Source organism: Mirounga leonina, unplaced genomic scaffold (genome assembly GCF_011800145.1).
Source record: "Mirounga leonina isolate KUSES-001 unplaced genomic scaffold, KU_Mleo_1.0 Mir_176, whole genome shotgun sequence".
Taxonomy (NCBI): Eukaryota; Metazoa; Chordata; class Mammalia; order Carnivora; family Phocidae; genus Mirounga; species Mirounga leonina.
This window is the reverse complement of record NW_023270454.1, coordinates 9,974,515-10,255,019: the sequence shown is the minus strand read 5'-3', so window position 1 is coordinate 10,255,019 and position 280,505 is coordinate 9,974,515. Positions and strand designations below refer to the sequence as shown.

Here is a 280,505-nt window from a genome sequence, read left to right as displayed (position 1 = left end):
CTCCTCTATGGTCAGGCCATCCCACCAGAACTGGGGTTCCTCAGAGAGGCTGTGCACCTCTCCTCAGCCTTGCCAGCCTGCCAGCACCCCCCCAATGCACACACACAGTTTCCCTGCTCTCCCTCATTATGTGGTCTGCCCAAGGGAGAGTGTAGGTCAGCCACAGCAACCTTTCTCTGCTTCCCTCTCTGGAGAAGCAACTAGGGTGGGTAAAGAGAAATCTCCCTCCGCTGGTCCTCCCACCCACCCCCGGACCCCAGATCCAGAGGCACAGCTGGCAGCCCGGGCCCCCTGTTTGTCTAGGGGTCTCACCTGGGGCAGACGCAGACCTGGGCAGCAAAGGTCCCTGAGCTCATGCCCTCTCCCTAACCAAGCTACCCCGGGCAATGGGACCCACACTTGTTTCATGACTTCCACTGGAGCCCCCCCCCCCCCCCGCCACAGGCCTGACCTCCTGGAGTACTCTCAGCCCAGGGTCTTCAACCCTCAGACTGGTGGCCATTCCAAGCATCTGAGCTGAGCCACAGTATCCAGGGGGAGAGGGCAACTGCTTCATGCTGTTCCACCTCTAGGCAGGTCTCCACTTTCCCACTGCTTCCACACCCTCATCCCAGAGGCACTTGGAGACCCTCATTTGTGCTTTCATTCCTACTGGGGTTTATAGAGCCCTACCCATAGCCTCCTGGGTTTTAAGTTTTTAGACTTGGCTCGCAGGTGATCAAACCCAAGGTGCCCAGTTTGATGATGAGAAGACCGATCGAAGGCCCCACAGGTCAGGAGCATGACCCAGCTGCTGCCATGCCTCCCCCACTTTCATCCACAACCCCCTCCCATCTCAAATCACTGTCCTGCACCACACTCTTGGCCCTAAAATCATGGCTAGTGGCGTATTTTCCAAACAACATGGTGTTTTTTAGTCATCATCCTGATTGGTAGGGCCCACACTCCTAATGATGCCCCTCTGGCTCATAACAATGTCTCATCCTCATGGGCCTCCAAGCATCCAGCTCTGGCGCTTCCTCCACGACCTGCATGTGAACCTGAAATGCTGAGGTCTCCCCATGCCAGCCCACTGCTCTTCTTTTCTCTTCATCTCCCCGAATGCCCTCACTCGTTCTTGCTGTTGCTGCTCCTAGTTTTGGGCTGATGACTCCTAAATCCAGGACTTCAACCCAGGCATCTCCCTGAGCTCTAGCTCCTGCATTTTTGTCAGGAGCAACACATGCACAGTAGAACTCATCTCCTTTTCTCAGCCCGTTCCTTTCCATGTTCAGACCTGGCACATGCTCAGACCTGGCATCATCTCCATCCATCCTACACTCATCTCTCCCTCACCAAGCCCATAGCACCACCATCATCCTAGACTCATCTCTCTCCCACTGTACCCATGGCACCACCACCATGCTTCCTAAACATCTCTCCCCCACCACACCGTGACACTACCACCGTCCATCCTAGACCCATCTCTTCCCCACCACACTGACACCATGGCACCACCACCATCCATCCTAGATTCATCTCTTCTTCCACCAAGTCCATTAAGCCCTCTCTCTCTATTCTACTAAAACTTCCCAGGCCTGGTGATTCACTCCTCACCATTACTACCATCTGCCTAATAGGGTCTTCCCATTTCTCACCTTGCTCCATTCAAGTTTATCCTCACCATGGCCACCATCACCTATCTAAAGGATAAACCTCACCAAGTTACTTCTAGTTATAATTAAGCAAGAGCCTGTCATCAACCAGAATGATGCTCCTGACTGCTTACAAATTACCCTGCAGATTATAGACTTATCTACCACAGGCCTTTTTGTTAATGACATGGAAAAATCTTAAGCTTTTACTAAAGTATTTTGCTAAGCTTTGGGAAGAGGCCATTTTCTTCCTATTTGCTTTTCCCAGGACTGTGACCACAGTGTGTTCTTGCCTGGACTCTCCTTGAGGCAGCAGTGGAGAAATGGCAGCACAGTGGTTAGCAGTGTGGACTTTAGAGGTGGACTGAGGAACCCTAACCTCACCTCCACCATCAGTCGCCATTCACTTACGCTCCTTCATGTAAAAATCAAGGTAAATAATAGTACTCACCTCCTGGAGTTGTCAAGATGGTTCAGAGAGAACACACAAAACAATTAGCATGGTGCCTGCTCACCTGGAAAGTTGTCAATAAATACTATCAGTTGTCACTGTTACTTTGTTCTTTTTATTCAGCAGAGTCAGCTATGTCAGTCAAGAAAAGCAACTTGGGGCATTTTTATTTGGGGAGTGAGGCAGCTTCCCCTAAAACATAGGCTGGCATAGTGCTGTTGGAGGAGAGAACCATGTGGGTAAAATATGGACATTTGATCTGAGCAAGAGGCCCTTCCAGCTGGGCTGTCCCAGAAAGTACCAAGAGATACTGACACTTGACCTGGGTCTTGAGGGATGAGCTCTGGTGTAGAGAGGTGAAGGGAAGGGCATTCCAGGTGGAGGTGATGACAGGAGCAAAGGAACAGATAAGTCATACATGGGTTTGGATGGTGAAGAGTGAGTAGCCAGTTTCTCTGGAGCCAAGTGTGAGCAAAGTCTCCAGAGGGAGTGTGGTCATGTATACAGCCCCATAGTGGAGGACACTTGAATCCCTTGGCTCCTGGACAGCCCTGACCTTTGGCCAGAGGTATTCAAACAGCCCTTAGATCAATTGGGCCTGCTCTTGGTCTGCATTCTGGTAACTGGACACTGTCTTTCTGCTGGGCTTGAGTCCTTGCCTTGGAAATTCAGCTCTGCCTGGGGCACCTTGCTCTTGAAGGTGCAACTTCCTCCTCTCCCCAAGATAATCTGTGATCTCTTATTGCACTCCTAAGGTATAGCAGGAAAATATAGGCTTTTATGTACATTCTCCACCTTTAATCCTTACCACAACCCAACAAGTCTGTCATATTGCCATTTTGTGGATGAAGAAATGGCTTCAGAGGTGAGTTGCCAAGGACATGTGGCTGGTAGATGCTGAAGTTGTGATTTGAACACAAACCTGAATCTCCCAGGCCTGGGTTCCCTCTTCCACACAGCCCAATCCTGAACTCCATGTTCTGAGCATCTTCTTGCCTCTTAGCTCCTGTGCTGGGCTTCAAGCTCCACCATCTTCCCTTGGAGCTCCACTGGGGAGGAAGGCCAGGGTGGCTGCACTCTGCTGGGCTGCACCTCTGGCCATGTTGCAGTCCTGCCCTTAATATGCTGGGATGAACCTTCCAGGTTTCTCACATCTTGTCCCAGCCAGTGTCTCCCCACCCTAGGGTCCACCCTCCTCGGTTGCATCCCCAGACACCCTCACTGACCTGTTCCTGATAAGGAATAGGGAACCTATGGTTTTCCAACTGTGGGCAGCCTTGGAAAAGCATTGAATGTTTTTGTTTGTGACAATGGCTGGGGCCATTAGTGAAGTTTGGGTTACAGGGCCCAGGATGCTGAACACCTTGCAACCTGTGGGCCAGTCCCTCACAAAGATGGGTGGTCCCACCTCGACTGCCATGGGTATTGTTATTGCTGCATTTTGCAGTTGAGGGGACTGAAGTTTGAGAGCACCATGGCTTCTCCAGAGGCACAGGGCTAGGAGTGGATGAGCGTCCCTCTCCTGATTTCTGACTCTTCCCACTCTCTCCCATAAAGAATGAGATCACTCCTAACATGCCAGACTGGCTTGGGAGCACCCTACCTCAAGGCAAAGGGATGAACTGAGTGACCTTTCAAAGCTCCATCAATCACAGTCATTCCAGGAAAGGACGAATCCAGAGACAGATGCTCATTGGGTGCAATGGACGGAATGGTGGGAAGGGTAAGAGTTGAAAAGTGATTCATTTTCTTGGAAAAGGCTGAGCCCCACATCCTCTTTTGCTCTGCCCCAGCATGGTGAGCTTTTTCTTGCTCCATGAGAAACAGGTCCTGACAGGACAGGCAGCTCCAGAAAATGTTGGGGACCCAGAGGTAATGAGAATGCTTTATAACTCTTTCATTCTACAATCAAGGAGCGATTATCTTTCTTCTGCTCTTTGACCTCAGCCTTCCAAGTGCACCTGACCTTCCCAAATGCATATCAGAATCAAACCCACAAAAAGTTCAGAATTTAAGGGATAAGGGGAAGGAGATAAACTATCTACAGGATTAACTGAGTCTCTCCCCTCCTGGGCCCAGGGCTCTTGGCTCCTACTGTGAAACTAGATGATGTTTAGTTCATCCTGGTCTTGCAGATGGAGAATATGATTTCTGCCAGTGGGTTCGTTGCAATCGGATGTCACAAAAGCACCACAAAGACTCATTATGATAGAGTTTTCCTGCATTACTTAGATGAGAATTTTAGGGCACACTACTCACTGGGATGATTGACATTTGTTAGTTCTTTCAGCCAACATATGTTGAGCAGCTGTTTCATACCAGGCCACGTGCCAGCTACTGAGGATGCAGAGGTGAAACTGTGCTCTGATGTTCCCCTATCCCTGTACCTGTGTGACCCCTCCCTGGGGTTTACTGATTAGCCGTGCTACCCTCTTGACGGATAAGTGGAATAACAGTGTTTCTATTCCATGTGCCTACTGGGGCACCAACAGCAGAAAACCCCGATGGTGATTGAGAAAACTGGGAGGTACAACAAGAATGGCCTCAAGAGCAACTATGGCAGCTAGAAGGTCAGGTTGCATGAGTTAGTTTGACTAGTGGCAGTGGTGGTGTGGGTGCTTCCAGGCAGGAAGGACTGGAGCCAGGAAATGGTAAGTTTGCCATGATCAGGGGACCAGAGGATGGGGGTGACAGCAATTAGGAAGAACCCAGGGGAGTCACGTGTTCTGTGGGGGGGTGGTCTGTGGGTAGTGGGTATAGGGCAGAGAGGGAGCTGAGAGCCACAGAAATGCTGCCTCTTTGAGGAGGGGGCTCTGATGGCCCCCAGGTCAGTATCACCTAAGAGCCACCTGTTCTGGAAGGCAAAAGAGATTCATTACAATAGAGGAGGATGGGCATGGAAAATTTGAAACTCTTTAGGCACTTTTGAAGAAGTAGGATGGAGCTTTGGCCAATGTGAGGGCAGGCCTTTCCCCATGCCTCAGGGAGAACCAGGCTTCAGCCAGCCCATCTGGCAGCTCAAGGCTGGCCCTGGCTCAGAGACCCACCCAGCCACCAGGTCCCCAAAACACAGACCCAGGAAGGAGTGATTTGGGATCTAAGAGAGGTATGAGATGCTGTCGGGCTGGGGAGCAGATGATGCGACAGAGAGAAACCAGGACTGGCAGGAACCCCCACCGCCGGCTTCCTGGGGGACAGGGGCCAGGCCACCTCAGCCCAGGTGTTTCTGCCTGAGGCCATGCACTCTGACCATCAAGATGGCCTTCCTGATGCACCTGCCTTCTAGGCCTGGCTCCCTCCTTAACCAGAAGAATGACTCGGGCACCCATGTACTTGGAGGGCGCAGCCATCCCTTCCTACCTATGGAAGCCAGGATTTGTGAGGACCTCCCTGTGGTTAACAGACACGACAGGGAAGCCAGAACAAGAAAGAATGATTTCCCATCTTACCCAGGAACGCTTGGCTTCTGGGGCTGGTGATGGCAGACCATCGGAAGAGCATGACTGGTTTCCAGTTCTCTGTGTCCTAGAAGCACGAGTGTTTCAGACCAGGAGAGCCATGACCCTGCTACATCTTGGCTCTGCCATTTATACTTCTGCATGACTAGAGCTTGTGCAGCCCAGTGGGCTGGTGTGAAAGATAAGAGCACAGAGGTCCAGGGAGGTCATGCCTTGGCCACACAGCAAGTCAAAGCAGAATCAGGCCTAGAAACAGGATTCCCTAATTTGCAGGCCCGAGTTTGCTCCACAGCCTGAGCCCAAGCCTGAGAGTCAGGGCTGCCTCCTCTGCTCGTGTGGGCTGAGTGCGGTGGGTGAGGGGACAGCAGCATCCCAGCCTAATTAGAAGCTGTAGAGGAGCAGGGATGTGGGGGGCCGTGCTCGCAGATTAGTGCCCCCTCCATAGATCATAGGCATGCCAAGGACATAATAAATAATCTGCCCAAAGGTTTTAAAGGTAAAAATCAGCAAACCATTAATAACATCCCCAGCACCATACATCATGCTGAAATCTTCCCATTATGCTGCTCCCTGAGCCGATTCGCATTTTTGAGGCTGTTTTTTTTTTTTTCCCTTTCCAGTACATTCTCTGGCAGCTCTGAAGCCCCTCCCCTGCAGCCTGCTGAACCTGGGAGGATGGGAGTGTGAAAACTTTGTGGATTTCCCATTGACCCTGGTTCCTAGTTCTATTCAGGCATGTGGAGGGATGAACAAAGGGGAGGTGTCCCCGTTCCCGTCTTGGGACCCTATGTTTCTGCTTCCACTTTTCCTTTTAAAGGATAGGATGGAACTTGCCTACCGCCCCTCACCCCAGCTTTAAGTAGAAATAACTCTGTGGCATCTCTCTCTCAGAGGCCAGGGAGGTTTAATTAATGAATGCAACAGGGCCACTTTAAATAAGAAAAGTGCTTCCCAGCGGGGCCTCCAAAAATAAATAAATAAATAAATAAACAAATAAATAAATAAATAAGAAAAGTGCTAATGCTGCACTTCCTAATCCCTGATGTCCTCGTGCTCTGCAGGAGGCAGCAGGGAGCCCCACCCCAGGGTGGGGGGGTGGCCAGAGTGCATTGCACATGTTTTATAATTTGAGGGTAACGTATGGAATCAAGCAAATCAAGACCTGTGCCTGTGACCTGGGGCAGCACAGGGATAAGGTGACAATGGGGCAGAAAGCGACACTTGAGTCCCCTCCCAGGCAGGAGTGCAAGGCATAGGCTCAAGCACCAGCGTCCTCAACTGTGAAGCAGAAGTTAGAAAAGGCAGTCTTTGGTAGTGGCCACGTGCCACCCTCCACGGCTTCGTTGAAAGACACGGGGCTTGAGTAGCTCCTACAACTGCCACAATTAAGTGGTTTCTTGGATGCAAGATCTACACTGAAGAAGTCGGTGCCCGCTAAGAAGGAGGGGGACTGTCCTGGCAGTGTGGGAACGTCTCAGCTCCTCTGTCTTGAGCTGGGTGACTTTATCTACAGCATTCTGGGCCTATTTCCTCATCTACAACATTCCTAGAGTCCCTTCCCACCCTGAAGTACCCGGCTGAGTCACCTCCCTGAATTTCTCATCTGACCCACATGTGCTGGTAGTTCTGCAAAATCTCGTGAGTAGTCCCCATGACCAACAAACATGGGCTGCCTTCTGTCCCCACTGGCAGTCACTCCCTCGAGCCCAGCGCCCTCCTGAGGCTGGTGGGACTTGCCAGGACCAGACCTTCTCGGCCTCCAGCTGCTTCAGGGTTGCCAAGGGCAGGCAGCTCTCAAAGGCTCCTCTGTCTCACTGTCCTTTGTACCTACAAGACTGTTCAGCTGCCACACTCTGCTTACCAACCGTGTGATCTGGGGCAAGTTACCAGTGCCTCTGAACCTCAGTTTACCCATCTATCGAAACGGGGTCAATACCCCGCTGACTAAGCATCTCTGAGAGTGAAGTGTTGTCATAAGCACGGACAAGCCATAGTAAATATTTAATAAATTACTTGTTGCTGTGACAGGTTAGAAAGTTTTTGTCTTGAGAGGATAGAAAGCTACCTACCGCCGGTCAGCCTGGAGAGAGAAAGCACATTGAAACTGGAGGAGAGTAAATTTGGGAAGGTTTCACAAAAGAGATATCATTTGATCAGCGCTTTGAAGAAAGAGCAGGGTTTTAACAAGAGGACTTGGGAGCTGGGGCAGGGGAGATTCCAGGGAAGGGGACAGAATAGTCAAAAGCCCAGAGGCTTAGGAGGCAGGGAGGGTCCGGCTTGACCAAACACTGGTGGGTGGGGGAGGGATGGGCACTTGGGCCAGGATGCCTGGCTCCGAAAGGCCCAGTCCCTCTTCCTGGGCTCTGCTGCCCTGCCGAGGTGTCAATTCTGATGATAGAATGCACTTTGCCAACCAGCTGTCCTGAGAGACTCCAGCTTCCCTCAACTCCCTGTCACCTTGACAGACCCTCAGCCCCCTCTCAGGCCTTGATGGATGGCCCTTGCACTGGATTTCATACATCTCCGTCTTCCCCCGAAGCTGTGACACAAGTAATTGGTGTCACTTCTGTTGATTGCATGCCAAGTGCTGACAAAACAGTCCCTAACAGGGAGCTCCAGTGGCTGCCCTTGATTGTGTGGGTGAGGGAATTGTGGGGAACTGACCTGGTGTGGACCCTGAACTCTCTGGGGGTAACCAGAGAGAGGCAGCTGGCCCAGCTGGACTAGTTAGGAGCACCTGGCCCCAACCTGGAGAATGTACTAGAAACTTTCTAAACTAGTGCATCGTGGTGTTTGGGATCCATGACTCACCTCCAAGACTGCACCTGGGGTCTGACCACACACTTCTCTGGTCAGTGTAGCCCATGGCTGCTCAGTATCCTGGCAATGTGGAGGTGGAGACCCTTGGAGAGCCCCTCCCTGCCCCCCGGTTCCTGCCAGCAAAGCTGCTATCCTTCCCCTGTACAGAGGACACACACCTGAGGTTAAATGAATTTCATCTATAAATACAGATTGAAGTGCTGACTGGGACAGGAGTTGGGAGAGGAGTGGGCTTAGATGGATAGAAGCTGGGTCACCTGCTCATGACCCTGGAGACCTTGCAGTAGGCCAGGCCCAATCTGGTTGTGCTGGGGCCTTGGCCCTTCGGATCTCCAGGGTGGAGAGGGTGGAGTGGCCTCTCAAATAGCTTCTTTCACAAGAGGGTGGCGGCCTCACCCATGGCACACAACTTAGCAGAGAGGGCTGCACTGAACCAGAAACACACACAAGGGCCCTCCCGGCTGTTGTCAGAGAAACAGCTCCTACTGCATGCAATCTGATCCCTAACCAGAGTTCAACCAAGAGAAACAGGGTTAGTTGACAACTGGCTGGGGGCTGGAGAAACATCCACCTCTCTTGATACACTAAAATTTGCCCCTTAACATTTTGCCCTAAAATGAAGCAGAAACAGGGGCACCTGGGTGGCTCAGTCGATTAAGCATCTGCCTTCGGCTCAGGTCAGGAGCCCAAGGTCCTGGGATCAAGTCCGGCCTCGGGCTTCTTGCTCAGTGGGGAACCTGCTTCTCCCTCTCCCTCTGCCTGCCGCTCCCCTGCTTGTGCGCACGCTCTCTCTCTTTCTGACAGATAAATCAATAAAATCTTTTAAAAAAATGAAGTAGAAACAGCAGACAGGTGGACACAGGGGTCACCCCGCAGTGGTCTCCTTCTAGGGCCTTTCCTGACTGATCCCTACCCAGCACCGAGAGAAGCTTTGAGCAGCAAGCTCCCCATGAAGGGGAAGGTGTCCATTGCCTGGCTCTGAGCTCTCTCCCTGAGGACTTCGGGCAAGAACTGGTCTTTGGTTTTAGTATCAGAAATAATACTCCGATGTTTTGTTTTGTTTTGTTTTTGCTCCTCCCCAGAGGCCACCTGTGACAGGTCATGTTCCTCTCTCACGGCGACAGCTGCATTCCTGGCTCCACCAGCCGCGTGCAGGACTTGGCCGAGAGCACTGCTGGGACTTGCCCTCGCTCTGGGCTCCATGTTACCTCCCCTCCCTCCCTCCCTTGTGTTCATTTTATCCTGTTACATTGTTGCATCTTACAGGTCCCTATAAGGTAGGACCAAGCAATGAACACAGCCTCAGTACTGTGGTCTGGATTTTGTATAGGGAAGAGGCAGATATTTCTCCAAGCTCATCATTTATCCCCCCGCCCCCGGGGCACCTCCTGTGGTCTCCAGTGTGGCCTGGGGGGATTTGAGTATTTATTTTATACGCATTTGCTCCATACCTACCACGCGCCATGAACCATAGGTGAAGTGGTGGTGGCATCTGAGACGTCTCAGCAGTTACTCCTGGCTGAGAGCTGAGGCAGGCACTCAGCCACTGTGGCGACTTGGTCCACTTGGCCCACCCCCAGCAGATGTCTATCTGGTCTACCTGAGTGGTTGGCTGGCCTGCCTGGGGGACCTGTGTGTATCCCCAGCCGCTCTGCAAGAGCTGCGGGATGTTGAAGAGCCCTGCTGTTGGGCACGAGACAGGAAGGAGAGCAGGAGAGGAAGTTAGACGTCAGAGCTGTGGTCATCCTGGGAGCCTCTCTGTCCTTGTTCCAGTTGGATGACGCTTGCCCTCCTGCCTGGGGACGTCTGGAAGGCCCCTTCTTGGGTTAATGATTCCTTATCTGCACCTGCTCCACCCACAAAGAGAGAGAGGGAGTGGTCTCCTCGGGGTTGGAGCAATGCCAAGGCTGGCCCCCAGCCCTCCTTCCCAGGGCTCTGGGCACCCCCCTAATGGCCCCGCCACAGAGCAGTCTCCAGCCTGGCCCCTGGGACCTGCAGATCCTTCCTCGATCCCGCCTGGCCTGGGAGAGTCCCCCTGGCTGGCTCATTGTCCCACTCCTGCCACTTTTCCTCTGCCGCATTGTTCCTGTTATCAGCATCCTCCACGCTCAGCGGCTGCACAGGAAAGCGTGGCTGCCGCTGGGGCTGCTGCGGAGGCCAGCCGACGGGGCCCAGGTGTCCTGCTGGTGGGGGCTGCCGGCACAGGCGGGTCCCCGCGGGCTGGTCCCAGAGCTCTGGCCGGCGGCGGCATGCTGGGGTACATGGCACGTGGCCTTGCTCTCTTTGGGCATCTCGGTCCTTGGGCTTGAGGTGGGGGGCAAGAGACCCTGGGTCCAGCTGTGAGATCAGGAGGTGCGTGCAGTCTCTCCACATCTTCCCATCAAGATCAATGCCCTGCATCGGTCAGAGTCTCTGTGTCTCTGTTTCCTTCTCTGTTAGGCGCCGGCCTGACTGTGTTGTTGACAGGATCAACTAAGGCCCAGGAAATGAGAGCGTGAAGGCACTTTCTTGCCCCAAATTCCTGGGCCCTTTCTGCAGTGAGGGGTTTAGATTAGAGCCAGCCTAATAGAGCAGCTCCTATCCAGAGTTTTGGGGAGACAGGGCTGGGGGAAAGGAGAAGAAAGCAGACCTTGCATCTGCACTGGGATAGAATATTCTAGGCATCTCAGGAGAGCTGGCTGGTACCGATTCAACACGTAAAAAGACTGGACTCCCAATTCAATTTGAATTTCAGATAAACAAAAATTATTTGTAAAATATAAATATGTCCCATGAAAGATTTGGGACATAATTATACTAAACAAATTCTTCTTTTTTTAATCTGAAATTCAAATTGAATTTTATCTGGTGCTACTTTAGACCCCCTTGTGGGGTCTAGAATGCTGTAGGGCAGTCTTTGGGATGTTTAGACAGGATTGGGAAGATGGCGGGTGGGGAGTCTTTCTAGATCTATCTCATTCCCTAAAGTTTTTCTAGAGCATGATTTCCAAAGGAGACCTGCAGGCTGCGGATGGCTCTCCAGGACACAAGATCCTCCAAGTCTAAGGGCCCCAGAACAGCCCAGGCCAGATGTTTGGGCCCAGGGCTCTCTGTAACCTCCTCAAGTGGGACCACCTCATCAGGGGGTGTAGATGCCCAAGGGGAAGTCTGCAGAACTGACCTGGTAATGGAGGTGGGCCAAGGGAAGAACCCTAGCTATGGAGCCAATTTTGTTCCTACCACAGGGGATGTCCCGCCCTCTGCTGGCAAATGCAGATATGACAAGGTTTCTCCTTCAGGATCTTTGGGAGAATTACCAGAGAAGCCACATTTACAGTTTATCTTCAGTTCTTTATCTGCTCTGGGAGAATCTGAATTGTGGCTTTTCTGTGAAGAAAAATTCACCCTCATGAATCTTGGTTGTCGAAAAAAACCTTTTTTTTTTTTTCACTCTAGCCAAGCAATAACTTGGAGAAAACAAACTATGAAGTTTACTAATTTTGTCTCCCAGAAGGGTGAACTTGGAAAATTCTAGAAACAAAAAAAGTATGCAACAGTCTGTGAAGTAATGTCTCTCAGTGTCATTAACAGCGGAGGGAAGAGGAGGACGGATGACCACGCCGAAGAGCCTCGTAGCTCCTCTTGACCCAGCTCACCAGGCCAGGATGCTATTATCCCGTTCACTGTACCACAAACTCAGTTCTGAAGTCATTGGCTTGTGTAGTTCACTATTTGCTGGTCCCATCTATTGACATAGATAATTAGATGCTTCCTGTGATACCCCTTCTGTTTTAGCTCAAGACACTTCCAAATGACCAGAAATCTCAGGACAAAATTTTCTACGCTCTACTCAACAGGCCAGTAACACAATTCCTACAGATAACAGCCAGTGGGGTATAGTAAGAGGGGTCTATTAACTCCAGACAACAAATAGTTTTACTTCGTCTATGGAATACAGGAAATAGACCTTTTTCACCATCAAGATTTATAATCTGAATGGAAAATGGCATAGTTATTAAGGGTGAGCTAATATAGCTGCAAGGATTTGCCACCTATAAACAGGGCAGCCCCAAGTTTTGTGGGGACCTCCACAATTTGGAGGCCTCTTCAAGAAATGGAATAGAAGCTTGTGAATGCGGGGCGCCTGGGTGGCTCAGTCGTTAAGCGTCTGCCTTCGGCTCAGGTCATGATGCCAGGGTCCTGGGATCGAGCCCCGCATCGGGCTCCCCGCTCAGCGGGAAACCTGCCTCTCCCCCCCTCCACTCCCCCTGCCTGTGCTCCCCTCTCAATGTGTCTCTCTCTGTCAAATAAATAAATAAAATCTTAAAAAAAAAAAAAGATTAAAAACAAAAAAAACAAAAAAAAACAACAACAACAAAAAAAGAAGCTTGTGAATGCATAATGAAGCTCAAAAGTGAATATTTATTCGGAATGAGCAAATGAATCACAGAAATTACGTGTTTTTTAAAAAATAGACTTTATTTTTTAGAGCAATTTTAGATTCACAGTAAAATAGAGCAAAAGGTACAGAAGTTTCCAATGTCCTCCCTGCCCCCACACACGCACAGCCTCCCTCCCCCATTATCAACATCTCCTTTAGAGTGGTGCATTGTAACAATCAACGAACCTGCACAGACACATCATAATCACCCCAAGTCCATAGTCTTACACCCGGGGTTCACTCTTGGCGTTGTACATTCTGTGGATTTGGAGAAATGTATAGTGACATGCATCTACTGTTACAGTTACCGTAGTTTCACTGCCCTAAAAATCCTCTGTGCTTCACCTACTCAACCCTCCCTACCCCGGAACCCCTGGAAACCACTGATCTTTTTGCTCTCTCTATAGTTTTGTCCAAATAGCGTATTTATAGAAGAAAAAAAACTTGACAAGTATCACAAAACCAGAAAAATAATCCATACAAGCTTCTGGCTCTGTATGTTTCAAATCTTGGGTGTCCCCTGTTTGGTACACACTTCCAGAGCCAGGAGCCCCAAGACATGTGCTCACTGAGGCAAGACCTCTGGCCTTGCACCTTCATCTCATGATGATATTGGGACCCTGGGGTGTGCCTGGAAGCCATTTCCACACCTGGATGGCTGCAATGATTAACTACCCAGAAGTGACCAAAGTACGTATATACATGGCAAGTATGATGGAGGGGAAGTCAGAGTGGAAAAAATAACAGCCTTAACCAATTTGTGACCAAAATATCTCACTTTTGCAAATTTCACAAAACGCATGGCTGTGTTAAGTTTCTTTGGCTAGAACAGGGGATCCCGAGGCTTAACCTTATACAGACCAAGGCCAAATCTCAACACAGGTAAAGTTAACATTTTCCACAGAAACATGGCTAATAAATAACTTAGGGAATAACACTATGGATATCTGGTTATTTCCAGTGTTCCAAGTGTCTTGGGGCATCTTTTCCAAAAAGCATAGCCCTGTAAGAATGATTCTGATTTTTGCATGTTTTACAGAAACTAGGCTTCTGACGTATAAGCTGAATAAATAATCAAATGCTCTTCATTTATGGTTTATGAGATCTAGCTTTATCTCAAACTGTCAGACAATGTTAGATTTAATCTACCAATGTTCAAATTAGGCCCAATTTGCGCTGCCCCAACCCTACCTTGTGTCCCATCCTAAGGATGTTAACATGGTAGGGAATGCTGGCTAAAGGAGAATAATAGAGGGAAGGCATCTTGGGGAAGTAATTCGATCTGCTGCAATATGAACACAAGGTTCAAAGTCAGTGGAACAGAACGAGAGGAAATGTAACACAATGGGTGCAGGCTGGTTTAAGGGTTTCTCAACAAGGAGGACTGCTGCAACAGGACCGAGCTCCTGAGTAAGACAAGGGAGCCCTTTGTGAACTTATGACCTTCTCATCTATTGGGCTGGTGTGGGCCTGGTTTGGAGGAGACAAGAGAACTTGTTAGATGACCACTCTCAGGGCATCAGAATTCTGCTTGTCTTGTTAGGACACGTTCATGCTTGGATTTTAGGTAAATGATGCCCTCTACCGCTGAACAGCTTTCATGACAGCTCTCTGGGTGACAGCTTTCCCAAGGAGGCTCTGTCTACCGGAACCCCCAAAGAGGAGTGGAACAAGGTGGAAATGGTGTTTGATCCATAGGACACCAGGAGCCTTCAAACAAAACAGAGGTTTCTGGGTTTCTGTCTCAGATTTAGATTCAAGCATACAGTTGAGGTTGGACTACAGGGCCCCTAGAATTCTATCAGCACCAAGATACAGGAATATTCACATTTGTTTGAATAATTAAAAAAAAAAAAAAAGCAAACACTTCTTCTACCTCTTTGGGTCAGATGGATTGGCTAGTGTTTGTATCTCACTAGATCAGTTCTTTGCAAGAAGAACAGAAGGTTTTGTGGACATTCAGATCTTATTCTAGGAATCAAGAGTTAAGCACTTCTCTCCTCCCCATTCTCTTGCCCTATCCCCACCACTGGGACCCAATTTTATTTAATTTAAGAGCGTTTAAAACCACTGACTCTCATGAGCTATGCAATATCTCCCCAGGAAACCCAAGTTTTCTTATTCTCTTTCTTCTTCCTCCTCCACCTCCTCCTTCCTCTCTTTCTCCTTCTCCTTCTCTTGCATTTTCCTCTAAAGACATTTGGAAGGTACAATGCCTGTAGTGATTTAAAATAACTCAGGCTCAATCATTTGAGACAAAGCCTTGTGTCCACCTTCTCTTGGTGCCTTGGCTTTCTGAGTTGAGTGGCTGCCATCCCTTCTTACCTGGGCTTTTGAGGAGAATGCTCACTCCCTCTGCTGCCCCTCAACTGTGGGCTGGGGGAGCAAAGCATCATCCCCTGACACTCTGCCATTAACCAGCCACTTGACCTCAAGCACTTGACTTTTTTGACCTCACTTTTCTCTGCTATAAAGTGAAGAATGAATTGAACTAGGTCATGTCTACAGTATCTGCCAGCTCCCTCTGAGACCCAGTAATGCCACTTCATTGTCCCTCAAGCTTCTGCCAGGCTCCTTCTGGGTAGACCAGTTGCACTCTACTGGTGAAGCAGGGAAAGGGTCCCAGCACATAGACTATGTAACCTGAGGTACTTACTACTCTCTTTGCAGTTTGCATGCACACTTAACCATTATGGATCATTTGACAAGCTGTTTCACTAGCTTCATTGGTTACATCAGACAAAATGCCTAAAATCATCTGTTTATGAGATTTACAAGGTTTAAAGATACCGTAAGGGATTCAGGCTCAATCTCCATCTAGAATTGCATCCCAAGGAACTGCAACCTCAAAAAGGTCCTTGAAAGGTCAAGTTAGCAGGCTTACCCCCTCCAGGTACTAGGCTGAGGAGGCCTTTGTCCTCTGGGAGTGTCCAACCAAACTCTAAACACCTGATTCTCTAATGTGCCAAGTCTCTGTTTGAAGGAAGCATCTCTCCATGGAGTGCTAGACTCTTCCAAATGTGGTCCATCTGATTTCTTCTCTCAGCTCCTTGGCAGGTGAGATGGGAGAGGAGAGCCTGATAAAATCGAAAATGAATCCATGATATTTAACCAGATGTCCGGGGCGGAGCAGGGGAAGGGGGTTCCTTGAAAACTCCCATAGGCATGGGAACCACTCAGAAGATAATAAATAATAGTGACAGACAGAAACAAGGACCAAATGCCTGCCTTTTGATCTTCTATTTCCTCCATAGGGGTCTTGGCGCCTGGGTTCAATGCTGACTTGAGTGTTTTGTTCTACTGTTTGTGCCTTGGTATGAAAACACAAATGCCAACTTCCTTCTGAGTGCAAGGCAACTTGAAGAGAACCAGGACAAACGCCACAGTAACAGGGTCCTGCTTGTGTCCACCATACCCCGACTTTAGTAAGTCTATGTCTGGGGAATCTTCATATCCTAATCTATGCTGAGGTTCAGGTGGAAAGTGAAAAGCCAGGCTTAATATCCTGTGCATGGGTACACACACACACACACACACACACCCCCCACTCCGACTGTAAATACAGGATTCAGCCTATAAAAGAAACAATAAGAGCTAGATTCAATGAGGTTTCCCTGGCAAATGGAGTGTTTAGGCTTCTGCTGGGATTCTATTGTGTGGACTGGGAGTTTCTTAACACAGTAAGACAGCAAGCAGCTTCCTGTTATGGAAACAGCCAAACCCTAACATTCAGAAAGTCAATCTATACAGCAACTGGATAAACAACCAAGATAATGATCAGCCATAATGGGCACAATAGCCAAAATGGGATTGCTTGGAGAAAAGGGGCTGGCGGAGGCCCAAGCAATGCAGATGAATTCAAGCCATCTCCTGCTTAACAATCCCCATCCATTGTGCCCGGGCCTTGTGCACGCTGCCCCATACACGGCGGCCGGGAGTGTGCAGGTACAGATCCCAGTGCTATTTATAGGTGGCTTGCTGGGAGCTGTGTGTCTGGCTCCCTGGCTGACCTTCCGGAGACCTGGGGCACTGTGCTAGGACAGGTGGCCTGTCTTTGTCAGCACTGGGATTGGTGTCACATTCCAGGTCTTGCCACTCGTAAAGGTGACCTCATCCAAGCCAGTCCTGGAATCTGGATCTTAGTTTCTCCATCTGTAAAAGGCCATCCTAATAATGGATTCTGACTCTCTTTCCTCTGAAGGCTGCATATATGACTGTGCCTTTGGTTGCAGAAGAATGGGCGACAGAAATGGCATTGCTTTATAAAGTATCTGAATGCTGGGCCTGGCCCTTTGGCTGTTGCAGGACTGTGCCCAGTGAGACCCATCTTCTGCTCTCCAAACTGTTCTATCACTGAGGGAATCCAGGCCTTTCATCAACCCTTACTCAACACATGTCCCTGTTACCCTGCCCTGGGCATCATACAATTAGCACAGACAATGATTCAGTCCCTCGAACTAGGGGACTGGGTGATCATCACCCTGTGTGTCCTGACCTGAAGGGTCCTGGAAGGTCTTGCTGACTCCCAAATCTTTCACTTATCACCCAGCTTCTATCTGAAAGGAAATGCCCACCATTTAACTTACTTCTTTGGGTTAAACTAAAAGTTGAGGCGCATTGTAAGTGGAGACACTGTCAGGAGCTTCCCTGGAGATCTAGGGCCACTGGAGTACCCCATGGCTTTCTGTGTGCCTGAATCTCTTTGTCTGGGAAGAGAGAGCAGGTCAGACAGGCCTGGGAGATCGGAGAGTGGCATGAAGCACTGTCAGGGCCTAGGTGGGACATTCTAGTGTCAGGAGCAACAGAGAAGCCTAGCCTAGGATGACGGGGACTATTGGAATTTTTCAGCAGGACAAAGGGGAGGACAAAAACTGATCAGTAAATTCTGAGATCTAAGGGCAAAGGCATTGCGGTGCACTTACAATTACGAGGTGCAGGAATTTACTTTTCAGAGGTGGCAAGGATCTTAGAGATCATTCCGGAGGAGGCCACGACTCACCCAGATTGCAGAACAGGTGAAATCAGGAGTGAGAAGCCCGGCCTCCCAAGTCCATCCTTCCCACCTCACCTCACCACCTCATCCCATAGAGCCTGCCATGGCGGCGGATGCCCTATAAGCCCCATGGGGGAGGCCTGACCAAGGGCCCTGCTCAGGAGTCTCCCATTTCCCTGGCACTATCTACTTCTAAGCAGGGAATAGGGGATCCAGGCTCCCTAGGCACTCTCTCCCATCCTGCCTAAGAGCAAGGAGAGCAAAGCCTGACGGGGGGCCAGAAGCCCCTGACCTGCTACGGCACATCATTCCTGGCAGCTCCACCTTCCCTACAGCCAGGGAAAATGAGGAGACAAGAGCCAAGGCCAAGAGATGACCACTTTGAGCAAGAGAGTCTTTAAGCGAAGTAAATCAATTCTAGAACCGAACAAGCAAAACATTTCCCATTTCTACAGCACTTCCTGGCATATAAAGCACGCATGTCAATATCCCATTCAACTGTGACAGCTTCACTATGTATATAGTATGCCATCATCCCATTTTACAAATGAGAAAAATGAATGCCCCCAAGGCTAAATAACTTCCTTACAATCATGGACCCAGTGGTGAGTCCTGTGCTCAGGACCCCTTCAGGCCCTTTGACTCCAAACCCAGTGCTTGTTTCATTAAATCTCCCTGGCCCTGAATCTGCAAAGCTTCTGCTTAAACACTACCTGGCATCCCCCATGATGCAGAGATGAGTGTTTATTTGTTTGCCTATATTTATTACAACTGGTAACTTTCAAACTGATATTAGGTACCATTGCTCAACTGCTGTGGATTCAGACTGAAATCTGTGGTCCTAATCTAAAGTCCTTCAGAGTAAAATAAAAGTCTGTGCTGTCTCCATTACCAAACGAGATGAATTTGGCATGGCCCACTATGTTCCATATTTTTCCACGGTGGAGAAACCAGCTGCCCTCAATTTTATAGAATAATAAAAATGTGGCCTGAGCAAGGGGCTGGGGGAAAAGGAAGCCCCTCTGTCCACACCTCCCTCCCACCAAAGCAGGTTATTTGCTGGGCCCTGGTTTCAGACCTCTTATTGACCAGGATCAACTCTGTGATTCGGAAGACAGAACAAGTAGCTTTTGCCGTAGAACTGGGTGTCATGGTCCTATTCTTTCCTTATAGGGTTTCTAGCTGGAACACAGCCTGGACCCCACACCTGTGTGCTTCTCCTTGCTCTCGCTGATCACAGACCTCAGATTCCAGTTTTCCAACTGGCCTGTGTTTTCTTCTGTGGTGTTCAAATCAGATGTTTAAATCCAGGGTCTCCGGGGGTGCCTGGGTGGCTCAGTCGGTTAAGTGTCTGCCTTCTGCTCAAGTCATGATCCTGGGGTCCTGAGATTGAGCCCCGCATCGGGCTCCCTGCTCTGCTAGGGTCCTGCTTCTTTCTCTCCCTCTGCCTGCCATTCCCCCTGCTTGTGCTCTCTCCTTCTCTCTGTCAAATGAATAAATAACATCTTTAAAAAAATAAATACAGTACTTCCTATGACAGCCACCTAAATGTGTTCATGTGTTTCATTACAGCCCTGAGAGGGCAATATTATTATTATTATGTAGAACAGCAAGTTAAAGCTTGTAAAGACTTCATTTTGCATGTTGATTCCATAGCTAAGCAGTGGCCAGAATGGAAGATGAACTCTGGGTTGTTGGACTCCAGGTTTGGTGCTCTTTCTAGCACACTATCTTCCCTCATCCCATGGTCTTCGGCCCATCCTGGTCTTGACCCAAGAGAGCCCCCAGCCCTTCCAGCTCAGTCAGACCTCTGGCCTGTCCTTCTCCTGCTCTGATGGACTTTGGCACCTACCTCTCAGAATGACTGGATTGCATATTTCCAACTGGACTAAAGAGACTCCACATGTTCACACCTTGTAACCACTCTTTGCACATTCTCAGGGGTACAACTCTCAGTGACTTCATCTGCCTTTCTCTGCTTTTCTTGGCATCAATCATGTGGTAGGAGTAATAAGAACAAAATCCCAGTCAGCCAAGCTCATGTTCAAGCTACACATACCTGTAGAGAGACATGAAAGAACGTAAGACAACCCCGGGATCCTTACTCATTCTGCCAAGAATGGATCCCCCATTGCAGGTGCTACAAGAGGGATCTCCATCTTCCCAGAAACCAGTATCATGAGCTCACTTCTAACATAGGCCAAGAGCTGCAGTGCAGGTGGCCTCATTGATCTGCAGAGTTTTCACAGTCCCTTTTTGCCTTCAGAGAAGAGTCCCACCTTCAGAAAAGGCCTTCATTATTTGGCTCCCCTATGCCCTGTGACCAGCAGAGCTGTTGTCCCCTCACTCACCTGCATCTGTTCCCTCATGGGCTCTCCCATCCCCCTCCATTTCTCCAAATCTTACCTGTCCTTCCAGGCCCAATTCAAATGATGGCTTCTTTGCAAAGCCTTTCCTAATGACCCTATTTTGCAAATGAGGAAATAGGGGGTCAGTGGAATTAAATAACTTGCCCAAGTTTACACAGCCAGCAAATGGTGAAATACAGATTTCAAGCCAGGCCTGTCAGACTCCAAAATCAAGGATCTTTCCACTAAATCCTACCTCCCTGGGAGGAACACATGGGGTGACATACTCAGTACACTGCAAGGATGAGGTATCAACACTTTATAGGTTTTGCTGGAAAGCAGGAAGCACAGGATGAGTATAGGGCCATGCCCATGTTGGGTGTTCAGGCAGTCACCTTGATAGAGACCATGATATCGAAGACACTAGCTGTCATTTATTTAGATGCAACTTTGTATGGTGCTCTCTGCTAACTTTAAATATGGCACCCGTTTAATTCTTATCCCCCCACAAGTTAGGTATTATTATACCATTTTCACAAGAAGACTCTGTGTTTAGAAACCCCACCTAAGCTGGGCATTTTCCCCACTAGTTTTTGTAACAACTGTATGAGATATGGATGGTTACTTCCATGTTAGAGTTGGCATAATTGGGGCTCAAAGAATTCCCAGCCATTGGCCATTTCACATGTCAGAGATGGGTGAGAGCCCAGGCCTGAAAACTGTTCTACTGGAGAACTGGGGTCACTCTGCCCCCACCGATGGAGGATGAGATGAAGACCCTCCAGGCAGGAGCCCTGCAGTGACTGGATACACATCAGTAACTATGGCCTTTGTATGACTTGAATGGGGTTCCCACTACTTAATGGAGTAGAGGAAGGAGGTGAAGGTGAGGATGGGTACAGTGCCCATTCAGAGTACAGAGAGTTCTGGAGGAAGATCCCATGAGGAGTGGCAGGTAAAGACAAGTGTGTGGGCCCAGGGACCCAGGTTCTGGTGCTTGGGGATACAGAGTAGGCTGGAGGAGGCTAGTGGAGAAGGGGACATTCCCTCAGCTGGGAACTTTCACCAAGTTTTGCTCTCAGGCTTGGCATGTAAAAGTTGGGGCCTTGATTGGACACCAGCAACCAATCTCCAGCCTCTACTTCCTAGAAAGCAAAGACAAAGACGCCTGGAGAAAGAAAGGGAGTCTTCTCTCTGCACCTTCCCTAAAGCAAGCTTAACTATGTCTTAGGCAGGCAAGAAAGTGGGAACTTTGCTGTCAAGGGAAATAGGTTCAGTCTGGGGCCAGCGGAGGACTCCCTGCATAGGGAATGTATTAGGTAGGGGGGGCACCAATAAAGGGAGCAGATAATTTGGTTCAATTCCACACACACACAATTCCACACTGAGCCTGCTTTAGAACCCATAGTGGTTGGGGAATGAGAGAGACACAGGACCTGCTCTGGGGTGCTAACATTCAAGGAGAGTCAGTGAGCCAACCACAGCTGGGCTCAGTTGAATAAAATCTATGGGGTACTCCACATATATGTGGTAACCTCAAAAAATATTTACTGAACTAGACTCCTAAGTAGAGATGAAAACAAGATGGTGTTCCCATAACTAAAATGCAAGGGCATCAATGGTATATATTAAGCCCTAAGGGTAATGCAACCTCCTTAACTCTTTTGGGCTCAAAAGAGCTGAGAAAACCTCCAGGCATCTGACTTGGGCTTCTCACTGCTTTCAGGGATAATGAAATAAGTCACATGATGCATGAGATGGTTAACCAATTAGAAATCTCAAGATCTAGGATGGGTTCTTGCTTCTGTTATTAGCTGTGTGTCATAGGCAAGTAATTTAACCTCTCTGGGCCCCCATTTCCCTTAGGGATAATGCTAATGATAACATGGGTTTATTTCTTTGTTTGCCAACTCATATATTGAGGGCCAACTGGTACCCTTCTGGGCTCTGGAAACAGCAGCAGACATGATAAACAAGGGCCTGCAGTCATGGAATTTTCTGTCTGATGAGAAGAAGCAGAAAATGAAATAGTGAAGAAATAATAACCAAGATCCTTTCAGGTGGTGATAACTTGATAACTGTTACGGAGAATATGAACAAGATAGAGAGAAAGAGAGAGAGGGATGGAGGAATCTCTCTCTACTGACTTTGTCCTCTACCTCTGCAGGAGCCAGGAGAACACTGTTTCACAGCTGTACTATTGGAATGAGTTATTGCCTTATTGGACATAAGGGTGTCCAATCCCTTATATTACCCCTTGCCCCAGCCAATTCATGTGTTGACATCCTAACCCCCAATGGGATGGTATTAGAAGTGGGGACCTTTGGAAGGTGATGAGGTCATGAAGGTGGAGCTCTCATGATGGGATTAGTGCCCTCATAAGAAGAGACACAAGAGAGCTAGCTTCCTCTTTTCTGCTCTCCACTGTGTGAGGACATAGCAAGAAGGTTGTCTGCAAACCAGGAAGCCGTTTCTCACCAGATACAGGATCTGCTGGCACCTTGATCTTGAACTTCACAGCCTCCAGAACTGTGAGAAATACACTTTACTATTTAAGTTACCTGATCTACGGTAGTTTGTTATAGCAGCCCAAACCGACCAAGACATTGCATTTCTTCTGTCTACTGCCCACAAAGGCATAAAAATGGTGGTCTTGCTGGTGGTCATATTCTTGTCCTCCTTTCAAGGATTCCATGACTGAACTTTCAGCCCTGGGGATTGTTGCCGTGTTGCTGGTTCAGCCACCTCCTAGCCGTAGCAGCAACTGTGAGCCAAGTCAGAGACCAGGTGCAAAACTTCAACATCTGCATGAATCCATGGTGACCCTAACCCTTCAGTTCTGCCCCATCCTGCACCCTTCCAAGAAGCATCAGTATCAGAAAGCATGAGGGTCAGAAAGAAATCGGTGACCAACATAGCTGAACCAAAAGTAGGGTGCTAAGTTCTAGGCCAAGGTGAGCTTAGAGGGGTGGAGGGTGGGGCTGTCCTGGTTTCTACATGTGGAGCTTTCTGGAAAGCTCAGTTGGGAAATTGCAAAACTGCAAGTGATGTGGTTTGGCAGTAAAAAGGTTGAAAGAGGGGGTGCCCTGAGAGTAGGAGGGAGAGCTGGGGCCAGCGGGGATATGAGGGTAAGGAAAGCAAGCCAGTGGCTGCCCTATTTGCTGTTTCACACCTGAGTCTTGACCTGAAGGGTGGCTGGAATTTGGATGGCTAGAGCAGATGGGAAAAACCTTCTCCACTCAGAGAAGCACCTGCTTCCCGCTCTCAATTTTCTCTTCTTCCAGGTAAAGGGATGATATCCTAGCAGCCTCCACTGAGTGGGCTTCTGGAAGATGCTAGTGGGCCCCAAAAGGCATAGGAGCCATTGTAGAATCACTTAATAAAATGGGGAAATACAGAAGAACATCTAATTTAATTCCCTCATTTGATGGATGAGGGCACTGAGGGCCAGAGGGGAAGGTGCTCACCTATGATCGCATAGCTAGTAGGTGAATGCCTTGTAATTTGATGCAGATTTTTGGCTTCTAGCTTGGTGCTCTTTTTACTACCCATACCTCTCATGTGCTTTGCACCTGGTGGTCCTGTGCCCAGCACATGTGTATAGACTGAAGGATGGAGAAAGTGATTATCACCAAAATGGTTATCACCAGTTTTAAAGGTCCAGCAGAAGCTCTGGGCCCACCCAGCTTCCCGAGGAGTTGGGGGAAGACCAGGGTTCTCATGCTTATTATAGGAAAAAATAAAGTCATCCTGTTCCAGAGCTGTTGCAGAGCCCAGTAAATTTCTCCAGTGTGGACAAAAGTGTTCAGCCCACTCAGCGTTTCCTGGGTGATGCCGTTGTGGCAGGCAGTGCTTTGCAGACTTGGCTTTCTTGGCTGAGAAAACAAAAGATTGTCTGCCGCTTGCTAGTTACGAGATCCCTGACAACCCGCATACATCTATGAGCCTCAATGCTCTTGCTTGTATGTTAATATACACCTTTTTCTTGCATCATTTAGTTACTAGACTTAAAAATGCAATATAGGATCCAAAAGGTACGTAGCTGGGTCCTTGCTCTGAAGCTGTTTCTCTGTGTATCATCAACATCACCACTATCACCATCATCATCACTGCCCGAGGAACTGGAGATGTACATTATCTTGGGTGTTGTGATGCATATTTTAATTACTAATTATCAAAGGCCTTAGGCGACCGATAAAGATACCAATCAAACACCTGGACTGTCCGTAGTCAGAACTTGCTCTCCAAACAACAGCAGCCAGAGGGCTTCTCTCCCCCTAGTAGATTCTTAGTATATGTTTATTGTTTGACTCACTTAGCTGCCCTGTAGATGGAACCAAGAGAGTTTAGAAATGGTAGGACTTGGGGTTCCCGGTTAGGGGTTCTTCCATCTGCCATAGTGATGTTGCCAGAGAGAAACAATCCCAGGGAATGTGTTCCAGTGGCCATGCAGTCAGCTATCCATGGATTTCAGACTGTGTCCCCCAGGATTGAGAAGCCATGACAGGCTTTCTGGAGGAGGTGGGCCTTCCTACTTGTGATGGGGTCAGGGCTATGGCTGATCTAAGAGCTCTTGTCCATCCAGCTGGTGTGCGTTTTAAACCATCTACTATGTAAAAAGCTAAGTCATTTATGATACATTCTCTACCCCAAGAGAATAAATCCCCCTCTCCACTTCAGAACGACAAAGCCCCCACCCCGCCATGGCAGCATATCTATGAATCTGTCCAATTAAAATGGTTCAAGGGCAGCATTACCCATCCTAGTAGCTTCCTTGGCATTTGGGGACAGGAAGGCTGCCTTCGCAGGGTCCCTCACCTAGCAGGAGGTGGGTATGTGTTCTGTGGCCTTCATCGTATTGGAACACATGACGGGGAAGGGGACTCCTGCCCATCCCCCACGGTCCCTCTTCTTGCTCCAGGCTAGTCTCACTCATCTGCCCTCCTGTCTGGTCCATGTGGACATTTGAGACTGGAACCTTCTTTTCCCTTTCGGTTAGAAGCATTCTGTCTCACAGTCTGATGTCAGATCACAGAAGGTAGCACTAGATGAGCAGCATGTTCCAACCTTCTTGTTAGGGGGCTAAGGAACAGGCTCAGGGAGGGACTGACATGCTCAAGGTCACAGGGCAAGTTAGCAATAGAGTCCAGGGCAGGCTTCCAGGTGCCTGTCTCCAGCTGTTGCTTTGTGCAACTGTGTTGATGTGTCTTAGCCCTTCCTTACAGATGAGAGTCCTTCTCAGCATCTAATCCCAAACCTCCCCATTGCTGGGGCCCTCCTGGCTCCTAGCTCAAGTTCCTCACTGTGTGTCTGTCATCCATTGCTCATGACCACCTGTCTCCATGTGCACCTGGGTTCCCTCTCATGAGCTTCTCTTACCAAAACTGGGCTGGGGGCTGTAATCTAGTGCCTTCTTCCTCTCCCACCCTTTGCCCTCGTCTTTAGAGTAAATCCCATAGTGAGAACATGCCCATGATTGAGTCCCAGGAGTCCAGGCCTGGGTGGCCTCTAGTGGATGCAGTGAGGTCAGGGTCATGGAGCAAGGGGCTGGGGTTGGGGCGGGGGAAGATTTGGCACCCGTGGCCATCCCCAAACCTGAATGAATAGAAGCCCCGGCGGAAACACCTGGTGGTAACGGAAATCCAGGACAACTTTTATTATCCCTGTTCACAGGTCCATTCAGACTACATTGGGGGCTTCCTATTTCCTCTGCTGGCACTTCACACTCATTCATAACAAGAAAAGCCATTGTGCTCCTGAGTTATGGGCTGAGGATCCCCACGGGGCTGGCATTAAACATACTGGCCCAGAGGCTTATTTTTAAAATTGTATTCCCTTCTGAATTGCAGGTTCTTATTTTTTCCTCCTCCCACAAAGAAAACTTGAGAGGGGAGTTTTCTCCCAACTTCAAGGGTGAAAAATAACAGTGAAATCTGTTTCTGACTCCCTTAGGCATTGATCATGTGGGATCCTGCTCCCTGGAAAGGAAGATCTCCTGAGCTCCAGTTCTAGATTCTAACCCCAGCTGTGCCCACACTGATTTGTGGTGAATGAGGGATTTTACCCAATGGTTTGGGTCCCAACTGTCCAGTGAGAAAGTGGGCCAGGTATCCAGGATTCTTTTAGAACCAGGTTCTGTGAATACAAATAGTGTGCACTGAAGACTCGATTCTTCCTCTTGGATGTGGCCTGTGGAAAGGAGTCTCTGTTTAGAGCGGGCAAGACCAGCCCTTAAGTAGCTGTTCCTCCCCATGTAGGACACAACCAGAACTCCAGACATCAAACGTTCCAAAAGGCCCTTGACCAGCACCACATGAGGATAGGAGACTGTCAGAGGGTGAGGGTGATCATGAGCTCAGGCTCCAACTTCAGTAAGTCATCAACAGAGTGGTGGCCCCACTCTGTCAGGGGATCGGCTCCAGGGCTGGTGTCTGGAGCTGCTGAGACTTCTGTCCAGGTCTCTAGATTCTTCTCTCTGAAAGATAAATCTGACAGCCTGGGATCTTCCACCTGGCCATGACTCTGTGTATTGCCAATAATCCTCGTGATCATTTCCCATAAGTTGGTCAGCTAGGCACCTTGGTAAAGCTCATATATCTAAAACCCTAAAAGAACAGATATCTATTTGTTTGCTTGCTTTTAAATTACCTGTTAAAGGAAAAATGATTCTGACACTTAAGATGGTAAGGAAGACTTTATTCAGGACTACTGTGATAGGTGTCAAGACTACTGATGGAGCAGAGAGATGGAGTTCAAGTCCAAATACAACCAGAACAAGTGGGTATTTATAGCCAAGGAGTGTCTGTGGGGTCAGTGGATGGAAATTACTAAAAAGAGACATCAGAGTAGGGGATTATTGCTAAAATGACCTAAGAGGACTCTTGCTGACCTAATTTCACTCAGGGCAGAGTGAGGGAAATGAAGGAATTGATCAGATATTGAGGGTCATTAGATACCAAAGGTGTAGGATTATTTCTAAACTAACTTAGCAGGACTCTCAGCAAGGCTGGACTCTGAAAGAATGAACATAGAAACCCAAGGACAAGGTCTACTTGAAAAAAGTGGCTCAGAGGAGCCTGTCTAAAGTTTGGTCAGGGAGAGACTCTTTATCATACCCTGCCTCAAATGTGGGACATGGGGAAAATCATGGCTTCCTCTTCTGGGTCTCACTGATCCCACCTCCCGGGTCTGCTATCCACAACTTCTCTCCTGTATTCTCCTGGTAGGAGAGGGGCCCTGCCTTGGGTGGGAGTTGAGTCTAGACTCTGACTCAGTTGCCTTTCAATCCTGAGTCCAGGATTGGAGAAGTACTATGGGAATGACATATGCAGGGCTGCTGGGCTCCTCCCCTCTGCTCAGGGCAGCATGGGGGAACTTGGCCTTTGCTGCTGTTCTTCATCATTTTCCTCTCACCTACTCAGTTGCTTATTGGTGGGTGGGGAGACCAGGAGGCTGTGGGGCTTGTTCTCTGCTATGTGCCAGGGCCTGGCTGCTTATCCACATAGGGGCTCCTTAAGCAGTGAGTGAATGCATCTGTGAATGTGTGAGGGGTCCGCATACAGAGATAGAGATGAGGGAGAGGCAGGGTGGTGGGCCTCTGAGCTGCTGGTTGGCCCACTGCTGGGGAGGTGAAGTTCTGTGAGGCTGAGAGACCCTCGGCTCACCATAGGTTCTGAGAAGAGTCCAGGCTACTCTGTCTGGTCCTCTTAGTTCTGATCTGGGATTTTGCTAGTTTGGAGGTCACTAGAAGTGAAAAGTGGGAAAGAATATCCTGGTCACCCAACTTCTCAGCCTTTGGAGGGTCAGATAAGAAGCAGACTTGAGGTGGGACAGCTGAGCAAAGAGATTTCTAGAGACAAGCAGAGGGACAGTGGAGACTACATGCTCCTGAGTCAAGTCCAGCTGTGCTCTTTGTGGCCCTGAACCAGCCCTGTGCCATCTTTGGCTGGGAAAGGAGGAGATGAGGGACTGCCATACCCATTATGAGCTGTGCTTCATGTTTTGCATGCTTTAACTCATCAACCACCACAAAAGTTCTCCAGTGAGTATTAATATCCCTATTTTGTATTTCAGGAAATTGGGGTTCAGAGAGGTCAACTTTGCCCTAAGTCACACATTGCTAAGTTGCTGAGTAGGAGCCCTGGTTCCCCTGGCTTCCAAGCCCCAGGCCAGCATTTCCCCAGCCCGGCTGCAAAACAGGGATGATTTTGCAGTCTACTTTCAGTACAGTTGTGAGAATCCCATGAAGGAACTCCTGGAGTGTGTCTGAGCTCTAGAGCAGCATGCTGTGTGTAAGGGCTTCTCAGGACCCCTCACATTGTTCCTGGGTTGAAGGCACCCCTTCTTTCAAATCCTGATGGGCTCTGTCACTATAAAATAGTAGCTTCCTGGAGAAAAATCAGACCAGTAGGGATCCAGAGGAAGCCTTTGAAGGAGTGGGATGTGGGGAGAAGTGGGTACCCCCACCTGTTCCTGGGTAAAACTGGGTGTTTGGTGGCTGTGGCCACTCACTGGCAAAGAATCCTAAGGCCTGGATTACAGCCTCCCTGCTCCAGCTGGGCCCAAGTCCCTTCTTCACCTCCTCTGGGACACTCGGCCACTCAGTGCATGAAGGCACATACAGGCACTCACACACACACACACACACACACACACACACACACACACATGCCTGTGTATAAACATGCACACGCGTACATGCAAACATGTGTACACATGCACACACAGCAAGGGATTTGGGGGTAGATGCTGGCTCCCCATCAGGCATCCTGGCATTCATGGGAAGTCTTGCTTACCCTGCCCTTTGTGTGGCCTCTGTGGGTCAGAATTTGCAGCCTTTTGGGTATCATTAATCCCTAAATGCCCCAACCCTGTGTGTCCCTCCCCACCAGCAGCTAGGCCACTTCTCTCAATGTACTATCTATCTCCAAAAAGTGGCCCTGACCTCCACTCACCCTGTTTCTGTCACTGGTACAAATATCATTTTCCTTGCATGCAGGCCTTACCGACTTAGATTGAGTGTTAAGAGACCTTAACCTAGAGTCTGTGGGTGGCCATGTTGGGCTCCAGACCTCCCAAGAGGCCAATGGGTTATGTGCTAAAGAGGCAGCTGAGGTGGTGGGACATGCTTCTCTAAGGGTCCAGGGCTGTTGTTAGCCTTCACCCCATTCCTCAATTTCAGATCCCTCTATCCTTCCTTTCTATTTATTGCTTTATTTCTCTTGCCATTGACTATTTGTGGAATCAGTGAGCTCCCGGAGATGATCTTAGAGAAAGAGTACTCCAAATCCCACCATTGTGGGCTGGATTGTGTTTCCCCCAAATTCATATATTGAAGTCCTAAGCCCCAGTATCTCAGAATGTGATGGTCTTTGGAGATAGGGCATTTCAAGGGGGTGATTAAGTTAAAATAAGGCCATATGGAGGGGGGAGACAGTAATCCAATATGACTGGTGCCCTTAAAAGAAGAGGAGATTAGGACATAGACATCGACTTACACAGAGGAAAGGCCATGTGAGGACCCAGGGTGAACAAGGCCATCTGTAAGCTAAGGAGAGAGGCCTCAGAAGAACCCAACCCTGCTGACACTTTGACCTCAGACTTCTAACCTCTAGAACTATGAGAAATAAATGTCTGTTGTTTAAGCCCCCCAGTGTACTTTGGTATGGCGGCCCAAGCAGACCGGTATGCCCCCCTGAATACACGGACAACCCAGGATATCCAGCCCATTGGGTGAGGAAACAAGTCCATTGAGGTGTGTGCTCAGCACTGTGCAGGCTGCTGTGGGGAGCACGGGGGATGCTCTTGACCTGTGGGCTCCATGAAGGTAGGACCATCGTCTTCCTTGTATGCTGTCACAGCTCCCAAATGCATGAGTGGAAGTGAGGCTCCATCTTCTGAAAACTTTCTCTCCAACTGCAGAGCAAAGACCTAAATGTTGGTAACTACTCAGAAACACCTGGGACACGTACCTCAGTGGGGGGAAATAATACATTGCAAAAGGGGGGCTGTACTGTTGCCGAGTGCAGAAGCAAGAACTTCTCAGAGCCTTTCAGGCAGGGGGCCTCATGGAGGTAGGGGTCTGGGGGTTGGCAGGTGGGAGGTGGAGCAAGAGGGCTGGGAGCCCCAGGCAACCTGTGCATTTTCTGAGCTGGAGCCAGGATGCCAGGAGAGAAGGCAGGAGAGATGAAGGATCACGTCAGGGAAGAATGGATCAAAATATGCAGGGTGTTAGAAAGACAGAGCAAGCAGAGCAAGAGGGTGAAGCCAAAGAATCAATGAAGCTGTAGATCTCAGTCTGGAAGGAGCCTTAAAGTCCCTTAGGCCTCCCTATCATCTGCAGGCTTGCACCTTGCAGGGGCATATAGCCTCAATCTGAACATGTATGAGGGGAGAGAGCACTGCTCAGGGAGTCAAGAGCCCACAGTTCTGGCCCTGGCTCTGCCCTGGGCTACCTGTGTGGCCTCAAACTGGTCACAGGGTGAGCCTCGGCTTCTTGGTCCCATGACGCCTGGACTCAATGCTGCCTGGCACCCTCTAGCTCCCGCCGGCCCGGGCTCTGCTTTTAGTGATGAGGTTCACTGCTTTCCCAGGGCTCACCTCCAACATTGGAGAGCATCCTTTATTAATAGGAAGTAGACTTCCAGTAGCTTGCACCCAAGTCCAAATTCTGCCCTTTCAGTTACTCAGATAAACCCTCCCCTCCCCTCCGTGACAGCCTCCAATATGCCAGGTAACCCCATTATGGCCCCCTGGTCTTCTCCAGGCCAGATGTCCCATATCTACTTAACTGCCCTGCCCTTGGCACACCTTCCAGGGCTTTCTTAGCTTGCAGTCCCCTCCTGCATTACCCTGGTTGGTCAGTGCTCCTTTGAAAGTGTGTGTGCTCTCCTCATGAGTCCTGTGGTGGGTGACATGTCAGCCCCTTTTCAGGACAGCCCCAGTCCCTAACAGCCCATCCCCACCTCCCAGTACTCCTGCACTTCAGTGTCTAAATCCATGATCCCAAACTGTTTCTCTCTTCAGCCCTTCCTGGGGCTGTGTGTTTCTGTCTCCAACAATACTGGGGAGATGGGGCAGGGGGCGGGGGTCTTGAGCCTGCTTGGGAGGCCTATTGTTGAGAAGAGCCCCCCACCCCCTCCTGCTCTTCTAAGGGTTAACCGAGTCCTGAGCCAACAAGGCCAGGATAGGAAGCGGGCTCCAGGAAAGGGGAAGGATATCTTGCCTTTTTATGCGGGTTACAATGCTGAAAGTGAGCCAGTTGGGGGAGGGGCTGGAGGCTGAAAACAACCGCCCCCAAATAAAATTATGAATGGCTGCCTCCACAACAATACTGAAGGTGTGGGGAGGGGGGAGCAGGGGGTCTGTTGACAAGCAGCAAGGTCAGGGCCCCCGCCAGCCCCGTAAACAAGGGCTCACAATGCCCTCCTTTCCTCCAAGAGCCAGCTCCTCTCCTGGCCCTGGTCCCCTGGGCCCCTGGCCTGCCCTGTCCCTCATCCTTGCAGGAGTCTGTCACTGAAAAGCCACCACTACTTCCTCAGGGAAAGGCCCAGGCTTTTGTGAGCTCTTACTTCCTCCTCCTGTGGGAACCACTCTTGGGGCTGTGACATCTGCTTCAAGGCGTCTTTCTCAGGGGGCCCAAGGTGGGAAAAGAGGAGGGGTACTGGCTGCAGGGCAGGGGGGCTGCAACCTGTAGGGGCTGGGATTGTCATCACAAGGCCTGGGGAGGGAGAACAATGAGGGGAGCCCCAGGCCCCCCCTCGGGGTAGATGCTGGTGCAAGCTTCCTCTTCCCACAAGCCTGCTCTTTTGTGTGAGTGTTTATTGGGGGGTCAGGGGAATTCTTTTGTTTGCTTTTGTTTCCCTTTTTTTTTTTTGGTTTGGCCTTTGGCTAGCCCCAGGCTGGGGCTCAGGAGTGTGGAGGGGCAGTGGTGCCAGCAGGGTGAGGCTGGAGAACTCTCTACAGGAGTGGACAAGGAGCTGGCATGGGAATGGGCGTAGCAATGGCTTTTGTGGGGAGAGCGTGTGAGGGGGAAGTTTTAGGGCTTCATGAGGCCAGGAAAGCAAGATGCTGGGACATGGTCACCAGATGTCTTTATGACCCGTAGACCCAGCCTTTGAGCTCTATGTGTGCGAGCATCTGGACAGTGCACCTGAGACCCTTGGAAAAGGCCACACACGAGATGAGTGTTCGATGATGAGCTGAAGGGCATGTGGAAGGTGCAGGGCCAAGAGCTCTATCTGCAGGGGCATCTGGAAGCATCTCGGAGTCTGCGACTGAGTCACTCCTTGGTTCCATGCTTGGGTCCAAGGAAGCCCTGCCAACATCCTACTGCAAATGCCGCCCTACGTGCTCCCTGCGGCTGGAACAGACATGGTAGATTGATCCCAGAACACCCAACAGAGCCCAGAGAAGTCACACCACACACCCATCAAGAAACTGCTTTGATCTTTGTTCTCTACAAGAGCTCCAAGGTGGGGCTCAGGGTGCCGAGAGGCTCGGCTATGACGAGAGAGCTCCATTTTCTAGAAAAACTTCTAGTCCGCATGAGAGAGGTGGCAGGAGGAAGAGGAGCAATTGCCCCTGGCTGAAAGTTCAACCTGACTTTCCAACCAGCTGAATTTAGGCGGGTTTTCTACCACACACTGAAGCTTGTATAGATGCAGTGTGGACATTCCTCTTCTCTTGAGCTCGTATCTGAGAGGACACGCATAAGTAATGAAGGTGAAAGAAATAGCCTGCTTTGGTCCTTAGGGAACAATTTAGAAAGATTTCCCAGGAATCATCTTTGAAAAACTGGAGTGGGAGACCTCTACTCCCTTAGCTGAAGTGTCTATGGCCTCTGGGAATGCCTCAGTTTCCTTCCAGAGCTGAGTCTTAGCTCTGGTTGCACAGTAAAGTCATATGAGAGGAAAAGCCAAATATCAGACAGCCACTCTGGAAAAGAGTTTGGTAGTTGTTTCTTATAGGACTGAGCATGCAACTACCAGGTGACCCAGCATCCCTGGGCATTTATCCCAGAGAAATGAAAAGTTATATTCACACGAACACCTGTCCATGAATGTTCCAAGCAGCTCTGTCCATCATAGCCGCAAACAGGAAACAACTCAGATGTCCTTTGATGGGGGAATGGTTAAGTGAGCCATGGGACGTACACACCATGGGATACTGGTCAGCGACAAAGACAGTGAGTTATCAACATAGGCAACGACTTGGAGGGAACTTAAGGGAATTGTGCTGAATAAAAGAAGCCAATCTCAAAAGCCAATCTCAATAGACTGTCTGATTCCATTTGTAACATTCTTGAAATATCCAAATGATAGAGACGAGAATAGATTCATGGTGGCCAGGGCGAGGAACAGGGCAGGTGGGTGAGGCTGTAGCAGGATGGCATGTGAGAGCCTCATGGTGACGGAACGGCTCTGTATCTTGATCGTGGTGGTGGTCACACAAATCTACACGTGGCTAAGACTGCACAGAACACCCCCCCAACACACACACACACACAAGTGCAATAAAACTGGTGAGATCTGAAGAAGTTCTGTGGATTATACCAATGTCAATGTCTTAGATTTGATATTGTCCTGCGGTTACAATGATGTTATCACTGGGGGAAACTAGGTGAAGGGTACACAGGGCCTCCTGTACACTATTTTGTAACTTTCTGTGAATCTATAATCATTTCAAACTAAGAAATAAAAAGCACAATCAGAAGTGAAGCATTCTGGGCTTCAGCTCCACCACTGAGTCAGATGCTTGTCAAGCAGACACATAAGACTAGGTCAAGACCTGTCTAATACAACGAGCCACTGGTAGACAGTTTATTTCTTATAGCAACAGGGAAAAGAAGAACAAACAAAGGGTGCCATCTCCTAGAGAGCCATGTCCCACATGCCAGAAGGACAACATGGAGACAAAAGGGGCCGGATGACTGCACCAGGGGATGAGGGACAGTCTCGTACCATCTCCGTCCAGGCTCCCATCCCTGGATTGCCATCCCATCGTAAGCTGTCCTGTCTAGACTCAGATGAGCTGAGCCTCACACCTTGCCTTCATGGCCTGTGTGGACCCAAGCAAGGTTGCCAGGGTACCGTGGCAAAGCCCTTTTTCCACTACTCTTTCAGGTGGGACTGGGCATCCAATAGTTTAAAAAACCTCCCCTTATTCTGCCGGGAAGCTGAGGTTGGCAGCCCAGATGGAGCTCTGTAAGCAGAGGGCCAGGGCTTTGCATTCTGGCTCCACTGGGGCCATGCCCTCAGGCAATTCAGTCTCTGGTTGGACCTCCTCACCTGTAAAAGTAAGGATGGTTAGCCCTTGCCAGGAAAGCCACTGGTCATGAGGGACATGCTCTTTAGGACACTCCAGTACTTGCTGTTATGAGCACAGCCTCCTCAGTGCTGGAGAAATGCTTAGGACAAGCAAAAGGCATCTCTCTCCCAGACAAAAGCAGGATAATGACAAAGCATGAAGAGAGGGGGTGCTTTGGACACAACAGGGCACCTGCCAACATATGCCACAGCTGCATATCCATGAATAGACATTTCCAGAGCAATTCTTCTCTTAGACCAGGAAGAGTCTTTGCATACATACACACAAATCTGAAGGAAGAACATCATGGTCTTCACCTACACGTGGAAATAAATTAGAATGACATCCCAGATCCCAGCTTATAAGCTTTCTCCTTCATTCATTCAATGAATTCATTTGTTCATTCAATCATTAATTCATTCAATCCACAAACCTTTTAACTGTGTCTCATAATTATTTGGTACTCTTAAATCAACTTCCAACTTCTCATTTGGAACTGCATGCTCAGGCTTGAACTCTGGGCCCTCCAGAAAGCCCCAGATACTTACTTGATATCAGTTATCAGGGCCTGAAATATATGGAAGTAACCAAGGGCACTAACGAGGCTGGGGGCTTGGTGAAGGAGAGCAGGGAACTGGACCTGGGATATCTAGGGAAGCCTGGGTGCTCCTAGTTGAACAGTAGCCTTTGTATAGGACTCTCCAGAGCCTTTCCTATGCTAACATGCACTGTGTATCCCCAGGATGGAGATAGAGGTAGCCAGAGGAGTTTCCCAAACCCACCTGAACACAGAGCATTTCATGAGACCCTTGCAACACTCTTTGGGAAATGCTGTCCAATGCCAACGTCAAGATCTGTTGGAAAAGGGAGGGTTGACTCTGGGCCTCAGGAGAGGCCAGGCTCATGTCAAGAACAGATGGGGTCAGGCAGCCGGGTGAAAGGCAAGGGACAGGTAAAGGAGGACAGAGGGTCAGTTGGGTTCTTTTTATAGGATTTGTGACAAGTGACCTAAAAGCGACAGGGAGACATCCTGTCTAGTGAGAGGAGGAGACTGCCTCTTCCCCCTGAGGCCTGGAGGATTTGGGGACGAGGCTTAGCCAGAAAGGCTGGCTTAGAAGGGAGGCCAAGTCAGGAAGAACCAGAAAAGGAGTGTAAATGTCACAGCTGTTGGAGACAGAGATCCTGTGAAAGAAGGGACAACTCCAGAGTAGCTGCAGAGGCTTCCTCAGCTGAGGAGCTTCTAGACTCAGCTCAGGCGGCATGAGGCCTAACTTCCCTCTGAACCAGAATCCTCCCTTCCTGGCAAACCCCACTTTCCCCGGCTGCCCCGCAAACACGAACATCTGCCACCTAGTGGCGGAGAAAAATGCTGCATGACAGTGGATTTGCATACTGCAGATGAACGTTTTCACAGATTTCATGTGAGTGATGGAATCTTATTTAGTGCAAGGCATCTGCTGCATAATTATGAGTTGCTGATCTGTTCCAGATGATAACATCAGTACACTTGGGAATAGGACTGCTTATTCCCAGAGCTGAACTCCCCTGTTCATCCTTCTGTGTTTAGGCCCTTGGTTTCCCAGGAATCTGAAAACCCTCAGGAGAGGGCAGGCCAGGAGTCCATGTCCTCCAAAGCCCTCCTGGGTGGTGAGTATCTGCTCCTAATAAAGATGTCTGAGTTAGGGAAAGGCCTTCTTGGCTCTGGACTCTCTTTTCTCGGCTCTGGACTCTCTTTTCTCCATGAAAATTGCCCAATTATAGAACTATCAAGTTATATTTCCACTGTGGAATGCTCGGAGACTTGAAGGCACTTCAAGTTTCTAGTTCCTGGGTTTTTGTTTCAGTTCTTTGCCAGCGTATTGGGAGCTGTTCTTTGTGGTTAACCCCCAGGAGATATGGCTCCTCTCCTTGGTCTTCCCATTGGTGAAAACACAGCGTGAAATTCTAGCCAGTGAGGAGACTTGCTGCCTCCCTTTCTTCTCTGTATTTTCCTCTTCTGTCTCTTTTAAGGACATGGGTCGTTTGATTGGCCTAAAAAAATCTTAAGGAACAATCCATGGAACAACCTGGAACAATCCATGATTATGAATCAATGCCTTATCATTGTGTTCTTTCCTCTGCAAGTCTTTCCCTTCCTCCCCCTCCCAGAGCAGCAGAAGGCCTGGCCCAGGATATTGTTGTCACTCGCCAGCCTCCAGCATGGTGTCTCTGACATCCACCCCTCTGTCAAGAACTTTCTGTAGTGAGCAGGGTGAAGACACCCTGCTGGGGACTGCAGGTTCAGGAGCTGCAGCCGAGAAACTGATGTCTCTCTGGTACGCACACATTGCACTCCAAGAGGCTGGAAGTCTTACCCTTCCCCCACTGGATGAGCAGAGAGCAACCTAGCACTCTGCACTGATGGGGGTGTGTAACGCCTGTGGGAGCAGGAACCACACCCGTGGGAAGTAGGATCAGTAGGAGCGGTTATGCACCACAGAGCTGCCCCACGTGAAGCCCAATGGTCATTTCATGCTGACCTCCATGCTGGCCCCAGCACTCTGGCTCTGTATATGGCCAGCATGTGGCATAATGGGGGCAGTCAGGAAGCTTATGGTCAAGGGCCAAGTCAGTCTGGGAAGCGAGTTCCTGTACGCAGATCTTCCCAAGGGTAAGCCAGGGGGGCATGAAGTGGAATAGTTCCAGATAGTCAGAAAAAGGACAGTAAACAGGTGAACCCTCATCTAGAATCCCAGGCAGGCAGGTGGCATTAGGGGAGTGTGATAGAAGGATACGGAGGCCCCACTGGGGAGTATTTGAACAGAAGAACCAAGACGTCTCTAGGAGGCAGTGTCTGGGGATCATTTGGACCCTAGTCTCTTCATCTGTAAATGAGGATAATGATTGGATAATAATGGGGATCAATAACTGTAAATGGGGATAGTGATTAAAAAAGGTCAGGCATATGAAATATCTGTTAAATGGGTGTATGAGTTTGCTATGACTGCTGTAACAGATTACCGTAACTGGGTGGCTTAATACAATGGAAATTTGTTCTCTCACCATTCTGTAGACCATAGTCTGAAATCTGTATCCCTGCAACAGATGAGTACACAAACAAGTAAGCAAAAAGGAGAAATGGACCCATAAATACAGAGAATAAACTGATGGTTGCCAGAGGGGTGGGGGTGGGATGGGCAAAATGGGTGAAGAGATGTGGGAGAGGCTTCTGGTTATGGAATGAATAAGTCATGGGGACAAAAAATACAGCAGAGGGAATATAGTCAGTGGTATTGTAATGGCTTAGTATGGTGACTGATGGCAGCTACATTTGTGGTAAGCATAGCATAACATATAGAGTTGTTGAATCGCCATGTTGTACACCTGAAACTAATGTAACATTGTGTGTCAACTATACTTCGATAAAAAAAAGTATGTAAAATCATCAAATCAGCATCACTGCACTGAAATCAAGGTGTCAGCAGAGCTGTGCTCTCCCTGGAAGCTCTAGGACAGATTCTATTCCTTGCCTCCTCCAGGTTCTGGGGCTATTGGCGTTCCTGAGCTTGTGGTTGCATGGCTCTAATCTTCAAGGCTGGCATCATCTCATCCCTCTCTGTTCTGTCTTCATATCATCTAGTCCTCTGTGTGTATCAAATACTCCCCTGCCTCCTCTTGTAAAGACACTAATGGGTCCACTCTGATAATCCAGGGTGATCTTCCAACCTCAAGATCCTTACCTTACTCACATGTGTGAAGACCCATTTTCCAACTAAGGTTACATTCATAGGATCTGGGGTTAAGGAACTGATGCCTTTGGGAGCCACTGTTCTCCTGACCACATGGGGATGATGATTCTTCATGCTGGCAGAGTTGTTGTGAGGGTTAGAAAAGGCCAAGTTCTTGAAAGTGCCTGGCACTATGCAGGGCACATAGAAGGCACCCAGGAATTGCTCATTGGCTTTAAGATGCAGGCTGGGAGGTGCAGGGACTGGGCCATCCCTTACAGCAGAACAAGGAGCACAAGAAGGAGCCCAGTGCTAGGATTAGGCCTGCACATGGGGTGGGACAGATGCTGGGGAAACAGCACGGAGTTGGTGCTACCTAGGAAGCCAGTGCAATGGTCCAGTTCAGTTGGGGACAAATGGGGCCCACAAAAAGACAGGGGCATTATAAGTTCCTGAATAATGGCCCTGCCTGGCCATAAGTCTTCATTTTCCAACTTGGGATTTAAGCTAAACAAACAGTCCCTTCTTTACAACCATTTCAGAGCTGTCAGGATTTCAGGTGGAATTCAGGTATAGATATTACTTTGAATCAGGCCCTAGAAGGCTTACAAAGTTGGGAAGTCTGGGCCTCCACTGGCAGCCAAGATGCTGGGCTGGGAAGGCCAGCCCAACCTGATTCTAGTAGTTACCATGTGGCCAAGTTCTTCTTCAAGAAGTGGTGACTCCTGGTTCTGGAATTCTCTCTCATTCTGAGCAATTGGGCAGTGCTAGCAGATGTTGGGCTGCTTTACTGGATCCCAAGGTGTGGTATAAGGCCTAAAATTCAGGCTCAACATTGTGTGCTCCTAGTATGGACTGAATTTGTCCCCTCCCCCAACCAAATTCATATGTTGAAGCCCCAACTCTCACTGTGACTGTATTTGGAGATGGGATGGTTTAAGGAGGTAATTAAGGTTAAATGCAGTCATTAGGGTGGGGTCCTAACCCAACAGGACTGGTGTCCTTATATAAAGAGGAAGAGACACCAGGGGTCTATGTGCACAGAAGAAAGGCCATGTGAGGACACAGCAGGAAGGTGGCCATCCACAAGTTAGGAAGAAAAGTCTCACCAGAACCCAACCCTGCTAGCACTTTGATCTTGGACTTCCAGCCTCCAGAACTGTGAGAAAATAAATTTCTATTATTTAAACCACCCAGTTGATGGCATTCTGTTTGAACAACCCAATCCCAGCCTCCTTCAGGAACTAGGGGTCACTCAGTCCTCTTGTTACTACAAAGCCTGCTTCCCATAGCCTGGCTGTTGACACTGTTTCTGGTGCCACCCCAATGTGGCCTGCATGAGATGGTCTCCTTCTCCCCCAGGGTTGTGAGTCTATGGGATCTCATCCGTTCATTGTCAGTTGTTATGTAAGGTCTGCCCCAAAACTCTGGGTGGGAAACCCTCCTTCCCCAACAGAGTGAAGAGGAGGTAATTAAAACAGGAGGTGGCTCACAGGCCAAGAGATAGAGGTCTGTGTAGGGGTAAGGTGCACCAGCCCCAGGGAAATTCCAGTATTAGTTTCCTCCTAGAGCTGGGGTGAGCAGCACTCACTTGCTCTTGGGGACCCTTTCCCAGGTTTCTCCAAGTTCAGGGAGGCCGTGGGGTTGGCCGTGCCGGCTGCAGCTGTGGCTTGACCACAGCTGGGATGGGCCCCCTTTGGGCCTGGGCACCTGGCAATGACCAAGCCTCTGGCTGTGGGGACCTTGACTTTGGATTCGGAGGCTCCAGTGACTAAGCAGGGTGCTTAGAGTGGTTGTTGATGCGCAGAGGTTGTCCCAGCTTGGGTCCTTCCTGGGACTTCTCTGGGTCAGGACAAGTTTTTTTTTACCAGATTCTGTGCCTTCTATTAGGCCATAGGCCTGAATTCCTCTAGCCTGTGGGAGAAAGCTGTTGGAAATGGGTGGAAGAGGGGAGGAGGTAGACCCAGTAAGATTTATCTCTGGTGAGTCAGAGAATTAAACTGACTCTGTGGCAGGGCTCCATGACACAGGAGGTTCTAGAACTCGAAGTTAGCTGAGACCTAATTCCTTAATTCTGGTGGGGGCCCTAGAATCTGGCTGGCAACTCTGAAGGTGTTGGGAAACATCAGGACCCCTAGACACAGTTGAGCCCAGGTATGGGTTCCGGGGACAAATGGCCTCAATTCTGAAATTTTCCATCTTAACCAGGAGCTCCCACAGCAACCTACAGGAAGCGCAAATCACCCAGCTTGGGTTCTGCATATTCTAGGTCTTTTCAACCATGAGAGAAACTAGAGGCATGGGATTTTAGATAGATTTCAACAAAATTTGATAAATCCAGAAACTGTCCAAAAACACAAGTTTTTCTGCTCATAAGAGGAGGGCAGAGCTTGACTATGCCTTCTTGGTCCTGCCTACTCTGCCTCTGCCCAGGTCTCCAGCCTGGCCACCACCATGTGTGCCCCCGAGTTCTCTCTCCACAGCCACCTGACCTCTTTCAGACTCCTGGATTCACCATGTTCCCTCTTCCTGAGCCCTTTGTGGACCTTGTTCCCTTTGCCTGGAAAGTTCTTTCCTTCATTGTTCTCTGACTCATCCCTTTCTATCTCAATTTCAATGTCACTTGCATGGGAAGCCTTCCAGGCTATCCCACAGGACAGATCCTCCTCTCATCTCCTCCCTGTCACCGGTTCTCTCTCCAGCACCACATTTATCACAGCTGCAACCATTTTAAGATGCCTGTCTCCCCCACTCCCTTAGGAGCTGCACAGAGTAATGGCTACTGCTTTTTCCTCGCCGCCTAATTCCCCACACCTAACCAGCCTGTGGAAGGTTGCTCAGCAGGCATCTGTTGAATGGGTGAAAGACAAAACAGAGGTTCTTAAGGACACAGAAAATGGGTAGTGTAGGCAGGGGTGAGCATTTAGAGTGAAAGGGATTATAATTAGAACTTGTCTCTCTCTTAGATCCTTTTTAAAAATAATTGTTGGTTTCTTTTCCGGATGATGCAGTGATACATATTAATGTTTTTCAATGTGTGCATCTCAGTTGGAGGAATTGGAGGCTCAGAGGATGCCACAGGGACAAAGACCATGAAACAAGAGCAGAAGGAGACTTCAGAGCCCTGTTCCCAAGGTCGGGAGACCCCATGCAATTCTGAGCTAAGAGTTGGCTGGCTACATAGGGCTTGCCTTTGCCTGGGTAGTTCTCAGCAACCTCATGGGGATGGCCCAGGAGTGTCAAGTCCAACTTGCTCCTCTGTGCCCCTGGACACATTATGAGACCCCTGCATTTCTCCTTTTCCTCATTTATCAAATGGAGATCAATAGTAGGGCCTACTTTATTGGGTCATATGGAGTTTTAAATGAGATTTTATAGCACACATGGTGTTTAACAGCACATGTAATCTGTCTTCAGTAAGTACCTTTATTACGTTAATCACTATCCAAAGGTTCATCGAAGCAGGCTCCTGGCCCCCCTCTCTTGTTGTGGACCATAACCAACAGAGTCACAATCGTGAAGAGACCTAATTCTCCTTATCAGTGCAACGTGTTCCTTTTCCTGGTAATTGTGTGAAATTTCATGATTTAGGCAGGAGAAATTGACCCCATTAAAACACTTTGAGGTTACTTCTACCACAAAGCATAAACATTACTGAATGGAGAGGCTTTACTTGATTTTACCATTCATTTAGACAGAAGGATTCTTGAAGATTTTCAATTTCAAACTATGCCTAAGTAATGTGTTTTCTGCCTGAAAAATGACTTATGTTGAAGAAGAAAGGCATAGAGTTTGCAGATGAAAGGCATGGGATCCACATGGCCCTCGTTTGCTAGCTTCCTGGACTCAGTTCTTGTAAAATGGGAAAACAGCTTTGTGCTTCCAAGCCAATGTTCAGTAGATTATAGCAGGAGGATGTTCCCTGGAGCCCCTCCAGCCATCATCGGCTTTGCCGTTATTAACACTCTCATGATTTCACTCTCTAAAAGAAAGGGATTTCTCAAAAGTTCCAACTTTAGGGCATCAGTAAGTTAGAAATGGGATCTCTGGTTTAAATCAAACAGTCCCTAGCCTATGTACTAAGAGGAAGACGAGGAGCTTCTTCAGGAGCTTCTAATACCTTTTCTTCTAACACACGAAGATATTCCCTTTTGCACTACTCACATTAAGGCTTACTGAGGCAAGGCAAGAGAACAAGCCCTTTTTCCCCCAGTAATCTCCAGCCATTTTCCCCAGTGCTCCACCACTTGGTCGCTCCATACTGCCATTATCCAAATGTACAATGGTTCTGTCGTTTAACTGTCCCTCTGGGCAAGACCATTTGAAGGTGCAGATTTTGCAAAGTTCTGCTTTTGGAAGTTACTTGTTGGCACTTACCAAACAAACACATGGAAAGAAAAGGGAATCTGGAATGCTCTTTAGTGAGGATAGTTGGGGACTTGACCCAGAACAAAGCAATATGAAATTATTTGTTTGTTTTCTGAGAGGATGGGGTGGGGACTTCGTTCTAGTCACTGAGAGCCTCTGGGCCAGTGCAGGATGAAGACACACTGTGTTCCTTTCAACCATGGTCAGCATTGCTAGGATTAGGAAATGAAGCCCCTCTGTGCCATTCCCGAATCTTGAAGAAGATGACCTAAGCAAACACAGTCACAGGAGAGCATAGCTTCAGTCCTCTGAGACACATGGCCCTCAGTTCATGCCTCAGATTTGGTGTTTCTATTATTGTGTCTACTGACTTGTGATGCTGTCAGGGACTCTGCCTCTCCCACCAGACGTTGAGCTCCCCCAAGACGGTTATTATGCACATCCTGTCATTTTGTTTCCCAGCACAGAGAAAGACACTTAACACTCTGATGCAATAACAAAATGAATGAATGAATGAATGAGTGCATTTTAGTGACAAAGGTATTTCTGTCTCACCAAGTCATTGTCTTATGAGGAAAGAAAGCAAATGAGAAGGGGACCAGTAAGAAGTCCTGTGTGCAGGATTGCTTCCTGTGCCTTCTGACCTTCAGTTATGAAGCATGACCTTTACTGCTTGTTGAGCATGGACTGCTTTTAAAGGATATCCTTCCACCACCCTCCCAGAAGGAAGGGAGATTGGATGGTTCTCAAAGCCAACCACTTTCAGGGCCTTCTCAGAGCACTCTGAAATAAGAAGACAGTAAGGGAAGGTAGCAGCAGTGGGGAATTTCAAAGTAGTTCTGGATAGAGCCTGGGTCCATTTTCGCTGATGGGGTAGAAAAAAGTCTTAGCAGAAGTAGCTGATTTATTGAAAGTCAACTGAATGTGGAGGAAGACAGGATAACCAAGCAAATACTCTTCCCTCAAGCTCTACCTACACCCCCATACAAATGTGTGCACCTGTGTGTACCTATGTGTACTGTGCATGCACACGAGCACACACGCACACACACAAATATAAACTTATCATGTCCTTTGGGAAGTAGATCATGTAGACACAGGTATCGAATGGAAAGTCACTTCTTCAGAAGAGGCTAATACATTAAAAACCCAAGATAACATAGCCAAGGGTGACAGGAATTTGGATACAATAAAGTCGACATCAAATATTTTCATGGAGGGGCAGGCTGGGAGGAGAAGGAAAAGCTGGCCGGACAAACTGAAGGTAATCCTGATTTAGAAAGTGAGGAGGCAGAGGACAGGTCCCCGTGCCTCAATTCTCCAAAAGGGCCAACAAAATGGCATGAATTAGGAGAATCCTGGAATCTGTCTGTCTTGAAGTTCCCACCAAAAGTCCCAGGACCCCAAATCATCATTGATATTGAAACCAGAGCAGTGGTGTCAAATCAGAGCCTGGGCTGGGACAGACTGCACAGTGCCATGGACCCGAGGCTCACCTATTCATTCACTGACCTTGCAACATCTCAGTCTTGCACTTTAGGAACTTGGATTTCTCAGCCTCCATTTATGGTTTCACGTCAGGGTTTTATTAGAGTGATTCTCTATGGGATAATGATGATCCTTTGCATATCTAAAATGCCTTGTAGTTTATCAAGTGCTTGCCTTTGCTCTACCTCCTTGCAAGAAGACTCACAGCTAGACATAAAGGGCTCATTACTTCCATCTTATAGGCAAGAAAATTGTGGTTTAGAGAAATCACAGAGAGAAGGGAGTGGCCGGCTGTGCTTCAGCTGCTTCATGGTCCTGAGCATTCTATCCTTCTCCTCTTTATTGATCTGAGGTGTATTTGCAATATGAAAAGGCTCTGTGTCAGGGGTTTCAAGGCCCCCTGGCTCTGCTGCTGTCTTCTTCCACTTTCCAAGCAATAGTTCCAGGATGTGATCATGTCACTCCTGCTGAAGACCTTCAGTGGTTGCCCATGGCTGCTGTCATGGAACTTTGAGCCTGATCACTTCTCTGTCTTTCCTCCATCTTTGCTGCTGTATTAGCACAAAGAGTTGGGTCTGCTCTCATCTGGGACCTTGTCCCTCTGCAGGCTGCAGCCACATTTTCATTGTCACACCCCAGATCCAGGCTTTTCAAAATGAGGTTCCCTTACCTGGTTAAGCCAGGGATACCAGGAGCTACAGAATAAACCTGAACATTCTCCTGAGACATCTTAAAGAATCACTGTTACTCAATAAGTAATTTAAAAATTCCTTCTGTATCAAAATGCAAAAGATATATTATGGAACAGAATGCAAAAATCACCTGAATTTTAAAGAAAACCTGAGGCTTCAGAGGCCCCCACAATTGTGGAGCCCTTTGCTTACAGATCCCAGGGCCCATCTCTTAGTTAGCTCCCCTGAGCCACTGTGGGCACTCTGGGGGAAACAGGCAACAGCTTCTCTTCCTTTCCCTCCCTTTCAGCACCTGGCCTTGGGCTGGAATGTGCTGGGTTTTCAAGGCTCCCTGAGTTCACACAAAGACTGGTCCCACGCATAGAGCATCCCAACAGGCTTATGCTGCTCTCAGTGGTTAGGAGACTCCTGGGTCAGGTAGAGAGAAGCAGCCAGAAAGGGAGCACAGAGCTCTGAAACTGACTTCAGGATGCTCCTGCAGGGCATTTCTAACATAGCCACTGAACAGCTGGAGAGCTGACTATAGACCTCATTTCCCCATCTTTGAATGAGGGGCTTCTCTTGATGATCCACCTGGTCACATCCACTGTTGCATTTGGCAGGGCTTGGTGAGCTCCTTTGTGACCCCAGGGTGCTGGGATGCAGGCTGGAGACCGACTCAGGCCTGACCCTCCATCACCCTCCCTCCACCGAGATGCTGTTACCTAGCCTTTGAGATTCTGCCAGGATTGGCTCCTCCATCCCCACAGCTCCTGGTCCATGCAGGCCCTTCTCTTCTCCCTCCTGGACCATCACAACAGTCTCTCACTGGGCCCCCTGGCTCTGCTGCTGCCTTCCTCCACTTTCCAAGCAATAGTTCCAGGATGTGATCCTGTCACTCCTGCTGAAAACCTTCAGTGGCTGCCCATGGCTGCTTCAGGGGCCTTTTGGGGTCCTAAAGGATGGGTCCCCCGGGGGCTTTCACCCACACTCTAGCCCAGCTTTATCTCTCACCTGCCCACCTCCATCATAGCACTTGTTGTCGTGAGGCAATCATCTGTTTACTTCCCTGTCTCTTCCTCCAGACCAGCAGTCAGCAAACATTTTCTCTTAAAGGCCGGATAGTAAGTATTTTCAGGTTTGTTGGCCATTTGCTCTCTGTTACAGCTACTCAACCTGCCTTTATAACACAAAGCAACCATGGACAATAAGTTAACAAATGGACAAGGCTGTGTTCCAATAAAGCTTTATATATAAAAGCAGGGAATGGGCTGGATTTAGCCCCCAGGTTGTTGTTTGTGGTCCCCAGCACACTGTCTTGCACATGTTAATGTTTCACAAAATATGTTTGAATGAATGTATGATCCAGAAGCATGTGTGGAGGGGACAGAAGGGCACAACATGTTTTTCCTGTGGATCCAAGTCTAACACTACAGCACCGTGAGCAGCCTCAGCCTGTGGGATTTGACTCTGTGCTGCCATATCAGGGTTTCTGCTTCCAGCACTGGATCTCAGGAGGAGAAACCCCAGGCTTCATGGATTAGCATTTGGTAAGCTGTAGAGTGAGATTCCTGGTTCACTAGTGCACAGGGACCGGAAAGCCCCCAAATGACCCAGCCATAGAGGGAGGGAAACCACTTGCCAGCTCCCAGTACTGAGCAAAAGCCCCATGGGGCCAGGCTCCCTCAAAAATATCCGTCAGCTATGACTGCTCTGGGCCCAGAGCCTCATGGCAGCCATTGGGAGGGTGGGGGAATCCAAAGACTCCCAGAAAGCTCCAACTAGTTGTGAGGCAAGAAACCTCTTCTTCTCTCTCACCCTTCAAAGCTGTTTCTATGGCTCTCCTGCCTCTGGGATACCTTGGGGCCTATCCAAGCACTCCTCATTTGGAGGAAGGAAGAACTTTCTTGACACCTGGTAGACCTTTTGTCTGAAGTCATTCTACCACCTGGTGGCAATATCTGGGAATTGCATCCCCATTCTGGCCAATCCAAGAGAAGCCCTTTTGGCTGGGAAGTCCTACCTCCAAAGCCCTTTCCAGCAACCTGATAGGACTCCATTTTGCAAACTCGTGGAGCTCTATTCTGTAAAGACATCCATTAGCATCAATGATGCTCTTTTCCCATGTAGCAGCATGGCTCTGTCCCTCACTTCCTCTAGGTCTGAGCTCTCAGTGAGTTCCTCCCTAATAAGTGCTATAAAAGAACTCCATCCTCCTCCCCACTCAAAAGCTTCCTACCCTCTCCTCCTTGTTTCCTTTCCTTCACTATCCTGTCACCACCTGTCATTTTCAGTAACATCTGTTGGTTTGTTTATTGTGCCTGTCCCCGCACTAGAATGTGGGCTTTCTGAGGGTGTGCTGTCTAGTTTCAGTTTCTATCTCTGTGGCTAGAACAGCACTGGCACACAGAGTCTCCCAGTAAATGTTTAATGAATGAGTAGACAGTACCAAATACACACCAGCCTATGGTTTTGCTTTCTTTAAACACTTGATCTCAGTTTTGTGAACTGCATTTCGTTATGTGCCATCTTGCACATAACATTAAGTATGTAATCTCGTATTCCCTCCTGGATTGCAAATTCTAGAGAGGATTATGTTTGCATTTTCTAACTGAAACCAAAGCTCAATAAATAAATATTTTTTTACTATGAATACAATAATGTTACTGTCATTAATAGTCCCTCACATTTATAATGTTTCATAGTTTCTATCAGTTTCTACACTTGATCTTCTTGACAATTCTATAAAAGATTAAAAACAGGAATTATGACTCTAATTTTTATATGAGGAATCTAGGGCTTCTCATACTAAGGTTAAATGACTTGTCCAAGATCACACAATTCCTGAGTGGATGTGCCGGAACTTCTGAATCCAGACTGAGCATTCTGTTCTCTGCTTTTCTTGATTAGCAACCAAATGGGGAGACTGTCCCTCAGATGAGGTTGTTGGGAATATGTGACATCACAGTGTGGGCAGAGGGGATCTGTACAAAGACCCTACAGAAAAGCTGATTCTCCAGCATTCCTTGCCCCTGCTATATTAATCTGCTACAGTAACAAAGTGCCTGAGACTGGGTGGCTTAAACAACAGACACTTACTTTCTCACAGTCCTGAAGGTTCAAAATCTAAGATCAAGGTGTCAGCAGGTTTGGTTTCTCTCCTTGGCCTGCAGATGGCCACCTTCTCATGTGGCCTTTCCTCTGTGTGTGTTCGTGTCTTGATTTCCTTTTTTAATAAGAACACCAGTAATATTGGGTTGGGGCCCACTCTAATGACTTCATTTTACCTTAATTTCCTCTTTAAAAGTCCTATCTCCAAATAGAGGCACATTCTGAGTCCCTGGGAGTTAGAACTTCAAAATAGGAGGTTGAGGGGACACAATTCAGCCTGTAACACTCCACCACCTGCACTTGCCTCCATGAGACAAATGCCACCTTCTTTCCCCACAGGCCTGTGCACTCCTTGGAGAGCCTCTGGATACTTTCCTGCATGTTCAGAAATTGCCAGCTAGTTGGCTGATTACTGGCATGTGGAAGGACAAGTTCCCAGGCCACCAGTGACTGAAAGGATGGAAAACCCTAGAAGCCATAGAGACCCCTGCAGGAAAAGCAGCTGTTGTAAACTATGACCACTTTATTAACATCCCAAGTAACAGGGGATTTCCTTCTAAGAAGAATGCCTTAGGACCAACATCTAGGAGAATGTTCTGTGCACATGGACAGAGGAGGCAAGCACTCAGAGTTCAATTTCAGAGACCTAAGAAGCTCTCCCAATGTGTCCCAATTGACTGACACCTGAAATTTGTTCAGCTCATGTTGGAGCAAACCTCTTTGTGACCCTAGACCTCAGTTTCTTAACCTATAAAATAAGGGACTTGGACTAGATCCAACAGTAAGATTTAAAAGGAGGGTTTGTGTCCCAGCTCCAATACCAGCTAGCTGTGTGACCTTGGTCAAGTCACTTAACTTTTCTGCAACTCAGTAGCTACATCTCATAAATAAAGAGTAGGATCAGGGCGCCTGGGTGGCTCAGATGGTTAAGCGTCTGCCTTCGGCTCAGGTCATGATCCCAGGGTCCTGGGATCGAGTCCCGCATCGGGCTCCTGGCTCAGCGGGGAACCTGCTTCTCCCTCTGACCCTCTCCCCTCTCATGCTGTTTCCCTCTCGCTCGCTCTCTAAAAATAAATAAAATCTTAAAAAAAAAGTAGGATCAGGTAATCTATAATTCAGTGCCATCTCTGAAATTCTCTGTTTTAAAATTTTTTTCAAGCAGTTATAAACTTACAGAAAAGTAGGAAGTACTGTTATGTAACAAAACCTTTTCCTCCTGATCATTTGAGAGTAAGTTGCTGACCTGATTCCCCATTAGTGTGTGTTTCTACAAAGAAAGACATCCACCTCTATAACCACAACACAACCATCAGCACCAGGGGACTGACACTGATACAGTGCTGTCATCATACTCTTCAGACCCCCACTAACGTTGTTCCAATTGGCCCAATAAGGTCTTTCAAAGCAAAGGGATCCATTCAGAATGATGTGCTGCTTTAGGTGTTCACTTCAATTTAGTCCTCTTCAGCCTGGGACAATTCCTCCATTTTTTCCTTTTATTTTCATGACCTTGATTCTGTGGAAGATTGTGGTCTAGTTACTTTGTAGAGTGTTCTTCAGTGCCAGGCCCCCTTTACAGGGATACCTCACTTGGACTCTGGCTTCCCACATTGCTCATCTTGCTGCATGTTGCCCCATCCAGGCTCTGATTCTCATTCTGGACCACCCCTCCATGAGGATGTCGTCCTCACCTGGCTTGGGCTCCACCACCCCTTGCCAGGCCACCTTTCCTTGTGGACATCCTCCTCAGTGCTCTCACACAGCTCTGAGACCATGGATCTCCTGTCCCTGAACTAAGGACATAATAGATACTCGACCACACATCATGGCTTTAGGACTGAATAGTTCTGTGTGAAAGGGAAGGGGAGGGAAGGTGGTAGCTGATGACTTTAGTCCTGAGTGTGTCCTCTGAGTGTAGATGATTCCTGCTAAGTGGGAGTCAATAAGAAGGAAGAGAAGTACCAGGAGGCGCCAGGATTTAGAGAGAGGCAGTAGTGGGGTCAAGAACAGAAAAACAAGGAACCTAAGGGCACTGAGACAGGTTTTGCACATTTTAGAGCTCAGAAAGATTGGGTCCACAAAAAGAACCCCACAAGAGCAGGATGGGAATGGGGTCTCACTTTGGAAGGCTATCTCACGTGGACATTTGTTCCCAGGCAAGTGCCAGAATGGTGCAAATTGTAAAAGTATAAACAGGAGATGTGATAAGGAGCTGGGGATGTGCAGCGTGGAGAAGTCAATGTTCTGCAAAGCCAGAAGCATGGTCTTCAAGCATGCACACAATGTCCACATGGCCCCCAAGGAGCTGCACCAAGTTCATGTGCAAAAGAGCTACAGGGAGGCTGATGTAGCTCAGCATGGGACTTTGTTCAAAGCTATGCAAAGCTGAGAAAGGCTGTCTACCTGTGGTGAGCTTCCTGTCATTTGTGGCATTCAAGCTGAATAACTACTTGCTGGGGTTGATATAGAGAACATCAAGAGGACTCAAATCCAGGCCAGGGAAGCGGTGTGAGGAGGAGAGAGAACTCAACAAGGGCCCATCCCAATCTGAGGTTTTGTCATTCAGCTTGCCCTATGACAGGCGCTTGGTTCTACTGACTGTTAACTATGTACCAGGCTTTGCCATCCTTTCATCTGCATCATTATACCCTGGCATTGGCCTTATGCAGTCCTTGTGACAATTCTCCCCATTTTACAGGTCAGGAATGTGGGGCTTAGATGCTCAAGTTCTTCGGGTTAAGTGCTGAGTCTTGGCCACAGATTCTGGACCTGACCCCAGTGCTCAGGTCCACTCCCCGCGCCCCCAATGTTCTCAAGGCCAACTCAGGACAAAGGAGCCCAGGCCTGCCTGCTCCCCTGGGTGTGGGTCCCACTGAGGCTGACTCTGCTCTCCACATCTGTGCCAGCAGCTGCTCGCGCAGCATCTGAGGCCCTGGGTGATCTGGGGACAAGGCTTTGGAAGGATGCTCCAAAGGGAGGGGCAGCCCATTCACACACGCAAGCAGACAGAGATGAGCCAGGAACCAAAGATAGAAAGTGCCTCTTATTGGGCCTGTTCTGATGTAAAAATGCAGAACTCAGAATTAAACAAGCATTTTGCATTGCAGAGCAATAGTGCCTAATTAAGCTATTCTGGGGCCTGGGGGCACTTAGGAATTTTGTGAGGTTTCATTGCTCAAGACAATGAATAATACATAAGTCTGTACAGTCTCAATTCAAATGATGACTCATCAGTCACATCGAAGGCTTCGTTCCAACCCTATCCATATTCTGATGTGATCTTCCTACACTTCAGAAAGCCTAGGCTTGGCAGCTGGGGCCCCCCTATTTCTTGGTGATTAAAGTTTGGCTCTTTTAGGGAAACACTTTTCAAAGGTGAAACATGGACCATTGCTGGTCAGCAAACTGCTTGTTCCTGGTCCATGAAGACAGAAGCACAGAAATGGAGAGTAAATGCTTAGAAGCCTTTATAACAATTTAACAGAATGACTTTGTGTGGTTAGAATCTAATAATAAAAGTTTGGGCTTGCATTTTATATGTTCATTTTTTAATTCACTTTTCTAGTAATTCAATTTTATTATGCTTTACTAAAATATTGGCTTAATAAATTAGCAATTTAAAATAAAAACCAAGAGCCCTCTTTCTTCTCCCACAAATGGTCTGAGAAGTGCAGGTCCAGGCCATGGTCCTTCCTGCTCATCACAGGGTCTGCAGAGCACAGTCAGCTTCATGACCCTCAGGCCTAGTTAGTGCAGAGCAGCAGGCCCGGTTCAAGAGCAAAGCACCAAGATCAAGCACTTGGGGAAGAGGAGCATGCCCGGCAATCGCTGCAGGGCTGTCTACGCTGAGCTCCAGCTGTGTGGCCCCTTAGCTCAAGACCACAGCTGATCTTCCTGGAGCCATAGTACCCTCCTGGGGCTTGTAGACCAGTGACTAAATCAGGACATCAAAGTTCATACCCCAACTTTGCCAGGAAATAGCTGGGTGACCTTGGCCAAGTTTCTTCTCTCCTTGAGTTTTAGGTTTCTTGTTTGTAAAATGAAAAAAATTTTCATTTCAATGGCACTTCCAGTTCTTTCATTCTATGACTCCAACATCCCCTGGGAACCACTAAAACGCCCATTTTAAAACAAGAAAATCGAGGCCATATCTCTAACTAAGTTCTCATAGCACATGAAAGCAATTTCTTAATCTAGACCCAGAAGAATCACTGATATCCAACACTCATATTTTCTTACACATCTATTAAGGTTTAGTTTAATATAATAAGCTGCACATATCTGAAGAGTATATTGTGTTGAGTTTTGACATGTGCATTCGCCTGTGAAGCTATCATCTCAACCAAAATATAGTTGACCCCTGAACAATACAGGGGTTAGATGCACCAACCTCCAAGCAGTTGAAACTCTGTGTATAACTCTGTGTATAACTTTGGGTCCCCCAAAACTTAACTACTAGTAGCCTACTGTTGGAAGTCTTACTGATAACATAAACAGTTGATTAACACATGTTATATGTATTATATACTGTATTCTCACCTTAAAGTAGGCTGAAGAAGGAAAATGTTACTAAAAAACCATAAGGAAGAGAAAATACATTTACAGCTCTACACTGTACAAAATCCTCATATAGGTGGACCCGGGTAGTTCAAGCCCATATGTTGTTCAAGGACCAACCATATTGATCATTCCCATCACTTCCAAAAGTTGTCTTGTGCCCCTTCAAAATCCTCTTTCCCCTTAAACTCTGGCCCCCAGCTAACCAACGATCTGCTTTCTGTCACTACAGATGATTGCATTTTATAGAATTTTATATGAATAGAATCATATAGTATGCACTTCTTCTGACTTTTTTCACCCAACGTAATGGTTTTAAGATTTATCCATGTTGCTCCATGCATCAATCTTTTAAAAAAATGTATTTATTTATTTGAGAGAGAGAGCACAGAGGGAGAGTGAAAGGGAGAAACAGACTCTTGCTGAGCAGGACCCGGAGATCATGACCTGAGCCAAAGGCAGATGCTTAATCTACTGAGCCACCCAGGCACCCTGCATCAATCCTTTTTACTGCATTAACTGAATATACCATAACATTGTTATCTGTTCAGTAGTTGATAAAATGTAGTTGATAAAATTTGGGGTGTTTGCGGGCGCCTGGGTGGCTCAGTTGGTTAAGCGACTGCCTTCGGCTCAGGTCATGATCCTGGAGTCCCTGGATCAAGTCCCGCATCGGGCTCCCTGCTCGGCAGGGAGTCTGCTTTGCCCTCTGACCCTATCCCCTCTCATGTGTTCTCTCTCATTCTCTCTCTCTCAAAATAAATAAATAAAATCTTTAAAAAAAAATTGGGGGTGTTTGCTATTACAAATATTACTATAAACATTCATGTGTAAAGTTTTAGTGTGACCATGTACTTTCATTTCTCTTGGATAAATATGTAGGATTTGAATGGCTGGATCATAGGTAGGTATATGTTGAACTATTTTAGAAATTACCAAAGTGTTTTTTTAGTGGGTTGTACCATTTTATAATTCCACCAGATTTGTATGAGAAGTCCACTTATTCTACACCCTTGTCAACACTCAGTACCACCAGTCTTAAATTTTAACTGTTCTAGTGAATGCATAGTAGTATCTCAGTGTGGTTTTAATTTGCATTTTCCTGATGACTAATCAAGTTGAACATCTTTTCATGTGCCTATAGATCATTTGTAAATCTTTTGTCAAGTGTCTGTTAAATCTTTTCCCCATTTTTAAACTGAGCTCATTTCATTGCAAGAATTCTTTATATATTCTGGATAAAAGTTCTTTGCTTGATGTACATGTTGCAAATATTTTCTTCCAGTCCCAACACTTGGTCTTCAGTTTTTTGATTGCATACAATTTCTAGGACTTTACAATTCTGTATAAGGATATCCATGTGCCTGAGTCCTAGCCATGGACCCAGGTGAAGAACATCGGCTCTAAGTTTCCAGGCCTGGCCAAAAGATGGTGAAAGCTGGTGCCAGTAGCAGAAATAGGCCTAGTGAAGGTAGAATAGTTTTGTGAGTAGGACAGGTGTGCATAGTTTCAGGTCAATTGAATTTTAGGAGATGACAATAAAGTGGAAAAGTTCAAAAGAATATGGACAAATGAGATTCACACTGTCCCTATCGACTGTCCAGAGAAAGTACAGCCAAGAAAACAGGTTTGATAAAGTCATCAAGGAAGACCTGGTGGACTCTCTTGCAAGACATGCAAGTCAAGTTGCTTGAGCTGGGAGGCATTCCTGATTGAGGGCAGGACACTGAATGAGTCCTCTCATGTAGAGTCTGTAGAGGACATGAAAAGAACAAGAGATCAAGGACTGAAGAATGAAGGAGTGAATATTACCAGTCCCAGAGAGAGGAAGAAGGGGAGACATGGAGGACTGATGGGAGCCCAAATTATTGCATTTGGCTTTTGTGATGTTGGCCAGGGAGATGTGTGCATAAGCAGATTTGGACAAAATGAAAGATTTAAATTGATATGCATAACAAGGGCTTGTAGATACCAGGGGAGGAGAAGAGGGTGGGGAAGGATGTTTGCCAACAGAGGAGAGGCAGAAATGGGGAGGAAGACCAGGCAGGCCAAGCACTTGAAGAGGAGGAGCAATGAATTTGAGTAGCTGTTATGAAATGTGCATTCGTGGAAGAGATAACTGAAACTAGAGGATTTGTTGTAGGTTTTGATGTGTGCATACAGCGTTCTATCTTCTTCATCTGCCTTTCAAGAAACTTTCCAGTAAAGACCTCTAATGCACCTCAAAGTTTTTTGAGTCAGATTTGTATCTATTCTGAATGCAACAGCATGCTGAGGCTGGCCTCAAGGCAGTCCCATTTTATTCAGGTTACAAAAAGGTTTGATGGTAGATGGTGAGTAGCTCTTGGCTCAGGGCAGGGATCTTGTCTGTCTTGTTCTTTGTTTAGGAAATGTTAGCATTTTCTATGTTCTCATCAAATGATGGTTGAATGTTATTGTAACAAGCCTATAGTCATATATTGTATATTGCCTGGGGAATAAGTGTAGGAGAACCAGATATTTCTAAAGAAAGCATTAAGCAGTTTGTCTCCAGGTTAGACACCTGCTCCCCATCTTCATCTTTTCTTCTCCATGTGACCACATGCATTTCCTTATGTAGATCATTTTGTCCTCTCACTCTCCACACATTTGCTTATATACCCATTACCCTGCTCACCCCAATAAGCCTAGCAGATAGTTCTCAATGTTAACCATGCTCAGGGACATGACTGCAGACTGCAAACAAACACCTTAAAACACAAAGACTTCTGGGGTGCTATAGGAATTGGAGTATGTTAGCATACAGTAAGTTCATTGCTCTGAAGAACACCATCTGTGAATTATGGCCAGGTGGGGAGGAAAGGTTCTTACCTTGGGAACTCATCTTACTTCTTCGTCTTTCAGGTTTGTTTCCCCTAACCTTGGAATTGGTTAAATTTGCCATAGAACACTGGACTTCCCTTAAGTGAGATTTGTCCTTCTGTCATTGCGTGTCCAATGCTGGCTTTCCATACCACAATGCAAGCTCCAGGAAGGCATTCACCAAGGTTTATCTTGATCATGGTGATATGCTTATACCTGGGGACACTTTAAATGCTTAATAAATGTGTGTTAACTGAATAGCTTATTGACTGATGCCTTCTACGTTCCTGGCAGAAGAACCACAGTCTAGAGAGGAATGAGGAGCCTCCTCCATCTCCCATTGCTCTTCCTGGGATCTAGAAAATGGCTTCTCACCCAATAAAGAGCTGAGGTTCTGCCTCAACATTCTTTTCAAATGTAAAGTCATGAATTTTTACTTTATAAGAGGCTCTTAGAGTTTCTTTAGAGATTCCTTTTATCTAGGAGGATACAGAGTTTGAACAAGTTTAACCAAATCCCTCAGAGAACAAGTGATACCTGAACCCAGGTATCAGATCCTCAGGCCAGATCCTCACCTTAAACAGTGTCCAGAAGTGGTGTGGCCCAGTCGTTAAGTCTACCTCCATTAGATTAGACTGCCTGGGTGTGAATACTAGTTCTACAACCTCTTAACTGCATGACATTGGGCAAGTCACTTCACCTCTTTGAGCTTGGTTTCCTCAATCTGTGAACCAGGCACAATACCTACTTCTGAGGACTGATTGTGGGGGGGGGGTGGTTAACACATATAAAAGTATTTAGAAGTGTGCTTGACATACAGGAAGCACTATGCAAATGTTAGCTGTTATAAACAAAGAGGTTTGCGTGGTATTTCTTAGCCTGCTCAGAGCCACTCAATCCAGTGATTGGAGGGGATGGAATCTGAGACATTCCTGATTTCCACAGCAAGCGAGGGGTTGAATTAGGACTCAGGACACTGAGGCTCCTGGGTGCTTTCAGGGCTCCAGTATGTCTGTCCCTCACTAATCCTGATTCTTGGCACTTCCCTCTGAGTGAATGCCTTCTATCCTATGAGCCTCAGTTTCCTCATTTGAAGGGAGGAAGTGGTCATCTCTGTTCTGCTACCTACAAGGTCAACAGTGATGGATGAGAAGGTGCTTTTAAACAGGAAAAATGAAAGTTTTCACAATTATTTTCAAACAAGTGAGTTGTCTGGGTAAATACTAAGAGTTTTGAGTCGGAAATGCTCTTCCTGAAAGAAATTGCTGAGAATCTGCTTCTTAGGAAACAAGGTGACCTTGAGTGGAAAGTTAACTGCTCATTTCATTGGTTACATCCGTGCCCAGGGTGGGTGCAGCCAGCAGAAGTGGCAGAGTGCCCAGGCCGGCGACACCGACACTGGGCAGCCAGGAAGAGGCGGTGACATCTGTGCGGGGACAGAAGCAGATGCATTTGTCAGGGTTTTGCTCTTTCTTTTCTAAATTCAGAACATTTGGGGAGAGAAGAAGAGTGAGGAATACTGATTTCCCCTCCAGGAAGGATGATGGATGGCAGGAGATGGTGGAAAACATGGCCACTTCTTCTCCCCCTCCTGCCCCATCCATCCCATCTCCATCTCTTCCTCGAAGGCTATCTGCTTGTTGTCTCTCTCCCTCCTCCTCCACTATCTCCCTAGGCTACCACACTCCCACTCTGCTTCACACTCTCTCTTTCCTCACTCCCTGACCACACATGCTGCCGAGGTTCAAAATTATACCACGTGTCTCGGAAGGAGTTATTTCCCCTGCATGTAATGGAATCTCTGCAACAAGAGAGGTTCAGACCCCAGTCTGGGTCATTTGTGAGACCTGGCAGCAGGGTGGGCTTTCCCAGAGGGCCAAATGGTCACAGCTGTGCTGTGAGCAGCAGCAGAGGCTAGACAAGGGCAGTATTAAGCTCATCCCTAACTGCTTGTGGGGAGACATATGGCTGGGAGGAAGGAAATGTGAGGGTTGAAGGCTGTTAGCTGGGACAGTGTAGAGAGAGAAAAGGTGGGGGTTGGGGAGAGGGGTCCCTAGAACAAGGGTTGGCTTGAATGTCAGGAGTCAGGACTCTGAATTCCAACACTGATAGCACCTACCTGACTTTGAAGAGTCACACCACCAAGCTATTAACCAGTTAAGAGAACACTAGGGTTTCTCAACCTTTGCACTATGGATATTGGGGACCACACAAGTGTTTGTTGTGGGAGTTGTCCTTTTCATTGCAGCATGCCTAGATAGATGCCAGTAGTACCCCCACCTCAGTTCCCAGCTGTGACAACTAAAATGGTCTCCAGACATCACCAAGTGTCTCCTGAAGGCAGGGGCAGCAGTGGGTAGTTGTGTGGGGGGAGGTATGTGCAAAGTCCCCACTGGGCTGAGAATCACAGAAAAAAATTTCTGTTTGGAAATTACTCCCAGTGAGACAATGGGCCTTTAGCATTTTAACAATAGGTATTCAAATCCTGATTCTATAAAAAAAAAATTCTGAGATTTCTGTTGACCTTAATTCTGCATGTAACAAGCAAAATGGAGAGAGATTTGGCACTGGGCAGTACAGCCAGCTTATCATAAAAAATGATGGGCCACCTGAGTCCCCACTGGGCACCATGACATATGGTTAAATCCATATGGATTGCGCTGCATAGGCTTTATTTTGTTTTGTTTTCTTTATACTGACAGATATTTTAGAACTAATTGAGAAACTCCACTATAAAACTCATGAAGATTGGATGTTAATTCAGGTAAACTGAGGCACAGAAAAGGAAAACCCTTAAGTAATCTTAGAACTAGCCTTGGGTTTCTGACAGAAATCTTAACTCATGTACTGAGAGAGGGAGGAATGCATAGAAGTTCTCAGAGCCCTGTCACACAAGCCAAACAAATTCAGATACCTAGTTTCCTATAGTCAAGAAAATGGAGCAGGAAGAGAGAAGGAATCTGGGTCTCTGAGGCATGTCCACCATGAACTGCCTATCTCCAGACTTTCTTTATATCAAAGAATAAACCTTTGCATGTTTACCAACCATTTTTTCAATTACTGTATCTCTTGGACAATTTTGTTAATCAATCCAGTCACAGAAGCTCAGCTCAGCCTTTGATGCTGGTCCTCAAGATCTTGTTCAAATGTTACTATAAACCAACTAGACCTAACAACCATTTATTGAATACTCCACCCAATAATAACAGAATACAGTTTACTCTACGGTACAAGAAACACTCTTTAAGGCAGATATATAAGATGCAGCTAAAGTAGTACTTACAGGGAAATTTATAGCTGTAAATGCTACATATATTAATAATGAAGAAAGGTCTCAAAGCAATTGTCTAACTTTTTCCCTTAAGAAACTGGGAAAAGAGGAGTAAACTAAAACCAAAGCAAGAAGAGGAAAAGAAATATTAAAGAGTAGGGTGAAAATGAATGAAACAGAATAGGAAAAAAAAATAGAGAAAACCAATGAAAAGATCTTTGAAAAGATCAAAAAATTGACAAGCAATATTGACCAAGAAAAAAAGGAGAAGACTCAAATTCTAAAATCAATAATGAAAGATGAGACATTGGGGTGCCTGGGTGGCTCAGTCATTAAGCACCTTGCCTTCAGCTCAGGTCATGATCCCAGGGTCCTGGGATTGAGCCCCGCATCGGACCCCTGCTCTGTGGGAAGCCTGCTTCTCCCTCTCCCGCTCCTCCTGCTTGTGTTCCTTCTCTGGCTTTCTCTCTCTTTGTCAAATAAATAAGATCTTAAAAAAAAAAAAAAACAAACAAAAAGAAAGATGAGACTTCACTATTATTCTTACAGGAATAAAAAGAAACATAAATGAATACCATAAACAACCCATTCCAAGAAATTAGATAACTTCGATGAAATGGAGAAATTGCCAGAAAGACAAAAAAACTAAACTTACTCAAGAAGCTACACATAATCTGAACAGACCTATAACAAGTAAAAGATTGAAGGAGTAATCTTAAAAATTCCTACAAAGAAAAGACCAGGCCCAAAGCTTCATTGGTGAATGCCACAAAACTTTTTTTTTTTTAACTCAGACCAATTATTCACAAGCTCTCCGCAAATTAGAACCTTTGTAATTCATTCTATGAAGCCAGTGTTACCCTGATGCCAAAACTGGACAAAGATATCACAAAAAAGAAAAAATCTGGAAAAAACACAAATACATGGAGGTTAAATGGCATGCTACTAAACAATGAATGGGTCAACCAAAAAATCAAAGAGGAAATCAAAAAATACATAGAGGGAAGTGAAAATGAAAACACAAAGGTCCAAAATCTTTGGGATGCAGCAAAAGCAGTTCTAAGAGGAAAGTTTATAGCAATATAGGCCTACCTAAAGAAGCAAGAGAAATTTCAAATAAAAAACCTAGCCTTACACCTAAAAGAGCTAGAAAAGAATAAAAAACAAAACCCAAAACCAGCAGAAGGAAGGAAATAATAAAGATTAGAGCAGAAATAAATGAAATAGAAACTAAAAAAACAATAATACAGATCAGTGAAATCAGGGGATGATTCTTTGAAAAGATCAACAAAATTGATAAAACTTTAGCCAGACTCATCAAAAAGAGAAAGAAAGGGGACCCAAATAAACAAAATTAGAAATGAAAGAAGAGAAATAACAACCAATACCATAGTAATACAAAGGATTATAAGAGAATATTATGAAAAATTATATGCTGAAATATTGGACAACCTAGAAGAAATGTATAAATATCTAGAAAAATATAACCTCCCAAAATCGAATCGGGAAGAGATAGAAAATTTGAGCAGACTAATCATCAGCAATGGAATTGAATCTGTAATCAAAAAACTCCCAACAAACAAAACTCCAGGGCCAGATGGCTTCACAGGCAAATTCTACTAAACATTTAAAGAAGAGTTAATACTTATTCTTCTCAAACTATTCCAAAAAAATAGAAGAGGAAGGAAATCTTCCAAATTCATTCTATGAAGCCAACATTACCCTGATATCAAAACCAGATAAAGACACCACAAAACCAGAGAACTACAGGCCAATATCTCTGATGAACACAGATGCAAAAATCCTCAACAAAATATTAGCAAACTGAATCCCACAATACATTTAAAACAATCATTCACCATGATCAAGTGGGATTTATTTCCAGGATGCAAGGGTAGTTCAGTATTTGTAAATCAATCAGGGTGATATATCACATCAATAAGAGTAAGTATAAAAACCATATAATAATCTCAATAGATGCAGAAAAAGCATTTGACAAAGTATAACATCCATTCAAGATAAAAATCCTCAACAGAGTGGGTTTGGAGGGAACATTCCTCCACATAACAAAGACCATATTTGAAAAATCCACAGCTAACATCATACTCAATAGGGAGAAACTGAGAGCTTTCCCCCTAAGGTCAGGAAAAATACAAGGATATCAACTTTCACAGCTTTTATTCAACATAGTACTGGAAGTGCTAGCCATAGCAATCAGACAAGAAAAAGAAATAAAAGGCATACACACTGGTAAGAAAGAAGTAAAACTTTCACCACTTGCAGATGACAATACTAGGTACAAAAACCCTAAAGACTTCACCAAAAAACTATTAGAATTGATAAATGAACTCAATAAAGTCACAGAATATAAAATCAATGTACAGAAATCCATGGAATTTGTATACACTAATAATGAAGCAGCAGAAAGAGAAATTAATAATCCCGTTTACAATTGCACCAAAATAATAAAATACCTAAGAATATATTTAACCAAGGAGGTGAAAGACCTGTCCTCTGAAAACTATAAAACACTGATGAAAGAAATTGAAAAGGATGCAAAGAAATGGAAAGACATTCCAAGTTCATGGATTAGAAGGACAAATATTGTTAAAATGTCCATACTACCCAAAGCAATCTACAAATATAATGCAATCCCTATCAAAATACCGACCACATTTTTCATAGAACTAGAACAAACAATCCTGAAATTTATTTGGAACCACAAAAGAATTCAAATAGCCAAAGCAATCTTTAAAAAGAAAAACAAAGCTGGAGGTATCATAATTCCACATTTCAAATTCTACTACTAAGCTGTAGTGATCAAAACAGTATGTACTGGCACAAAAATAGACACATAGATCAATGAAGAATAGAAAGCTCAGAAATAAACCCACAGTTATATGGTCAATTAGTCTTCAACAAAGGAGGCAAGAATATGCATTGGGAAAAAATCTTTTCAGCAAATGGTGGGAAAACTGGACAGCTATATGCAAAACAATGAAATTGGACCACTTTCTTACACCATACACAAAAATAAATTCAAAATGGATTAAGGACCTAAATGTGAAACCTGAAACATGAAAATCCTAGAAGAGAGCACAGGCAGTAATCTCTCTGACATAGGCTGTAACTTTTTTCTAGATATGTCTCCTAAAGCAAGGGAAATAAAAGCAAAAATACACTTTTGGGATTACATCAAAATAAAAAGCTTCTGCACAGCAAAGGAAATTATCAACAAACCTAAAAGACAACCCACTGAATGGAAGAATATATTTGTAAATGACATATCCAATAAAGGGTTAGTATCCAAATTATATAAAGAACTTATAAAACCCAACACAAAAACAAAACAAATAATCGGAATAAAAATGGTCAGAAGACATGAACAGACATTTCTCCAACAAAGACAAACAGATGGCCAACAGACACATGACAAGATGTTTGACATCATTCGTCATCAGGGAAATACTAATCAAAACTACAATGATACCTGTCAGAATAGCTAAAATCAAAAACACAAGGAAAAAGTGTTGGCAAAGATGTGGAGAAAAAGAAACTCTCGTATATTGTTGGTAGGAGTGTAAACTGGTGCAGCCGTTGTGGAAAACAGTATGGAGGTTACTCAAAAATTAAAAATAGACCTACCATATGATCCAGTAACCATACTACTGCATATTTACCCAAAGAATACAAAAACACTAATTCAAAAGGATATATGCACCCCTATGTTTATTGCAGCATTATTTACAATAGCCAAATTATGGAAGCAGCCCAGTGTCCATCATCAATGGATAAATGGATAAAGATGTGATATATATATCATATACATATATATATATGATGGAATATATGTGATATATATGTGATATATATATATGTGATATATATGTACGTATATGTGTGTGTGTGTGTGTGTATATATATGATAGAATATTTTTTAGCCATAAAGAAGAACAAGGTTGGATCTGAGAATATAATGCTAGACAAAATAAGCCAGTCAGAGAAAAACAAATACCATCTGATTTCACACATATGAGGAATTTAAGAAATAAACAAACAAACAAAGAAAAAATAAGAGACAAACCAAAAACAGACTCTCAACTATAGCAAACAAACTAATGGTTACCAGATGGGAGGTGGATGGGGGGATGGGTGAAACAGTTGAAGGGGATTAAGAGTACACTTATCCTTTTTTTTGAATTTTAAGTAAAATCTTCTACTGAAGTATAGTATGCATACAGAAGAGTGTACACACCAAAAGTGTAAAGCTTGATACATTTTTGTGAAATGAACCCCTCACGTAATTGTGATGCAGGTCAGGATCTAACACATTACAAGTATTCTGGAAGTGCCTTTCCCAGTCATTACTCCATCCTTTCTCCACAAATGTAACCTTTAACTTCTATCACAGTTGAGTTTTGTCTGTTTTTGAATGTTACATAAATAGAATCATACCATATGATTCTTTTTCCTGTGTGCATATTTTTTTCCAACGTTATGTTTGTGAGACATTTCTTGTTGTTCCAAGTAACTGTAGGTAATTTGTTTTCTTGTTCTTTAATATTGCAGTGTATTTAAATAACCATAATTTATTTACCCATTCTACCATTGTTGGACATTTAGGTTGTGAGGTAGGCAGTCTCTAAGGTGGCCCCCAATAATCCTTGTTTTTTGTTATTCATGACCTTGTGTCATTCTCTCTCCTTGAGTGTGAGCTGGACCTAGTGACTAGCTTCTAATGAATAGAATATGGCAAAAGTGATGGAATTTCACTTCTGAGGTAAGGTTACAAAAAGACTGTGGCCTCAGTCATGGATACTTTCTTTTCCATTGCTTACCTGAAGAAAATTAGTGCCATAACATGAGGCAGTCCTCTGGAGAGGTCCACATGGTGAGAGACAGAGGTCTTCTAACCAACATGAGTGAGCTTGGAAGCAGATTCTCCAGCCCTAGTCAAACCTTGAGATGACTGAGCTTTGGCCAAGAGTTGACTGCAACATCATGACAGACCTTGAGCAGGAGTCATGAAGCTAAGCCACAATGGATTCCTGACTTACAGAATCTGTGAGATATAAGTGTCTGTGTTATTAGCTGCTAACTTTGGGGGTAATTTTTTTGCAGTAATTGATAACTAATACAGTGTTTTTTCCCCTAGTTTTTGTATGGTACAAATACAAATTGTCTTATATGTATAAGGCACCTATGTGGGCATATCTTTTGGAGTATATACCCAAAAGTAGAATTACTGGGTCATAGGGTATATTTATTTCAGCTTTAGTAGATACTCCCTTATGGTTTTCCAAAGTAGTTGTACCTCCACCAACAATGTATAAGAGTTTATGCTATTCCATATCCTTGACAACACTAGGCATTATTAGTCTTTTTAATTTGAGTCATTCTAGCATCTCATTTTAACAATACCTTTAAAAAAATCCTATTTTGAACTAATTTCAAACTTAGAGAAAAGTTATAAGAACAGTACACAAAACTTGCATATTCTCTTTACCTAGGTTCCCTATTTGTTAACATTTTTTTAATTTTTAATTTTGTTTTATTATGTTAGTCACCGTACAATACATCATTAGTTTTTGATGTGGTGATCCACGATTCATTGTGCTCCATGCAGTACGTGCCCTCCTTAATACCCATCACCAGGCTAACCCATCCCCCCACACTCCTCCCCTCTAAAACCCTCAGTTTGTTTTTCAGACCCCATAGTCTCTCACAGTTCATCTCTCCTTCTGATTCCCCCCCCCTTCATTTTTCCCTTCCTTCTAATGTCCTCCATGCTATTCCTTATCTTCCACAAATAAGTGAAACCATATAATTGACTTTCTCTGCTTGTCTTATTTCACTTAGCATAATCTCCTCCAGTCCCATCCATGTTGATGTAAAAGTTGGGCATTCATCCTTTCTGATGGCTGAGTAATATTCCATTGTATATATGGACCACATCTTCTTTATCCATTCATCTGTTGAAGGGCATCTCAGCTCTTTCCACAGTTTGGCAATTGTGGACCTTGCTGTTATGAACACTGGGGTGCATATGGCCCTTCTTTCCACTACATCTGTGTCTTTGGGGTAAATACCCAGTAGTGCAATTGCTGGGTCATAGGGTAGCTCTATTTTTAATTTTTTGAGGAACCTCCACACTGTTTTCCAAAGTGGCTATACCAACTTGCATTCCCATCAACAGTGTAAGAGGGTCCCCCTTTCTCCACAACCTCTCCAACATTTGTTGTTTCTTGCCCTGTCAATTTTTGCCATTCTAACTGGTGTAAGGTGGTATCTCTATGTGGTTTTGATTTGAATTTCCCTGATGGCTAATGATGATGAACAATTTTTCATGTGTCTGTTAGTCATTTGCTTGTCTTCTTCGGAGAAGTGTCTGTTCATGTCTTCTGCCCATTTTTTGACTTGATTATTTGTTTTTTGGGTGTTGAGTTTGAGAAGTTCTTTAGAGATCTTGGATACCAGCCCTTTATCTGTAGTGTCATTTGCAAATATCTTCTCCCATTCTGTGTGTTGCCTCTTTGTTTTGTTGACTGTTTCCTTCGCTGTGCAGAAGCTTTTTATCTTGATGAAGTCCCAAAAGCTCATTTTTGCTTTTGTTTTACTAGCCTTTGGAGAAGAATCTTTTTTTTTTTTTTTAAAGATTTTATTTATTTATTTGACAGAGAGAGACACAGTGAGAGAGGGAACACAAGCAGGGGGAGTGGGAGAGGGAGAAGCAGGCTTCCCGCCGAGCAGGGAACCCGATGCGGGGCTCGATCCCAGGACCCTAGGATCATGACCTGAGCTGAAGGCAGGCGCCCAACGACTGAGCCACCCAGGCGCCCCTGGAGAAGTATCTTGAAAGAAGTTGCTGTGGCTGATGTCAAAGAGGTTATTGCCTATGACCTCCTCTAGGATTTTGATGGGTTCCTGTCTCACATTGAGGTCTTTCATCCATTTTGAGTTTATCTTTGTGTATGGTGTTAGAGAATGGTTGAGTTTCATTCTTCTGCATGTGGCTGTCCAATTTTCCTAGCACCATTTATTGAAGAGACTGTCTTTTTTCCATTGCATGTTTTTTCCTGCTTTGTCGAAGATTATTTGACCGTAGAGTTGAGGGTCCATATCTGGGTTCTCTATTCTGTTCCATTGGTCTATATGTCTGTTTTTGGGCCAGTACCATGCTATCTTCTTGATTAAAGTTTTGTAATTGAGCTTGAAATCAGACAACGTGATGTCCCCAGCTTTGTTTTTTTTCTTTTCAACATTTCCTTGGCAATTCAGGGTCTTTTCTGATTCCATACAAATTTTAGGATTGTTTGTTCCAGCACTTTGAAAAATGTCATTGGAATTTTGATCGGGATGGCATTGAAGGTATAGATTGCTCTGGGTAGCATAGACAGTTTAACAATGTTTATTCTTCCGATCCATGAGCATGGAATATTTTTCCATCTTTTTGTGTCTTCTTCAATTTCTTTCCTGAGTATTCTGTAGTTCCTAGAGTATAGATCCTTTACCTCTTTGGTTAGGTTTATCCCGAGGTATCTTACGGTTTTTGGTGCTATTGTAAATGGAATCGTTTCTCTAATTTCTCTTTCTACAGTGGCATTGTTAGTGTATAAGAAAGCAACTGATTTCTGTGCATTGATTTTGTATCCTGCCACATTACTGAATTGCTGGATGAGTTCTAGTAATTCTAGTGGAGTCTTTTGGGTTTTCCACATAAAGTATTATGTCATCTGTGAAAAGAAAGAGTTTGACTTCTTCTTTGCCAATTTGAATGCCTTTTATTTCTTTTTGTTGTCTGATTGCCGTTGCTAAGACTTCTAGTATTATGTTGAACAATAGTGGAGAGAGTGGGCATCCTTGACGTGTTCCTGATCTTAAGGGAAAGGCTCTCAGCTTTTCCCCATTGAGGATGATATTTGCTGTGGGCTTTTCATAGATGGATTTTATGAATTTGAGGAATGTTCCCTCTGTCCCTATACTCTGAAGAGTTTTAATCAGGGAAGGATGCTGTATTTTGTCAAATGCTTTTTCTGCATCAATTGAGAGGACCATATGGTTCTTCTCTCTCCTCTTATTAACGTGTTCTATCACATTGATTGATTTGCAAATGTTGAACCACCCTTGCCTCCCAGGGATAAATCCAACTTGGTGGTGGTGGATGATCCTTTTAATGTATTGTTGGATCCTATTAGCTAGGATTTTGTTGAGGATTTTGGAATCCATATTCATCAGGGATATCAGTCTGAAATTCTCCTTTTTGATGGGGGCTTTGCCTGGTTTGGGGATTAAGGTAATGCTGGCCTCAGCGAATGAGTCTGGAAGCTTTCCTTCTGTTTCTATTTTTTGAAACAGCTTCAGTAGAATAGGTATTATTTCTTCTTTGAATGTTTGGTAGCATTCCCCAAGGAATCCATCAGGCCCTGGACTCTTGTTTTTTGGGAGGTTTTTGATCAGTGCTTCAATCTCATTACTGGTTATTGGCCTATTCAGGCTGTTGATTTCTTCCTGTTTCAGTCTTGGCAGCTTATAGGTTTCCAGGAAGGCATCCATTTCATCCAGGTTGCTCAGTTTATTGGCATATAGTTGTTGATAATAATTTCTAATAATGGTTTCTATTTCCTTGGTGTTAGTCGTGATCTCTCCCCTTTCATTTATAATTTTATTAATTTGGGTCCTTTCTCTTTTCTTTTGGATAAGTCTGGCCAGTGGTTTATTGATCTTATTAATTTCTTCAAAGAACCAGCATCTAGTTTCATTGATCTGATCTACTGTGTTTCTGGTTTCTAATTCATTGATCTCTGTTCTAATCTTAATTATTTCTCTTCTAATGTGTGACTTAGGCATCGTTTGTTGCTTTTTCTCCAGTTCTTTAAGGTGTAGAGTTAGTTGTTGAATTCAGGATTTCTCTATTTTTTTGAGTGAGGCTTGGATGGCTATGTATTTCCCCCTTAGGACCGCCTTTGCAGTATCCCATAGGTTTTGGACCAATGTGTTTTTGTTCTCATTGGTTTCCATGAATTGTTTAAGTTCTTCTTTGATTTCCTGGTTGACCCAAACATTCTTGAGTAGAGTGGTCTTTAGCTTCCAAGTGTTTGAATCTCTGCCAAATTTTTTCTTGATTAAGTTCCAGTTTTAAAGCATTATGGTCTGAGAATATGCAAGGAATAATCTCAATCTTTTGGTATTGGTTGAGACCTGATTTATGACCCAGTATGTGGTCTATTCTGGAGAAAGTTCCATGTGTGCTCGAGAAGAAGGAGTATTCTGTTGTTTTAGGGTAGAATGTTCTGTATATATCTATGAGGTCCATCTGGTCCAGTGTGTCATTCAAAGCTCTTGTTTCTTTGTTGATTTTCTACTTAGATGATCTGTCTATTGCTGAGAGTGGAGTATTGAGGTCTCCTACAATTAACGTATTGTTATCAATATGACTCTTTATTTTGGTTAACAGTTGGCTTATGTAGATGACTGCTCCCATGTTGGGTGCCTAGATATTTACAATTGTTAGATCTTGTTCTGTATACCCTTTAAGAATGATATAGTGTCCTTCTGTGTCTCTAACTATAGTCTTTAACTTAAAATCTAATTTGTCTGATATAAGAATTGCTACCCCAGCTTTCTTTTGAGGTCCGCTGGCATGGAAGATGGATCTCCATCCCTTCACTTTCAGTCTGGGCCTATCTTTAGGTTCAAAATGAGTCTCTTGTAGACAGCATATGGAGGGGTCCTGTCTTTTTATCCAATCTGCAACCCTGTGCTGTTTTATGGGAGCATTTCAGCTGTTCACACTGAGAGTGATTATTGAGAGATATGATTTATTGTCATCATGTTGCCTGTGAAGACCTTGTTTTTATAGATTGTCCCTGAAAATTTCTGTTGTATATCACTCTTAGGGTCTATCTCCTTTTATAGAACGCCCCTGAATATTTCTGGCAGGGCCAGCTTAGTGGTCACATATTCTTTCAGTTTCTGCCGGTCTTGGAAGCTCTGCATCTCTCCATCCATTGTAAATGACAGCCTTGCTGGATAAAGTATTCTTGGCTGCATGTTTTTCTCATTTAGTACCCTGAATATGTCTTGCCAGGCCTTTCTGGTTTGCCAGGTCTCTGTGGATAGGTCTGACGTTATTCTGATATTCCTCCCTCTGTATGTAAGGAATCTCTTCCCCCTAACTGCCCTTAAGATGGTTTCCTTTGTTCTAAGATTTGCGAATTTTACTATTATATGCCGGGGTGTTGGCCTGTTTTCCTTGATCTTGGGAGGGGTCCTCTCTGCCTCTAGGACACCAATGTTTGTTTCATTCCCCAGATTAGGGAAGTTCTCAGCTACGATTTGCTCAAATACATCTTCTAGTCCTCTCTCTCTCTCTCCACTCCCTCCAGGATTCCAATTATTCTGACATTGGAATGCTTCATGGTGTCACTTATTTCTCTGATTCTATTTTCATGGATTCTGAGTTGTTCCCTGTCTTCCTCTTTTCCCTTTTTATCTATTATATTGTCTTCCAGGTTGCTTATTCACTCTTCTGCCTCAGTTACCCTAGCTGTTAGATTATCTAGATTGGATTGGATCTCCCTGATAGCATTTTTAAGTTCTGCCAATTCAGCTTTCATTTCTGCCCTTAGAGACTCTATGTTGCCATTAATTGATTTCTCCATTCTAGTTATTGTCTTCACAATTGCTAGCCTGAATTCCATCTCTGACATCTTGGTTATATCTGAATCCATTTGTAAATCTATGGCATAAGTCATAATCTCTGAGTCTTTCCTATTTTGGGGGTTCTTCCTTCTAGTCATTCTGTTGGTGGGGGGTTGAGGGAATGTATAGCGACCAAATTATTGACCACAACCCAAGCAAGATGCACCTGTTTTCTAGGGACCTTAGGGTTGCTGGCCTCTTGTTTTCCCAGCCTGTCTTCTAGGGGAGGGGTCTGCCACGCTGTTACTCAGGCAACTCTGTTTGGGCAGAGTTGCCTTGCCCACTGTGGCAGGGGATGGGCTCAGTGAAAACTGGTTTGGGGGCTTTTGTTCTCTGGCGGCTTTCCCTGGCAGCTTTCCGTGTCTCTTCCAAGAGTCAGAGCAGAAGAGACTGTTTCCAACCCTCTGCCTCAGAGCAGAGAGATCACAGTCTGTTCTTCAGTGAGCCCTCCAGGCCACACTATCTCCATTTCTGTCTGTGCTGCTATACACTGCAGTCCTGGGTTGTGTGCCCCTCAGCAGCACTCCCAGTCCTTGCCTCTGGGTCGGGGCACCTCTCTGCCCTTTGTGCTTCTAAAACCGCCAGCCGCCCCCAGTTCGCACACGTGACCCCACAGTGCAGGAGCCTCTCGCCCACCAGGAGTGTAGGATCCCGATGGCCAGGCTCCCTCCCACTGCCATTTATCCTCTGATATCTGCCTGCAGTATCACGGCTCCCTGCTTAGCACCTCAAAACCAACCACCTGCGATATTCTGTTTGTAGAGATCCAGATCTATCTTCTTACATCTCAGGCTGATTTCATGGGTGTTCAGAGTGGTCTGGTAGGTATCCAGCTCAAATCCAGGGACCGGTTGGAATAGGGTCCCCTACTCCTCTGCCATCTTTTCCCCCTCAAGAATACACTTATCTTGATGAGCACAGAGTAATATATAGAATTGTTGAATCACTGTATTGTACACCTGAAACTAATGTGACACTGTATTTAACTGTACTGGAATTAAAATTTAAAAAAAGACATTGCAAGTAAAGTGAATTAGAGGCCACAATTCTCTATGATTATAAACACAAAAATCTTCAACAAAAAACAGTATGTAGTAGACATAGGAAAAACATTTGACAAAATCCAACACCCTTTCTTTTTTTTTTTAATTTTTTTATTATTAAGATATAATGTATTGTTTAAGGGTACAGGTCTGTGATTCATTAGTCTTACATAATACATAGTGCTCACCATAACATAGACCCTCCCCAATGTCCATTATCCAACCACCCCATCCCCCCATCCCCTTCCACTCCCGCAACCCTCAGTTTGTTTCCTGAGATTAAGAGTCTCTTACAGTTTGTCTCCCTCTCCAGTTTCATCTTGTTGCATTTTTTCCTCTCTTCCCCTAAGATACTCTGCCTTGTTTCTCAAATTCCACATATCAGTCCAACACCCTTTCTTGATGAAAACACTCAACAACCTGGAACTAGAAGGGGATTTCCTCAGTCTGATAAAAGGCCTTTACAAAACTCCACAGCTAACATCATATGTAATGGTAAAAGACTGGGTGCTTTTTTCCCTAAGATCAGGAACAAAAACATGGATGTTCATTCTTACCACTATATGCCCTGGCTCTAGCTGGGTAAATTAAGGAAGAATAGGAAATAAAGAGTCACCCAGATTGGAAAGGAAAAAGTATAATTATACCTATTTGTAGATGACATGATCTTGTATATAGAAAATCCTAACAAGTCCATTTAAACACTATTAGAATTGGGGCACCTGGGTGGCTCAGTCATTAAGCGTCTGCCTTCGGCTCAGGTCATGGTTCCAGGGTCCTGGGATCGAGCCCTGCATCAGGCTCCCTGCTCTGTGGGAAGCCTGCTTCTCCCTCTCTCACTCCCCCTGCTTGTGTTCCTCTTTCGCTGTGTCTCTCTCTGTCAAATAAATAAATAAAATCTTTAAAAGTAAATAAAATAAATAAATAAAAATAAACACTATTAGAATTAATAAGCAAGTTTAGCAAGCTTACAAGATATATGAGCAGTATACAAAAATCAGTTGTCTTTCTATACCCTACAATGAACAATCTGAAAATAAAATTAAGAAAACAATTCCATTTAAAATAACACCAAAAAATAAAATACTCAAGAATAAATTTAACAAAGAGGTTCAAGACTTGTCTGCTGAAAACTACAAACCACTGTTAAAAGAAATTAAAGAAAATCTGAATAAATTGAGAGACATACCATGTTCATAGAGCAGAAGACTTAATATTGTTTAAGCTGGCATTATTGTACCACAGATTTGATACAATACCACCAAAAATCTCAGATGCCTTTTCTGCAGAAATTAGCAAACTAATCCTAAAATTCATATGGAATGTAAGGTACTCAGCCAAAACAGTCTTGGAAAGGAAGAACAAAGTTGAAAGACTTACACTTCCTGATTTCAAAATATATTGCAAAGCTATAGTAATCAGTACAGTATAATCCTGGCATAAAGATAGATATATAAATCAATGGAATAAAACTGAGAGCCTAGAGGGACACTGGGTGGCTCATTTGGCTATGCAATCAACTCTTGACTTCAGCTCATGTCATGATTTTAGGGTTCTGGAATTGAGCCCCACATTGGGCTCCATGCTCAGCAGGGAGTCTGCTTGAGGATTCTCTCTCCTTCTGCCCCTCCCCCAGCTTGTGTGCATGCATGCACACATGCTCTCTCTCTCTCTAATAAATCTTTAAAACTGAGAGCCTAGAAATAAACCCTTACATTTGTGTTCAATTGATTTTTGACAAGGGTGCCAAGACAATTCAATAGGAAAAGGACAGTGTTTCCAACAGATGGTTCTGGGACAACAGAAAAGAATGGAGTTAGACTCTTTCCTTATACCATACATAAAAAGCAACTCAAACCAGTATATCTACATATAGGAGCTAAACTAACCAAACTCCTAAAAAGAAAATGAGAGTAAATCTTTTTGAATTGGGATTCAGCAATGATTTCTTAGATATAGCACATGGTTTCTTAGACACAAAAGTGACTAAAGAAAAAAAAACAGATAAATTGAACTCCTTTAAAATGAAAAGGTTTTGTGCTGAAAGTGATGCCATCAAGAAAGTGAAAAGACAACTTACAGAATGGTAGAAAATATTTTCAAATCAAGCATCTTATAAGAAACTGGTAGAATATATAAAGAACTCTTACACCTCAGTAAGAGAAAAATACATAGCCCAACTTAAAAATGAGCAAAGGATCTGAAAAGGCATTTCTCCAAATAAATAAACACAATAAACACATGGAAAAATGCTCAACATTATTTAGTTACCAGGGAAATGAAAATCAAAACCATAGTGAGATACCAATTACACACTAGGATGTAAGATCAAGAAAATGAGCAATAACTGTGTTGATGAAGATGTGTGAGAATTAGAACTCTAATACATTACTGGTAACAATGCAAAATGGTTCAGTCACTTTGGAAAATAGTTTGGAATTTCCTCAAAAAATTAAACATAGACTTGCTATATGACTCAGCAACTCCTCTCTTGGGTATATACCCAAAAGAAATGAAAACATATTCATACACAAATCTGCCTATGAATGTTCATAGTAGTAGTATTTGCAATAGCCAAAATGTAGAAACAACCCAAATATTCATCAACTGATGAATGGATAAACAAAATGTGGTATATCATACAATGGAATATTATTCCACAATAAAAAGGAATAAAGCTCTGATAGATGCTATAACATCACTAAATCTTGAAAATATTATGCGGAGTGAAAGAAGCCAGTCCCAAAACAACATATATTGTATGATTACATTTAAATGAAATGCCAGAATAAGGAAAACCTGTGGAGACAGAAAGATCCCATTTAATCATTGCCTAGGGCTGAAAAGGGAAGGTGGCTGGGAGAAATGGGGTGTGACTGTGATTGGGCATGTGGGTTCTTTTTAAGGTGACAAAAATGTTCTAAAATTGGATTGTCATGATGGTTGCACAACTGTGTGGTTATATTAAAAATCATTGACTTGTATACTTTAAAAAGGTGAACTGTATGGTATGTAAATATATCTTAATAAAGACACTTAAAAAAATCCCTCTGGTGTGTAGCAAATGAGAGGCAAGAGAGGGGAAAAAAAACAACCGCCTTCCCTCAAACCCAGAATGATCCAGGCAAGAAATAATGGCTTAACAGGGTGGTGGGGAGGTGGAGAGGAAAGGAAGAATTTATTTTGGAAGAAATACCTTAAAAAATATGAAGATGGGTTTCACATGGGGGATGAGACATTCAAGAATGTTTTCCAAGTTTCTGGCTTGAGCAGTTGGGTGAATGATAGTGGTGTCAGTTACTTATCTTGAGGATACTGGAGGAAGAAACACATTTGGTGTGAAGTAATCAAGTGTTCTATTTTAGTGTAGAATTTGAGATACTAGTTAGGCACTTAGGTTTATACACCTGGCCTTCTGAGCCTTGCTGAAAAAACTCACATAGACTCATTGGAATGGAACCACCCTACGCACAGTTTCCTACTTCCACTGAATGGTCAAATGGTGCCTAGAATTTCTGCCCTCATCTGCCAGTCAGTTTTCTATTCCAATCTCTGCAGTAACTTTTTCAAAACTTCCCATTCTCCTAAAACTTCCTATCCCACTCCCTTTCCCTTCCCTCTTAAAGCTGAATCTTGACTCTTATTTCACCAAAGATTAGCAGCCTGTAGATGAGAATTCTGTCAACTTCTGGACACACTAGCTACCAATTTCTCTCCCCAGGTGCTCTTGAATCCTACCTCTACAAGACCCAGCAGTGTGCTGGGGCCAGCTCTTACTGGCCTGTGAAAGTCATTTGTAAAATACCCAGGGATTTTTGAGAGCTGGTTGTCTCCCCAACGATTGCTTGAAAATTAGCCAAGGTGGTAGTATTTACATAACAGAAATCAGCATATGCAACAAATCATGCTTTTTCTTTTGTTCAGAGGGTCCATTTATTAGAATGCCACCTGCACTCGTGTTCCATCCATTATACCCATTCTGATACCTTCAACCTCTTTCCTACTGACACATTCACATGAGCATTTAAACATATTCCTCCAAAGGGGAAAATTCTCTTCAGTCTAAAATCTCTCTCTGACATTACCCTGTTTCTTTCCTACCTTTTTCAGTCAAGGTTCTAGAGTTGCCCACCAACTTTGTCTCCAGTTGTTCAACCTATAATCACTCCTCAATATAATCTAGCTCTGCTCCCAAGGTCATGAGTGACCTCCTTATTAAGTCCAAGGGACATTTTCCAGTCCTTATCTTCTGTGACTTCTCAACCACACTGGAAGGAGATGATGACACCCTCCATCGAGCTGCTGGGACAAGCACATTTTCCTGGCTCTCCTCCCAACTCTCTGGAGGCCACTTCTCAGTCTCCTTTACCAAGTTTTCTGCTGCTGGTCCTTCATATGTTAATTTTTCTTAAGAACTCTGCCCTCGTTCTTATTTCTTTTCATTTATACTCTCCCTTGGCAATATCTTTCACTCTGTTAGATAGAATCTGGAATCCAGTCTTCCCTTTACCGTGGGGATACCCCGGGAAAGAAGAATGCTCATGTCAAATCCCCTTGTGAACAGTAATGCCAGACCTCTTGGAAAATATACTAATGATATTTTCTAGTGGGATATTTTCTACTGAATGCATTTGATAGGATGTACCTGGTCTATCTAGTATTACTTATAGTAAATAAATCTAGAATCTATAGGTATGATGCTCTGGAAAATATCATGTCAATCATGTACTTAGCTGAATAGAAAATGGAGAAATTTCTTAATGAAATAGTTCTTTGCTGTAAATGATGTTCCCACAGCCATTATTGAGAGATCTCATATGTTAAATCCAAGCTAGAGCTTATCTCATGGCAGCCAAAAAAGATCTGGCAAGCAGCCTCAGATTGCCATGCTTTGCCTGTGCCCTTCAATTATTTGTATGCTTGAAAATTATTAGTAAAACTTGTAACTTATTACTGGGTAAAAGATCTGATTCATGAATCTGATTTGACAATCTGCCCCTTGTCATGGTTTCAATTAACATTTTATGTGAGTGACTATAAAATTTATTTTCTCCTGCTCAGTCTTCTCACCTGAACTCCAAACCATATAACCAAATGCCTATTAAACATCTCTACTGGAGGTCCAACTGAGAGTTTAAATTCAACATATCAAAATATGAACTCCACATTTCGTCTCCTCCCCCCCTTTCCCCTTCCTGTCCTTCCCACTCACCTTCAATCAGTGGAAGGGGAACTTCAGTTACCCCAGATGTTCAAACAATAGCCTGACACAGAGCCAGCAAAGGGCCTGGGGCTGAAGATGCCACTGATCAGATTTAAAGTGTTAAAGGCTCTATATCTTGCCAGTCTGGTTTGTCACTATTTCCACACTCAAATGGCCCTGAGACTGTCCTATCTTATCTGACCCTGGAGTTCAGTGTCATGGGAAAATCCTTTGAGTTTAAAGTGTGCAGATTGGAAGACTTAATATTGTTAAAATGTCCATTCTACTCAAAGTGATCTATAGGTTTGATGCAATCTATCAAGATTCCAATGGCACTTTTCACAGAAATAGGAAAACCAACCATAAAATTCATATGGAACCAGGAAAAAAACCCCAGAAAATAGCTAAATCAACCTTGAACAAGAACACAGCTGAAGGTATCACAATTTCTGACTTCAAGCTATATTACAAAGCTATAATAATCAAAACAGTATGGTGTTGACATAAAAATAGACACAGGGACCAATGGAACAGAAGAGAGAGCCCAAAACAAACCCATGCATATATGGCCAACAAATTTTTGACAAAGGTGGCAAAAATATATAATGGGGAAAGGATAGTCTTTTCAATTAATGGTGTTGGGAATACTGGATATCCACATACAAAAGAATAAAATTAGACCCTTATCTTATATCATACACAAAAATCAACTCAAAATGGATTAAAGACTTACTCATAAGACTAATATTATAAAACTTCTAGAACATTTAAGGGGAAAGCAAAAATAAGCCAATAGGACTACATCAAACTAAAAACTTCTGCAAAGCAAAGGAAACAACAAAATGAAAAAGCAACCTACAAAAAGGAAGAGAATATTTCCAAAGCATATATGCAATAAAAGGCTAATATCCAAAAGAAATAAGGAACTCATACAACTCAATAGCAAGAAACCAAAAAAAAAAAAAAAAAAATTAAAAATGGGCTAAAGAACTGAATAGACATCTTTCTAAGGAAGACCTACAAATGGCTCACAGATTTATGAAAAGAAGCTTAACTGGTCATTGAATCATCAGGAAAATGCAAATCAAAACCACAATGAGATATCACTTCACACTTGTTAGGAGGGATATTATCAAAAAGTCTAAAGATAACAAGTGTTGGTAAGAATGTTGAGAAAAGGGGGGCGCCTGGGTGGCTCAGTTGGTTAAGCGACTGCCTTCGGCTCAGGTCATGATCCTGGAGTCCCGGGATCGAGTCCCGCATCGGGCTCCCTGCTCGGCGGGGAGTCTGCTTCTCCCTTGGACCCTCCCCCATCTCATGTGCTCTCTCTCATTCTCTCTCTTTCAAATAAATAAATAAAATCTTTAAAAAAAAAAGAATGTTGAGAAAAGGGAACCCTTGTGCACTCTTGGTAAGAATGTAAATTGGTACAATCACTGTGGAAAATAGTATGGAGGCTCCTTAAAAAATTAAAAATGACCCAGCAATCCAATTCTGGGTATGTATCCAAAGGAAATAAAAAACTATTTCAAAGAGATACTTTCATTCCCATGTTCATTGCAACATTTTTCACAATAGCCAAAATATGGAAACAACCTAAGTGTCTATTGACAGATAAATTAATTAAGAAAATGTGGTATATGCAGTGGAATATTACTCAATCTTTAAAAGGAAGGATATCTTGCTATTTGCAACAACATAGATGAACTTAGAGGACATTATGTTAAGTGAAATAAGCCAGATATAGGAAAATATCACATGATCTTACTTATATGTGAAATCTAAAAAAAAAAAAAAAATTAAGTCAAACTCTTGGAAACAGAGTAGAATGGTGATTACCAGAGGCTGGGGGGTGGGGGAAAGGAGAGATATTTATCAAAGAACACAGATTTTCAGTTATAAGATGAATAAGTTGTGAGACCTAATATACAGCATGGTAACTATGGTTAATAATTATATATTGTACCCTTGAAATTTGCCAAGAGTGGATCTCAAGTATTCTCAACACACACACACACACACACACACACACAAAGGTAACTATGGGAAGTGATGGCTATGTTAATTAGTTTGATTTTGGTGATCATTTCACAATATGCACTATATCAAAATATCACCTTGTACACCTTAAATATATAGAATTTTTATTTATCTAAAATAAATAAATAAATAAATTTTAAAAATAAAGTGTGAAATAGCAAGGCTGGTCCCCTTTGCATCAGTCAGAACTCATCTAGTTGCAAGACACAGAAATCAAACTTTAACAAAAAGAATTTTGTGGGTTCATAATTAAAAATCTGAGCTTCCTTTTAGCATCTTGCAGTGCCAGAAAGTAAGAAAATGCTTAAAACACACACACACACACACACACATTGATAAAGGTATGTCAAAGGGACACAGAAACCAACAGAGTTCCCAATGACCACAGCTGGAAAATTTGAGCAATAAAATAAAAAAATAGTTTTGGATTAAACCCAAAGTAAAAAGTGAATCCATATTGATACATGTAAATGACTAAATAAAGTAGTAAATGGGGTACAAAAGACAAATTTCCCGTACAGAAAAATTCCAAATAAATATACTCCGCATTAAAGGAGGTGGAATATAACTCCCCACTCCTTCAGAGTGGGCTGTGCATTTTGACTTCCTTCCAAAGAGTACAGGATGGAAAGGAGGGGAAAAAGAGTAACTTTAAAGTAGAGAGACCTGACACACATTGCCTTAGCCTGGTGTTCGAAGTCAAGATTAACAGTCAAAAATCATGGGGATAGGGCACCTGGGTGGCTCAGATGGTTAAGCGTCTGCCTTCGGCTCAGGTCATGATCCCAGGGTCCTGGGATTGAGTCCCACATCGGGCTCCCGGCTCAGCGGGGAGCCTGCTTCTCCCTCTGACCCTCTCCCTTCTCGTGCTGTTTCTCTCTCGCTCACTCTCTAAAAAATAAATAAAATCTTAAAAATAAATAAATAAATAAATAAATAAATAAATAAATAAATAAATAAATAAAAAATCATGGGGATAGTATGAACTCTTGTTATGATGTGATAAAAATACACTTAACCTCTGTGATCTTCCTCCCCCAAATCCATAGCTCCAGTCTAATCATAAGAAAAAGATAAGATAAATTCCAATAGAGTGGCATTCAACAATATACTTAACTAGCTCTTCTAAAAACTATCAAGTTCATAAAAAAAACAAGGAAAGTCTGAGAACCTTGTCACAGCCAACATGCACAATATTCCTAAAACAGCCTACACTTTAAATACAAAATATTAATATAGCACTGCATCAGAGGTTCCCAAACTTCCTTAGTTCATGGGTCCTTGGTGTCTTAGTAATTTTTTTTCACAGCACTCCTAGGCCAAAAGAAATATCTAATGACCGCATTTATTAAGTGGTTAGGTCCAAATAACTTAAGAGCAGTAGCCCACTCAATGCCTGACAGTTGTTGCTGCTTCCCTCTATGTCAGACAGATGTCTCTGTGCTTCCATTGAATCCCTACAAGTTTGTAGTAGTGCCCTGGGGCACCTCAGAGGCGTTTAGGAATTACAGCTCTAGGTATTAAAATTCTGATGGGACATACATGACAATCATGTCACACAACTAATCTTAAGTCAACTGACTGGATAACATTTAAACTTATAGTTTCCATATGCTTCCGTAAAGCATTACATTGGTTACTTAAATGTTAAATAGCAACATTGCTTCCACCTCATGATCTTAGCAGCCCCCTTCACTATACTGATGATATTCCTCACTGTATTATTTAGGGTCCTCCAGAGAAACAGAAACAAAAGGAAGTGCATAGAGAGAGAGAGAGAAAGAAAGATTTATTGTAAGGAAATGGTTCCTCTGACTATGGAGACAGGCAAGTTCAAATCTACAGTGGGGGTTGGCAGGCTTAAGGCTCAGGACAGCTGATGGTGCCGGTGAAATCCAAAGGCAGTCTGCTGTGAATCTTCTTTTGATCAGAGAGGCCAGTCTTTTTGTTCTATTCAGGCCTTCAACTGATTAGATGAGGCTGACCCACATTATGGAGGGAAATCCACTTACTCAAAGTACATTGATTTAAATGTTAATTTTATCCAAATACCCTCCAAATTGGCACATTAAATTAATCATCACAAGTCCACCCTTTGTCACCACCACACACATCTCCTTAAATCATAATCTCCAGATAAAGGCAACAACAAGGTCACACTTCTACCTAACATGATACAACAATTCTATATACAATGGAAAATACACTAACCCTTTCTCCAGAGGAGGATGCAATGTCTTTGTGATGTTTAGTTTTCTCTTGATCTCTTGTAACTTAAGTACTATTTCATATAAAGTTCCATATAAAATTAATAATACTTAAATACTATGATATAAAGTCAACACATCTTATGTTACATAATGAGATGAGGGAAGAAAACAAAGATATTTGCTCAATAGATACATACACATTCATAACAAAATAAAGGAAAAATATGACAATTACAGTTTTTATTTCTATGACTAGTCACATGGTCATATCTGGTACTTAAAACTACCTTCTTCCACTACCCATTCTGTATTTCCTTTGCCCTCAGCAAGCAGTTCAGCTGGTGATGGCTCTTTACACAGTGGGGTGACCTAAATCCTAATTCTTGAAAGGTCTGGGCCATTAGTAGCCTTGTCCGGATTGGGTTGTTATAGTTTTCCATTAACCTTAATTTCAGAGATTGCTGGGGTTCCAGACATACTCCTCCTGACCATTATGGAGTAATAATCCAATTTCCCCTGGTAATCAGGATTCATTACCTCAGGAAGCACAGTAAGGCCCTTATTTGCCTGTTGTTGATTCAGAGGCATGAGGAGTCCAAAATGGCCAGGTGGTAGTCTTATCTTCCAGTTCAATGAAATCATTGTTATGTCTCCTGGTGGAAACATTCCTCTAGTTAGAACTAAAACCTCTAAGTATAAGTTGTGGGGACAGGAAGCAAAAATTTTACTAGCAGGTGAATAGAGCTACTCCTATTTCTAGCCCTAGATTCCTAGACCTGTGAATCCCAGCTTTAGAAGAAACAGCATCATGTATTGATTGATTCAGAGCATATACAACCTCCTACAAAGCCTTTTCCTAGTCCTACAAAGCATTTCTATCTGCCTGGCACTGAAATTAAATCCTCAAAAGGCTATTCCACTGTTTTATAAAGCCAGATGCTTCAGGATTGTAGGAAACAAGGTAAGACCAGTGAATTCCATAAGCACGAACCCATCAATGCACTTCATTTGCGTTAAGTTAGTTCCTTGATCAGAAACAATGTTTTGTGGAATACTGTCAATAATACATTCTGTAGGTACATGAATGATAATTTTGGTAGAGGCATTGCATACAGAAAAAGCAAATCTATATCCAGAATAAGTGTCTATTCCAGTAAGAACAAAATTCAGCCCTTTCCATGATAGAAATGGTCCAATGTAATCAACCTGACACAAGTAGCTGGCTATTACCTTGGGGAATGGTGCCATATTGGGAATTTATTGTCGGTCTCTGCTGTTGGCAGTTTGGGCACTCAGCAGTGGCCATAGCCAGGTTGGCCTTGGTGACTAAGAGTCCAAGTTGCTGACCCCATGCATAATCTCTAACCCTGCTTCCATGGCTGCTTTGTTCAGGAAGTGATTGGGAGCTGACAGGGGTGGCTGGGAAAAGAAGCTGACTGGTAGTCACAGAATAAGTCATCCTATATACTGCATTATTAAAATCTTCCTCTGTTGAGATCTCCTTTTGGTGGGCATTGACATGAAACACAAGTATCTTCACTTTTTCACTCATTCAGAGAAGTTTATCCACATATTTCTTCTCCAGACTTCCTTGTCACCAATTTTCCAATCATGTTCCTTCCAAGTCCCTGACCCACCAGCCAAACCATTGCCCACAGCCATGAATCAGTATATAATTGTACATGTGGCCATTTCTCCTTCTAAGCAAAATGAACAAACAGGTGCACTGCTTAAAGTTCTGGGAGAATTTCTCTTCCTCACTCTCCTTCAAGGATACCCCAAGAAGGAACTATAGTGCTACCTCTGTCTACTTTCAGATAATGCCTGCATATGATACAGAAGCACCTATAAATCAGGGCTGAGTTTCCTCTTCCTTGGTCAACTGATTGTAAAGAACTCCTCATGAGTCCATAGGTGCAAACTGGGAGAGAGAAGGTAGTGTGGCTGGGTTGGAGTGAACCAAGGGCATTGGGACACTTTGTGTAACTTGTTTCTTCAGGGCCTGCTTGAGCCCAATCTCATATATACTAACGTCCATAGGATGATGGAGTGCTGCTGTATGTACATGCCCAACTTTATGGCTTGGAATATCAGATAACACTCAGTTAATGATGGGCAGCTCAGGTCATATGGTAACTTGGTGGCCCATGGTTAAGTGTTCAGTATCTACAAGTTCTAGTATCAGGCCAAAAGCTGCTTCTCAAAAGGAAGGTAGTTCTCTACCAAGGATGGCAGTACTTTTCTCCAAAAGCCTAAGGGCCTATGCTATAATTTACCTTTAAGGGCCTGCCACAGTCTCCCAACAGCATCCCTATCTGCCACTGATACTTCAACCACCATTGGACCTGTTGGATCATAGGCCCAAGTGGCAGCGCAGCTTGAATGGCAAGCTGGACCTGTTGCAGAACCTTCTGTTCTGGGCTTCATGTAGCAGCTTTTTGGGTCACTTAGTAAATGGGCCAGAGTAGCACACTTAAATGAGGAATATGTTGCCTCCAAAATCCAATGAGGTCCACTAAGTTATACCTCTTTTTTGGTTGTAAGAAGGGATAGATGCAACAATTCACGCTTTACCTTAGAAGGGATACCTCAACATGTCTGACCCACTGAATCCCTAGAAATTTCACCAAGGTTGGAGGCCCCTGAAATTGGTTAGATTTTCTTCCCACCACCTAGCTTATAAACGTCTTACCAATAAGTCTAGAGTAATTGATTTCTCTTGCTCACAAGGTCTAATCAGCACAATGTCATCAATGTAAAGGACTAGTGTGATATCTTGTGGAGGGGAAAGGGATCTTATGATCAAGATCCCCATGAGTTAAATTATGACATAGGCCTGGAGAGTTGATATACCCCTGAGGTCGGCTAGAGAACAAACTGCTTCTGGTAGACCTTATGAATAGGGATGGAGAAAAAGGCATTTTCCAGATCAAGAGCTGCATAGCAGATACCAGGCAATATGTTAATTTGTTCAAGCAATTAAAGTACATCTGGTAGAGTCACTGCAATTGGAGTTGCCATCTTGTTAAGCTTACAATAATCCTCTGTCATTCTCAGAGAACTGTCAGTGTTCTGTGCAGGCCAGATAGAATAGTTGAATGGGGATGTGGTGAGAATCACCACCCCTGCATTCTTTGTCTTTGATGGAGACACTAATCTCTGCAGTCCTTCCAGGAATGCAGGATTGTGTTCAGTTTACTATTTTCCTAGGTAAAGGCAGTGCCTCTTGGCCTTTTCCACCATAATACCCCTTACTCCATAGATCAGGGAACCAGTATGAGATTCTGCCAGTTTCTCAGTATGTCTGTTCCAGTTGTACATTCCAGAACTGGGAAAACAACCACAGGGTGGATTCAGGGACCCATCTCCTGTGAGATGTACTTCAGTTAAAGCCCCATTGATCACCGGACCTCATAAGCCTCTACTCTGACTAGAGGACCATAGTGGTTTTTGGGTCTCCTGTCAGTGTCCTTCAGAGCCAGTGTCTAGCAGTCCCCCAAAGGGCTGATTATTTCCTTTTCCCCAGTGTACAGTTATCCTGGTAAAAAGCTATAGGTCCCTTTGGGGAAAGCTGGGAAGATTAACAGTAAAAATATTTGGTGTATACTGGGGTCCATCTTCAAGGGTACCAAGCTTCCCTTTTATTTAAGTCATTCTGGGCTTGTAAACAGCTCAAGTCTGAGGAGAAGCCATGACTGTTTTTATAATTCAGATTAGACTTTTGTTCTCTTGACCTAGAACTTCTCTGCTTATCCAGAACAAGTAAGAATTTTGTAGGCTTCCTATCTATTTCACTTCTAAGCACACTATAACCAACTAGCCAACCCCATGGGTCGGTGCATGTCAGCCTATCCCCATCACTGCGTTGACTCTGCTATTATGGTATCCATGCTCTCCTTGCCTTAGGCAGTTGAGTGCCACCATTAGGTATCTGCCACCCCAGGACCCAATTACTCTAATTGTGGTTAGGTTTCCCAGTTCAGAGACTGCAGTTCTCCCTGCAAGGTCTGGCCTACAAAGAATGACCACAGAGCTCTTCAAGGATTCTAAGACTCTCCTCACAAATTTATTTCTCACAGTCATGGTGAAAGGCATGTCTTCTGGACCTTCCCAGGGTGGGTGAGTGGGTCTCAGATGACAAACCCACTCCAACATCCCACCTTCCCTGTCTTTGAATCCCTTTCTTTACATGAAATCAAGGCAGATCCAGCACTTCTCTCTCACTCACTGTGGGTCACCTTTTGGCCCATGCCTCAGCCAGCCAACCAAACAGTTAGACCCTTTCTAACTCCTCAAGATGCAACATTACATAGAAAATCTCTGCTTAGTTAGCCCCTATCAATAAATTCTGCCTGATCCAACATTATGTTTCTTCCACCATTATCCCACCCTTTTAGTATCCATTACCACAAATACTCCCCAGATTTCTATCTGCATGGATTAGAAAACTCAGGTAATTCTTTTGGAATATAGCACACCACCTCATGGGTCATACTTTGTACCTCACCTTTAGGGTCCTGCTGAGAACTGAGTCTAGTTATAGGTCTAGAAGCAAAGAGGGGTGGTGGAGGTGGGTCCTCAGGAGCATCAGCATTGTCTTTCTTGGCAGTGGGGGAGACCACTGCCCTCTCCTCAGGCAGTGCAGGCTTCAGACAGGGATTAAGAGGTCACTTTTACTGGGGGTAGAGAAACTGCTTCCACTGTCAAAGATGACTCATCAGAATTTAGGGGTCCAGTGTTCCCAGCTCCATCAGGGTCTTCCCACATATCCTCATTCCAACTTTCAGGATTCCATTCCTTCCCAGTTAATGCCTTTAACAGTAGACACCCTGTAAGGTTAGGAGTTCAACTCACATCGTATTTCAGCTAGATTCAGGATGAGATTGTGAGTTTGATTTTTAGCAATCTCAGCCTTGTGGCCATAGGAAAAAGGGTATCCTTCAGGAAAAATTAAGATTTCAAGTCATTTCTGGGACTCTTGAGCTGAGAATTTGAATTGTGAGCTCATCTTTTTCTTTCCCCACTTTATCTAACAACATTAGGAGCAACCAGCCAATCTCATTGTACTTACTGGTTTGACAAAAATGTTTGAACGTATCATATACATGGTCACCCAGATCTTAGTTTCTTATAAGTTTAGTGTCTTTAAATCTAATCAGATTAGAGAGCCAATTCCAGAAATCCCAGAATGAATTCAGAAAATTCTTCTTTAAAATTTTGTTCTTCTAGAAGCACTCTCAGGGTGTCTTGGTGGCTCAGTTGGTTAAGCGTCTGCGTTGGCCCAGGTCATGATCCCAGAGCCCTGGGACTGAGTCCCGCATCAGGCTCCCTGTTCAGTGGGGAGCCTGCTTCTCCCTTTGCCCCTACCCCATGCTCATGCACTCTCTCTTTCATGCTCTCTCTCTCAAATAAATAAAATCTTAAAAAAAAAAATTACAAACACTCTCAGTACGAAAATCTGTACTAGTCAGAATTCCCCAGAGAAAAGTGTATGTGTATGTGCATGTGTGTATGTGTTATAAGAAATTGCCTCACATGATCATGGAGACTGGTAAATCCTAATCTGCTGTTTATCTATCAGGCTCAAGTCACAGAAAGGTTGATGGTGATAAACTCTGAAGGCCACCCAGGAAAGGTGATAGTGCAGATGAAATCCAAAAGGGGTGTATTGGAGAAACTCCCTCTTTTTTGTGGAGGCTAGTCTCTTTGTTCTATTCAGACCTTCAACTAATTGGATGAAGCCCACCACCTTATGGAGAGCAATCTGCTTACTCAAAGTTCACTTATTCAAATGCTAATCTCATCCAAAACCATCATACTCTCCAAGTTGAGATACAAAATTAACTGTTGTAGTCTCCCAGGTGTCTTTCACATGATATTTTGTTTTCCCCATATGTTAGAACTAATAACGTGCCATACTTATCCTTACTTTGAGGACAACTCATTTTTACCTCTTTCTTGAGCAACATTAATTTTTTTCTCAGGACCCCCTACTTAAAAATCATATTTTCATTTTCTACCTTAGAACTCTTCTCTTTGGGCACAGAAGTTCTGTTCTCTTTCTCCTTGCTTTCAGCTTGTTACCAATTTTCACTTCCAGTTTATTCTTTAGTCAAACTGATGATGCTCATCTCCAACTAGTCCTTCATTTGCTCTCTTTTCCACATTTGGAAAAGCCTCACTTCTACAGCAGTCCTTCAGCAGATTCTCCTCCATGTTTCAGTCTCTCTGAGGAGACTTCTGGGTCCTGCCAGCCCATGAAGATGGCCCCCTCTGTACTCTGCAGGACTCCTGGGTCCCACCCCCTCTAGCGCTCAATTGGAAGGGTCAGGTGTGGGACATATCACTGTTCACCAAGAAATTTCTTGAGGATGGGATCCTGCCTTCTGCTAAATCCTCCAGCATCTGACACTGTGAGCTGTCAATATAAGACCAAATTACTGAGTGTTGCCATGTACCTCTTTTCTCCCGCTCAGTCTCCATTGGATTTCCTGGGCCACACTAAAGATGCAGTGGCAATTTAGGAAATGTAAAACTTTAAATGGAAGCTTGGACTTTTCCCATGACCTACAGCATGGCTGATATGTCTTCAGAAAGAGATTGTGAGACAAAATATTTCCTAGGTCTCTTTTCCCCCACTCTACCCTTGCTCCCCCTGTGGTCCTGAAGCAGCAATTTCTGGACATACTTTCTTCAGAAGTTCCTGGGAGCCTGGGATTTGGCTACCTTGGAAGCCAGCCAACCAGAATGTCCACCATCAAAGGACATCTTCAGTACACAGTCCCCTTTTCCTGTTCACAGCACTTTTATTTCCGTGTGGGGCACTACCTGCACCCACTATCAGTATACATAGTTTTAAATGGCTGGCCCTTTGCTGGCTCCTGGAGTGGACTTGTAATTCGAACCTCACCTAGAAGAATGCCACAGTGATTGGAGCAGCAATGGGCTGTGAGCTTACGAGTCATGAGAATTAGACCACAGACTTTTGCTGGAATTACCAAGAAGAAGGCTCTCTCTTTTTACCAAGGCTATTAAACTGGTAGGATGCAAACTGGAGGTACTGGTAGTCATTATGGCCACCACTTGGAAGCCCTTTTTGAGGGTGATAGCTATAAAAAAATAGTCCCTGTTAACATTTGTTGAGCCCCTAGATTCAGCCATGCCCGAAGCCAAATACCACTCCTAGTGTCTTTCTGTTACGTACATCTACATCTATAAATAACTGGTTTGGGCTTTAGATGGTTTGAGATCGATAACTCACTTGCAATGGAAAGAGTCCTGACTAATGGAGGGACCCAAAGCCTAATCCCCAAGCCAGGGCTCCAGCCTGCCTTTCTGGTCCTACTATCTATTGTCACCTTCAGTTCCTGGCCCTTAGATCTAATTTGTAGCCAGTCTCTCTGCTGGAAGTACATTTTCACACACCTTCATTGGTTAAGAAATAGCATCTGCTTTATTATCAGGAGAAAATGGCCCTGAATAGCATGACGGACAGAAGCGAAATCAGTATCCAGAATCTGGGGCTTCCTGGCTCTGGAAATTCTGCAGCATGGGACCTCACTTGTTTCCTATTGGGAGGAGCTCTCATTTCCTCAGCATTAAAGGGCCTTCCCTCTACCTCAGTCACATTCTTAATCCAGAGGCTGTAATTTTCTAACAAGGTGTATATTCCTGGCATGTTCTTCTGTCCACAGCTCTTGCCCCAGCTGATGATGCCCACCTGGTACCAGGTCTTGTCAGATTCTGTGGTGCAGACCAGAGGCCCTCCACTGTCACCCTGTGGGCAGATAACACAGTTCAATAGTGAGTCCTATCCCAGACTGTTCATTTGAGGCAAAGCATAGCTCACTAATTGAGACAAGGCACTGATCTCCCCTGCTCCAGTCTGCCAAAGGAGATGTTGTCATTGCTGAGCAATGCCCACCCCTCTCCTGGGTCTACAGGAGCAGTGTGCCACTGTCAGGCTGGCTCTGGGAGTTATAGACAGTGGAGAAGATGAGACTGAAGAGGGAGGAGAGAGAGAGAGAATTGGTGAGAAAATCACTGCATGTAGCACAGTGAGAGAGGAGCTGGAGGCTGGAGTAAATGCTGCATAGACCAAGAGAAGTGGGAGCTAGTTTTGTGGGCCTTATCAAATCAGAAGCTCTGGGAAGGGCTGTAAAAGAAAAGAATGAAAGCAGGATATGAGAAATATTGTTATAGTTGTGGATATGCTTTGAGTCTCCTTTCGTGTTCTTCCAGAGGGATGAAGGAGAATGATATTCCTTTTTATTTCTTTGGTGTGGGTGTCTGCAGGACACAGCGAGCTAAAGCTTTTCTGAATGCATGACCCATCTGGGGTGGAATCACATGGACCTATGACTCACATGGTTCTATATATAGAAAATGTATACCAAGTTCCTACCGTGTACCACACATATATATGACTTCCTTCTACCCATTTTAATACATGTAAAATGAGGCTTAAGGAGGCTTAAAAGTTGATCAGGGCTACACAGTAGCCCAGCCAAAGCTGGAACCAGGACTTTCTGATGCCAAAGCACACATTCTTTCTACCTTGCTACTTGCCTTTCACGGAAGTTGCTGAGTGGCTACAATCATTCAGGAGGCCTTTCTGCAATGGAGAGATAGTCTCTTTTTCCAAGATCATAAATAGGTGGCTGGAGGTGGAGGATTAACATTTCCTGGACATGATACGTGAGGCACATTGCTAGCCCCTGGACTTTTGTTTCTCATCAATCACACTACCTCACATGAGGTAGGTCTTTTTTTTTTTTTTTTAATTTTATTATGTTATGTTAGTCACCATACAATACATCATTAGTTTTTGATGTGGTGATCCATGATCCATTGTTTTCATATAACACCCAGTGCTCCATGCAGTACATGCCCTCTTTAATACCCATCACTGGGCTAACCAATCCCCCCTCCCCTCTAAAACCCTGTTTGTTTATCAGAGTCCATAGTCTCTCATGGTTCATCTCTCCCTCCGATTTCCCTCCCTTCATTTTTCCCTTCCTTCTCCTAATGTCCTCCATGCTATTCCTTATATTCCACAAATAAGTGAAACCATATGATAATTGACTTTCTCTGCTTAACTTATTTCACTTAGCATAATCTCCTCCAGTCCCATCCATGTTGATGTAAAAGTTGGGCATTCATCCTTTCTGATGGCTGAGTAATATTCCATCGTATGTATGGACCACATCTTCTTTATCCATTCATCTGTTGAAGGGCACCTCGGCTCTTTCCACAGTTTGGCTATGAGGTAGGTCTTTTGATTCCCATTTTATAATTCCAAAATTGAAATTCAGAGAGGTTTGATCACTCCCATTTAACAAATATTCACTGAGGAAAAACTAATTGTCAGGTCTTTGGGTACAAGACTTTATGCTCTAGTGGAAGAGATAAAAATGTAAACAAAAAGGATCAACTGTGTTTGATCATACTTCTGTATGAACACAATAAGGGAGGAGTACAAAGCGGGGAATAAATTGATTCTATTGAGGGAAAGGTCTGTCAGGGTATACTTCAAAACATTTAGTTTGAAGGGTAAATAGGAATTTGACAGGAAGAGTGTGTGGGGCGGGGGACTGATTGGAGGGGAATCAGACAGGAAGTAGAGGGACTAAGATAAGGACATAAAAATGATGAAGATCTGAACCAGGGATGACTTTGGATATAAATGATGAGGACTAGTTCCAAGGTCATAGGGTGTGGATAACAGAGATAAGGTGTAAGGGGGAGATAATGAATAAATGTGTTCAAGTGGAGTTTGGATTGACTGAGGGATGCATCACCAAGCAGAGGGATATACAGAGCAGAATTACAAAGAGGTCACAGCTCATGGACACCCAGTAAATGTGGGCTAAAAACAAAATTGCCCTTTCCAGTATAAAATGTTGCCTCTAACACTTGTCTGGATTTGTGGGTGTTTTTCTTTGTACTAGTTTTGTTTCAGTCATTGGGCAAGAACCAAATCAACAGGATTACCACTTCAATAACTCCTTCCATAATTTTATTTTTATAACTTTCTTCATTTTATGAAGGGATAAATGTTATTAAAAATCTTATTAATCTGTTGCCTTGACTATTTGTTATTTTCTTATACAACAGGGAGAGAACCATCGTCCCTGGGCAAGTACCTCTTCTAAGCTTCAGTTTCCACATAGTTCAAACGGAAATAATACCAAGTACTTGCCAAGACTGTTAGCAGGTGAAATTTTAAGAGTATATAAATAACTCAGCCCAGGGTAAATACTATGTAGTAAATGCCCTGGAAATGTATTAATACTGTTATTTAACCCTTATGTATTACAAACATTGCTTGTATATTTAGGAAATAGAGATTCTCCTCATGGACTGCTGGGACCAAGAAGGCCATATGTAAATACATGTCCTTTTATGCATAAACTTAATTTTTTTTTCTTCCTGTTGGAAAGAAAACGCAAACATTGCCTCAAAGGAGGGTCTAGCCTCAGACAGTTAAGGACCCAGGGCTGATGACAGCATGCCTAAGGGGGACTTTCTTCCAAGGACGAAGCCTGGTAGCCAACTATGTATCTGATTAGAAACATACTGACCACTAGAGCCTCTCAAGTTCACCACTGTGAGATATTTGTACCATGTGATTACTCCTGTCTGTTTTGAGGTAGAAGCAGATGACACGGCTTCCAGCCTGGACCACTACCACCTGGACTTCAGGCAAATCGCTTAAATTCTAATCCTTGTTTTCTCATCTGTTAAACAGGGTGAGTGAGAGCTGCCCATCCCATTGTACAGGGTAGTGGAGAAAACGATATTATTGAATATGTGTAAAAGAGCTATGAAGTTATTACACTGCTTTGGATCCATTCAGATGGTTAAGGGAATGATTGATGATTAAAATAACCATTTTCTCACCTGTGAAACAGAGTCTCGATTAAATATTTCTATATATTTTTTCCCAGCTCTAAAATGTCTGTGATTCTAGGGGCGCCTGGCTGGCTCAGTCTGTAGAGCGACTCTTGATCTCGGGGCTGTAAGTTCAAGCCTCATGCTGGGTGTAGAGATTACTTAAAAATAAAATTAAAAATAAATAAATAAAAGTAAAAAGCCTGTGATTCTAAAAGTCAAAGATTCTATGGAGTGAAATAAGACTTCTATGAAAGGTCAGGGGTGATGAGCTCAAGTTAACACAGGGCAGTGAAACTACTGTGTTTGATACTATAATGATGAGTATGTGTAATTTATACTTTTGTCCTAACTTATAAGATGCAAAACACCGTAAATGAACACTAAAGTAAACTACGAACTTTGGGTGATAGTGATGTGTCCGTGTAGGTCCATAAATTGTAATAAATGTACCTCTCTGGTGGGGGATGTCAATAGTGCAAGAGGTTAGGCATATGGGAACAGTGGTAAATGGGAAATCCCAATATCTCCCTCTCAATTTTGTTGTGAACCTAAAACTGCTCTAAAAAAACTAAAGTCACTAAAGGTCTAAATCAAGTCAGCTTGGCAGTCCATAACCAGACTTCCCAGCAGCCCAGCGGGATGCCAGTTCTTAACCTGCAGACTCTTAGCTTCTTTGAGGACCTCTCTCAGGTGTCCCCTCCCCTAAGACTTCTTTACGGACAGATAATTGCTGGCTCCCTTGGAAGGTTCATCTATTTGACAAACATTTGTTGAGCATTTTTCATGTGCCAAGCACTGTGCTAGGCAGTGGGAATTTACACACGCATAAGGTAACTTTTGTGCTGGAACTGAGAAGACAGATAAGAAAACAGTCAGTTCATTGTAATGATTGTTGCTCTGGAAAATTGATAGTCCTTCACAAAAGTGCTACATTACTAGCCGGGAATATGTTTGATTTTATATTTTGTTTGACTATGCCATTTAAAATTTATTTTTTAATAGAACTTTTTATTCTTCATAGTATAATGGTAGTAAGGGTATTACAAGGAGGAAAAGTGTTGGGAAGAGTAAATAAAAAATCCGGTTGTTTTCCATTGTTAACTTTTAATTTTAATTTGTACTTTAAGTATAGCATCATCTTATTGCTATTATTTTGAACATATTTAAATGTTTTTGTTATAAAATTGTCATTTCTCTGAATTAAGTCATTGATGACATGGTTTTTAAAAGTTTGCTAAATTTAAAAGTATGATTTTATTTTTAAACCCTAGGGGACTGTCTGCCTAGTTTATCTGTTTCAAAGTGATGATAATATTGTATAATTTCAGAAAAATTTCCTTGACTGCATCACTGTCAACTTATTGTTAACAACAAAAAGCTGTCTAAGCAGAGGGCAAAGCTTTTCACTTCACAATTATAAAAACAAGGCCTAAAATGATAGACACACATTCATTTATAATACTCTTAATAGATGATTAATTTTAGAAGCCTTCACTAAAGTACATTTTGATGGGAGAGGTATTAAAGCAAAACTCCTAGACTCTAGATGGTAGATCCAGCCACTGAAGCAAGGGGTACAGAAAATGTCATCAAAGATGACACTTGATTATTTCGTATTTTGCCATAGTTGGCTTTGGCCATTTGAATGTGGGATGGTGTTAAATCAAAGAGACTGAAATGGTCCAGTGGGAGTGCCCATGGGGCCTGATTCTTATGTTGGGTGAGCGGTAGGAGTGGCAGCCTGGGATGACAGCAAGTCTTCCATGCCTGGCACACAACCTCCCTAGGTGATCTTGCTCTGTCCACCTCTCCAGCCTCATTTCTTATTACTTCTGGCTTCTGAAATACTGGAAATTCCCTGAGCCCATGATGCAGTTTCAAGCCTTTGTGATTTTTCTCACATTCTCTCCAACTGCCCTCTTTTTCCAATCTTATCTATTAAATGTTGTTTCCCCTTTTCTATTGATATTGGAGGCCTTTGCCTCCTGCTTCAGTATGAAATGGTTGCTCCCTGAGTCTGTGGTATGGCTAGGATCTGAGATCTTTCTGTAACTGCTATTATTGGGAAGCTCATCTTCTCTTCCTTATTTCATTTTGATATAACTGTAGTTGTACAATGCAGTTACTATAATGTAGTTGTATAATGCAGTTGTAAGAAGTATATGTTATAATGTTATAAGGCATTACAAATTACTGTTTCTTTGGCTGTGCAAAAGCTTTTTATCTTGATGAAGTCCCAATAGTTCATTTTTGCCCTTGCTTCCCTTGCCTTTGGTGATGTTTCTAGAAAGAAGTTGTTGTGGCTGAGGTCAAAGAGGTTGCTGCCTGTGTTCTCCTTTAGGATTTTGATAGACTCCTGTCTCACATTTAGGTCTTTCAACCATTTGGAGTCTATTTTTGTGTGTGGTGTAAGGAAATGGTCCAGTTTCATTCTTCTGCATGTGGCTGTCCAATTTTCCCAACACCAGAGTGGTTGGATTATTTTAAATTTCCACCAGCAGTGCATGAGGGCTCCAGTTCCTCTGCATTTTTGTCAGCATTTGGTGGTGTCACTATTTTTTCTTTTTCTTTTTTTTTTTAGCCATTCTGAGAGGTATGGAGTGATAGCTCATTGCAGTTTTTTTTTTTTAAGATTTTATTTATTTATTTGACAGAGAGAGACACAGCGAAAGAGGGAACACAAATAGGGGGAGTGGGAGAGGGAGAAGCAGGCTTCCCGCGGAGCAGGGAGCCCGATGCGGGGCTCAATCCCAGGACCCTGGGATCATGACCTGAGCCGAAGGCAGACGCTTAACCGACTGAGCCACCCAGGCGCCCCACTCATTGCAGTTTTAATTTGCATTTGCTTAATGGCCAATGATATTGAACTTCTTTTCATGTTCTTATTTGCCATCTGTATATCTTGTTTAGTGAAATGTCTGTCCATGTCTTTTGCCCATTTTCTAACTGGATAGTTTTTTTCTACTGTTGAGTTTGAGAGTTCTCTATATATTCTAAGTAATTCCTTTGTTGGATATCATCTCCCAATCTGTAGCTTTGTTTTCATCCTCTTGTAACAACACTCCCACCAGCCTTAAGGACTGACTTGCTCCAAGTTAACACACTCCTTGCTTGCTGACCTAAGTCCCCTGATCTATAACAGAATAAATTTACTTTCTTTGAGATTTGCAGACCATGCATCTTGAGGAGTGAAGGACCAGAAATTTCCTAGGCCACAGAAGCCAGCAAATCTCTCTGAAACCTCTTCAGCTTTCTGATTAGCTAACAATTTTTTTTCAAAGATTTTATTTATTTATTTGAGAGAGAGAGAATGAGAGACAGAGAGCATGAGATGGGGGAGGGTCAGAGGAAGAAGCAGGCTCGCTGCTGAGCAGGGAGCCCGATGCGGGACTTGATCCCGGGACTCCAGAATCATGACCTGAGCCGAAGGCAGTCGCTTAACCAACTGAGCCACCCAGGCGCCCTAGCTAACAATTTTTTTAGCAAAATGGTTATTTTGTTTAGTTTTTTTTTTAGGACACACAAATGATTTTGCTGTCCTCCCTCCCTTCATGCATATGTAGACTTGGCCCTCCTTTGCAGAAAGAACAGCATACTCCCAGTACCAGATCCCTTTGCATTAGAATAATGCTTATAGCTAGCATCATCAAGTCTGCATGTAATCAAGAAACATGGCTGCCACTGCACTTCCTTTGCTGATTAACCACCCTAAACCCCTTTAAAAACCCCTGGGCCAGGCAGAAAACTCAGAGTTGGCTTTTGGTCAACAGTCCATCTTCTCCCTGGGTTGCTGGCCTCCTGACTAGAGCTCAAATTTCTTTCCAATCAAAAACTCATCTCTTTTTTTCTTTTTTCTTTTTTTTTTCTTTACGTGATATATATATATATATACAATGGAATATTATGCAGCCATCAAAAGGAATGAAATCTCGCCATTTGCAACAACGTGGATAGAACTGGAGGGTACTATGCTGAACGAAATAAGTCAATCAGAGAAAGACATGTATCATATGACCTCACTGATATGAGGAATTCTTAATCTTAGGAAACAAACTGAGGGTTGCTGGAGTGGTGGGGGGTGGGAGGGATGGGGTGGCTGGGTGATGGACACTGGGGAGGGTATGTGCTATGGTGAGCTCTGTGAATTGTGTAAGACTGTTGAATCACAGACCTGTACCCCTGAAACAAATAACACATTATATGTTAAAAAAAAGAAGAAGAAGAAGATAGCAGGAAGGGAAGAATGAAGGGGGGGAAATTGGAGGGGGAGACGAACCATGAGAGACTATGGACTCTGAAAAACAAACTGAGGGTTCTAGAGGGGAGGAGGGTGGAGGGATGGGTTAGCCTGGTGATGGGTATTAAAGAGGGACGTACTGAATGGAGCACTGGGTGTTATACGCAAACAATGAATCATGGAACACTACATCAAAAACTAATGATGTAATGTATGGTGATTAACATAACATAATAAAAAAATAAGAAAAAATAAAGTGCTAAAATAGAAAAAAAAGTAAAAATTTGAAAAATAAAATAAAATCTTTTATTAAAAAAAACCTCATCTCTTGAGTGATGGCCTTTCAAGTGACTGGGCAGCTGAACTTGGATTTGGTAACACTCTTAATGGGGTCTTTCACAAGGCAAAAGTGTTTAATTTTGATGAGGTCCAATTTATCAATTTTTCCTTTTATGAATTGTGTCTTTGATGTTACTCTATGTGTCAAGGATTTCCTGTGTTTTTTACTAAAATTTCTATGGTTTTTCATTTAAGTTCATGATACATTTTGCGTTGTTTTTTCTTTAAAGATTTTATTTATTTATTTGAGAGAGAGAAAGCATGAGCAGGGGGGAGGGACAGAGGGAAAGGGAGAAGCAGACTCCCCACTGAGCGGGGAGCCCATTGCAGTGCTCCATCCCAGGACCCTGAGATCATGACCTGAGCCAAAGTCAGATGCTTAACCGACTGAGCCACCCAGGCACCACTTAAGTTTTAATTGAACTTATTCTAGGAATTAATGGTTCTCAATTAAAAAAAAAAAGATTCCTTACTCTGATTTTTGGCTTTATTTTTCCTTATTTTCCTTATGCTATATTTATCAATAAATTAAATCCAACTCTCTATTCTAGCTATGACAGATCCTGCCTGGAGTATTGCCTTGAGTATTAGGTTGCGAGACTGGTTCTCATTTAAATCTTCAATTTTAACAGGTTTCTTTGAAATTGGAGTGGGGGGTGGGAGATAGCAACTCTTTACCTTTGGACTGGAGTGGAAGCCCTGATTCTCCACTCAGGCCAGTGATGACTAGGGGAAGAGCAGGCGTGAGTTATACCTGGGTGGCATACCTGGATGGGGTGGAAGCCCAAGTTCCTCAAGTGGCTTCCAGTGACATAAAGGGAGGCAGAGGATGGCTGGTTACTACTAGACTGTAGTTAAAGTCCTGGTTCTCCATATAACTTCTTCTGTAACCACTATGGTGGGCAGTGGAAGGAAGTCGAGGTTGTCCACTTGACCTTGATTGATGGGGTAGGAGGGCCATCAATTTTTTTAGAGGGCCAACAATGTTTAATGTTCATTGTCAAAAAGTTTCTTCCTTCCTAGGTTGCTCCTTTCCTAGTCCAAAGAGAGGGAAGTGTTTCTTGTTTTGTTAGTTTTCGTCTGTGCTCATTGGCATTCTGGGTTGCAGGCTTGTCTAGCAACCAGTCTGGGATTAAAAAAAAAAAAAAAAAACCCAAGGAACTCACTGTTGGGTCCTTTCTTAAGCATTGGAATATCCAGTCAGTCCATCTCTACCTTTCAGAACCTTTATTTTTGTTTTACAATATAATGTATAGTACTTTTAGCTGTACTTAGTGGGAGGGATTGGGGGAACTATGTTTACTCCATCCTGTCTAGAACCAGAAGTTCAAATTCTCTTTTTTGTTTTGTAATGTTTTAAATGGTCCAAAATGTGAAGAAAACACAAGGTTAATGTGACACTTGATATTATCTCTCTTTTTGGTCCTCACAATATTCACCACATGAGAGACTACTTCTAAACAGTGTCATTGCTACAAGAGTCCATTCTTTCTTACCTCAGAACCCTTTCTCCATTCTCTTCTCCCTCATTCCCTCAACCCCTATCCCAACAACTCTCTTCTAAGACCTTATCTCACAGCCTAGCAGGGAAAACTATCATCTCCTAACATTAAACAATAATAGATAATTCTGTAGATAGATACTTTCCCCTTCCATGAGACAGCTTTTTCATTACTCTACAGGATATTTAATATCTGCATCCATAGTTTTATACCAGTGACCAGATCCATTGCCCAGCAAATGTGTAGGACTAAGTGGACTCATCAAGGTGATGATGAACAGAGCATCTCCCAAGACAAAGAGAGCATTCTTAGGCTTTAAAGACAACAGCCATCATTCATCCTCAGAGCCACAGGAAGCTAATTTCTGAGGGTTTTTTTTCCTATTTTTTTCTAGCATCAATCAAAAATGTTTTTCTTTTTAAATTGTTGTGTTCATTTTATTAAAAACTAAGATTCCAGTCTTTAGTTCAGTGAAATCCACATGTATTTTCCAAAATAGTAAGTCTTTATTCAACTGTCTGCCCAGGAGATTGTGGACTCCTTTAGGTGAGAAACTATGTTTCATTCATGGTTGGATTCCCCAGGGCTTAATGTGCTCACAGTAAATCAATGAAATAAAATGATTCCTTGTATGAATCTCAAATCCTGCTTGGCTTTTTGTTTTTTAAGAAGTTCGAGAAATGGAGAAGACTTGGAGCCCTATTTATGTAGTATATCTAAAGAAGAGTAGAAATATTTATGCAGAATTGCTACATACTAACTCATGGGCATGCACTGACATTCCAAAGACCTGACAATGAGTAGTCCCCAATTCATGTCCCCATTCCCATGGTGGAGCCCTGAATCCCACACATTTCCCAGACTCTTACTGTCTATTCTCGGTGAAGAGAAGATACCCTTGCATTGGCAGCCCTGAGGTGATAGGAGCTTATAGGGTGAGGGTGGGGATACCCCTCAGTTACCTGGCAAGCATCAAAACTCTCATTCTCATATCCAGCACACAGCATATTCTTGGTAAGTTTTGGAAATGCCTTTGAACATTTCTCCCAATCCATGATGATCATTGGCACTTTCATCAGATCAGTTTTCATAGAGTTTTTGTCATCTAGTCCACAGAGAAAGCACATTAGAAAAGTCACTAGATAGCAGTCTTAGTGCTGATAATGCAACTAGATCACACTGTGTATCCCTGCATCCCACCAGCCATTTGTCTACCTTTCTTCATATCCTCCACTTTCCCCTTCCTTCCAGTAATCCCATGCTATTCACTCATTCTACCATCCCAGTCTTTTCTAAGCAATTCCCCACCTACTTGAATTATTCCTCTTATTCAAAATCATAATCCTGCTTCCAAGTAGGCTTCCTGTTTAACTCCAACCAACCCTACAGAATTGACTTCTTGGAACTGGCTATTGATCATTCATTTCTCAACATAAGCTTGCCTCTTCAGCATGTATATCTATTGCTACTTTTTAGTGAGTATGACACTTCCCCAACCCAGGGCTGCCGAGAGTAGGTTTGTGCTCCTAGGGAAAAAGCTTTCAGGTCCTCCAGGCAAGGGTAGGTTGGCTAAAAGTCTTTATAGGGGATTTGCCAAGGCCCTTTCTGGACTGCCAGCTTCCGGGAATTTGTCTGGACTTCTTTTTATCTCATTAACTCAGACCACACAGATTTCCAAATTCTTCTCCTTATTGAGTAGTTTTAATCTTATAAGTACCCATCTGCCTCTTCCTCACTTCTAACTATCCAGTAGTAGCCCAGAAAGTGTTACTCTAGTTGTCCTCTAGTTACTAAACTCCTGAAATACCTACCATCTTCCAGACCCCAGCTGGTTGCAAAGATCTCCATGGACCCAGAGTCTTGTTCAGGCCTGAGACAGTGCTGTGCTGTTCCCATCCCTTCCCCTACCTATTTTCTTTGGGGCTAGTCCAATGGGCCTTTCATAATCCCTTTTTGCCCTAGTACAGCTCCTCCTTTCTTGGCCAAGTAACAATGTAACAACAAGTAATAACATATTCATTTCTAAGAATGGCTGGGCAACATTCCAGGACCATCAAAATTCTAGGCTGGGACAGGCATCTTGAATGCCTGTAGGAACCAGGTGGGAAACATCAATGTGTGAATCAAAGGAGACGCAAGAGAATAAAGAGTATGGGGGCCCCTGGCAAACTGGAGAGTTTAAATTCAGTTAAACAAACAAGACTGCTCTGTGCTGGCTGAATATGACCACACCTGGCAACTGGCTTGGTGACTGGCATCTCAACTTGGGGCCTTGAGGAGATGCTTCCTTGGCACTGGGAAGGGACTGAGATTTGGCCTCTGTGAGCCTCAGGAATGCAGGGATTTGTTCCAATGCAAGTCTTTTTCTCCTTCCTCCTTCTTTGCCCTCTCTCCTTTCATGCTCCTGCCCACATCTTAAGATTTACTGGCCCATCCTCAGATGCCTGTGATGTGGCTCCTCCCCCAGCAGTTCTCAGGAGATGCTGAGCAGTCACGTACCACTGCTGGTCTGACCCCATCCTGCCACCCAGCAGTTGTGCCACACGGAGGGGCTGGGCTTTCTGGGCATGCAGATGGGCTCTGTCAGTCCGTTGAATGTGATGGGTGAGTCCAACAGCAGCAAGGCGATATCATTGTCCATGTTGTGTCTTTGAAAGTCCTTGTGAAGAACTATGCTAGTAACACCCTTTATCTCCACAGCTGAGCTTCTTAAGTCATTGCTTCCCAGCACAACACTCAAGTCCGTTGGACTGGTGGCATAGAAACAGAGAGGGGGAAGTGGGAGGGGAAGAGGAGTCATGAAGCACACAGAATTTAATTTGCCCAAAAAACTTAAATCCCGTAGAGTTCTCGGGGACTTTAGGACTTGTCCTACTGGGGCTGTTGCTCAGGAGATGTAAGAATTTGAAAAAGGTAGAGGGAAGTGAAACAATAGGGGTGGCAGACTACAGCCACATTGCTGCTCCAGCACAGTCCTAGAGATATGAGATACTCCTGTCTAATGTTACAGAGAAAGTACTTAGCTTTGGGGACTCCAAAGAATACACAGGAGACCACCTGGCATAGATCAAACTTGCTTCAGATAATAAGGTGTTATCCCATTGATTTGTCTACAAACAACTTAGAGACCCAGGCTCAGTATTTAATCTAAACCTACCACTGATTAAGCAGAAAGAATCTTTAATAATAATTTAGGCATTCTCTCTAGGCTGAATGGCCAGAAACTTCCCAATAGCCAATCCTTAAGTATATCATGGAAGCAAATGCAACAAGTTTCCTTCGTTATGCCATGGTGAAACTTTCCCCTGTTTTTTATTAACTTTTAAAAATCAGCCTTTCTGTGTATCTTCAAACTTTCTTGCAGTGGTGTAGCAGGTGTAGCAGGAAGCATAAGCACTGGAGCCAGGATTTAAATCCTGTTTCTGTTTACTATGTGTGCACTGTGGGTGAATCACCCAGCCTTACTGGGCCTGTTTCCCTTTCTATAAAAATAAGGTTGTTCATTCTACCTGTCTCAGGGGGTTATTGTAAGATTGAATGAGTTAAAACGGGGTTATTCATCTACCTTCTTCAGGGTTGATGTCTGAATGAATAAGTTAATGCAGGTAATTTCTTAGCAGGTAACTAATTCATGATTAGTAACCAGGAAATTCTAGATTTACAACCAGTCTCCTGGAGTGCAGACAAAACTCTCCAAGGAGCAAGTAAATAGGGTGTCAGAAAGCCCAGGATCCCAGACTTCCAGAATTAGCAGAATTTCCTTCTAGAAGGACTTACATGTCCTAGAAGAGGTGCGTGGACCAAGGCTTTTGCTCCACCAAACCATGAATATTCCTGAAAAGGACAGTGTGTAACCTCAGGGAAACCATAGTTATTGGTCCTGGGTGACAATGAGGAGGGTACAGCAGATGCCATCTTCAAGTTCACTGCCTCCTCCTCCCTGGGGCTGGAAGGGTTGGGTGGTAGTCATTCCTGTCTGACTCAGGACTGACCAGGTCTAGGATTTCCCTTAGCAATCAAGTTTTTGCTGAGTGTGGGGCGGTGCCCTGGGGATTAACACTGTCAGAAGCAACAGGGATGGGCTCTTGGATACTTACAGTAGCTCTTCAAAAACTACACAGTGAAGAGCAGTGACAATCCACCACTTGTTGATGATTGAGCCGCCACAGAAATGTTCATTTCTTGCCTGAATACTCACCTGCCATGGGAACTCACCCACCTCAGCCTCCATCCCCCCTATGATTCTGGAATACTGAGTTCTTCCATCAAAAATTGGTCTTTTACCACATTCTGGTAGAATGAAAGAGAAAAAAATGGGAAAAGATGCAACACTTAGTCAATATCCATGGAGGCTTATAAGTAGTTATCATTATACCCATTCTAGAGATGAGGAAATTGAGGCTGGTCCAGTGAAGCCCCTCTAGGAATATGATTAAGGCAACAGTTGCTTTATTTTGTTGCACAGAGTCTGGGACATGGGTCAGAAGTGTTGGCTCTGTCCCCTCTCCAGCGTTGTGATCTCAAACAAGTCACTTCACTGAGCTTGTTTCCTGCTTAGTCTAAGAGAAATCAGAGGAAAATATGTGTCCAGAGCCATCTCTGGAGTGTTAGGCAGAATAATGCCCCCTCCCCCAATAGATGTCCATGTCCTAATGGACCGTGCCCTGGAACTTATAACTATGTTACCTTTCAGAGAAAGGGGGACTTGAGAGATGGAATTAAATTTGCTAATCTGCTGACTTTAAAATGGGGAGATTATCCTGAATAATGTGAGTGGGCCCAGTAGAGTTACAAGGGTCCTTAACATGGTGAAAGGAAGCAGGAGAGAGATGTGACTATGGAAGAAAGGTATGCAGAGGTGCATCCTGCTGGCTTTGAAGATGGTGGGGCTAGCAGCCAAGCAATACAGATGACCTGTAGAAGCTAGAAAAGGCAAGGCAAAAGATTCTCCCCTAGAGCCTCAGATCAGGAACAAAGTCCTGCTGATAGCTTGATCTTTGCTCAGTGAGACCTGTGCTGATTTTATCCTACAGAAATGTAAGATGAGAAATGGGTGTTGTTTAAGCTTGTGGTGGTTTGTTACAGCAGCTATAGGAAACACACATGCAGGGAACCAAAAAGGTGGCCCAGAAAGGGCATGGACCTCCTGCAAGCCCTGAGCCTGAGCCCTTCTAGGTTAGAATATTCTGTTCCAGGCAGAGCAACTCCATGCCCTGAGACACTGAGAGCAAAGGTTGTGGCTGCTCGTGCAGAGAAGAGAAATTCGCCTCTGGATAGAGTACAGGTCCAGCGCCTTGCCTCCGCGAGGAGGAGCCACTCCATTTATGGTGGTTGACTTGACTGTCGCCTTGTGTTCCCGAACAAGGAATGAGTTTGACTCTAAAGAACCTAAGGTCTTCTCTTGTCTCTTTCTTGATGCCACTTGTCCAACTTTTCACTTAATAAAGGTTTTGAGGATTTTGTAGTGTAGGTTGGAGTGACCCAGTAGTGGACATGTTTTGCTTAAAAAAAACATACAACTATAGTGAAAATTTAGCAATTTGTGTCAAAGGCCTTCAGCTGTCAGTAATCTATAAAGACTCTTTTCAGAACTTTTGGATCTGCACTTCCTCTTTTATTTACCAAACACAGAGTGCTTACTATGTGTCATACATTGTTACAAACATTCTACAAAGACCAATTTACTTAATCTTCATAATAATGCTATGAGGTCAGGATAAAAAATCATATATGAATGTATGGTTTCAATCATGTTAACAAGCTGGCCTGATGCGTGTGGGAGGAAATGTGTCATGATACTAAGAGTGATAATGAGCTTGAAGCTTGATCAAATGATGGATGACTACTATGGGTACCAATAGTGTGACATCTCTGAGAAGCAGAATATGGCATTTGCTAAGAGGGTGGGCTCTGGGGTCCCACAGCCCAAATCCGAATCCTGGCTCTGTTGCTTACTGACTGAATGATTTCAGTAAGCATTGGGGAAAACCACTTATCCTTGCTTACCCTCCCTTTCTTCATTCCTAAAATGGACCTACCCTATAAAACAGATGTTTTACAGATTAAATGAGATAATGGGCATTGAGGTGTCCAACACAGTGCTTGGCACAGAGTAAATCCTCAAGCCACATTAGCTGTCAGAATTTCTCATATCATCTTGCACCAAAGGCTTCATGGGGCTGTCAGCTGGGCACCATTCTCCTTTGTCCTGAGAACACCAGTGTAGAATCGTGTAGACTTGTCAATTAATACTAGAGCACAAAACCCCTGAGCAGTGATGGAGGCAATGCTGAAATGGGTGAGAATCTACAGCCATTGTAAACACTGGAGAGGGACGCATTCTGCTGATTCTCTCCTGACACCACACACCACCCCTGACTCACATTTCAGCCAACGCCCAGGCCAGAGTGAGGGATGCCAGGTGAATAGGCTGTGTTCTTTTCATGGGGTAGTGTGTGGAAAGGGAAATGCAGGCCCTGGAGTCAGATGGATGCAAAATCCCAGCTCTTCCGCTTCCCTGCTGTGTGACTTGGGACAAATCTTCAACCTTCATAAGGCTCAGAGTTCCTCACGCATGCATGGGGCTGAGAGCGGAGACCCCACTGTGGTAGGATGGAAATTAAATGTGGGGAATTACCTGACCCATGAGAGCAGCTAAGTAACCCAGCTTCCCTGTAACCTCAGCCACCCCTTAGAGAGAGAACCCATCAGGGAACCAACCTTGAGGAGCTGCCCATTGAGAACAGAAGGCCCTGGACTTCCGCCTCTGTGCACACATGTGCTTGTGCCCAGCTAGGCTTCTGCTCTGCACCTGCAGTTCCCCGGAGCTCTGTCATGCTCCTGACCCCCACGCTTTTCTTCCTCTGATTTGGAGGTCTGATGTTCAGCTCATTCTGGGCACTTGCTTCTAGGCACTCCATTACTCATTCAGAGATAAAGTTTAGGATTTCAAAACTGAAACTTAAGGTCAGACTGGTTGAACTTTGGACTGGGGAAGACAGGAGAAGAAAGGGAAGTATTTTTGAGGGGGGTATGTGGGGAAACCTGAAGCTACTGCTCTTGTGTTCTTCTGAGCCAGCCTCTTACTGACCAATTAGCTAATTAATGAGCTCAGTAACCACATCTCTCCCTTAGCCCTTAATGCTAACCACCGACTGGATGAAAGTGATGTGAGCAGGGCCATTGTCATGCCCAGCCCCACCTGGGAGAGCTGCTCTGGCCACTGGGAGAGGAGCCTACATACCAACATGTACGCCCTTGGCTTGGGACGTGAGCAGCAGAATTGATAACAGGAGCATGGCCCTTGGCTTTGCTGTTGGCCTAGGAGGTGATGGAGGCCAAGGCTGAGGGAAATGAGGCTGACTGAGCCTCCCTTCTTATAGCCAGTCCCTGGCTGATGATGTCACAATGGGCTTTGGGTTTGAAAACTTAGGTCATACAGGCTTCTCTTCTTGCCATTTTGTTTCTAAGATGGTTGCTCAGAGGGATCGCATCCTTGAAGGTATCTGGTCTTAACTTCCCCTCCCACTGATCTGGGCAGGACGCATCCCTCACCGAGTCCTTGATGGGCACCTTGCTTTTGGCCCCTGTCACTCCCACGTATTTTAAGGCTCAAATGCCTCCTCTTTCACAAGGCCTGTCATGTTAGGGGTTCTCTGTGAATTTGTGCATAAGGCCTAAGGGAAGGGTTGCCAGGCTGGACCTATAGACTGGGGAGGAGATCCAGGAGGCCCAGAGGCCTCTCCTAGCACTACCACCCTACCCAGTACATTTGCCCTCATAGTTTTCTGCTCAGGCCTCTGATCTTGGGCTGCTGCCCCAACCTCCCAGGCTGGATTCAGAGACCCTGGCTTCCCCTCATGCACAGCCCAGCAGGTGACCATCCTTGCAGCTACCTTTCTGGGTTGATTATACATGGCCCCCAAATCTCCAGATAGGCCCCTGTCCACTCATAGATGGGAAGATCAGACTCCAAGGTGGAAATGCCTGTCCATGGCTTCTCCTTATGTCAGCAGCTCAGTCACGAGATTTGGACCTTACTATTTTTTCCCATACTTTAAGCACACTGACTTGGGTGGACTCTACCCAAGCATCCTCAGTACTGCCTTCGTGGCCACTGGCCAGGCCCAGTGGTTGGAAGTGAATCACACTCTTTTCAGTTCCCAAAGTGACCACAGTTAATTTTCCAGACCAGAGTGTCTACTCTGCCCAGCCTAGCTCCCAGGGTTTTCTTACCTGCAGAAAAGGAATAATAAGGTCCACCAGTAAAATCGTTGTGAAGCTCAAAACAAGATTATGTTACTCAGGTGATGGCCCCTCTTTACTATACCAATGGTGTGGCTCCAGCTACTTCTTGAGAGGAGAAATTCCAGGACAGGTGACTTACTCCTTCTCTTATCCCATGGACCCCTGCAGATAGCTGCTCCTCAGCACCCTGGGGTCCACTATGAAGGTTGGGCCAGGGCCTGTTATGTGGTCATGGGACGGCACGATCCCCACCTCTTCTGAATAATATGTAATCTGCCTCCTCCAGAGGAGGACTGATGAAGGGCTAACCCTTTTTTTCTTTACTGGAATATGGGTAAAAATACCAAAGCATACTGGGTCACCGAGCGCTAGTCTTACCACCAGAGAGCTCCGGGCTTTCCTTCTGCTCTTCCTTTAGACTCAGCTCTCTCCTCCCCTGGACCTGCTACTCTCACCGCTGCTGAATGCTGGTCGCTTTGCCCTTTGCTCAGGTTCTGGGTGGGTGGGGTGTGGCGAGGAGGAGGAGCCTGGGCCCTAGGTCTGATTGGGAGAAAGGAGGATGCCCGCTAATCTCACTTGTGGGGAGGCAGAGATAATGGGCAAACCCCCACACTAAACTGCCGCTCATTTTCTACAGAAGTATCTGGACAAAAGCACAGCGCTCCTCTAGGATGGTCCATTTCCTTCTGGGTCTATTATCCCTTCTGTTAACACAACTGGGCCCTATGTCCTGTGAAATACTCATTCACTGCCCAGCATTATTATTTTTTTAATTTTTATTTATTTATTTATTTTGTGTGCCAAGCTTCTTTACAATAGCAGCAGATTGCAAAATACCTGAACCAATGGAGGGGAGAGATGGATAGGGACAGAACTACTGTGCACAGCCCCATCTCCAGAGGGCACCAGTCCCATAGACTACAGCAGGACTCCCTCCCCCTGGAATTGGGCAAACACGGGGGCTCAGGTGTGAAGAGAAACTTCAGTGCTCTATAAGGAATCTAGAGAAATCCAAAAAGGAAAGAAGGCACATGATTACATAGGTTGCCCAGGGACTGCTGCCTGACTGATGCTTCAGAGGCCCCCAGGGTGGCATTATCATGGTGACTTTATTTACCACAGTCCTGACCAATAGATCTCTAACTTTGCTGTGCAGCCTGGGGAGCTTGTTCAGTGCAGATTAAGGTTGCCAGATTTATCAAAGAAAAATACAGGATGCCCACTTAATTTTGAATTTCAGGTAAAGAACAACTATATTTCTAATATGTGTGTACCCCTTGCAATGTTTGGAACATACATACACCAAATATATATATATATTCATTTTTTATCTGAATCCTAATGTATCTGGAGTTCTGTATTTTCTCTGGTAACCGGGGGGTGATTTCCAGGCTTCTCCCTTCAGATGCTGATCCAGTGGATTGGAGGGGAAGAGAGCCAGATCTAAGCATTTTAATAGCTGCTTCCAGATGATTCCAGTGGAGAGCATCCTGGACCACTTTGAGAAATGTCAGTCACGCTTAGGATAGAGAGCTTCCTGGGGTCCCTGGGAAGCTGGGGCTGGAGTCTGACTCTATGTGGGAAATCTGGAGAGCAAGAGAGTGTCTGGCCAACCACTTAGGGTCTGGGACAGTACTGTACAGGGACTGCTGACCCCCCAGTTTCTGCAGTGTGGGCTGCACAGAGGAGAGGGCCAGTCGGGGGTGTCTGAGGATCCATCCATAGGGCTTCCCAGAGCGGGCAAGAGGACCCCAGAGGAAAGAGGCTGGGGATGTGCTACCAGGCTTGGGAGCTGCAGGAGAAAGGAGGCCAGCAGGGAACCACAGAAGAGCCCATGAAAACAACACCCTAAAAGTCAGCAGAAAATGACTTCTAGGCCCAGAGGTCAGGAAGCTGATGTTTGGGCTACCTCACCTTTATCTGCACCCTCTCCTCAACTTTGATCTCTGCCAGGAGTGAAAGGGCAGCTCAAGGTGGGGGAAGATGAGCAGAACCAGAGGTGAGAAAAGGCCCCTGTCCCTGAATAGACCCAGACTGGGAAAGGGAGATTTAACAGAGTCAGATTTCAGCCTCTGGAGTATGACAAGAGTTTAGATATTCTAATGCCTACATGGAAACTGGGTTTGGGACTCAAGTGCCTGTAGGACTATTATCTCTGAACAACCAAAAGGTGTACCTGGAGCTTTTTTATCTGGGCAGGACAAATCATCCCTAGTGAATGGAGTTTAAAAAAATAGTGAGGGACACAAATAAAGCTGTGTTTTGATCGCAGTCCATGCATTGTACTTGTTCAAACACAGCAGTTGTATTACCCATTGCATTCTTCAGTGCCTTTACAGTTGGGAAAGGTCTGGCTAGAACTTCATGATTTCCCCATTTACAGCAGTTTGCTGAACAGCAACTGTGGGGAACGTACTCATCCATACAAGCATGGGCAAGTCACCTAGCTCAGGGAGGCAAATGTCTGGTAGGACTGCCATGCTCCACCCACCACCACCCCCAGCCCCCAGCTTTCATGACAGATGCGGCCAATTGATCATAACTCCTTTCTGCTGAGCCAAGAAGTGGCCACAATATGGCCATTTAGGCAGCTGTTACCAGACAATCAGACAAAACCCATTGTTATTGCTGGACTATGACCTTATGGTTACAAGCACCTCACCAAGTAATGATGTAGTCAGAGAGTTCGGAGGATGCATCTGGTCTCCTCTTTGACTTTCCTGCAGAGACTTGCTGCCCCTAAAACTTGTGTATCCATTTATATTGTACTGTATTATTTAGTAGGTGGTTTGCATGTTGTACTAGAGATGATTTCTGAAGCCGGACATATTTAGCTTCAAATCCTGCTTCCAATACTTCTATAAAGGATCATGGGCATGTTATTTCACCTCTCAGAGTTTTGCTTATTTCTACACAGAGTATAATAGGAGCTACCTTTTAGGGTTGACATGAGGATCAGGCTGTGGTCACAATGCATCTTAGTCACTTCTGACAGCTGTAACAAATTCAGTTGACCCTTGAACAACATGGGGGTTAGAGACACCAACCCCACTCCTTGCAGCTAAAATCCACATATAACTTTGACTCTCCAAAAACTTAACTACTAATAACCTACTGTTCACTGAAAGCCTTACCAGTAACATAAACAGTTGATTAATACATATTTTGTATGCTATATATGTTATACACTGTATTCTTACAATAAAATAAGCTAGAGAAAGAAAATGTTACTAAGAAAATCATAAGGAAGAGAAAATATATTTACAGTACTGTATTGTATTTATTAATACCATAAGTTTACATCATCTGTTTACAAGATGAATTGTCTGTCAGTATTTACATCAATAGTCTTATATGATACAAACACTGTAGGTATTATACATATTACTAACACTAGATGGAAAAAATGAAAAGAGAAAGTGAAAAAGAAATTCATGTTTTTTACAGGTATAATGATCTATGAATTAAAGCAGCAATATGATTGCTTTGTGGTAGCCTAGTGTAATTGATATGATTGCTTCATGGTATCCTCGCTTATACACTAATGAGTGAATTGTAAAATTTTTATGGCATGTAGTATTACATATTCACAATACAGTATTACTAACATTGTTACAGTTTTTTTTTTAACCACTTACCTGTGATAATAGGCTGATATGCAGTTTCTCCAATTATGAGGAATTTGTTTATTGTTTCAGGCTTGATGGCTTTCATGGCTTTTCTTACAACAACGATGGCATCTTTTATGGTGTAATCGTCCCAGACTTTCATGATGTTCTGTCAGGGTTCTCTTCCATTGCATTGGCAAAGCTTTACATAGACTGTCATGTATAATGAGTCTTAAAAGCCCTTATGATCGCCTGATCTAGAGGCTGAATTAGAGACATTGTGTTTGGGGGCAATACCTTTGGTGTTGAACTCATGGGGCTCTGTGTGGCCAGGAACATTTCCAGTATCAAATGGCATTTCTTTAAAAGGCAGCCCCTGGGGCACCTGGGTGGCTCAATTGGTTAAGTGTCTGCCTTCGGCTTAGGTCATGATCCCAGGGTCCTGGGATCGAGCCCCACATCGGGCTCCCTGCTCAGTGGGGAGCCTGCTTCTCCCTCTCCTTCTGCTTGCCACTCCCCCCGCTTGTACTCTCTCTCTCGTCAAATAAATAAAATCTTTAAAAATAAATAAATAAATACATAAATAAAAGGCAGCCCCTTACCGACAAGTACTTCCTGACTTCAGGGATAAAGCATCAATGGAACCAATCCAGAAAAAGGGTTCTTATTGTCTAAGCCTTCTTGTTGTACAACCAAAAGACTGGCAGCTAGTGTTTATCTTTCGCCTTTAAGACTCCGGGGTTAGTAGCTTTATAGATAAGGGAAGTCCTCATTATAAACCCAACACTGGCATAAAACAGTAGAGCTAGCCTATCCCTCCCTGTCTTAAATACTGGTGCTCGCTCTTCTTCCTTACTAATGTCCTCCGTGGCTCCACCCCCCAAATTTTTTTCATTTGCATGAAAAAAATCTGATCAGGTAGGTATCTTTTCTCATCAGTGATTTTCTCAATGGCATTTGGGAACTCATCTGCTGCCTCTTGGTCACCAAAAGCTGCTTCTCCTGTTATCTTGACATTTTTTAAACCAAACCTCTTTATAAAATCATCAAGCCATCCTTTGTTGGTGTTAAATTCTCCAGCTTTAGATCTTTCACCTTCCTTTTGCTTGAAGTTGTTATATAATGACTTTGCTTTTTCTCAAGTCGTATTAGACTCTAGAGGTACGCCTTTTTTATAGCAATCCTGCACCCATATAAAAGCTGCATTTTCAATATGAGATAAAAAGGCATTTTGCAAAAAGTCCAAGGTTTTTGTACCTGCTGGCATAGCTGCAGTGATGACTTCACGGATTTCCTTTTTTTTTTTTTTAACAATGATCCTATGCTGGATTCATTTACCTTGAAATGGTGGGCAACCACAGTGGCAGACCTCAGTCTATAGTACATATGAAGGAATTAAACTTTTTCTTGTAATGTCATGACTTTTTTCTGCTTCTTGGAAGCACTTTCAGCATCACTAGTAGCACTTTGTATGGGCTCATAGTGTTATTCAAGGTTTACAGTATTGCACTAAACACAATGAAAAATACACAAGAACTTGAGAGATTACTTTTTAATTGCAATACACAATTTACTGGAAAGACCAGCTGCTTACATGGAAATGATTGTCATCACAGCATTTGAAGTGGATATTCCCAACACTGGAGTTCACTGCAATAGCAACAGAAGATGGCTATGAAAGTATTACAGTAATACAGTATACACTACAGTTAATTTTTTACAGTCATGATTTAATACTGCATCTTTACATTTGCTTATATTTCTCCTGACCATGAATGACTTCATGTACAGTCTGTAAATTTTGTGTGTGCGTAAGTTTTGATAAATGTTAACCTTTTGTAATAGATTTGTGTGTATTTTATGGCAGTAAATGATATAATAGTCTAGTATATACATATATTATATGCATTTATGGCACACCAAATGTTTTTTTTCTTCTAAAGATTCATTTATTTATTTTAGAGAGAGAGCGCACACACACATGTGTGAGTGCACATGTGTGTGGGGAGGGACAGAGGGAGAGAATCTTGAAGCAGACCCCACGCCAAGAGCAGAGCCTGACACAAGGCTGGATCCCATGACCCATGAGATCACTACCTGAGCCAAAACCAAGAGTGGGACGCTCAACCAACTGAGCCATTCAGGCACTCCACTAAATTTTTTCTTAATTTTTTTGGTATCCCTAGGCTATGCAATCTGTCTGTTTTTCCAATTGTTGCAAATCTCCAAACAATTTTCCAATATATTTATTGAAAAAAATCTGTGTATAAGTGGATTGTGCAGTCAAAACCTGTGGTGTTCAAGGGCCAACTGTGCCCTACACCGGGTGACTTAAAAAACAGACATTTATTTCTCATAGTTCTAGAAGTTGGATATCCAAACTCTCCAAACTCAGGGTGCCAGGATGGTTGGTTCTTGGACAGGGCTCTCTTCCTGGTTTTCAAACAGCTGCTTTCTTAGTGGGTCTTCACATGGATGAGAGATCTCTTCCTATCTCTTATTATAAGGGCACAAATCCTATTTGTGAGGGCTCCGCTCTCATGATCAATTACTTTTCAAAGGCCCACCTCCAAATCCTATCACACTGAAATTAGGTTTCAACAAATGAATTTTTTAAAAAGATTTTATTTATTTTTTGACAGAGAGAGACACAGTGAGAGAGGGAACACAAGCAAGGCGAGTGGGAGAAGCAGGCTCCCCATGGAGCAAGGAGCCCGATGTGGGGCTCGATCCCAGGACCCTGGAATCATGACCTGAGCCGAAGGCAGACACTTAACGACTGAGCCACCCGGGTGCCCCTCAACAAATGAATTTTGAGGGAGATACAAACATGCAGTCCACAATACAGGGACTGCTACATAGTAATGCATCCAAAACATACTTGCTATGATAATGCAATAATGTTCTGGAGCCCATTTTACAAGTTTAATCACCAAATATGCAGTCAATCAGTGGCAGATCATGATCATTGTCTCAAGTATACACAGGCTCTGAGATCATCTTCATGTCTAACCCTCTTGGATTCTGAGTGAGGCGCCTAGTGCACCAGAAGGACAGGGCACTGGCTTGTTCTGATGGCTTCCTGCATGCCAAGGTGTTGCATTTGCCATCACATATAATCTGCAGAACAACCCTACAAAACTAGACCAAGTTATCTTCTTTCCTCATTTCATGGTGAAGAAAGCAGCCTAGGACAAGTTAAGGAACCAGACCAGAATCACAGGTTACTGAGTGAGGAGGTTAATTTTATATCAACTTGACTGGATTATGGAGTGCCCAGATATTAAACATTATTTCTGAGTGTGTCTGTAAGGGTGTTTCCAGATGAGATTAGCATTTGAATTTGTAGAAAGAGTAAAGCAGATGGCCCGTCCCAACGTGGGTGGACATTCTCCAATCCATTGAAGGCCTAAATAAAACGAAAAGTTGGGGGAAGAGAACATTTGCTCTCCCTGCCTGACTACTTGACCTGGGACATCAGTCTTCTGCCCTCCGACTTCACCATTAGCCTTCTGGATCTTAAGCCTTTAGACTTGGACTAGAACTTCTATCACTGGTTCTCTTGTTTTTCAGGTATTTGGACTTAGACTGGAATTACACCATTGGCTTTCTGGCATTCAGGCCTTCAAACTACATGACTGGCTTTCTTGGGTCTCCAGTTTGCAGATGGCAGATAATGGGACTTGTCAGCCTCCATAATTGTATAAGCCAATTCCTTATAATAATAAGTCATTACATATATGATATATAATAGCCTATTGGTTCTGTTTCCCTGAAGAACCCTGACTAATACTGTGAATATCATGCCAGGATCCAAACCCAGGTCTGCCCAGCTCCAAAGACCATACTAGTCTACATTAGGCTTTTAGACATATAACCACAGTTAATTCTCAAATTACTTTGGCTTATCCTTTTGAAAAACTCATGAGGGGAAAAGAAACATAAACCTTGACTTTCTCAAGATAGTACAACTCATCAGGGCAGAGCATACCTCACCAACATTCACGCGTCAATCTCTACCTTGAGGGGGAGGCCAGCCTTTTCTTCTCAAGGCATTCATTCATTCATTCCAACTATTTATTAAGTGCCTAATATGTACCAGGAAATTTTCTAAAAACTAGGGATATAGGAATAAATAATAAATGTCCTTGCCCTCGCAAAGATTATTATAGTAGAAGAGACAGAAGTTAAATAAATCCTGAAGATATGGACTTTATTAGATGATAGTAAATGCTATGGAAAAATAAAGTAGAGAAAGAGTATAGTGAGTGCAGGTTAAAGAAGATAGCAGGTGCTGTTTTTAATAGAGTGATTGGGAGGTCCAACTGACAAGGGGACAGAAGAGACCTGAAGGAAGAAGGGAGCAAGGCTTGCAGGTAACTGGGAAGCCTTATAGGTAGCTAGCGAGACTTGTAGGTAACTGGGGAATATTATTGTAATCTTGTGATATAATAAGAAACATATATTGTAGTCTTCATCTGGATTCCTGGCCAGAGCCCTTAAAATCTTTGTAATTTCTTATGTGTTAATATATGGTTCTTGTCCTGAGCCCTAAAATAGTTCTGAGGTGATAAAGATGAAAGGAGTGTCTCCTGTTATCAGTAACAAGCCTTTTTCAACCACATCTGAGTTTATGTTAATGAGGTGACTTTTGAAAAAACCCTTGGGCTAGGGGGCTGGTTGCCTGGGGAACCAATTTTGTGACTAGAGGGTTGGAATTTCCAGCCCCAGACCTGATGTCTACGGGGAGAAGGGCTGGAGGCTGAATTAACCACCAGTGGCCAGTGGTTTAGTCAATCAAGCCTACATAATGAAGTCAACATAAAAACCCTAACTGAAGGGGTTCAGAGAGTATATGGGTTGGTGCACACATGAAGGTGCTGGAAGGGTGGTGCACCTAGAGAGGGCAAGAGAACTCCATGTCCCTTGTCCCTTCCCTATACCTTATTCTATGTATCTTTTCCATTTGGTTGTCCCTGAGTTGTATTCTTTATAATAAATCAGAAATAGTGAGTAAAGCTCACTGAGTTCTATGACCTCTTCTAGCAAATCATGGAAACTGAGGAGGGGTTGTGGGAACTCCTGATTTATAGCAGGTCAGTCAGAAGTGTAAGTGACAACCTGGATTTGTGATTGGCATCTGAAGTGGGTGCAATTTTGTGGGACTGAACCCTTAACCTGTGGGGTCTGCACTTACTCCATGTAGTTAGTGTCAGAATTGAGTTAAACTGTAGGACTACCATTCAATGTCCACTAAGAGTTGGAGAAGTGCTTGGTGTGGAAAAACCCACACATCTGATGTCAGAACTGTTGCGAGAACAGAGGAGAAAACAGGAGTCTTTACTTACAGATAACAGCTATTGTCAGCAGTTAGCACTTCATTCAGTCTTCTATACAGTCATTCTTTGAATTCTTTACAAAGAGTTATAAATGAGAGGAGATAGGGTGGTGGCTAAAGAGTAAGTCAGAGTAGGGGGAGAGCCTTTTGAGACTTGTTTATTTAGAAGATTTGATGACTTAAGCACATTTAAATGCTGATGAGAAAGATGTGGAAGAGAAAAAGAGCATGAGGACTAGGGAGGGAGCAAGTAATTGATAGTATTATATTGCCGAGGCTGTGGGAGGATTGAGAGGTTCAGAGGACACGGGGAGGGATTATCTTTAATTAGAAGACATTGCTCCTCTTTGGAACATTCTAGTCCCATTTTACACACCAACACCCTCTTATTTTCCTACAGTACTTCTGGCAATTGCTAGCTTCCATTTCCAGCTCTGCTTCCTCTATAGGACCATAAATGTTGGCAGTTATTCTGGGCTCAGTCCTAGGCCTTCTTTGCTTCTCTCTCCAAACCTTCTCAATGAACAATCTTATCCATTCCCATGACTTAAATAGGCTGATAACTTTCCAATTTATACTTCCGCCCCAAACTTTCAGATCTGTACTTGTATCTGACTGCTCATCCTATATAGCTCATCAATCACATTACTTTTATATTCAACCTCTTTGGTTATCTCTCAATTACATCTGTTTCTTGGTAACTCAACTATTATGGGATGAATTGTGTCCCTCTTAAAATTCATATGTTCATATCCCAGCCCCCAGTACCTCAGAATGCAATCATATTTGAAGATAAGGTCTTTAAAGAGATGATTAAGTTAAAATAAGGCCTTAATCCAATATAACTGGTGTTCTTATAAAAAGAAGAAGATGGTTACCAGAGGGGAGGTGGGTGGGGGGATAAGTGAAATAAGTGATGGAGATTAAGGAGTGCTCTTGAGATGAGCACTGGGTGATGTATGGAATTGTTGAGTCACTATGTTGTACACCTGAAACTAATATAACACTTGTATGTTAACTATACTGCAACTAAAATTAAATTAAATTTAAAAAACAGAGGAAGAGACACCGGGAGTGCATGTGCACAGAGAGAAGACCGTAGTGAAGAGGCAACAAGAGGATGACCATCTGCACACCAGCCAGAGAGGCCTGGAACAGATCCTTCCATTATGGCCCTCAGAAGGAAACCAACCCCGTTGACACCTTGATCTTGGACTTCCCAGCCTCCAGAACTGAGAAATTTCTGTTGTTTAAGCCACCCAGTATGTGGTACATTGTTATGGTAGCCTTGGCAAACTAATATACCCACCTCTTTACTACTTAGGCCACCATCATCTTTCATCTGCATTTCTGGAGCAACTTCCTAAATTATATTCTCTTTTCTAGTTAATCCTCTCTAAAATAATCCCTGTGTAACACTCAGAGTAATCTTTTCATGCATATGTGACTATATGACCCATTTTCATTTTACCATTCTCCCCATTAACCTCACAATAAAGTTCAATCTTCTAAAAAGTCATAGCAGGCTTTGAGATAAAAAATATGAAAACTCACCCAAAGACCCATAGCTTTTTGATGCCAAAGCACATGATAGAATACATGGCTTCACAAGAGGCTCAGAGTCAAAAGTGGGAAGGGAATGTGCAGACAAAAGTTTGTTTAAGACGGTGTCCCTTTATTCCCCACTGTGGAGGGAATACAGGGAAGGATTAGGCACACAGACTCATTAAGCCAGGCTGCCTTGCATCCCCTGTATCCTCCCTAACCCTGGGCTTACTGTGATGTCACCTAAGACCAGCTCTGCCATGCATTTGTGATGGCCCCAACTGAAGCAGTGGCAGTTGGCACTTTATCAGCTTTGGCTAGAGGCATAGGTTGGGCAATTCTGGACTGGAATGAAAAGAGGATGCTCCAGCTTCTAATTCCACTGCTTATGGTGCTCAAGGGACATGCCCTGGAAGATCCAGGTCTGTGCCAGGCTAACCCAGAGCAGAGGATGGAGAGAGGCCTTCAACCTCTTACCTGGTTCCTGTAGATTTGATTTAGAGTCCTGAGGGGGTGCTGAGTTAGAGCAAATGGCCCAGGAAATGAAGAGATCACAACTGATTAATCAAAGTAGATGTTTTGGGCTAGTGAACATGCCTTTTAAAATGATCCTCCATGGGCGCCTGGGTGGCTCAGTTGGTTAAGCGACTGCCTTCAGCTCAGGTCATGATCCTGAAGTCCCGGGATCGAGTCCCGCATCGGGCTCCCTGCTCGGTAGGGAGTCTGCTTCTCCCTCTGACACTCCTCCCTCTCCTGCTGTCTGTCTCTCATTCCCTCTCTCAAATAAATAAATAAAATCTTTAAAAAAAAAATAAAAATAAAAAATAAAATGATCCTCCAGGGTCTGGACCCGAGTTCTGGAAATACAGGGACTTGGAACAACAGTTTAGCAATTGCCTCTGCTTCTCCAGTCTCACTCCCTTCTTTGTAAATGTATTAAGGATCTTTCTGGGCCCAACACTCTGGGACAAGTAGCAGAGTTGTGGTGGAATAAGGGCCTTATTAATTCAGACTACGTGTATTAGATTATGCAATCTCATAAAGTGGGAAAAGTTATAGGACTATTATAGGAGCAAATGAATTAATGCAGCATTTTCAAGTATGTTCCGTAAAATCCGTGTCCTGTTAGAAGCTGCACAGAAAAAGAAAAAGTCCTCATGGTTAGATAAGATTTTAGAAATGCTCTATTTCATACTTTTTCTGTAGAGTCACAGTGAATATTCACATATTAAAGGTTTGGAGAAATCTCACTGTAAAGAAAATAGTTTAATTTCATTTAATCTGGTATTTCTGAAATGTTTCTGGCCACAAGACCAATCTTTACCCCCTTATTTGTAGCATTTTCCTTAGTTGTAACATTTTCCATTTATCCTTTTGAGAGTTACCTGTTCTTATAACTTTCTTATTTTTCCATTTGAATGGGTGTGGTAAACTGGTTTGCAGGACCTTTTTTAATTTTAATGACATTAGCCCTTCGTGTCTTATGTGTGCTGCTAAATCTTTTCTCCTAATTCTTTAACACTCTTAAAACTCTATTTTAGACCAAATGTAAAAAATTTAAATTTATGTAAAAAATTCATCAATATTTTTATTTGATGTGCTAGAAGGACCTTTTCATCCCAGATTATAAACACAAGCAGACCTGTAGCATAATGAGCTCTGAAGTTAGACTGACAGCAACTAATTACATTTCCTTCACATATTTGTTATGTGGTCTCAGAATAAGTTACTAAATATCTCTGTATTTGTTTCCTTATCTGTAAAATGGCAATATTAGGGTGGAACTTTTATAGGCAAATGAAGATTAGATGCTATCAGCATAAAAAGGACTATTTTATATATGAGATGTTTTATGTAAGCCACATGGTAACCACAAACTAAAAACCTAGAGTAGAGCCACAAAACATAAAAGGGGAGACTGAGTAAATCACCATGGAAAATGACCACTTTATAAAGGTAGACAGAAAAAGAGGGAAAAAGAAACAATGGAGATACAAAACAACTAGAAGACAAATGATATGATGGCAGAAGTATGTCTTTACATATCAATAGTCACTCTAAATATAAATGAATTGAATTCACCAATAGAAAGGCACAGAATATTCTGGAGGGTTAAAAAAAAAAAAAGACCCAACTACATGCTGCCTACAGGAAACTCATTTTAGCTCTAAAGACCCACCTAGGCTCAATGTAAAGGGATGGAAAAAGATATTTCATGCAAGTGGAAAACAAAAGGAAAGTGAATGTAGCCATACTTACATCAGACAAAGTAGACTTTATGCTAAAAAAGATAACAAGAGATTCAGGTCATTATATAATGATTAAAAAGTCAATACATCAAGAATATATAACAATAGTAAATATATATGCACCCAACATTACAGCACTGGAATATATTAAACAAAACCTAATGGATATGAAGAGAGAAATAGAAAAAATATAATAATAGTAGGAGATTTCACTACCCCACTGTCAACAATGGTAGAACATCCAGACAAAATCAAAAGAAATATTGGAATTGAATCATAATCCAGAACAAATGAACTTAATAAACATGTATAGACCATTCTATCAAATCAGCAGAATATTCTTCGGGAGTACACAGGTAACATTCTCGAGGATAGATTGTACAATATGGCACAAAACAAATCTTAGAAGTTTGAAGAACATTGAAATCATATCAATTACCTTTTCTGACCACAATGGAATGAAGTTAGAAATGAAGAAGAGGAAAGCTGGAAAATCTACAAGTATGTGGAAACTAAACAACACACTTCTGAACAACCAATGGGTCAAAGAAGAAATCAAAAGAGACATTTTACAAATATCTCAAAACAAATGAAAATGGAAATGCAATATATCAAAAATTATGTGATGGAGCAAAAGCAATTGAGAAGAAAGTTTATAGTGATAAATGCATATATTAAGAAATTAGAATGATCTCAAATAAACAACCTATATTTATACTTTAGGGAACTTGAAAAAGAAAAAATTAAGCCCACGGTTAGCAGAAGGAAGGAAATAATAAAGATCAGAGTGGAGATAAATAAAATATAAATCAGAAAAACAATACAAAGTGTCAACAAAACTAAATGTCAGTTTTTAAAAAAGATAAACAAAATTTACAAATCTTTAGCTAAACTAAGAAGAAAAAAGAATGAAAACTCAAATAAATAAAATTGGAAATGAAAAAAGACATTACAACTTACGCTACAAAGATACACAGGCTCATAAAAATTGTGTGGCAACAGATTAGATAACCTAGAAGAAATGGATATATTCCTAGGACATACAACCTACCAAACTGAATCATGAAGAAATAGAAAATCTGAGCAGACCAATAATGAGTAAGAAGATTGAATCAGTAATCAAAAGCCAACCAGTACAGAGAAGGATAAGACCTGACAGTTTCAATGGCTCATTCTACCAAACATTTAAGGAATTAATGTCAAGCCTTTCAAACTCTTCCAAAAAACAGAAGAGGAAGGAACATTTCCAAACTCATTTCACAAGGCCAGCATACTCTGATACCAAAGCCAGATAAGGATGCTATAACAGAAAAAAACTACTGACCAATATTCCTGGTGAATATAGATATACAAATTCTCAACAAAGTATTAGCAAACCAAATTCAATAGCACATTAAAAGAATCATAAACCATGATCAAGTGGTATTCACCCCTAGGATTAAAGGATGGTTCACAGATCAATACATGTGGCACACCACATTAACTGAATGAAAGATAAAAATCACATGATCATTTCAATAAATGCAGAAATAGCATTTGACAAAATACATTAGCTTTTCATGATAAAAATGCTCAACATATTGGGTATAGAAGGAACATACTTCAACATAATAAAAGCCATATATGACAAACCCACAGCCGACATTATACTCAATGGAAAAAAATTGAAAGCTTTTCCTCTAAGGCCAGGAACAAGACAAAGGTGCCCATTCTCACTTATTCAACAAAGCACTGGAAGTCCTAGCCAGAGCAATTGATCAAGAAAATAAAATAAAAGGCATCCAAATGAAAAAGGAAAAAGGAAAATTGTCTTGTATGCAGATGATGTAATTTTTTATATGGAAAATACATTTACTACACCAAAAAACTAATCAATGAACTCAGTAAAGTTGCAGGATACAAGATCAACATACAGAAATCAGTTGCATTTCTGTACACTAACAACATTATAGCTGAGAATGAAATAAAGAAAATAATCCCATTCACAAGAGCATCAAAAAATAGGAATAAATTTACCCAAAAGACGAAAGATCTCTACACTGAAAACTATGACTTTGATTTAAAAAAAATCAAGAAAACACAAACAAATGGAAAAATATCCCATGTTTATGGATCAGAATTAATATCGTTAAATTGTAAATACTACTCAAAACCATCTATGGCATCAACACAAACTCTATCAAAATTCCAACAACACCTTTCTCAGAAATAGAAGAAAAAAAACTTAAAATTTGTATGGAATCACCAAATTCTCTGAATAGCCATAGTAATTCTGAGGAAGAACAAACCTGGAGGCATCACACAAAGCTATAGGGAATAAAATCAGACACAAAGACCAATGGAAACAAATTGACAGCCCAGAAATAAACCCTCACATACATGGCCAACTAATATTTGACAGGGATCCAAGGATACTCAATGGGGAAAAAAGTCTCTTCAATAAGTGGTTCTGGAAAACTGGTTAGTCACATGAATGAAATGGGACCCCTATCCTACACCACACATCAAAATTAACTTGAAATGGATAAAAGACTTAAACATAAAAACTAAAACCATAAAACTCCTAGGAGAGGGTGCCTGGGTGGCTCAGTTGGTTAAGCGACTGCCTTCGGCTCAGGTCATGATCCTGGAGTCCCAGGATCGAGTTCCGCATTGGGCTCCCTGCTCGGCAGGGAATCTGCTTCTCTCTCTGAAGCTCCCTCCTCTCATGCTCTCTATCTCATTCTCTCTCTCAAATAAATAAATAAATAAAAATAAAATCTTAAAAAAAAAAAACTCCTAGGAGAAACAAAGGAAAAAATTTCTTGACATTGTTATTGGCAACAATTTTTTGGTTGTGACACCAAAAACACAAGCAATAAAAGGAAAAATTAATAAGGGGAACTATATCAAACTAAAAAGTTCTGCACAAAAGAAAAAGTCAACAAACTAAAAGGCAACCTACTGAATGGGAGAAAGTATTTGCAAATCATATATCTGATAAAGGCTTAATATCCAAAATATATAAAGAACTCACATAATTTAATAGCCAAAACTTTCTTTTGATTAAAAAAATGGACAGAGGAACTGAATAGATATTTTCCCAAAGAAGACATACAATGACCAACAGATAGGTGAAACATGAACAGATACACTGACATCACTAATCATCAGGAAAATGCAAATCAAAACCACAAGGAGATATCACCTCACCCCTGCTAGAATAGCTTTTATCAAAAAGACAAGAGATAACAAGTATTGGCAAGGGTGTAGAAAAAGGGGAACTCCTGTGCACTGTTGGTGGGAATGTAAATTGGTGCAACCAATTTGGAAAACAGAATGAGGTTTCGTTAAAAAATTGAGAATAGAATTATTATATGATCCTGCAGTCCCACTTCTGGGTGTATATTCAAAGGAAAGGAAAACAGGATCTCAAAGAGTTGTCTGTATTCTCACATTCATTTCAGCATTATTCACAATAGCCAAGATATGGAAACGACCTAAGTGTCTGTCAATGGATGAATGAATAAAGATGTGATAAATACATGAATATTATTCAGTCATAGCAAAGAAGGAAATCCTGCCATCTGCAACAACATGAATGGACCTTGAGGGCATTACGCTGAGTGAAATAAGTCAGACAGAGAATGACAAATACTGTGTGATCTCACTTATATTTGGAATCTGAAAACAACAACAACAAACTCATAGAAACAGAGAGTAGAGTGGTGGTTATCTATGGGTGGGAGAAATGGGGAGAGGTTGGTCAAAGGATACAAATTTTCAGTTAGAAGATGAATAAATTCTGGGAACCTAATGTAATACATGGTGATTATAGTTAATAGTACTGTAGTATATACTTGAATGTTGCTAAGAGAGTAGATCTTAAATGTTCTCACTACAAAAAAGAAAAGGTAATAATGGGATGTGGTGGAGATGTCAGTTAATGCTATGTGTGGTAATCATTTTGCAATATATAAGTGTATCAAATCAACAGTCCATCTTAAACTTTCACACTGTTCTATGTCAGTTATATCTTAATCTGAAAAACAAAATTATCCTCAGTAGAAGATACTACACAGATACTGCAGAAGGAAAGGGCTTTTTTCCTGGTTCTGTCTGGCATGCTTCTGTTTGCTTCTCTTTGTTCCTTCAGTATGATTGTTGCAGGAAGAGGACATCCAGAAGTGCTTGGCTCCAGCCATGGGTCATAAGCTTGAGTCTAGTCCCCTGTTTAGTGACCTCCTGGTATATAAATGGCCCCAAAATGGCTTTTGTCTATTAGACCATAGATTGTTTATTTCTTCATAGCAGGCCAACACCCATCAGCTGAAAGCCTGCCGGTGTCAAAGTTAATTTTTTTTTAAAGATTTTATTTATATGCCAGAGAGAGAAATAGCAAGAAAGGGAACACAAGCATGTGGAGTGGGAGAGGGAGAAGCAGGCTTCCCATCGAGCAGGGAGCCCAATGAGGGGCTCGATCCCAGGATCTTGGGATCATGACCTGAGCTGAAGGCAGATGCTTAACAACTAAGCCACCCAGGTGCCCCGCCAAACTTAATTTTTTACACATTCATTTGTTTTCTTTTTCTTTTTAAAGATTTTATTTATTTTTTGAGATAGAAAGAGAGCACGAACAGAGGAGGGGCAGAGAGAGAGGGAGAAGAAGAGGGAGAAGCAGACTCCCCGCTGAGCAGGGAGCCCCATACGGGGCTCAATCCTAGGACCCTGGGACCATGACCTGAGCCAAAGGCAGCCATTTAAACTACTGAGCCACGCAGGAGCCCCATCCATTTGTTTTCAACAAGGCCAACTTAGCAGTTTTTAGACGTTGAGAGCCTGCCTGTTTTGCATACCCTGTGAAACTGCACCCAGTATCTGCTAGTCATAGATAAGATAAAGCCTGTTGATTATCAACACCCACACCACTGCTGCCCTTAATTGTTCTCTGACTCAGAGACTCCCATTTCTGCCACTGAGCAACATTACCAAGATGTTAAGCACCTCCTCTGATCTCTTTCCCCCTGGGAGTTCCCTTGTCCTTCTCCCCTTTTGGATGGTGACCCCTATACCTTAGTTTCTGAATGGTCTCCTGCTGCAAAGGGCTTCTATTGCATGCCGACCTATTAAAATAAGGCTTGTGCGTGCTACTGCCACCTTGTGGTCATATCTTTTTGTTTGCTCGGTCCCCCAAATCCTTCCCATTTCCTTACGCCTCCTCACTGCAGCTGTCCCAACACAGACATGGACATCCCAGGCCTTGTGCCCTCTGGCTAATGAGCAGGCTCTTGATACCTAAGCTCCCTCCTGCTCACCTCCTTTGCTTACCAGGAGGGGTGTTAAGTTTCAATCCAGCTGTACTTTAAAGGGATGTTTCCTGCTTGTGTAGCATTAGGAACTAGCAAACTTCTGTTTTGCCTTGGGCTGCAAACACACATTATCCAGTGATTTCTGAACCCGAACCTTGGGGAGGGGCTCCCCCGCCAAATTCAGTCCTTCCACTCTCCCCTAACCTTATGGTATTCTTGGAGTCCTCTTGACCCTTTGTAGTTATTCCTCTGTTATAGTTTATAATTCTTGATATTAACTTTCCCTATTCAAATTCTGCATGGCTGCTGTCTCCCGAATGGATCCTACATATCTTTGGCCCTTTTGCATTGACACCCCAACCCTTTTATAGTGTCTGATGGATCTCTGCCCTGACTTCTCCAGGTCTCGCAGTAGTTTTTGAATGTGAGGGACGGACATTAAAGGAGGTGTGTTTTGCTGGTGTTTTCTGAGACCTGCCCATCTGTGCCTGCTCATTTAGTTCACTCAGCTTCATTACCAGTCTAAGCTTGGAAGATGTTGGGAATACCAGATAAGAAGGGTTTCTCAGTGCCCCTCATGTACAAATGGCTCTTTCATTTCTCTTTCAGACAAAGTTCAATGTGGCCACCGACCTGCCTTTTCAAATTCATCATCATTATCATCTCATGAACTGTTTGAAGTCCAGGAAGGTGAGTTCCCATGGCAAGTGAGTATCCAGATCTCACGGAAACATCTCTGTGGAGGCTCAATCATACATCGGTGGTGGGTTTTGACAGCTGCCCATTGCTTCCCAAGAACCCTGTAAGTTTCTGAAGCATTGTCTTGATTTACATCAGATTTCCTCAACATTTTGTCTGGGCTGAGTAGCTTAATGGATTAGTGCACAAGCCTTATGAAGCCATGGACTCTATACCCAGTTTGTTCCCATTGGCTTTGTACCAAAAAGTCTCTTTTCTACACCCACTTTCTTCTTTTAAGTGAACCATATCCTAAGGTTGGCTGCTAGTTGTGACTATGTACCCAGTACTGGAAAATCAGTACAAATCTTCCCTTCTCCTACCTGGCACATGTCTGTGTTTGTTCATTGTACACATACTCATTAAGCACCTACCATGTGCTGTTCTAAGTGCGGTGATACAGCAGTAAACAAGATATTCAAAATCTCTATTGTCAAGGAATTCACATTCTATTCTCTTGGATGGATTCATTCCTCTTCCTTTGGGTCAGGGAAAACTTCCTGGGCTGATGATTCATTAGCTTGGACATTTGCCTGAGTCTGGATCCCTGATTCTTGCCACTCTGATCTCTAGCCAGTCTCTAGGGCACCACACATCCACTTTTTTGGATTTCTCAGTATCAGTTGTAAACTCTTTTGTTTACAAATGTGTCTATAAATGTGAAATGCAGTGTAACTATTATTATAGTTTGGAGTTATTATATTCATATTTTAGGTTAAAAATGGCATTGGGAAATGTTACTGTGGTCATGGGAACCAAAAGATTCAGCGATATCCACTTGGAGAGAAAGCAAGTGCAGAAGATAATTATTCACAAAGATTATAAACCATCCCACCTTGACAGTGACCTCTCCCTGCTCCTGCTTGCCACACCAGTACAATTCACTAGCTTCAAAATGCCCATCTGTCTGCAGAAGAAGGAAAGGATCTGGGACCGGTGTTGGATGGCAGAGTGGGTGACAGCTTATGAATATGGTATGTGTCTTCCCTTCAAAAGCCACAGAAAGTTCACATTATGCTTCCTTGGGCTAGACAGCATGATGCTTTGGAAGACTCAGGTCTGAATTTTGGCTTCACTACTCTAGCTTTGTGATCTTGAGCTAGTTCCTTCCCCTTAGTCACTCTCACTTTTTTCTCACCTGTAGAATGACAGCAATGTCTCCCTCGAATCAGTTATGTGGATTAAATTAAATGCAATTATACTTGTAAAGTCCCTAGTGAAAGTCTGGAATATAGAAGAATCTCAAAATATGACATTGATAATTTTGGGGGGGCCCAGAAGCACTGGGCACTAGAAAGCTAGTTTGGATTCTTCCTTCATGGGTTGTTTGATAATGTGCATTTCCCCATCTGTTTATCATTTGATGAAAATCAATGATCAAAATAAGTGAACCAGTGATTCTCCAACCAAGCTTTGTCATCAATGACTCTACTCCTTTCCCAGGGCACAAGGCTGGCCAGACAGGGAGAACCTCTGGGAGGTTGGGAATGGGATGGGGAAGCCAGAAGTTCCTCTAGAATTATAATCTTTTCCTTTCCACAAACTGACAATAATAGGTGGGTCATTTTCCTGGTTTCTCCACTGGCCTAGCAGAGACACTGGACAATACTGATTCAGAAGTTGGGTTGTTCTGAACCTCTGTACAGGGACCAAGCATAGCTGTGGAGAGATAGTAGAACCATGGAGAAAGCTTATTCTAGGTTTACCTGGCAGGGGCTGGTGCTGGGGGTTTAGTACGCTGCTTCCAGAAGGAATGAGTTTCCCAAAGGGAATACATAGAAGTAGAAATGAAGGAACCACTTATTGGAGATCCTGAAGGGGATATTGAGGTGGAGAATTACATTAGGTCACCTCTAAGACCTTTCTACCCTGTGAATCTATGATTTGTGAATTGTTTGCATCATTCCATGGCTTCCACCCTGATCATTTGTGGGCCAGTCACTTTCAGTGGTTGATGTAGCACTCATTCTCACACTAGCTTCCTCATTTCCCAGACCAACATGACAACTTAAACATGTACCTGCAGAAGCTGAGAGTGATGCAGATTAGCTGGAGACAATGCAGCAAGAGGGTAGACCAGCTCTCTAAGAACATGGTTTGTGCTTGGAAGGAACCAGGCACCAAAGGCAATTGCCAGGTACTCAGTCCCTGCCTTGGCCCCATCCTCCACATGCCCCACCACTTTCTAGGTTCTCAGGAGAGAGCCCAGGAGTGAGGCCCCTAGCCTATGCCACTGGGACCCTCTCATCTTACCCTCTTTTTAGAGCTACTGTTGATTCTGTGCAGACTGTATCTTCTTCATTATCTCATTCTCAGGGAGACAGTGGGGCACCTATGGTCTGTACTATCCATGGAACCCAGAGGCTCTTCCAAGTGGGTGTCTTCAGTTGGGGCATAAGATCTGGCTTCAGGGGGAGGCCTGGTATGTTTGTGTCTGTGGCTCAATTTATCCCATGGATCCAGGAGGAGACGGAAAAGGAGGGAAAAGCCTACACCACCTCAGGAGCCTGGAGAAGCTCCCTGCTTCATGTTCCAACGTACCCACTATTGTTGGGCTTGGGTTCTCAAATGTGGCTTGCCACCATGTTTACTAGTGATAAATCAAATCACTAAGCTTTAAACCCATCCTTACTTCTTCTCCTCCTCCTCCTTTCTTCCCTCCCATCTTTACACAAGCATCTATGAAGCACTGACTATGAGTTTAGCTTCTATGCTAAACCCTGGAAGTTAGACATTGATTCAATCTCCCAAATACTGCAAACCTAAAGAAGGAAGACCAAATACAGCACTAAAAAGAGGTACAAGCAGTACATGGGGGATCCCAGAGGAATAAAGATGACCTCCAAAAAGGTCAAAGAAGGTTTCAGGATAGTGTTGGAAACCCAATCTTGAGAAGTCACTTCATGTTTCTGGACCTTGGTTTCTTTATCTATGAGTAAGATTTGATCAGATGAATCTCAAGGTGTTTCATCACTCTGACATTTGTGTTATTGTGTAACTTCTTTTACTTCTCTCATGGAACATAGTATTGCCAAGCTTGTGATCAGCTTTAATTCCATCAGCTCAGTGAGACAATGTTTAAAGATCAGTGCTATAGGGCGCCTCGGTGGCTCAGTCGTTAAGCGTCTGCCTTCGGCTCAGGTCATGATCCCGGGGTCCTGGGATCGAGTCCCACATCGGGCTCCTTGCTCAGCACAGAGCCTGCCTCTCCCTCTGCCTGCCTGCCACTCCCCCTGCTTATGCTCTCTCTCTCTCAGTCTCTCTGTGTCAAATAAATAAATAAAATCTTTAAAAAAAAAAAAAGATCAGTGCTATAGGGGCGCCTGGGTGGCTCAGTTGTTAAGTGTCTGCCTTCGGCTTAGATCTTGATCCCAGGGTCCTGGAATCGAGCCCCGCATCAGGCAACCTGCTCTGCGGGAAGCCTGCTTCTCCCTCTCCCACTCCCCCTGCTTGTGTTCCCTCTCTCACTGTCACTCTCTGTCAAATAAATAAATAAAATCTTTAAAAAAAAAAAAAGAGATCAGTGCTATAAAGTGCAGTCAGGGACTAGTGGTAGAGTCTTCCCAAGATTCTTTCTTGGTTAAGTCAAACTGGCATGGACATGACCAGAATTAGAAGATGCAAAGAAGATAATCAACCATATGCAGCCCCACAGGAGTCCATAAAGAGAAAAACATTCATTCATTCAGATACCCTGTGAATACTGAATATGTATCAGGCGTTGTAAAAATATAAGGATGTAAATATGTAAGGTTCCAGTCTTAAATGTGTATGAACCACATTTATGTAGCCACATCCAAATTTATGAATCTTTCCAAGGAGTCTCATAGTGATTATTTTTGTGGGATATTATTATTTTACTGACCATATTAGAGTTTTCCAGAGAAACAGAAAAAATTGCATATGGAGGGGGAGGGAGAGAATTAGAGTTTTATTTAAGAAATTGACTCATGCAGGGCGCCTGGGTGGCTCAGTTGGTTAAGCGACTGTCTTCGGCTCAGGTCATGATCCTGGAGTCCCGGGATCGAGTCCCGCATCGGGCTCCCTGCTCAGCAGGGACTCTGCTTCTCCCTCTGACCCTTCCCCCTCTCATGCTCTCTCTCTATCTCATTCTCTCTCTCAAATAAATAAATAAAATATTTAAAAAAAAAAAAAAGAAATTGACTCATGCAATTATGGAGGCTGGTAAGTCTGAAATCTGCATGGGAGATCAGCAGACTGGAGACCCAGGAAAGGATTGATGTTGCAGTCTGGAGTCTGAGGACAGCCTGGAGGAATATTTCCTTCCTCCCTAGGACTAGAATTACCTGGATGCCTGGTAAAAATGCAGATTCCTAGACTTTATCTCAGGCTTACAAAATTAGGAGTTCTAGGGGTGAGGCCCAAGACATCTGCATTAGAAGCTCTCTGGGTCATTCTTTTAAATTTTAAAAGTTTTAACAGCTTTGTGTATACACATTGAAGTACAGAATTAGGTAAGTTTTGACATATGTATACACTCATGAAATGATCACCACAATCAAGAGAATGAATGTACCTATTAACCCAAAGCTTTCCTCATGACTTCTGAAGCACAGAAGTTTTTAATTTTCATGAATCCCAATTTACCAATGTTTTCTTCTATGGTTCATGCTTTTGGTGTTGTAACTAAGAAATCTTTGCCTAACTCAAAGTCACAAAGACTGTTTTTTGTTTTTTCTTTTTTTTTTACTTCTACATTTTAAAAAATTGATAGACTTTTTGGTATTCAAAAAATTTATTGAAGTATAATTAACATACAGTATGATATTAGTTTCAAATATACAATATAATGATTCAACAATCCTATACGTCATTCAGTGCTCATCAAGATAAGTGTACCCTGGGGCGCCTGAGTGGCTCAGTTGGTTAAGCGGCTCGGGTCATGATCCCAGGGTCCTGGGATCGAGCCCCGCATCGGGCTCCCTGCTCGGCGGGAAGCCTGCTTCTCCTTCTCCCTCTGTCTGCCGCTCTGCCTACTTGTGCTCTCTCTCTATCTCTGTTAAATAAATAAATAAAAATCTTAAAAAAAAAAAAAAGATAAGTGTACCCTTGGTCTCCTTTATCAATTTCACTCCCCACCCATCCACTTTCCCTCTGGCAACCATCAGTTAATATACTTTTTTGAGTAGGTACAGGTTTACAGAAAAATTGAGCAGAAAGTACAGACAGTTCCCAAATACTCCCACCCCTCCCAATTTCCCCTATTTTTAACATTTTGCATTAGTATGGTACATTTATTACAATTAATAATTCAATATTGGTAGATTATTAACTGAAGTTTATAGTTTAGAGTTCATTCTTTATGTGGCACATTCTATGGGTTTTAACAAATGTATGACATGTCCACCATTACAATATCATACAGAATAGTTTCACTGCTTTAAAAATCACCAGTGCTCCTCCTATTCATCCTTCTACCCCTAAATTCCCGGCAACTACTGATCTTTTTACTGCCTACATAGTTTTTGTGTTTTCTGGAATGTCATGTAGTTGGAATCATATGGTGTGTGGACTTTTCAGATTGGCTTCTTTTTAGATTGGCTTGTTTTAACGTGCATTTAAGTTTCCTCCATGTCTTTTCTTTCCTTGATAGCTCATGTCTTTTTATTGCTGAAAACTACTCCGTTATCTGGATGTACTGCAGTTTAGTTATCCATTCACTTACCAAGGGACATCTTGGTTGCTTCCATGTTTTGGCAATTATATGTAAAGCTGCTATAAAACATTCATGCACAGGTTTTTCTGTGGTCATAAGTTTTCGACTCATTTGGGTAAATACCATGGAGCATAATTGACAGCAAATTTAAGTTTGTAAGAAACTGCCAAGCTTTTCCAAAGTGATTGTACCATTTTGCATTCCCACCAGCAATAAATGAGTTTCTGTGGCTCCACATCCTCACCAACATTTGGTATTATCAGTATTCTGGATTTTAACTATTTTAATAGGCCTGTAATGGTATCTTTTTTTTTTTAAAGATTTTTAAATTTATTTATTTGTCAGATTGAGAGAGAGCACAAGCAGGGGGAGTGGCAGGCAGAGGGAGAAGCAAGCTCCCTGCTGAGCAAGGAGCCTGATGCAGGACTCGATGCCAGGACCCTGGGATCTGACCTGAGCTGAAGGCAGATGCTTAACCAACTGAGCCACCCAGGTGCCCCATGCTTTGGTGTATCTAAGAAGTCATCACGGAACCCAAGGTCACCTAGGATTTCTCCTATATTATCTTCTAGGAATGTTAAAATTTTACATTTTACATTGATGTTTATGATCCATTTTGAGTTAATTTTTGTGAAAGGTATAAAGTTTGTGTCTAAATTCATTTTTTTGTATTTTTTTTGTATTTTTGTATTTTTTGAATGTCCAGTGTTTCCAGCACCGTTTGTTGAAAAGACTCTTTTTTCTACATTGACTTGTCTTTGCTCCTTTGTCACTCCAGTTGACTATATTTGTGTGGATTTATTTCTGTGGCATTGGTCTATTTGTCTACCCTTTTGTCAATACTACCCTGTCCTGATTACTGTAGCTTTGTAGTAAGTCTTGAAGTCTGGTAGTCTCCATCTTTCAACTTCAATTTTGCCTTTCCATATAAGTATTAGGAACAGATTGTCAATATTTACAAAGTAACTTGATTTGAATTGTGTTTAATCTATAGATTAAGTTGGGAAGAACTGAAATTTTGACAATATTGAGTCTTCCTATCCACGTACATGGGATACGTCTCCATTTTATATATTTTATGTTTCCCTGATTTATTTCTTTGATCAGATTTGTATGGTTTCAAAGGTTGATTTTTTATCTTTTTATTCAAATCTTCGAATTGATCTTTGAATCTTTTTAAACTAACTTTGCATTCCTATGCTAAACTCTAATTGATTATGGTTTATTTTCCTTTTTATATATTGTTGGATTCAATTTACTAAAATTTTTACATCTATGTTTCTGAGGGATATTGATCTGAAGTTTTTTTGTACTGTCTTGTCTAATTTTGATAACAAGGCAGTGCTGAACCTCATATAGAACCTCATATAGAATATAGAAATAATCCCTCCTTTTCAGTTTTCTAGAAGAACTTGTATAGAATTGGTATTATTTCTTCCTTAAATGTTTGGTAGAATTCACCAGTGGGTTCATCTGGACTTGGAATTTTCTTTGCTGTAAGATTTTTAAGCATAAATTCAATTTCTTTAGTAGATAGAGAGCTACTCAGATTATCTATTTATTCTCGAGTGAGTTTTGGCAGTTTGGTAATTTGTGTCTTTCAAAGAATTTGTCTATTTCCATCTAAGTTGTCAACTTTTTTTGGCATAAGGTGTTTTCATAATGTTATTCTTTAAATATTTGTATAACCTCTAATTGTCCTTTTAAAATATGTCCTTTTAGCATAAGATATTGGTAATTTGTGCTATCTCTCTTTTTTTTTCCTGATCAGTCTGTCTATAGGTATATATATATACTTTTAATATCAGAAAATCAGCTTTTGGTTTACTGATTGTCTCTATTATTTTTCTATTTCATTAATTTTTATCTTATATTTATTGTTTCCTATTTTTTGCTTATTTGGATTTTCACTTGCTCTTTTCTTTCTTATTTTTTTAATGATTTTATTTATTTATTTGACAGAGAGAGAGATAGCAAGAGCAGGAACACAAGCAGGGGGAGTGGGAGAGGGAGAAGTAGACCTCCCACTGAGCAGGGAGCCCAATGTGGGGCTCGATCCTAGGACCCTGGGATCATGACCTGAGCCAAAGGCAGACGCTTAATGACTGAGCCACCCAGGCACCCACTCTTTTCTTTCTTATTTCATAAGTTGGAAGCTGAGTTCACTTGTTTAAGACTTTTGTTGTTTTCTAATATAGAGATTTAGTACTATAAATTTTCATTTTCATTCAGTTCAAAAAGCATTCTATTTTCCCTTTTGGTTTCTTCTTTGACCCATGGGTTATGCAGAAGTATGTTATACAGTTTCTAAGTACTGGGGTATTTTCCAGATATTATTGTGTTATTGATTTTAATTTAATTCCACTGTGGTCCTAGCACATACATTGTATAACTTGAACTGTTTAAAATTTATTGAGACTATTTTTAGAATATAGTCTATCTTGATAAATGCTCTGGGGTACTCAGGGGGAAAATGTGTACTCTGTTGTCAATGGATTGAGTGTTTGATAAATCTAAATTAGATCAAGTTGGTTGATCATATTGTCAATGACTTCTATATACGAACTGATATGTCTACTTATTTTACCAATTGTTGAGACAGGAGTATTGACATCTGCAACTAAAATTGTCTATTATTTCTTGGAAGTCTACCAGTTTTTGTCTTAGGTCTCTTGAAGTTGTTAGGTGCACAAGGTTTTGGATTGTTATTCCCTCTTGATTAATTGGCCACTTTACAATTATGAAATAACCTTTATTCTTGCTATATTCTTTGCTCTAAAATCTACTTTCTCTAATAATATAGGCACTCTAGCTTTATTTTGATTAGTTTTATCATGATATAACTTTTCCCATTCTTTTACTTTTAAACAATTTTTGTCTTTATATTTAAAGTGATTTAATTATAAGAAGTATATAATTGGATATTGCTGTTTTATCCAATTTGGCAACATCTGCATTTTAATTGGCATATTTAAACCATTTATAGTTAATGTAACTCATGACATGATTGGGTTTAAGTTTAGCATCTTGCAATTTCTTTCCTACTTGTCCTTTTTAAAATGCTTCTTTTGAGTTAATTATTTTTTATGATCCCATTGTATCATCTTTCTTGGCTTACTAGCTAGAACTCTTTTTAAAATTTTTATTGGGGTACCTGGATGTTTCAGTCAGTTAAGCATCTGCCTCTGGCTCAGGTCATGATCCCAGAATCCTGGCATCTAGTCCTGCATTGGGCTTCTTGCTCAGCAGGGAGTCTGCTTCTCCCTCTCCTTCTGCCTCTCCCCCATGGCTGGCTTGTGCTCTCTCTCCTTCTCACTCACTCTCTCAAATAAATAAATAAAATCTTAAAACAAATAAAAAAATAAAATTTTTATTTTAGTAACTGATTTAAGGTTTATAGTAGGAGTTGGAAAATTGGGCCTGTGGGCCTGTTTCTGTAAATTAGATATTGGAAGGCAGCCATACCCATTCATTTACATTGTTTATAGCTGCTTTCAAGCTAAAACAGCAGAGGTGAGGAAATTGTGACAAATACTCTATGGCACACAAGTCTAAAACATTTACTACCTGTTCCTTTAAGAAAAAGTTTGCTACCCTTGCTTACAGTATACATCTTTTTTTTTTTTAAAGATTTTATTTATTTTTTTGACAGAGAAAGACACAGCGAGAGAGGGAACACAAGCAGGGGGAGTGGGAGAGGGAGAAGCAGACTCCCTGCCGAGCAGGCAGCCCGATGCGGGACTCGATCCCGGGACTCCAGGATCATGACCTGAGCCGAAGGCAGTCGCTTAACCAACTGAGCCACCCAGGCGCCCCTACAGTATACATCTTTAACTTATGACAGACTACCTTCACATGATATACAATGCATGTTTAGTATAAAAACCTTGTAAAAGTACACTTCTTCCCCTCACCTTTAACCTTTATTCTATTGTTGTCATACAATTTGCTTATTTACATTAAAAACCAAAAGAGAGAGAGAGAGAGAGAGAATGGTTTCCAATTTTGTTTAGTTATTTTTTAAAGAGACAAATAAAAGCTATCATTTGGCAGTACTCATAGTAGCTGATATTTGAGAACTACCAGTTTATTGCTTTAATGGAGGCAAAATGTAGAGATGAACATACTTTCTTAGTTTCTTCTGTACTTCAGTCTTTCCTTATCTATGACATTTTATGGGATGGGGTGGAGGTTCAAACTTTAGACTATTCTCAGGGGTTACTCATGGGTAACCTTAAATCCTCTTTTGTAGTGAGGTATAAGTAGACAGTTTTAAATCCTATGTAAGAATAGTTGTGCTATATGTTTATGTGCATATTAAAGATTCAGAGGTCTGATACATTAGTAACATTTTTAGGGGTCCAATGATCTGGACATCTCAGGTATCCACTCTAAGAGAGAGGACAACTTTTTGCATTGTACACCTACTATCACTAAGAAAAGGGCACAGCAATTGGTGGGTCCTCCTTGGATCTTATAGATAGCATATACTTTCATTGGAAATAATACTCCAACCCATTTATCAGTGCCTCAGAATTTTTCAGTTGATTGTGGGGCTCAAAGCAAGATAAGATTTTGCATGGATTTCAAGATACAGTACAAACTGACCTGCCACTTTGGCCAGATGACCAATCGATCCAATGACACCAAATCTGCATGAGAAAAAAAACTTTGAATGATCCCGAAGGCTCATTTTCTTCCTATTTTTGATAGCTCAACAGAGGCTTGGTTCAGTAGGCCTGAGTTAGCTCAATGAAGAAGAGGCTAACACTCTTTACTGCTGAGCTCCTGAAACTCCTCTTTTCAAACAAGATCACTTTCTCAATCCATGAAGCATCCAATGTTACATAGTCCCAGAGATGTTCCCTATTTTCCCCCATCCAGTAAAAATGTAGAGAATTATGACCATGGAGCTCCTCTCTCCTGGAACACTAACTATGGTATTTACAGACTATCTGTGCTCAGTCTAAAGTAATGAGAGTTCAGGGGATTGTGTGTGTTCTAATACTTCTCCACTATAACTTGCCTACCCCAATCAACCCTAGTATCTGTTTGTGTCCATATTACTATGGTAGGTATGGACATTGTATGGAGTCTCTGGCAAGCCAGAATAAGAGAATTGTAGACTGTTATGGATCTGAAGCAATCTGCCTTCTGCAGCTGAGAATTTGTAAAACAATTCCTGATGAGCTAGAGTTATAGTAGAGTGAGCCCCTAGCCATGAGACACCAAGTAACTATGGGACAAGAACTACCTATCATAACCCACCAATTCACATGGTTTGGCAGGCCAGAAACACTCCATCTTCTAATGAAAATTTAGGATTGAGCACAAGCAAGTCTAAGTAATTAACATGAAATGTTACTTAGGTCCCTATGTCCGCTATCTCTGTTGCAATAAAGCTTCTCTCTCACCTTATATATTGACTTAATAAGAGGCCCTAAGCCAGCTGACGACAAAGGAAAAGCTCTCAGTCGTGGTTCCACAGAGGCCATGAAGATGGACTTCTGCCACAATATAGACCTACTCAGGGCTGGCCTTGAATGATGTGATGAGGAGGAGCAATAGCCCTGTGGGCAGAGCTCTGAACAGTGCATTTGGTCATATCCTTTGTATGGAGAAATAGGTAGTATGAAGTCAGGCCTCATGGGCAGTGGTGAACAGCTTGGCTGGCTGGTCACGGTCTTGGAAAAGCAAGACTGAAATATCCAAAGTAAAAAGGTCTAGAAAAAGAGGCATGTGGATAGAACTGAGGAGAAACCTCTGTGTTTCGCATCAATGCCCACTAGAGAGTGCTCACTGCAAGGGAGGTTCTGATCAATGAGGGGGACCAATGCCTATAATGATAGCCTGTGTAACCCACAGTAAAGAATAGATCTTACATCATGACCTGGAACACACACACACACACACACACACCTGAAGCTAAATTTTCCTGAAACAATGCATATTCTTCCATATGCTAGTTACTATCCACTAAATTGCATGACTCAATAATAGGATGTGAAATGTGAATCACCATTTGAAAAACACTGATGGAAATTAATCCTAACCTTCCTTTTACTTTTAAGGAAACTGAGCTCTAAAGAAGACAAGGTTTTGCTAAAAGTTGTGAACAGATTCAGGACTAAAATTTATATTTCTTGACTCTCAGATCAATTTAGTTTTTAGCATCTTTCTCACATTTGTTAAAGTAAATAAAAAGGGAATATTTCTGAGCCAATATGGGCTACAAAATAATTTGAAAAACTTTCTTTTTAGTAAACATCTACGAATGAAGGCTAAAATTCAACAAACATCCTTCAAAATGCACAGCTGATCCCATAAGAAAGTAAGGAAAAGTTTAGGGAGTCAAACACAAAACAGAAGTAGGAGTCCAGAGTTGTTATCCAGAATGAAAAGCCAACAAGAGGTCTAGAGCATTAAGTTATATGAACAGGTTACATAAACCTAGACTCTTGGATTTTAACGGTCATGTGGGGGATTAGAGCTTGAGCTTTTGTAAGGTAGGTGGTACAAACTGAGAACAATTCACAAAGGATGGACACTTAAAGGATTATAAGCTAGGGAAAAAAACAAACAAACCCATCCTCTGGCGAAAGGAGATATTCTTTGTTTTAGCCCTTTAGATACGGAAAGAGTTCTCAGAAAGGGTAAACATGACCCTATCCTAATAAGTGTGTTAAATCTCAAAGTGAACCTTGTACATAACCCAGAAAACACCAAACTGAAAAAGTGGTCCCAGTTGGATGTATTCCAGGAAATCTCTCAGAAACAAGAACAACAAAAACTAATGATGTACTGTATGGTGACTAACATAAATAACAATATATATGAAACAAGAACAAATCTTCTCTAGAAACATGTATCTTCAGCATAGGTAGAGCTGCCAGATAAAATACATGTCACAAAGTTAAATTTGAATTTCAGATAAATAATGAAAAAAAGTTTTAGTATAAATATGCAGCATGACATGTCTGAGGAATACTTAAAGTATTAATTGTTTATCTGAAATTCAAATTTAACTAGGTATCTTGTTTTTTCCCCTAAGCCAGCAACTCTAATCATAGTTCCCTACAGATGCCCACAGTTTAAGTTCAGCAAATCATGAGTTCAAAATATAAATTTGCTAAATTCATATAGGAAATAAGCCACCATGAAAGAAAGCAGGAAGAACAGATTATACACCCAAAGAATTCAGATATTTAAGTTATTAGACAATGAATGTAAGCAATTACATAACAAGAAGGAAGGAACTGAAAACTTAAGACTACAAACAAAATACTATAAAAATGGCCAGACAAAAATCAAAAAAGAATCAAATAGAATTTATGGCAATAAGAAATATGATCTGTAAACCAGTAGATAGACCTGAACAAATTACTGAGAATGCTAAAAACAAAACAACAAAACATGAGAAATATGAGAAAGAAGTTACAAAATAAGGAGGACAAATTGAAAGGCTCTAACATATGGCTACTGGAATTTCAGAAAGAGAGAATGGAAATGATGGAAGAAAGAAAATGTTCAATGAATCAATGACCAAGAATTTTCCATAATTGATGAAAAAAACGAATCCTCCAATTCAGGAAAGCACAAATCTGCAGCAGAATTTATAGACGAACACATTTTAGTGAAATTGCAAAACAGCAGAGACAGAGAAAATGTCAAAATCAACACAGGCAAGAGAAACTGTAGTTATGAAAGTACATTGAATTGATAGACTTCTAGGCAGCAACAATGGAAGACAAAAGATATTGGAATTACCAATGCTGAGAGAAAATAACCACCATATTTTTAAATTGTTGACACCAAAACTATCATTAATGTAAAACAGATTTTGAAAATAGTTTATCATTAACAGATCTTCACTAATATTTTTTTCATATTTAAAAACATTTGAGACTGAGAAAGTGATGTACATATCTATATGTATATCTATATATGTACATATATGTACATATCTATAGCATCACAGCGTGTAATAAAAAATTAACAAAAAACATTAATGTTCATCATCAGAGACATGAGTAAGTTTTAGTATAGCCATACAACAGAGTACCATTTAGAGGTGAATACATACAGGAACTAGAGTTAAACTGATCAGTGTAGATCACCATCACAGACGAAAACAAGTTACAGAAAAATGTGCTAACTATGATAACACTTTCTACACATTTTTAAAAATATGTAAGACATTACAATTAGTATATATTCAGATACAGAAAAATTATAAATTCAAGGGATTATACCATAAGAGACTCTTAATCATAGGAAACAAACTGAGGGTTGCTGGAGGGGAGGGGGTGGAGGGATGGGGTAACGGGGTGATGGACATTAAGGAGGGCACGTGATGTAATGAGCACTGGGTATTATAGAAGACTGATGTATCACTGGCTTCTACCTCTGAAACCAATAATACATTATATGCTAATTAACTGAATTTAAATGAAAAAATAAATTTAAAAAAATTCAAGGAAAAGATAAACACACAGCTCAGGCTATTTATTATGACTGGAGGAGGTGGAGAGACCCACAGAGACCTTCAAGTGGGTTCATGGTGTTTTATTTCTTGAAGTGTGAAGTATACATGGTGTTTATTATATTATTTGTACCACTTTTGTCTTAAATATTTTACCATAACTTATAAAAAGAAACGAAAAGGAAAAAAGAACACTCAAAACGTTTATGATCTCTTCTCATTTTGCAAAGTAGAATGCATAAGGAATGGTAAAACTAGTACTTATGAGAGATAATTAAAGGGAAAATAAGGATAAGAGAATAAAGCAGATCTGGGTGAAGTTAGCAGATAGAAACTCACTACAAGAGTAGGTTTAGTTACAGGATTGTTTCTCCAGTTTGCCCAGGGTTTTATAAGCAGAAGTCATGGGTCTCTGCTAATTTTCAGGCCACATCTTTGTGGCTCTGACCTGAGGCCAGGAGGCTGGTGCTGCAGCCAGTAATTGGGAAGAAGCAGAAAACATAGCTTCCTCTCTCCCATGCCCAGCCGTCTTGCAGCCCTGAGGCTGATGACATGGAGGGAATGAGGAGTTAGGTCACTATAAAAACTCAGCTCTACTGGAACCCAGTTTCAGCTGCTACTGCTACCGCCTCCCTTCTGCATCTCAAATATTAGCAAGGTGCATCTCACTGGACCCTGAATCACATCTAAAATGTCAGTGCAAGGGAGCTGGGAACTGTAATTCATTGGCTTTCAGACCTCATGATACAGAAAAACGGGGATTTAGGTTTTAGGGAACTGGATTTTGAGTGCTACTAGACACTAGCTAGCAAATCCATACCCCTTTGGCTTCTCAGCTTATATACACAAATTTATACTATGTTAAAAATTCTAGAAAACAGGGGCGCCTGGGTGGCTCAGTCATTAAGCGTCTGCCTTCGGCTCAGGTCATGATCCCAGGGTCCTGGGATCGAGCCCTGCATTGGGCTCCCTGCTCAGAGGGAAGCTGCTTCTCCCTCTCCCACTCCCCCTGCTTGTGTTCCCTCTCTCGCTGTGTATCTCTCTGTCAAATAAATAAAATCTTTAAAAAAAGTTCTAGAAAACAAGAATAGCAACAATAGCATGCATCTGCCCAACACAATATAAATATTCTTCATACAAACACAAGCACTCTGATCCTCTTCCCCAAAGCAGGAACCGAAAGTCTCATAAATCACAATATCCATCTCTGGGTGATAATCATTCCTCTTTCAGGAATTCCCACTTGTGTCTTTGTGTCACTTTGGGTCCGCCAAGAAGCAGATGCTAAGAATTATATGTGAAAGGGATTTATTGGGGGGAAATGCCTAGGAAGAATAAAAGGCAGGGAAGTGGCAGTAGGCAGGGCATCTTCAAACCCCAGGGCAGATCTGAGAAAGTCTTGATCAAATTGATGGGAGCTCCTGAGCAAAGATTGCCACGTTTGGTAATAATGGACCTGCTCTAGTACCCCTTTCCTGCTACTCTCAATCATTGCCTGGGTGCAGCCCAAGAAAAGGGTGTTCTTGGCCTGACTGCCTGATGGATCCAAAGGAGTAGCAGCTGAAAGCTGTTACCAACTACACTCCTGCAGCAGTTTCTCTCGAAGCAGATTTGAATAGTGCACCTCCTTGGCTATCCCAATCTTGTATCTAAGGACTAAATAATAGGGGTGCCTGGGTGGCTCAGTCAGTTAAATGTCTGCCTACAGCTCAGGTCATGATCCCAGAGTCCTGGGATGGAGTCCCGCATCGGGCTCCTTGCTCAATGAGGGGTCTGCTTGTCCCTCTCCCTCTGCCCCTCCCACTGACTTGTGCTCTCTCTCCCTTTCTCAAATAAATAAAATCTTAAAAAAAAGACTAAATAATAAATTTAATGACCACCAACACCGGGGAAAGGAAGGAAAAAAGGGAAATCGGTATATACAAACATGAAAATCTGGGCAGCTACTACAGTTCTTGAGTATACAACTGGAGCCATGGCTGCTATGTGTGAATTCTTGAATGAAGCTCAGCTCATTTCTGAGCTCTTGGTGGTTTTGCCTATATTGGGTTGTATAGTTTTCTATTTCTCCTTTTGGATAATGAAATACTAAGAGTATCCCTGGAGGATTTCATGGACTCCTTGTCTAAAATCTACTTGCAGTAAAATTCTTCTCTTGATGAGCAGGGTCAACCATTTCAGTCAGCACATTAACTCCTTCTTTGTCTCTTGGTTCAATGGCATGGGGAGCTCTAAATGGCCAGGTAGCAGTCTCAACTCACAAATCAATAGATCCATTGTATTCCCTGGAAGAAGCACTCCGCCTTTGGGAACTCAGGCTTCTAGACCTTCAAAGCTCAAAGTTGTAGTGAAATGGAGTAAAACATTTTTTGAATGGATCATTGGGTAAATAGTAATTGGAACCAGTCTCATTTCTATTATTTGATTTATACACCCATGTTTTCTAGCCATGGGAGAATTGGCACCACCTATTGAATACAGGTTCTTAATATATACCATACTTTGTAAAAGAGCACTCCAACATCATATATTGTTAGATCTCAACAGGCTTGGTTATGGAACCTTCAGTAGGCCATTCCACTGTTCTAGTAGGCATGCTTATCCTGGGTGGTGAGATGCATGGTAAGATCAGTGAATCTCAAGGGCATCAGCTTATTGCCTCATTTCTGTTGCATTATAACCAGTTGGTCAGAAGTTATGCCAAATGGAAAACCATATGATGAATAACAGTATTTAGTAAGTTATGTGTGATGGGGTAGCAGAAGCATGTGGGCAAGGCGGTCACATCCATATACAAAATAAATGTCTATTACTATGATAAAAAATTGCTGCCTATTCCACAAAAGAAGGGTCCAAGCAGGGGCGCCTGGGTGGCTCAGTTGGTTAAGCGACTGCCTTCGGCTCAGGTCATGATCCTGGAGTCCCTGGATCGAGTCCCGCATCGGGCTCCCTGCTCGGCAGGGAGTCTGCTTCTCCCTCTGACCCTCCTCCCTCTCATGCTCTCTGTCTCTCATTCTCTCTGTCTCAAATAAATAAATAAAATCTTTAAAAAAAAAAAAAGAAGGGTCCAAGCGTAGTCAATCTTCCACCAGATGGTTTGTGTGTCACATCGTCCTCAGCCTGCAGATGATGGTCACAACAGGGTATTACAAGAATGCTGATGCTCCCCTTGGAAATCATTTTTCAATGCCTAATTTAACATGGTGTCCTTGGGACTCATATGAGGGATAGAGTTAGAGGATGGGTGAGCAGGTCACACAATAAATCCATTCTGACATTCCTATCCAAAGCTTTGGATTCCTTCTTTTATATTCCACAAAGGAATTCCATTTCATGTAGGCCATTATTTGTCAGAGCTATTTCCAGCTGCTTCAGCTAACTCATTTGAATACAGAATTTCTCTTAAGTATAACTAGATTGATAAATTTGGCCTAATCACATTTTACTTTATCCCTCATCTAACTCCATCAGAATTCATTCTCACTCATAACCCTTGGGTTTCTGCAAATACACATTAGCAGAATGCCACAGTTCTTTTAATGCATATTATCTTCTGGGTCAGATTTGAACTGATCCCCTATGAAAGTCTATTGGGATGACTCTCCTTTTGGTTTTGACTCCTATGAGGTGGTAGGAGTATGTTGTGGAGAGAATCAGCATCGCCTGGAAAAGTAATTATTTCAGCTAAGTCATTACAGACTTCAAGCAAGGGAAGATGGGCCTTCCCAGAAAGAGGTAGAGGGCTGCCTCTGACAGGAAGGCAAACTCAGGGGGACTTGGGGTTTTAAAGTACACTGATTTATCTTAATCCATCCAGATATGCCACTGCGAATTTCTTGGTCACCTTCTTTCCCAATTAATCACTTTTATGTGAGCATTTGAAGAGGTTGTGAATTCAAGTTATGTTGTAATTCTGCCACCTACAGGACCTACTCTGGGTTGGATTTTTGATACAATAGATATGAGATTCTTTTAGTGCAACTGTGGAAGCTTCTCTGCCCACTGGATAATACCTTTGAGTTGAAAAGCCCCAAGATTGTTGGGTTTGTTTGTTTTCTGTAAGCTGCCCATTGCAATAGCCCTAGTACTTGTCTCTTTCACCAGAGTATTCTATTGCAAAAGCCACCTGGTCTCTCTTAATAGGTAACTGATTCCAGGAATGACAAGTAATAACTTGAGAAGCTGTTTTGACATTTTGTACCATGGACTCCCAGAATCCCATTTTCTGCTAGTGACAAGGTCATTATTGTCTTCAAATCACACCAGGTCTGACAACAAATAGATTCCTATCTTTGCGGTTGAACTTCCTGGAACTACTTTTAGTACCAAATGCGGCATCCGTCAATATTCCGAAAGGATAACAGAAAACACTATGTATCTCAAGCAGAAAGGGATTTAGGACATAGAAACAGATGCTTATAGAACTATTAAAAGGGCTTGAGTGCAAAAGTCAGGAAAAACAGTTGCTTGCTTTCCGGAGCTTTGCAAACTTCAAAAATCATGGGAACCCACTGCTAATGATCTTACTATTCTCTTCAGCATTACAGTGGCCATTTGCAAGAGGATACTCACAACTGTCACCTGCTAAAATCTGCATGCCTGCACACAGCTGCTATGAGAAAATAATGGTTTCTCCCTGTTCTCTCCCTCCTGAAACTTGGCTAAGGATCCAAATTTGAAGGCTGCTGGGATTCTCAGAAATGTAACCCCAAGCTTTCAGCCTCTATGATTTTTAGGGGAGTTTAGAAAGGCAGAGATGGTGCCAAATATCAACATACAGTATTTGGCAAATTGGTCTACTGAATGTGGAAAACAAGAAGAGTCATTCCCTCAGACAATTGCTATGGAGGATGAGATAACACTGGCAAAGCCCTGATGTACATGAAAAAGCTTGATATCTATATCAGCCCTAAAATATGAATGCCTCATAGCTTTCAATTCTGTTCTCTGGGATAAAGCACTAGATGATTCCGTATAGCTATTTTCCATTTTTCCCCCATTTCCCTACTACAGATCTATTGGCTGTCCTTCCCTGGGTCCAGGTAGGCTGGCTCCTAGGGGCCGAGTCACCTGGGATACTGAATGTCACTTGGCTTGCCCTCAGCAGTGGGAGATACTGACACTGACAGAAGGTATAGGCAGGACGTGAGGTTTGGGGTATTTCCTCCCTGTCCCTTCCCATTGAGACATTGTGCTGCCAGTGGCAGAGACCCTCCTTGACTCAGCACCTGCTTGGTGCCCCTGCCCCACACCTGCTATCCTCACTGGATTCCAGTAAGTATACTTTCTCTCCCTGTCCCTGTGACTTCCTGCTGTTACCTGTCTCTCGAATGCCTTCTACACGTGGGTCCTTTTATGATGCCCATAACTCTTTCTCAATCCCTTCACTAAAGTACCTCCATCTGAACTTCCTGAGTGGAATTCTGTTTCCTTCCCGGACTCTCCCTGATTCATACACCCGGGGTTATTTCCCTTCACAGCTGAGCCCGCGGTCGTAGAGCCATCAGAGGGCTGGATGGAAACTCAGAGTTAGGGCAGAGCTCAGTGGCAGGTCCAGCAGTGGAACGATGGGGAACACAAAGACTTCACCCACCCTTCTTGACAGATGCCAGGACTTCATCTCCAAGAGACCAATGAGCTATCAGCACACAGGCACTTCCTGCATGGAAAAACAAGTCCGAGAACCACCCTGCGTCCCTGTCCAAAATGGAATCCGCAAACCCGGGGTCGAGTCTCTGTAGCCTTGTGCCCAAATGCCCCGAGCAGCGTGCAACAAGGAAGAATTAGGGCACAGCTGAAATCCAAAAGGGAAAGGAAACGGGCTAAGATCCATGGGGAACAATGTCTATTTCTTAATCTGTCTCCTGCCCCAAATAGCTCCGCTCTCCTCCCCCACTTGTGTTTACGTGTCTGTTTCTTTCCCGGGCAGCAGATGCCACCGGGCCTCAAAGTAGGTCACAGAGGGCGGTGATGAGCCCACAAAGGCCCTCAGGCCACGTCCTTCCCTGACCTCAGTCCCCAGGCTCCTGGGGCTGGAGTGGCAGAGCACAGACCCAGATGACGCCCTGCTGTCCAAGGCCCCCAGGCAGGGCCCGAGCTCCCTAGAACCCCAGCGCGTGGGGGTTCCTCGGTCCAGCCTGTGAGTGGGCAGGGGGCCTGTTCTGAGCTGGCAGCAGAGGGGACAGCACTGGGCTGGGGCCGCAGCCCTGCCAGCCCCATCCTGCCCCTGCCCCTCCATCCCCTCCTCCCGCAGCCCTGCTCCAGTCCCTCAGGGAGGCCCATTCTTCCCAGGACAGCCAGGCAGCCACATGGCCCTGCTGTTTCCCCCGGGAAGCCCTGGGGCCCCTTCCACACAGACCCACAGGGCCCAAAGCAGGGCTCCCAGCCCGCTCCGGGGGCAGCGCTGGTGTAATGAGTGGCATGCAAATTACAGAGTCAGAAAACTGGATTTCAGGCCCCAGTCACCTGAGGCACGGGGCGCTAGGAGCTGGCCCAGAATAAGCCAGCTGGGAAGCGGCAGAGCTCGGGCCCACAAGGACCCACTGCACACCCCAAGCCACCCGCGTCTGCCTCCCTCAAGGCCGGACCCCCAACCTGGATCCTTCAGACCCTCCTGCCCCGCATCCGGTCCTCACGGCGCCTTTCTCTCCCCAGGTTCTTTCGGAGCACGGCTATGGCCTGATCACAACCGACATCCGGGAGGGCCAAACCTTCTACTACGCGGAGGAGTACCACCAGCAGTACCTGAGCAAGAACCGCGACGGGTACTGCGGCCTCGGGGGCACCGGCGTGTCCTGTCCGATGGGTGTTATGGTCCAAAAATTTATACGTGGGAGCCCTGGCCTCCAGTGTGGCTATATTTGGTGATGGGGCCCAATAAGTAAGCAAGCTAGTAATTACAATAATAAAGAAATGATTAAGGTTAAATGAGGTCATAAGGGTGAGGTCTTGATGCGGTAGGATTAGTGTTTTTATCTTTTTTTTTTTTTTTTTAAGATTTTATTTATTTATTTGACAGAGAGATAGCGAGAGCAGGAACACAGGCAGGGGGAGTGGGAGAGGGAGAAGCGGGCTTCCCGCCGAGCAGGGAGCCCGATGCGGGGCTCGATCCCAGGACCCTGGGATCATGACCTGAGCCGGAGGCAGACGCTTAACGACTGAGCCACCCAGGCGCCCCAGGATTAGTGTTTTTATAAGAGAGGCCAGAGTGTATGCTCCTGCTCGCTCTCTCTGAATCCCTCCCTCCATGGACACTCCCTGTGGAAGGCCATATGAGGACACGTTGAAAAGTTGGCCATATGCAAAAGCCTGGAAGGGGGAGGGCCCTCGCCAGGAACTGAAAAATCTGGCACCTTGAGCTCAGACTTCCAGCCTCCAGAACTGTGAAAATAAATTTCTGTTGCATAAACCACCCAGTCTGTGGCATTTTGTTATGGTAGCCTGAGCAGACTAAGACAGTATTTAAGAATGATTTTCCCCCACAGGTTTGGCCCTTGAAATCACAACAAAAAGGCTTTCAACAAACTGGGCAATTCTTTTATGGTTCACGTCAGTGGCTTTTTGAAGAGCGCAAAGTGTTAAGGCATTTTTTTTAAGTTTGATTTATAAGGTATAATTTATATTTATTTAGTAAATTCACCTTTTTAAGGTGTACGGTATTATGAATCCTGACAAATACAAATGGCTGTGTAACCACCACCACAATCTAGATATAGAAACTCCCCACCCTCCCAAAATAAGTTCCCCTTGTCCCTTGGTAACCCATCCCCTTCTCCAAATCCCAGTCCCTAGCAACAACTGATGTGTTCTCTGTGCCTGTTGTTTGTCTTTTCAAGAATGCCATCTAAATGGCATCATACAGAGTGCACTTGCTTGTGTCTGGCTTCTTCAACTTAGCATAATGCATCTGAGATTCATGTTGCTGCATTATTTATAGTTTGTTCTTTTTTATTGCTGAATAGTGGTGCTGTTGTCTGGACCACAGTTTGTTTATCCATTCACCTGATGATGGACATGTAGGGTGTTAACCAGTTTTTAGCAATTATGAATAAAGCCACTATAACCATTGTGAGATTTTAGTGTGGACACATGTCTTCATACAATGGTGTTTTGATAAAGGTGTGAATTCATTTACTGATGTGCTGGGAGATTTGGGGATTCTTTGGGGTTTGAGTGAAAATAATGCATATGCTGTGTTTTCTTGTTCTGGACTCTGAGGCCAGCCATGGAAACGAGGTGGTTAAGCTAAGCAGGATTGTGGGTGACACTGGGAATTCTTTATCTCTGCCCTGTTCGACCCCCTATGAACATGCTCTCCAGTACCCCCAAAGGATACAAACATTTATAGCCTCAATGAAACTCAACTTCATGCTGTTTTCCGAGGAACAGCGGTGAGGAAGCTCTCTCTCCCATTTCAGGCCCCCTCCTGGCATAGAAAAAATATGAGCTAAGTGGATGAATTCTGATGCTTTGCTTACAGCTATGAGAAGTATGGTAAATGCTTGTTGTGTGAAAAGTCTATACCCAATAACATGAACTAATTTCCTAATATTTCATCTGCCTTTTGCTTATTCTGACAGGATATTTCTAAGAGTTTTAAAGATAAATTTTAAAGTCTCAAGACAGCCAGGGAAAGAAAAATGCCCATAGTCATTTCCCCTGAAATGGAAATCCATTATGTATAGAATTTTGGAGAATGTTTACATCTACAGCTCCTTGCCAATCTTTAGTAATAACCCTTGCTCCCCGCATACCTGTCACATGCATGGCGATTTCTCATGAGAATTATTCAGTGGCTGCATAGTAGGGAAAACTATTCAGATTTGAGCTTTATTCAATAAATTGACCTCTGGCTCCTGCTCAAACTCGTACATTATTCCAGCTCAGTATTTTAGTGGACCATTTGAAATTGCCAATATTAAGACAATTTTGGAGCTACTAAAACAGCAATTATATATGGTTTAACTTAAAAGTTCCTGTAGGGGGCGCCTGGGTGGCACAGTTTGTTAAGCTTCTGATTTTTGGTCTCTGCTCAGGCAGTGATCTCAGCATGGTGATATCAGGGTCCTGAGATCAAGCCCTGCGTTGGGCTCTGCACTCAGCATGGAGTCTGCTTGGGATTCTCTCTCACTCTCCCTCTGCCCCTCCTGCTCATGCTCTCTCTCTAAAATAAATAGATAAATCTTGGGGTGCCTGGGTGGTTCAGTCAGTTAAGCATCTGCTTTGGCTCAGGTCATGATCCCAGGGTCATGCTCAGTGGGAAGCCTGCTTCTCCCTCTCCCTCTGCTCCTCTCCCCCCCCCCAAGTAAATAAATAAAATCTTTTTTTTCCAGAATATTTTTTTTAATTTTTTATTATGTTAGTTACCATACAGTACTTCATCTTTAAAAAATAAAAAATAAAGAGATAAATCTTTAAAAAAAATAAAGTTCCTATAGTTCCCATACACCTTGGTATTTTTGCACATGTTTTCCACCCATCTAGAATGCCATCATTAGTTTCCTAGGACTGCCATAACAAAATACCACAAACTGGGTAGTTTAGAACAACAGAAATTTATTGTTTGGAGTTCTGGAGGCCAGAAGTCCAAAATCAAGGTGTCAAGAAGTCATGCCCCCTTGAAAGCAGTAGGGAGGGATCTGTTCCAGGTCTCTCTTCTAGATTTGGGTAGTTCCTTGGCTTGTGGCAGCCTAACTCTAATCTTCACATGGCATTCTCCCTGTGTTGAATGTCCAAATTTTCCCTTCTTATAAGGACACCAGTGATATTGAATTAGGGGCCAACCCTGCTCCAGGAAGACCTCATCTTAACTAATTGTATCTACAACATCCTTATTTCCAAATAAGGTCACAATCTGAAGTATTAGGGTTTTGGACTTCAAAAGATGAATTTTGGAAGGACACCATTCAGTCCACAACAAATGCCTGTCTGTCTTTCCCTAATACTCTTTCTCTTTGTAAACTGACTCAGCCCAGACAGAGCTTATTTCCTCTAGAGAATCTTCTCTAATAGCCTCTTTCTGCCACCACCACATAAACATGCTCCTCCTAGACTGGGTCAGGTACCTCTCTACAGTTCACAGTGATACCCTTACTCCACTGTATTTGATGTCTTTGGTCACGTGTCTCTCCCAGATGGGTATGAGCTTCTAGGAGACAGAGAACAAATATTGTTCATCTTTGCATCATCCCACAAGCCTGGCATGTAGAAAGTGCTGCATAAAATGCCGGCTAACCTAGTGAACAAATGAATGAACTGCATCAACAAAAGCCACTCTGCATGGAGCTGTACTTTATGCGTGTCTTGTTTTAGACAGTGCTGGTCAATGTACCTTCCTTTGCCAGAGCCTGTAGAGATGCAATTAGTAGAGAGAAGACATTAGTAGAGATGATATTAGCAGAGAATTAAAATCATGGGCTTGGTATTTGCCAGGTCCCGTGCTAGGATACACACATTATCTCATTAATCCTCCCAACAATATAATGATGTATTATTGTTATCTCCATTGTACAGATGAGTAATCTGAGGCTCAAAGTTCAATCTGAGGCTCAAAGTTCAGTAGCTCCCCAAAGATCCCCCTGGTGATGTGAGTTTTCTTCTTTAGGAGTCCGAGGCTATCCTCACTCTGCTGTATCACCTGAGCTGTTTGGACCAGAAGCTTCGGATCCTTTCTCCTGGGGAGTGGCTTCAGCTCTTTTGTCCTGATGCATTAGTGAATCTGAGATGCCTCGACTTACAGGATCCCAACTGGTGTGGAGACCTCCTACTCTCTTGCCTCTGGCCCCCAGTTCCACATCCCAAAAGATTGGCTCATGGAAATCATCAGGTCCTGGGTGCAGGATGCCACTTGGTTGCCTTGTCTGGACCATGACTGCTTCACCCAGTGCCCCATTGTGACCTTGATTGTCAGGCTGTGAGATAGTAGGCACAGAGAGCAAAACCAGACTTGGTCCCTCTGAATTGAATCTGCACAATCTCACCTGAAGTCTTTCCATTGACTTGAGTAAAGACCAGAGCCAATGAAAGGATGGAAAGATGGAAGAGTGGTACTTCTGCTGCCCGTCACCCTGCTGCTGCCCTGGGCACACAGCTCCCTAGCACGTAGGTGTCTCGTGGTGTTCTTGTGTCTGTGCCTAACTGGGGCCCTTGCTCTTTGGGGTGCAGGAGGATCACCTGGGGAACTTGTTCAAAAGGTCAAGTTCTAGGATGCTAATTCCACAGTTCTGAGTGGGATCCAGGGAACTGCACTTTTGATAAGCCCCTTAAGTGAATCCCATGCAGGGGGCACCCGGACCAGACTTTCAGATCATTGCTCCCACAACACCTTCAACTTTAAAGTTACATGCGGAGTGCGTGTGTGTGTGTGTGTATTTTATGTCTATGTTAGGTCCCAGAGTTTTCCATAGTGAATGGCTGATGTAAGAAAACCCTTTGAGAGGGGTAACCAGCCATCAAGCTGGAGATGCAACTAGCCATATTCCTGCAGCTTCAAGGCCATGAGTAAGGCTGCTTCTCTTGGAAAACATTCTGAAGGATCATGTGGAGCCTTACTGGCCTAATGCAAACAGTAACATGATATAACTATAATAAAGGCAGTGTATTAATAGCTACTATGGATTCTCCCTGGGTCCTGAGACTTTCTGGAAATTTGTGTTATGTTCAGTCAGTTGTTGGTTGACAAATATTATAAACATCTACCATGTACCAGGAGTTGTTTTAGGAGTCAGTTTATAACAGAGAATGACATACTCGTTTCCTTGCTCATGCAGTTTTACTATCTAATGAGGGGAAGAATGTATTAAACATATAATATGAGTAAATAAGTTAATTTCAGTTCCTATTAAATGATATAAAGCACGAAAATAGGCTTATATGATGGAAGGCCTATAGGTGGTTGTTGAGACTCTACTAGTAGGTGGTCTCACAAGGGCTTTCAGGAAACCTCAGGAAGGCTTTGAGATCCATCTGATAAGAAGGAGACAAGAAGCAGATGTGACAGCAAGTGCAAAGGCCCTGAGCAGTGAATGAGCTCAGTATGTTTTGGAGGCACACAGACTGGTGTTGCCAGAACAGAATGAATGGGAAGAGGGCACTGAAGAGAGATGGGCTCAGAGGGGCCAGTGGGGTCCAGATCATGCTGAACCTCATAAAGGCACAGTAAGGACTTTGGATTTGATTCTGGTTACAATGGGAACCCATCAGAGAGTCTAAACAGGAGAGTGAGAAATGAGAGATACTTGAGGAAGAGAAACTGGCTGCTGCAGAGGATAAAGTGTGCAGGGACAAGAGTGAGTGAGTATGAAGGGATCATGGCCTGGATGGATTTAGAGCAGGAGGCATGGAGGGAAGGGTTTGGTTTTTGGATATCTTTTGGCAATGCTGACTATACTGGCTGATGCATTGGATGCCAGGAGACAGAGAAGAGGAGGAGTCAAGGATAACTCCCAGATGATATTCTTGCCTAAGCAAACAGATACATATAGGTACCATTTACTGAACTGTGGACAACTTACAGGAAGGAAGATTTGGACTGGGGTCAGGTAAGTTGATAGTTCCATTGGGCCACATTAAGTTTGAGGTGCCTCTTAGACATTCTTGTGAGATATTGAGTAGGGCAGTTGGTTAAGAGTTGAGGGCTGAGTGGAGAGGTCTGAGAGGTCAAATGTGAGATCTTCTGTATAAAGATAATATTGGAAGTTATGGCTGGGAGGAGATACCCTAGCTAAAATGCAAAGAGAGAGAAGTGGTCTGAGGACTGAGACTTGGGTTTTAGAAGGGCAGGAGGATTCAGCAGAAGAGCATAAGTATGGCCATTGATGTAGAAAGACAACTAGGAAGTACATTCTCCCACTAAAATTTTGCCCAGAGATGACCCCAGATTTTACCAAGGGTCTTGGGCAAAACCCAGACCTCTTTCTTGTTCCAGACTAAAGTGAAGCCAAATGCCATCCCTCTAAATCAATGTTACATGAAATGTTACATTAACACAGCATGTGTTAATACTTATATTTGTGTTAAAGATGGGGACACTGAAGCTTAGAGATGTTAAATCACTGGCTCCAAGTCACACAACCAGCAAACAATGCAGCCAACTCAGAACTTCTGACTCCAAACCCCACCTCCTTCCCTCTTTACCAGGTGCCCTGCCACCCAGGACAGAGCCAGGAACTTTTCATATTAAGACCACAGCACCTTCTGCACACTTGAGTTCTGTCTCTCCAGTCATTCTCTTTCTCTCATAGTCACCAACATATCAGTAGAATCTTTAGGGAGAAAGAATATTTTTCTGAGACACCTGGATAGTATGGGCAAAGAGAAACCACTTTGGACTAAAAAGCCGAAATGAGACCTTCCTATCTTAATCTGCTTGGTCAGATCCCTGGGTCTGGATCAATCAGTCACTTGGGAAAATTCTAGAGTCTGAAGTTATTTCAGTTATATTCAGGTGGGACTTGCAAAGGGACATCTCTGCCCACCCCCCCAAACCCCCGTGGAATTTTGCTCTGTGGTGCTGACAGACCCAAAAATTCATTTCTTTCTCTATCTACAGAAAATAGAGCCCCTTGGGATCCTAGGGACTCTCTTAAAATTCACAACCACAGGTCTTCTATTTTTCAAGTCAATCCCAATTCTACGTAATTTTCAACAAAGTTGAGCCATTAGCATATGAAAATATGAAAAAATTACTGTACTTGTATGAGACTTTTCATGTAAATACATGGACATTTCAGTATGCATGATGATTGGCAGCCTGACATCAATATCAATAAAGCATTTAAAATGTTGTAATTGAAATCATATACCTCTTAAGGAAAAATTAAGAATAAGGAAGCTAAAATTTATATATAAGAATTTGAATAAAGATGACATTTTACATTAATGTAATTCAAGTAAAAATATTTCCCCCTCACCATTTTGAACTGTAAAAGTAGTGTTTTAGAACGGGAAAGAACCTTAGAGGTAATTTAATTAAATCCCCTAATTTCTTAAAGTTTTTATTTAAATTCCACTTAACATACAATGTAATATTAACTTCAGGTGTACAATATAGTGATTCAACACTTCCATACAACACCTGGTGCTCATCATAAGTGCACTCCTTGAGAAAACTAAAGACTCTACAAGTGGCCTGTTCCACTATAGAGAAATTCCACAAAGAATATACAAATATTTAATACAAATAATATACAATTGGGTTCCCAGGGACTCTCCTGAACTTCATGTGCACGGGTCTCAGATTGTCTAGGTCAGGCTCAATTCTGTGCAAATGCCAACAAAGTAGAATATAACTATATGGCAGAATTTTTATACTTCTGTAAGATTTTTCATACCACCCTGCAGTTTCCACCCACTGATGGTGGATCTGAACAACCCTGATGCCTCATCTTTAAGAAAATCCTGCAAGAGTCTGAAGGCCTGAGTCTTCTTTCCTTTCATGTTTCTTATAAGGCTTCTTATGTTGGCCACTCATCTCTGAATAGACTCCATTTGTTAATGTCATTCTTACCTGTGTGGCTCCAGACTGACAACCATTCAAATGCTGCCATCTATGAGGCAGAGAGCTTAGCAGTGATGTCATGTTGTCAGCATCTTATGGTTGATATTTTCATATGAAAACTTCCAACCTCCCTTCACAATCTAGAGCTTTGGATGTATTATTTTTCTACCTGGAGTTGCAAGTCTATTCGTTATTGAGTTTGATATTGATGGTTCATGCCCAGGATTCAGATCTGGCCAGATAATTTTCAATCTCAATTCTGTAATCTGTAATATTAGTTCTTGCTCAGTTTCATGTCATGCATTATTGTGTACTTTTCCCCCAAGTTTAAGATGACTTTTTACCCATTTAAATTTTAAAGGTATCTATTAGCACTAGCTTGGTTTGGTATCCTACTGCCAATCCAACACTCCCAGACCTTCAGCAAAAACTACTGATATATCATAGTCCCTTTTTCTGTTGAGCTTAGATGCACCTTTGGACCTGTTTTACATAGAGGACTGCAGATAGACACTGCCCCCCAATCAGACTTAGCTCTCCAGGTGAAATCTTTTCTCCACCTCATTCCAGAATTGCAGGTACACACAGATTTGAAGATCAATGCTTTGGATGTAATGTCTCAATCTGTTTGACGTTCACCTTAGAGAGCAATCATCAAATCACATACCATCATTTTAGCCAAATAAGATTCCCAAAGAATTGAGCAGAGGCTTTGTTGAAATATAGACATACCATGAAAGCTACGGGCAAGAAGAATAGATAATTAGAGTTCAGAACCAGACACACTTGACTGAAAAATCCCTATCTGTCTCATACAAGCTAAATAATCATGGGCAATCACATGATGTCTCAGAGATTATTTCTTCATCTATAAAATGGGAATAATAAAACATATCTTAGAGGTTTGCTGGGAATATTAAATGTCTCACACACATGCACAATGCAGAAGCTGACTCATACTAGGTGCTCAAAAAGTAGTAGTTACTATGTCGCAAAAGACTGATATATTAGGGATTTTTAACTATGAATCTAATCTGACTCCCAATCATCAGTAATTTTGTTTAAACTTTCATAAATTATTATTTTATTTAAGTATTTAGAAAATTTCCCAGAGATCCAACTTTGCCTTATTGTATATTAATTCTAAGATTTCCCTGTTGGCCCTGAAAACTCAACATTTCCATCAGAGATTGGGGTGCAGGGTCCTTGCCGTGTGTGGTGTTCCACTGGGAATGCCAAAACATCTCCTTTGACAGGAGCAATGTGGGTGAACTAGATATTCCTGGGCACCAGTTCCTTATTCTCTCTTTGCATCTTCAAATGAAATAACACCTCTATGGGCCACCTACTGTCCCCCTGCCCAAGGCTTTCTGATTTAGGAACTCAAAAGACAGCTGACTCTGTAGGTATGAACTAAGGTCCCTCAATTCCTGATAACCTGTACAGGTCATTAGTAGGTCAAGGATTTTACCACTGATATTAAGACCTTTACTTCCCTCCCCGTCCATCCATCCAACCATCCATCCATTCATTTATTCATAAGCATGTATTGGGTTTCCACCATGTACTAGTCTCTAAGTCAGATAATGGGGATATGAAAATTAGCAAAACATGCAACATGCCTTCTGCCTTCATAGAGATTAGAATTTAATGGAGGAAATAGACTTCAGCAGTTTCACAAATATATAATTTCTGTTGTTAGTGTTCTGAGTGGAAAATAGGGTGTCAGAAAAGAAAGTTATACTGACAGTAGGTTATATAATCTTGAAAGGCAAGGAAGATTTCTAAAAGGACTTTATAACTGAGCTAAAATGTGAGGGATACACAGGAATTAAAAAGGCAAAGAGGGGCAAGACAGATGAGGGAGGAGCCTGTCTTTCTGGCAGAGGCATGGGGAAAAGCCCTGAGATAGGAAGGAGCAGGGTACTTCTGGGGAGCTGAAGAGCCAAGAAAGTTGGAGGAGAGAAACCCAGAGGCAGAGATAAGCAGTAGCAGTGCTGGTCATTGGCAGTGGTTATGGTAAAATGTGGTAGTAATGAGTGGTGTGATGAGGGTGACGTGGTAGGGACATGTGGTGGTGAGGTTGTATGTTATGTTGGATGGTGGCAAGGTTGTGTGGTCATGAGGTTGTGTGCTGTGATGACCTGTGATGTGGGGACATATGGTGGGGATATGTAGTGGTAGGGTTGTGTGGTGGTGGGGTGGTATGGCTATGGTGGTATTTGGTGATGGTAACGTGGATGGTAGTGATGTGTGGTATGGAGATGGTTTGAATAGATATACCTTTCATATTATACTTGTCTGTGGAAATTTTTGAATGTCATTGTCTTTTCTCCCCATGCATAAACATGGTTAACACGTAGAAGGCCTAGTGGTAATGAAAACAGACTCTGGAACCAGACTGCCTAGGTTCAAATCTTAGCTCAGTTGCATATTAGCTTTTGGGTCTTGGCCAGATGTCCTAAGCATTAAACTTGCCTTATTGGCTCACCTTTAAATTGGGGCAATAATAATTTCAGTTATCTCATGGAGTTTACGTGAGAATTAAATTGTTTTATGCAAAACAGAATGGTGCCTGGCAAGTAGTAAGCACTCAACATTTTAGATTTTATGATATTTATTTTTCTCATTACTCAAATGACACTTGAAAGACACCAAAAGATCTCAAAACAATCCTATCACAAAGGAAATGCCAAAAGTTTTATTCCTTTTAAGGTGCAATTGGAATGCCTAGAATTAAGTGAAAAACGGTGCCACTAATCACAATAGGAAATGCAGGAGAGCAATCAGTTAGGAAGGGAGGGGCTGATCACTTTCCCTTTGCCTGTAGAATTTCTGATGTCTGTGTCATCCAGGTATAGAAGTTGAAAATATGAGTCCAGAGCTAAAAAGGATTTTATGATCTATGTAAAGACACCATACCATGGCCCTATTTCAAATAAATGAATACTCCCATTTGGGCTTCCTTACTGAGAGGCAAAAACAAGATCCAGCTCCAGGGTTTGTGGTTGTGTCTCCTTTCCCACAAGCTCTCAGAGGGATACCCTTCCAAAAAGCAAAGCTATGGTGAAGGAAGGAGTCATTGTTCCCCCATAAGCACAATATTACAATTTTGATGACTTTCATAGGCATTAGGAAGCATCATTCTTGTTTGATGGATCTCCCACCTGGTGTTAACCTGGCTAAGCCATTGCTATCTGTGTGCTGGGGAGGCAAGAAGAAGGGGGCACTGTATTTAAGTTTCTTTCAAGCCAACCAACCTTGACTGTTGGGCCCTGGTTCTCTTGTCCCTCTTCTTTCTTTTTGCTTTTAGTGACATGTGGCCAAAGAAAAAGTAGCAAACCTGAGAAATCAGAAACTTTGGAAATCATAGGCGGGGAACCTGCAGACCTTACAGATTTTCCATGGCAGGTGAGTATTCTTTACTACGGGAAACATCTCTGTGGAGGATCGATCCTCAGCATGTGGTGGATTTTGACTGCGGCCCATTGCTTCATAAACAGAAGTAAGTAAGTATTCCAAACAGAGTTTTTTTTTAACCAATGTGGTAGAATATTTGTCCTTACATGCTTATTATTCTCCTGGAAACTCCACCCAGTTTTGTCAGTCACAAAATGAAATACCAGGAGGTTAACTATATGTCTGTGTGACTGAATATCACACTTTGCAAGTAGTGCAGACGCTGTTCTCCTCCTAGGATGTTTTACATCTTACTTCATGGGACCCAAATGGCAGAACAAGTGTTCTTTGGACTTCTCAGCATCTTGCCAAGTGCATGTGGTCCCGGTCCAAACCTTTGGAAAGTACTTCCCTAAGTATTTGCTATTACTTGGGGGGAAAGTAAGCTGACAGTGACCACAGAGTCAGAGACTCCTAGAAGGGATTGGGACCCAAGGGCAGGGCACCAGACCTGGTTGCATGGCAGAAGTTCCTGAGGTGCTATCTTAGCTCAAGTCCATACATCAGTATTTTTGAGAAACTTCCCAGGTGTTTGTTAGTAGTTAGTCCACCTCTTCTTGTAAATCAAGATCAAGTCCTTCAATGACTTGTGCATAGCATGACTTTCAGACATCTGTTAATAAAATTTACAAGTGAATTTGCCCCCGAGGCCATCAAGGCAAAAGCTGGTTGGCAACAGGGCAAGACTGGAACTCAGGTCTGTCTTCTTCTGCCCAGTCAGGGCCCAAGTGCATGGTCCCAGATGCCTCCATCCCTCCAGCTCTCAGGATCACAGTCTCACACTGGTGGGATTATTTTCTCTTAAGGCCCACCTTTTTAACCCTTCCACCACTTACCCTTTTTTCTCCTTCTTTTGTTTTTACATAAGATCTGGCTTGGAGATTATACATAGTGAAAGAAATGTTGGCACCAAGAACTCGAAGAGGATGAAAGTGGACAAGCTAATTACTCACCCTTATTTTGACAGCTGGTTCTTGGACAATGACATTGCTTTGCTCTTGCTCAAATCTCCATTTAAGTTGGATGCCCAGAAAGTACCCATCTGTCTTTCAGAGGTCACTGACATAGAGAGATGGCAAAACTGCTGGGTGACTGGATGGGGTATTACCAGTGAGTTACTATAGCCCAACCCAGTGGGGGATGGCAACCTGGTTGATGTTTACAATGAGAAAGTAAACTCTGGAGGCTCTGCTAGCTCTAGGAAGTCTACCTGGTGGGTTTGGAAACTTACAGTTCTCATTTAAAGACCCACGATGAACCTTAATCTCAGTCCACATGTGAATCATTCTTCCTTGGCCTTCTTGGGCTCCTGTAGCAAATTTTATGTCCATATTATAGAACACAAACCCTAAATAGGGTCTCAGTGGATAACCCAGGAAGAAGTGTTCAGAGTCCAAGGGTGACTTGGAGGAATTTTGAGGGACATATTGATGGGCAAAGGGGTGGCAAAATGGACTGGGCTCCAAGAACTCCACAGTAATGTCAGCAGAGCAGCTCTGTTTCAATTGATGGTGTCAGCTCTGCTCCCCTATAACAAAGGGTTTGGTGGCCCAAATATTTGAAAACCACTGATCCAGGCCAAGGAGAAGGGGATAAACTGAATATAAATTTGTCCTTATAGAGTCAACCTGTAACCTACACCCACCACTTTGCCCAACCAACTCATAAAATGGTGAACTTTTGTCATTTTTTTTGGTCAATGTGTCTTACTCCAAAATCTAAAGAACAGAAAAAAAATTCCAGTCAGTGCCAGTCTTCTAAGTAGGCACACAAATGACAATACATTGATTCTCACATGGTCCCAAAGCTCAGAGCTGTTTTACAATTCCTCATGGGGAATTACCCTTGGAAGCTTTTCATGAACTTCAAAAAAGGCCACCTTCTTAATTTAGAGTTCCTCTTGTGTCATTCAGCACATATTCATTGATCCCCTTCCAGGCAGTGTTCTAGGCTCTGAGAATTCAGCAATATACAAAAAGGGAAATATCCTCATCTGCGGAGAATAAACATTCTAGGTGTTAGGTTCACCTCTTAGATAGACAGTGAATTACTCAAAGGCTCTGACATGATTCAAATCCATCTTTATGAGCCATGGGCCCCAGGACAGAACTTGCAGAACTTGTCATCATGGGTTTTCTTTACTTTCTTAAGGATTTAAATGAAATACCTTTTTAGGACCGTAGAGTTGACACCTTCTGCAGAGTGAGAAGAGTACACTTAGGCTGAGATCCAATAGAGACCCAGTTGTGGGGAGCTCTGGATTCAAAGAGGATGGGCTTGAGAGTCTCCTGAACACCTCTCCATCCTGTCCTCACTAAGTCCAAATTTGGGTAGTTCTCTAAGCCATATGGTAGTTCCTTTGTCATTGAGGCAAAAAGACATGATGGGGAGTGGGTGCTTGACCTCAACCCAAAGGGACCACTTTGAGCTCAGGTTCCTCTCCCTATCTGCTTCTTCTTTGGGTCAGTTCCTATGCAAAGTACAAGTCAACAGCTGAACAAAGTCAACATCAACTTGGTCAAACGGGAAATGTGCTCCTCTGTTATGCCTGTGCTCACCAAGAACATGCTGTGTGCTGGGAACACTCAAGAAGGGATGGACTCCTGCCAGGTAATGGAGCTTGTCCCTTGCTTAGAGAGGGCCTGCCACAGAGGGCTGGTCAATATTTCCAGGATAATTGCCTCCCTTCTTCCTCCTCTGGATAAGTTTCCTAAAGCTACTGTAACAAATTATCACAAACAGGGTGGATTCAAACAACAGAAATGTATTCTCTTATAGCTCTGGAGTCTGAATCAAGGCATTGGTAGGGCCATGCTCTCTTTGGAGGTTCTAGGGGAGGATACCTCCTGGGCTTTTCCTGCTTCTGGTAGTTTCCAGCAATTGGTGGCATTCCTGAGCTTGTAGATGGATCACTCCACTTTCTGCCCCCATCTTCATGTGGACTTCTCCCCGTATGTGTGTCTCCTATTTTCTCTTCTTATAAGGATTTCAATTGTTGGATTAGGACCCACCCTAATCCAGTAGGACTTCACTTAATTTAACTCAATACATTTGCAAAAGAACTATTTCCAAATAAGCTCACATTCTGAGGTTCCATGTAGACTCGAATTTGAGAGGGATGCTATTCAGCCCAGTACAGATGCTCTGTAACCAAAGGGAGACTGTGTGGGACAGTGGTTAGGGGTGCAGTTTCCTTTAGCTTCCCTCTTAGCTCCTCTACTTATGGCCTGTGAATTCCCTCTATGCTTGTGCTTTTTCAAATGTCCTCATCTGTAAAATGGGAATATTAAGAGTTCCTACCTTCTAGGACTATTGTGAAAATTAAGTGAGTCAATGCACAAAACAGCACAGAGCAGAGGATGGTCATAGTAAATTCTATAAATATAATTTTCTCCATCACCATCTCTTATACCTGTTCAGTGCTTAATAAAGTACAAACCACTCCCACAAATACACAAAAGCGTTGCAAACTAGCCCTAAGAAGCAGGCTTATTTCAGATGAGGAAACTGAGGATCAGGGAAGCCAACAGCCTTACAGAGGACATGGTGGCAAGTTAAACTACAGACCCAGAATTCTAATGAAGGCACCCTGTCTTCTGAGATTGGAGCCATCTTTTGGGGTCCAGTAGAAACAGGGGCTCCAAATCCATCAGCCCAGCCTGGTCATGCCCAAACTTGGCTAGTTCAACAGCCACAGAAATGCTGGGAACTACTATTGAGTACAGACTTGCCAGATAGCAGGGCAGTAGAGGGCTTCACAGTTGTCGTTTCCTTCCATCCACACAGTATTGCCGGAAAGGTAGTTATTATCACCAGCATCAAAGCCAAATGCTAAATGCTAAAGAAAAATTTCATATTCTCCCAGCTAAATCCTCCCCCTGGAGTATGAACCAAGATCTGCTGGGCTTCAGAAATAGAAGATCTTAACTGTACTGCTGTTCTGCCTGACATCCTTCACATAGATCCCCTCATCCCCACAGAAGAGATTGTAATTCTTCATTTTATTTTATTTTTTAATTTTATTTTATTATATTAGTCACCATACAATACATCATTAGTTTTTGATGCAGTGATCCACGCTTCATTGTTTTCATATAACACCCAGTGCTCCATGCAGTACGTGCCCTCCTTAATACCCATCACCAGGCTAACCCATCCCCCCACCCCCCTCCCCTCTAACACCCTGTTTGTTTCTCAGAGTCCATAGTCTCTTATGGTTCAGCTCTCCCTCCGATTTACCCCCCTTCAGTTTTCCCTTCCTTCTCCTAATGTCCTCCATGCTATTCCTTATGTTCCACAAATAAGCGAAACCATATGATAATTGACTTTCTCTGCTTGACTTATTTCACTTAGTATAATCTCCTCCAGTCCTATCCAAGTTGATGTAAAAGTTGGGTATTCATCTTTTCTGATGGCTGAGTAATATTCCATTGTATATATGGACCATATCTTCTTTATCCATTCATCTGTTGAAGGGCATCTCGGCTCCTTCCACAGTTTGGCTATTGCGGACATTGCTGCTATGAACACTGGGGTGCATATGGCCTTCTTTTCACTACATCTGTGTCTTTGGGGTAAATACCCAGTAGTGCAATTGCTGGGTCATAGGGTAGCTCTATTTTTAATTTTTTGAGGCACCTCCACACTGTTTTCCAAAGTGGCTTTACCAACAGTGTAAGAGGGTCCCCCTTTCTCCACAACCTCTCCAACATTTGTTGTTTCTTGCCCTGTCCATTTTTGCCATTCTAACTGGTGTAAGGTGGTAGCTCAATGTGGCTTTGATTTGAATTTCCCTGATGGCTAATGATGATGAACATTTTTTCATGTGTCTATTAGCCATTTGTATGTCTTCTTTGGAGAAGTGTCTGTTCATGTCTTCTGCCCATTTTTTGACTTGATTATTTGTTTTTTGGCTGTTGAGTTTGAGAAGTTCTTTATAGATCTTGGACACAGAATGGGAGAAGATATTTGCAAATGACACTACAGATAAAGGGCTGGTATCTAATTCTTCATTTTAAAGAAAGGTCAGGGGACTTTCCAATGACTTCAGGGAATCTGGTAAAGAACAGTTTGGTTCAAAGTTAGTTGATGGGCACAGCGATTTGTTTATGATAACAATCTGGTTTAGAAAAAATCAAATAAATCCATATCCTGTTTGCTTTGTTTTATTTGTTTTAGATTTGGATTTTTGGCATATTATTGAATGGTGCTTCTTTTCAACTTTTTTTGTGTGTCACTTAATATTTTAAAAAATAAATCTTTGTAAGCTGTGAAAAAAATATGTACCACCTGATCCTACTTCTGTAAAATAACAATGATGTATTCATATTTGCATACTCAAGGCTGTGGACAATTATATTTGACTAAGGGGTTGCCTCTGCATGGCTAGAATTATAAATGTTGTTTATTTCGTTTATTTATTTGAGTACGTGGTAGGGAAAATGCAAATGTTATAGATGGATATACAGTGAAGAGGAAGTTTACCTCTTACACTTGTCATCCTTTTCACTCTCCAGAGAAACCCTTTTTACCATGTTACCTTATCTTTCCTGAAATATTATTTTCATATACAATCATATGTGTGTTTATATATAAATTTACTTATTTATATAATTATGGGTATGCTGCATGTTCTTTTTCCATATCTGAGATTTCTAATTTTCTTTGATGAAGATACATAAATTTTAATAGAATTTAGTAAGTCACAGAGATGAAAAGTATAGCATATGGAATATAGTGAATAGTGTTGTAATAACGTTGTATGGTGACAGAGGGGAACTACACTTATGGCATTGTATAAATACAAAGAATCATCAAATCACCATGTTGTGCACCTGAAACTAGTATGACATTGTCTGTCAACTATACTTAAATAATAAAAGTGTAAAATAAAGAAATGGCCCAAACATTTGGGGGCATTGAAAGATTGTGTGTTCCTCAATTTTCTTGTCAATGATGTCCATTCCCTTTATTTGTGCTTATTTGGCAATCTTTTTCATGATGCTTTAAAATGTGTAAAGTGTTTCAAATTTAATGTTTTAAACCACAATATAACATTTTGACTCACTTTTTGTATCTTTTGCATTTTGTATATATCAGTTTGTGCACTTATTGTATTCAACCAATTACCTATTATGAGGCATAATGGATTTTTGTTTTTGTTTTTTACTTTTTGCTATTATGAACAATATAGAAAGACGAAACTGGTTGGCTGAAAATAGATTTAAAGTAAAGTAAAGAATTCTGAAAAACTACAAAAAGTGCTTAGAGGCAAAATGGATTAAAAAACTACTCCTTGGTACACCAAAATGAACACATGCAACTAGATGATAATGATTTTGATGGATATTCATTTTTTTAAGCAAACTGTCGTTCACTGCCATTGCTTTTGACCAAATGGTTTGCCACTTTGTCTGACAGTCATGGGGCTGGGAGTATAGTCATGTTAGTTGGAGAGCCTAATCAAACTGTCCTCTCATCAAAAGACACTATAAATGCTTTTTGCCTTGTGCCATTTGCCCACACCTCAATAGGCTATAGAAGTAATTTGCTATTGTCCCTCCCACTCCCAAACAACTTTTGTCTCCTAGGGTGACAGTGGGGGGCCTCTGGTTTGCCAGAAAAAAGACAACCAAAGCATATGGTACCAGGTGGGCATTGTCAGCTGGGGAGAGGGCTGTGGCCGGAAGAAAAAGCCTGGAGTGTATACGAAGGTGTCTAATTATCTGTTATGGATTAACATGGAGACCACACTGTCAGGAAGGCCCTACGTGCATGAGCCAGACTCTGGGTACAGTTTGCTTCAATCACCCTGGGCCATCTTGTTACTGTATTTTGTGATACTTCTATTACCTCTGTGATTAAACACTAGTGCCTCAAAACCAAGTGTCCTCGGTTTTTGGAATAAGGTTATGGGTGGGGTGCAAGGGATTCTCATAGTTTTAGTTGTGCCTGAAATAGTCATATACCCATAGGAGTGCTTATGATATACCTGGGACCTACTACACAGCCGATTGTTCCCTTGGAACTTGGAGCCAGGCTACCAATTTCAGCTTGAGGCCTCTCCAGAGGTTTGGATGGAGTACCCCTGCATGCAGAGGGGCATGCCAAGGATCTCTGAAACAGAAATCCTATTCTTTTCTCTCCTATAAACAGATATCCTTCCACAGATTCTTTCATTTTCCAAAGGAGTAGACAGTTCCCCATTTTGGGGGGGTCTTGAAATAACATTCCAACTTTTCTCTCTCCCCTCATTTGTAGCTAATCCCTGAGACCTACAGATTTGGTCTTCAGAAAGATACTTTTCTTCACCTTCTTTTGCTTCCATAGCTATCACCCGGTCCAGAGCCCCATTAAATACTGTTCTGGGCTCTCAGAGATCATGTGGAAAAATGCTATGATTCAGGATCAGGAAATCATTGAAGTAGAAACATCCTAGAGATGAGATGGGAAAGAAACACATAGCTAAATGGGTTATAGTAGTCAAGACACCTTTGCATGCAAACATCAGAAACAACCTGAAGCAAAAAAAATGATAAATATATTGGGGTAGCACAAAATCAAAGGAATTACTTTTCTAGTAAATAGCTGTCTAAAAGTTTGACAGTCCGAAATAAGTCAAACAGAGAAAGACATGTATCATATGACCTCACTGATATGAGGAATTCTTAATCGCAGGAAACAAACTGAGGGTTGCTGGAGTGGAGGGTGGGGTGGGAGGGAGGGGGTGACTGGGTAGTAGACACTGGGGAGGGTATGTGCTCTGGTAAGCACTGTGAATTGTGCAAGACTGTTGAATCTCAGATCTGTACCTCTGAAACAAATAATGCAATATATGTTAAGAAAAAAAAAAAAGAAGAAGAAGGTAGCAGGAGGGGAAGAATGAAGGGGGGGAAATCGGAGGGGTAGACGAACCATGAGAGACGATGGACTCTGAAAAACAAAAAGGGTTCTAGAGAGGAGGGGGGTGGGAGGATGGGTTAGCCTGGTGTTGGGTATTGAGGAGGGCACATTCTGCATGGAGCACTGGGTGTTATGCACAAACAATGAATCATGGAACACTACATCTAAAACTAATGATGTAATATATGGGGATTAACATAAGAATAAAAAAATTTTAAAAATTAAAAAATAAAAAAAATAAAAGTTTGACAGTCCAAGACTACATTTTGGACCATCTGAAAGAGTGGATGGACCTTCCATCCTTCATCCAATCACCCACAAGCATAATTTTTCCAACCAGACAAGAGGTAATAAGTGGCATTCTTTTCTGAGGCAACTCAGCACATTTTTGAGGAGAGAGGGAGAAGCTGTACTCAAAAAGATGGGTGTTTTTATATGAGTTTGCCTAAAGTAGAATTCCTTGAGCTGTGAATAACAACAAAATAAAACAAAAAGGTGAAATCTGTTCTGCATATACATAGTGAAAGGGAAGAAAAGAGGATGAAAAGAATTTCTCTGTGCTGGTTCTCATTGGCTGCATCAGAACAGGACAGCTTGGCCACCATCTGAATCTAGAGAGTGGGTGAAGAAGCATTTCAGTAGATGAGAGCAGGGCGAATCAGTACGTAGTTGTTTTGCCAAAACTGCTGAGCTACCCCAAACTTTTGATTATTGGTAAGCAGGGAAATAGAGCTACAAGCAGATGAGTAACTGTTGCTGAGAAAGGTAGGTTTATAAGAATTTCTTCTTTTTTCATGAAAGAAGCAGCAGTGACAGCAACTTGGTCTTCAACTTGGCCTTCAGAGGGCAGAGGCTGGGAGAGACTGAGAAGCCACAATCCTGTGCCCTCAGCTCAGGGCAGAAGTTAACAGAGAAGCTGAAAACAGACTGGCCCCTCAGCCAGGATCCTGTGAAAGGGAGTGTGTGCAGGAAGGGGGCTGCTTTGACTCCATTACAAAGCATGTTGTCAAAGTTTCTGACTTTTGCCAATCCTGCAAGGAAGAAATAAGAGCTCAACTAGTAACTTTTTTTCTTCAAATTGAGGTATAAATTACATAGAGAAACATACCCAATTGCTTATATGTTGAGTGTGTGTCCTTTATCAGATGTATATAATTTTATTTATTATTTATTCAGCTTATATTTATTTATTTAGCTTTAACATTTAGGTCTATGATCCATTTTGAAATAATTTCCATGTATGATGTGATATGGATCAAGACTCATTTCTTCCATATACACAGCCAATTAAGTTGAAAAGACCTTCTTTTCACCCATTGAATAGCTTTGGTGTCTTGGTCTAAATCAACTGACCATAAAATATAAGTGTGGGTCCATTTATGGGATTGTTTTTGTTTGTTTGTTTGTTTTTTGCTGTCCTGGGTAGTCTAGAATTAGATGTCTGATTTGGGTTGTATTTGATATCTGATCTTGATGGTTTGTTACAACTTGAAAATAGGATACAGGTAGTCTGTAGCATGTACTCATTTAATTATCACCTATAGTACCTTAGAATGAATTAGCTATTGAAAGCAAGGTTTTGGCAGGCCAATTTGCTGTTGCAATTAACCATTAGAATGAGAAACACAAAGGCTATGGGGGTAACCTAACTGCTTAGAATAAAGCTTAAAGAAACTAGTAAACTCAGGGTTTTAGGTTTGGGGCTTAAGGCATAGTCAAGAACCAGAGAGTGTCTATATATGCTATACGAAAAGTATCTTCTCTTTTGTAGTTGCAGAGCCAATGTAGCCAAAATTTAAGTCCCCAATCTAATGCTACTAGTTGCTTAAATACAGTATAAATTTAATTCACAGCCTCTATATGTCTCTCATACAAAAGCTAGGACTAGGGGAAGAGTAGAAACCTGAAAACTGAAATCAGATATTAGGGTGGATTTATATGCATCTATTTTTAAATGGAGGTATTATAATCATTATTCATATATGGTGAAGTCAACGGATCAGGAGACAACTGTCATTGAAGAGATAGTTTGTTACAGGTTGGGAGAAGAGGGGGCACAACACACTATGTAGGACCACATGGGGAAGCATCAGGATTGGTAAAGATGCAGAAGGAGCAAAGGAAGGAGGTGGGAAAGAGGCTTTATTGTGGTTTTTTCAGGAAGGAATGAGAGAAGAAGGCTAAGCAAGCTAAGCAGGCTTGGGATTGGCTAATTTGAACAATTTCAGCAGACTCTGTGATGTAGGGACTGCGTTTAATTAACTGATGCTTGGTTCTGAGGTGATTAGGACAGAATGGTTGTGGTTCGGGGTATAAGGGTTCAATAAAGGGGCATGATTAATACAGTGTCTGAGTACTTTGACCTCACATATCCCACTGAGTCTCACTTGCTAGCAGAAAAATCCTTCCTTTCTGACAACTCCAGCCATCCTCTGATTTGAAGTACTGTAATGACCTCACATGAGCAGTTACCGTATAAAGAATGCTAATTTTCCTCTAGACTCAACCCACCAACTCTTATGACCTCCAGGTTTCTAAATACAGTTTAGTTTCATAGTATCCTACAGGAAAAAGTACAAAAATTGGATCTGGGAGGACATTAAACAACAAAAGGGTGGCAGAATTTTGCTAACATATTAGAATAAAGCTATAAAATATTGTTAAAATGAAGTTTAAAGGGGCACCTGGGTGGCTCAGTTGGTTAAGCGTCTGCCTTCAGCTCAGGTCATGATCCCGGAGTCCCTGGATCGAGCCCTGCATCGGGCTCCCTGCTCAGCAGGGAGCCTGCTTCTCCCTCTGCCCTTCACCCACTCATGCTCTCTCTGTCACTCTTGCTCTCTCTCAAATAAATAAATAAATAAATATCTTTTTTGAAAAATGAAGTCTAAGGGTGCTAGAACAGGAAGGAATGAATGTAGCACCAGATTGAGCCAAATTTTTCAATATTGTTAACTCACCACAAATTCTGGATTCAATAAACTGGTTTTAACACTTGGGAGTGGCTCTAATAGTCTGCTTGGCTGGTTAATTAAAACCTACGTTTAAAAGGGGCCCACATTAGATGTTCCATTGACAGATGAATGGCTAAAGAAGAGTGGTATTTATATACAATGGAATACTACTCAGCCATTAAAAAATGAAATCTTGCCATTTTCAACTATGTGGATGGAACTAGAGGGTATTATGCTAAGCAGAATAAGCCAATCAGAGAAAGACAATTATCATATGATTTCACTCTGTGGAATTTAAGAAACAAAACAGAGGAACATAGGGGAAGGGAGGGAAAAATAAAATGATGAAATCAAAGAAGGAGACAAACCATAAGAGACTCTTAATCATAGGAAACAAACAGGGTTGCTGGAGGGGAGGGGCGAGGAGGATGGAGTAACTGGATGATGGGCATTAGGAGGGCACATGAGCACTGGGTGTTATATGCAACTGATGAATCATTAAACTTTACCTCTGAAACTAATAATATACTATATATTAATTAATTGAATTTAAATATAAAAATTAAAATTAAAAAAACTAATAAAAAGGGGCCCACATTAAATAAAGCAGTCATGTCAGAAATTCTTTGTTATATTGAAGAGAAAGTGATACAAATTCTTAGGGAGATAAGAAGTTGGAATAGATTTATCATCTTAATCTGTTCACTCACTCTCCCCATTTCCCATAAGAAGGCTCAAAAACACTTCTTTCACCAAAGCATTAGAAATACATCAATGAAGGGGAGGATCAATGTTGAAGTGGTTCTCTGCCTACCAAAATTATGTTTTCCCTTCCCTATTGTAGAGTGACATTAGAAAGTGGCTCTGCCCATCTAGAACTTGCATTTCATGCCCCCTTTGCATATAGGCAAGACCATATGACTAATTTTCAACATTGGAATTTGAGCAGAATTTGATGTGGTCTCTTTTAGGGCCACGGCAGCCCAAAGGTGGATATTCTTTATCCATTCTCTCTTTCTCCATATGCTAGATTAATAGAGGACTCTGGAACCTTGGGGATGAGAGAACCACAAGGCAAATGCAGGCTGAGTCCCTGGATCAGCATATGGAAGAAAGCAACCATTAAATAAGAATGTCAACATCAGAATGTGAACTTGAACAAAAAATAAAATGTATCATATTAGATCACTGAAATGTTGGTTTGTGTTACAGCAGCTAGTTTTATCCTACTTATCAAACCCAGCATATCTGATACACTGTCAAGTAATTGTCTTCTGAAAACTGGGGATGCTGAGGTTGAAATGGGCTTCTCTAATTAATATAGGAATGAAATCATCCTGGAAAGTAGAAGGCCACCATATGGTCAGAAGTATGATGGACATGGCAACTATGGTAAGCAAAAGGACTAATAAAATCACTGCAGTGATTTGACCAGCAGAGATCTTTGGCAGTGGTTACTAATGATGGGATCTCCAGGACTGAAATAAGGCCTACTAAGGTCTTAATTGATCTGTGCAACCAAAAAACAAACAACTACATGCGATGAATAGACGCCACCTTGAATCAGCACAGTGGAGAGTTACCTCCCTCACCCACTTTTCCGAGCTGAGCCAATTCAGAGGTGTACAGTCCTTTGAGTGAGCCAAAGGCTAGGGCCCTTTGAGGAAGGACTTTATATCTCTGCCATAATATGTAATCTTCTAGTCATTTCCAAAGGCACCTGTAGCTATTTACTAAGATTACTGTGCAGTGGATGAGGAAAAGACTGAGACTTTGGTGGAAATATTGAACACATGACTCTGAGATGATATTAAACTCTCGGTACTCAAAATGCCACTGTGGTCCACTAGAAAATATGGGGCTCATGGGAGTCATGTGATAAAAAGAGTGATGGCCTGAGTCCATCTGACAGTGATCCTCATGGCTCTGCAAATCATTTCAGTATATTGAACCATAGTGGAAAACTGAAAAGAGTATAAACAGGGACTAAGAGCATAAACTGAGGTGGTTACAATTGTAGTAAACTGGTCTCAATTCCCCAGGAGACCCTCTGAAGAACTATTTAGAATAATTCTCAGAACTGTCCCTTTAATTACTAGAATCTAGAACTAGATCCTGCCCTTATTGGTCAAAAGCTGCTCCAGGGGAGTAAATGCCCCTGCAATCCCAAACTCTGCATATCAGTGAGCCCAGTGCACACCTGCCAGCATCCTTGACATTAGAGGAGCCTGGACAGAAGGTTAAGATGCAAGATGCATGCTTGAGGTAGGACATTGTCAGCAAGAAGTGAGTAGAAGCCTGGATGGAAATGTTAACTCCAGATGTCACTGAAATAGATGGCAAAGCTGAGAGGATGTGACTCAGAGCATCGGATATGTTTGCCACAATATACTGACATGGTACCTACCAATATCCTCACATTGACTTCTTGACCCATGGATGTGGAGCTACTAAGCAAGAAAGGCTGAAGTGGGGATTCTTGAAAAATCTCCTCCTTACCAAAGTAATACACTCAAAGAAATAGAATATTCCTAAAGCAATTGCAGAAATCAGTGAAACATAAAATGAAAAGTGTAGAAATGGTGATTCCTTTCATTTCTCCATTTAACTAATTTCAGATGGATATGGACCTTAGGTAATGAAAATTGATTATCATGAATTTAGTCAGGTGCTCACTCCAGTTGCAGCTGACACTCCACATATGACATTTTTATTGGAGAAAATTTTAAAATTTATAAAACTGGGAAATTATTATGTTCTCTGTATCAAATACAGAAGACCACTATATGCAGGGATTTTTTTCACTTGACAAAAACAGCAAGACACCTTCCCCATCTTATCTCTTAATCCTGCAGCTATATGTCATTAATTTAGTCACCAGGGATATCTACCATTCACCAACCTACAAAAAATCACTCTGGTTCACTATATTGATGACATCATGCTGATTGGACCTTGTGGGTGATAAGTTGCAAATATCCTAGATGTCTTAGTAAGACACATTTGTGCTAATCATAGGAATGTTTCAATTGTAAGGATCATAAACATAATTTTCTGATTTGATCCCCTCATATTTCATATGAGGCAAAAAGGAATTGAGAATGACCTGATGCTGATATGTATTGATGATTTGTAATGTGCTAGGATTTTGCATAAACCATTAAAACTAATCCTTACCTCAAACCTGTGATCTAGGGCAACTTAGCCCATTCCCTATTTTACAGAAAATGAACAGCATATAAGTTAAATGGCTCAGCCAAATTTAAGACCACTTCCAAAATTCAAATCCAGATTCATTTGGCTCCCAAGGCTATGGTTCTTTGACAATGTGCTTTCATTCAGAATTTTTAATTTCCCAAACATTACCTTATTTAATTATCACAAAAATTTAGGACAGAGGCAAAACCTATCAGATTGAAGTGATATTTTTCCAGTATAGAAAGATGACAATTAGGTTTTCAGTACCTTAAAGATGTTATTCCACTATCCATTATCTTATATTGTTTCCAATGAGAAATCTGCTGTCATCCTTATCTTCCTTTATACATGATGTCTTTTTATCCTTTAGCTACTGTTAAGATTTTCTGTTTATTATTAGTTTTAAGTAATTAGATAATAATGTGTTTTGATTAGTTTTCTTCATATTTCTTGTTCTTAGCTTCTTGGATGTAGAGTTTATAGTTTTCTTCAAACTTGGAAAGTTTTCTGCCATTATTTCTTCAAATGTTATTTCTGCCTTCCCTGTCTTCCTTCTTCAGATTATTCCAATTAACCATTTATTAGGGCACTTGTAGTTGTTTCATATCTTACTAATGCTCTGCTCATTTTATTCTCAATTTGACTTTTATTTTTAATTGTTTCTATTGCTATGTCTTTGAGTTCACAAAGTTTTTTCTTCTACAATGTCTAATCTGCCATTATTCACTTCATTTATTCATCTCAAATTCTGTGGCTTTCATCTCTTAATGTTTAATTTGGAAATTATATATATGCCATGTTAAATCTTTCCTTTAGCTTTTTGAATTTATGGACTAGAGTTAAAATGACCTATTTCAGTCTCTCTCTGTTAATCCTAACATTTATATCAGTTCTGAATAGCTTTTGATTGATAATCATCTCCTCATTATGGGTCATGTTTTTCTGTGTCTTTGCACACCTAGTAATCTTTGACTGGATGCCAAACATTGTTAATTTCACTGGTCTTGTGTTGAATTTTTGTTTTTCTATAAATTGTCTAGAGCTTTGTTCTGGAATACAGTTACATTACTTGGGAAACCTTGATCATTTCATGTCTTGCTTTTATAATTTGTTAGGCAGATCTGGAACAGTGCTCAGTCTACAGCTTATTATTTCTCTCTACTGAAGAAAGACCTTACTAAGTACTCTATTTAGTGCTCTGCAAATTATGAGCTTTTCCTGTTAGGCTTGTACAAACAGTTACTGTTGTCAGCTCTGTGTGAGCACAGGGTAATGCTCTCCTTAATTATTTTAGATGACTCTTCTAAAGTCTCAGATAGTTTCCTCATGCATAGGTACTAAGAGGGATCCTCTGCAGATTTCCTCTGTACTTATCTCTTCTCTGGTACTTTATCTCATGAATTCTAGCTTCCTTCATCTCTCCAGACTCCCAGATCTGTCTCCCCAACTCATGGACTCTGCCAACCTCCACCTCAGTTACTTCTCTCTCTGCCATGGCTTGAAAATCTCTCAAGGTAATGCAGCCTTGGAAATCATAGGACTCATCTCATTTGTTTCCCATTTCTAAAGAATCACTGCCCTTTATTGCCTAAAGTCCAGATTCTGGAATATTATTTTTTGATGTATTTTGTTTGCTTTCTTTTTGTTTGTTTTGGGCAGGAATGTAAATCATTACTTCATCTTAGCCAGAGAAAACTCCTTTGCCTTTGTTTTTGAAAAATATTTTTACTGCATATGTAATTCTAGGTTAACAATTATTTTCCTTCAAGACTTTGAAGTCATTTCTTCTGACCTTCATGATTTCTGTTGAGAAGTCAGCTATCAGTATCATTGCTATGTCTTTGAAGGCAATATGCATTGTTTCCCTGTTTTTGAAATTTTTTCCTTTATAGTTTTCAGAAGTTTGACCATGATATTCCTTCGTGTGGTTCTTTTGTATTCACTTTGCCTGTGGTACACAGAATTTCTTCAATTGATAAGCTGTTATCTCATCAATTGTTGAAAATTCTTGGCCATGTTTCTCCAAATATTGCTTCTGCTTCAATTTCTTCTTTCTTCTGCTTCTGAAACTACAAGTCTATGTTAGACCTCCTCACTGTGTCCCATATATCTTCCACAATTTTATTTTCAATTCTATTTACTCCTCAGTAAATTTATTTTTATCACCCTGCTTGTCCACTGATCCTGTTCTCTGCTATGTCTAATCTGCTGTTAAAGAGTTGTTAAATTATTAGTTTCAAATTTTTTGGCTTGTGCTCTAGAATTTCCATCTGATTCTTTTAATATGTTCCATTTCTTTGGTGATATTCTCTTTTTATCTATTTTCTCCACTTTCCCACTATATTCTTGAACATATTAATCAAGTTATTTTAGATATTATATGCTAATTCCAACACTTACTTTCCCTCAACATTTATTTCTGTATTCTATTTTATCTCTTGGATTATGGTTGTAGGGTCCCAATTCTTGATGCCTAGTAAATTTGGACTGACAGACAGACATCATGTATTTTTAAATTGTATATGCTCCATATGATGTTATCTTCTTCCAGAGAGGATTCATCTTTTGTCATGCAGGGAAGAGAGAATGGGGCCTTAAGATTCAAATTCTAATCAAAGTCCTAACTATACTTAAAGTTATACTGCAATTTACTTAAGACTCTGTCCCACTCGGGGACCCTGGGTGGCTCAGTTGGTTAAACATCTGCCTTTGGCTCAGGTCATGATCCCAGAGTCTTGGGATCAAGCCCCGCATCAGAATTCCTGCTTAGTGTGGAACCTTCTTCTCCCTCTCCCTCTGCCGCTCCCCCTGCTTGTGTTCTCTCTGTCACTCCCTCCCTCTCAAATGAATAAATAAAATTGTAAAAAAAAAAAAAAAAAAGACTGTCCCACTCTAGTTCACCTTATTCATATGGTGTAGCCCAACAATGTTTACAATTGAGAAAATTCAGCAGTCATCAGGTTCCTTCTTCCTGAAGATTCTGAACTCTCAGGTTAGTTTCTTCAGCACCATAAAACTGTGAAAACACTTTGTTCTTGGCTTCACTTTTTTTTATACTGATTCCACACAACTTTAAAGTTCAGCATACATCTAGAATAGGGAAATTTCCATGTGTTTAAGGCTTCTCAAATATCTAATTTTGTCACTCCAGCACCATGAGATCACTAAAAGTTCACTAGTTTCTTTCTTTTCCAACAGCATCCCCTCAGACCTAAGCAACCCACAGATTCTTAGCCCATAGCTTGCTTGCATAATGGTCAAATGCCTTCAGGAAAAAAGTGGCTGCAGATCCTTCACTCACTTCTGCATATTTCTCCTCTCTCCAGAATCTTAGTCTTGTTAGTCTTCATTGCTTTAGAAGTTCGGAACCAATGTGTTTTCATTCTCATTAGTTTCCATGAATTTCTTAAGCTTTTCTTTAATTTCCTGGTTGACCCATTCATTCTTTAGCAGGATACTCTTTAACCTCCAAGTGTTTGAGTTCCTTCTGAATTTCTTCTTCTGACTGAGTTCCAGTTTTCAAAGCACTGTGGTCTGAAAATATGCAGGGAATAATCTCAATCTTTTGGTATCAGTTGAGACCTGATTTGTGACCCAGTATGTGATCTATTCTGGAGAAAGTTCCATGTGTATTCAAGAATGAGTATTCTGTTGTTTTAGGATAGAATGTTCTGTATATATCTGTGAAGTCCATCTGGTCCAGTGTGTCAAAGCCCTTGTTTCTTTGTTGATATGCTTAGATGATCTGTCCATTGCTGTGAGTGGGGTGTTGAAGTCCTCTAATATTAATGTATTATCATCAATATGTTTCTTTACTTTAGTTATTAATTGGTTTATGTAATTGGCTGCTCCCATGTTGGGGGCATAGCTATTTACAATTGTTAGATCTTCTTGTTGGATAGACCCTTTAAGTATGATATAGTATCCTTCTACATCTACCTCTTTTGTTTAAAATCTAGTTTGTCTGAGGGAGGCCTGGGTGACTCAGTTGGTTAAGTGTCTGCCTTTGGCTCAGGGCATGATTGTGGAGTCCTGGGATCGAGCCCCACATCAGGCTCTCTGCTCAGCAGAGAGTCTGCTTCTCTCTCTCACTCTCACTCTGTGCTCTCTCTCTCAAATAAATAAATAAATAAATAAATAAATAAATAAATAAAATTTTAAAAATCTAGTTTGTCTGATATGAGGATTGCTACCCCAGCTTTCTTTTGAGGTCCATTAGCATGGTAAATCATTCTCCACTCCCTCACTTTCAGTCTGGAGGTGTCTTTAGGTCTAAAGTCAGTCTCTTGTAGACAGCATATGGATGGTTCTTGCTTTTTTATCCAATCTGATAACCTGTGTCTTTTGATAGGAACATTTAGCCCATTTACATTCAGAGTAACTATTGAAATATATGAATTTAGTGCCACTGTATTGCCTGGGCTAAATGCCCAAGTTATCAGATTGGATAAAAAAGCAAGAACCATCCATATGCTGTCTACAAGAGACTCACTTTAGACCTAAAGGCACCTCCAGACTGAAAGCGAAGGGGTGGAGAGAGGGTATTAAGCTAATTGAAATAAGTCAATCAAAGAAAGACAATTACCATATGATCTCACTGATATGAGGAATTTGAGTAACAAGACAGAGGATCATAGGGGAAGGGAGGGAAAAAAGTCTTCTTTTCATTTCTGAGACACCATATATTTTCCCACGTATATAGTTCCAACAGCATCCACAAAATTTATGTGTTCCTACATGTGTCCCTGTCACTTAAATAGCTCTTTCAGAAGTGAAAGAAAGACACCATATCATGATACTTTGCCGCTCCAGCCAGCTTCCTGGAGGTAAGGAGGCTGTAAAGGGGGTTCTTTGTCCTTCCCAGTTTCCCAGGCCACCAGTCCCTAACATCCTGAGCTGTGAATACTAGTGGAGTGCTATAGAATTTCCTCACTTTGTTCTGCTACACCACACTGTAAACACTGCAGAACTGGGGAGCTGTATATGGATTTATAATACTAACTATAACATAAAATTAAGAATTTCTGTTAATCAGAAGGCACAGTTCCAACAGGGGGAGAAATATTTGCAACACCTATAACAAACAAAGTAATGAATCTGAGAATTTATTTAAAATTTCTGCAAATTATTAAGAAAAAGAGTACATATACTAATTAAATCATATGAAAAGGATATCAAGGGTAAAGGAATCATGAATATAGGAACCAGGATGATGTTTATCATGGGACGGGGGTTGAAGATGGTGATGGTAGCAATCATACAGTTAGATATTACATTCTAGTTTTTGTTTAGGTAATAGATTTGTCATAATTAGTTCAGACCTCTATAACAGAAATACCATAGAGTGGGTAGCTTTAACAACAAACATTTATTGCTCACAGTTCTGGAGGCTGGGAATTCCAAGGTAAAGGTGCTGGCAAATTTGGTGTTTAGTGTACCTCTGCTTCCTGGTTCATAGATAGTCATCTCTGCCTTTCTAGAAGATGCTTATACTTCTGGCTCCAGTGAAGTTAAAAACATCAGAATATTCTTCTGAAGGGGTCCTCTGAACCATCGCAAAGCTAACTTAGAAAGCATGACATATTTCAAGGTGGCATACCATTTCCACCTGAATGCTGGCCTTGAATTCTGCCCTTTCCAACAGGAGAAAAGCCATCTGCTAAGGGAGATTCCAAAATGCAGGCTCAGGTCCCTTAGAACCATATTTTTTTTGACATTAAGAAAAAATATTTTCACCAGATAAACACATTCATATAATCAGCCAGATAAAGAAACAAATTGTTACGAGCACCCCAGAAATCCCCTTTTATCCTATTTCAGTGTCTAACCACTCCCGGAGGTGGTTACTCTTCTGACTTCTAACTTGATAGACCAGTTTTGTCTGTTTTTGAACTTTATATGAAAGTCTTTACTGGATTCGGCTTCTTTTGCTCAGCATTTGTTTATATAAATCCCTATAGTTATGTGTAGCAATATCATGTATATTATCATTGCTGTGTAGTAGTCTGGTATATAACATACTGTATTTTATCTATTCTAATGATTTTGGCTTAGGCTATTGTGAAGAATGCTGCAATGCATGTTTTTGTAAATGTCTCTCATTAACAAACTCATTTCTGTCAGGTATGTAGTTAGAAACTGAATATTTTGTCATAGATATGTATCTGTTTTGCTTTGGTAGATACTGCAAAAACAATTTTCTAAAGTGGTTGTACCCACCACCTTATACATGTCAGAATGACTAGTATAAAAAAAAAAAAAAAAGCAATAGCAAGTGTTGATGAGGATGTAGAGAAAAAGGAATCCCTGTGCATTATTGGTGGGAATGCAAATTAGCACAGCCATGGAAAACAGCATGGAGTTTCCTCAGAAAGCCAAAAACAGAAATACTATATAATCCAGTAATTCCACCACTGGGTATTCACCCAAAGAAAATGAAAATATTAATTCAAAAAGATAGATACACTTCTATATTTATTGCAGCACTATTTACAATAGCCAAGATATAGAAGCAACCCAAGTGTCCATCCATAGATGAATAGATAAAGAAGATGTGATACACACACACACACACAATGAACCATATTTTTAAAATGTCAATTGCTATGGTTGCATAATTGGATGATCACAAAGGGAACTTAAAAATAGAACCTCCTGTACAATCTCAAGGTCATGAGCCTGATTAATGACAGAGATGAAAGAAAGCAGAACCCTGGCCTCTTCACTTGCTGTCCAGTCTTTGTGTGCTTAACCAGGCTGTGGGCATAGCTGAAACCAAGTTGGTGCCAGTACAGGGACTGCTGACCCCATGTGAATCATCACTCTTGTTCAACCCTAACACACAGGTAGAGAAGGACAATTGGTCTTGAGATTAGGGACAATGTAGTCATTGGTGTAATAGAAGCAACACAAAATACCAGAGTGATGGACACAATAGTGCTGGTGTATAATTGCAATTTAGATAGCAGGGATTACTGCCTCATATGACACATTGTAAGCTCAAAGCAGATAAAGGATTATCTATCTTGGGATTTTTGTTTTTATTATGGATATTTTAAAGACATTCCACAATTTGGATCTGTATTTCCATTTTCATCCAATGGTGCTTTAATAACATGTTTTAAAATTCACAGATTTTTTTTAAAAGGCTTTGGTTTTATCATTTAATCTGTTACTGATTTCTAGCTTTGTAATTGGGCAATGTTGTGTTTATTATTTCCAATTTTTTTTAGTTTATTGAGGTTTTCATTATGGCCCCAATATGTTAAATTTTGTTAATGTTCAATGTGCACTTGAAAAGGTTAATTTTCCTACTCTTTGGATTCAGGGTTTTAGTATATATTTATGTGGTCTAGCTTATTGATTATGTTGTTTGTTCTTCTAAATCCTTACTTATTTTTTTGTCCACTTGATTTTTATAGGTCTGAGAGAGGTATTTTAAAGGGGCACATGCACCCCAATATTCACAGTAGCAATGCCCACAATAGCCAAACTGTGGAAGGAGCCAAGTTGTCCTTCAACAGATGAATGGATAAAAAAGATGTGGTTCATATATACAATGGAATATTACTCAGCCATCAGAAAGGATGAATACCTATCACTTATATTGACATGGTTGGAACTGGGTGGTATTATGCTAAGTGAAATAAGTCAATCAGAGAAAGACAATTATCATATGGTTTCACTCATACATGGAATATAAGGAATAGCACAGAAAACTATAGGGGAAGGGAGGGAAAACTGAATGGGAAGAAATCAGAGAGGGAGACAAACCATGAGAGACTCTTGGCTCTGGGAAAAAAATTGAGGTTGCAGAAAGGGAGGTGGCTGGGGGGATGGGGTAACCAGGTGATGGACATTAAGGAAGGCATGTGATGTGATGAGCACTGGGTGTTATATGCAACTAATGAATCACTGAATGCTACATCAAAAACCAATGATGTGCTATCTGTTGGCTAATTGAATTTAAATTAAAAAAAAGGAATTCCGATATTTATGGTCAATTAATTTTTGACAAAGATTGTGGATAATTCAATAAAGCAGAGGCAGTCTTTTCAATGAATGGTCCTCAGACAATTGAATAGCCATATGCAAAAAATAAAAACAAAAAAAATTAACTTAGACCTTTAACACAAACCATAAATAAAAATTAACTCAAAATGATTCGTAGGCCTAAAGGTGAAAGCTAAACCTACATAACTTCTAAAACAGCAAAAAGTCTTCATAATCTTAGGTTAGGCAAAAAGTTACTAGATACACTGCCAAAAGTATAAAACATTAAAAAATTGATAAATTGAATTTCATCAAAATAAAAACTTTTGGGGGTGCCTGTGTGGCTCAGTCATTAAGTGTCTGCCTTCAGCTCAGGTCATGGTCCCAGGGTCCTGGGATCAAGTCCTGCATTGGGCTCCTGCTCAGCGGGAAGCCTGCTTCTCCCTCTCCCACTCCCCCTGCTTGTGTTCCCTCTCTCGCTGTCTCTCTCTCTGTCAAATAAATAAATAAAATCTTTTAAAAAAATTAAAAACTTTTGTGTTTCAAAAGTTACCACTAAGAAAATGAAAACTTAAGCCACAGACTGAGATAAAATTCTATGAATTACATATCTGATAAAAAACTTGTATCCAGAAAATATAAAAAGCTCTTCAACTCAATAAGAAGGTAAACAATAATTTGAGAGAAAAAACTGACAAATTATTTGAATAGACATTTCATTATAGAAGATAAATGAATGGCTAATAAGCATATGAAAATTTGCTCCACATCACTAGTTAATAGGAAAATACAAATTAAAACCATAATGAGATATCACTATACACCTACCAGAATGGCTACAATTAAAAAAAAAAAAAAAAGGGCGCCTGGGTGGCTCAGTTGGTTAAGCGACTGCCTTCAGCTCAGGTCATGATCCTGGAGTCCCTGGATCGAGTCCCGCATCAGGCTCTCTGCTCGGCAGGGAGTCTGCTTCTCCCTCTGACCCTCCCCCCTCTCGTGTGCTCTCTCTCATTCTCTCTCTCTCAAATAAATAAATAAAATCTTTTAAAAAAATAATAAATAAATAAATAAATAAATAAATAAATAAATAAATAAATAAATAAAAAAGATAGTGACAAATATTGGCAAGGAAGTGGAGAAACTAGAACTCTCCTACCTTGCTAGTGGTAATGTAAAACAGTATGGCCACTGTAAAATGCTTTGGTGTTTCTTAAAATGTTAAAGACATATCATACAACTCAGAAGTTCTCCTAAGAATCTATCCAAGAAAAATGAAAACCTTTGTTCACACAAAGATATGTACATAAATATTCTCAGCACCATTTTTCGTTAGAGTCCCAAACTGGAAATTACCCAGATTTTCATCAGCTAGTAAATGGGTAAACAAAATGTGGTATATCCATACAATGGAATACTATGTAGCAACATAATGGAATGAATCTTTGATACATTCTATGACATAGATGAACATCAAAATCATTATGCTGAGAGAAGCCAGACACATAACACTACCAATTTTTTTTATAAGTCAATTTATATGAAATATTCACAAAAGGCAAATTGAGACAAAAAGTAGGTAAGAGGCTGAGGTGGGAGCATTGATTAACTGCGAAGGAGCACAATGAAGCTTTTTGGGATGATGGAAATGAAAGCCATATTTTGGTGATGGCTGCACAACTATAAACTTACTAAAGTAAAAAATCATTGAATTACACTTGTAATAGGTGGATATTAAGGTATGTCAGTCATACCTTAATAAAGTGGTTAAAAAATTTTAAAGCTAAAATTCTTATGAAGAATTGTTATTGTTATATATATATATTGTTATATACACTTAGTGATTACCTTTCATTAAAATTACATTAAATTTGTGCTCTGTCCCATAAAATTAGAGAGCCATGATTGTGACTTTCCATGGAGCCCAAATATTTGGGGCTTTTAAGCAGGAAGTGAGGTCATGGATGCACCAGTATTATGAGACAGAAGAGTCACAGAACCTCCTAAGACCTACCATGGGGAATATAAAAGCTTCCCTCCTGGTGGATTCCAGGCCTCTCTATAATTAGATTATTTCAGAGTGCAGATTTTCCCCAAATGACCATCAAGCCAGAACATGGGATGACATCAGAGCAGATGGTTTGAGCCAGGGAGGTCTCCTGTCAGTTTTTTGAATCCAGTTGGCTTCCTCCATTGGTGCTATCTAAGAAACTTTTATTTCCTGAAGATTCTCATCATTGGCTTCTGACTTTTAGTTGAAGGAATACTTTCAGAAATGAGAATGAGAGAAGTGTGAATGGAGAGAGAGAAATCAAGTTTGCAGCCAGTGTGGTTTGAGCATGGAAAACCTGCTCTGGCCTACCTGGCAGGGAATCTGGTGCAGGGTATAATTTAGTCAGAAGTCCTGGGTTCATGTTCTGGCTCTGAGTGTGTTACTTGCAAGCCATGTGACCTTGGGTCCGTAATTTAACTTCTTAAAGACCTTTAATCTGAAGATAAACTAATAATGATATCTTCTTGATACTTACCAACAACACATTCATCTAAAGAAACTGTATGTCAGTTCTTCTGTAGGCAGAGTGAAGTGAGGCAGTTGGAACTTTACACCTGAATCATGGTGCAATCCAGGCCATGTTTCTTTGCTTTGTTTTCACTGGGAGAATATACTTGCCCAGAGAAATCTAATGTTCACTGCAAAAACACTTCTGCACCTGCCTCAGGAATCATTCTCAATTTCTTTCCTGATTCATTATCTTTACCCAGACATCTAAATGTTGAAGCAACCCCCAGGGCTCAATCCTCAGTCCTCAGTTTCTCCCCAGATGATCTCATCCAGTGTGACTGCTTCAAATACCATCTCTATGTGTATGTCTATTAAATTTATCTTTCCTGAGCTTCTCCTCTAAGCTCCAGATCCATATATCCAACCACTCTAACCAACATTTCTACTAGGATGTCTATGAGGCATCTCAAATCAAAGTGACAAAATTCAACTATTAATTTATCCACTCCATCCCAAATCTTCCTCCTCAGTACAAGCCTTCCACAATGCAGGAATGGCATTACCATCCATCCAGTTGCCCAGATGAAAATTTTTTATTTTCTTTTTTTTTTTAAAGATTTTATTTATTTATTTGAGAGAGAGCACATGAGAGGGGGGAGGGTCAGAGGGAGAAGCAGAACCCCTGCTGAGCAAGGAGCCCGATATGGGACTCGATCCCGGGACTCCAGGATCATGACCTGAGCCGAAGGCAGTCGCTTAACCAACTGAGCCACCCAGGCGCCCCCAGATGAAAATTTCTATAATCTATCATTGATCACTCACTTTTATCTCTCCCCATATGTGCACTATTGGCAAGTCTTATCAGCACTGCAGTCAAATTATATGCAGGATCCAACTACATTTCACCATTCCCACTGCTACAAACTAATCAAAATCCCCAACATCTCTTACCTTTTAACCACTCTGTCTGCATCAGACATCATGACCCAACCTTTCCCTCATAGCCCCCAGTCACTCCCTACCATATTATCCTGACCATTTTTTTTGTTAACTTGTACAATGTTTTTACACTCAAACCTTCCTTGAAAGTAACAGTTTTTGGGGTGCCTGGGTGGCTCAGTCAGTTAAGCATCTGACTCTTGATTTTGGCTTAGGTCATGATCTCAGGGTTGTGAGATGGAGCTCTGCGTCAGCTCTGCATTGATTATGGAGCCTGCTTAAGATTTTCTCTCTCTCTCTACCCCTCCCCCCACTCACATGCATGTGTGTGCTCTCCCTCTCTCTCTCTCCCTCTCTCTCAAAAAAAAGTAAGGGTTCTTTAAGGTAAGATCTTATTCTTCCCTATTCCACATTCTTCCCTATTCCACCCAAGTATCTAAGGCATGTCTAGGTGCAGCTAGGCATTCAATAAACATTTGTTAGTTGACAGGCAAGGCTACATGACTTCTCAGGAAAGAACTAGACAAGACATAATTTCAGTGCTAGTTGATTTATTTGCACTATGACCTTGTTATAGTTATAGTCTATTATGACTTTTGACTTAGAATATTAATGCTGGTGAGGTTATTGAGGTTCAAGTTCTTAACCTAGAAGATCAGACACGTTCTTCAGGGCGTTTATAAAATGAAAGCAATAAAATAAAATAAAGTCTTTAGGATTATACACTACCCTTTTGTTTCCTCCAGCTTTATTGAGATATAATTGACATATAACATTGTGTAAGTTTACAGTGTAAAAAGGGTTGATTTGATACTTATATACTGCAAAATGATTACCACCATAGCTTTAGCCAACACTTCCATCATGTCACATAATTACCATTTATTTTTTTGTGGTGAGAATTTAGTATTTATTCTCTTAGCAACTTCCAAGTATATAATACAGTATTATTGACTATAAGCACCATGTTATTATATATTAAATCCTCAGAACTTATTCATCTTTTCACTGGAAGTTTGTACTCTTTGACCAACATCTCTCCATTCCTCCCCAGTCCCTGGTAACCACCACACTATACACACTACTCTTAAAAGAGCATTGTATGGCTTCTTAGCATTTTGGACTGCTGAATTTATCCTAGAGTTTCTAAAGTGGTTTCACTCTGCACTGACAACCATGGAAAAACTCTCATACATAATAAAGACATTTGCGCACACACACACACTCTCTCATAGTCATACGTGATGAGACTTCTCCATAGTGACTATAAATTTCCATGTTACTAGAGCAATTTTTTGTAAATTATTGTCCCAGAGACCACTAAAAACTTTTGCCTATTCCAAGGTCATGAAAATGCTGTCCTATATCTTCCTCCAAAATATTTATTATTTTATCTTTCACATTTAAATCTGAAATCAATCTGGAATTAATTTTGTGCTTAGTGTGAGGCAAAAGTCTAGTTATAATTTTTCCACACAAATACCCAATCTTGCATTACTTATTTAAAAGACCATTCCTTTTTGCTAAATATGAGTGCCTCCTCTGTCATAAACTGGACTTTTTTATTTTCTTTCATTTTTGTCTCTGGTGTATAGAAATACTTACTTTCTTGTGTGTGTATTAAACTTGTATACAATGACCTTGCTAAATTCACTTACTAATCCTAAATATATATATTTAGATTCTTTCAGATTCTCTAGTTACATAATCATGTTATTCATGGATAAAAGCAGTTTTTAGTTATTCTTTTCCAATCCTTATGCCATACATTTCTTTTTTCTTGCCTAATTGCACTGGCTAGGCCTCCAATACAATGTTGGATAGAAGTAGTGATAAAGATACATAGAACTTGTCTTATTACTGCAGCACCTGACTGGCTCAGTTGGCAGAGCATCCAACTCAATCTCAGGGTCATGAGTTTGAGTCCCACATTGGGTGTAAAGTCTACTTAAAATTAAAAAATAAATAAATAAATAAATAAATAAAATTTAAAGATAGGTAAAATTTTTTAAAAAAGAACTTGTCTTATTCCTGATGTTATGAAAAAAGTTTTTAATATTAACCACTGAGTATGTTTCCTATGGAATATTTTTTTTAAAGATTTATTTATTTATTTTAGAAAGAGAGAGCGAGCATGAGTGGGGGAGGGGCAGAGAGAGAGAGAGGGAGGTGAGCAGACTCCCCACTGAGTGGGGACCCCAACGCTGTGCTCAATCCAAGGACCCTGAGATCATGACCTGAGCTGAAGACAGACACTTAACTGACTGAGCCACCCAGGCATCCCATGCATCCAACTCTTGATTTTGGCTCAGATGACAATCTCAGGGTAGTGAGGTCAAGCCTCAGGTAGGGCTCTGTGCTCAGCAAAGAGTCTGCTTCTCTCCCTCTTCCTCTGCCCCTCCTCCTGCTCACACACACACTCTCTCTCTCTAATCCATGGACATGGGATGTCCTTCCATTTGTTTGTGTCTTTGATTTCTTTGAACAAAGTCTTGCAGTTTTCATTATACAGATCTTTCATCATCTTGGTTAAATTTATTCCTAGGTATTTTATTGTTATCAATGCTATTGTAAATAGGATAATTTTAAAATATCTTTTTGAGATGTTTCATTGTGAGTATATAGAAATGAAACTGACTTCTGTTTACTGATTTTACATCCTGAAACTTTATTGATTTCATTGATTAGATCCAATGGTTTTTTTTGGTTGAGTCTTGGGATTTTCAATATATAAGATCAAATCTGCAAATAATGCCAAAATTTACTTCTTTCTCTCCAGTTTGGATGCCTTTTATTTATTTGTTTTGCTTGGTTGCTGTAGCTAAGACTACCAGTACTATGTTCAATAAGTGTAGTGACAGTAAGCACCCTTGTCTTTTTCCTAATCTTGGAGGTAAAACTTTAATTTTTCTCCTTGAGTATAATGTTATCTGTGGGTTTGTTGTATGTTGAGGTATATTCCTTCTATACCCAATCTGATAAGGATTTTTATCATGAAAGGATGTTGCATTTGGTCAAATGCTTTCTCTGCATCTATTGAGATAATCATATGATTTTTATCTTTAATTCTATTAATGTTATATATCACATTTATTGATTTGCATATGTTGAATTGTCCTTGCATCCTAGGCATAAATACCACTTGGTCATGGTGCATAATTCTTTTCATGGGTTCTTAAATTCTGTTTCCTAATATTTTGTTGAGAATTTTTTCATTTATGTTCATCAAGGATATTGATTACACATTTTCCCCCCTCATCCCATTTATTAAAGAAAGAGTAAGAAAAGATACAATGAAGGAAAAACACAAACCATCCTTTCATGTTAGGCTGAACAAAGCAGAGATTTTTCCCCTCCCTCTCCCCACCCCACCCCAATTCCCACATTCCTATTCATGTCAGCTTAAATTTTGAGGTTCTTTGATTGGGAGTACTAGTGGAGAGGGAGTTAGATGAGCAGTGGAGCCTTGATTCTGGCCTCCTGTAAGGAAAAGGAATCTGCAGGCCCAGTCAATCAAGCAGAAATTGTATTTGGTGGGTCTTTGAAGTGGTTGTCCACTTCCCTGTTCTGTATTCAAGCCCCCAGGGAAAGGTATGGCAGTAGAGGATGACCAGATCTAAAGTTGCTCAGGTCAGAGATGTTGAAACATGGTCTGTTCACCAATGCAACATTTCTAGAGAGCAGTGAACTGAATCTCCAGTGGTGAGCAGGGGACTACATATGAATTGGGACCTGCAGGTCAACATATCCCTGAGGAAAAGTCCACAAGAACAATTCAAGAAAGTAGTCATAAACAAGAGGCAGAAATCTGTGGGACAAAAGCACAGCAGGCTTCTGGAGGGCTGGAGATCCTTTCTCTCAAGTCAGGATCATTCCCACCTACCGTAGCTCATCTCCCACAAATAACATTTCACTTTCAGTCAAGAAAGAAGTAGAGGAAAAAGATGCTTCATTTGAATTTGAGCCCCAGCTATGTACTTCAGACTGTAGCTCCATAGCTACCCTTTTACCTAAAACACAGCTCCTGATCAGAACCACAGTGCTTGGAAACCAAAGTGGTCTTAGAAAGAAAATGGTGTTTAAGGAGGTAACATTCCATTTGGGTACATTGCAGCCATTGAACCCCCTGGTCTGGGGAAAGCAGTAGGGTTTATGCCAGGGAGCCTCCCTACTCTAGGAAATGGGACCAAAGTCTTACTTATAGGGGCCATTCATCCTTGGAAAGGAAGCTGGGTTTAGACCCAGGGTGCCAATTGGTCTTGCAAAAGGAGCTGCGTTAATACCCAAAGAATCTGCTGGATAAGGGCCCAGGGGCCCAGAAGCTGACCTGGGGAAAGTAACCTGACCAGAACCTAATGGGCCAGTAGACCTTGGAAAAGCAGCAGAACTTGGACCCTGCAAGCCACTGGCCCTTGGGAAGTTAGCTGGGTTGGGACCTAGTGGCCCAGAGGTTCTTGGGAAAATTGCTAGACTTTAGCCCTGGAAGTCAGCAGACCTCTGGAAAGTAACTGGATTTGAAGCCAATGTGCCAGAAGACTGAGAGAAGGCAGCTGGATTTAGCCCCCCTGAACCTGTCCCCTTGGAAAGGGATTAATATTTACTCCCATGGGCCCAGCTGGCCTTGAAAAATGAACTGAATTAGGGTTATGGGGACCAGGGCCCTGGACATAGGAGATAGATTTGGCCCCCGGAAGGCCACTTCCCTGAGAGCCAGGACACAAGTTTGGGACTGTGGAGTCAGGTACTCTTGCCATGGAGGATGGGCTTGTGCCATCCTGTTTCCAGAAGCCTTTGAGGAAGCAGCTGAATTTGCTCCTGAAAGACCTGCTGCTCTTAGAATAGGGGCAAGATCTAGGCCTCGAGATCCAGCCATTCTTAAGTTAAGGCCAGATCCTGTGCCCACGAGGCCACCTGCTCTGGTATCCAGATTAGGGCCTGGGCCCAACTGCCCTTGGGTTAGGCCCAAGGCCTGGGCCCAGGCTACTTCCTCTTGGGTTTGGTCCAAGGCCCAGGCCTGGAAACATACCTAACCTCAGAGCAGGATTTGTACCTACGAAGCCTGATCTCAGATTGGGACTTGGTCTTGGTCCCAGGCCAATGGGTTTAGGACTAGGATAACTATTCCCAGAAGTCAACAGCACACCTGCTGTCAGGTTGGGCCTGATCCAGGGCCCATGGGGCCACCACTTCTGGGGTCAGGACCCATTCCCAGGAGACCACCTGCCCTTGGGTTGGATATAGGACCTGACCCTGGGAGACTCCCTAACCTTGGATTGGACAGAGGCCCTGTACCTGGAAGAGCCCCTGCTTTAGGGTTTAGAGATGGCTCTAGGCCGGGCCCACGAGGTCACTAGGCCTTGGGAAAGAAACTGCACCTGCGCTCTTGGAGAAGAAGCCACGCCTGGGTCACAAGCACCAGCTGGGAAAGGTGATGGATTTGTAGCCAATGAACCTGATGAAGTTGGAAGAGGCAATGGGTTCCTTGGAAATGAGGCCAGATTTCCACCAAGGGAACTGGTTGCCATAAGGAAGGGGTCAGAGTTCATGCCCAGTGGGTGGCCTGTGTTCATAACAGGACCCCCCTGCTGTCCCAGGGAACCACCCAGCTGACCTCAAGGTGGCAAATGAGCACTAGTCCAAGGAGTTAGCTGCTCTCTAGGGAAAATCCAGGGTTCTTTCATACTTTCTTAGGGATGTTGGTGATAATGCGCTTGGGGTTAGTTTTGAAAATGATCTTGCTGGGTGCCTGGGTGGCTCAGTTGGTTAAGCAACCAATTTTTAGTTTCAGATCAGGTCATGATCTCGAGGTCGTGGGATCGAGCCTGTGTCAAGCCCCACCCCCATCAGGCTCTGTGCTCAGCACAGAGTCTGCTTCAGATTCTCTCTCCCTCTTCCTCCCACTCACTCTCTCTCTCTCAAATATATAAATAAAATCTTAAAAAAGAAAGAAAGAAAAGGATCTTGTTTTTGATGAGTGCTATCACCAGGTACCAGGTACCAGTCTTGCAGCTAAGCCCATCGTAGTCCTGCTGCCCAGGAGTGTGTTTGACAACAACAACAACAGGTTTCTCCAGATGGATGATTTTTCCATACAGGATATGATGCCCCACAAACAGCACAGGACTGTAATGTAGGTCTCCCAGGAGGTTTCCTGCTAATCCAGTGCTGTAGCAAGCCTCGATCTCCCCCCGTAGCTCCATAAGCACCCACACTGCAAGGCCTCTAACCCCAGCAGTGGAAATAACAATTTGCACCATGAGCTTTCCATCTTTAAAAAAGCAACTGAAAGCTTTTTATCTTGATGAAGTCCCAATAGTTCATTTTTGCCCTTGCTTCCCTTTGGCGATGTTTCTAGGAAGAGGTTGCTGCGGCTGAGGTCGAAGAGGTTGCTGCCTGTGTTCTCCTTTAGGATTTTGATGGACTCCTGTCACATTGAGGTCTTTCCACCATTTGGAGTCTATTTTTGTGTGTGGTGTAAGGAAATGGTCCAGTTTCATTCTTCGGCATGTGGCTGTCCAGTTTTCCCAACACCATTTGTTGAAGAGACTGTCTTTTTTCCAATGGACATTCTTTCCTGCTTTGTTGAAGATTAGTTGACCCTAGAGCTGAGGGTCGATTTCTGGGCTCTCTATTCTGTTCCGTTGATCTATGTGTCCGTTTTTGTGCCAGTACCATACTGTCTTGACGATGACAGCTTTGTAATAGAGCTTGAAGTCTGGAATTATGATGCCAGAGCTTACGGTCCTCTTACATTGCCATCTTGGCCCCCAGTCAGCTCCCAACTATGATTTTAGAATTGCCTTTTTTTTCTGAAATGTTTTGTTTTATATATTTTGAATCTATGTTATTCTGATCATACAGATTTTGTATTATATCTTCCTATCAGATAGTCCCTTTATTATCATGAAATAAAAACTATTTCTAGTAATGCTTCTTGATTTAAAGGATCCTTTAATATTTGTATAGCTATATCAGGTTTTTTTATTAGTGTTCACATGGTATATGTATTTTTAATCCTTTACTTTCAACCTTTCTGTGTTCTTCTATTTTAAATGTGACTCTTGTGAGGAAGATAAAGTTGGGTTTCTTTTCATCCAGTCTGACAATCCTCTGCTAAGTATCAGTAATTATGGATATAGTATGGTTTATATACAAATTTACTATAGGTTTTCTACTTGACCCATATATTTTTTTGTTCCTTTCTTTTTGTCCTTTCTTGTCTTCTTTTAGATTTGTCAAGTAATTTTTATTAATCCATGTTTTCCATCTATTAGCTCGTTAGTTATTTCATTTTACAATTTTTTTAGAGACAAAACAAGCATCCCTAACTTATTTCAGTCTAATAAAATGCTAAAATGCATTACCTTACCACTTCCTTGAAACTGGTGGAAGCTTAGAATCTTTGATTTCTATTTATCAACACCCACCTTCAAGTTATCATTGTTATGCATTTTAGTTCCATATATATTTTTAAATTCCAAAAGACATTACAGTTGTTGCTTTGTATATATAAATATATATTTATTTATATTTATCCACACATTTACTCTTTCTGTTTCTTTTCTTTACATCTTATATTTTATATTTCCATGCAAGATCATTTTTCTTCTGCCAAAGAACTCTTAAAAAAAAAAAGATTTTATTTATTTGACAGAGAGAGACACAGCAAGAGAGGGAACACAAGCAGGGGGAGTGGGAGAGGGAGAAAGAAGCAGGCTTCCTGCTGAGCAGGGAGCCCAATGTGGGGTTTGATACCAGGACCCTGGGATCATGACGTGAGCCAAAGGCAGACGCTTAACGACTGAGCCATCCAGGTGCCACCAAAGAACTCTTTCATTATTTTCACACATGCCTGTTGCCAACAAATTCCCTTGGTTTCCATTTGGTTCAAAAACTTTATTTCAGGGCGCCTGGGTGGCTCAGTTGGAAGCGACTGCCTTCGGCTCAGGTCATGATCCTGGAGTCCCTGGATCGAGTCCCACATCGGGCTCCCTGCTCGGCAGGGAGTCTGCTTCTCCCTCTGACCCTCCCCCCTCTCATGTGCTCTCTCTCATTCTCTCTCTCTCAAATAAATAAATAAAATCTTAAAAAAAAAACAAAACTTTATTTCACCATAATTCTAGAAGGATATTTTACTAGGCTAGGCTTCTAGGCTGTTTCTTTCATCACTCTAAAGATGCCAGTACATTACATTCTGTGTTTCACTATTTGTTTGAGAAGTCAGCTGTCATTTTTATTGTTGTTTCCTAGTAGATAATGTGCCTTTTTTTCCTTCTGACTGCTTTAAAGATTTTCACTGTCTTTGGTTTCCAGCAGTTTTACTATGATATGTCTGGTTGTGATTTTCTTTGTGTTTCTCTTGCTTGAGGTTCTCTGACCTTCTTGAATATGGAGATTGATATTCATAAGTTTTAACAAATGCTCATTCGATATTTTTTGAATATTGATTTTGTCTCATTCCTTTTTCTTTCTTCTCCTTCTGCAACTATAATTATAGATATAATAGGCACTATAAATGTGTCCCACATGTCTCCTGTGCTGTGCATGTTTCCTTTTTTCCTCTTGGCACTTGACTTGTCTTCTAGTTAACTAATTCTGGGTTTGGCTATGTCTAATCTGCATTGAAACCACCCATTTAATTATTAATTTCAGATATTGTATTTTTTTACTTCCACAAAATCCACTGGCTCTTTATAGTTTACATTTCTTAGTTCTGAATCTTTTCATTTATTCTGTCTACCTTGTCTCCATTTTATTTAACATATTAATTATGGTTAATCTAAAGCCCCCTGTCTGCTACCTCCAATATGTGAATCCTATGTGATTCTGTCTCTCTTCATGTCTTAAAATCTACTTTGATATTAGTATAACTTCACCAGTCATCTTTTGGTTAGTGTTTTTACAGTTTCTTCTGTATTATTTTTCTTTCAACATTTCTGTGCTCTTATATGTAAGTAGCATATAGTTAGCTTTCTTTTCCATACTGGTAAAGTTAATGTCTAGATTATGGAGTTATATTTTCTTGCTTCTTTCAATGGTTAATTTTTAAATTTAATTAATTTTAATCAATTCAAATACTCAACATAGTGTATTTAGAAAAAGAAAAAGAAGAGAGGTTCCACTTACTGTTGTCTTCCACATTAGAGGGATCCCCCTGCTCTCTCTTGGGCAGATATATTAAAGGGCTGACCATCTCAATACAACCAAGGACTTAAGTAGGTTACAGATGTTTCTGCAGTCAAACCTCATATAGAATCAGTATTTCTCTTCAGCAATCCTTATTTTCTGATTGAGAGCCTGGCAGGTCTCAAACTTCTCAGCTTTGAAAGTCTGCAGGAGATCTGGGGTTTCCAGCCTAGATCTCCAGCCTCAGCCCACACAGCTTCAACCTGGTACCTGTCCTAAGGAGGACATGGGTGGTAATCTTGAGGCAGATTCCTTCAAGTGGTGGATCTTTGGAGACTGAAGATATTCCTCTCTGGCTTTTAAGAAGTTATTGGTTTAGCTTTTTAGTCATGCACTCAGCTTGCAATTGTGCACTTGGGGCCTCTCAAGTTTCTCATCTCTCCTGCAGACCCACACGACTACTAAAACTTCACTGGTTTCCTCTGCTCCTGTGGATGGTCTCTTTTTGGTCCAAGTCTGATTCTTAGCTTATAATCAGTGTTGGCAAATGGCCCCAGAGAAGAGGAGGGACATCAGCTTGTTTCATAACAGTACTGGTTCTCTGGAATTTTCATTTATTTAGTCCTCATGGCTCTCACAGTTTTCCTATGCTGTGATTCTTAAAAAAAAAAAAAAAAAAATTCTAGGCTTTTGCTCTTCTGTTGATACTATGGGAGTACTGGTCTACTATAACTTATTGCATACTACCCAGAATTGGTTTTGTTTTTGTTTTAATACCACTGGAAAGGAAAATCCCCACCCCACCCCAGGCCACAACACCTACCAGGATTGTTGTTTCAATGCTGCTGATGGGAATCTTCAGCATGATATGTTTTTCCTCTCAAATATTAGTCATAAGCATGTCATAGCTATTCTCTTTATCTTGAGGAAAAGGAAAAATGTGGCCCTAGATTCTTAACAGAGATTATCAAGGAAGGGGGGAAGTATTCAGGGGTAATGCAAATTTTAAGTGAGGTAGCAAAAGGTGGATTGGAGTAGGAATTTTAAGTTGCAGTTTGACATTGGACTCTGCCTCTTACCTGGTTATATTGGGCAAGTCATTCACTTCTCTCAATCTCAGTTTCCTGGAATTTGAAATAAGGTTTGTTTGACTCTAAAACCTATATTTTACTCACTACACCAATGCTGTCACAACTGCACATAGCGGATCCCTGATTTGGATCTTATCTGTCTGTTTGAAACAGGCCCAGTACAATGGAAGTCATAGAAGAGAAGTGTGGTTTTCTGGCTGCCATGAAAAATGGATAATTGTCCTCTGAAATGATTTCATCAGCGCTAGAGTGGAATGAAAATGAGAGGACTCAAGATCAGGGAAAGGCAAAAAGGCTAAGGACAGTCAAGATCTACCTACTCCATCCTTCCATCTAACATGGCTGAAAATCTGCAAGTTGAGGGTCCTGGAGCTGAACAGAGGATTCCCCAAGTTCCTGTGGTTCTGGGAAACAGAAACCACCCTAAGATGCCATGAAAAGCAGGTCAGGGAACTGAGAGGGTATGAGGACAAGGCATGACATAGCCTGAGGGCCTGTGTCAATTCATCACCACTCCTTTGACCTAGTTTAGGGACTGTCAGTCTGGTGGCTTCTACTGCAAGAGAAAGAAATCTAACACAAACACAAATTGGGGGGAGGATAGCAGAGCTATTTGGGACAGGAGAAAAATTAAGAAATAGAAAGTTTTCCCTATGGATTTTAGCCTGTTTCTTTTTCTACTTCTGTGTTTGAGCAATGCCCTGATTCTTTTTTGTTACCAGACAGCTAGGGTATTTGAACACAAGATGACAGAGACTCAACTCCCGTTTCATTAATTCCATCTGGAACAGAGGGGGTAAGGTAGTTCCTGGGCTTGTGCCTTCATACAGGAATTGATTACTTTCTGACTGATTCTGTTATGAGTGAGGAACTAAAGTCTTCCAAGAATTTAGAACTAGTCTCAATATTAAGCTTGTTCCCTTAATGCATTTTTTTTTCCCAAAGCACTCACATGGACTCCTGAGACTTCAATCACCTTCTGAGCTAGAATAAGGGAGACTGATGGTCCTGAAACCCAATAGGCCTATCATGACAAAACAAGAAAACTGATCAAGGCCAGAACAGGTTGAATCAAATTAGTCAGTTCCCTAATAGGGGTCAGAAATAAGATTGAGCAGTCAATCATTCTAAGTATATTTTGAGAAAGTTGTCTTTGTAAGCTAGCAAATTCTGAGAACTATGCATTTTGCAGGTGTTACATCATTTTATTATCCTAACAACAAAATGGGGAAGTACTATCTTGTCATCCACATTTAATTATGTGCCCCAGAGACTGGTTTTGATACTCAGCACCATGCTGGCCCTCCTAAACTCTCTCAGGCTTATAGTGACCGACATCTTAGAAACCGTACTTCCCAGACTCTTTCTGTAGCAGGTGAGTCCCTGTCCTTTGGTCTCTTTCACTTCAATGTCTCTTATATCTTTGACTCCTGGGCTTCTTCCTGTGTGAAAGTTGGATTAAGTGGCTCCAAAGGCCTCTCCCAGTTGTATCATTTGGTGACTCTAGTACCATCCACCCCTCTGTAATCTTGGTTTCCATTACATAGAGCCTCTGGTTTCTCCAAAAGCAAACACCTGCAGAGTGTTGTCCTTTACACAAAATTTTCACAGATCTCTCCTTGAATTCTCACAGACCCCTGTAGGCAGAAGCACTAACTCCTTTTTAGAGACAAGTAAACTCAAACCGAGAAATGTAAGTGAACTTGCCCTGGATTTAAAGGCCTTGCTCTCTACCCCACCCCACACAGCCTCTCTCACTGCCCTTCTCTTCTCTTCTATCCACTCTGGTCTTCTTGCTGATCTGCTGGGCCAAACCCAGGGCTCAGGCTTTGCTCTCTGCTTGTTTCCCAGGAAACCAGGCCATCAGGGAGTTCACCAAATTACATGGTTTCAATTACCACTTGTTGAGAGATAATCTTTACTACCAGCTTTAACCAAGATGTGCTCTCCTATCTACATGCAAGGCCACTTATGATTTTTGTGGGCATTTTTCCTTTCCTGAGGCACTTTCTCCATATATCCACATATTTTATAAGTACATCGGTATAAAGATAAAAATGTTAGTATAGATTAAAACATTGTCCTTGGAATTTTTTCTTCTGATCATAAAAGAAGTTAAAACATTTTTGTGAGCCCTCTTAAAGTATTGTAGGCCCTAGGCACTGTGCCTATTCAATGTAATAGTGTGTCTTTGTCTTTGCATAATGAAAAATTGGCCTTACCTACATGATTCTTCTGAGACTGCAAAATAACGATCCACAAGAGTTAGACAGAACAAGCCTCAGAACTCATGCAGGCTGCGGAATAAATAGTTCTTGTTTCCACCAACTAGAGTAGAAAAATCTCCTAATTCTTAGGGCATGCAGTAGGAGGCTCCTAAGTGGGTTAAGTCTTAGTCCTAGATTAAATACTGCTTTGGTCCCACCTAAGAAAGTTTAAAAGCAAGTCCTGAAAGGATTAAATGGTTTAGAAGTAACTTAGATGTATCACAGAATAAAGTTCAGCAATACTTAAAGGAATACAAAAATATCCGGCATCCAAAAGGTAAAATCCACAATGTCTCCAGCATTTAGTCAAACAACTAGGCACAGCAAAGAAGTAATAAAATAAGACCCATAATAGGAATAATCACTAAACCAAAAGAGACTCAGAAATAACACAGATGACATTGTTAGTAGACAAGGACACTTAAACAGTTATTATAAAGGTATTCAATATGTTCAAAAAGCTAAGAGGAAGATCACACATGTTAGTGGAGACATGGAAGATGAAACCTCCAATCAAACATCAATAAATGAAAATCACAATATCTGAGATGAAAAATACACTGTATGGGATTAACAGCAGATTAAAGATTGTAAAAGAAAACAGTAGTGAACTTGAAGACAATTAGAAAGCAATAGAACAATTGAAGCCATCCAATAATACTCAGAGACAAGAAAGGCTGAAAAAAATTATCACAGTATCAGTGGGACATTTAATTGTCATCCCCAAGAAAGGGAGGGGGCAGACAAAATATTTTAAGATTTAATGGTAGAAGGTTTGCAAACTTCATAAAAACTATAAACCCACAGGTTCAAGCACAAGAAACATGAAGAAGATTATGCCAAGGCACATCATAATTATATTAGTTTCCCAAGGCTGCCATAACAAACTATCATAGATGGGATGGCTTAAAACAATAGAAATTTATTCTCTCACAATTCTGGAGGCTGGAAGTCTGAAATCAAAATGTCAGCAGGGCCATGCTCTCTCTGATGGCTGTAGGGGTAGAACCTTCCTTGCGTTTTCCTAGATTCTGGTTGTTGCCAGAAATTTTTGGCATTCCAAACTCTGTCTTCGTCATCACATGCAGTTTGTTCCATGTGTCTCTGTCTTTACATGACACTCTCCTATCTGTATCTGTGTTCAAATTTGTCTCATGAGGATAGCAGTCATTGGACTAGGGTTCATCCTAACCCAATATGGTCTCATCTAAACTTGATTACATCTGCAAAGACTATTTCCAAATAAGGTCACATTCACAGATACCAAAGCATGGGACTTGAACATATGATGTGAGGCAACACAACTGTACACACTACAATAATCAACTTACCTAAAACTAGTAATTAAGAGAAAAATCTTAAAAGCAGTCAGATGGGTGAAAAAATTATGTTCATACACGTACAAAGGATGATAGCAGGTTTTCACTGAAAGCAACATAAGCCCAAAAAAGGACAAGAAAAAACATCTTTAAATTCCTGGAAAAAAAGACATCAACCTAGAAAAATATGACTCATGAACAAAGGTGGAATAAAGACTTTTTCAGACACAAAAAGCTGAAAAAAATCATCACTAGCAGAACTGTACTCTAAGAAATGTTGAAGGAAATCCTCTACTCAGAGGGAAGATGACACTCAATGGAAATATGAATCAACCAAGGAATAAAGAACACTAGAAATGGTAACAATGTGGGTAAATAATTTTTCTTCTTATTAAATCCCTTCATAAAATGACTGTTTAAAGGAAAAATGGGGGTGCCTGGGTGGCTCAGTTGGTTAAGCAGCTGACTCTTGATTTTGGCTCAGGTCCTGATCTCAAGGTCTTGGGATCAAACGCTGCATCCAGCTCCATGCTCAGCAAGGAATCTGCTTGAGATTCTCTCTCTCCCTCTCCCTCTGCCCCTCCTCCCCACTCTCTCTCTCTCTCAAATAATAAATAAATAAATCTTTTAAAAAATAAAGCAAAAATAACAATGTGTTGTGGAGTTTATGATGTGTGTAGGATAAAATGCATGATAACAATCGTATAGTGACCAGAAGCAGAGAAATGGAAGTACACTGTAAATACTTGTAGTATGCATTAAGTGATATAATATCAATTGAAGTAATAGTGATAGGTTAAAGATGTATAAACCTTAAAGCAACCACTAAAATAATACAACAAAAAATATAGCTAATAAACCAACAAAGGAGATAAAATGAAATAAAAACACTCAATGTCCTAAAAGAAGAGAGTAAAATGAAAAGAGGAACAAAGAACAAATGGGACAAGTAGAAGACAAATAGATACATAAAAGATTTAAACCTAACTATATAGGGGCACCTAAGTGGCTCAATCAGTTAAGCCTCTGACTCTTGACCTCAGCTCAGGTCTTGATCTCAGGGTTGTGAATTCAAGCCCTGCACTGGGCTCCATGCTGGGCATAGAGCCTGCTTAAGGTTCTCTCTCTCCCTCTCCCTCTGCCCCTCCCCACTCCACTTGCATGCTCTATAAATAAGTAAATGAATAAATAAACAAATAAATAAATAAACCTAACTATATAAATCATCACATCAAATTTAAATTTATACCCCAAGTAAAGTCACAGATAGATTGACTTAAAAAGCACAACTCACCTGTCACAAACTCACTTTAAATATAAAGATACAAATTGGTTGAAAGTAAAGGATGGAAAATTATATATCCTGTGAACATTATTCTAAAAAAACCTGGAGTGAATATATTAATATAAGACATAAGGGATTTCATGGCGAGTGCTGTGAATTGTGCAAGATTGTTGAATCACAGACCTGTACCTCTGAAACAAATAATACAATATATGTTAAAAAAAAAAAAAGATAGCAGGAGCGGAAGAATGAAGGGGGGAAAATTGGAGGGGGAGACGAACCATGAGAGATGGTGGACTCTGAAAAACAAACTGAGGGTTCTAGAGGGGAAGGGGGTGGGAGGATGGGTTAGCTTGGTGATGGGTATTAAAGAGGGCATGCTCTGCATGGAGCACTGGGTGTTATACACAAAAAATGAATCATGGAACACTACATCAAAAACTAATGATGTAATGTATGGTGATTAACATAACATTAAAAAATTTTTAAAAAAAAGACATAGTGGATTTCAGAAAAAAGAATATTACCAGGGATAAACCTATACTTTTTATAATGATAAAAGGGTCAACTCATCAAGAGGATATAAAAATTTTAAGTGTCTTATACACCTAGTCACAGAATTTTCAAATACATGAAGCAAAACTGCAAGAAGAAATAGACAAACCCAAACTACTGTTGGATATTTCATCACTGCTCTCTCAATAATTGATAAAATAAGTAGACAGAATATCATTAAAGTATAGAAGACTTAACATAATCAACCAATTTGACCTAATTGACAATTATGGAACACTCTATCCAACAACAGCAAAATATACATTCTTCTCAAGTGCACTTGAAACATTAAAAATAGAACATATTTTGGGTCATAAAAGAAGTTTCAAGTTCAAAATCATTCAAAATATATAAAGTATGTTTATTGACAACAATGGAATTAAATTAGAAATTGATAACAGGTCTTTGGAAAATTTCCAAATATTTGGAAATTAAATAATACACTTCTAAATAACTCATAAGTCAAAGAATAAATAAAAGAAAAATGAAAAGTATTTTGAACTAAGTGAAAATGAAAACAGAGCACAGCAAAATTCGTGGTAGCAGAAGGAAATTTATAGCTCTTAATATCTGTATTAGGAAAGAAAAAATAGTCTCAAACCAATGATCTTAGCTCCAAACTAGAAACCAGTAAAATGGGAGAGAAAAGTAAAGCTAAAGTAAACAGAATAAAGAAAATCAAGTTCAGAGCAGAAATCAATTGGATACGAAATACTGTAAAGGAAACTCAATGAAACCAAAAGTTGGTTCACTCAGAAGATCATATGCAACTAATGAATCGCTGAACGCTACATCAAAAACTACAGATGTACTATATGTTGGCTAACTGAACATAATAAAAAAAAAGAAGATCAATAAAATTGATAATCCTGTGGAAAGACTGATTAGAAAAAAAGGGGGAGAGAAAAAACAAATTACCAATATTAGGAATGACAGAAGTAACATCGCTAAAGATTCTATGATTATTAAGAAGGTAAGGAAATATAATGTCTATAAATTTGACAACTTATATGAAATGGTCAAATTCCATGGAAAACAAATTCAGGAAGAAATAGAAAACTTGAATAGCCCTATATCTATTAAACAAATTGAATTTGAAATTAAAAACTCTCTCACATAGAACACTAAAGATCTAGATGGTTTCACTGGCAAATTCTATGAAACATCTAAGTAAAAATAATACCAATTCTAACTTTTTCAGAAAATTGAAAAAGAGGGAATACTTCCCACTAATTCTATGAGGCCAGCCATTACCTTGATACCAAAAACCAGACAAAGACACTACAAGAAAACTACAGATGAATATCCCTCATAAACATAGATGCAAAAACTTTTAAGAAAATTTTAGCAAATTAAATCTAATATTATATAAAAGGGATACTATATCAAGACAAAGTAGACTTGGTCTAATATAATAATACAAAGTTGATTTAACAAGGCAAAAGCAATCAGTTCAATTCACCATATTCACAGAACATCCATATCATTTCCTAGTTGTAAAAATGCATTTGACAAAATCCAATACCCATTCCTGATTTAAAAAAAAAAAAAAAACTTTCCACAAACTAGGAATAGAAGGAAAGTTGACAAAGAGCTCCTATTAAATATCTACAACTAACATCATATTTAATAGTGAAAAACTAAATACTTTCCCCCTCAGATCAGTAACAAGACAAGGACATCTGCTCTTACCATTTCTGTTCAACACTGTACTGGAGATCAAGTTTAATGAGGCAAGGGCAGGGGGCAATGGGAAGGCATATAGATTGGAAGTGAAGAAGTAAAACTGTCTATTTGCAGATGACATGATCATCCATGTAGGAAATTCTATGGAAACTACAAAAAGTAAACTAGAATCAATGAGTTTAGTGAGAAGGCAGTATAAAGATGTATAATAATCAACTGTATTTGTATAAATTGGCAATGAACAATTGGAAAGTGAAAATTTTAAAAATACTATAACAACTCCATAAAAATATGAAATACTTAGGGATAAATCTAAAAAATATGTGCAAAACTTATACACTGAAAATTACCAAACATTATTAAGACAAATTAATTAATTAAATTGAGAGCTATATTGTGTTCATGGATTGAAAGATGCAATATTTTTAAGCTGTAAAATTTCACAATCTTAATTGAAATCCCAACAGAACTCTTTTTTAAAAAAATTGATAAGCTGATTATAAAATTCATATGGAAATGCAAAGGACCTAGGATAACCAAAAACAACTTTAAAAGAGAACATAGCATGGAGGACATTAGGAGAAGGAAGGGAAAAATGAAGGGGGGAAATCGGAGGGGGAGATGAACCATGAGAGACTATGGACCCTGAGAAACAAACTGAGGGTTTTAGAGGGGAGGGGGTGGGGGGATGGGTTAGTCCAGTGATGGGTATTAAGGAGGGCACATACTGCATGGAGCAGCGGGTGTTATACGAAAACAATGAATCGTGGAACCCTACATCAAAAATTAATGATGTAATGTATGATGACTAACATAACATAATAAAATAAACTTAAAAAAAAAGAACAAAGTTGGAGAGCTTACATTACCTGAATTTGCTAAACATTATAAAGTGATGTAATATTATAACATGAAGATATAAACTACTAAAGCCTAAGTTTCCAGAGAGAGACTTAAAAACAGTTGCATTCACACCCAGTTTGTATGCAGATCCTTCCCATGTTCCCTCCCAGAAGCCCATATCAGTTCTGCCAGGGCTCCTGGCAGCTTACTGTTGTGGGCCACATGGCCCCTCCAAAGGCTGCTTTGAAAATTCAATTACTGTGCAGTGGCTTCATGTGAACTCATCAGGGTCAGCGAAAATAGGTTCTGATGGTTCACAACACTTTATCTTGAAATAAAGAACAAAATCAAACTTTAAAGAAATTCAGGGAATATTTGTGCTGAGTGATGGAAAAGGACTATTGAAGTACCTGATTTGAAACCAGAGAAGGGCTTTAACTCCTGAACTTTCACTGATTTTCACTGTTCATACTCGCTGATTTTAAGACTTATCTGGAAATCCATAGCAATCAAGACTGTGCAGTACTGGCATAAAATAGACAAATAGATCAATAAAACAGAATAGACAGCCTAGGAATAGACCCATACTTCTATGGACAATTGATTTTCAACAAATGTGCAAAATCAATTCATTTGAGAAAGAATCGTCTTTTCAACAAATGGTGCTGCAAAAATTGGATACCCATATGCAGTGAAGAAAAAAGAACTTCAATTCATACTTTATACATCGTACAAAAATCAATGCAAAATGGACCACAGGCTAAAATGTAAAACCTTAAACTATAACCTTAGGCAGTATATCCTAGATATGTTATCAAAAGCACAATCCATAGAGGAAAAACTTGATGAACTGGACTTCATCAAAATTAAGAATTTCTGTCTTTGAAAGACGCTGTTAAGAGAATGAAAAGACAAACTATAAACTTTACAAAACAGATATCTACAATACATAAAGGATCCTCAAAACTCAATATTAAGATAACAACCTAACAAAAAAAGGGGGGGGAAATATTTGAACAGACATATCACCAAAGAAGACATGGCAAATAAACACATGAAAAGGTGCTCAACGTCATCTGTCATTAAGGAAATGCAAATTAAAACCACAGTGAGATACATTTACACACCAACTGGAATGTCTACAAAAAGACTGACCATTGCCACATGTTGATGAGGATGTGAAGGAACTGAAAAACTCATATGCTGCTGGGTACAACTGCTTTGGAAAAGGGTCTGTTAGCTTCTTAAAACTTTAAACATGTATCCATTATATGGTCTAGCCATTTTATACCTAGATGTTTACCCAAGAGAAATAAAAGCATATATCCATACAAAGATAAGCACATGAATTTCATAGGAGCTTTATGTGTTATGGTCACAAATGGAAAACAACCCAAATGTCCCTCAACAGATGAATGCATAAACAAATTGTGATATAACCACACAATGAAATACTACTGAGAAATGAAAAGGAATGAACCAAGGAGACATGCAAACAGATGGATGAATCTTAATATACTTACTGAGTATAAGAAGCCAAACAAAGAAAGAGTAAATACTGTGTAAGTCCAGTTATATGCAGTTTCTAGAAATGCAAACTAATCTGTAATGACAGCTAACTGCCTTGGGACTGGATGCAGGGGAGGATATAAGGTGGAGGAAGGATGTCCAGAAATGAGGGGTTCAAAGAGGCATGGGATGATGGATATATTTATTATATTAATTGTAGTGATGGTTTCATTGCTATATACACATGTCAAAAAGTTATCAAATTGTATATTTTAAGTAAAAAACTTGTGTGTGCTTTGGTGTGTGTTTTGTGTGTGTGTGTGTGTGTGAATAACATCTCAATATATCCTTTTCCCCAAAAAATATCCTTAAAAAAAAGAGAAATCTGGGGCACCTGGCTGGCTCAGTTGGAAGAGCATTCAACTCTTGATCTTAGAGTCAGGATTTTGAGCTCCAAGTTTGGTGTAGATTGCTTAAAAATAAAATCTTAAAAAAAGAGAAATCTGACAGAGAGATCCAGTTTTAAGAAAAGCATCAACAATAAAAATCAAAGGCCCCAGAGGGCCCTCAAGATGTGACCCTGGAAAATAGACAAAACAACAACAACAACAACAACAAAGCAAAAAAGGTAGCGGCCTCATGCAACCAAGGTGCAGAGTGCAGTAGTTCTATTATGGATGCTCAAAAACACAGGAACCCACTTTGTTGCTATCACCACCTTCATCTCCAGGACTCCTCATACTAGTCAGCTATAAAAAATTAATCATGAACACACGTATCACCATCACTACTGCTCTTAAATATCCTTTTGCCACCCTTTTCTTCAGTTCCCACCAAATGCTCTGCTCCTTCCCACCTTAGGGCTTTTTCCTTGTCTCTGCCTGGACTGTACCCCCCTCTTGACCACATCTCCACCTCTATTTGTGTGTTAATTCTCATGAATCTTTCAAAAGTCAGCCCATATGGAACTTCCTCAGCTTGAATCAGAACTCCTCACTTTTCCGTTATTATAACACACTATACTTTTCACTCTGAGCACTGTCCATAGTTTGTAATTATATATTTATGATGCTGTTGGTTTAATGTCTATTTTCCACAACTAGACTGATTTTTAGGAGGCCAGCAACCATATTTGGCCCACACAGGGCCCTATCATCTATTATAGACTCTGGCACATACAAGGAACTCAATAAATACATATTGAGAGAATGAACGAATGAACAATGGGAAGAAAATCATGGATGAAATCCTCTAATGTGGGAAAAAAAAAAGAAATCCTCTAATGTACAAGTGATTTTTACAGGTGATCAAGGACCTTTGGTCCAGAGCTATTCCTTTTACTTCCACCTCCAAGGGGGCCACTCAGTAGCAGAACACTTATGTAGCAAGGATAGGGTAGATGGCCCATGGAGTTGTCATCCTGTATGAAAATACATCAGTAAGTAAACTGCTGGTGCCCAGGAATACCTACCTGTTCCACACCAATTGCTGATGTCAGAGATATGTTCTTGGTGTCCCAAAGTCTCAGTTGGAACTCAGAAGAACACATGCCATAAACCTGTAGCTTGATCTCAGATAGAAATATCTAGATTTTCAGGGGCAAAAAGGGCATTTTGGAATCAGTTTAAGGTAAAAAAAGAAAAGAAAAGAAGAAAAGAAAAGAAAAGAAAAGAAAAGAAAAGAAAAGAAAAAGATTGTTCCCTTGAAATATTATAAAATATTCCAACTAACTAATAATGTTTGGAAAAGGTCACTGATCATTCTGAGACAGGGTGGATTCACAAGAGTAAATGATATTTTAAACGTATCATCAAATAATAAATTATATATAATATGTATATAAACAAATATATATAGTATATAATATAGTGTATATAATATATATATGTTATATATACACTAGGTAGAGTCTGAAACATAGTAAGTGCTCCCTACATGGTAGATATTATTGTTAAGTCTTCTTATGAAAAGGAGAAAAAGAGATTATTTGATGAGACTTTTAATCTCATTTACTTTTGTGAATCCAGGCTGGCCCCAGAATAATCACTTACCCAAACAATACTAGTTTGTTTGAATAGCTTACAAAATTTCTAGGGAATGACCTTTATATGTATATAAATATTTAATCTTCCCAACAAACCAAAAATGTAGGTATTATCATCACCATTTTACACTCCAAGAAACTGAGACTCAGAGAGATCATGGGATTTTTCTCAAGGTCATTCAACCTATAAGAGGCAGATCTCGCATTTTCCCTCAGGTCTGTCAGACTCTAGTTGATCTCTCCTTCAGCTTCAGTGGTATTTCTGGATTTCAGCAAAACATCTGCCTCATTCTCTGATCATCACATCGTGGATAAAACAATGGTATGTTGTTTGTACGATTGTTCTCTTAGGTAAACTTACAACTAGTTGAGGCATTATATCCAAAGCTCTTGTCAAAAATTACATGTTTATTTGGAAGGAAAGCTATAGATTTCACCTGGAAAACCATGTCTGATTGATTTGTGGTAAGATGTGGTAAGATCAGTGAATTCTATGAGCGGAAACTCATTCCACATATATATATACACAATGGAATATTATGCAGCCATCAAAAAATTGAAATCTTGCCATTTGCAACGATGTGGATGGAACTAGAAGGTATTATGCTAAGCGAAATAAGTCAATCAGAGAAAAGACAATTATCATATGATCTCACTGATATGAGGACTTTGAGAAACAAGACAGAGGATCATAGGGGAAGGGAGGGAAAAATGAAACAAGACGAAACAAGAGAGGGAGACAAACCATAAGAGACTCTTAATTTCAGGAAACAAACTGAGGGTTGCTGGAGTAGAGAGGGGTGGGGGGATGGGATGGCTGGGTGATGGACATTGGGAAGGTATATGCTATTATGAGCACTGTGAATTGTGTAAGACTGATGAATCACAGACCTGTACCCCTGAAACAAATAATACATTATATGTTAATAAAAAAATTTACATATATATTTTTAAAAAGACTCTTTCCCATTCTAAAAAGCTGTGATTTTACATGCCAAGGCATAGTATTTAAAAATATTTTTACTTAATTAACATGAACCCTAGAATAGAAGCATCTTTTTATAAGAATTTTTGGAATTAATTGTAGAAGAAAATTTACCTTCCCTATTTGTATCTTGAAGGTCTTGCCAGGAAATAAATGGCACACTTGAACTGATAATTAAGAAGATGTTCATATAGGGAATATTTACAAAGTAAACAGGGTTTAGGAGAACTCTAAATCCACAGCCAACCCATGGGGAACTGCTGGGACAATAAATACCTTAATCATCTCCTACCCTCAGTCTCCTACTAGTGCCTTCTGTTGGCCAGACCCAAATTAAAGCAAGACAGAAAGGAAGCCTATTATTTGTTACAGCCCATTCAGGACTCCCAGGACACAGAGCAAGATACAGAAGGGTTGTTTGGATCTGAAGGCACAAAATGATATTTAGCATAGGCTGTCTTAGTCAGACAGTTCTAGCTGCTTTAACAAAAATACCATAGACTGGGTGGCTTAACAAACATTTATTTCACAGTTCTGGAGGCTGAGAAATGTAAGATCAAGGTGCCAACAGATCTGGTGACTGACAAGGGCCAGTTTCCTGGCTTGTAGATAACAACCTTCTTGCCCCATCCTCACATGGCCAAGAGAGTGAGCTCCTGTCTCCTTCTCTCCTTAGAAGGGCACTAACCCCAACATGAAGGCTCCACCCTCATGATTTAATCTAAACCTAATTACTTCCCAAAGGCCCCACCTCCTAATTCCATCCCATTGAGGGTTAGGGTTTCAGCTTATAAATTTTGGGAAGACACAAACATGCAACCTATAACACTACCTTTTTGTCTTTTGACATTCACATTCACCCTTATCTTTTGTCTGAGTAAAGAGTTCATGTTCCCTACACACACAGTCCCATTAGCAAATTTTTCATATGTCAATTTTGTCATAACTTCATATAAGGTAATGGGGTAAAATGGAGGGGAAAGGGGACAATTAATGTACCTAAAACATAACATGAAAACTAAGTTGGTAACTCAATTTCCTTCTTGTACCACCCATTTCATGGCCCCCTTTCTCTCTGCCAGCAAATCAGATGGGCAGAGTTCTTTGCCTGCTGGGTGGTCCAAACCTACTCCTGTTAGGGCTGAGGTCCACATATAATCCTTTCTCCCACTGTTTCCTCTTGAAAGTTGAGATCATTCATCTTGATTAATACAGGAACTCCTTTATACCTCTATTGGTTCATTGACTCGAGGAGCCAAAAATGTCCAGGGGAGAGTTTCTATTCCATGTTCAAAGGGAATCATGAATGTGTTCTCTAATGGAAGCATTGATCCCTCAAGCACTAGAAACTTCAACATATTGAGTCAAAAGTCTTGAGGATATGAAGCAAAAATTTCTCCAGTGGATTATTTAGTGCTATGATGAGACCGATCACTCCCACTTCCATGTCTTGGTTCCTGGACCTATATATTCTGGCTCAAGGGGAGACAGTAACAAATATTGGATGCAGATCTAAGTCATACATCACATCGAACAAACAACATCTCAACTTTATAGGAGGTTGCCACTCAGCTGATGTAGTAAACAAGCCTTCAGCAGGCCATTCCACAATTTTGTCAAGCCAACTGCTTCTGAGTGATGGGGAGTGTGGTAAGATCAGTGAATTCTATGAGCAGAAACTCATTCCACACTTCTTCCATTATAAAATATGTCCTCTGATTGAGGGGTTGTTGTGGAGCATTATACCATAATTATAGAGAAGGCATCCCGTAATTCCACATATGGGGTGGTTAAAGGAGCTCTATGAACAGTGATGCAAATGAATATATGGAATATGTGCCCACCCTGTGAGCATAATCTCCTCCAATACAAAAGGTGAAAATAATTAAAATGCCACCAGGTGATTGGCTGGTCCCTTGCACCCCTCCACACATGTGCCCTACCACGGATGATTAGGACCACACTGGGGTATTCTCCTCTGGCTACTCAGCACTAGGGGGTCACCAGATCAGACTCAGTGAGTCTATGTTTCTGAGTTCATGCATAGATTCCATTATCACCCTGTGGCCATTGTGCTTGTGGGCTCATTAAAAGAGCAGCTGTGTGGTTGGGGACTCAGAGGATGGGGAATCTTACCACTTGCCTACTGACTGAAGTGGATGGCTTCTCTTAGACATTTATTTGGAACATAACTACTTTCATATTTGTGCCCATTCTAAGAGATTTATCCATATTATTTCCCCCTAGACCTCACTGTCCTCTATCTTTCAGTTTTCTTCTTTCCTATTCCCTGACCATTAGCCACTGCTCATGAATCAATATAGATACATATTCTGGCTATCCCTCCTTTTTTTTTTTTAAAAGATTTTATTTATCTATTTGACAGAGAGATACACAGCGAGAGAGGGAACACAAGCAGGGGGAGTGGGAGAGGGAGAAGCAGGCTTCCCGCTGAGCAGGAGCTCGATGCAGGGCTCGATCCCAGGACCCAAAGGCAGACGCCCAATGACTGAGCCACCCAGGCGCCCCGCTATCTCTCCTTCTATATGAAGTAAATAACCAAACGCACTGCTCAAATTTCACCCCCTGGGAGAATTTTCTCACCACTGTTGTCCAGGGCAAACCAAGTGATGCTGCAATGTGGCAACTATCTGCTTCTGGCTACAGCCAGCCTACAGTAAGAGCTATCTATAAACCAGACCCACAGTTTTCTCCTTCCTACTTAGTCATAAGAAGCTCCCTATGAGGTCAGAGGTGTGGATTAAAGGAAAGGTAATGAAAAAGTTGAAGTAAGTATGTGAGTCTGAGTCACCTGACTTGCAGTTTATTCACGCTTTCTAAAACTGCTTCTGAGCCCAGTCTCAAGTGCACAATTTCCGCTTAAAAATAAATTACTGCTGTGCACATTCAATTTTGCGGTTCAGATAGCCAGACGGTACCTAGGTTATGATGGATAGTATGAGTTGCCTACTTCTCTACCTGGGCCTGGTAGCAAGTCAGGGGTTACTTTTCCATGGAGAAGGGAAGAGGGCATAGCTTTATTCCTCGAGCCCTAGGGTCTACACTGTGAGTCTCCTACTAAGGTTTGCCAGAATTTCTATCCAACATCTCTGTTTGCCACACATATATTCAATACATTAGGGACTGCTATTGGCAAGGTGGCTTGTATGTCAGCTTAGATCTGCTGGGGAGTCTTTTCTTGCTCTGGGTCCATCTCAAATCTGGTGGTTTATCCAGGGTTACCCATAGTTCAAATCAGCCCACCCAAACGTGGTTATCTGTTGCTTCCCAAACCTAAAGAGGTCCACTAAATATTGTGTCTCTTTTATCATGATGGGTAGTCCAAGATGCAGTAACTTGTCTCTCATGCTCCAGATCACCAGACACTTAGAAACTTAACCAATGTGGCAGTCCCTGAACTTTTGGGGGTAAAATCTCCCACTGTCTAGGCTGCTTGTTCCTTCCTGCTTGCCAAATCCAATTCATCTAATGTCATCAATGCAATGAATCAGTTGATGTTCTGTGAGATGCCAGAATGATCAAGGTTTCTTTGTATGATGTAAAGTAGAATTGGCACAGCCTTGAGACAGGACAGCAAAGATACAGTGACGACCCTACTATGTGAAGGCAAACTGCTTCTGATGGTCTTATGGTCTTTACTCATAGGGATAGAGAAAAAAATATTTGCTGGGTAAATAGCTACATATGAGGTGCCAACGGCTATATTAATTGTTCCAGTAAGTATATCTGGAGCCCTTCACATAATTGGCATATTATTAAGTGTGTAATAATCTACATTCATTGCCCAAGACCTATCCAGCCTTAGATCTGCCAAATGGGAACAAAACAGGGATGTGTGCCCATCTCAACCTCTGAATCATTTAATTTCATATTTTAAATTCCCTCAGAGATATTATTTTTTCTTTACTCAACTGGGAGTGAGGAAGCCTGGGGATCTTTATTCCATGAATCAGGGAACTGAAATGGGGTTTTGTCACTTATTAGGTATATCTATCCTCCTTATGTTTTAATAGGTTTTATAATTTAGGTGTGGTAGGGCCAACAGAACATGAGATGACTGCCATTATAAAGAGAGTTTGTTATTCACAGAGCCTGTGAGGAAGAGGCATGCTATGCCATGGGGAGGCTACCAGGGTAAGCATCAGGGTCTGTTAGGAGGCGGGGGGGGGGGGGACTGTGGGCAAGAGTCTTTATGTGGTTCCCAAGGGAAGGAAGGGGTGAAGCAGGGTAAGCAGATTTAGGATTAGCTCATTTTAATAATCTTAGCAGGCTCTGGGGCACAAGAGCTATCCCTAGCTGTCTGGCTCCTGGTGACCTTGGGGTGTTTAGGGCAGGTAGACAGTGGCCTGGAGTGTAAGAGCCTGATAAAGGAGGTGAATGGGGATGTGAAGTCTGGATTGGTTTATATTTGGAAAAGTGCCTCTGGGAGGAAGACTCCTCCCAAGGAGAGGCAGAGTCACAAAGGAGGCAGGAAGCCAAGGCAAGGTGGCTCAGGAATATTACAGGGTTGTCCAGACAACGTATGTCTAACATATGCATGCAGGGAGATGTTTAAAGCATCAAGTTTACAGAAGCTAGAAACATAGTTAATACACATTAGGCATACTGGGAGTGAAGAAAGAACTTCAAGTGTGTTATTCAGACCCGCTAGACCCACTGTGAGATAGACTTGGAACAACACCCATTCGATCAGTTGGTCTTTATAAACCCCCACCCTGCCCAGGAGACCATGGTGGCAGGTGTCCCAACACATCAGTTTATAGCCAGTAAATAATAACTCCAAGGAGACCTGGGTTATTTCCTCTTCTTGAGTAAAGAGTCACTTGGGTAAAAGGCCCTCAGTTTCCTCTGGGGAAGGCTTAGGGCAAGATTCAAAGTATATAGCTCTTGAAATGCTGCAAGGTCCTTCCTCAAAAGGACCTGGCTTCCTTGTCATTTTTTATTATGTTCTGGTATGACTATAGAAGAAAGTTGGTCTGAGTTTAACCCAGACTCATGATGCATCATCCGCATTTCTCTTTTGCATCATTCAGATCATTATTCAGTTTTGGGGGGATACATCTGTGCTTAGTTTTCACTGCAAGGACACAAATCCTTATGTGCCTCCTTCAAATGTCACTTCGGAAATTCCTTTCCTCTTCCTTTACCAGATCTCCGTATGTCAGAACACCCCAGCATTTAATCCTCGGAGCCCCTCTCCCCCTCTACATTCCTTCCTAGATGATCTAGTTTCACACCTCAAATGTCATCTATATACTGGTGGTTCTTAAATTTATCTTTCCCAGATCCCTCCCAGGCTCCAGAACCTCACAGCAAACTGCCCTCCCTCACATTTCCATGAGGATGCCTGAGAAGCACTTCAAATTTTGTGTGGCCAAAATGGATTCATTCACTGATCTCTCTTCTGTCTACTCCCTCACAAATAAATAACTCCACCTTCCCTCTAGTTGCTCAGCCTGTACAAAAAAAAGAGAAATTTAAAAATCCTCCAATGGCTGTCAATGATCAAATAGAACAAACAAACAAACAAACAAGTTCCATTAACATGTTCTTCGAAGGTTCTGCATGATCTGGCTTTTCCTACCTCTCAGATACCTCTCTCCAATACTCTTCCTCAATCACAGTATTCCAGCCCTACTGGCTTCTCCATTTCTCAAACACTACAAATTTCTCCCTGTCATGGGCCATTTATACTTTCTGGCTCTTCGATGTGGAAAGGTTTTCCTGCAGGCAACCAAAATGGGGATGCTGAGACTGATTAGGCATATCCACTCCATGTATGTATTCTTCCTTTTAATAATAATTTTTTAATAGAAGTATAGCTGACACACAATATCACATTAGTTTCAGGTGTATAACACAGTGATTCGACAACTCTACATTCTGTTGTGCTCACCACACGTGTAGCTCCCATCTGTCGCCATACAACAGGATTACAACACCATTGACTATATTCCCTATGCTGTACTTCCATCCCCATACTTATTCTTTCCATAATTGGAAGTCTGTCCCTACCTCTCACTCCCCTTCACCCATTTTGATCATTCCTGTACCCTCGGGCAACCACTAGTTTGTTCTCTGTATTTATGGGCCTGTTTCTGCTTTTTGTTTCTTTATTCATTTGTTTTGTTTTTTAGATTCCACATAGGAGTAAAATCACTCTGACTGATTTCATTCAGCATAATACCCTCTAGGTCTGTCCATGTTGTTGCAAATGACAAGATCTCATCATTTTTTTATGGCTGCATAACTTTCTGTTGTGTATGTAGGTGGGTGTGTGTACACATCAATCACATCCTCCCTACCATTCATCTATCGATGTACACTTAGGTTGCTTCTGTATTTTGGCCATTACACATAATGCTGTGATAAGCAAAGGGAATATATATATTTAATATATATATATCTTTTTAAAAATTTATTTGAGAGAGCGAGCACGAGCAGGGGGAGAGGCAGATGGAGAAGCAGACTCCCTGCTGAGCACAGAGCCCAGGGTAGGGCTCGATCCCAGGACCCCGAGATCATGACCTGAGTCGAGGGCAGACGCTTAACCAACTGAGCCACCCAGGCGCCCCTATGTATATCTTTTTGAATTAGCGTTTTCATTTTCTTTGGGTAAATACCCCATAGTGGAATTACTGGATCATATGGTATTTCTATTTTTAATTTTTCCACAGTGCCTCAGGGCACAGAGGAAATCCAAAAAGGAAAAGAAACATGTTAAATCCATGGGGAACAATGTATTTCATAATCGCCTCCTGCCCCCAAAGCTCTGCTCTCCTCCCTTATGTTTGTATTTCTCCTTTGCATCAATCAGTTAACTTCCTTCTCCACCCCCAGAGGCCTTGTGTAGAGACCAGTGTAGACCAAACCTCTCTGTAGGTAATTCCCCAGCCCCTAGACACAACTTACCCTATCCTATCCATCATCTTCACATCACCTGTCAGGATCTGTGATGATCTTATTTGTTCATGTGATTGCGTGTTGATTGCTTATGTTCTCACCCCTTGTCTTGAATATAAAGGCTCTTAAGGGCAGGGATTGCACGTCTGTTCTAATTAGAAGAGCACATGATGTGGCAGCTGTAACAGGCATGTGGCAAGGCGCTATCATCACCAAAGGTACCAGGAGCCAGAGGTGTGGACCTGTTTTCCAAAAATTTCAATCAAATTTTCCATTTGGGGGAAAGTCGTTGCGAGGTTTTTATCTTACAATACTTAGAAACATCCTGCCTAAAAACTAAAAGACAGATGAGACATGAGACAGTTTGTATTAGACTGTAGATTTTTATTAGAACAAGCATTTCTCATAGCTGTAAGCAAAGCATTAGAATTCATCGAGCTAACTTGCATCTTTTCCCTGCCCCAGGAGGGCCGAAAAGGAGAGAAAGCTCCCTGCGCATCTAGGCTCAGTCGAGCAAAATATTGCAGTGAATGATTCATTGAGGCTATAAATGTTTGCAGATTTTAAGGCACTGGAGGGCATGCGAGGTGGGACAGGGTACAGTTCCCGTGTCCAAATGCCTTATCTTGTCTGACAATCTCCCAGCTTCCTTCCCCAGCTTCCGCGGCAGGCACCCAGGCCCAAGAAGACGGAGCACAGCGTATTCATGATCCTCATTCAGACCCCAAGCAATCCAAACAGTTCAAGCAAAGTCACAGTTCAACTCCCACCGTAACTTAGTAGAAGATAAACTGCATGTTATCAACTTGCCATTGCATTTCATGTAATCAGACCTCATTAAACCAGGTTTTCCTGACTGCCTTCGCGCTTTGTGCACTTCAAAAAGCCACTGACCTGAGCGACAAAAGCATTGCCCAATTTGTTGAAAGCATTTTGGCTGTGCCTTCAAGGGCTGACCACATGGGGAGAAATTACTTTTTAACACCCATCGGACAGGACACGCCGGTGCCCCCGAGGCCGCAGTACCCGTCGCGGTTCTTGCTCAGGTACTGCTGGTGGTACTCCTCCGCGTAGTAGAAGGTTTGGCCCTCCCGGATGTCGGTTGTGATCAGGCCATAGCCGTGCTCCGAAAGAACCTGGGGAGAGAAAGGCGCCGTGAGGACCGGATGCGGGGCAGGAGGGTCTGAAGGATCCAGGTTGGGGGTCCGGCCGTGAGGGAGGCAGACGCGGGTGGCTTGGGGTGTGCAGTGGGTCCTTGTGGGCCCGAGCTCTGCCGCTTCCCAGCTGGCTTATTCTGGGCCAGCTCCTAGCGCCCCGTGCCTCAGGTGACTGGGGCCTGAAATCCAGTTTTCTGACTCTGTAATTTGCATGCCACTCATTACACCAGCGCTGCCCCCGGAGCGGGCTGGGAGCCCTGCTTTGGGCCCTGTGGGTCTGTGTGGAAGGGGCCCCAGGGCTTCCCGGGGGAAACAGCAGGGCCATGTGGCTGCCTGGCTGTCCTGGGAAGAATGGGCCTCCCTGAGGGACTGGAGCAGGGCTGCGGGAGGAGGGGATGGAGGGGCAGGGGCAGGATGGGGCTGGCAGGGCTGCGGCCCCAGCCCAGTGCTGTCCCCTCTGCTGCCAGCTCAGAACAGGCCCCCTGCCCACTCACAGGCTGGACCGAGGAACCCCCACGCGCTGGGGTTCTAGGGAGCTCGGGCCCTGCCTGGGGGCCTTGGACAGCAGGGCGTCATCTGGGTCTGTGCTCTGCCACTCCAGCCCCAGGAGCCTGGGGACTGAGGTCAGGGAAGGACGTGGCCTGAGGGCCTTTGTGGGCTCATCACCGCCCTCTGTGACCTACTTTGAGGCCCGGTGGCATCTGCTGCCCGGGAAAGAAACAGACACGTAAACACAAGTGGGGGAGGAGAGCGGAGCTATTTGGGGCAGGAGACAGATTAAGAAATAGACATTGTTCCCCATGGATCTTAGCCCGTTTCCTTTCCCTTTTGGATTTCAGCTGTGCCCTAATTCTTCCTTGTTGCACGCTGCTCGGGGCATTTGGGCACAAGGCTACAGAGACTCGACCCCGGGTTTGCGGATTCCATTTGGTCCTGAAGTGCCAGGCAGAGCCGGGACTTGTGCTCGCATGAGGGATCTGGCCAGTCTTTGACTGTTGGTCCATTTGAGATGGAGTCTTCCCCTCTGCAGAGCAAGGGGACTCCGGTATTAACATTCGGCATGATTCACTGCTGTCGTTTTCTCCCCGAGAACTTTCCCCTTCTTCCTGAGTCTCCACCCAGGCCTCTGAGCCAGAATGAGGCAGACTGAGGATCTGACGCCAAGTAGGCCCAGGATGGTAAGGGACAGGATCCGTGCCAAGGCGGGCGGTTGGACCCCAAAGCTCGGAAGCAGCCAGTTTCCTTACAGGGGTTAGAAATGAGAACGAGGAGCCATTCTGACTTCAGTTTTGACAATTTTTTGTAAACGAGCAATTATCGAGGGCTTACCATATGCCACACTCTGTGCAAAGACTTCACAGTGTTAATTTTAGCCTCCCAACAGCCATATGAAGGAAGGACTATTATTATCATCCGTATTTAAAAGCACACGTCAGAGATTGTGTCTTGATCCCTGACATTCTCAGCTCGCCCTGATACTGCAGAAGCTGGAAGCTTGGAAAACTACATTTCCCAGACTCTATTGCCAGGGGCAGTCCAGTTGAGATTTCACCAGTAAGAGAAGCACACATGAAATTGGGCAGAAGAGAGACCATTATTTGCAAGGTGCAGCCATGAAGATGGGCACAGGTCTCTCCAAAGAACAGACGGAGACTCTGCCAGCTCACCCTGACAATCGTGGACGGGCGGGCCTCAGGCAAAGTCACCAGCAATGACTTCTAGCAATTTCTGTACCTTCTTGGGATCCCGAAATGCAGTGGTGCTGTTCCCCGACCTTCCCTCAGGCAGCCTTTCTAATGACTCTGGAAGCATCAGTTGCCTTTGTAAAATCCACCCTCCTGCTTGAAATACCTTGAACGCTCTGTTTCCGTGACTGATCTCCAGCTAATACAGCAATGGGTTCCAGAATTGTTTTCGGGGACCAAAACCTCAGTGAGGATGAGAATCTGGAAGGGTTAACTGTCCCGGCCAGATTTAGAGTTAGAGATGGCCTCACCGTGAGTGAGGAGCAGGTCAGCGCCCACGGGGTGTAGCCGGCATCTACTTAAATTACGGCTAGTGTTTGCCTGTGAAGAAACATCCGCTGTAGGAAGGCTTTGGGACCCTAGGTGGCTGTGACAGTGGACTATTCTGGTGAAGACGATAAAGCACGAGGTCTGTGTGGTGTGCTGGCTGCTTCAGGCCGCCCTCGAGAGCTCGCAGAAAGAACAGGATATAAGGTCACGACTTGACTTTCCTGGCCCGAGTTGAGAGAGGCAGAGAACTTCTAGGACTGATTTAAAATAATCTGTTTCTTATAGCTGCATTCAAATACCAGATAAAAGGGGCCCAGCTTTACCAGTGGAGCTGACACCCTCACTGGTCAGGAGCCCAGAAATCATGTGCACATGGGATTGCCCTCCAAGAGCTCATCCAGTCACACTGCTACAGACACCATGTACGGAGAGACACTCCCCTCCGGTTCTTACCCGAGATACTGCACGCAGGCTGACGTGAGTCTTCCATATTCTGATGGGACCTCATACTGGACCTCAAAAGCCTCCTGGCCATGGCCACACCGCACAGGAGTTTGCCCGCTGTCGAGATCCTCTGCGCCTTTCTTTGTCCCTCACCCTCAGGGCCGGGACCCGGCTCCCGGGTCTGCCAGGGTCTCCAAGCACTTGCCTCATCCCCATCCAGGCTCTGTCCTCTCTGAGGGTCGTGACCTCCTCACACACGACTCACCCTGTTTCTCTTTCACAAATGGCCATCCTCCTTGTATGCCCAAGGATGGCCTTCCCGAGACCCCGGGGTTCACAGCCACTGACTCTAGAAGCTTCTTCACTGAGGCAGAGAGGCCAGTGCCAATGAGCACTACTGCCCAGGCTCCCTCCTCCTCTCCACACCAGCTCCCACCCCAGCAGACCAGCACCCCTTCGGGGGAAGGTGACTGTGGGGGCCCCGGCAGTACCTGGCCTCTGCCACAAGATGGCAGACGCTTCACTTTTATTTGCGAGGCAACAAGAATAAACAGTGATGAAAACCCACAGAAAACAGCTCCAGGCTGCCCTCCTGCACCTCCTGTTAAGCTGGGACATTCTGGCTCGTTCTTGTTGGGGTGGGAGACAGCTGCCGGAGCCACGGGGCCTGGGGTCAACATTGCCCCCTCCGCACTGGGCCGGCCAGCCTCTAGGCTGAGGCCCTCCCTGAGCACAGGGCTGTGTCCTTAACTCTCACTCTAAAACTGGGGAGGGGGCACAAAAACACATGAAAGAAACTGGATGTAAAAGCAGAGGGAGCAGGAACCCCCAAATCCTAACCAGTGTCTGGTTTTCCTCCTTCTTCATATCCCCCACCTCTGCTTTCTCACATGCAAGGCTGCGGGGGCAGGTCAGTCTCCTCAGCCCCCCCAGGCCTGTCTCCTGGAGAGGTCTCACCAGACACACATGGCTGGACGCAGTGATGGGGGTCCTGAGGGCCTGTCTGCTTCAGACCTGGTCGGTGCCGGTCGGCTTTGCCAGTCCTCTTTGCTCTTTCACTCTGGCCCTTCCACTGCACTGTTTAAGCTACAGGGTTGCAGAGAACAGGACTCAGGACCGGGACTGATTATTGCTGGTAACGGCACCTCCTTAAACCAGGCAGCGAGGCCTTCCCCGATCCCTTAGGAGAACCCACCCGCCCTTCCAAGCTGGGTTCTGCTTCACCTCCTCAGCCTCATGTCCCTCATCTTTTTCTAACTCTTTCCTTTCCCTCTCTGAGAACTGTTTTTGTGGGTCATATTAAACTTTACACATTTCCTGAACATTCCATTCCCTTGCACACCACCTCCTTGGAATGCTCTTTCTTCTCTTTCCTATCATGTGAGCTCCTACCCATCTCTCAGCACTGAGATCAAATGTCCCCACCTCTATAAAACCACTCCTGAGTCTATAAGGCAGAAGTGACTCCAGCTTCTAGGCTCCCACAGAAGGACTGTCCCTGTTAGCACTTATGACATTATACTACAATCGTCCTTTGTTTCTCTAAGCCACTCCCTCTCCCTTCTGGCAATATACGTACTAGACCGTGTGCTCGAGAGTATGGACTGTCTTGTTCCTCTACCTCATCTCGGTGCTTCATACAAAATGAATGAATGAATTTTAAAAAAACAGTTGAGTCTTGGGATCTCTTGGGGATTCTCTTCACCTTAGGGGCTTCTCCTTGGGGTCCTGCTGCTGCCTCAAGCCCAAACACCTCCTTGGGGACCTGGGAAGGAACCTCAAGAGGGAGCTTGGGGACCAGGGAGCTCAGGCTGTCACTCTCCTTGTCACAGACGCCTGGCCAATTCCATGGGGTAGGTTTACTCTTTAGACTGTGGCAATGCAGTGGCTGTGTCCATACAGGGGGGACCAACCATCTTGCCTAGAAGGATGACCTCAGCATCTCTGACAGCTCCTGAAAAGCCTCTTCACTCTTCGGGGGGGGGAGGGGGGTAATGGGGGGATGGAGAGCAGCAGAAGTGAGAGATGAAGACTGGGTTACAGATGATCCTTCTGGCCCCCAAAGTCCACTTGGCCCCATGCACAAGCTGTGCAGGGGCTGGGGGTGCACCTCAGTCTTCTCCTATAGCATCGCCTACACCAGGTGCCCCAGTCAGTTATGGGGGTGTCATGAATAACGTGTTACTAATAATGGCTAATGTATCGATGTTTCTGAGTAACTTACTTTTCCTCCATGAATTAGGGCAGCTGGAGGGCTATCCCAATCCAAGCACCACTACAGTGGGAGGGAAGGGAGTGTCAGGAGAGTTAAACTGGGGTGGCACATAGGCCACAACTGTGTGGTCTCTTCCACTATCTATGAGGGGGTGCCCACGCCGATGGTACCATTCCTGATGACAGAGATGATGAATCACATCACCTACAAAGTTTGCTGGTGTCTTCCAAAAAGGAGGCTGTACCCATGAAAGTGTGTTGCCCATAGGAAAATCACAGCAGATAAAGAGCTGAAAGCAGCTGCAGTAAATGCTCTGGCCTGAAGCACAGAAGTCCGGGCAGCTTGAATCCCTGAGGGGCCCCCAGACTACAGGGCCCTGCCTCCAGCACCAGGCTGATGCTCCCCAGAAGCCTGTGCTCTTCCTTCGGGCTCTACAGAGCCACCCTGTGGTATGGGGAGTGAATGTAGGTCATCAAGGCCTTGCCTGGTCAAAGTGACCGCCAGGTTGGCTGAAACCTCCGCTATGGTTTCAGATCGCACATTTAGATCTTTAATCCATTTTGAGTTTCTTTTCTGTGCATAGTGCTAGAACGTGGCCCAGTTTCATAAGGGGTTAATATCCAAAATATATAAAGAATGGATGCAACTCAACACCATAAAAACAAATAATCCAATTTAAAAAAGGGCAGAAGACATGAACAGACATTTCTACAAAGAAGACATACAGATGGTCAACACACACATGAAAAGATGCTCAACACCACTTATCATTAGGGAAATTCAAGTCAAAATCACAATGAATTGTCTCCTTATATTTGTCAGAATGGCTAAAATAAATAAGACAAGAAATAACAAATGTTGACGAGGATGTAGAGAAAAAGGAACCCCCTTGTGCACTGTTGGTGGGAATTTAAATTGGTGCAGTCACTGCAGAAAACGGTACGGAAGTTCCTCAAAAAATTAAAACCAGAAATACGATATGATCCAGTAATTCCACTATTGGGTATTTACCCAAAGAAAACCAAAACACTGAAACATATATGCATCCCTATGTTTATTGCAGCATTATTTATAATAGTCAAGATATGGAAGCAGCCCAAGTGTCCATCAATAGATGAATGGATAAGGAAGATGTGGTACACACACACACACACACACACACACACAGTGGAGTATTATGCAGCCATAAAGTAGGATGAGATCATACCATTTGTGAGCACATGGATGGACCTGGGAAGTATTATCCTAAGTGAAATAAGTCAGAGAAAGAGAAATATCTCATGATTTCACTCATATGTGGAATTTAAGAAAAACAAGTGAATAAACAAACAAAACCCAGAATCAGACCTATAAACCCAGGGAACAAACTGATGGTTGCCAGAAGGGAGGAGGATGGGGAGGCTGGGCAAAATGGGTGAAGGGGGGTGAGAGATACAGGCTTGCAGTCATGGACTGAGTGAGGCATGGGAATAAAGGGCACAGCTAAGGAATACAGTGAATGATATTGTAATGCATTGTATGGTGATAGATGGTAGCTACACTTGTGATCAGCACAGCAGAATGTAGAAACTTACTGAATCACTATGTCTTACGCTTGAAACTAATGTAACATTGTGCATCCACTATACTCAAATACAAAAAAAAAAAAAAAAAAATTTAAAACTCCACTATAATGATGCCAGGAAATCACTCTCTTAGTGGTCAAACCACAGGGCTCAACTAGTCCTTCCCCTCCCCAGGCTCTAGGGCTCGGTCCCCACTGCCACATGGAAAGCCAGCCCTGCATGCCCCCTCTGCTGGGTTCCTCAACCAGGACCAGCTCCAGAGGAAGGAATGATCTGGGCCTGACTCCCCTACCCCTCACTTTTCTGTCTCTTACTCTTATTGACTCCATTATAATTATCCAAAGCTTCTTTTTTGTGGAAATTTTTTTCTTGCTGATATTTTTGGAGGGAAGTGGGACCCAACTAAAATAACCTACATCTGTGTGACACCTGGATCAGGAAATCTCTGGAAGGTCACCTAATAAAATTGATCAGTCGTGCTTTTCTCACAGATTCTTACTTCACCTTTTCCTTAGATGGCCCCAGAAAGTCCCCTGTGCCTTTTTTTTTTTTTAATATTTTATTTATTCATTTGAGACACAGAGATACAGAGAGAGAGAGAGAGAAAGCATGAGCAGGGAGAGAGGCAGAGGGAGAGGGAGAAGCAGGCTCCTCGCTGAGCCAGGAACCCGATGTGGGGCTCGATCCCAGGACCCTGGGATCATGACCTTGAGCCGAAGGCAGACGCTTAACCATCTGAGCCACCCAGGCGCCCCTCCCCTGTGCCTTTATTCCTACATCCTGTTCTTCCCAGAAGCAGTCTTTCTATCTGTAAAATGGGCACAATACCTAGCTTGCTGCTACTAGGAGGATCCCAGAAAAGGCACAGAAAGCGCATGGCACTCTGGCACATTTTAACTACACGACAACACTGGCTTCCTTTACCCTCAGCCCCCATGCTGGAGGACAGCTAGCCCACCCACCCTGCCCTCCTAAAATAGGTCTCCACATACACCCGCCATGCTCTCCCTGTTTCTACAGCTGCGCAGTTGACCTCTGGGGGGCAAGAGAAAGAGGTGATCATCAATAAGCTACGGCAGAGTTCCCCCCCAAAACAGGTGTCTCCAGCCCCCCACCAAACACCACAAATATCAAAGAAAGTTGCCGGGCCATTCCCTTATAGATGTTCTGCCAACAGGAGGGCCCAGGACCCCACCCATCTTTCCAGAGCTGCCGGCAGGAAGCCTTTCTTTTAATAAAATTAATGAACACGTGACCGTTCTGCTTAATGCAACCTGCTAGCAAGCTTATTATTAGCTTCACTGAGAGTTTTCTGAGTGCCCAAGTATACTCAACATATTGCATGGAAAGGACTCTTAGACCACCCTGAGAAAGCACAGCCTGGCGGTCACAGTGACGCAGGCTATGGTGGAGCATCAGCAGACCGGGTTAGGAGATAAAGGCAGATCAGGTGAACAGATCAGGTGAACAGATCAAGGCATTCGTCCTGAGTTGCAGTGTCTCCAAAGGGCTTCCTCACACACTCTAGTCCATGTGAGGCTTTCACTAACTCTAAGAGGGAGGAATTATTATTCTTAATGCTCAGCACAGGACAGTGAAGCCCAAGGAGAGAGAAAGCTCGTCTAAAGCCACTCACCAGTAAGCAGCAGAGATAGGACTAGAACCCCCGGTTCCTGAGCATTTCCATTATTACAATAAGGCACACTGCCCCAGCTGGCTAGATGAGGATGTAACTTTCCCTTAGAGAGGGATATGTATCATTTCAAAATTTCCAAAAGAGTTCTAAACATGGATCAGCCTATATTGGGATCAAACTCTCCCCCCACCCTGCTCACATCCCTGGAACTCAGAATGCGTGATGTAGATTTCTCAGGTCATCTCATTGACTTTGTTTTTGTTTTTTTTAATCATGGTAAAATACACATGACTTCAAATTTTCCATCTTAACCACTTTCCGGTGTTAAGTACACTCACATTGCTGTGCAACTAATCTCTAGAACTGTTCGTTGTGCAAAACTAAAACTCTTTGCCCATTAAATAATAACCATCCATCCCTCCCATCCCATAGCCCCTGGCATCCCCACTGTATTCTCTGTCTCAATGAATCGGATTACTCTAGTTACCTCATGTAAGGGGAAATCACACAGTATTTGTCTTTGTGTGGCTGGCGTCTTTCCCTCAGCATCATGTCCTCAAGGTTCATCCATGTTGTAGCCTGTGTCAAACATCCTTCCTTTTTTAAGGCCGAATAAGAGGCCATTTGTTTGTCTACTCATTCATCAGTGAGACTTGGGGTCACCTCCCCTTGTTTTTTTTTAGCTGTCAAATACTATACTTTGCTGCATGACAAGCACATCCCACAACAGTTACTTAGATACTTCCTGGCCTGCTTCTATCAGTAGCCCCCTATTAGGATGCTAAACTCCTCCAAAGAAGTGCCCAAGGAGTACAACAGTGAAAAGACTCACCTCAAACATGTGGTCGGTTACTCTTCTTGTCCCACCTCATCGGATCCCCTGTGCCAACGACTGCATTACTAAGACAGAAAACTAACACGGACAGCTCCTTTAAGGTCACCAAATGGGGAGAAAGCTGGGATTGTCTGCCTCCCATTCACTCAGAAGGACAGATGCCCTCCAAATAGCAAATGCCACAACTTCCCAAGCATCACCTGATTCCAAGAGATGACAGGAGACCTACTCAAAGTGTCAGGAAAGTGGAGTTTGTGTTTTAAGTGCCAGGCTCCATATCGATTTTCTGATGGAAGTCAGAGGAGAATTTTGCAGGACCCGGCTAGTGGGGCAGATATAAGCTATAGGGTGCTTTCTCTTACATTTTCTTATTTCATCATGCCAGCAGTCCTGCAGGGGTGGGGAGACCATTTTTCTGACTTTACCCACAAGGAAACTCAAAGAAGTTAAAGCCCATGCTCATGGGTTCATGTGCCCAGAGTGTTAGTTGTGAGTCTGGGACAAGAACACAGGTCTGTTCAGGGCGCCTGGGTGGCTCACTCATTGGGCGTCTGCCTTCGGCTCAGGTCATGATCCCAGGGTCCTGGGATCGAGCCAGCATTGGGCTCCCTGCTCAGCGGGAAGCCTGCTTCTCCCTCTCCCACTCCCCCTGCTTGTGTTCCCTCTCTCACTATCTCGCTCTCTGTCAAATAAATAAATAAATAAATAAATAAATAAATAAATAAATAAATCTTTATTTAAAAAAAAGAATACAGGTCTATTCCGCTCTGGATTCCATGGTCCTTCCCACCTACATACTGTCCCTTGAATTTGGGAACACAGGGGAAGCGAGACCCTGGACAGCTGAGTCTGTTCTGCTCTGCAGCATGTCTGAGGTAGAAACAGTCAATATGAACCCACTAAGAACCTTCTGTTGGAATTCTACACATCAGGGCAGGGAGGGAAGAGAGGACACTGGCTCTAGAGACACTAACACATGTGTGTGGGAGAGGTGTGCGTGCACACTTAGGCACGCGAGTGTGTACTCATATGCATGTGTATACGAGTGCCCGGGAGGATGCTGTGTGATATATTTTCAGCCCCACCTTAGATGAAGTAACCTACAGACACCTTTTGCTTTTTAGAAAATGTATCACTGTAAAAAAACTTGAATCTGTGGCAGTGGTTCTTAACATCTTAGAGGGTCATGGATTCACTTGGGGATCTAATAAATACTATGGACACTCTTTCCACATAAACTCAAAATCAAACATTTGCTCATAATTTCGAAGGTTTCTATGACCCTCTGGAGTCGACCCATGAGCCCATATTCAGAACCTTTAGATGGGGCCACCAAGTTCAAAGTCGTCATGGTACATGCCCATTCCCCATCCACAGGGCTCTAGAAACATGCGGGTATATCCAATCAGCAATGAACATTTTCAAGACAGATGTCCTTACTTTCAATCATAGTTTGAAGGCCCATTGAGAAATGGCTGTGTTGCTAATGAGCAAGTCGCCAGGAAAGGAGGAAGGTCCCTGCAGTTCAAACCTCATTCGGTTCATATTTTTTGAAGCCTCATTAAGTCTGATCCAAGCAAATGCGAGAGACCTGGATTCTGTTCCTCACTCTGCCCTCTAGTGGCAGCAGGGAGCATGGGCGAGGCATAGCCCCCTCTTTGGTTCCTGCTTTCCCTTTCTGAACTGAGAGACCCCCTTCAGTTCTTTCCAGATCTAATTCCATCAAATCCCATGCTATGTTTCCATCCTGCATGCACACACACACACACACCCGCACACACACGCACACCCCGTTCTGGCTTAACAAGCTCCGTCAATGCCAATGCCCAAGTCAGCAGTTTTACTCCATTGGCAGCTTCTAGCTGACCAGATTGCCATCAATCAAAACTTCTGGGAAGGGATGCAAAATGACTGGCATGGCTTTTAAATAAAACCACTAGAAAGAAAAACACCATCTATTCCAAGAGGAGCAGGGACTCATGCGTTTCCAGTTCAGGAGAGCACAGAGCACCCACACATCTGCAGGTGTGCAGGGAGCCGTTTGCCCCGGCCCATAGTGGCAGGGCCACAAGGAGGAGAGAGCCGGGCTCCTCATGTTCTGCACCACAGAGGACCCTGAAAGGACAGGAGCCCCAGGCTCTGGCACCACGGAATCACCCCCTGTGAGTCCACTGGTGACCGTTACCATATGCAAGGGGAACAAGTCAGGGCTCGGGGAACAAGGATGTGACATTGACAAGGTGAGTGCTCAGAGGGGCTAGAGCCTTCATGAGGCCCAATCAAGGCTGCACTGACCCTTCCAGTGAAACTAAGGAGGCAAAGTAGAAAGAAGGTGACACAATTAGATCTAATTTGGTCCATTTACAAAACCTGCTTATGCAAATGGTGGCCTCTAGCTGGAATGAGTTTGGCCTTCTTAGAACAGCTACCGCATCCCTGTGCTCTGTCCTTCCCTGGACTCTGTCGTTGTGTGGAGCGGTTAATGGCTTTCCTTAGCTATTTCTCTGTGTCCCCCTCACCCTTGAGGAAAATCACAAGTGTCTTCTAACCAGCGAGGCTATTGTTCCTGGTTTGCCACACAAAATGACAGAGCTACAAGCCTTTGCTAAGAAAGGGAAAAGAGAGAGGGCTCAATTTGGCCAGTAAGGATCCAAAGCTTTACCTTGCTCCTCAGAGGGTGGACAATGGGCCAGAAGCTTGTCAGAAATGCAGAATCTGGCCCTTTCTCCAGACCGACTGAATCAGGATCTGCATTTTAAACTTATCTCCAAATGACCCAGGTGCACATTAGAATTTGAGAAGCTGTGTTCTAGCAGACAAGCATGGCAGACTCTATTATTGGCCACCAACAGCCCCTGCCCTCCCTCTGGAAGTCAGGTTGCCCGTGTGACCGGCTCTGGTCAGGCCGTGACGGGGTTGGGGGACCTATGTTGTGAGGGCAATGGCAATCTGGAGCACAATCGCCACACAGAATAGTCTGTTCCTTCTACTACAGGTGCCTGGTTTTCCGTGGTGTGGGGTATGATGCTGAAGCGTCATGGAAGGCAGGCACAGCTCCGTGTAGGCCGGGCACTTCTCTGCAAACACGTTTTTAACTCTCCAGCTCCACTTAATTAACTGACTTCAGCAATCAGCGTACCACTGACTGTGCTGGGCATTAGGCATGTACAGGTGGCCCGGGGCAGCCCTCCCCAGAGTGGGGCAATGACAGGTATGTGAGCCATTGCAACGTAAGTGCCTACCATGTAGCAGGCACCGCACTAGGCGCTGGCGGGCGCTGTAAGCCGAAGAAGACAAACCTCCCTGCGATGAGTCTGTGGCTTAGAGATGGAGGTGATAGAGGAGGCAGTGAGGACGCGACTGCCTGTGGGTGTGGCATGACAGCCAGAATGAGACAAAGTGGGAGCCACGCCCACATGCTGGGGCGTGAAGAGGACCACTGTCCATCCATCAGGAGGTCAGAATTCTGTCAAAAGAGCCAGGACATACATGCACGTGCCAGGCAGAGGGACTGTGCTAGAATACATGGAGGAAGGAAAGATTAACCCAGCTGGGAAGGTGGGTCCTGAAGGAGGCGGATGTCGAATTGGGAATTGGCTGAAAGGCCTGGAGAGGAGAAGTGGGAAAGCTGAAGGGACCCCTCCGAACAGCAGGAAGAGATGAAAGCAGATGGAGGAGTGGCCTTGGGAGGCATCGAGGTTACGGTCCTTTTTATCTGTTTGCTCCCATTTAAGGTAACTCAGTACACGCTTTTTGTTCATGCTCTGCCCTGCAATCACAGTGACATGTAGAAGCACTTTACAAGATTAAAGGAACCACTCAAACCCAGGCAAAGCTGGCAGATGCCTCTGAGGTTCACCTGCTGGCCTGCGGCAACGTCTTAAAGACCAGTTGAGCCAAGGTGGGGACGCTGGGGAAGGAGGTAGCTATTGCTTATTTTTCCATTACTTAGTTGTCATCCTTTACCTCCCCATACCTTACAAATTCCAAGCATCATTTGCTGGGTGCAAGAGGAAATTGGGTCCTTCCTTCTTCTCTATTTCGTGCCTTGAAAGATGGAGTCCCACCAGGCTGGGTCGGGCTGGGCTGCATACTTGGCTTGGAAAGGAAAACGGCTGAGCTGGGGAGTTCAGCCTCGGACCAGGGAAACAGCTCGGGGTTGTATTGCTGACCTGGGCCACTGTCCACTTGCCCTAGCCAAAGCAGTGCTTCCTCCAGCCACGAGATGACGTACATCAATCACTCATTCAAGGACTGCTGGTTTCTCCTGATTTGATCTTCCCTTTGAGGTCTGCTGGTTTTGAAAAGGAATTCAAATGACTTTTCCTATAGGAGTTTTACTTTCATGGCTTTTAGTTTGACAGGAAATGGATCTCTCTCTCTGTTTCTGCTTCTCCTCCCCCCCCCCCCAACTCTCTCTCCTCTGTATATATCTCTAAGGAGTTATACTCCGTTTTTTCATATCTGAAATCAATGCACTACAACCTCTCTTTTTCCTATCTTCTTAGCATTTAGTATACAAAAGAATCCACTTGTCACTTTTCAGAGGAAGCCAAGGACACTGGCTTTCACCTTGGGGACGAAATGCAGATTTCATTAAAAGGAAAGATCTTTCATTCCAAAAGGTTGAATAGAAAAGAACTTAAAGCAAAATGCCGGCTGTGTAAGTTTAGAACACTGAATTCAGCAAGGTAAAGGAACTTTTCTGAACACCACCATTTCTCATGTATGTGTGATTTCAGTGATTCAGAGCTGCAGCAAAGGAGATTCATCCCAATTTGAACTGCAGGCAGAGTGGCCAACTGTCTTCGTTTGCCCAGGGCAACGGGGCTTCCCAGGATGTGGCACTGTCAGTGCTAAACCTAGGAAAGTCTGACTGGTCACCAGAGCTGTGGAACAGGTAAAGACATTCACGTCTCTTCCATTACCAGCACTGGGTAGCTAGCTTGTTTCCCTCATCCGGGCCTCAAATCCCCCAACTGTAAGTGAGGTTAACCTAGGAGGCCACCCCTCCTGTGGATCACGTTCTCTCTCTGAGCCACATGCTCCGGAGCCTCCTCTGAACTGTGCTGCTTTTTTCAGATCACTGTTGCATTGAGATGTAGTTCACACATCACAAAATTCCCCCTTTTAAAGTTTACGCTGTGTAGTGTGGCATAGTCTGAGTGATGCAACCACCACCATCTTTTTTAGTTTGTTCATTTCTGTTTCGCAGATTGGATAATCTCAATGAATTTTTATTTGCTCATCTTTCTTCTGCCCCTTCAGGGATTTTTTTTTTTTTTTTAGTGATTTTTTTTTCATTTAAGTTATTATTCCTTTGAATTTCTTCATTCTGGGATTTCTATTTAGTTATTTTTTTGATCATTTCTATCTCCTTATTGTTAGTCTTCATTTGCTGAGACCATTGTCCTTGTATTTTCCTTTAATTCTTTAGATGTTGTTTCCTTTGGTTCTTTGAGCATATTTATTTTTTTTTATTTAAATTCAATTAGCCAACGTATAGTACATCATTAGTTTTTGATATAATGTTCAATGATTCATTAGTTGCATATAACACCCAGTGCTTTGAGCATATTTCTAATAGCTGATCTAAAGTCTTTGTCTAGTAAGTCTTACTTCCATGTTTTTTTATCTCATACTTTTTTATCTTAAAAACTGGGCATTTTAAATAATAAAATGTGGTAACTCTGAAACTCGGACTACCCTCCCCATTGGTTTATGGTTGTTACTGCAGTTCATTTGTTTAGGGATGTTCTTGGGCTAATTCTATAAAGTCTGTGTGGCCCTTTCATGTGTGGCCACTGAAATCTCTGCTTGGTTAACAAATGATCAGCTAATGATTGGGCACACGGTTCCTTAAATGCCGTGAAGCAATGGTCTTCCACCCTTTGGCCTGGTGTGTGTGTTTTGGAGCAAACACAGCTTAGTGGCTACAGCAGTTTGCAGCTCGGCCTTCTCTTCCTCTCCTCCTCGCATAGGCCTTCAGGTCAAGCAGAGGTGAGAGATTAGGGCCTTCTGGGTATATACATAGCTGTGGTTTGGTTATCCATTCACCAACTGAAGGACATTGGGGTCGTTCTGGTTTGGGGCTATTATGAATAAAGCTGCTATATATATATATAATCCAAGAATAGATTTTGCAGTGAACATAAGTCTTAATTCTCTTAGGTAAAAACCTAGAAGAGGGGCTGCCGGGTCACATGGCAAATGTATATGAAAAAGTATATGAAACTTGATATAAAAAAATTTCCAAGTGGTTTTCCAAACTGGTTATACCATTTTGCATTCCTACCAGCAATGCTGAGAGTTCCTGCTGCTCGGCATCCTTGTCAGCACTTGGTAGTGCCATTAATTTGAATACAGCCATTCTAACTGGTACGGGGTAGTCTTTCAATGTGGTGGCAATTTCATTTCCCTCATGACTAATAATGTTAAGCATCGTTTAATGTTCTTATTTGCCTTCTGTATATCTTCTTTGGTGAAGTGTCTGTTCAAATCTTTTACCCATTTTTTAATTGACTTGTTTGTTGTTTTTGTCAAATTTTGAGAATTCATTATATATTCCCAAGTCCTGTTTTGATTTCAAATGCATAACCCTGCCCTGAGAGCCTGGTATGCTCCTATTGGGCATCTTGGCTCTACATTTGGGCCATAATGTTTTATATTGTATATAATATCTCTATCTGTCTCTCTCTCTGTCTCCCTCTACATACACACACATACACACACACACACAGCTCCGTGAGCAATTTTCCTTTTTGATTTACTTCAAGAAACATTTACTGTGTCCCTATTAAGGAATCATACTAGGTACCAGGGAAGCAGAATTGAATAGCATATTGAGAAACTTTCTGTTTTAAGAATATAGCTTTCAACTGGATTAAATTAAGAAATACATAAGAATGACTACATGTGATACCTCAGCTTTTAGTGTATAAGATTCATACAAACAGTTGAAACATGTTCATTATAACTGTATAAAGGCCACTCATTATCATGAGTAAATCCTTCCTTTATTCATAGTCAGAAATGTTCCTTGATATGACTCCTTGCCTGAAGCAGCACATGTTCTAAAAGAATGCAGTTGGCATTAAAAGATTTCTGCTACCATTTTAAATGGATACTCCCGTATTCCAAGCTCATGAAATGTGGTACAGGCCGAATCACGTTCTCTTCAAAGACAAAGTACAATCACTCTGCACATCTTAGCATACACCCTTTCTCTGCCGAGGAAAGGTGTCTCTAGAACAGCCCAGAAAGGTGGCACAGTCGGTTAAGCGTCCGACTCTTGGTTTTGGCTCAGGTCATGATCTCAGGGTCGTGAGATCGAGCCCCGAGTTAGGTTCTACACTCAGCACGGAGTCTGCTTGAGATTCTCTCTCCTCTCTCCTGCTGCCCCTCCCGCTCATGCTCTCTCTCAAAATTAAATAAATCTTTAAAAAAAAAAAAGAAGAAGAAGAACAGCCGAGAAAAACATTTCACTTAACTGCAGCATGACTGTCTTCAGAACTGCCAGAAGAATCTTTTTGAACACAGAGAAAACTGACTTTCAACAGTAACTTAAAAAGCTATTGCAGTTTCTTAAAATCCTCTTACATGGAGTTTAAAAAATGAGACTTAGCAACTTTATTGTTTTTTTATTCACTGATTAAGACAATAAAAGTTGTGCTCATTTCAATATTAAGAAATTAAAACCTCCCTTGAGACTTTCTCTGCCCTGGAGTAGGTTACATCTGTCAAGTGCAAACAGGCCGGCCAGCTTGCATGCAGAAATTCTCCCCGGGGCTCCAATCTGTATAACCTCGCACTGTATTGTCTAGGACTCAGAATTAAATGATTGGAATTTTTTTTTTATTATTATCAAAGGAAACTAAAAATAGGGCTATAAAATAAAATACAAGCTGTAAGGGGAAATGCATTTAAGATACATTTTCGCTTTAATGCTTTAGTTTCCAGCCTCACATGGTAGAGAATAAACGATGATGTTAAATAAAGAAAGAAAAGAAGCTTTTGTGGGTTTCCTCTAAAGCTTGAAAATGACACAGTGTGAGTAAATGGAGGACGGCCCGCAAAAGGCTATTTCCCTGTGATACTGTCAGCGTGCAGCCCAGAGGCGGCAGGTGTTGGCCATGTTTTACTTTCTGTTTTCAGGCAACACCATCTTAACTTCTTAAGTAGGCATCACTGGAGGACTCTTGCCTCTTCACGTCTCCTAACTGCTAACGCAATAACAAAGGAACACACAAGACCCGAGCGGAGATAGAATGGAGGGGTCTGGATTAATGAAGACTCTCTGTTCGGGCTGTCTAAGCTTCTTAAGCAATGAAGTACAGTCAGGGTGTCTTTTGAGAGAAGAAAGGAAGGGAGGGGAGGGAGGGAGGAAAGAAATAGGAAAATAAAAAAGAAAGAATCCAAAAGAGGCTATGGGTGTTCTTTGCCAAAACATAATTTTAATTTTCTTCCAGGCTCAGAACCAGTGGAAGACCTGGAACTCCCTCAAGGGAAGGTGGCAGGAACAGAAGCTAATTATACAACTTAAGTTTGGTAATACAATGTAATTGGCACGCTTTCCAGTTAAGGCAATATACACCCATGCTGACTAGAGTTAAGACAATGGCCCCGTATATTGCAAGCAGTACTTTGTATCTCTGAGTATCAGAAATTCCTTCTAGTATCTCCAGGGGTTCTCAAGCAGATAAGGTTATACAGATGTTGGTGACAAGAGGGGTCTGAGTTCTACTCTTGGCCCTACCCAACCACATGACCTGAGGCTTGGCCATCTCTTCGGTAAAATGGGGACAAGGCACCTACCTCTCAGCGTTGTTTGGAGGCACAGATGAGATTATATATTTGAAATAATATTTCCACTTCAGTGGCACTGCTCATACTTATGATCTTTAGAAGCCCTCGGAATGTCATACTGTGGGAACTTGAGGTGCAGGGATTATGCCCGGAGAAGGGGGGAAAACCAGAGCCTGACTAACTGAAGCCTCGTTCTCCCCTTCCTTGTTTTTCCCTGGCATAACCAAATGAGTAACTCAAGATGTCACATGTCACGGAGACTTCTGGTACTTTGAAGACACAGCCTATGGCCCAGACTCCGCATACGAGAGGGCTGGTGGCCCTGGCCGAGCACTCAGTCTGCCTATGACTGTCACCAGTTACGTAGCAGTGGGTGAGATCAGCCGCGCTACTGGGGAGAACCTGGACACAGGCCTTGGAGAATAATCTTCCTTCCTTTGATTGTCTCCATGAAGAAAGACCTAGATCAAGGTCTATTAAGACCCCAGGGAAAAGCCATGTTTCTGGAAGACAAGGAATAGAATGTGCACATAGGGGAAAGGGATAGAGATGGTGAGGAGCTAAGAGTTGCATTTCTTGAGCGTTGACTCTGCCAGGCACTGCCCTGTGTGTTACTCCTGCAATCCTCGTAACAGCCCCTCTGCTGCAAGTAGGATTATCAACCCATTTCTATGAGGAGGGCACTCAGCACAGAGAAGAGAGGGCCAGGGTTTGAACCCAGGCAGGCCAACTCCTGAGCTGATGTTCTTTTTTTGTTTTTAAGATTTTATTTATTTATTTGAGAGAGAGAGAGCACGAGCAGGGCAGAGGGAGAAGGAGAAACAGACTCCCCTGCTGAGCAGGGAGCCCGATGCGGGGCTCGATCCCAGGACCCCGGGATCATGACCGGAGCCAAAGGCAGATGCTTAACCAACTGAGCCACCCAGGCGCCCCCTGAGCCAATGTTCTTAACTACTCACTGTAGCTGCCTTCTGAACTAAAAAGTGTTTCATGGCCACTATGTAACAATATGCCTGGCCCATGGTAGAATATTATCTGCTTTCAGTAGGATGGAAGAGGTTAGCTTCATCTGAAAACCTGGTTGCTTTGATTACATATTCCCCTTTGAATACCACTGTAAAGGTATAAGCTAAGACTGATGCAAGTTAGTGATCCTGAGCACCTTGATTTTTCTACTTCTCCCAGTGATGTGACCGTTTATCTTTGGCTTTTATTTGCTGTCTGTAAGCTAGTGCCCTGTGTGTGGTAACACAGATTTTGTGCTGCACTCCTGATCTCATGATCACCCTTCAAACAAAATTAGTATGGAAGCTTGTCAGCATGTCCATTGCGTCTTACTGAAAGTCTGAGGTTTATATCTGTTGGTTCTTCTTTGCAATCCTATTAATCCACTCACAGAATCTTTGTGTTGCCAGAGGAGCTTATAGATTTAGATACAGATAAAACTCTCGGAATTGGTGTCTGATCAGGATTCTAGAATGCGGTCATCATAGGATGCAGAATAGGCATTCAATTATAAATTTAATGAGCAACTAAGTATGAAGCAAGTATGAGCAAGTAAGAATTTTAATAAAAACACAAATTATCCTAAACTCCAGGCAACGTGGAGTGGAGTGGAGTGGTTTAGACCACGGAGGACTCACTCTCCATGTTTCTGTCCCCCACCGTATCCCGACCCTCCTCTTGACTTGCTTACAGAATCCTGCCACTCACCCCACATCCCAGGGCTTCAAACACAGCACATCCAAAACTGGAACCATTCTTTCTCCTCTCCCAAAGCTGTTCCTCTTTTCTGCTTGGTACCCGACATCATCGGCCACCAATCCCCCAAGCTATAGGTCTCATTGTTATCATCAACTCTCTCCTCTCTGATGTCTTACAGCAAATCATATTTATCAAGCAAGTCTTCACACATCATCCTGAATGGTTCACAAATCCACCACATCCTCATTGATACGCTCCAGGCTTGGCCATCACCAGCCTTTGCCTAGACTGTTGTTAGAAGCCCCATCTGGTTTTGCTGACTCATGTCACGACCCCAAAATCTGTCCCTCGCCCTAAGCCTGGACCAAGGGGAGCTGACGAAAGGCTGCGTGTGAGAACACAGGTGTGTTACATCAACCTCCACACTGGGAAACATAGAACTCTTGTTTATCCCATTCACAAATGACAAAGAAAATGTCACATCTGACAAGGCAAAACTCAAGGCCATCCTCAGCATGAATCTCACCTGGGTGCCTGGAGCCTGGATATATTTCAAGGAGTTCTCAGCTGGCCGTAAAAGTAGGTCCAAACAAGAGGTTGCCAAGAGAAAGAAAACCCCTGCACACTTCAAAGAAATCAAAGGCACAAGCACAGAGCAGGGAGACCCAGCTCCCATGTGAAGAAATAACACACTGTGTGTTTGGGAGTAGGCTGTCAGCTTAATTTATGCCAAGAGGGAAAAGTGGATGCCTTGCAGATAAGCATGCAAGGTATAGAGGCCACTGCGGAAGAGATAAGGCCAACATGCGTCAGCTTACGTTGCCCCGTATCCGCTGCCTGATGGTCCTGAAATAAGGTCCGGCCAGCCTATGCATGGTCGTCCCCCACACCACCTGTGCCCCTTCTGTGCTTTAACTGCCTGTTAGGACGCCCCACTTACCTACATAACCTGGCCAAGCCACTCAACCTTTCTCCGGCTTCCTCATCTCTAAAGTAAAAATGACAGTCTCTTGCAAAGGTGCGTTAGAGGTGTTTGTTGGAAGTCCACAAAATGCTCTTTAAGAGGCTCCTATTCTCATTTTCCAGATGAGTAACAGAGGCTCAGAGAAGTTAAGGAACCAGCCCAACATCATACAGCTATTAAGTCGCCACGAGCGTTGGATGCCATCCTTGGCCTGCCAGCTAGACTTCCTCTCCGCTCCCCTGGCTGAGTGTATACCCTCCCTCTCCCCTGCCCCTGCCGGACACACACGATGAGTCCTGCTACTGTTTCCAGCCTGGTACATGGGCTATGCCTGTCACTCCACAAAGAATCAGTTAGTGATAATCATTACCATTTCTCCTCCGTACTAGGAAGGAGCAGGAAACGTGGTACTTAGTTCCTATTCTTGTTTTGATTATATTCAGTTCCCTAGGAAAGGACTGACCACCATGCAAAACGTTCAGTGAACGGTTCCCCTCTGTCACCCCTCTGTCCCTTATGATCCACCATGTAGGTGTATGTGAGTAAGCGTGTGTGTGTGTGCGTGTGTGCGCGTGCACACCTGTGTGCATTTCCCTGAGTTCACCCCTGAGCCTCACCACTCCACCCCTATTCACATCATTCACTCCAATGCTTTAATCACCAGCAGGTGGTGAAAGTCTGCTCTAGAATAGTTATGGATATTGGGTCCTTAGGTGTCCAAGTTCTAGGGAAAGAAAAGTGACAGCTGAGGCATCAGGGTAAAAAGAAGAAAAAAAATGTTACGTGGGGTGTGGAATACACATTTTTATTCTCTCTCTCTCTTTAAGAATCTGGCACGAAGAGCTCACCTCCTTCCTGCCAGGGATGGAACAGTAGTGACTTGGCAACAGTCTCCAGCCAGATGTCACCCTCATCTGGTTGCCTTGGCTGGTTAGTTGTTTGGAATGAGCAGCCCAAACACAGTGCAGGTGGGGCTGCTGCAAAGCTGTGGGCGGCGAGGCTGGGTTCCGGGCCCTCGCAATGCCTCGACCCTCTGGGGCTGGGGGGACAGGTGCATTACCAGGCCGCTCTCTGCGCAGGTGCAGGATCTGCAGAAGGCAAAGGGGCTCTCCGGAAGGACACACGTGCGCTTCTTCCCTCCCATCTCTCTCCTGAGGGTGAGCTGAGTGGTCCTGCTCCCCCAGGCACGGGGGCATAGACACGTCTTGCTATTTTACAAAGATGAGGTTCCCAGCACATTTGGGAGCCGGTCAACGGGGAGCAGGAGCTCCTGCTCCCCGTGGGTCTGCTCGTCCCATATACACAAGACCACCCTCCAGAAAACAGAGGGCGGGGGCAAAGTGTGGTGCAGCCTCTGCATCTGGAGTCCTGGCCTTCATGGGCTTCATCCAGGCCGAGCCCAAAGCCGTCATGGGAAAACGGCCACGCTCCTGGGCAAACACAGCAGCGAGGACAGAGAAAGCTGTGCCTGGAGGCAGCCACGAGCCACCTTCACAGACTGGTGGCCAAATGCTGAAGGGTCTGAGGCTCAGGGGGATGGCCCCAGGGACCACGCGTGTCCTCTGGAATGAGCCCTGAAACCCAAGGCAGGTGCCTGTAGAACAAAGCCCCATGCTCAGATGTGTGTTTGTACACACATCAGTGTGTGTGATGGGAGGGCGGCGTGTGGTAAAACCTGCCAACAAGCCCATTTTGGTCACCATCTGTCGTGGAGAGCCTGAGCACCTGCCGGAAACAGCTGCTGATGGCAGATCGTAGGTGAGGGAGGAAGCGGCTCCACCCCGGGATGGCCTATTGCGGGGGGCACACGGCCTGTCCCCACAGGAATGCCAACTGTTCACTTCGAAGCCCGTCTCCATGAGGAGGGGGAGTGATGAAATCCCTCGCTGTTCGTTTACTTCCTCACGGGAAGCGGAGGGGAGGAACACCACCATCCTCGCCTCCTTAGTATCAGGTATGACAGTCACTTGTCACAGGGGCTCAGGAGAAATGCGTTCAGGATTCCCCGTAGGGAACAGAAAAATTCCAGGGCAACGCTTCTCCGGAGGTGTGAGCCCAGAGACTCCCAGGGTGAAAACCCCCGCCTCTCTGGAGGAACAGTAACACCTCTCTTGCCTGGCCCTATTGGGAACACGATGTTCCATCTGTGTCAACCGGGGGCTGAGGTGACAGGTTGGAATGAGCATCAGAGGGTGACGTGGCTTGGGACCGGGCCCTCTGAAGCATTTTCTTACAGGTAAACAAAGTTTACTTCGTTAAAAATAAAATAAAATAAAATAAAATAAAATAAAATAAAATAAAATAAAATAAAATAAAATAAAATAAAATAAAAACTGACATCATAATTTCTAATGAAAAAGCTTTCTAAAGTGAGTCCCCTGCCTACCATATTTTTAAGTATTTGCCATTGTTCAATGCTCAGTAGTTGTGGGCATTTTGCTACTTTATTTTCTTTAATCCTCACAATAATCCTGTATGGTGGGTGCAGTTTTTATCCCCATCCACTGGACTGGAGGACCAAGGCTTCAGGAGGTAATGCTGTTCATGAGGGACACACAGCCGGCACGTGAAAGCGGGGCCCCAGTCTGCCGGCCTGCCTCCAGCCCCTGGGCTTGGAACCTGCTGGCCACACTGCTGTGTGTCTCCTGAGTCATTTCAACTTCATAAGGCCTTCATGAACACCCATGATTTGCAAAGCCCACACGTGCTGGGCCTCTGTGGGCCACAAACACCCAGGGGGCACACGCTGCTGTCTCTTCTGGAATGCTTTTCTCCACAGAGCCACCTGACAGCCTCTCTCCTGAATGTTAAAGGCAGCTCAAAGCCCGCTTTCCCAGAGGGAATTCAGGAGCCCCAGTTGGAAGTCTTCCTTGCCTAGGCTCATAGAGCCCTTCCCGGGTCAGCCTTGGGACTGAGCCACCCCTTTACCCATGGCGCCCTTCCACCCGCCTGGGAGTGCTGTGGGGCCAGAGACCAGCCATCCCAACCTCCCGCAGGTGCACCACAAGCTTGGTGGATGGTATAAGGTGTCACACCCACCTGCTTGCATAGCACAGTGGGACTTTTTCTTGTTGGCTGGGTCGACATCATTTTTCTCTTGGGACGTCCACAGTGGGGCACTTTGCTTCTGGAATCTTCACATCTGCTTTTCCCTGTTTTTTGGCTGGTTGTTTCCTCCCTGTCCAGCTACCAAGCTTGCAGAAGCTTCAGTGGTGCCTTCAAAGGGCCTTCCTCAAACCGGTCCCAAGATATTTTAACCTGTGGCTTCTAACTTACAGGGGCTGGTAAACGAGGATCTCGAGCCTTGTGTGTGTGTACGCCTAAAACCAGAGCCAGGCAGGGGTGGAGTGTACCGCCTTTAGTGCAGGGGCTTGGTGACTTGTCTTTTAGCTGCTCACAAGCTGTCTTCTCTTCCAGTTCCAGATACTTGGAACCACTGTGCTACTTGGGAGGGACTGACTTTGACCATGGGTGCAGTGGCCAGGAACATCGTAGGCATGGTGTCCTCTTTGCTTCTCAGAAATAAACTCCTCCAAAGAGCAAGAGAAACCAGGCTCCTCACTAAGGTCAGGGCCGTTCAGTGCAGGAACATGCTGTGTTTAAACCTCAAGTCTGGAAAATTCCCTGCTGATTCCATATTGCAAAAGAAAGTTACTATAAATACCACTCAAAAGTCCCACTCTATTATCCTCTTAAAAACAGTTTGGCCATCTGCAACTAAACCTTTTGTGAAAGGGGCACTTCTGGACACAAACGTGGCCATGCCTCTGTGGGGATACTGGTTCCCTCGCTAACACTCCTTCACCACCTCTCCACCCGTCTCCCATCCCTCCACACATGCCAGAAGCCATCTTTAGAAAGTAGGATAGAGGTGCTTGGGCTTTCAGTTTGCCCTTTGGGAGCATCACGGGCTATGGGACAGTACATGGCAGGGGTTCTGAATGCTGGCTCCTCAGGAATGACGATGCACAAAATGCAGCCTCAGGGCTCTCCTCCTGAGGAAAACAGGGTAAGAGGAGGCTGTAAATGCAGGAGAGAATTCTGGCCCAGAAAGCAGCGAGTGGCTGTGGAAGACGAACCCCAGTTGGTACTGGTCTCAGTGTGAGAGGCCAGTCAGGGCTCTCCCTGCCCTCTCCAGGCAGGAACTGAAATGGGAGGCCAGGACCCCTCAGGGTACGTTCACCCTATTCCCCCAGTCTGGAGACACGCCTTCTCAGCCAGATGCCCAGGGAGGGCAGGATATGAACCCACGGCACAGCCGTGGGTAACGGGAATTGTACAGCGGGCAAACGGCAGCCCTCAGGCACGTCAAAGCTCAGAACGCCCTCAGGAGAACTATGGGGACCTGAGCAAAGAGCCCTCGAAGGTCAGGGCCTGCCTTGCCTTCTGCTGCTGCTTTTTTAAATAGCAAAATATACAGAACATTTACCATTTCATTTTAAAGTATACAATTCACTGGATTAAGTACATTCACACTGTTGTGCAACCATCACCACCATCCGTCTCCAGAACTTTTTCAACATTCCAGAGTCCTATACCCTTTAAGCTATCACTCCCCATTTCACCCCCTATCCATGGTGGTTGGTAAGCTCTATTTTACTTCCTGTCTCCCTGAATTTGCCTATTCTGACTACCTCATATAAGTGGAATCATGCCGCGTTTGTTCTTTTGTATCTGGCTTATTTCACTCAGCATCATGTTTTCAAGGTTCAACCATGTCAGCATGTATTAGAATTTCATTCCTTTTTAAGGATGAGTAACACTCCATTGAATGGATAGACCACATTTTATCTATTCATCTGTTGACGAACACTTGGGATGTTTCCACCTTTTGGCTATTGTGAATAATGCCGCTATGAACACTGGTGTACAAATATCTGCTTATACCCCTGCTTTCAATTCCTTTGGGCACATATATAGGAGTGGAATGGCGGGGTCACACGGAAATTCTACATTTAACTTTTGAGGAACGGCCAAACTGTTTCCCACATCTGCACAATTTACATTTGTACCGGCAAAGCGCAAAGGATACTTGCCATTTCCCACTTTTTAAAATAATAGCCATCCTAATGGGTGTGAAGCAGTTAGTATCTCATTGTAGTTTTGATATGCATTTCCCTAATGACTAATGATGTTGAGCATCTCTTCATGTGCTTATTGGCTGTTTAGCTGTCTTCTTTGGAGAAATGTCTATTCGAGTCTTTTGCCCACTTTTTAATTGGGTTGCCTTGTTGCTGTTGAGTTGTAGAAGTTCTTTATATATTCTGGAAATTAATTCCTTATCAGATATGTAATTTGCAAATATTCTCTCCCATTCTGTGGGATGTCCTTTCCCTCTCTATATAGTGTCTTTCAATGTACAGAAGTTTTTAATTTGGGTGAAGTGCAACTTATTTATTTTTCTTTTGTCACACCCAAGAAATCACTGCCATATCTGATGTAGATCTGAATTAAACCTATCCCAAATCCAGGGAAGATTTTCCTCTGTGTTTTCTTCTAAGAGTTTTATAGCTTTAGCCCTTAAGGTTTTTATTTTGAGTTAATTTTTATACATGGTGTAAGGGAAGTGTCCAACTTCATTCTTTTGTACTTTCATTCAGCCACAGAACTAGATACCAAGTTTTCCCAGCACCATTTGTTAAAAAGACTCTTTTCCTCCTTGGATGGTCTTGGTACTCTTCTTAAGAATCAATTGACCATATATGTGAGGGTCCGGCCTTTCCTTTTAATACTGTCCCTTACCCTTCTCTTCATGCCACCACCTCAGCAATGTGACTCCCCTCAAAGGCTGACGGTCTGCCCATCCCCTACATCTTCTAACCAGACCATTATTGTCTCGAGGCAGTAGTCCCCCAAAGCAGTGCACCATTCAAAATCAACACAGATCCACATTAATTCTCTCTCTGTTCTCCCACATCTGCTCTCATTCCTGTTTTTCCGATCTCTACTCCAACACCAGCCAGACAAGGGGAAACTTTACTGTTGTTCTGAGCTCCAGCCCGCGTTCCCTCATGGCTTGTAACCACTGCCCCACATCCCCACACACAGACTGAATGGGTCATAGGTCAAGAGGTCCTCCTGATCTTCTCTCTGATTTTTTTCTTAAATCTATCTCTTCCCTTCCTTCCTCTCCATCCACTGCCTTAATCCAGGCTCTCTCTCATTTCTCACCCTTACCCCAACCCGCTGCCCCCACCCCACCCGGTTTCCATCCAGCCTCTACAGTTCCTCCAGAGTGGAACATGCAAATCAGGCTTTGTCTCTGCTGCTTACAGCTCCTCAAAGAGTCCCCATTCCTAGGGGTGCAGTTTATCACACCCCCATGGCCAACACACGCACACAATGCTTTAGATATACTGAAACTGCTGCTGGTCCCTAAATAATCCATTTTAATCTCCATGCCTTTGCACATTACGTTCTCCTTGCCAGGAGAGTCCTTACCCCCACTGTCCACGTGACTGTTCCAAAGCAAACTAGATTTCACCTCCCTTGTGACAAGTTCTAGATGACTCCTGCAGCAGAGCTGGTCCATTCCTTCATGTGTGTTTCACATCCCGTGTGGTTTATGAATCACAACGACAGGAATCATCAATGCCACCACCACCACCACCGTGTCCTGTAGGCCTCTCATGCTCCAACACTACGGGGGACACTTGTAAAATTCTTGCCCCAGTAATGCCCTACACATTTGTTCTCCTGTCCACTTCTTCCCCCAGACAGCAAGAGATGTGAGGGCAGGGACTGCCCCTCTCCTCACCTGTGCAGCCCCAGCGCAGGATCTGGCGCCCAGCAGGTGCTAATACGTATTTGCTAAATAAAGGAATGACATCAAGCTCCCACTTTCAAGTTTTGCAGCCCTCGGAAAATTCCAGTTTGGGCAGCTGCTCCTGTCCTCTGTGCAAATAGGCAGTTTATCAATCCAAAGGTTGGCAGCAGATCTGCTGAGCCGAACTCAGCCTTCAGGCTTTTTCCCCGAGCCATCCCACCACTCAAGTGGAAGCCACATCTGACTCTCCTGATAGGGGCTTCTGCCAGGGAACTAGGAAAGGCTCCATGCAGCCCCACCATTTCGAATGCTGTTTTAAAAGCAAATTCAGAGGCGATGGTGATATTTTTTGCCCTTAAGAACAAGACAAATCCTTTGACAGAATAAGGTAAAGAAAGAAAGAAAGGAAGAAAGAAAGAAAAAGAAAGAAAGAAAGAAAGAAAGGAAGAAAGAAAGAAAGAAGAAAGAAAGAAAAAACCCTCGTACTGCATTTCGTTTGAGCTGAATTGAAAAAATCCCCAATCTCCCAGTTCCAGCTGGCAGACCGCTGGACTCACAGCTTCCGAGGAGAAGGGGAGTGGAAAGATCAGCCCTCAGCAGCTGAGAACTTATTTTTGGCTGAACAGCTGGTGGAGGAATTGATGGCACGAGGCAGCATCCTCCTTGCACAGAGCGCAGGGGCACCTACACCATCTGGGCAGAACACTCCTGTCCGGACGCGCATACACCGTCCTCACACGGACAGTGACAAATCAGACGGTCGCGGGGCCCAGGCAACCCTGGTGGTCAAGGACCTTCTGGGGGACCCTTTGAGGAGAAAGGGATGCTCAACACCCCAAAAAGGAACCTCACTGCCAGCTTAAAGGAAGCTCTTTTTTGGAAAAGGGGAAAAGACCTGCTCTGTCCTGCTCTAAACCTGAGACCAGGACCAGCAGGTGGAATTGCATAGATGCAGAATTTAGTCATGTCATTATGAAGAAAACTCTCCTCCACAGACAGGTCTGTGATGGGCGAGGGGGGGCTCCAGAGCTATTCAAATAGAGCCTGGCTGACTGTTTGCCAGCAATTTTGTAAGAGGGATCCCTGGATAGAGTGAAAAGCCCTTAGCCTCTTAAAGGCGGGAAGTGCGGTGCAGACTAGTCAGGAGTCAAATGTTTATCACCGTGCACAGGCAATCGGAAAGAGGATGCCAACGTTTTAATAGACTCCAGAGTGGATTTTTACACTAAGCTACAAATTTTTTATTTGCTTTGATTAAAGCCACAGAGTAACTGCCAATCTTCTGTACGTTGTGCTGAATCCACAGTACCTTGTACAATGTTGATGTTATGTCCCAGGTTCAAGGTTTTCCACATTAACACAAGAGAGAAGAGAGGGCCTCTACCCACTTCTGCTCTTCACCAAGCTGTTATAATGGGTCATTTCTTCACTTCTGCTGTTTTCTTTTTTGGTAACTTAGAACAACAGGAATAAAAAGTCCTGAAGACTATGAGAAAACAGAATGTTCTTCAAAGAAAGTTTTTACACTTATATTCAATCCATATATCTAGGACTCCAAACACATCTTCATGTTCAATGTGGAGTATTTTTAAATGGAAATCTAAAGCAAAAGAACATGACGTAGGTAGAAGAAAAGTATTTTTCACTGGTGGAGAGCCTTCCAGCCCAAACTCAGAGATCACTTCCTGTGCATCAGGCTCTACCTTTGCTACCATCGTGGGTAAAGACGTACTGGGGTCCCTGCCCTTCCGGGGCTCCTGATACTCAGACTGAAGCCTAGCACAGCAGAGAAGCATGCGTGTTCCACGGGGCTCATGCCAGTGCTCCGTTCACACTGGGCTCTTCTCTCCTCTTATCCCACACCAGGCCCTCGCCTCCCCTCTGCCCAGCCCCCTGGACTCCCTGCGGGTCAACAGGCTTGTCCTCTGGCTGCTTGTATTACAAATGAGCTCACTCCAAGCAACATTTTTCGACTCCCACAAAGCACCAGGGTCAGTGTTAGGGCCTTGGAGGAGTTGGATTCAAAGGTGAGTGGGTTCGAAATATGTATCCATTTGTTTGTTTATGCCTCCGATTTACTCCCCAAGCATCAGAGATGGCTTACAAAAATAAAACAGGACCAGGGAAAATGTACTTTCTCAGGGACCATCGGGCCAGGATGACAAAGACAGGATGCACACATTCAGGTCATTAGGTCTCACACAGTTGCTGAAATAGAACTACAGGTTTACTCCACAAGTGAAGTGGACATGGTCTCCAAGCTGTCTGGGGATGGCGAACAAAACCCTTATACCGATGTCTGGAGTATAAAAGTAGAGAGGCTCGGGGCGTCTGGGTGGCTCAGTCGGTTAAGCGTCTGCCTTCGGCTCAGGTCGTGATCCCAGGGTCCTGGGATCAAGTTCCACATCGGGCTCCCTGCTCGGCGGGAAGCCTGCTTCTCCCTCTCCCACTCCCCCTGCTTGTGTTCCCTCCCTCTCTCTCTCTCTCTCTCTCTCAGATAAATAAATAAAATCTTTTTTTAAAAAAGTATAGAGGCTGGTACATAACAGGTGCTCTCAATGGTCACTGTGGGGATGCAGACTGGGGGCATCAGCACCCACGACGTTGTGCCTCAGAGCAGGGACATCAAATTGAATCACTCTGGCTGGGAGGGTCAGGGAAGGTCTCATCTAAATCAGGCTACTCGGAAGGGAAGACTGCCTAAAGTCTCCAAGTGAGCACTTCCTGCAGCCACCGACAGTACAGTGCAATACAATACTATAAAGACAAATGTCACACAATTCCTCAAGCAACAGTGGCCCCCTGCTACATACAGGGCGTCCCGGCAGACGGGCTAAAACCGCAGTGTTGATTTCATTCACTTAACAACCTCAAGGTTGAAAATGGAGGTACTAGTCTGGAAATATTTCTAGTGGCAGTTCCTTTGGGTAAAGAGAAAAGGTCATGCAACAGGCAGAAACATGTCATCCTTCTAGAAAGTTCTAGTCCAGAAAAGACCTTCAACCCGTACCTTACACTCTAAGGAATCTGAAATAATCATTCCCCAAAGGCTTAACAGCCAGGATCCTCTTTCAGGGGATCACGGTATAAGTTCTCAATGCATAATCTTCAAAAACGAATTCCATTTGCACTGGAATACTTATCTGGTTTTCCTCCAAATTGTATTTTCCTTTAGTGATACACCCTCTTATCACACCGAAGCTCCAAATATAGGAACATGAGAAGTTATTGAAATGTTACATCTTCTCCCATTGAAATGCCGCATCTTTCATGGCCCTTGCCACTCGATGTGTAAAATACAGATTCATCTCAAGAACAACAGCATCAGCTAAGTGCACGAATGGTGTCCTCTTGGAGGCCTGGTACTTGTACCAAGGACAGAAACCATCTATCTATGCCTGTCTTTGTAATTCAACTGGCCAATGTCCCCGTGAGTAAGTGGAAAAACAACATTTTAAAGGAAAAGAAGGTGGCGGGGGGGGGTCAGGCCCCGCACCGGGGAGACGCTAGCCTGAGAGATGACAGGTCGCAGCTAAGGGCCCTTGCGGGAAGGGGGAAGGGCGTAAGCAGCATCACATGTGGGTTATTCCAACAGAAACTGTGCAATAGGGAGTGCAGACAAGATATCACCCACTTGAGCTTGACTGTACTTGGAAGGCCTTGTGGAGATTGACAGAAACGGGAATCTTTGTGAAATGTCGTTTCTGATTTCAGCCTCTGTAGAGAAGGGGGCTGTGTGCAGAGGAGAACCATTCTATATTATCACTAAAGGTATTTGCCTCTGAGACCCATAAAAGATAGGGCATCTGTCTCAACCTCAAGGACTTTAGCATTTCGAGGATGGAGGGCAATAGAAACTGAAAAGCACTCTCAGAAGTGGGCAAATGCAATTTTCATCAGATCAGAGAGAGTTTCAAATTGTCCTGTGCTTAAAGGTGATTTCTGCAGCAACAGTGGACCCCAGGTCAGCAGACATGCAGGCAGTCTCAACCCTTTGCTAAGAGTGGGGTGTGTGTGGCAGCAAAAACCCTTCACACCCCAAATTGAGAGGACTCGTTCATGCCCTGCCAAGACTTCTGCACTAGGCCCCAAAGCAGCCTTAGCCTGTGGTGTCCGCCCCCTCTGCTCCATTCACCTTGCCACTCTTAGAATGATTTAAAAACAAAAACAAAAACAAAAACATCTCTGGCTATGTCATCCCTCTGCTCAAAAATATGGTGAAATGTTTCCTCCACATTTTGGCCGCACCTAAATTTGCAGTCTTTATTCTTCTACTCCCTCCCACCCACATCCTGTGGTTCTGCCCCAGTGGACACACTGTTTCTCAGAATCACGCTTGCCTCTCCCTGGAATGCATTTCCTCTCCCCTTACGCACCACAGCCCTTGTAGACACACGTGTGCACGTGAGCACGCACATGCACACACATACACACACACACACCCATGCATACACACAGCTACACACTTCTGGTTAAAAATCCTGCTCATCTTTTAAGACACAATCCCAAACAGGAACACCCTCTGGAAAGCCTTCCTCTCTCCCCTGGGTCACAATTCAATGTCTTCTTGGGTGTGTTCCTAGAGCGTCCTGAGCTTGTCTTTCTTGTCACACTTACCGAATTATTCTAGCTTGCTGTATGTGTGTTGCTTTCTGCCACTGGACCGTAAGCCAATTTGAGAGCAGAGGCTGAGCTGAAATGATTTTTATTGGTCCCACCCCGCTCCCACGCATCCCAGGGCCTAAGGCAGTGTCAAACATGGTAGATAGTCTATGGTTTGATTGAACTGAATATATAATTACAGATCTTTAATTTATGATCAATAAGTATGGGCATTATTGAAAGCAATCTGGATGCAACTCAAGACAAATAACCCACAATATTAGGTGCAAATTTGACAAGCCAACTCCCGTTCCTACCTCTCGGTACCAATTATTTAGAATTGTTCACTCAAGAATTACCGTTCACAAGAGCAGACTGTGAAAGGGTCCCAGTTCAGTCCTGAGAGCAATGGGAGGTATGGAGAGTCACCTGGCTATGGTGTCAGCTCTATCTTCCAGCAGCTGTGTGACTTTGGGGAAGTTGCACAGCCTTTCTGAGCCCTGGTTTCCCCTTCAATAAACTGGATGTGGGAATTCTGCCAGTCTAACAGGTCTGCTCAGAGAATCAGTCGGATGATATATATCAAGGGATTTAAGAACTAAAAATGTGCTATTCAAATGAGAAAACTTACATACTTATTTTGGAAATCCTACCGTGACAAGCAAATTTTTAGACTGTAAAGGTGGCATGAGATGGGAAGAGTGGGGAAGCACAGTTTATGGCTCCGCACCTCTGTGCTGGTAAAGGGTCTGATACTTTGGGACAGCGCCTTTGAAAATACAAACTATTCTCTTTGGGGACCACAAGGCTCTGGCTGCCCAAAACACAGATGCATAGTGTTAACTTCGGTTTCTCTACAACAAGAGCATTGAACAATCTCTTTTAGTTTTGAGAAAGGTCAAGGAGAAACACTTATCATAACAAGGAAGATAAAGAGACTGGTAAAATATTACCAGTCTGGGATATTATTATAAGTATACAAGATGCAAATGTCATGTAGCTAATAGTTCCTATTAAATTGTTGGAAACCCAACGCTAACACTAGCTGTGTTGTCTTAGGGTCTCTCCCATCTGCCGTTTACTTCAGCACGGGTCGCAGAAAGCCTAAATGACACAAGGCCTAGGGGCGGGCCGTGTGGCCGTGCATACATTATGTTGCCTGTGGGCCATAAAACCACCCCCATGGCATCCTCATGCCAGCCCCATACATAACATGCACAGTGACCACAGAGAAAGGCACGTGGGATGCTCGGGGGGGCCAGGCACAGAACCGTCTCGGTCCAACACCCCCCCTACTATCATGTAGATTTTCATGGCACATGCGTGCTACCCATGTGCTAACTGCACACTAGAGGTTCACGGTGCCCTGTGCAGGTCATACCCCACAGAGGACAGCTACATGCTAGCCAGTCCTGAATATTTATAATTCCCATGCTATCATCAAAGCCACAGAATGTTTCCATATACATTCACTCATGTGTAACTACACATTTTGTGTCTTTTCTACTGCCCAGTAGCTGCATCTCTGTAATACCTGGGTGCCGGTCACAACAATATCACACGGCACCCAGGAAAGCATCCTGCCACACGGTGACTGTGTAGCAGCCGTGGAATTATTGGGCCAATTTCCTTCAAGATGGCATCCTTTTGCCTGCAACACAAGACCCATTTCCGTTAAAAGCCAAGAAACACCTCCCAGCTATACGGCAGTGCCTGCTATAATAACTGCAGACTGAAGTCTGAAAACTCCATTATGGCAAATTCAGTGGAAAAATAATGCAGAAAAATGTGCTGACCAATGGCAAGGAAAGAAAGCTCAAGCTATAGTGATATCTGCTCTAGAGGCAGAAGGGACGCCGACTCCTCTTAACACATTGGATGGAAACCCTAGGGGGAGTGAGGGGGAGCTCTGCTTTCTGTCTTCACCCCACATTATCCCAGGACTCAGGGGTAGCTATGGGCAGGGCTCAGGGCTTAAGAATTACAGAACATTTCTCTACAATGGGAATGTTCCTTTGGGGTCAGCTAATTCGGCCCTCCTAACAGCCTAGCTGAAAACACTGAGGGCCGAGGGGTAAAGTGATGGCCACGGGCCACACCACTGATGGAAAGCTAAAGGGTATTCCCAGCGCCATGCTTTGCCACCAGATTAATTTTTCACTATAGTGTCCACTTGGCTACTGAGTACATTTACTGAGACCCCAAAAAAAAAAAAAAAAAAAAAAAAGCATCAGGGCCAGATCCAGAGAGAGCAAGGAAGTGGGAGAGGAGGGTAAAAAGTAGAACTGAGGACCAAGAGAAGGTGGGAGGTGGACTGCAGCAGGGAGGGACTCTGAGCTGGGAGCAGGGCCTGGTTCAGTGCCCAGCTTTGACACTGACCATCCTCAAGGTCTAGAGGAAGCCGCCTTCCCACCCTGGCTGACTACTTCCTGGGCTATAAAAGGAGGGAGTTGGCCTGTACTATCCCTTCTCACATTCACAGTTCAGGCAGGTGTGGGAGGTAGAAGCACCATTTGATGTGTCGGGACGCCCTGGCATCCAGGCTGATGAAATTTAAGAGGACAGCAGACAGACTTCTGTCCAGTGAGCTTTGGCCAGCCCAGACGGTGCACCTTCAATACCCTTCCCTGGTTGCAAAGGTCTCAGATCAACTGTTGTCATCACATAGAAAGATCGGTGCTCACAGTCTCCCTCCCTTCACGGAGGCGAACCTTCTGCTACAAAGCTGACAGGGCAGGCTAGGATTCACCGAACCTCCTTATCTTGTTTCCTGAGCACTCCATGTTCATGCAGTGAGTCCTTTTAATTCTGAAAAGTCTGAAAACGAAACCTAAAACACTAACTTTTAGAAATGTAGAGAGATGTTTCAGACATTTCTATAGATCAGAAAATGTTTGCTGCATGAATAGCACCGTGGTGAAACTAGGCCAGCGACCCAAGTCCTCAGTAAGTGGAACACAGTATTTTAAAGACATCACCATCTTCCCACTCGCTATTCTCTCACTTTCTTTCACGTGGGACAAATGAAGCCCTGAACAAATGAGGCCATGGAGCCGTCTTGGACTCAAGGGCAGGGCAGCCTGGGACAGTGGGTGGCAGACGTGTTAGGTGTGGTCACAGTAGAAGGAGAATGGGCCTCTAAGCATGGCTAGCCAGAGGTCAGACGCGTGACCGTGGGAACTCACCCACCTCTTCTGACCTCAGCGTCCTCACCTGTGTACGTGATCCCTAGCAAACCCTGCTGTACTCATTGGATTTACTATTAGTAAAATACCCACAGACTTATCAACAAGTGATGAGAAACATTTTAATAGCATTCTAATTGAAGATCTGAGTTTGGTTTCATTACCCAGAATGCCACAGGTATCTATAATGGTCTGCTGGGTCCCAGGCAGTGCCTAAGATGCCCCATACACCACAGTGCCTTCCCCCAGACAGGGCCAATCTCCAGAATTACGCCCATCTTCTGATAAAGAAACTAGAACTTAAGTTGCCAAGAGCGAAAGGCAAGCTACGTGTCCGAGCAGGACTGGAATCCAGGTTTCCAGCCACAACAATGAGGGATAAACCTGTTTTCCAACTGGGTTAAGTCGGCTGATTTAAAGGTTTCAGGGGGAAATAAAGGCCAATGCAAAATTAGGTTAAAATTTTTTAAAAAGTATTATTCCGATGGAGTCAAAATATAAGTAAATTCAAGAACTACTTCCCTCTGCTTTTGCTTTTTGAAGTCCCACAACACGAGCTACATTTGAGAATGAGTAGGATTCACCTTCAAAAACTCGGAGCACAATACCCCATTACTGTTTTTTAAAATGTAATTTTATATACTTCATTTCTTCCTCTTTCAAATGGAGTTAATGTATGTCCACACCTCTTGAAAGCTTCAAGTAAGGTGATACATACAAAAATGAGGACCATAATTCACCAAACAAATGGAGGGTGTCATATTATTGTTGTAACTATGACTTCGCCTTGATAAATATCTAAAAAGTTTCCCAAATCATCATGTGACAATGGTCAGATGCATAATGATGTGATTTAACTAGAAGTTTTCATTTTGCTTCCTACCATGTCCTCCGTGCTCACAGGGATGCCCCTGGCTTCACGAGTGCGTGGGAAAAGTGAGCAGGAGCTGAGCCGTGAGACCCTAAAGGCAAAGAACCCTAATGGATGAGCCTGATCAGAGCTGACAGCTAAACCAGACCAGTCTGGCTGGTCAACTTTCCTTGAAGAACCCATTAACCAGATCATTGCCATGCCCCCGATTTTGCACCAGGAAACAGAAGGCTGCCAACACGTGACCACACAAGGACCCCCCTCCACTCCACTTGGGACATGCTCACTCCACAGAGATGCCTGTGTTTCCTCACAGCAAGACCCCATGTGGAACACGACCCTAAACACAGGGGCACAAGCAGTCTCCAACTTAGACAGACCAAGAAATTCTGAAAGTAGCCCAGCCAGGAACGGCAGAATTATAGAGAGAGAGTCCATCTAAGCAGAGGACACAGCAGAGGTGGTAACTGAGCTGGCCTGCAGCGTGAGCAAGCCCTGGGAGCAGGCAAGGGACAGTCAGAACACTGAACCCGCCTGGCTTGAGCTAAGATGTACACGCAGGGGTACGCTGTGAATGACCTTGAATTTCAGGCAAAAGGGGCTAGTTGGCAGCAATGGGAATCAGTTAGGTCTTCTGAAAAAAGACTTCTGGAAGAAAAAAAAAAAGTCTTCTGAAAAAAGAAGCACCAGGATGCAGAGGAAGGTTAATCCAGGAGCTGAGCCAGATGGCTGGGGAGGACACAGGCAGGCAGAAGAGGGAGAACAGCGCGTACTCCAACCCAACCCAGGTGGTGGCGGGAAGAGAAAAGGCACATTAAGAAGCAAATCTGTCAGGGGCTCTTGTATCCCACTCCCCACCCCCCATTTTTTTAAAAGAGGATAACGTCTTTTAAAAAAAAGGGGGGCGCCTGGGTGGCTCAGTCGTTGAGTGTCTGCCTTCGGCTCGGCTCATGATCCCAGGGTGCTGGGATCGAGCCCCGCATCAGCCTCCCTGCTCTGCGGGGAGCCTGCTTCTCCCTCTCCCACTCCCCCTGCTTGTGTTCCTGCTCTCGCTGTGTCTCTCTCTGTCAAATAAATAAATAAAATCTTTAAAAAAAAAAAAATTAAAAAAAGAGGATAACGTGACTACTGAAGTAATAAGAAGAAAGTTGCAACTAGATAGGAAAATAGAAACATTGATACATTAATTCCAGGGGTTTTTAGGGTCTAATTGCTTTTTTAAAAAAATTGCAAATGGAACTGAATACACTTTTTAACCCCTCACACTATAATTATACTGTCTTCTCTCACAGGGCCTCGAAAATAACCTAAAATACCTCTGATACAAATACATCGCTCCCTGATTCAGAAGACTACTGCAGTGGTTCTCAGGCCTGGCTACACACTGAGAATCACCTGTGGAACTTTAAAAACTACGAACTCCGGGGTCCTTTCTCAGAGAAACACTAACTGGATCGTGTGGGGTGGGGCCCAGGCCATTCTGACAGAGGGCCAGCGATCTGAACCAGCGCTCTAGGTCAGTGATTCTCCACTGGAGACGAGTGCCCCTGGGGGACATCTGATAATGTCTGGGGACATTTTGGGTTGACATAACTGGGGCAGGGTGGTGGTGGTGGTGGCAAATGAGCTACTGGCATCTAGCGGGGTCGGTCAGGGAAGCTGCTCGACATCCTACAATGCAGAGGACAGCCCCCACCTCCCCCAAACAGAGAATTACCTGGTCCCAAATGCCAGTTGTTGAGAAATCCTGCTCTCCTTAAATATGATGTTGAAGGTTGTGTTGTATATGCCATTTGGAGCTTGATGGAGAGGAAAGAAGCCAAGATTTGAACACTGAGCAAGTTTCTTTCACCTCTTGAAGGCTCTGTTTTATCATCAGAAAAGTGGAAGATACACTCTCTCCTAGCTCACAGGGTGTTTTGAAGCCAATGTGACAACTACTGATGCATTTGCTCTGCTTTACCTTCCTTCTTATCCTTATAGAGCTTTCAACTAGAGATTTTCAGATGTCTATAATGTTGCATGGGCTGGGGGGGGGAATCTAATGAGAACTCACATGTAGCAGTGCTCGGAGCATCCTCTAGCCTGGCTGCTTGGTGTGGTCAGCTGGGCAGAGCAGCAGCTGCTAGAAATGCAGCAGCTCAGGCATTCCCAGCACCACCCCCTACACCAGACCTGCTGAATTAGAACATGTATTTTAACAAGTCCCCAGGTGATTCACATGTACATTAACATTTTGAGAGGCATTGCTCCACCAGCTGCAGGTCAGCCTATGGCACCATTTTTCTGTTGACTCTGAAGGTTTTTTTAAAAAAATAATAAACTCTAAAGAGTCTCCTCAAAGGGTTAGCATTGCATTCTCCTCTGGAGAAGGGCTCTAACACTGTTGAGAGATCCTAAAGCCAAATGCACACACTCCATATTTTTGGAAATAAAACCATGTGTGTGTCCAATTAGACCAGTGGTTTTCAAAGTGTGATCCCAGGATCATCAGCAACACCTGGGAACTTGTTAGACATGCAAATTTTGGGGTGCAGGCCCCAGTCCAACTCAAGGTGGGTCCTCACCATCTAATCTAGTGTGATTTGATAAGCCCTCCTGGTGCCTGTAACCCACGTTGAAGTTTACAAACGACCAGGACAGCCTATAGCCCGTATGAATATGGATAGGAATGTTCACAGATGTGAATGTTCACAGCCTTTGATCCAGCGTGGTTGCCACTTTTGAGACTCTATCCTAAGGAAAGAACCATTCCTCTGCTGTTGGGCAGTTCTGTCAGTAACGTTCTAATGAACACAACGAACATCATCCTACAACAATCTCTTCTTTCCTGCCTCAAGCATCTCTATTTCACCCCCACCACCTCTTTAGCTGCCTTCCACATCTTCCTAAAGTTGAATCAGAGAAAAGTAATTGGTGCAAAAATAACATGAGGCAACGGAAAAGTCTGGAATCAGACAGGCCTAGATTGTCTCTCCCTCTTAGCTATAAAACTTGGGGGAGTTACATCACCTCTGAGCTCCACCTTTGCCATTTGCAAACTGGAGATGATTATACTTTACCTCATAGAACCACAGGAGAAATGAAGGAAATGCAGTATGTATTCGTTTCTCATTACTTGTAAAGAGTAGGCAACAATACTGACACATACACTTGAATGGCAGCTATGTTCTGAAATTTTAAGAGGAATTGGCAGGAGACTGTCCCTCCATCACCACCCTCCCTGAAATACCCATGGATGGAGCCACTAAGGAAAGGGTTATGACGAAGGGAAGGACGCTGTTTCCAGAAAGCCACCCTTTCCTCTCCTGGTCTCCATGAGAGATTATTGTCCTCCTCTGTCACTATTTACTCTTATCACCTTTGCAAGCTCCTCTTCTTTTGCTCTCTCCACAACTGCTGATGTTCTGTCCTTCACCTGATTTCATAGAAGACCTCCTCTGGGGTGAGCAATAACGTGCACAAGTCACTCCCTTGGCTACAGAAACCATTTAACCAATCTTTAAATGTTAACAACTCCTACCTTTGAATCTCCGTCACTGCACCCCCAGCTTCAGACCTTTATTTCACTGACTTCTGGAAATCTCCACCTGGATTGTCCAAGGAGAACCTCAGATACCACACAGCCCATAACGAACACAGTCCCTCTCTCTGAGAGCCAGCACTCCCAATCTCCTGACAAGAGAATATGCTTTTAAAATCGCAGACCTGAGCTCATGCCCCTGCCCCACCCCACTCCAGTCATAAATCAAGTCTGTGCTGTCACATCTCCCACCTCCCTTCTGCCCCACACCTGGCACCCCTTCCACCTGCAATGTGGCCCCCACCAACTGTTCTGACAGCTTTCTCCTTGAGCAAACGCCATTCAGGCTCCTCTGAACTCCTCTCAACTTGGCCTGACTTTTAGACTTCTGTGTTCACCTCTATCCAATTTTAGCAAGAATCATGCTAAGTCAGTTTAACTGCAACCCCCCTTCCCCCAGATATCTGGTCACCCTCGATAACTGATGGGATTCCTCATCCCCCACCACCCTGCTGGGCATGTCTGATCACCCTGGGCTGCCTTCAGCAAGCATCCTGTTGAGTGCATTTACCCCTGGTGTTCCCTCTTAGTCATTTTCCATCCACTGACCCCCCACCCGGCTCCTAGGCTATAAATTCCCACTTTTCCCTGTTGTATTCAGAGTTGAGCCCTATCTCTCTCCCCTACTGCACAGCGGCCACCCTTGAATAAACTCTTCCTTACCGTCTTTAACAAGTGTCATGAATAATCTTATTTTTCAACATTTCCCCAAATAGGACTCAACTGTGAGTTCTACCTAAACCAGTAGTAATCAATCCTGGTTGCATCCTGGAAATATCTGGAAGTTTCTTTAAAAAAAATAAAAAAAGCCTGCTTATGTCTGGGTCCCACCTCAGACCAGTTAGTTTAACATCAGAATAGGGTGGGGGAGCGAGCAGCAGGAGTGTTTTAAACTCCACAGGTGACCTCAGTGAGCAGCAACCAGAGTTGAGACCCTCTGGCCTGGACATCCTTCCCCCTCACCACCCAGGGAAAGAAAGCAACTCCGCAGAGACTATCTTGAGAGACCACCCTGACCATCATTAGAGTGTTTATCACACTGGAGAGCAGGAATTCTGGTTTTTCATTCTTTGGATTCCCAAAGTGGGTGGCAGGAGGCCTGGCAATGGTTTTGAACTGATTTAAAGGAGTCAGAGCAAGCAGGTTGGCGTAGAGGGAGAATTTCCAATCTCAGGCTACCACTACTTCTCCCATTCATAAGGGTACAGGAGAGGTCATATAGTTCTCCAGGGTGATACAGCCCTACACATCAAGCATTTCCAATTTAAGGTACAAGCTCTGGGCTCACAGCTGTCCTAAACAGGCAGGTAAATGTAACAGCATTTTAATGTGTAGGTTCATGAAGCAAGGGTGGTCTGGAGTCCTTGATTTGGGGGTGGATCTCAGCTCTGCAGGCATCAGTCATATGAACACAGTCACATTTCCTGCCCTCCAAGCCCCCCTTGGAGTGGGAGAGGAGTGGGGGTGAGCAGATGAAGAAGGTCCCTAAAGTTCTTTCCATCTCTAACATCCTACAATGCTCTGACAAACACAATAGAAATGCCTGTCCTGAGTCGTGCCCAAATAAAGCAGAAGTTATCACAATGAGGGTGACGGTGATCCGGAAGGAAATTCACAAAGGCAACCAGGCTCAGAAGTAGCCTGCAATTTCAGAATCCATCACTGGGCTTTGTCTGAAAAGATTATTGAAAGAAGAGATGAGTGACCAGAAGAATAATTCCAATCATGCCTCCTGCAATAATGTGCTTTATATTCGTTTTGATTTCAAGGTGTCTGATATAGTTTCCAAAACATTCTTGCAAATGTCAAACTCACTGTCAACCCTAAACCACCTGGAAAAAAATAACTGACAGGCAGCTAAATTAAGGAACTATAATTTCGCTGAAGTGTTTCGGGGACCTTTTAAGCCACACGAACCAAATTGATATTGCTTCCATAAAGCCCAGAAGCTGCTTGAGTTAGGATAGACCACAAAACTTGCTCTCCTTCACACACACACACACACACACACACACACACACACACACACACGGTGGTAACTATCTAAAGAAATGAATGTGTTAATCAGCTTGAATATGGTGATTGTTTCACAGTACATATGTGTATCATATTGTACACCTAAAATGCATACAATTCCTAAATTGTTCGATATACCTCAATTTTTAAAAAACTGACCTTGTGGGGCACCCGGGTGGCACAGTCGGTTGAGCGAAGGACTCTTGATTTAGGCTCAGGTGGTTATCTCAGGGTCTTGAGATCCAGCCTGGGTCTGGCTGCTCAGCACCAAGTCTGCTTGTCCCTCTCCGTCCATCTCTGCCCCTCCCCGTGCACACAACACACTCTCTCTCTCAAAAATAAATAAAATCTTTTAAAAAATTGACCCTGTGTGAAATGAACCCTTTCTCACCACAGGACCCCCTTCACCCCACTGGCCATTCTGAGCTTCCCTTGACCCACAGCACATAAGTAATCCTTCTGAAGCCTGAACCCCAGCCTCACACCCTGTAGCCTTCTTGCTTTCCAGAGGGCAGAACTGGCTAGCACCCTTCCCCTTCACCCATAACCTGGCTCTGCGGAATGACAGCCTCTGGTCATTCTGCAAGTAGTGGGCTCAAGGTGTGCCTCCCTCACGGGTCAAGCCGAGCCTCTGGACCAGCTGCTACCGACAGGTCTTGGAACTAAACGCAGTTCAGGGGAGACTCTGGTGACAGGCTCTCCTCCAAACCAGTGTGGGTCGGGGGATAAAGATTCAGGAAGGCAAGGCTCTGGACTCCTATTCTAAAGACCTGAGAGAATCACAATGGTCAGGGGAGGGGCTGCGTATGGGCAGAGCTGTTGCTGGCAGAGCTCAATGACTTGCAGAAGCAGCCACGGGGGGGGGGAAAGAGGTAGCTCCGTCTGCTGAGGTGAGAATAAAAACCCACAAGCAAGTAATACAGCGATCCCTGTCCCCGTCCAAGGGTCACGGCAGGCCACTTCATCTCATCGGGCCTCATTTTCCTCCACTATAGCGTGAGCAGGAAGACCCAACACTTCACAGGATGAAGTGGCTCAGCATTAATATTCTCCTATTCCATTAGACTTCTTCAGTTACCTGTTGGTGATCTGGGCCCTGCAAGTTTGCCCTTGGCATGCCTCTAGTCCCCTAGGATCACAGCAGTGCCCACAGCCTGAGGTGGGGCAGGGAGAACACCAACCCAGGGTAATTTTTCCAGATCCTGGGTAGGGCCCTATCTTCCAGGGTCTCTGACACAGTTCCTCGATCTTGAAGGAAAAGCCTGGGTCTCATGAAGCTTCCTGAGGGTTCGCCCTGCCTCTGCTTCAAACACTGCAGATGGAACAGAATCTAGTACCCCTATCATTACAGGGAGAGTGGGGGCAAGAGTTCCACTTGGCAGTTCCATTAGCAACCACAGAAAGAACCTACAGCCTCTAGCCACAGGGGTGGGAGCAGGCGTGTTCCCGCCTACCAGCAGGGCCTCCAGGGAGCACGTGGGCCTGACTCCAAGGTGAAGGGCGGTGGACACTCTCTGGGGAGGGACCAGCATGGCAGACGCAGCTCCAGGATCGAAGCCTCATAGCCCCCCTCCTACCAGCTCTTCTGAAATGTTCTGGGGATTCTGCTCCTCGGCCACTTCCTTTCTGAAGCCCTGGGAACGAGCCCTAAACAAAACACCTGCTGACTATTTAGTCAGGGTGAAACAAGCTAGAGGAGGTGTGAAATGGGCTGATTTATGTTAGGAAGAGGGTGGATCCAAGAGAAAAATAAGGAAGGAGAAAATTAATGACACCAAGGTAAAGCTAGAAGATGAGCACGTGCCAGAGGGAGGTGGGAGGGAAGGAGGACAAAGGCAGGTAGGCTGAGCGAGGGAGAGGTTTGGGAGGGACCCACTGGGGCAGATGCTGCCCCAGCATCCCTTCAGCGGCCATGGGGCAGGCAGATCTAGGACATCCATCCATATTCCATCTAAACAAAACATTACCAAGTGCCTATTGTGTGCCAAGTATCTTACTGGTTTCTGGAGACAGAGATGAAAAAACACAGTCCTTAGCCTAGAAAAGGAAAGAAACGTAAGCTAAATGCAACTGCACTTTCCCATCCTGGGCTGTCCCTAGAAGGGTCCGGAATCCAGGGCATTTCAACCAGCATGGGCTAACCGGGATAACTGCACAGGAGAGGGCCACACCGTCAACGTATGACATAGGTCCCTTGGACTGTCCTTAAAGAAAGAAATTTCAAATTGAACGCTAACGACGCTGTCGGAGGGAAGTGAGGCTCAGCACCCTGTGGCCCATCCTCCCACGCACAGTGCAGGGAATATTTTCTCCAGTTGCCCATTCAGAAGGCCAGGCCTCGTCCTAACCCTGTAGAGGTTGTCCTGGAAACGCTTGCAGGCAGAAGTGACCCTTCTAGCCGGGCCTTAAATCATGAGGAGCCATCCACAGATGATGGGGAAGGAGACATTCTAAGCAGGGAAACATGTGGAAAGGGAGCAAGGTCCAACCAAATCAGCAGGTGAGAGAGCAAGCGTGGCCCAGCGGCAGCCTCACCATGCTAGGAGATGCAAGGCAGATGAAGTCGAAGAGAGACCAAAACCCAAGGCTGAAACCAGCCCTCTCCATCACGTAGCTGTCTTCCTTTTTTTTTTTTTTTTTAAGATTTTATTTATTTATTTGAGAAAGACAGCATGAGCAGGGGGAGGGACAGAGGGAGAAGCAGACTCCCTGCTGAGTGCAGAGCCCCACTCGGGGCTCCATCTCAAGACCCTAAGATCATGACCTGAGCCAAAGGCAGACGCTTAACCAACTGAGCCTCCCAGGCACCCCTCCATCATGTATCTTTCACTGGAAATTTCTCCCCCATTGCACATGAATGCTTTTAGGTTGGGTGTACTCCCCAGTTCATTATAGGCCTGTCCTCTCCTAGGGCTTGGCCCAGTGGATCTTTATGTTACCAGCCTGACCCTTCTATGCATCCGAGTTCAGTTCGTGATCCGTGAGCCGAGTAAGAAAGAACCTAGTTTGCTACATCCTGAAGGGCAGGAGATATGCAGCCACTGACTAGACATATAAATGGAGACTGGCCCTCACAGAGTGGCCAGTGACATAAAAGATGCCCTAGGGATTACTCTCAGACCTGGTAATGCCACATCCACAGATTTATCCTCAAAAATCGCTTTTAAAAGATACAATGTTACTTATATGGCCCAAGAAGGATCAGCAGTCTTGTCAAAACACAGGGGCTACCACTAGGGGCCGAGCTAGTCAAGCTGCCTGTTTCAGACTCAAAAAGGACTGTGCCAGGCTGGGGGGATAGGGAAGGAAGGAGACAAGAGGGTGCACAGGTGTGGGGGAGGGAGAAGGTGGAGGCAGCACAAGAAAGAAGGAGGGGCCTTCCTGCTGGGGACCAGGATGGTCAGGAAATGACCAACAGGAGGCCTGGCACAGGGCACGGCCACAGGCTTGTAGGCCATCAGGGCAGGGGAAGAGCCCATCCCCCCCCCGTGCCCTACCCGCCCCCCTCCCCGTGCTGATGCCACCTGCGAGCGAAATGAGGAGCTCCTCTGGTTAACAAAACTCGGGAGAACAGGGATCTTTTGGTCGCAATACATCACTGCAGATTTAGTATCTGTTGTGGGTTTCCCATTAAGAGGTCTTTTGCAGATAACCTCATGCTGAGGTCTTACAGGAAGGTCAGATGTTGGGCTAACAGGAGGTCATGTGCAATGCCTCAGAAGCTGTCTCCCCCTGGACAGGCAGGCGACTTCTCCAATAGCGGAGCTAGCAAGTCGCTGAGTGTCTAGGGACAGCCGGGCAAAGCATGTAAAGCCGGTCACATGAGGGAAGTGTTTTGCACTCAGTGAAAATGACAAGTATGAAGGTTATGAGGCAACGTGGGGAGAAAAGCATTAATAATGCTAAGTGAAAGAAGTCTAGCACAAGTCTCTATATAATGTCATCCGTGTAAAGAATACGTACACAGATGGATAAAGACAGGGAGCTATGGGTAATTTTTCAAACTATCTTTATTGTTACAGTGCTGTGTTAATATTACAATCCAGTATTAAGTAAGAGAGAAACACACACACACACACACACACAGTAGTTCTCAAACTATGGGGTGGGGCTGGTACAGTGGTTCGTTAACTTTGGCCCACCTGGGGCCACTTACAGGGCTTATTAAACAGATTGCTCGGCCCATCCCCAGGGTTTCTGAGTCAGTAGGTCTGGGGTGGGGCCCGAGAATTTGCATTTTTAATAAGTTCCCAGATGATGCTGGTGGCACTGGGCCCACACTTGGGAGAATCACTGGGCTAGTGTGTGGTCTCTATGCAAGTACGAACCTGGAGGGGCACTGGGTGGCTCAGTCATTGAGCGTCTGCCTTTGGTTCAGGTCATGATCCCGGGGTCCTGGGATCGAGCCCCACAACGGGCTCCCTGCTCAGTGGGGAGTCCGCTTCTCCCTCTGCCTCTCCCTTTGCTTGTGCTCTCTCTCTGTCAAATGAATAAAATCTTTAAAGAAGTTTTTTAAAAAAGTATGAACCTTGAGCTGCTGAGGAGGATGTCAGGAGCTAATATGGCCAGGTCACTGGGGTCGCTGCCCTGATCAGAAAGTTCCTCATGGCTCACAGAGACTGAGATTCTGTTACAGATGGGGGAGGTGCCACCCCCGTAGTTTCCGGGGTGGGGGGGGCATGGTGTGTCTGACTGCAGGGCTCCCCAGTAGACACATCTTTAAGGCACCTGTCCATTTAAGGAATCTCTCCCTGGGCGACTGCTCTTCCACATCTGCTCCTCTCTGCAGCCCGCTCGGACCCAGAACATGGGCTTCACCCCATAAGGACCCATGAGTGATCTACTCCTACTGCCATCTTTCATCTGTGAAGAAACCAAGGCCCAGAGTGTTAAACCAGGCAGTTGCCACGCGGCTGGCTGGTGGCAGCGCTGAGCCTAGAACCCAGGACTCCTGGCTCCCGGGCCACAGCTCTTTCTCTGCTATTATGCTCTGGGCTCTCGAGAGTCAGCAGAGCTCCTCTGCCAAGGTTCAGTCACTGATAGAGATATCTGCTGGCCTGGCCACCCACAGCCTTTCACCCCGAGCAGGTGTTGCTGATTAGAAGCTTCTGTGCTGGGGCCGGCACTCCCAGTGTGGGGGTCACATGCATGCTGCCACTGCCCAAGTTCAAACTGAGACCCTCCTGGACCACAAGTGCCATGGCTGCCAGGAAACTTCTTCCTGGGGTCTGTGCTAAGCAGTTCCCAGCTGGTTGGCCCTTGGGAGACTCAGCACCCCCTCTACACCCAGCACTTTGGTATTCATGACCCTCCTTTGAAAAAGCATTTTGGCAGTGGGAGTCTGACCTGTGAACTTGCCATAATTAAAGCCACCCAGAGAGACTCAGCAGAGGTTCAAATCTGATTTCAGGCCTGCAATCAGTCAGCCCAGGGTTCTGGGAGGCACACATTGCCTGCTGTCCCCCAACTCCAGCTCACAGGCTTCCAGTGGTCTCCACGAGACATTCTGGTGCTGTACCTTGCTGGCAGATGCAAAGCCAAAAGGTTCGAAGTGCAGAGTGCATTTCTGGGTAAAGATTTCTGCACTCCTTGCCTCATCCACCCCCATCCCCCTTCCTCACCCATCCAAAGGATACAGAGAAGCCATTCTTTCTAATGGAGTCTGTTACTGCTATTGTAATAAACTTTTGCTAGGGTGAACAAAGAATCAATATCTGCTAATGGAAAAAGATTGGTACTAGTAATATCAAAGGATCTGGTTCTTAATAAGTCAAACTGCGCTTCAAATAAGAGGCCCCACATGGATGCTGGCAGAAATCTCCTTAAAGGGGATTCAGGCCACCTTCAGGTTTGGGATCTTGCCAGCCAAGAATGTCAAATGTAATTAATGTAAAATCATGCAGGCAAACCGGCCTGGTTTTTACCCTCTGGCTGGGTCCACCTCTATAGCAGGTGAATTATTCCCAAAAAACAACCTTGTGATCATTACTTTCAGTAAGATGGATCACGATGGACTTTCCACACAGCTACATAATAGGAGGTGTCATTAGAAATTAAGGCATGACTTTAAAGCTCCATTCTACAGATAAGGAACCCAAGTCAGATCCAGAAAGTTTGAATGGCTTACCCAAGGTCTCACACTGAATGAATTTGGGCTTGGACTCAGTCCTCTTGAGCCCCATACCCCTCTGCTGCTTTTTCAAAGTTTCAGGAAAGTCTGTTTTTTTTTAAAAAACCTAAGTGCAATGATACAGTGAAGAAAGCACCTACATATTGCTTGTGGCTATCCCTAGGAATATCTGCTTCCACTAGACTAAGATCTCTTTAAGGAAAAGGACTTTTGATTATTTGCCTTTATATATTCAGCACTTAGCATATGGCAGTCCATGTATACATGGGCTGCATGTTGGTAGTTACAAGAGTTGACAACTTGAACTAACCTTAGTTAAAGCTGATATACAGCCAAAACTAGTTTAAAAATTCCAGTCAAGTGAAACAGAGGATTTCCTTGGGGTTTGAAGTGCTTAATAATAGCTAATATGTATTGAGTACTTACTATGTATCAGGCACTATTTTGTAATTTACATGGAGTAACTTATTTATTGGTTACCAAACAAGGCCAGTGATATCACTGTCCTCATTTTACAGACTGGGAAACTCGGGCAGAGTAGAGAAGGACTGTGTGATACCCAAGAGCATGTACTAAGTGGCCCAGCAGAGATTCGAGCTCAGACCGTAAGACAGCAGAACCCATGATATTAACGTTATGCTATATTGCCTCTGGGCGGGCGCCTGACCAGAAGGGCGGATGAAGTCCTGAAGATGCCTTGCAGTTAAGCAAGCCAAGTGTTGTTTTCTGTTTGTTCCTGGTCGGACTGTAGGAGCAAGGGCTATGAGGATCCCCTAAAACCACACCAGAATCATCAGTGCCCTAAGGAATACAGCATCTTATGCATACAAGTTGCCTTAATGTTTGCCAAACGATTCAACCCAAGGAATAGATGATCTATCCCCTAAGCACCAATGAGCTGCTGAGACCATCAGAAGTGTAAGCCTGCAACCCAGAAAGGGGTGTCACTAACAGATCAAGTCAAGTTCCAGGAAGACACGATCTTTCCAGGGCCCTTCAGAGGTAAGGCCTTAATCTGATGGGGAGTGGGACACTGTTATTAAGCAGGAACCCAGGGCAGTAATGGCTCCCATCTGAAAATCCGCACAGAAACCTCCAATAGAATGCTGATTTTGTGGACCTAATACTCAACTCCATTCCTGGGCAAAGAAGTGAGGGAAAATTCCCTCTAGCAGTGGCCAAGATGGGACAGCCATATGTACAAGAACAGGAATGACTACGACCAGATGTTTGTACAAGTCGTGAGGGCTGGGCTTTGTCCCCCAACCCCCTTGATGTTGGTCCTTGCAGGGTGGCAGGCACCTGTGGGGTTGACCCGTGTGTGTTCCCCTGCTCCCATCCGTGATGTGGCCTCCTGCAGGCGAAGAGACAGGAGTGAGCTTGGTGCCTTATTTACCGACGGGCTGCCATTCTGAAAAATCCAAAGTTGAGGGACCTGCTGCTGGTGAATGGGCATCTCCCATCAATCCCAACTCCCTGCTGGTGTTCGCTGGTGAAGCCCTTGGCCCCTGCTTCCCCGAACACATCCCGTTCCTACTGAGACACCCACAGAATTCCGGGCTCCACAAAATGTCATTCCACTGGGGCATTCAGAGAAACACATAAGCATATGAATTCGAGTCTGCAAATACATTTGTGGTAGTGCCCCGAATATGGAACTTTTCACCCACCTCAAGGGCCAAAGATCCATCCCACGCGAGCATATGTGGCGCCCACGCCAGTAACTTCTGATCGGGTGAAGTCTGACAATAAGTCAGATTGCGACAGAGCTGGTGCTAGCCTTATTTTTTTTTCTAAATTTATTGCAGAGAGTGAGGCAGAAAGAGAGGAAAAAGCAGCAAGGGGAGGAGCAGATATGTGTCTGTACAAGCCAATTCCGAAAGTCTTTTGTCTGTTCAAATATACAAGAGATCTCGAAGATAAAATTGAGGGGAAAACGCAAATGAAATGGTGAAGCTCTCTGAACGTTTCCAAGCAAAGACCCCTGACGGAAGCAGCTACATCTCTGTGATCGTTTTCCTGCTGATGTACAGTGGGAAGGACATGGAAGACTTACACTGTAGCCCTACCTGTCATTTACTAGCTATAAGACCTGCAGCAAGTCATATAATATTTCCGAGACTTAATCTAGTGATCCGTAAATTGGACCCTAAGACCTTCGTCATCGAGTTCTGTAAGACCCATATGTACAGCACCGAGCCTGGGTCCTAGAGCACAGGATTTGCTAAAGTAGCAGCTGCTCTTATTTCATGTCTAACACGGAGCAGCAGAGATGCTGGGGTCTCCCCACTCCTACTGAGGCAGCCAGCCGATCCCATACCACAAGGCCCTGGATTTAGGAGAGTAGCGATTTTCCCCTCTACTCTACCTATCCATAATCCTCAAATTATATTCTGTGAGTTCAACTTCTGCACTTTCTTATCATGAACTCCACAGGCGAAGTGTTCTGGGACCAAAAGGATCCTAGGAATTTGGCCTGGAGAACAAAAGCCCATCAGCTCACCCGCACTGAACAGAAGGAGGCTTGACTCCTCCATCAATCAGCCTAATAGCAGGGGAAAACGTCTCCACTGCTGTTCCCTGCGTTTGCAGATAAGCCAGGAACGGTGTGCAGTGTGCCGGGGGGAGGGCAAACGCCACGGCTAAGGATGCTAACGTGGCAGGAGTCACGCACCTGCCCTCAGGTCTGGCCCACACAGTCTTTCCGTGGATTCCAAAAGCCAGTGGCCACAACACTGACCCCACAGCCAAGGCCCTCCTCATACCCTGCACAGGCTCAAAACTCTCCACGGCCTCCGCGGTCTACCCCATCAGGCCCATGCTCCTCCATCTGACTATGAGGGCTCATCATGATCTGACCCATTCCCACTGCCTCCCTCTTGAGCCCCACAGCCCCCTGACGTCTGCCTTCTCTCCTGGTGTCCCCAGAGTTCCATAAACTGCGTATGTCTGGCCCCTGTGCCTCCAGTCCTACTGGCTTCCTTCCTGGGGCACCCACCTCCTCTCCCCAGAAAGACCGATCTCGACCTCGGCCACGGGCCAGTGCCTGCCCTGCTTCCTCCATGAAGCCCCCCAAGGCAGCAGCACAGAGCTGTGTCGCAGCACCGTCATGCAGGCCTGGCTTTGAGCCCACATCCCAGCCAACCAGCTCACTGTGGACAATTTACCTAACCTTTCCAGTCCTTGGTTGGCTATTTGGCCAATGACAACAGAGTTAAGTGCCTCACGGACTGGATGGGGGACTAAGTAAGATCAGGCTTGCAAACACACTTAGCACAGTGCTTGGCACACCGTTAAACCTTTACGGGAAATCCCAGTTTTACCTTTAAAGGCATCTCGGCCACTTTTTGTTGTCGACCCTCCACTTTGAAACCCTCATAAACGGCAGCTATGATCTTCATGATTATTCCCTGACTATCCAACCTTCTCTTACAAATTCCCGCAGCGCCTACAGCCTGCTTCACATCATTCAGGGTTACTCGTTCTGGTTTCTCCGATCTTAGCTTTGTCTAATTGCAGGCTTGCTCCCTTTGTTCACATCCGGAGAGAGGGAGGTGGGGGTAGATTCATGTCGACGGGATCATTTCCGCCGCTAGGAACACGGTGGCTGTGGAAGTCAGATTCTCTGAGATTCGGTTTCGTTCTCCAGAAACCGGCAAAACTGCACTTGCCCTGCTTACCTTGTAACATGACGGCAGGAAGCAAAAATAAAGTGCTATGTGGACGCGCATGTTCGACCTGCAAAGCACTACACATGCCTAAGGAATCTGTTTATCTTATTTGCAAGCGTGCTGAAGATAATCTCTGTGGAGTTCCCTTGGAAAATTACTCTAAACACTTGCGGCTCAATGAGGCCTGTGATTGTAATAGTCTATTTCTTAATTCCTAATTGGACCCCTCGGGCTCATATGGCAGCAGCTGCCCAGCAGGGCCAATGACACCCAGTGAGAAAGCCCCGAGCAGAGCTGGAGGTGAAAGGTGGTGGGACCCGCCGCCCCGGTGAGAAGAGCTCACGGCGCCCTCCCAAAGCAGACGAAACGCGAGGTGCAGAGGTGCAGAGGTATCAAAGGGAACAAAAGAGCTCACGGCAGAGTAGGCAGAGTAAAGGGGGTGGGGGATTGGCAGAGAAAAGGGAGTCTGGCAAACTGGGTCCAGCCTTACGCGCCTTGCTAAGGAGTCCAAACTCTATCGTGGCCGGGGGACCAAATCTCCTTTTCTCCCTTCCCAACTGGGAGGAATATTTCTCTTTGCTGCTGTTGACTTTGTTCAGGCAAAAAGCTGAGAACAAGACACAAATAATTATGTCACTCCCAAAGTGTAGGGACCATCTGGGGAAGCCTGGTGCCAATTCTGCGTTTATCATGTGTGGGGTCAGGGAAATTGGGGAAAGAGGTGAGGGCCAGCCGAGAGGCTTGGGGACTGATGGCATTCTTCCTGTGTCTGACGTGAGGGACAGTGCACTGAAGCAGATGTCCTCCATAATATGCGTGCTGCCCCAATCTCAAACCCGCGCCACCTCCACGTGGTGAATTACGTCCTTTCTGACTTTCAAGTGCCTTCTGGTATTTATCTCCTTCCTGATCTTGTCCCAAAATAATATACCCTAAAAATAACTAATGAATTAAGTTTTTGGCAGCCACCCAGCATGACACAGAGAGCTCTGTTTCTTCATCGGGGTTGCAGAGAGGATGCACTGGGCACGCATGGCCTGAAAGCATCCCCAGAGGATTGTGATATGGCCGGGTCAAGCAGCATCAGCACAGGATGGTGAACAAATCATCCTCACGGTTAGGAAGGGCCAAAGTCAGAAAAGGATTAGAATTATGGAGAGGAAACATGGATCATACTTAGGATACATTTTCTAATGACTAGCCAATGTCACACATGTATGTGACAGTACATCCCGGAACAAAAATGCCAGAACCTTTATGTCTCCATTGTAACCCTGGCCCATATCTGCTCAAGTAAGTGTTCCCACACTGACTGGCTCATTTGGCAGGAGAACAGACCCACGTGCCAACCCATAAGGCTGACCCAACAAGACCTCACAAGTAAAAAAACCATAGGGCATTTTTAACAAAGTGTATTTTCTTCCTTGTTCACCATGACAAGCAATGATATTCCCCCAATATTCTAGATATGTAATATGGACTGGAGAAGACACCATGCATCATGGAAGGTCTCAACTCTATCTTGGCCAGGGGACCGATTTTTTTTCCCTGCCCAACATGGACTGGCAGATGAAGAAGAGAAAAAGTGTTTAGAACAAGGGGGAGGCATTTTACAGGTCATCAAAATGTGGGCCCCTTCAGGCTATGGGCCAGGCCTTCATTCTCTGTGCTGACAGGGCAGATGAGGTGGTTACTATTCTTACAGTAATTATTGTTGGATGAATACATGAATTCATGAGAACTGAGATTACATTGAAAGAAGAGTATTTCTAATGGTTTCAATGTGAAATCTCTTTCCTTAGGAGTCTCATACATTCTTTGCCTTTTTTGCTATTTCTTGACCCAACACATGAATGCTATGCCACCATATGTAACAGAACCAAAGAATTCTATCTTGAAGAACACTTCTTATCTTCTCTTGGGAAATAGTGCCACATAATAGAAGGAGTATGAAATTTAGAGGCAGAAAATCTAGATTTACATCCTGCCTTTGCCATTTACTGGCTGTGTGGTCTTGGGCAAGTCATTTCATTTCTAGAAACATAATGGTTTCCTCAGCTGTAAACAAACGTACTAACTACCTAGTGGTTTAGACAATGAAAACAACATGTGAAAGCATTTTGTACCTGCAAAACACGGTACCAATGTTGGTTGTTGTTAAACCAGAGAGCAAAAATAATAACAGAAGTTTAAATCTCTGTCTACCCTTACTGGGGACTCAATGTGTTTCTTCTGCAACTAGGATGTATGTGTCAAGTATCCATCAAGAATTAGATGATGGGACTTTGCCTCTGTGGATACTTCAGTTATGAATTCACGGTTTCATAATTGCATGGGAGAATGGGTGAATGGCTCTCTTCCCGTATCTGCTATGAGTTATATAAGGATGATTTTAAACCTGGAAATATGATGAATGATTTTCATGTATGTATTTTTCTTCCTATGACTGTTTAAACAAACAGTTTTGTGATTAATGGGCCCTAATGAAGTTAAATAAATTATGGAGGGGTGCCTGGTTGGCTCAGTCGTTTAAGCATCTGCCTTCGACTCAGGTCATGATCCCAGGATCCTACGACTGAGCCCCACATTGGGCTCCCTGCTCAGCAGGGATCCTGCTTCTCCCTCTCCTGCTCACCCTGCTTGTGCTCTCTCTCTCTCTGTCAAATAAATAAAAAAAATCTAAAAAAAATAAACTGAGCTGTCCATAATGCATAAATAGAATGACCATTAATGACCATTACCTAGCATATATTGTACTTATTTTATTCCATACTTCATCTTTAACAACAATCCTCATTCTAAAATCAAATTTTGATATACTGTAAATTCCCATAATTCTTTTATATTGCCTTAATTTCTGATGGACTCGTAAAGCATAAAGTACCACAAGTCAAAGGCAAGCAAAGGTCAAAAGATGACCCTTTCTTAACTGTGCCTGAGAGTAATTTATATACTGTATATAAAATCAGTCTCCATAGGTGGTATTTAGCTTGCTGTAATTATATTTACTTTTGAAATTTTAGTGTCTGCCCATTTCTTTAGGTACTTGGTCTGCAATTAAGGCACTCTACCATTAGGTGGCAGTAGTGTCATAGTCATGCTGTATTCAAATAAGATTCTGTCTACAAGTCCCATTTCTTAGCTGAGAGGAAGAAACTATTTTTCTTCCTTAAAAAGAAAAAAAGCTCTATATGAAAAGAGCCACATTTCAATGGTATCTAAAAGACCATCTTACTCTTTAATATTTAACATAAATATAAAACCATTACAAACTTTACATCAACTATTCATCCTTAACTACTCAGTCACTAATTAATCGTTTGTCCCCCAGAGCCAAATGCAGAACTTATCTCAAACTCACTAAAAATCCTCAGCTTGTATTCTGACATTCGCTCCTTTAGCTGTTGAACTTCATGCCTTTGCTCCAACACACCTGTGGGATGTGCTCCCTTGATGACACAGCTGTGTTCCAGAACCACAACTCCATTTTCTTACTAAGTTCTTAGAGGCAACCTGAGCGGGAAGTCTTGCTTTGTTTCTCTGGCTATTAGATCATCTAGATGGCCTTTCAGAGTTGCCGGCCCATCTCCCAGCGACAGACAGGTACAAGCACCTGTGGGCAGCAAACACCACAAATCCCTTTACTACAAGGAAGAAAGTGATGTTCCACTCTTCCTTACGGGAGAAACATCCCTCCAGCCCAGGAGAATCCGGAGATGTTGGTTCATTTAAATATCATCTCTCTCTCTCTCTCTCTCTCTCCCCCTCTGGTTCCCTTAGTAACGACTCTAACTCAGGGTCAGGTACAAACTGTTTCACAACTGCTTTATAAAAGAGCTTTTATCTTTTATCACAAAACAGTGCACCTTGCAAACAGCATTTGTGCAGTTAGGTAGGTAGGGTTTTAAATTCACATCTAGAGGGTTCCATCACTAGAAGCAATCATGGGTGGGACGCTGTTACAACAGCTTTGGCTTCGGCCCCTCTCTGAGCGGCATCTGCAGCCTTCCCCCCAGGACTTAGGTAGATCAACAGCCATAGTCCTGGCAGGGGTCCCTCGTTCATCTTCCAATTTTGCAAAGGAAAACAAGTTTTAGGAAGCCAAATGATAGTGTTGCATTTGATCTTGGTTTTAACTTCTCAGTGTTTTCAAAATTGGGATTGTTCTGATCAGATTTCCAAGGCCGGGGGTTCGAGAAGAGGCCTTAAAATGACCCATTCTGTAAAAATTTGTATTTTAACTTTCAAAAATGTATCATAATCACCCTTGTATCACGGTTCACCATTGTATTAAACTAAGAATACTGAACTAAGGAATTTTCGAGTTGGAATGGACATTTTAACACACTTGTACCAAGCTCCGTGGCAGTGAAGCATCCTTTCTATAGTTTCACGACAAATGGTCATCCTGCTGTTGCCTGATTTTCTTGTGCGGGGCATTCACTCCTTTGCCAGGAGGGGAAGTCTACTGATAGGCAGCTCTGTTCACGTGGAAATCCTTTCTGATGAGCTAGCATCTGCCTCATTGCCACTCTCACCCTGAGTCCTCTCCCGTCCCCCCCCCCCCCCCCCCCTGAGTAAGTGAGCACACCCTTTCTCTCTTCCAAGGACAGCCCAGCAGGATCTTGAATGTAACCTTCCCACCTCCTGCATTGTTTTCTTCTCAAGCTAAATAGAACTGCTTTCTTGAACCTTCCCCCCAAGGCCTCTCTCATTGTAGGTGCCCCCTTCCAGGTATGCTGTGGGTGTCCGGGTGTGCCAGGCTGTCACCAGTACTAGATATGATGCTCCAGTATGCAGAAGCACAAAGAGGCCAGACCAATGCCAGATACAAAGCAATGGGGTACCTCTATAAGGAGCTCTCTTGGGCTTCCTGGGTTCCAATCTGCCTCTGATATTTACTTGAGATATGCCTTGGTTGGCTCATCTCTATAATGACAACAGCAACTTCACAGGGTTATTATTAATACACGGAATTAAATCATATTGGATAAGAACATATATAAGGTTACCTCGTATAGTGGCCCATGAGTATACTCTCAGTGGACTTGTAGCTAGGACCAGTAATGCTAATTGGAACACAACAAAATCAGGAGTTTAAGTAAATGAAAACCAGCTTTCTCAGATGAAGTACTACGGGGCTGTGTCTAGAGGTCAACACAACCAATTTTGCTCTGTATTGTCTCAGCAACTCATTGAGTCACTCATTCATTGAGCATGCGCTGAGCATATACCTGTGGTGCTAAGGATCCAAAAGATGAGTAAAAAAGGCCCTGAGCGCAGGGAGTCTACAGGAAGGATGTACGGTCCCAGCAATGAAGGATAGCTAGTGGGAATGGGTATGTCAGAGCAATGAGCCGGGGGCTCTGGGAGCATGGAAGATGGCCTCTAGCTGGGGTTGAGAGAAGGCTCCCAGAAGGAGATGCCACCATCCGGCCAAAAACCAAACCTAACCACCACTGCAGCCTCGGTTCCCATCTCTGACACTCACGTTAAGACCTAGACTGAACAGCTTGCCTAGATCCCAGAATGTCTGGGTCCATATGGGGCTGATGGCTGCCACTGTCTCTACCATCAGCTCAAGCAGAATTCCAAAGAGGCTTGCGAGGCCCAGCTCAGCCATCACCCAGTGCCCTGCCCAGCCCAGGAGTAGGTATAAGCATCCCTTGCATCTTTTCAGCTCAGGCTGCATGCCCATGGTACAGGGTGCCAAACTGTAGGCAGGTGGCTTTGGTATAAATTTAGAGCCCTTTGCTTCCTCTGCCCACTCATAACTTCACACTTTTCCCAAAGCTGCCTTCGACTGGAACAGCTTCCCTCAAAGAAACATGAAACCTCTTCTCTTTTTCTCTTCGGGGGAAAAAAACAAAACGAAAAAAAAAAAAACCTCCTTCGAGCCCATCTGCTCTGGAAAGCCATCCAGATTCAATGGTTGTTTTTCCACAAGGCCAACATCACAGGTCCCCAGGTGTTCTCCAAATCCTGCAGAAATCTCTTCTGTCATGAAGCAGCAGGGGAGTAAGGCAGGAAAGGCTGCTACGCTTACATAAGAACTAACAGGTGACGGAGGGTCTCTCCCACAGCCCTAATGACTAGTTGAGATCCGGTGGGAGAGGGGGAGGAGGTGGCAAAAGAATATGCCCAAGAGCCAGGAGTTCTGGGTTTATGACTCCATCCTTCCGTTAAGTAGCATGTGACCTTGGACCGGGCATCCCACCTTCACGCATCTCAGCTTTCCCATCTGGGCAACGAGGAAGCCTGACAAGAAGAATTAAGACAGGTCTTCCTGCCCTACAGCCAGAGCTTAGGAAGGTATCCGTTCTCCCTGAGACCAGGACAACTGCTTCAGCCCCTAGTCCTGATCCTCTTCTATCTAGAGCCAGGCAAGGAAAAAGTTAATGTTCTCAGTCTGTAAGTAGTTCCTGCTGTTGCCGATAAAATTAAATGGCATGGCTATTTTGGTGGAAAATCAGGTAAAAATGCTGAAAAATAAACTCTCCGTCAAATGCCAGCCCCCCCCCCACCCGCCCCATGTTCTTTTTTTATGCCCATTTGGTATTTGTTTTTAATTCTGGCTGATTGTCAATTTTAAAACCTGATGCATAGAGTGGCTTGCTATTCCGGAGGCGTTATTTTAAGATGAAACAATGTAAATTCTGACTTTGGATGGCAGATGGCTGGCAGTTCACTGTTTGGCAAACCAACTGGTATGGTATGTTGGAAATTCAGAGCAGCAGGTATGCAGTTCAATTTGAAAGCACCACAGATGCTCGGAGGGAGCGGGGGAGGGGCACAAGCTGGTCAGGAAATTAGGAACAGTACTCTGAGCTCAGAGGGGAAAAAAGATGATAATGAGCTGAAAGTTTGCTTCTTCCAGTCTCTACTTTTTCTTTTTTCTTCCTGTCTTTCTTTTCTTTTTTCTTTTTTTTTTTTTCTTTTGTTTGTTGGTTTGGTTTGGTTCAGTTCGGTTTGGGTTGCTTCTTAGAAGACCAGGAAGACCCTTAGAAGTCAGTCCAGTGAAAAGCTGCTGATTTTGCTCCGTAGCTGTCGGTCTGGCAAAGCTTAGCCTCAGTGAGGAATTCAAAGGTGAGGGAAAAACCGATAAGGGGAAGCTCAAACATGTTCTCCAACAGAGAGGCTCCAAGAGCCATGTTACATAAGAAGCCAACCTGCGAGATGGTTTTTAAGACAGGATCAATTAAGAATATTTCAAGAAGGAAGGACTCGTTGTTTAGGAAAGACCTACACACATGTGTTTCTACATCCAGGGGATTTCCCAAAACAGTCGGAGGGAGGTAACGTCTACTATGCATTTCAATCAGATTCTAGGTGGTATAGATGGTATCCGGAATACCGATCTGCAGAGGGACTGAACTCTGCCCAGACATGCCCATCACTGAAAGTCTATTCAAAGTCGGTGAGGGCACAGTCTACTTTTAAAGAAGGTCATTCAGGTTGCAAATCTCAAATTGTCAGGCTCCTGTCAAAAGGAATGTCAAAACAAGTCATTAGAACAAGAACTCTTGATGTGTGTGTGTGTGTGAAAATTGAGCTATTTCTCATTTCCTCCAAATTTGTCTGATGGCTGGAAGGCAAGCAGGGGGTACCTAAGTGCCCTACAATTCTTTCCCTACGGTACCAAAAGTGAAAAGGAGACCTCACAAGGGAACCGGGATAGAGATCTACCAGATAGAATTTTGAGACTAACAATCTCTCTCAAACTACCCTTGTATTAAGGGTCCTCTGGTACACTCAAGGCTTGAGGAGCTTCCTTAGATGATTCTGGGAAGTAGCAAAACTCCCACTTTGGATGTACATGGATTACAACCCAACCAAATTCAGAGCACCACAGTCCTAATGACTAAATAACAAATGGCTGGGACAATCCCGGTCACTGTATTGCATGCAGGTGTTCTGGCCAGAAAAGCTAATTAAAATTCAATTTATAACTTAATTGCTCATCTGGACCTTCAGTAATGAGCAAAGGATCTCTGGGCTTTAAAATGCTACTGCTAGTATGGTGCGCCACAGCTTCAGGAGGGCATTGCCGGGAAGAAGTCTGGAGCGAGCGTGCACATTTCTTTGGTTCCTCCTCACACGCTGAGTTGAGTGACTAAGTGTGGTGTTCTTCTCAGCAGACATGAAGCAGCCCCAAGGTGTGGTTGTAGGCACTGGAGGCCATGCGGATGAATCAGATGTGATTCCTACCCTAAAGAACTTCCCAGTATAAGAGTCCTAATAAAGTGTGAATATATATAATCTCTGATGGAGCATGGTAGGGCCTGGAGGGAAGAGACAGATAAGGAACAGGGATCCCTGCACTCTTCATTTCCTGAGGAGGTTCACCTTCCCTTTCGGAAGGGAGGCCCTCACAGGCACTCTGACAGATTCCTCTCCTGCTCCACAGCGGCCCCCTGGGCCACAGTGGGGACAAAGCAGCTCAAGACTTTCCCTCCATCTTACAGCCTGGAGAAGGTAACCGCACTTGGCCACGTTCCCTCATCGTCTTCCTGAGAACCTGGTTTAAAACCCTGAGAAGGGGCTGGATCAAGATGGATCCCCGGCTTGAAAATAAACGAGCTGACTATGCTTCAAATATAAAACCACCCGAAAGACAAAGAAATCTAAGGAAGCAGGAAACCGATGACAGGAGGATGGACGTTTCTGGGGGGAAACGTGCTTGTTATGTCGCCAACCACCAAATGCGAACCACACCATTGAAAGAGGCTGGCGAGGGTCCCTGAACGTGTTTCTTGTAAGTGCTCTTAACACCAAATGGATCAAAAAAAATTTTTTTTCCTCTGAGATGCTGCAAAAACAGCATGTCCTTCTGTTGTTTCAAAAATGACATTTAGGCAGCAATGAAGCTGAGTGTACTGTGGGGGTAAGAGGGCAGTGGCAGGGACAGAAGAACAAAGGAGCTGGGGGCCAGGAGGGGTGGGGCACTTAGGGACAGCATAGACTGGTGGAGGAAACTGTGTTTAAAAATGGACAAGGGGGGGAAAAAGAAGAGAGAAACCAGGACCAGTGTGCATACACTTGATTTTCTAGTCTCTCGAGCAGTATTTTGCAAAAGGGCCCCAATTTGAGACCACCTTCGCCTTGGGAGATAATGGTGGGGGAGGAGGGAGAAGAGGCCTCTCTGTAGAGCCTGGACTTTAAGGAGACTGCTTGGCTGGAAGTCATGTCCATGAAAAGAGCCCATCACAGATATGAAGAGAAAATAGCTGAGGGGTGAAAAACTCAGAAAAAGGAACAGAACCAAGAGGTGTCACAGTGACCCCCTCCCCCATCCCACCACCCACATTGTTAAAGATTCCACACCCACATTCTTTGCTTTGATTTCCTTGCTTATAGTATCACTGTAAATGGATCTTTCTGATTTGTTTTAGTATCCGTAGGTAAATCTGTATGGAGAAACACATCCTCAACAGTGCAGAAGAAGAAAGAGATGAAGCTCCATCCATAAGGGGCAGAGGGAATGAGAACAAGTATCGCAAGTATTTCTCTTTGGTCATGTTTCCATTGGCAAGGGAGCTCCTAATTAAGGGTAATTATTTATGGTGAATCTACATTGTACCAGACACCAAATGCTTTATATTATTACATTAATCCCATAGCAACAAAATGATGTAGGGATTGTTATACCCATTCTACAGGTCGGAGAGGTTAGCTAGCTTGTCCCAGTCTTGTGGCAAGTTAGGACAAAGCAGGATAGAAGCCCTAGGCTCTCTTACTCCAAATCCAAGAAAGTCCAAGATTTCTTCTCTGTTTCCTCACAAACAAGAGATTCAAACAAAGTGAAACAATGAAATGGAAAATGAGGGAAAGACAAACCACATATCTCACGTGAAGGAAACTATTTCCCTTACCAGGAAATGAAAGGAAGACAGTGGGAAGAAAAAACAAGAGAAAGAAAACACATTTTTGCCCCGAAGGGTGAGAGTATGATATTAAAAAGTTGAAATTTTAAAACAGATAAATTAGGGAAATATTTTTTGCATTTCAAAAGACATATTTACTTGATAAAGTGATTTTCTGAAGTTACTTTAAGTAGATGGCTTCCAAGTACATTTAAGCTAAGAGCCAAATAAACATTTTCCACATGTAACCTGAGGACACAGGTGGGTTCCTGAGAAGGAAGGAAAATATGAGTCCTCAAATGTCTCAACTGTGTCTCCCAGCAGTAATTTTTATTTGCATTCAGAGTTTCCAGTCTTCAGAGATCCTAATAAGATGCAAAAATAGGCTTATGTGCTCCCAACACCCAGGACATAATGGTCTGATAATAATGGGAGATTCAAAGGAGAAGTTACCTATTGCACAGGTATGCCCACAGCCACAGCCACCAAACTGAAGTTACAGCCTAAAGAGTTGAAAGAAAAGACCTAGAGCCACAAATCCCAACTACAAATCTCTCAAACAAAAGTTTAATAAACTTTAGAGACAGGCCCCAGAGCCTTTGGCCAAGGCAGAAACACAGCATTATCAATATGTCTCATAACAGCTAACACATTGCATTTCAAAAGGCCTGTTATCTCAGAAAAGGTTGCATTAAGTGTCTCTTGTAATTATGTCTCCAAGAAACAATACTCTTCTCCTCATTAAATGTTTCAGTGGGTGGCCCTGCTGAAGGCGGCAGGAACTTAACCCCAGAGCCACAGAGCCTGAGAGGACAAAAGAAGAGGTCACCAAGGAGTTGTCCAACTCTATTAGCTGGGATGAGGCTGTTTATTGGGTTGAAAACAGCTTTAATTAGGGACCTCGCAAAGAAGCAGATAAGTTATTGCTATATAAGTGCTTTAATAGACAAAGGCACTGGAAGTCACAAGCTTACCCAACTACTTTCCATCCTGGTTGTGGTTCAAAGTGGCAGGCTGTGAACTCTAAAAGCCAATTCAACAGTTGCAACTCATTATCTCCATGTAACAGGCAGCAGAAACACTCTTCTCCCACTAGACGGTGAAGTCCACCCATACCACGGCCAGACCCTGTGTCCCTGGCACCCCAATGAACAGCCAGACTCTTTGGAAATAGGATGAGTTACCAAAAGGATTGCCTGTGGACCGGGGTTCTAATCCAGAGGTAGACAGTTTCGTGTCATTCCACCAACATTTATCGAGTAGATATTATACACAGGACAGTGTGAAGTGTTGCTGTGAGATTCAACAGTGAGTCCTGCCCTCCCTAGCTTAAAACCCCACTGGGGGGATTCTAGGAAGAGAGCACCTGCAGCAATATTCTCCCAGTGCCTCACAGAAAAAAATTACAGAGAAACTACGTGCAAAATCAAGAATGCATGGACAACACTTACAACAAAACTAGGTGACAAGGTATCCTCATAAATAGCCAAAATACAAGCCATTGGTCCAAACGACCAACAGCCACAAGGCATGAGATGTGTATCATTGGCATTTAGGCTAGAGAAGGCAGAGGGGAACAGCAGATATCTGATGGACCTGAGAATAGGACACCAAAATATCCAACAGGAATTTACTGGAAAGTACAGATAGTCAAGTTGGGAACAGAGGCTAAAACTGGGAGCAGTTTTGCTCACTCTAATAGTAGAAGCATTTAAGGACCTGTGTTAGAAGGTTCCAAGTAAAGAGGCTGGAGCTGCACGGTTCCTATGAACGTTCAACAAACTCTTCCAGGACTCCACTGCTGAGAGTGGAATCAAAATTGATCAGATAGAAATTACAGAGATAAAGGAAAGATGCAGGCTGGATAAAAATAGAGGAGGGGAACAGAAACAGGAAATCTCAAAAAGAAAACTGCCATATTTTTTTTTAACACCAAGTGAAACAACAGAAGAAGGAGCACTGTTAAGTTAGAAAGCTAAATAAACCAATCCTCCTCCTAAAAATTCAGGAAAGTAAATTCACATAAAAATTCACACTTTGCAAAAGAAACCACATCTAAGACCACCCTCCTCTTGGGGAGCTAAGTAGGGGAACTGGGAAATAGGGACTTTCTGTGGCAGTGTGTATGTAGGTAAAATTTTATACAGATCTATCATCAAAAAAAAAAAAAAAAAAGAATTAGGAGCAGAATATCATCCCTACAGATAATAAAGGCATGCCAGAAAGATGGGCTCAGAAAACTGTCAAAATTGCAGTATTTTTTCAAAATCAACTAAAGGCCTTAAGAAAATGATGCAAGATATGACATAATACTAAAAAAAAAAATTAGAAATGAAAGCTAAACTAGAAGGAACACAGAAGCTAATACATAAAACAAATGATGCCTATGGGAAAGTAGAAGGTAAAATTAATAAAATGTTTTAAAAATCAAAAAGAAAGAGATAAAAATGATCTCAAGAAAGGGACAAATATTGAAGATAGGGAAAGAAGATCCAACAGTGGTGAATAGGAGTCAGTCTCTAAAAAACAAAAATCAAGGCAAGGGAAGAGAAAAATATTAAAATGTATGACTCAAGACAATTTTCCTGAAATTTTTAAAAAAGATTTGAAATTATATATTGAAAGAGCATACCACATACCCAATATTATCAACCCAGAATGATCAACGTCTAGACATTATCTTGTAAAATTACTAGACTTTATAAATTAAAAAAAAATCTTTATAATACACGACTTGTAAAGGAAAGAAAATTAGATTATCACATGTTTTTGATGGCAATATCTTATGCTAGAAGAAATTGGACTATTTTCTTGCATTTTAAATAATCATATAATAGTTAAGAAAAAAATGTGCACTAAGGATTTTATATTCAGCAAAACTGACTTCATGTATAAAAAACACAAGCTGTTATCAACAAGCAAGAGAATATTGTCCCATGAGATGAACCCTTACTAAGGAATCTACTAGAGAATTAACTTCAGACAACCAAAATGACTAAATTGGCATCAACATTAAGAACTGTATTAAATATATAGGTATAGAACTAAAACTAAATGGCAGTTAAAAAGGACAGATTTGGCTAAATGATTTTTTTTCATAACACAAATATAATACAACCATTAAAATTTGGGGGGAGGAAAAAGAATATGGATATAAAAAATTTTAACTGTTTTCAGGAATCATAGTTGATGGTGGCAGTATTACTATATTATTGTTACTCTGAGACTTTAATAATAATTATGGGATATTCTCATTCTAATTCCATGTTTTTAAGAACCAGGATTCTTGGGGAGCCTGGGTGTCCAGTCGGTTAAGCGTCTGACTCTTGATTTTAGCCCAGGTCATGATCTCAGGGTCGTGAGATAGAGCCCTGCTTTGGGCTCTGCACTGGGCATAGAGCCTCCTTGGGATTCTCTCTCTCTCTCTCTTTCCTAACCCTCCCCCTCCCCTCTCTCTCCCTCCCTCTCTCTCAAAAAAAAAAAAAAAAAAAAAAAGAACCAGGATTCTTGGCTTGTAATAAAGGAGATATAAATGTAATATAAAATAGTTAAGTAAAAACTCTACAGTTTTGAATCTGAGTCTGAAATAGTTTGAACTCACAGAGTATTTGATCAGACACATTACACATGCACACACATTACATAAATGTATGCTATGTCTGATGAAAGAGTTAGAAACAATGACCCACCCAACCCAGGAAGAATAAGCACCCATAGTATCCAGTCTTGAAATACCTTTTCCCATTCAAAGAAACCAGGCTTCTTGGAGAAATGGTTGATTCCAGGTCTGAGACAGGAAATACACAACAGGATCTTGGAGTGTCTTCATATACAAGACAGTAAGAAAGATCAGTAACTTCCTGAGGCCATGTCACAAGGACCCAGGAGCCAAGTGAAGAAGCTCTAATTGGCAATGGATTGGACCCATTAAATACATGTAAATACATGAGTTCATAACATTATTTAAAAAGAACTAATTGGTTATATTTTAAGGATGACAGAAAGCCAACTTAAAATCCTAACAACTGGATATATAAATGCACTGAATATTTATTCTCCCTTTCCTATGAGAACTGTGCCACTGGGTAACCAAATGGTAGGTGAATGGGAGCTCCTCCTTAAAAAATTATCCCAGCTATTAAATGAAAACAAAATTATATGGCACCATTTTGCCGCCATCAGTGAAGTGGTGGATCTAGACATGAAGCATCACTGAGTGTTAACATGACAAAGTAAAAACCAGATATTAAGTGCTTCCCAATGAAAAACACCACTGCTTTGTCAAAGAGATTGAACCTAAGTCTGGGTAAGTCTCTGGATACAGCTGCCAATGTGCAGGAGATACAAAAGGCAGAGGAATATGTTGAATGGCACCACAAGTATGCAAGCTTGTGGGATTCTACAGATTAAAAAAGGCCAGGTCCTTCCGTAGCAAAAGCGTAAGGAGACGGAAGGGATGGAAGGGATGCTGCAGCTTTTAAGAGACTTAAAGACATATCTTTTTTGTTGTTGTTTTAATGAGCAAGACTAAAAAATAGAAGTGAGGAATGCAAACTTAGGTGAAAAATCCAGAGAGAAATGCAAGAGAGGAATTACTGTAAAGACTGAGAAGCTATGATTGCAATGGAGCAAATGGAGGGGCTTTGAGGGTGGCTGGCAAAGTTCTGTGGTAACAAGTGTTTGCCTTATAAAAATTCACTAAGTATAGATTTTAGTATTGCTTTCTGTAGCTCTTCAATTTTATAATAAAAAGATGAAAACAAAATTTTAAAAATTCCAATAGGGATCAGTTTTAAAGTATGTTCAGAGTGCTCTAGGTTCTACCTAGATAAAAACTAAGAGATAAGACTACCAACTAAAGAGTTAACAGTAGTGGAGGCCCAGATTTCCTGACTCTAACCACTCCTTCTTCACAGCTGGGGCCACTTAATCCCAGCTCCCTAGATAAACTAAGGAGTTTCAGGTCAACAGCTCAGTGCTCTGGGCTGCTGGCCCCATCCTGGCCATTGTGAACAGGCTCTTTCTTCAAATCTCATTTCTAGTACGAGATACCAGTTTTCCTCTTGTTGAGACTATAGAACCCTGGTTCCTATGGAATAAGGTCAGCCCTTATCATCTCCAAATCTCTAAGAAATTAGATTTCTACTTTGAATCCTAGTCCCACGACTTTTGGGTCTCCCTGATGCAGGCCATCTGCCTGGCTAGACTTCTGACCATTCCCTGCTTCTGGAATCCCCCACCCAGGACCAACACCAATCATCCGCCTTCTGCAGGTGCCCATCAAGAGTCTAAAGCTGATCTCCAGCCAGCCAGGACTTCTAGGTGCTGCCTATTTCCAAGAGTCACCCCGATGGCATGATTTCTCAAAGAATGACTGCCCTGCTGCAGCCCAGGCCCTCTGCTGTCATTTATGTTCTGAAGGAATTTATCTATTAGGCAACTTCTCCAATTTCATTGCAGTTTATTTTTCTTCAATACAGCATACCATCCAAACCAGATTTTTCTGACCCAAAGACTCATACATTTGCAGATGTGGAAATACCCTCAGCCAGATCATCTTTTCAAATTACCTCATTTGCTTTTGTTAGGAAATTGAGCATCAAAGAAGTGATGGCAGGTTTGACAGGTCCCACATCTATCAGTGACAAAGGTTGTGCCAGAACCCAGGATTCTCTGACAATGATTTTCTCCCTCCTACCTATCCATCCATCTTAGCCTATTGTCTCTTTTCAAACATGCACTAACACTCAGCACTTCCATGCAAGTTGCCATTAGCTCAGTGCCAGGAATGATGCTAGGCAGGGACAGATGGTGCTAAGTGCTGGTGGAGCATCTTGGTGCTATAGGTTAATGAACAAGGTACACACAGTCCTGCCCTAACACAGATAAAGATTTATGGGGAGGATAATAAATAAGAAGTTACTATAGAACATGCTAAATGTAGACACAGATTCTCTCAATGACCAAACTCTACTCAGACTCCCCTGAACTCTTTCAACTAGGCCTGGCTTTTGGACTTCTATGTTCATCTCTGTATTGTCCAATTTTAGCAATAATCATGCTAAATTAGTTTAACCAGAATCCCCCACTCTCAACATGTGATCACCCTTGATATCTGATCATGTTCCTCATCCCCTACTACCCATAGGTAATGTCTGATTGCACTGGCTAGCCTTCAGCAAAGAATCCTATTAGGCTGGTTTAGCCATAATCCCCTTAACCCTGATGTTTCCCCTTCGTAACTTTCCATCCCGGCATCCCCACCCTGTACCCAGGCTACAAATTCCTACTTGCCCATGCTATATTTGAAGCTGAGTCTAATCTCTTTCCCCCACTGCAAGACCTCATTGCAGTGGCCCCTACACCTATTACCATGCTCCCTATTGAATAAAGCTTTCCTTACCATGAATACTTTTTCTATAACAATGCCATAGTACAGAAAGGACATGGTGCTATCGATATACACATGTGAAAAGCTATAAAAAGCTATAAAAGTCTACACCACCCATATGCAGCAATTCCCCTTCTGGGAACTTATCCTAGGGAAATAATCATGGCTACATGAAAAGATTTTGCTGTATTATGCTTACCATAGCAGTGTTTATAATTATGAATTGTTAGAAACAACACAAATGTCAAACAATACTGGATTGGTTAAATTATGGCATATCCATTCAATGGAAACTATGTAGCAAAAAATAATATGGGAAAATAACATGTAATGGTATGAAAAGATATTCATGAAATATTGATCATGAAAACATTAAAAAACAGAATGTATACTTAAAAAATTAAATAAATAAAAAACAGAATGCATACTAAGATTCTATTGTTTAAGGTATTTATTCCCACAGAGAAAGGAACAAAAGTTTATATACCAAAATGTTTCAAAATATGATTATTAAAGATAATTTTTATTCTCTTCTTTTTGCTTATTTCTATTTTCTACAATAAACATACATCAGTTGTGTAATAAATTAAAACAAAATTCTCTTCCTCCAGAAAACTCCTTAAAAACAACACTCATCTGATTGTATCACTTACTCATTGTCATTGCATGTTCTTGCTCTACAATTTGATCTTGCAAACAATGTGGATTCCACCAACTTAGAGATAAAGTCCAAAGCAAATGCATTATAATTCAAAAAATGTCTTAACAAGACCTTCAGTGATCTGGCTCCTCTGCATGTTAGAAGATGAGCTTTCCTAAGAAAATCTTCACTCAGGGCTTAAAAAAAAAAACAATAAATTTAAACTCTAGTGCTAACAAAAGATATACAGAACAAAATAAAGTGCTATTTTATGCTTATTGTATCAACAAACATTAAAAAAAAATAAAAAGCACCAAGGCTGGTAAGTTGTAATAAGAAACATTGCATGGACACACACTGTAGATAGGCTCAGTGATAGCCCCAACCACTAACATGCCCCAATAGTCATGGCCCCACCCCACAGCTAGGCTGGGGCCCAGCACTGCCCATCAACACACCACAGCTATGACCCACTATAACAGAAAGATGCATATAGCTTACATAGGTGACACCCCTTAATCACCTACTATTAGTGACCAAGGGAGATTCTGCTTCTGGATTCCACAGGACATCTTTTATATAAGGCT

At 43.2% G+C, this 280,505-nt stretch overlaps 2 protein-coding genes and 1 pseudogene across 3 annotated transcripts in view; all 3 read right to left on the bottom strand.

Moving 5' to 3' along the window:
* Positions 1-86,786: 86,786 nt before the first annotated feature.
* Positions 86,787-191,010, bottom strand: PRSS55 (serine protease 55). Its single transcript, XM_035022656.1, has 4 exons — positions 190,353-191,010; positions 99,116-100,906; positions 97,579-97,721; positions 86,787-87,419 (listed from the first exon to the last, which is right to left on the bottom strand). The coding sequence occupies exons 2-4, from the start codon at positions 99,414-99,416 to the stop codon at positions 87,102-87,104; spliced, it is 762 nt and encodes a 253-aa protein (XP_034878547.1). The 5' UTR covers positions 99,417-100,906; positions 190,353-191,010; the 3' UTR covers positions 86,787-87,101.
* Positions 185,197-187,483, bottom strand: LOC118022495 (annotated as a pseudogene).
* Positions 191,011-211,223: 20,213 nt separating the features above from the next.
* Positions 211,224-280,505, bottom strand: part of MSRA (methionine sulfoxide reductase A) — a 431,046-nt gene continuing 361,764 nt past the window's right edge. For both annotated transcript variants that reach the window (XM_035022659.1, XM_035022657.1), the window contains one exon: positions 211,224-211,996. In XM_035022659.1, coding sequence (XP_034878550.1) covers positions 211,832-211,996 — 165 coding nt within the window. In that variant the 3' untranslated portion in view covers positions 211,224-211,831. The remainder of the gene's footprint in view (positions 211,997-280,505) is intronic.

Coding starts and splice junctions, on each gene's coding strand:
- PRSS55 (XM_035022656.1), bottom strand. CDS start 99,416: ATGACTCCTCTTCCCCTCCCACTTCCCCCTCTCTGTTTCTATGCCACC. Junction 97,722..99,115: donor ATGGGGTCAGACCAGCAGTG/GTACGTGACTGC, acceptor TCTGTGGACTAG/ATGACAAAAACTCTATGAAA. Junction 87,420..97,578: donor AGAGTTTTGATGCTTGCCAG/GTAACTGAGGGG, acceptor ATCTGCCCACAG/GGTGACAGTGGAGGGCCTCT.